Here is a 288,358-nt window from a genome sequence, read left to right as displayed (position 1 = left end):
TACCCTGGGCGGCACAGGTTTTAGGGGCGGCGGCATCCTCCCTCTCTTACCTGCCATCTCGGGAAGCAATCGCCAGACCCCATGCTCTACAATGTGGCTGTCGCAGGGTGGCAATCGGCAAAATTTCACCAGCACTCCCCCGCTCTTCAATGCAGCCACCACAGGCGGCAAAAGGGCTATCTATGCCACTGGTTGATTGAGTGATTTAGTCCGTCACCCTGGCATAGGATGGAGTGTCCGCCAAAAATAAATCAATCAAATGACAGACTAACACAGAGTTTGCCTTCTAAGAAAGCCCAGAAAGAACTGCCACAATGTCCATGTTGTTTTCCTGAATCCTCATGGGATTACAGAACTTGCTGAACGGCTTTATAGAGTACTGTGCCACAAGAGGCCTGGAGGTTAATACCTCCAAGACTAAGACCATAGCCCTACGCCCCCATAAATTGTTCAATAAGGGGTTTTACATTAGCAGAATGGCACTCCAGCAGGTAGGTCAATTTGATTAGATCGGGGTGGGGGTTGATAAATTAACCAATCAGAAAGCACAAATTTAAAAATCTGAGCTTTCATTGTCCCTTGGTGAATTATCAATAACTAAGCGAAATAAAGCCACCACACTGAAATGTGTGTCTCAGGTTTTAAAAATGTAAAGGGCTTAGGTCCATTCTGCTGCTTTGTAGGGCGCAGAAGTGTGGGGGATGGAGAATCTCAATGGGCTGGCCATTAAAGAAAATCATTTTATAAAATCTATGTTCTCTCTGCCAAGTAGTACACCTACTCTGCCATTGTTTTTTGATGCTGGCTTAAAACAGATAGGGGATTTAGCAAAGTTAAGACCATTGCTTTTCTGGGTGAGATGTTGCCCCTCACTAAAATTGTTTTTTTACAGGTCAGCTGGTTGGCATGGAAACTTGCACCACCATCCCAAGGTTTAATTACATTAAAAGCCAGCACATCACACAGGGCCTAGGTATGTATTGGTTTAAAACAGCAGAAATCAATTCTAACACCAAGTCTGTTGTTCAAATTAAATATTGGAATCATGTTGCCGAATCCTACCATTGTAGTGTGAAGCTAGGTGGCTTGACGAAAGGATTTAGTGTTTTCCAATGTGTGCCAGCAATAGAGCCATAATTGGATGCCTTCATCCCACCACTAGCTCACACTTTGGTGTTTAATTTCTGCTTCGGTACCTTGATGGTTAACGAATCCACCTCTAAATGGGCCTCAAATGGGTCCAACTCACAGAATCACTCATTCTACATTACAAGCATTGAGGATATTGAACATATACTATTCTTCTGCCCAAAATATGCTAAACCAAGGAAGTCTTGGATTAGGCCTCTATGTGTCACCCTGGGCATAAGACAATACAGTGAAGCCTACACGATCTTAAGATCTGACCTTAGACGAGGACATTGAACCTTGGATGTTACTTGATGGGCATTAGGCGAATTAGGAAACCATCAGGACTTCTGCTGTAACGAAATACCTTGCCACTAGTGTTTTGTGCATAGAGGGCAAACAGGATAGCATACCACATGACTGTTAGGTTGTACATTGTACACAGAGTAGGGACCAATGGTTTTGGATGTGTGCATATTTTAACCTGCGTCTGTTATGGCACGAGTTTCATTATAACATGTTTTATTTTCAAGATCTCTTCCGTTCAATATGCAAAAATCATATTTGACTATTGTTTCTGTGATAGCATCAATCAGACTTTCATTGATTTTATTTTGCACTGTTTTGAATGGACTGTTTTCCCTGCTGCTTTGCATATATTTCTGTACTGCACATATAAGTATATGTGTTGTCTTTTTAAAATTGAATGTTAGATATTTTTTAATCTGTGTTTTATGGGCTGGTCCAAAAATATTTTTATATGAACATGGTCAATGTCAGCAACCTCATCTCTTATAGGTTTTACATAGAACATCCACACACATTTAGTTATTTCTAGTGGTGTGACAGGGTAGGACTTGCAATGTTACTGGACACAGACTAATGGATATTTTAGTACATAAGATACATTCAAAAAGATGCATCTAAAAACTCCTACTTCTACAGCGTATTAATCAATGAGGTGTGCCTTGGAAACAAAGGAAATGACTCATTTCTGTAATGCAGAAATACATTAGACCGTACAGCTTATGAATGTTCGCTAAAAAGGACTCAAGCAAAGGACCTTGAAAGTTACAGATGAGTACATCCTGAGCATGGCTTCCTCACGAGAAACATGTATGTGGCTTAGGCTTCCATTTCACTGATTTTCTGAAATGGAAAAGCACACAGAGGCTTGCAAGTGGAACAGCTTGTTCACTTAGAATAAAAGTGCACATTTCTTTCTGCAACTATGAATAGATGTCAGTGCAAGCTGTCTGAGGCCTCGTCAGGCTAACTATCGCACTTCTGAATTAGGCATTATTTTCTAAGCAATAAAAATGCTCCTATAAACTAATTAGTGCACATTGTGCAGTATGCTTTACTGTAGATAGCACACCCACCTCTAAACAAAGTATAATTATTGAAATACAAATGATGTGAGGTATGGAATGACAGAATGTGCGAAGATTGAAATCGTATATTTTTCTTACATTTCATTTCTCATAATTTTATACTTTTTTTCAAGTTTGAAAAGGCTTTATTAAAGAAAGAAGTAATTAACTTGAAATGACAGAAATTGATAGGAACAGGTAAAAGCACCCCTGTATTACAGAGAGATAACCAAAAACTGGTGAAATATATTAACTAGCGAGAAAGTTTCCATGGTGTATAGATGGTGCTATTAGAAATTCCAGCACACAAGTTAGCATTTTTGGATGAGAAGGGAAAAAGAGGGCGAGAAAGGTGGGAGAAAGACAAAAGAAAAAAAGGAAGGAAGAGGGATCCTAATTAAGGCATATTAAAGTGAATATAAACAACAGATTCCTAATGCATAATGCAAAATATAGAAAGCAGCTTAATAATATCAATGAGTTATGGTGGTTCAAAAATAGCTATACCTAGAGAAGTAACAGATTGTCTAGCTAGGAAGGACTTAAACTGTGGCCTTAACAATTCCTGTTTAATCATCAGGTGTGTAGAAGTAGCATTAGCTCTATCAAGTCTATGATGGTGACATATCTTATTCCACAACCCGACAAAGGAGAGTTTGGTAATATCCTTCCAATCTGTAATGCAGTAGCAATAAGTAGGCCAACAAGTTTTCCAACCATGACATAGGTGTGCCCTATATGTGATGAACCTCCTAGAAAAGTACATATTTCAACAAACTGTGTTTTTATAGAACAAATGTCAGATATCTTGTCCCAAACTTGTAGCCAAAAAGCATGTTCATGTGGACTTTCAAAGAATATATGAATAATGCTACTATTCTTCTTATGACAAGAGCAACATTTATTATCAGTAGAGAGTTTGAACCTGTTTAGAGATGTAGGGGTTAAGAATAGTCTATTGTATAAAAAGAATACTTGCTTGTGTTGTAATAGCTGAACAGGGAGTAGAGCGAAATTGTACCAAATGTTGATCCATATTTAAAGGGAAAAAACTTGTTGGACATCCCTCTCCCAATGTAGTTCTACTATAGTCTTTCACATATTAGCGTGGAAATTGTCTAAGGTTTTATAAATGTAGGAGGCAATTACTTCAGAGAGGAAGTTAAAAACAGGAAATGTTGTTTGAGTGTCAGATTTTATGAGTGAGGGCAAAGAGGAAAGGTGTCAAATAATAGGCTTTAAGTTTTCATATTGGGTGGCATGATAAGGGAATTCCAAATTTGAGTTGCAGGTCTTGAAAGGGAAGAAGACCCCCCATTGGATAAAAGCTGAACTATGGTGGTAATCCCTTTTTGAATGTAGTTTTTCCAAATGAGAACAAAGGTATTTAAATAGATATGTTCATTATATCAAATAGAAGAAGACTGAAAATTAACTAAATTGGAGGAAGAGTGAGTAAGTATAGGTTTGACTAGCTTTAGTGTTAGTGATAAAAATAACTTAGGGGGTTGTGAAGTGTAAACCAAGTATTGAATGGAAAATGGTGTATACTTAGGGAGTGTTTCATTTGTTGTGAGATATTTTGATTCGGTTGTGATTCGTTTGAAAGGGAAACCCACATTTGTTTAAGTGTAAAAGCAGGATAGTATTTTTTAAAGGTTAGAAAATTAACCCCATTAGTATCTGTAGCTTGACTAATGATATATGTGCTTTCTGTTTATTCCTTTAAAACTGTGTCAGTAAAGTGCTGAGACGTTTGAAAAATGCCTGCAGGAGGATCACAGGGAGCAACGATAAATAAAAATTAACAATTTGTAAGTACATTGTTTTAATGGTAGCTAGCCCGCCACACCAGGATAAAACTAAAGAAGACCATCGTTCAGACAAAGTTGCTATTTAACTGCATCAAGGATAGCAGAAATAGTATCCTTAATGGAATTGGAATATAAAATACCTAATCATTTGCTATTTTCAGAATTCCATGTAAAACCTGAGTCTCTAAACAATTCTTGAAAACAATATTTTTTTAAAGGCATAACTTCCGCTTTGTCTATATTTAGTTTATATCCCAAAACTTCAGAACATTCATTTAGTAGATGAAAAAATTGAGTTTCAGTGATGGAATGGTTGTGGGTCTGATACAAAAATCCGAATGTCCTCAGCATATGCAGTGAGTTTAACTTTAGTATGTTTGTTTTTACACAAAATATAACAAAATCTTGGGATTTTGTTTACAAATAAGGATCTAGAGATGAAATAAGGAGAAGAGGGAATAGTGGGCATCCCTTTTGAGTACCCCTGTCCCTGCCTAATTGGAAATATTGAGATTGCTTACCATTTACAAAAACAGAAGTAGAGAGTGCGGAATATAATAAGTTAATATATTTAAGTATCTGAGGACTAAAACTATGCCGTCGTGATGCTCCACGCATGAAGTCCCAGTTAACAAGGTCAAATTCTTTCTCTGCATCAAATGGTATGTTAGCTAGAGGAGATGTAAACTTGGAGACAAGGATGATAATGTTGAGGAAAGTTCTAGAGTGTTCTGAAATATCGGCCCCTCAAAAACCTGATTACTATATATCAATGAGAGCTGGAATAACTTGGTTAAAATGTAAGGCCAAAACGTTGGTTTTTTATAATCAGTGTTTATTAAGGAGATAGGTCTATAATTCCCACACAGAAAGACAAACCTTTGTTCCTTTTGGTTATCAAAATTTGCATAGCCTCAAGAAAAGTGCCATGAGCCCTATTAAGGGAGATAACACATCGAATCAAAATCAATAGCTTTGGTATTAAAAAACTTGAAAAATGAGAATAAAACAAGACAAAAATCCCATCTGGACCAAGGGCTTTATCTTTTGGGAGCTGTGTAATCTCTTTCACAAGTTCCACCATACAGATCTCATCATCTAGGGAAGAGAGCTCAACTAGACCGTCTTTGTGTTTAGGAATAGATTCAAAGAAAGGATGCAGCACCTTCCCAGTGTAGGATGACTCTGGCATATATAATTGAGTATAATAATCTATGAAACATTCCAGAATATTCAAATCAGCACTTGGTCTCTTGCCATTTTCATCAGTAATAACATTTATCTTGGATTTTTGCATCCTGACTTTTACATAATAATTCAGTTACTTTCCAGCCTTATTATGATCACCATAATAGTTGGCATTTCTTTTTACTAAAGAACCACAAGCATTATCAAAAGATATTTTGTTCTACTGTAATCTGTCTTTAGTCAGTTGAGCTAGAGTACTTTCTTTGTTAGAGGAGTAATATTCATATTCAAGGGTTTTAATTTCCTTTAACCCCTTGGGCGCAGCCGCGATTCTGCGCCTGTGCGGCACTTCAAATGAGTGGGCGGGTTCATGATGGTCCCCAGCCGTCATCAGCACACGAGCACTGTGATGCATGACGGCCGGGGGCCGTCATCAGCATAGAAGGGGTTAATAGGTTAAAAGAGTCAACATGCAACTGGCCCGCCACCTGGAAGACAACAATATCTTGGACCCGTCCCAATCCGGGTTCAGACGAAACCACAGCACCGAGACAGCCCTCATCGCCGCCACAGACGACATCAGGCGCCAACTGGACAACGGCGAAACATCCACCTGGACCAGGCAGCCGCCTTCGACATGGTCTGCCATCGCACTCTAAAGACACGCCTCCTAGAAACTGGAATCCAAGAGAAGGCCCTTGACTGGACCACGTCCTTCCTCTCCGGCAGAACCCAGAGCATCCTCCTCCCGCCCTTCCGATCCGAAGCCACCGACATCATTTGCGGCGTACCCCAGGGCTCATCCCTCAGCCCGACACTGTTCAATGTCTACATGGCCACCCTCGCACAAGTGGCCCGCCAACACGACCTCAACATCATCTCCTACGCCGACGACACCCAGCTCATCCTCTCCCTCACCAAGGACCCGCAAAACGCCAAAACCAACCTCCACAAGGGAATGAAGGCCGTCGCCGACTGGATGAGGAACAGCCTTCTGAAGCTAAACTCGGACAAGACGGAGGTACTCATCCTCGGACCCACCGCCTCAGCCTGGGACGACTCCTGGTGGCTGACCACACTGGGAACAGCACCAACACGCACCGACCATGCACGCAACCTAGGATTCATCCTCGACTCCTCCCTGTCCATATCAAAACAGGTCAACGCCGTCTCCTCCTCCTGCTACAACGCCCTTCGCATGCTCCGCAGAATCTACAAGTGGATCACGACTGAAACAAGAAGAACGGTGACACAGGCCCACGTCAGCAGCAGACTGGACTACGGCACCGCACTCTACACAGGAATCCCAGCCAAACACTTGCGATGACTACAACACATCAAAAATGCCTCCGCCCGACTGATCGTCAACGTCCCCCACCGCAGCACACCACCCCCCACCTGAGAGCCCTACACTGGCTCCCCGTCAACAAGAGGATCACCTTTAAGCTCCTCACCCACACAGACAAAGCACTTCACAACACCGGACCAGCCTACCTGAACAGCAGACTCATCTTCTACAACCCCACCCGCCAGCTCTGCTCCGCCAGCCTTGCCCTTGCCGCTGTCCCCCGCAATCAACGAACAACCTCCGGCGGCAGATCCTTCTCCTACCTCGCCGCCAAGACCTGGAACACCTTCCCTACCCACCTACGGCAGACCCAAGACCTACTCTCCTTCAGAAGACTCCTCAAGACCTGGCTCTTCAAGCAGTAGCGGCACCCCCCTCCCCTCAGCGCCTTGAGACCCTCACGGGTAAGTAGCGCGCTTTACAAGTACTCTGATTGATTGATTAAATGCCTTCTATTTGTTAGAACACACTCTATCATAAAACCTCTAGCAGTCGCTTTGAAAGCAATCCAGATAAAATGCATCTGAGTTTCTATAGTGAGTTTACTTTAAAAAAAACTAATTCGAAAAAAGTTCAAATTATTCCACAATAATTTTTATCATGTAATAATGCATTATTAAACCTCCATTTCTTGGATTGTGGAGTTTCTGTTATTATATCTTGATAGACTATAACAGGGGATGATCCAAAATTAGGATAGAGCCAAGCATGTATCATACATGGAAACACGTTTTGAATTAAGAAAATGTAGTCAAGCCTAGATTTAGAATGGTGTGCAGGGGAGTAGAAATTACATTCTAAAACACCTGGATGAGAGGATGACCATGCATCACTAAACCCTCTTGATACAATAGTATTTGTAAAGGTATTTTGCATTTTGGAGGGGCTATATGTAGTCTGAGAACTTCTATCTATGAAAGGGTCCATTAACTCACTACATTCCCCCCAAAAACGAAGTTGTCTGATGGACAAAACAGGGAGTGGGTGGATAAACGTTTCCAAAATAGGAAGGAGGAGTGTGGCTCCCTGATTAGAGCGGCAGACCCTGATGCAGAGGTCTGGGCCGGGACCAGGGTTCAATTCCCGACGCGGCAGGGTCCTGAGCCCAAAAATGTCCACGGACTCGATAATTCTCGCTTCGGTGCCTATTCTAATCATGGGGTCCCACGCTGCAACTCTGGGCAATAGTTGCTTAATCTCCACTACGGGGGCCCACCCGCTGCGGGATGCCTGGCTTTCACCCTGGGGATACCCAGTAGGGGTTATCTCACAGGTAAAAACACAAGAACGGGTTCCCAAGGCAAGCGCCTTGATGCCTTCAGGTGATATGTGCGCTTTATAAGTCGCAATACATACAATAGTAGATCGACACGAGCAGGACCATAGACATTACAAATAGAGAGCTGGGTGTCATGTATCTTAAGATACATCTGCCTTTGCCATCTCTAACCTCCTTTTCGACTTGAAAATGTAAAATGCTTATGAATGAGAATTACAACTCCATTTTTGTTATTGGTAGCTGGAGAAAAAAACGTATCACCAACCCAGCTTCATTGCAGAGAACTGTTCCTTAAGGTGCATTTCTTGTAGTAGGGCAATCTGGCTCTTTAACTTTGATAGGTGAGTAAGAATTCTTTGTTTTTTAATGGGGAGCTGACGGACTGTAACACTGGAAGATATAACACACAAATGACTTGCAAATACGAATTTGGAAAGGTAACTATAAAAAATTTAGAGACATCTATGTTGACAATAAATATGAATTCCAAAGGAAAAGGAAAGGCATATACAAAAAAAACACCAGCATTACGGGCTGCATGATAAAAAATAAGTGGCATTAAGGAAAAAAAAAAAAGAAGAGAGGATAGAAAGTGGTGAAAGGCAAGTCTGAAGGAAAGGCCAAGGAGGTACAGAAGCTCCCTGATGTTATATGAGAGAGGATAGCAAAAAGCCAAGTGCCTTTAGCCATGGATGATAATAATAGCAAGGTGTAATACGTGTAGGAGAGGTGGGGCATAAATGCAGAGGCAAACCAAATGCAGACCTCCGGAAAACTGTAAGCATAAAAGAATACACAATGGAGGAAGAAAATCTAGTTAAGTAATGAATGAGAGGAAAGAAGAGGAAAAGCATGGACCATGGAGAAGGATATATGTTAGAGACTTGCCAACATAGATAGAACAATACTGTCGGGGATGAGGGAAAACCAAAACAAGGAGACACAAGAAGAAAGCACACTTCGATCCAAAAGACCTAGCTAAACTGTAGGCCTGTGAAGGAAAAAGAAAAATGAGTGACCAACTAACATTTTGTGTAACTTATTCTATATATATTTTATTTATTTATTTATTTTATGCGATTTTTAAAGCGCGCAAATACCCATAGGGGTGTCTCGGCGCTAATGTTGCTGAACTCACTCTTGAGATGTGGGTGAATTTAGGATGAAAACAACCAAGTTTTGAGATTCTTTCTAAAGTTTAGTAGCGTGGGAGCGGTTTTAATGTGAAATGGCAATGTGTTCCACAGTTTGGCAGTTCCTATGGTAAAACATCTGTCTCCCCAGTTAGTCCTTCTTGTCCGTGGAACCTTCAGCAAATGGGCTGAAGATGATCGTAAGGTCCTAGAATATTCCAGGGGACTGAGAGCTTTTTTTAAGAACTGTGGGCCAGGATTATTGATAGCTTTGTAGGCTATGCATAGGGCCTTAAATTTGATCCGACTCCGTATGGGGAGCCAATGCAGCTCTCTGATGTATGAGGAAGTGGGAGTAAATTTGGGGATGGCTCAAAGGATTCTGGCTGCAGCGTTTTGTACCGTCTGTAATTTATTGAGGACCTTTTCTTGAGCATTCAGAAAGAGGGCGTTACAATAGTCTGTTCTTGAAAACACCAAGGTGCTAATTAGGGTTTTGCCCGCAGACGGCGGTAAGTATGGAAGTAGTTTTTTGATCCTTTTTAGGATATAGAAGGAGGAAGATACCACAGCGTTGGCATGTTGGAAAAAAGTCATCTTGTTGTCAAAGATGACTCCCAGATTGCGTACCTTGACTACTGGTTGGGGGGGGGTCCCCCAACTGAGATGGCCACCACTGAGGGGACCAGACGGGCTGCAAGTTCCCGAATGTCATCACCTCCGTCTTATCGGAGTTTAGTTTGAGACAGTTTGATGACATCCAGGAACTTATTGCCTTCATTCCCTCTTGGAAGTTGGCTGCGACTGAAGTACTATCGTTGTGTACCGATAACACTAGTTGGGTGTCATCTGCATACATTGTAAGGGCAATTCCGTAAGATTTTATTACCCTCGCTAAGTCCGATACATAAATGTTAAAAAGCGTCGGACTCAGCGAGGAGCCCTGTGGTACTCTGCAAGGGAGAGAAAAGGTCTGGGAGGTGTAGTTACCCATCTTAACTGTCTGGGGACGGTTGGCCAGGAATGAGGCAAAGAGATCTTTGGCTTTGCCTCTTATTCCTAAAGCCGAGACACGGTCGATCAAAGTGACATGATCGACCGTGTCAAATGGAAGATAGAAGATAAAATGTAGGTTTTGCCAAGTTCCATCGCCTTTCCCTTGTCTGTTGTTTAACAGCTGACAGAACTTGTACTAGTTCAGAGAATAGTAGAAAATAGGTGCTGATTCCTCTTGATTTGGCAGAATGTGAAGACGTTGGATACGGAGAACCTATGCAATGAGCTCTTCCAATGTTAAGGGCAAAGGAATCTCTCTTATCGTCATTCTTGGGGATGTTGCTTTTCAGGAAAGATATGATGTCAGACCCCTCCAAGACCTGAGGAATACCATAAATTCTCAAACTGTTGCACCTTTTGCGGTGTTGTAAGTCTTCTGTCTATTTCTTTAGTAAGGTGACATCTTTGGACAAGGACGCTATTTTAGCCGTAACATCCTGAGCGTCGCTGACGAACTGCTCAACCTTTGTGAGCATGGAATCCAGAAAGATTCTCTGAAGAGCAGCATTTGTATCCACAGCAAATGGATTTTTTTTTTAGCTCATCAATAAAATATCTTCCAGTGTTAAGGAAAACAGTGATTTCGTAGGCAAAGTTGTGTCCTTTTTAGCTCGCTTGTTAACGTTGCCAGTAGGTTTCTTGCGAGAATTGATAAGTGGGTTAGGAGAAGCAAAAGCTCTTTAAAAAGAAGGAAGTTGGGCATCCACTATAGAAATAAATATTGATAAACAGTTTATGTATCGCCGCGATATTGAAGATTCCGGCTGTAGAAACGAAAAGGGGGATGTCTGTTGAAAAGGATGGAAGTTAAAAGTTGAATATAGTCATAAGAAAAAAAGTGTGGAACAGGATGACCAAGAGCAGCGCAATATTAGATATATATTGGTAGGAAAACTTGCTGATAGTTCAAGCCTTCTGAGTTAAAATAAGGGACAACCCTGCAAAGGCCTCGGATAGCAGCAAGAAAGAATGTCAAGTACTTCTAACCCTTAAAGAGGCAGAGAACCCTTATAACATGCAAATCCTCAAGTGTGTAGGAGGACGAAGCTGAGTGAGGCTCTCAGGGAGGCCAACATGTGCTGAAGAAAATGGCAGCTGCAGGACTTGAGGAGCAGTGAGCGACAGTCAGCAAACAGGTGTGGAAACCTCCAAAAAGTCTATAAACTCACCCCGCTGCTCTCCATTGCCCCTGACTGTTAAACACTGCTGCGGTGAAATGAGTCCACTCTTCCTCCACTAGAGGGCTACAAGGGATTCGGGAGGTTGCAGTTAGGCCATCAACTTGCGTCTCTCCCGCTCGCGCTCCCTCCTAATTTTATACTGAAAATGTATTTTTTCTACTTTAAAAGTTTTCTATCTATTGTTCCACCATCCAGAGATCATCAAATAGAGGATTTATTCATCATTGATGAGAAGGTGAGCTACTTCTCCGAAATATTTCTACCAACCAGAAAAGCTAAAATTTCCCTGAGTACCTTACTTCATTTCAATATCCTCACGTCTGCAAAACACACCCACAACACATACGGCCATATACCACTAGAGATTTAGATAAAATACATGGCTTTTAATATATTATATTTTATACACCATTGAAAAAGATACATCCACATAAAACGTCATGTATTAAAAACCATTAAAATTCCAAGGGGAAATTTAGTTTTTTTGGTAAAAACTAAAAGCTTCATCAAGAAATTGCAGAACGTTTAGAGGCCAAGCAGCCCTAAACCGACACATTTTAGGTGGCTGGAGCTTTCCACCAGGAGCAAACCACTAAACAATGTCCCTTGCACTACACCTCAACTTTTAACAAAGTGTGAAGAAGTACGTGTTTTAGGGGGTATCTGGAAGTACCCTGGAGATCTGAAGCGTAGCCGCATAAGAGCCGTTTTGCATGGGACTATCTATGTTAAAAGAGTACCTGAACAACAATGCCGCTCCAAAAGGTTTATTGGTCACAAACGCCCCCAGAATATTCCTTGATGATGCAGTATTTAGGAAAGAATGGGCGCAGATTGCGTGGCACTGCACCCGGGACTGGGGCATTTTAATAATAAAAACCGCGCTCCGATTGTCGGAAGCTCTCTTGTTAGAAATTCAGACAACTGAGAGCCATTTTAAGGCCACCCTTACAAGTTATAAAAAAAGACTAGAGGAGTTTAACAAAGAATAAAATTAATATAAAGAAAATCTAGCCCAGTCTAAATCACAAAAATTGCAGAAAGACCTGAAACGCTGGTCCTATACCCATGTCTATCCCTATGCCAGTCCCGACTATGTACCAACAACGGGACCCGACTATTATTCAGATACCTCAGCCGATTCCAATACTAGCAGTTCAAGTACTGACAGTACTGGTAGGAAAAACAGAGGGAGAGCACGAGGTAAAGGACGAGGACGACAACAACATCATTTTTTTCAAGGTTGGCAACCCCCCTATCACCAACAGGGGATGGTGCCATTCCATCAGAATGCCTTTCAGCCCCCATTTCTATCAATGATGGGATGAAACCCGCCTTTTGCTCCACACCCACAATACCATCATAACATGTACCCGTAGCCTTTTTTAGACAGAGGACGATGGGGAAGGGGAAGACAAAAGGGCACCACCCAGGTCCACTGGGAACAGACAGAGACAGTGGGGGACAACACTCGGAGCAAGACAGGGGAGCAGAGAGCGGGCCCAAGCAGTGTGAGACCTTAATAACTAACCTTTCCTCATACACATTGAGTGTGGCAGAGAAAAATGTGCTGGAAAAGGGCTTGGGTTTTATACCCACCCCTCGCCTGGATCGTTTTAAATTACAATGCGAATTGGGTGAATTCTTTCGAAAACTACGGCTAAAGAGCTTCTTTGAAAACAAAGAGAATGGTCAGTCTGATCAGAACCAGTGACACTGACTTCAGACTCAAATCCCATTTTGTGCCACCACCACATTCGATTCCTCACGAAATCCTGGCTTTTGAACAGGCTGTCTTTTATGAAGTGGAAGCCGGAGAATTCCAAGCCATCCAAACTCTGCAGCAGAACGCTCTAACAGTAATCAAAAGCGCTGACAAGGGGGGTGGAGTAGTTATCCAAGATAAGGTGGATTACGATAGAGAGGGCAAACGACTACTGAACAACACTGACAATTACATACCCCTGAGAAAAGATCCCTCTGCTGATCTGCGAGCAGAAATTTGTGAACTGGTATCAACAGCTGAGAGAGACGGTTTGATTACCAAACGAGAGGCGGATTTCCTAACGACATCAGAGGGGACAGTTCCGTATTTTTACACATTACCGAAAACGCATAAAAAATTTCTGCCACCCCCGGGACGACCTATCGTCTCGGGAATAGGCTCCTTGCTGGAACCTCTTTCAAAGTATTGTGACTTTTTCCTTAGACCTATAATACAATCAACCAACACTTATATTAAAGACACTAAGAGTCTTCTATCAATGCTGAGAACTATTAATATGCCAGAAGAACCCTGCTTTTTGGTAACTTTGGACATCGAAAGCCTCTACACCTGTATCCCTCAGGGTGAAACCATCAAGGTGTTGAGTGAGGCTTTGGAAGAGACCCCTTGGAATTATACGGCCACACATTCCTTTGTGGTGGATTGTGCCACATTGGCACTAAAAAGAAATTTCTTTGAGTATGAGGATAAGATCAACCTTCAGGCCACAGGCACATCGATGGGCAGCACTTTTGCCCCTTCGGTGGCAGGCCTGTATGTATTTAATTTTGAATGCAAATTCATACTGAGTCCGGATAATCCCTACGCAGCCAACATCATCTTATGGCAGCGCTATATAGATGATGTTCTAATGGTTTGGCAAGGGGAAGAGAATATTTTATTCTCTTTCTTTGAATGGATCAATATGTGTAACCCACATCTAAAGTTTACACATGACCATGCAGTGGATAGCATTACATTTCTGGATGTAACCATCAATAAATATGATGATCAGATACAGACAAAGACTTACTACAAACCAACCTCTAAGAATAATTTACTACATTTCTCAAGTTTTCATCCTCGTTCCCTGCAGGAAAATCTCCCCTATAGGCAGTATCTCCGGATATGAAGGAATTGCAGTGAATTGAGAGACTATAAAAAGTAAGCAGGTGATATGACAACAAAATTGGAACGGAGAGGCTACCCTAAGAAAATTCTAAAAAAGAGTCAGAAGAGAGCCTTAAATCAACATAGGGATGCGCTCCTCGAGAATTACCCCAGAGAAAGTACCACTGAGGTCCCTTTGACATGTGTTACTACCTATAACCCAGTGTCGAATGCAGTAAGCAAATGTTTCAATAAGCACTGGAAGATTCTGACCAGTAACAAATACAACTGGAAAAAAAACCTCTTCTCTTATAAAAGAGCGATGAGTCTAAAAGACTCTTTAGTCCACACACTTCCAAGAAATGCACTGAAGAAACAGGAGGCTACAGTTTTGAATGCTTGGGGCCTCCCTGCAATTACTGGCCACTTCCCGTGTGGGAATTGTAATATCTGCCATCTGACCACCCATACTAAAACACTGAACACGGAGTCTGGAAAACAGTGGGAGCAGCGCAGCCACACAAATTGTAACACGAGCAATGTTATTTATCTGATAACTTGCCCGTGGGGCCTACAGTATATAGGCATGACGACAAGGCGCGTAAAATTGAGGATATGTGAGCATCGAAGCAATATCCGGTGCCACAGAAGTACAACTAAACTCACTACTCACTATCTGGACAAAAGACATACACCAAACGACATGCAGTGGACTATAATAGAACATCTTGGTACCGGCACTGAAAACAGACTGTTCGAAAAAGAACAAAGATGGATTTATCGTTTGGCGACCCATCAGAAAGGCCTAAACGATGATATCCCCTGGGGAACAGTAATGAAACGTTGATTCCGGTAATGAGACTGGGGAACAGTTATGAGACGTTGATGCCAGAAGTGACAGAAAGAGGTGTCTTGCACAGCACTGAGGATATGTAACAGCAATGACATGCATACGGTCAAACATATCATATATGTTCAAGTTTCTTCCAATTTATTACATCAAGTCTTACATGCACTACCTGTTAGTAGACGGACACTGTAATACAAAGAGGGTAAAATAGGTGACACTGGGGACCTATAGGAAGTGCACCTACTGAGATTAAATCGACTTACTAGCTGATAGACATATACTTCTATTTAGAGGGATTGTCTGTTTGACATATTTAATAAAGCATCATGGTCGAGAAAAAAGAAAAAACGATGGGTTTTTCTGACAATAAGCAAATGGAGAACCCCGCGATAATCAAGGCCGACTCTCTTATAAAAACTGCGGCCCGATTGTTCAACCGGCTGGTTGTCTCAATATTAAGGATCGCTAGTTTGTTTTCTGTATTTCAGACACGGCGGGGACTCGAAACATTGCTTTTAAGTATTATTATCATACGTACCCTTTAAGTGTTTACAGAAAGATGCGACTGACATGACCCACGTGGCCAGAACTACCTACTTAATAGTTGCACGACCTGGCGTTTTTTTACCGTTCGAGCCATCGGCAGCGCTGCATTTAGGTAGTCTGTGGGGAGTCGTCTGCTAACAAGTAAGCTGGGTCAAAAACTACTTATGAGGGTTGCTATTCCTTCTTCTTTTACCTGAAATAAGATGCAACAAAAATGTCCCTATCTCGCTACATACAGATGGAGCACGGCGTGAAGGTTACCCTAGCCGCTTGAGCTCATGTAGCGCGAACATGCTTCTAAAACAGTGAGTGTTTTTAACTGGGCTATGATCTTCCATGTTTTTAATTAGTCGCTAAACTATGTTAACGACTTTTTTAAGGGGTGCGGGCATGAGCCCTTATCAGATCGAGGAAATAACGTACCAGGGGTAGATAAGGTTGTCTCCCTGGGACCTTTAAGTACGATATGAAAAAAGTACATAATTTCGCTTTCCTGGAAGTAGCGGGAAAGTTTTACCCGGCACCACTAGTCTAAATGGCTCAAGGGACATGAGTACATCATGAGGCTTAAAACAACTGCCATATTGCCGTACGGGAGCCTAATATGGTGAAGGGTAATATACATAGTATGACAATAAGGGTGACACACGTTGCATGATAATAGACTTGTATTTGATAATACCTGTTCATAACGATACATGTTTTCAGGTTGTTAAATGTTGGTACGCTGTATCATGTCTGTTTTTTCTTTTGTTTCCCCCTCTTTTTACAGGAAACGGGCCCCAGAGAAGTCTGGTGAGCCTCCAAGGGTAATATTCGTGAGTAAATTGTTAATTTTTCACATTAAGACCCTCACGGTAGGGTGCACCTTAGCGCGTGCGTACCACCGGAGGATCGCTTATAGGTCCTGACGAATGCAGAGCGAATATGCTAAAAAAAAGCAGAAACATGTTGACCAATCACATAAGAAGACACGGGTTTCAATTAATAGAACCCTGAGTAGTCCGCTTTTTTCACCGATTTTAACCCATTGCTGGTTGGCCTTTATTAAAATTTATACAGGTTACAACTACGCATTTTTTAATATCACACACAGTTTCGAATCACTTATTAGTTTTTTCACTGTTTGCACACAACACGAACCAGCTCCGCTGTAACCAGGCGTAGTAGCACGCTGGGGAGACATTTGGTCACCCCACGGGAACCCAATGATGAAGCATGGCACCAATTAGTGGTGAGTGAGGGTTCTTTTGAAAGAAAATGTTTTTTTCTTTTCACGTGGGTATGGTACGTTTTTTTGTTTTTTGCCCCATTTTTTATTTTTTATTATTATTTGTTGCCAGTAGGTACAGCCTGCCCTTGAGTTGAGTTGTGCAGACTGTCAAAATTTTTTTTTTTTTAATTATTAATCACATTAGCTGAGTCACTCTTTGGTTGTTTGAATTATTTGAAAATAGGGGTACAGGAGTGACTGTTATAACCCTGACTCTCTTGTTGTTTAGATTGTGTCTTTCAAGGCTAGCAGATGAGTTCACAAAGCCTAAGTTAGAGGATAGAACTATACAACAAGCTAGACTGCTCACCGGTATTACATAATTGACTCACTAGAGCTATGTAATATACAAGTTTGAGACCTGTAGTAGTTTAATATGAGACTTAAGAAGTAGTTCACCTCTAATTTATAATAACAGAATGCTAAGAGGAGCAATTGTCAATGCTTCTTTATCCTTCCAAAATCCAGAACTTTTCGATTCCCCCAAGGACAGATAACTTGCATTAAAAAATATTGTTTTACCGCCCCAAAAACGTGGCCATCCAACTCATTCTCTAATACTTTTTAAGAACATTTGCATTTCTTGCATGTGCCATATAAAACAATCCTAAAATGTATCATTAAGGTCCTATTTTAGATAAAGTATGATATATGCACATATGGTTACTAAATACAGGTAGAAGATTTATTTTTATAACCTGTTCCAGTTCATCTATCTGAAGCTGAAACTAGAATATCTATCACAATACATTATCACATGAACAAGAGTATTGTTAAAGATTTTTCTAAAGATAATTTTTAGGGATTTACTACAATAGATATCCCTAAGAACATAATTCATTTAGCGGACTATTTGATGTCAGAACTTTATGCATGACTATTATGACAAAACCTAGACACTGACACAACCTGAGGTTTAGGTATTTGAAAATTGTAGACCTCACCAAAATGGAGTAAATACTGCCATTTAAAAAAAACTATGAGGATTCACCCTTGTGGCAAAGGGAGTGTGGTCACATATGATTCATTCTGCAACCTTGCATCAGTATCAGGTCTCCTTTGTGGTCAACCAAGTCCAGAGGGGGCCCACTCCATATGCAGAGCACTTTCTCCACTGGTCGCACACACTTGGCTTTGCTGAAAATTAATTGAAAGACTCGGGCTGATCGTGCAAGCTCAAACAAAGAACAAAGAGAGTTCCCATGCTGGTAATATTGTCCTGGTGGTGAGATGAGATCTTCAGCTTTCCAGCTTCTCATCAAGAGACTCCCTATGGAATGGAGAGGATGTCTGGCCCCTGAAACCACGGCCAGCACTAGAGCATCGAGGGGGGAGCTGGGCCCCTCAGAGAGGTGCTAAAAGCACGTTATTTCTCACATTGTGCAGCGCCCAGGCCCATCTGCCCTTGTCAGAGCCCAGAGGCAGCTAGGCTACTCCTCGTGGCTCTTCCTGAAGGTACTTTTAGTTTTTGTGCTTGGGGGCCAGGAACCACACATTCTGATTCTATCATCACCCATGGAGTCACTAAGATACGTTTAATCTCTCACTTAAACAGTCAGTCACACACCCACTAAATGATCCATTCAGACACTCATACACCTACTCATTCTTCAATACACCTTTGAGTATCTATAATTAACATTCTTAAACTTTTAAAAATTGGGCAAAAGTAGAGTTATAGGTGCCCCTTCAGCCACTACTCCCCCTTTTAAAGGCACCTCTATCAGTAGGATGTTGGAACAGGCCATTGAGGATATTAGCACAGAAATTGCTTTAACAGAATGGAGACTTTCTCTAACTTTGGGGTCTGCCATAGCTGTCTCAGCAACCCCTCTGCCCTCTGGCTCTGTGGTATCCTCTTCAATCCACTCCCCCATTGTGGGTGCCATGCATATCACCGATTAAGCCATAATTGACATTGATAGCCCTCAGCTGGCAGTTAACATCAAGAGACCCAAGCGGAATGCTCACTATAAGCCAATAGAGGTAAACATGTCATTCTTGGCTCTAGGAGCAGCTTCATCCTCCTCCTGCATCTACTATATGGACAGAGATAGTTCCAGCATCAAGCTGTCCTAGGCCTGCGCAACTTCTGGAGGACTGTTTTATTTAATTTAATGTGCTTCTTCAGGCTGAAATCTCTCACCCTAAAATCAACCTGTGGATGGAGGTCAAAGTAACTCTATCAGCGCCACTGGTTCAGAGGCACCTCAGAGGATAGTATCGAACAAGAATTGCCTCAACCTTGATGCCCAGGACCCTGAATGTTTCTCTTAGGTCTTATTTGCTTCTTTCGAGCGATGCTGCAACCAACTTAAGAGGAACTAACCCCCCAGGCAATATCCACTTGGCTTGAAATGTGTTAAGCAGGCCTTCTCCCAGCTTTAGCTGAATTATTATTAATCTTCCTCCGGCTGCTTGCCCTTGCGTAGTGATTCTTTCTGGAGTATCCCCCCTCTGCACAAGGATCAAGGAGAGCTCACAAGTAACTTTATGACAAAGTTCTAGACTGGCTTGTCCAGCATAGGGGTTTTCCCCTCTCTTTTGACAATGATATTTTATAAACACACATGAATGGATGGATAGAACCTGGCCTGGTGGGCAGACAAGGAGACTATGTTATTATATATGTTAGATCTCTTTATTTGGAGCCCAGCCTGCTGTTTGGGAGCCTGAGCAAATCTGTTGACAGGAGTAATATAACTTTAAAAACCCAAGGGTCTTTTTTTAAACCTCACCCTTCCCTCTTTTTGGCCTACAAACGTCAGCCACCTAAGATTGATGTTTATGGCAATAACAGGCAAGTAAATGTGTCATCTGAGGCTTTTGTTTCTCAAGTGCTTGGTCCTGCTCACACTAGTCCTCCTCACGATGCGGATGTATTTAGCACACCTGTAGCTAGTCGTTGTGATGTTCATCTAATGTGGACTGACTTCCTGATGTCCTTTTAGCAGCCTACCCCACCAATAAGGTTGAGGGGAATGACACCTTGGGGAAAGGCTACACCCAGGAGGCAGAGTGCTTAAAAGCTCCGGCCTCTTAACGAGAGACTATGCCCCTACCGATTTTTCTGGGAGGAATGATGTCATGTATGAGGATCTTTGTTTAGAGACTCTCTGTCCTGTTCACCCTTTCTCCTTGCTGAGCAGGAATATTGCTGGCCTCAATGATAAGATAACTAATCAGGCTTCACTTGGTTGTATTGCTAAGTATGATTTTGTGGCATTGCAGCAACCTTGGGCTCCAACTCCTATTTCGGGTGCTGGTTTTTACCTGTTATTATTGCCCTGCAATTTCCTCCCCCTGTGGCAGTCCTAAGGGTGGTCTTTCTTTCTGGGTCCAGTTGAACCTCAGTGTGGAAGTTACAGTCTTGGATACTGGGAGTTCTGCCTTTCAAGCATTACTTGTTAAAGATACCCTGAGATCCTTTTAGTTTTATTGCAAAATTTCTATAATAATCATTTTCCAAATTATTGTGTTTATTTTACGCAGTTGTTTTTAACTCTCCCGAAGTCAGTTGGGGAGGGGGCATGCTACCAATCAGAGTTATTTTATTTTTATTTTTTTAGCACCACAATTCCTTTATTTTATTAGAGCCAAACATAATTATACTGAAGTTCCAAAGCAGTTCTTACTGCTCCAAAATTTGAGACACCAATCAGAAACAAAGGTTTACCCGGATCTGCACATGACACTGCAAAGGCCCAAGAGGCAGTTTTACAGCACAACTTTGATGATTTGATGGTATTCCAGTATTTAGGTGCAGGGGGCAGTAAAGGAGTCGAAAGGAGTTCCACAATCCAAACAAGTAACATTGCACTCTCCCTAGCCATCACTATTCTAGAGGTCTCTGAGGCCTGGGAAGGTTGAACAAATCCAACAATGCAAGGGCAGTCTTTAAGGTGGCACTGCATTTCAAGAAGCCCTGCAATCATAAAACATCTGGGAAAACGTTCTTTATTTTGGCTTGATGATAATATTTTTTTTTTAACTCTTTATTTTCCAGTTTTGCAATAAAAGCATGACAATAAAGATACAATGCAGTCGGATGTATCATAATTTCCGAAGGACAAATAAAACATCTCAAACCATACAGAAAATACAGAAAATGTTAACGAAGAATTATATGCCGTGACCAAGAGAAAAAATACACATCTGAAAATAATGACAGAAAATGCAATGCACATAGCATTTAAGCAAGTGTCCTATAAGCAGGTCACCAGGGCAGTGAAGAATTAGCCCACACCCTCTGGGGTAATACCAGCCTGTACCTGTGAATCATGCATCGCCTGACGCCTGGAGATGTAATCCCTGTATGGGCACCAAATATCAACAGGCCTGGATGAGCGGGGAAGCAGGGTACTAAATTCCTCGCAATTCACGTGGCAGAAAGCAAGGCTATTCAACCAAGCGCGCAACGTGGGGGCGCGTCTGCTGCCCCACAACAGCGCAATCTCTCGCTTGGCCAAGAGGAAACTTAGCGCAGCCAGCTTACGAACCTTCTTGGGGAAGTTTGCCACATATCCTAGAAGCGCGATCTCAGGGGTGGGTAGGAGTTGCATGGATAATATGTCCCCCAAAGTGGAATGGATGCTCAACCAATACTGGTGGATCTTAGGGCAGGTCCAGGTGAGGTGCGTAAAGTCCGCAAAGGGCACTAAACATTTCTGACAATGGTGGAGCCTGGAACTGTCAATCCTATGTGCGCGGGCAGGAGTGAAATACATCCAGCGAAGGAATTTAAAGTGGAGTAATTTATGTCGACTATTCAAGGAGATGTCTCTTGTGGCCCTACAGCAATGCTCCCACTGGTCGTCCAGGATCGGACCTCCCAAGTCCGCCTCTCAAGCGGCATCTTGGAGTCATCTAAGGGTGTAAGTGATCCACACATTCTGTAAAGCTTGGATAATAGATGTGCGCCGTCCTGGTTCTGAATTAATAGGGTGAGGGGAGGGGTTTCAACCGGGGCAACAGGAAAGGACACGAAACTGGCTCTCAGAGCCGAGCGTATCTGGGTCAGGATAAATGTGTCCATAAAAGAACGCTCACTGAAGCGAGCGTCTTCCGCCAGTGAAAAGGCATGTCCGTCATGGAACAAGTCCCCGAGTGTGTGTATATGAAATTTCTCCAATGTGCGCTTGACCCGAGTTTCCCCAGTGATCGGAAGTAGAGAGGAATTGGGCAGGGGCAAAGCAGGGGAATATAAGGAGTCAAGTCCCAAAAATCGGCGCAGTCTACACCAAGCCCAGCACGTGGTGGATACTGTCTGGACATCTCAGGGATCTCAAGGGAAACCAGAAGGGAGGAGTGTGAGAAGTTGTCGTGGAAGTACTAGATTGGCCTCCGGCTTCAAATACGGGATACGTGCGTCCGGGTGGAACCAGGCGTATGCGTAGCAACACTGCGCAACCAGATAATATAAATAAAAGTCTGGCACACCAAGCCCACCTCTGTCTGGTGGCAAAGTCAGTATCTTGCAACTGACCCGGGGCGTCTTGTCCCCCTAAACCAGGCGCAGCAGTATTGAGCGAAGCTGCGAAAAAAAAGTCTTGGTGAGGGAGATGGGAATATTGTTAAAATAATACAAAAAGCGGGGCAGTACTATCATCTTAATAATGGCAATTCGACCTGCCATGGACAAAGGCAGACAGAGCCACCTCGTAACCTGTGACGCCAACGACCCAATAGCGCTACCATAATTAAGGCGGAGGATTGAATTGGTGTCTAGATGAATGTGGACCCCCGAGATATTTGACTGAGTCATCACACCACTCAAATGGAAATTCACACTGCCAGGGTGTGGTGCCAGTGGTAAGGGGGAAAATAACGGACTTATGCCAATTAATGTGGAGGCCGGAGAACTCACCAAACCAAATGATTTCGTGAATTAATGGGGATAGATTGTCCTGGGGCATACGAACATACAACACCGTGTCGTCTGCGTACATTGATAACAACAGAGGGCCCATACGGAATTGCAGTCCGCGCTGCAAGTGGTTTTCCTGGAATTGCCTAGCTAAGGGATCCATGGCCAAAATGAAAAGAAGAGGGGATAAAGGACAGCCCTGCCGCGCGATAAAGGGAAGGGATCAGATAGCGTGCCGTTGAGGCGCAGTTGGGCCGTGGGTTTGGTGTATAATAAAGCAACTGTCGTGACAAAATCAAACTATCTATTGTATGGGAATTTTAATGCTAAATTAGTGGCCAATACTGAGAAATTAGGGAGCGAAGATCAAGCTGTTTATCATGAGCAGTCTGCTCTAGAGGGAAGGAGTTGCACTTACCCGTTGCTGTTCATGATCTGGTTGATACAGTTTGCATGTTCAATCGAGAAGGACCCATCTCTTGTCTCTTTTAAGGGGAGGATGGGCCTCTGTTATTGATTATATATTTGTAACAAGGGCCTTTCATTTGTGATTTTCACCGGGTTATATACATAGACGCCGATTCACCAAATTGCCAGGAGAAGCGGAAGGGACATCATGTGCCCTTTGTCTCGAATCTCATCACAGTAAGTGATGTCATATGACCTTTCTGGTCTCTTTATAGCCTCTGTTATCAGACTCCCTACTCCGTCCCACTCACTCAGCCTTCTCTCTTTCACCTGCCTCTGTCTCAATATCACCTCTCTACTTCTCCCTTATTTACACCACCTATCTGCTGTTGCTGTTTCTTTTTCACCTGTTTGTATCTCTCTGCTTTATCATCTATTTCACATTTTTCTTATTTATCATTTTAGATCCCCTCTTTCACCTCTCTACCTTCTTTATCACCTCTCACCTCGCCCCCTTCTCGGTCTCCCTTCTCTAGCTCTTTGAATTGTCTCTTTATGAACTGTCAGCTCTCTTATTCTTGGCTGTCTCTCTCAACCAACCATTTTCATAATTTCTTTCTAACCAGGTGTCATCTTCTCTACTGTCTCTTTATCAACTGTTGGTATGGTCTGTATCTTTCTCTCACCTCTATGGCCTGTCTCAATCTCTCTTACAGGTGTTTGTAGTAAACTACTTTTCTACTATTCCTCACTATACTGCTCTATTGGAATGTACCTTGACACCATAGAATGCCTGAGTGCCTCTTTGTGTCTAGACTGTCAGTTGGTCAACCCAGGCTGAGCAGCTAGGAGCTTGCTCCTGGTGGGGCTGTATTTGTACCTGTTATCTTCTCTTATTCACTTATCCAAGAACCCAGCTACAATAAAGGATTTCTCTACAAATACACATGGGCTGTGTATCTTCCTTTACTACAACTTGGCGACGATTTTGAAACTACGCGTGGAGTAAGGAGAAAGGACAACTAAAGATTCAAGGAATTAAAGGACAAGCAACTTAAGACATTAAGGACTTTTAAAATTTCAATTGAAACTAAAAGATAACGCCCCAGCTAGCCTCACCAGTGTCCTGTACCATCTGGACAACCTGCACCCTGGGCGTTTGCCTTCCATTACTGAGGAGTCTGTGGTCACCTGGAAGAAGTGAACAATCTCGCCAGCAACAAGCCTCTCATAGGTGCAACAGGTGTGTACACTGAGTGGTGTTCTCCTGCTTCTTTTAAGCCTCTATCTGCTTGGAAGTGTCGTGACCTGCCTGCATCCTCAGTAAATTGCTGCCTGGTATTGGAATGTCTTTCTGGCAGCGTATGGCAGTGTATTTCATCAGCGTCTTTATTAAGGTCTGATTGTCCACTTCAACAGCGGTGGTGTATTTTAGGGAAAAGAAGGACTTAGTGTTATTTTCCCTCACAACGAACACCTTTCATAGGTGTATTTGGTGTGGTGCAGAGTCGGTGACAGCGTTAAACAGACTTGAGGAAGCGTTGCAGTCTAGCAGGTTTCGTCTGCATCCTCAATAAACCACTCAATTACCTGAAGCTGCAGTTAGTTTCCTGTAGAGCCTTGCAGTGTACCTAGCGGCGGTTTCTTCAAGGACTGAATGTGTATTGTGGCGGCTTCATTGGCAGTGAGCAGAGATGTCCTGCTTTTCAGGCAAGCGACATCTACAGATGACACACTGAGCACTTTGTGGATGTGTTTTAGGGTTAGTGCTTTTACAGAGACGGTGACAGCACAAGACGGTTCGCGAGAACTTTCCTGGAGGAGCTAGCTGTCCGAGCGTTTGGTAGCAGGAAGAGCAGCGCCTTTGGGAGCACTAGGGCATATGTGCGGAGTCAGAGACTGCGTGCTTTTCGTGTGGTGAGCACATTTCGTTTTGCCGCTTTGGATTCCTAAAGTGGACCCCCCCACCACGGCAAACTGAAGCGCATTGTTTAAATTCAAAATCCTTTCACGCGCATCTCACCGTTCTCTTAGTGCCACGTGGAATTCTGCATGACGTCCTTCTTCTCTAGTTCTTCACAGCTGACCAGCGACACCTGTATGCAACAGCGTGCCATGAGCCACACGGCGCCACGTCAAGAAGCGTGCCGCCATTTTGAGCTTAATTAGAACCACAATTAAAAACAACAACAGAAAAAGAAATCAGCCGCCAGTAATTTCAGAAAAACAAACAAAACTACGAAAAAAGCTAATCTGGATGACTACCACACTGCTTCATGAGGGGTTGGCTGTCTAATGTCAGGAGACGTTTCCGCCAAGTCGCAGGTGAGAAATCCTGTTCTGCTCTGCTTGTCTCGTTTGTGTGTCATAAGTCACACCGTGATCTCCAGCGTCTCTCAGTGTTGCCTAGTTACCAGCGCCATAATCCACCGTGTGTCAGGCGGACCAGCGTGTGGCCGGAGAAGTACTTTTAGTACATCATCATGCATGATGTAAAGCGGCCATATTTTGTGTAGTCTCTTCCGCTTTATCGCCGAGTCATTAAAATAAACTGTCAAACAAGATGTCAGCACGGCAATGCCTGAGAGCCTGAAAGAAAGGGGTCTGCCTGTGCTGTAACTTACGGCCCGTTTCTAAACCTGTAGCCGTGAGGCAGATACGACTCCGATGTTAAGGTAAGCGAGTGTATGCATTAAAGGGACTCGTGCTTATCTCTGTGAGGATGCTGTCTGCGCATAGTAGAATTTTGAAGGGAGAGTAAACAAAGTCCATTCTGTCCAGTTTATGTTGCGCTGCGCTTATGGTTTTCCATCAAAGGAAAATAAGCTGTGAACATGGGAAATAAGCTGCAAGCTTACTGGCTCTTCAATTAATTAAATAGTTTTGTGAGAGAGGAATCACATTTGATTGGATGTGGGTTACACTTCACAAGCAAGTGTGCTTAAAGGCAGTGACAGTGTGAAATCTGAAACAAGTTTGGCATCTTTTGGAGTTTCATATAAGAATGGGTTTCCCATGCAGCCTCCACATGTTCTAAATGATTAAGAAGAGGGTACAGAGCGTGCAAAATCATCAGTGGATGCTTGTACTAGCCAGAGACATCTAACAAAGTGCATCCTGTCAGTTCCATGTTGCGGAGGAAGTAATGTCGCCAACTTTACTCGACATAAAAGTGTCAGGGGCGATAAGCGTACACTTTGTACCTAGTCTGCATCAAGCTTTAGAGACTGATTACATCTAGGCAATAAAATTCGACCAGGAAAGCTGCATCATAAACAGTGTTAGAGACTGGACGTCTCTGTATGCTTTAAAAGCAAGTCAATTCAACAAGAAATAAGAGACACTTAAAATCTCCTAAACATTAAAGACATAAAAGATGCTTCCTTAAAATTATAATATTGTAAAGTTCTGGAAACTAATAAATTCCTTTTGTTTACGCACCATCCACAAGCACAGTTAGACAACTCACAGTACTGGCAAAGAGGAGTATGACAGAGAGTCCAGAACCAAGACAGAGAGTCCAGAACTGAGAAAGTATAGAACAGTGGCAGGGAGTCTAGAGACCTTAAAACTGGAATAGAGAGTCCTGAACTGGGAGAGTGAGCTCAGAAGAGTCCAGAACCAGGACTGAGTGTCCAGGACTGAGAAAGTATAGAATTGTGGCAGAGAGTCTGGTGACTCCAAAACTTTGAAAAAAGTTCTTAACTGGGACAGTGAGCCCAGAAGCAGGTCAGGGAATGTAGGAGAGGATTGAGCGACAAAGCGATCGTGACAGAGAGGTTCCTAGTAGATTTAAGAAGAAGGTGACAGAGAGGTTCAAAGTAGAACCAGGACTAAAGTCCCAGAACCACGAGGGAAAATCGTGACAGAGGGGCTTCCAGAAGTACCGGGACTAAGGTCCCAGATTCACGACGGAGATTCGTGACAGAGCGGTTCTGAGAAGAACCAGGACTACGGTTTCAGAACCACAACCAAAAATAGTAAGGTCCCTGAACCTAGACAAAATTTTCAGTACCACAACGGAAAATCATGACCCGGAGGTTCTCAGAATCGGGACGAACGTTCCGCAACTACACCGGGTCTTATAGCCCACAATACTGAGACAGATAGTCCACATATTTGTGAAGAGAGGTTGTCAGAAGAGCCAGGACAAAAAGCCTCTCCTGCCAATCACGTTTATTTTGGTTCTATGTTGTGTGATCCTTGCTGACGTGAGTGTTCACCAGGATTTTTGCTACCTTAAACGCGTGGTGCCTACACTCAGGGATAACGATATGACACGAGCAAAGTCTTTACTAGATCAGCACCAGGAACACGATGACAGTTTCAGAGTTTCCTATGAGACTGGACTGGCCTTATCTGCTGCAAGTCGCAATGCTTTTGACAATGTTTGTAATGACTTGTCCATCCTAGTAGAGGTCAACCTTCCTGGAGTTATATGGTGCTACATAGAACGAGCAAATAACCAGTTTCTCACCAGTGACGACTTCGGGTGAGAGACCGCTCACCGGTGTTCAAGATCTTTCCCTTTGTTTGTTTATCTACAGTAATTACCCCTATGTGTACCCTTTTTATGGTACAGTTACTGCCTCAATCCAGTTTGTTCTTGCTTTTAGGGGAGGTTGCGTAGTTTTCCAGGGTGACAAACATTTACCCTGTAGTGTACTCTACTTTGGGGAGGTTGTATGAGTGATTAGCGCCTCAACTAGTTTCAAGGGTCAGTTCTCCTTGTGTACTCTTTATGGGGAGGTTGTGCGGGCGTGCATGCCTATGTACCCTTGTAGGTTTACTCCACTTAAAGGAGGTTGTGTTGTTTGTGGGTAGTCAGTGCCCCATATCAGTTCCCAGGGTGATATCCTGCTGTGTACCCTTCTAGGTTTACCCTACTTAGGGAACGGTGTGTTGTTGGTGGGTAGTTTATGCCCGTATCAGTTCCCAGGGTGACTCTTGTTACCTAGGGTGACTCATACCATCTGGTGTACCCTTTATGGGGAAGTTGTAAGGGCAGTTAATTCCCACCAGTGATTGCCAGGGTGACTACCCTGTGTACCCTTCTAGAGGTTGTGTTGTTTGTGGGTAGTCAATGCCCCATATCAGTTCCCAGTGTGAGTATCCTGCTGTGTAGCCTTCTAGGTTTACCCTACTTAGGGGAGGGTGTGTTGTTGGTGGGTAGTTTATGCCCGTATCAGTTCCCGTGTGACTCCTGTTATCTAGGGTGACTCATACCTTCTGGTGTACCCTTTTTGGGGAAGTTGTAAGGGCGGTTAAATCCCACCTTTGTTTGCCAGGGTGACTACTCTTTGTACCCTTCTAGATTTATCCTACTTAGGGGAGGGTGTGTTGTTTGTGGGTAGTTTATGCCTGTATCAGTTCTCAGGATGACTCCTGTTACCTAGGGTGACTCATACCCTCTGGTGTACCCTTTATGGGGAAGTTGTAAGGGCGGTTAATTCCTTCCTTTGTTTGCCAGGGTGACTACCCTGTGGTGTACCCGTCTACGGGGCGGTTCTGAGGGTGACCACCCTTGGTTCTTCCACCTAAGCCTTGTCTTGTTTTTCCCTAAGCGAGGGGGATGGGTCAGGTAGTAATGATATTTGCGATTTTAATGTTTACTATGATTATTGCATTTTTATTGCATTACTTTTCATGCCAGCGTTATTTCTCATATCTCATGTATTACACTGTTAGATATCTGCATCTCAATGCTTTACATTCATGCTAATGTTATTTTTGAGGTACCTTACTTTTCTTTCTCTTTATTCATGCTGTTGATCCCCAAGGAAGGAGGATGTGTAGTAAACTACTTCTCTACTATACCTCACTATACTGCTTTATTGGAATGTACCTTGACATCATAGAATGCCTGAGTGCCTCTTTGTGTCTAGAGTGTCAGTTGGTCAACCCAGGCTGAGCAGCTAGGAGCTTGCTCCTGGTGGGGCTGTATTTGTACCTCTTATCTTCTCTTATTCATTTATCCAAGAACCCAGCTACAATAAAGGATTTCTCTACAAATACACTTGGGCTGTGTATCTTCCTTTACTTCAGTGTTGATGTCTGCCGCTATCACATTGGTCTCCTCTTTGTCTCTCGGTTTGTCTCTTGCACATACAAATGCACACACCTGTCTTCATCTGTCACCGACCTGCCACTCTGAAGTGTCCTCCTTCTGTCTGCTTTCTCCTTTCCCCATCATCTTCCCCTATTCTCTCTCTCTATCACTCTCTTTTACTCTGTCCTTTCTTTCATCTTACTGCTATGCTGATTTTTCCTTTGCCCACACGTGCTCACAGACAGCCAAAGACATGGAGATGCCTTTTAACATGGGCCCTGTCCATTAGGAAAAATAAAAAAATTATATTGCACGATTGTTACTCTCCGCTGTGGGATTGCTTGATATGCCTGTTCCACACATGAATCCATATATTCTCATAAACAGTCTAAATAATTGCTGGCTTCTAAAACTGAACAAGGCTCACAAGACCCTCTTTTTGTTTCTGTCTGAAATCCCATGCCGGGGGTCACAAAGGCAGTGCCAGGGGTAGCAGGGGGCAAGTCAGGGGTCGCCAGGGCCCTAAATGACGTCCATGGTTATGTAAAGTAACTGAATGGGTGATCTGAATTTTTTTATTGTTGAAGGTTACTTCCTAATTCTTAAGGCTAAAACTCCAGCTGCATCTATAGCGATCACCCAAAACTCTGATGATGACCTTGGACTAGTTTGGCTATTAAAGGCACCTACGACGACTCTTGGTTTGCTTTTAAGAAATCATCAGGTGACTTTTCAGGGTTGCATAGCCGAGGAGAGTGGTAATGATTTGTTGGGCCGTTTTGAATATCTATGCCCAAGTATCAGGAGCCACTTGATGAAGTCATGTTGGTGTGTGCAATGGTGTCACTGCTGGTTTGACAGGCATTGCTCTGTGGCTAATCGCCGGTTGAGGAAGGTGCTATCTACCGCACCTAAAGATCCTCAGGAGATATGGGCAGCAAGGAAGCACTAAAAAAGCACCTTGAAAAACAGGAAGGAGTCTTTGCATTAAAAGGATTGATCAGTTGGAACCTGCAACCATGAGGAATAATGGCAGCGTTTTTTGGGGGATGTGATGCATAGGATCAGGCATAGGATGCGCTGTCAAATCTCTTTTTGACATGTAATTTGTCCGGGTCTGATTGGGTTACGCATTTGGGCACTATATATTTCATTGTAGAAGGCAAAAGTTTGAGGGCTCTTGTATGGGACAAGTTGAGAAATTCACCCTTTTTGTTTATCATATTACAGAAAGTAGAAGCTGCTATAAAGCAAAGTCCTGGTGGAAAAGCCCCAGGTCCGGATGGGGTACCCATGGACCTTATTAAATGTAATATTTGCCCCTTGCTTACTAACATTTTTAATAACTCTTTATATAATAAGATTCTGTGTACCTGAGCGGTGTCCATCATAGTTCCTATTTTTAAAAAAGGGGATCGGAATTTGCCTAAATGTTATCGTCCGATCTCTCTTCTAGATAGCACTGTCAAGATCAAGGTAGGGTGGTTTTTAACTGTGTAAGAACCTTAGTAAATCAGAATAATATTCTGTGCCCCTTCCAATATGGTTTACGTTCAGGGCTGGGCATGGTAGAACACTGTCTGAATTTGCACGCGATTGTTGCAAGTATACCATCATCAGGCACGCCCCCCTGTACCTGTACAGCATTTGAATTTGTCAACAGAACCATATTATGGCTGATGCTATTGGATTTGGGCTGTAGCCTGAATAATTTTCCCTACATGAGAATGTAACCGCCGAGGTGAGATTATATATTGAGGGTGAACTTTCAAACTCCCTACCACTGGCTAGAGGGGTTCACTTAGGATGCATTTTGGCTCCTCAGTTGTTTATTATTTATGTAAACAGTTTGAGTTCGCATTTGTCCAATGTACACATTGATGTCCTAAGAATAGCAAATCTGCTTATTCCTGCATTACTTTACATAGATGATGCGGATATTTTGGCCCCAATGCCTAGAGCTTCGCGTTTTCTGGTGGATGCATTTATGACCTTTATGATCAGCTTTGATCAAGTCACCCATTTTGGGAAGTCCCATATCATGGCGGTCCGGGCAAGAAAGGGGATTCCTCTTTGCAACTCAATAGTCAATCTCTGCCCAGCGGGTATAGTTTCTGCTACATAGATGATTTTGATTCGTCAGGATCCTGGAGCCACAGGTTACCTCTGCTTATTTGAAAGTAAGCAGGTCATTTGGGCCTCTTTTTAATCGTCTCCAAGCTGTAGGTAAGGGAACAATTGCACCGTATTTAAAAATATATAATGCTCAGTGTGTTTTTGTAACTTTGTACAATGCAGGGGTCTGGGGCTATTTTAATTCTAATTCCCTACAGCTAGAGGAGAATCGCATCTGTAGGAGACTCTTTTATCTTCCTCCTACTAGCTTTCATTGCATTATCCACTTTGAACAAAATGTATCATTTATTTCAGATAAAATTAGCTGGCGTCACCTTAACTCTGGGTCATTGTTTGGATGAATGATAAGGCTAGCCTATGCAGGTACATTATTTTAGACTGACTCAAATTAGATTGAGGCCGTTATATGCCCTAGTTGAGATATGTTTCTGAATCATTTTGTGACCTAGATTTGTCTGACTTGTTTTATGCACCAGGCACTTTGCTCAAGTCTGATAAGTTAATGGCTAAGTCTAGTTAACGAATTTTGCCATTTTAACAGGTTGTGTTTCGATTCTAAGTAAAGCTCTGTTAAGGAGTATATTATGCTTAGTATGCCTGAGATGCCAGCGATTTATCCAGATCATTTTTGTTTCGTTTCAGGGCTGGCACGATTTGGTGACTTCTTAGTTTTTCAGAAGGCTCTAACCATTCGGGAGTTTGTGTATCGGCCTGTGCTTGTGACGGATTGTCTGCTCAAACCTTGCTGCACTTTGTGTTTTTTTGTGAATTCTACAGATCTCTCTTGCTACTATATCTAAATCCAATTTGAAAGCATTTAGAAAGGCACTTAAGACCTGGCTGTATACTATTTACTCAGCCCCTACTATCAGGTAAATGTTTGAGCTGCCGCTGTTCTGTAGCAGACTTCTTTGATTATAGCGCCATGATGCCTATGGGTAATTGTTGCGCTTTATAAAATCCAAATCAATCAAAATCATCTCGAAATTCGAAAGTGCAGAGATGTGTTATTTTATCTTCAGCTTTTAATTCGTCTTGAGTTGGCTTGCAGACTTTGTTCTTTTCTTAAAGCGGCAGATTGTTTTTTTCTCTGTTCTGTTCTGTATGTGACACTACTGTGCTGCCTTGTATAGACTTTTTCAAAAACTCGAATAAAGATGAATTGACTCGACACTTCCAGAGGTGCTGGCATGAGGGATGGTTGATTTCACTGCAGCAGTGAGTTACTTTTCTTTGACTGAATCCTGGGGTGTCGGAGTGAAATAGCAATTCACATTGTTGCAAATATGCTCAGTTCAAAAAAGGACAGGGGCTGGGTGATGCATGACAATGGACGACCTGGGTGCCAGGAGGCAATTCAGCCTGGATTTGGGTAAGGCAAGGGGGGGGGGGGGCAGGAGGTGGGGGATGAATAGAAGCAGGGAGAAGGAGCTAGGCATTGTAAATAATGGAAGTAAGTCTCAAAAGAGCAGTACTTTTTCTGCTGTATTGGTGGCATGGCACTAGGTATCAGAGAAGGCAGGAGAGGGAGGAGCAATGTTTTAAACAAAGTGTAAATACAGGGTGGAGACTATTTAAATACCCCAAAAGAGACGAATGAGCAATTGGAACTACCCGCAGTAGTTTTACCCAGTGCAACAAGGGCGAGGGGCTCACAGGCTCAGTGTGGGAGAGAAGGCAGCAGAGAGGAGAGAATGAATCTGTGATATTATTTCAGTAAAGTAGTTCCAGGAGAAGGGAACAAGAGGACACAATATAGACGTGTCACATACTTTTATTTAATTGAAAGGTTGTCATTTACATTGTGAATAACCACAATGTATAATCTTTGACGTTGGTCATTCTTAAGTGTATTATGGCTCCCTGAATATAATCTGAAGTCAAACCTGGGACATTTTTTCAACATTCATTTTTGAATTTCGATAACTAACAATAGCTTACGAATATAGGACCGTATATTATAATTACATTTGTTAAGCCCTGTTGAGGCAAGTTTGGGAAAAACGATTTGGTTGCCTAAAATAATTACGTATTTTTCATTATGTAAACAGTGGGTTGTGTTGTTTGAATGTACCAAAAGACTAGTCAGACAACTTGATGCACAAACTTTTATGTTATGAGGGCGTGGCCAGGCTGCCGATCCAGATGGTCACGTAGTGCTGCAGCTCCGCCATCCGACACAACATCCTTGCCCCATCCGTGCAAAATATCGAGTCATCCAACCCATTGACGACGGATTTGGATGCTTGGCACAGACGGCCAGAGGCCCGTACAGTGTGGGCTCGTGCTGGAGGCAGGTGGGCACATGCTGGTGGTTCCGTGAAGACCTTGTGGAGGGGTGCTGCTTGGACGACTGAGGCGCGAAGATCATTAGCGGCCCAAAAAGGGGCTGCTGCATATTGCTGCTGACTCCTAGGCCCTAAGGTAAGCCAGCCCGCATAGATCCCGAGGTCCCGCGGCAAGAGAGGCCACAGGCGAGCTTGGGGGCCAGCCACCCAGCTGGTTGGGCCGGTTGAGTGCAGGCTGGGAGTCTGGAAAACTACGGACCTTATTGTTGTAACAAGGGACCTTTTGGATGGGAATTTTGGCCTGGGCCGTGCTGTGCATTAACAATCCCGGGCTAGAGCCGCGTTCTGACTCAAGCGGACACCTACCTGCGACTCCATTTGTTGTGCCACATCACCCATTCGTCCCGGGCGGCCTCGCCTGCTGATCCCTGTGATCCCCATATGACCTCTTCAGCTAAGTTGGGAGAGACTTGGGCCCTGTGACAAGCGGATTTGCTGGGGTATGGCCTACACGGCCTAAACGAGCTTCCCAGGCTGGTAGTGGGACCCGACCAGGCTCTGGTTTCGCCCCTCCTCACTGTACAGTGTTAAACCACCTAGGGCCGCCATTTAGGGCCGCCAGAGCTCAGACCAAGTCATGGTGTGGAAAGATCCTAAGCAAAGGGTACTGCAATTCACCAAGCTAAGTGGAGCACACGCGGAGCCTGGCACTGACATGGCAGAGGTGGGTGGTTGCCCGGCCCTACTGGCTCAGACGTCCTGATGCTGCAACTGCGGGCAGGGTTCAAGGCCTTGGATGGCCGCTTTGATTCCCTGGAGAAGCTTCTTGACACCATTTGGGCTAAATTAGATGTGCATGAACACCGTTTGGACATAGTGGAGGGCAGAGTGTCCGATCTGGAGGATGGAGCCGCGCAATCCGCCAAACGCCTGGACCGTGTGGAGAAAATATTGAAGAATGTTATCATGAAGGATGAAGATTTAGAGGCCAGAAGTAGGTGTAACAACTGGCACATTCTTAGGGTCCCAGAGTCCACAAATACTGGCCGCATTGCCTCCAAGACCGATTTTGGCCTGCCTGTTGAACTTCCGTCCCAGAGATACAACATTGTGGCTGACACAGGACTATGGCTCCTTGTCCTGGCAGGGATCCATGATTACGTTGTTCTCAGACTTCACCGCCATGGTTCAAGAGGCGAGGAGAAAATATACTGGTGTGAAGGCCATGCTCCAAAGTCTAGGCCTTAAGTACGGCATGATTTATCCAGCCAGTCTATGAGTAGCCTTTGCGGGGAGGTCTTGAATATTTGATGCCCCCTCAGAGTTCCAGGAGTTTTGCCGAAACTACAGAGGAACTAGTGGCACCCAAGGAAAAGACCCTCCTAGAGTCTTTCTCCCACATAGAGGATCGGTGGCCAGTGTGGAGCTATTCTTTTCGGAATGAACAGAACTGTTGTCTCCAGCACAACTTTTCAAATCCACTCTGAGGTTCAAATCTTGTTTTTGAAGGGCAAATGTATCGGTGTTTTAACCTCTTCAGTGCTACGCGAATTTCGCTGCAGTGCTGAAGGGTCATAAATCACATTGACTCATGACGGAAATGTTCCATCATCAGCACCGGAGCACCGACGCTGATGACGGAACCGTTCCGTCATGAGCATGGAAGGGGTTAACAAATTCTTTCAAAGTTGGGTAAGATGGCAACGGATTGCCTCACCCCAAGTGTGCATCACATTAGATTGGATATATTATCTAGAATGTATGATGTTCTCTCCAATTTCTTATCACATGTGGGGGTTTTCACGTTGCATTTTGCGCATTATGCAACAGTGTACCTCCCTGTGGTTGGGCGTGCAGGGATGGGTGAGGGGTGGAGAGAGAATTGTTTGTTTATATTGTATACCATTACTTCCTTTTTCTTCACTCATTGTAGCTGGCATAATGTTTTAAATGATGCACAAACAGTCTCATTACTAAGCCAGGGGAATGACTGCATGGGGTAAATTGTCCACCTTCTCAGACCTAACACTGATCACCTGGAACGTTAGGGGCTTAAATAATGCCAGAAAGGGGAAACAGGTGTTGAATAACTTACAGAGACACCAGGTAGATGTTGCGTTTCTTCAAGAAAAACATGTGCCAAAAACAACAGCGACTTCTTTTGCTACAGCATGAGGCCCCCACAGATATTATTCTAATTACAGTACGTATGCTAGAGGAACAACCATTCTCATACATGTTATCAACAATAGAGGGTTCTGGCCTATAATCAGTAAGGCTAGGCCAATCTACATGAGCGAGCAACAACACGCATGCCAGTACTGATACTTGATCAACAAATTACTTCATCAAATCCCACATGACACTCATTGTAACTGAGAAAACCAATTTTTTTATTCTTTGGTTTCTAAAGGATTTTGAAATATAATTACATGACATATATAACATATGATGTTTGTCACATAAATTTAGACAACACTGGACATAACAAAGACAACAAATTAATACAATATGTACTGTTAGACAATTAAGCTCAGGTTCCAAACTTTGCAAAACATAAAACATTTACAAAAAATGAAAAGGGAAAAAGAAAATGAACAGGGGTTGAAAGTTATATGCAATGGTTCTGTTTTTAGACAAGAAAACCCTGGTCTTGGCAGAGACCAAACAATGAGTTATTCAGGTAACCACGGCAATTTTATTGTGATATTTAAAAAAGAATGAATCACAAAGACACAAATGGGTTAGCCTGATAGTAAGATCATGTTCACTTTTTTGGTCGAAAATTGTAGTCAACGTGTTTCAAACCCCTGAAAATACTTTTTGTATATTGTTTTAAATGATGTACGAACAATCTCATTCCTAAACAAGGTGAATAACTGCATGGGGTAAATTGTCCAGCTTTTCAGACCTAACACTGATCACCTGGAATGTTACGGCTTAAATAATGCCAAAAAGGGGAAACAGGTTTTGAATTACCAGGTAGATGTCGTTTTTCTTCTAGAAACACACTTGCCAAAAACAACAGCGACTCATTTCACTACGGCATGGGGCCCCACAGATATTTTGCGAATTACAATACGTATGCTAGGCGAACAGCCATTCTCATACATAGGCGTTTGCCTTTTCAATTCTCCAGAGTTCGCTCCCACAGTGAGGGCCGGTACACAATGGTGGGGCATCTCCTGGACCTACGGATGGCGTTTGTATGTGTATATGCGCCTAACATAGATGACCCCTAATTCTTCTATGATCTGCATGCACAGATTCTTCAGTTAGATGCTGACTACGTCTGCATGGGTGGGGACTTTAAAATCCTGCTAAAACCTACACAAGATAGCACAGCAGACTTCCCTCACACAAAGCCTCACGCATGCCGCAATTTATTAGACCTGTGCGATACACTCGGACTTATGAATGTGTGGCGACACTGCCGACCCGTGGTCATTGCATATACCCACTACTCAGCACAGCACGATACTTGGACACGATTGGACTTCTGGCTTGTATCGCCCAACTTGGCTACTTGGTATAGAGCATCCCAACATTTGCCAGAACGCTCTCTGATCATTCCCCAGTTGTCTTAACACTTAGGGTCCCACGTCCAGAGGGAAGCAAGACGCAGTGTTAGTTTACCAGCTAGCCCATGCTTGATGAGGTCTTCTTTTCTGGGATACATGAAGCTATTTTTGAATATTTTGAACTAAATATGGGGTTGGTACAATCATGGGCTACGCTCTGGGAGGCATTTAAGGTGTATTTGCAGGGGGTCTGTATCTCCAATCATGCCGGGGTGTTGAGGGACTTGAGACGCACATTAGCAAGCATTGAGCAGCAGCTGGGCTTACTTGATATGGGGCAGATCGGACAACCCGTTCTGAACCCAGCATGGACGCCGGCTGGTTCTTTTAACGTATTTTAAAGAAGCTGCAGAATGTGAGGCACATTTTCGAAGCAAATATGCTATTGCACAATGATATTTTAGAGGGAGAGAGGCCTGGCCACACATTAGCACATCTCCTGAGGCCCCCCGTGGGATGGTTGTACATTGCCTGTCTCCGCTCATCACAGGGGCTGCCTTTGACTGGCACCCCTGACATACAAGACAAATTCTTAGTTATTATTCTAATCTGTACTTTACGCGGGTGACACATTGCGATGAAAACGGCACTGCACACCTAGCAGAAATTTCACAAGTATGGCTCGATAAAGTTATGCAGCAATTTTTAGCGGAGCCCTTCTCAACCGAGGAAATCATCAGCACCATTGATGCCGTGAACGGCTCGACCGCCCCAGGTCTTGACAGTTATACTGGAAATTTCTATTAAGGCCTACAAAGCACTGCTAGTTCCATACCTTCTTGAGGTTTACAATAAAACTCTCGAGTGGCAAGAACTCCCCCCCACGCTGCGGGAAGCTGTGATTATTTTGCTCCCGAAGCCCGGGTAAGAGCAGCTCCTTTGTGGGCCATATAGGCCACTGTCATTGTTAAATCTCGACTACAAGATTCTGGCAAAAATTATAGCACTGAGGCTGGCTCTGCTGTTGGATCGGATTATTTTGCCTGCTCAGTGGGGCTTCGTTCCACACAGAGCAACAGCCCTGAACCTCTGCACCCATTTTGCTGTTATTCATAGGATAGCCCCAGAAGTTCCGGCGGCGGCCATGCTACTCGACGTGGAAAAACCTTAGACTTCTTGGAGTGGCCTTTGTTCCTAGCAGCCATGCGGAAGACGTGTATGCCGAAGGGTTTCATTGACCTCACTACATTGCCCTATGCCTGAACCCCTCCTAGACACAGACTATATGGCACAATATCTTCCCAATTTAAACGTACTTGCGGCACCAGACAGGGCTGTCCTCTAGCACTGTTGCTTTTTATCATAGCGTTGGACCCCATGATCAGGCAGCTGCAAGAACGGCACTTACATAGGGGGCTTCAATTTAACACAGGCCCTCTACTGATCTCACTCTATGCTGATGACATCATATTGTATGTTCGCCACACTCAAGAGAATTTAGATCCACGCATTAGAGAGGTCATCCAATTTGGTGGATTCTCAGGGCTGGGCATAAACTGGGGAAAATCGGAAATCTTCCAATTGAAACCTTGCACTACTAGGTGGGGCTGCATAGTCCCCCTGACGTGGTGTGATGAATCCATTAGATATCTGGAAATACAAATCCATAAAGAGGTCGAGCAGATTGTCTTGCTGAACTATGGCCCAGCACTGCATGCGCTGGAGTGACAAGTTGAACGCTGGAGAAAACTTCCCCTCTCGCTGGCCGGTAGAGTAGCGATCATTAAAATGGTGCTGCCCCTCAAATTTTTATATTTGTTTCAGAATATCCCATTCCATTGATCGACAAATTCTTATGAACGCTTTGTTCTCACCTATTTGGCCAAGGTTAGCTAGGACACGTTGACCCTGCCATACGAAAGGGGAGGTCTTGGGGTTACAAAAAACAACAAGTGTGGAGGGTCAAGGGGAACATTTAATGACCTGTCTGCTCAATCCCCATACTCATAATACATAACACTCAAGAAGCAGACCAGGTCTAAGATGTGGTGTGTATCTGAACAGATGACCGTGAGATATATGGATGCAAGTCTAGGCAACCAAGTCACAGAGGTTTGTGTGAATCCCATCAGACCACCCCATTGGTGGTTTTTCATCATGTGGGGTTGGTAAATACTCAAAACCTCTCCTGACCAAGTAGTGCCAGGATAACATCACAACTCTATGTGTGTTGTTCCTCAACAGAAAACATGTGAATCAGGTACAGTGCTCAAAATAATCGTGAAAAATAGATAAAATTGACTACTAAGATTATGGAAGGATCTTACCAAAAGTAAATCTAAGTGTCAACATTTTTTTTAAAACACGCTCGGTAGTTAATCTTGGATACTACCTTGTGGCGCTAACATGGTGGTCGACATGTTTCAGCCGTCTGGGGAACTACCCCGGCTTTCTTCAGGACCTATTGTGTGAAAATGCTACTACCAAGAGGGGGTAATAGTAATGTGAGGAACAGAAAACAAATTTTTACTATACTTGGAAGACGTCACATATCTACCAGGAACATTGCGCTCCAACGTTCAATGATGGAAGAGAATCAAGACTTCTTCCTGTCAGGAGATAAAAGATAACACAGCCACGCAGGACTAAGTCACCTATATACATCCACATAAAAACACAGACTACGTCCAGAAGGAACACACAATGCGTGAACAATTTGCATTCCGCATTACTGAATAAAAAGCATAATAGCTTGATCACACAGAGGCATTTCCTCACGGTGATACTCACCCATCTTTGTGTGGGTGACGACCTCACCTCACCCGGCAACCGCTCGGGAGAATGAGGCCCCGCTCTACAGTGTAGAAAAAGGACACAGTAAGTGCATAACATCCTCTATGCCCAGACAAATTGCTCTACACATAACCCATCAAACGTGTGATGGAGGTACCAGTATCAGACCACACAATTATCTACACAAGGATGGAAATCTCTAAGTACATTAATGATCAGGATTTCAGTTTAAAATGCTCTTGATCTGAGATTTACAGTCTTAAAATCTAACGATGAAAAAACCTTGCTAAATTCGATCTGCCCACTTCACAAGAGACTCTATCAAAAGGACTCTCTACAGTTGTTCCTCGTTTATCGAGGCATGTGCACCAAAGTTTCAGGACAGTTTCTATCAATGGCAGACACACTGACAAGTTTGAACGGCAAGAGGATTCCGCTTCTTACCTCTCCGTCGGTGCCCCGCATTTTGGCCGAGCGGAAGTGGAGGTAGTAAGTATACCGCCCGCCCTCTCCTTATAAGAGAGCACTGATAGGTTAATTGGTCACCCGGGACCGCTATAGCGCTGAAGCTCCACATTAGCCGGTTTAAAATTGTATATACACGCGTCTATAGGGCATTTCCCAATGTGGTGAAATTTTCTGGCGAAGGATGTTAACATCAAGCGCCGAATTTAGAGTTTGATTTCTGAGTATTGACAATCGAAAACATGCGCACGCCTCCGTCGGAGAACGCTGTTCTCTTGCGCATGCGCATTGGCAATGGGATCGCGAAAAAATAAAAAAACACTAGGATTACTTGTAAATCCAATGGATTTAAATTTAGCGCTGTGTTGTAGGTAGTAGAAAACACGCGCTACTTAGGGGAGTAAAGCGGGACAGAGCAATCACACGCACATAAAATGAGCCAAGGTTCTCGTTTTTGATAATACTAAACGCTGATAATGCTTGCCCACATGATGAACCCTAACGTAGTCTGTGTTTTTATGTGGATGTATATAGGTGACTTAGTCCTGCGTGGCTGTGTTATCTTTTATCTCCTGACAGGAAGAAGTCTTGATTCTCTTCCATCATTGAACGTTGGAGCGCAATGTTCCTGGTAGATATGTGACGTCTTCCAAGTATAGTAAAAATGTGTTTTCTGTTCCTCACATTACTATTACCCCCTCTTGGTAGTAGCATTTTCACACAATAGGTCCTGAAGAAAGCCGGGGTAGTTCCCCAGACGGCTGAAACATGTCGACCACCATGTTAGCGCCACAAGGTAGTATCCAAGATTAACTACCGAGCGTGTTTTTTAAAAAATTTTGACACTTAGATTTACTTTTGGTAAGATCCTTCCATAATCTTAGTAGTCAATTTTATCTATTTTTCACGATTATTTTGAGCACTGTACCTGATTCACATGTTTTCTGTTGAGGAACAACACACATAGAGTTGTGATGTTATCCTGGCACTACTTGGTCAGGAGAGGTTTTGAGTATTTACCAACCCCACATGATGAAAAACCACCAATGGGGTGGTCTGATGGGATTCACACAAACCTCTGTGACTTGGTTGCCTAGACTTGCATCCATATATCTCACGGTCATCTGTTCAGATACACACCACATCTTAGACCTGGTCTGCTTCTTGAGTGTTATGTATTATGAGTATGGGGATTGAGCAGACAGGTCATTAAATGTTCCCCTTGACCCTCCACCCTTGTTGTTTTTTGTATTTAGAGCAGCTTCTTGCTGCGGGTCATTTTTTTATGTATACGCACTTTCGTATACATAGACAGCTCACCCAACTTAATTGTGATGGCATTATGTACAGACCTAGCTTTATATTTACTGTTATTGTATTTCATTGTTTTCTTTGTCTTTAAAATCAAAAGCTGACAACCACACTACACTATTGGCATGACTGACTTACAGCCATTGTCAATTACATGTATTGATTATAGATCGATAAGTCTAACCAAGACCAGTTCTACTCATTGTTTTAACATACAGTGTTTTGGTTTTTTCAGTCTCAAGCACTAGCTACGGATTTTATAATCATTTATTATCACTGGCAAGACACTTATGTCTTTCAATCGGTATTAGGGTTCATCACGTGGGCAAGCATTATCAGCGTTTAGTATTATCAAAAACGAGAACCTTGGCTCATTTTATGTGCGTGTGATTGCTCTGTCCCGCTTTACTCCCCTAAGTAGCGCGTGTTTTCTACTACCTACAACACAGCGCTAAATTTAAATCCATTGGATTTACAAGTAATCCTAGTGTTTATTTATTTTTTCGCGATCCCATTGCCAATGCGCATGCGCAAGAGAACAGCGTTCTCCGACGGAGGCGTGCACATGTTTTCGATTGTCAATACTCAGAAATCAAACTCTAAATTCGGCGCTTGATGTTAACATCCTTCGCCAGAAAATTTCACCACATTGGGAAATGCCCTATAGACGCGTGTATATACAATTTTAAACCGGCTAATGTGGAGCTTCAGCGCTATAGCGGTCCCGGGTGACCAATTAACCTATCAGTGCTCTCTTATAAGGAGAGGGCGGGCGGTATACTTACTACCTCCACTTCCGCTCGGCCAAAATGCGGGGCACCGACGGAGAGGTAAGAAGCGGAATCCTCTTGCCGTTCAAACTTGTCAGTGTGTCTGCCATTGATAGAAACTGTCCTGAAACTTTGGTGCACATGCCTCGATAAACGAGGAACAACTGTAGAGAGTCCTTTTGATAGAGTCTCTTGTGAAGTGGGCAGATCGAATTTAGCAAGGTTTTTTCATCGTTAGATTTTAAGACTGTAAATCTCAGATCAAGAGCATTTTAAACTGAAATTCTGATCATTAATGTACTTAGAGATTTCCATCCTTGTGTAGATAATTGTGTGGTCTGATACTGGTACCTCCATCACACGTTTGATGGGTTATGTGTAGAGCAATTTGGCTGGGCATAGAGGATGTTATGCACTTACTGTGTCCTTTTTCTACACTGTAGAGCGGGGCCTCATTCTCCCGAGCGGTTGCCGGGTGAGGTGAGGTCGTCACCCACACAAAGATGGGCGAGTATCACCGTGAGGAAATGCCTCTGTGTGATCAAGCTATTATGCTTTTTATTCAGTAATGCGGAATGCAAATTGTTCACGCATTGTGTGTCCCTTCTGGACGTAGTCTGTGTTTTTATGTGGATGTATATAGGTTACTTAGTCCTGCGTGGCTGTGTTATCTTTTATCTCCTGACAGGAAGAAGTCTTGATTCTCTTCCATCATTGAACGTTGGAGCGCAATGTTCCTGGTAGATATGTGACGTCTTCCAAGTATAGTAAAAATTTGTTTTCTGTTCCTCACATTACTATTACCCCCTCTTGGTAGTAGCATTTTCACACAATAGGTCCTGAAGAAAGCCGGGGTAGTTTCCCAGACGGCTGAAACATGTCGACCACCATGTTAGCGCCACAAGTTAGTATCCAAGATTAACTACCGAGCGTGTTTTTTAAAAAACTTTGACACTTAGATTTACTTTTGGTAGGATCCTTCCATAATCTTAGTAGTCAATTTTATCTATTTTTCACGATTATTTTGAGCACTGTACCTGATTCACATGTTTTCTGTTGAGGAACAACACACATAGAGTTGTGATGTTATCCTGGCACTACTTGGTCAGGAGAGGTTTTGAGTATTTACCAACCCCACATGATGAAAAACCACCAATGGGGTGGTCTGATGGGATTCACACAAACCTCTGTGACGTGGTTGCCTAGACTTACATCCATATATCTCACGGTCATCTGTTCAGATACACACCACATCTTAGACCTGGTCTGCTTCTTGAGTGTTATGTATTATGAGTATGGGGATTGAGCAGACAGGTCATTAAATGTTCCCCTTGACCCTCCACACTTGTTGTTTTTTGTATTTAGAGCAGCTTCTTGCTGCGGTCATTTTTTTATGTATACGCACTTTCGTATACATAGACAGCTCACCCAACTTAATTGTGATGGCATTATGTACAGACCTAGCTTTATATTTACTGTTATTGTATTTCATTGTTTTCTTTGTCTTTAAAATCAAAAGCTGACAACCACACTACACTATTGACATGACTGACTTACAGCCATTGTCAATTACATGTATTGATTATAGATCGATAAGTCTAACCAAGACCAGTTCTACTCATTGTTTTAACATACAGTGTTTTGTTTTTTTCAGTCTCAAGCACTAGCTACGGATTTTATAATCATTTATTATCACTGGCAAGACACTTATGTCTTTCAATCGGTATTAGGGTTCATCACGTGGGCAAGCATTATCAGCGTTTAGTATTATCAAAAACGAGAACCTTGGCTCATTTTATGTGCGTGTGATTGCTCTGTCCCGCTTTACTCCCCTAAGTAGCGCGTGTTTTCTACTACCTACAACACAGCGCTAAATTTAAATCCATTGGATTTACAAGTAATCCTAGTGTTTATTTATTTTTTCGCGATCCCATTGCCAATGCGCATGCGCAAGAGAACAGCGTTCTCCGACGGAGGCGTGCGCATGTTTTCGATTGTCAATACTCAGAAATCAAACTCTAAATTCGGCGCTTGATGTTAACATCCTTCGCCAGAAAATTTCACCACATTGGGAAATGCCCTATAGACGCGTGTATATACAATTTTAAACCGGCTAATGTGGAGCTTCAGCGCTATAGCGGTCCCGGGTGACCAATTAACCTATCAGTGCTCTCTTATAAGGAGAGGGCGGGCGGTATACTTACTACCTCCACTTCCGCTCGGCCAAAATGCGGGGCACCGACGGAGAGGTAAGAAGCGGAATCCTCTTGCCATTCAAACTTGTCAGTGTGTCTGCCATTGATAGAAACTGTGCTGAAACTTTGGTGCACATGCCTCGATAAACGAGGAACAACTGTAGAGAGTCCTTTTGATAGAGTCTCTTGTGAAGTGGGCAGATCGAATTTAGCAAGGTTTTTTCATCGTTAGATTTTAAGACTGTAAATCTCAGATCAAGAGCATTTTAAACTGAAATCCTGATCATTAATGTACTTAGAGATTTCCATCCTTGTGTAGATAATTGTGTGGTCTGATACTGGTACCTCCATCACACGTTTGATGGGTTATGTGTAGAGCAATTTGGCTGGGCATAGAGGATGTTATGCACTTACTGTGTCCTTTTTCTACACTGTAGAGCGGGGCCTCATTCTCCCGAGCGGTTGCCGGGTGAGGTGAGGTCGTCACCCACACAAAGATGGGTGAATATCACCGTGAGGAAATGCCTCTGTGTGATCAAGCTATTATGCTTTTTATTCAGTAATGCGGAATGCAAATTGTTCACGCATTGTGTGTTCCTTCTGGACGTAGTCTGTGTTTTTATGTGGATGTATATAGGTGACTTAGTCCTGCGTGGCTGTGTTATCTTTTATCTCCTGACAGGAAGAAGTCTTGATTCTCTTCCATCATTGAACGTTGGAGCGCAATGTTCCTGGTAGATATGTGACGTCTTCCAAGTATAGTAAAAATTTGTTTTCTGTTCCTCACATTACTATTACCCCCTCTTGGTAGTAGCATTTTCACACAATAGGTCCTGAAGAAAGCCGGGGTAGTTCCCCAGACGGCTGAAACATGTCGACCACCATGTTAGCGCCACAAGGTAGTATCCAAGATTAACTACCGAGCGTGTTTTTTAAAAAATTTTGACACTTAGATTTACTTTTGGTAAGATCCTTCCATAATCTTAGTAGTCAATTTTATCTATTTTTCACGATTATTTTGAGCACTGTACCTGATTCACATGTTTTCTGTTGAGGAACAACACACATAGAGTTGTGATGTTATCCTGGCACTACTTGGTCAGGAGAGGTTTTGAGTATTTACCAACCCCACATGATGAAAAACCACCAATGGGGTGGTCTGATGGGATTCACACAAACCTCTGTGACTTGGTTGCCTAGACTTGCATCCATATATCTCACGGTCATCTGTTCAGATACACACCACATCTTAGACCTGGTCTGCTTCTTGAGTGTTATGTATTATGAGTATGGGGATTGAGCAGACAGGTCATTAAATGTTCCCCTTGACCCTCCAAACTTGTTGTTTTTTGTATTTAGAGCAGCTTCTTGCTGCGGGTCATTTTTTTATGTATACGCACTTTCGTATACATAGACAGCTCACCCAACTTAATTGTGATGGCATTATGTACAGACCTAGCTTTATATTTACTGTTATTGTATTTCATTGTTTTCTTTGTCTTTAAAATCAAAAGCTGACGACCACACTACACTATTGACATGACTGACTTACAGCCATTGTCAATTACATGTATTGGTTATAGATCGATAAGTCTAACCAAGACCAGTTCTACTCATTGTTTTAACATACAATGAGGTACTGGGTTTTTAAGAACCGGTACAGAACCGGTAACCCAGCGGTGCCAGGGGATCAACACACCAGAGACCTCGGGTTCTCCTGAGTCAGACCCACAGAAACTTCAGAGTCTTCCAGGTGAAGTCAAAGATTAGTTTATTGGCTGCAACCAAGGTGACAGGGTCCTAGAAGTACAATACCAGTATATTCAGGAGACTGCACACTTTCACAAAGTCAGGCTTCTCTTCTTATACCTAATATTCAGCCTTGAGCAATACATTCCTTGGATTCGTGGTATTTCATTTATGGTTACTGTTTACAAAAGAAAAGCAGAGTCATGATGACATGTACATATTTCACGTCGTGCTGCTCATAACAAATCATCCGGCAAGGCTCAACATTTCATCAGATATCGCTGGACCCCTAATAAAAACGGTCACCTCCCCATCATAAAGCAAGTGAAGGAAGGAGTGGAGAAAGATGTGAGCGAGATATGGCAGGTGTGCGTGCTGAAATGGCTTTTATGGCTGGTTGGGCTTAGATGCTATCTTGCTCGGCCACTGGGAGGGAACTGACCTAACGAGCTCGGCCTGGGGCAATGGTTCTAACTTGTACTGGGGTCAGGAAGAAGTCGATTAAGGAGTATGTGTCCTTGTGGAATCAAATTCGACTGGATTAAGGCCTATGTAAAGGGCAACATGCAGCTAAGGGTTTAGAAATGACGATTTCGAGGTGAAATCGTCACTCGAATATGCCGAAAATACATGTACTTGATGTACTCGTCATTCTCGGTCTTTTGATACCAAATTCGTCCTATTTCGACGAAGTTTTTATTCTCGAGTCCAGAACTATAATATGAACCCAGATTTTTCAGAACCACAGACCCTCCTTTTGCCCTTACATAGGCAATTAATCTATCCTCATGTTAATCTGAGTCCAGATCTATATTCCTAAAGTCATTGAGATGTTGCTGCAACATCATTCTAGTGCTGAGTTCATGTCTTGACACAGGCTTCCTTACACATGATGTAGCACAGAGGCCACATATTGCAGGAGCACACTGTATACATAGACAGAACAGGAAAAGAATGGCTAAGACCATCCCAATGACCATCAGAATTTTCCATCCCCAGGCAGATATCAGTCCCCAGAACCATCCCATTAATGACCAATCTCCTTTATCCACATGAATAGATTCGGAAATCTTATGCAGTTTGGAGATGGCCCCGTACACTGTTGGAGCATTATCTGGAATAAAAATGCAACAACTGGACTGGATCAATTTGCATACCCCACCCCGGTCCGCAAGTATTACATCCAAAGCGACCCGGTTCTGAAGGGTCATCAGTCGATCCGACTGGAGCTCAGCAGTCAGGTTACTAAGGGCACCAGCAGTTTCAATCACGGTGGATTCAACTACCCTTGTCAATTGCCTTATGTTTCTGCTGTTAACCATGGCTCCCCAGAACGGCAGAATGTCATGCTTTGGGAATCCCCTACCCTGTCCCTTTAAGAAACCTGGTATGTAAGGAACCAGGAAACAGGGAACGACGCTTCACGTTCCTGCGTCAAGCTTCCCTTGTTTCCGGTTCCGTTCCTGTTTCCCTGAATTCGTTGTTCTTGGTTCTGTTTTGCTGTTGTCCGCTGTTCAGCGTGTAGAGTTCCCCTTCACCAACTATTAGTGGGCTCACATACGCTCTTGGTTATACAGCGCCTTTCTGCCTCTGGCGTACTCTGCTGTGTGCTCCGCCCGGCGGCCGGGCTTTGCTCCGCCATCCGGCCGGGCATTGCTCTGTGCGTACGTGCTCTTAGCTCTCCTCTCCCCTACTCCTGGTGCCTCGCCCGGCGGCCGGGCCTTGCTCCGCCATCCGGCCGGGCACCGCTCCGTTCTCTGCTTTGCGGAGAACGCGTTCACGGCTTCATTTTGTGAATTTCTGAGTATTGCGCTGACACTCAGTTCCACCCGGCGGCTGGGCTTAGCTCCGCCATCCGGTGGGACTAGTCTCCCTTTTGCATCCCAGTATTTCTTTTTACGCCTGACAGCCGGGTTTGTGCTCCGCTGTCCGGTGTGGTGTTTTCCCCATTTCTCCTTTTCATAGTTAGTCAGTTAGGTTTCTCCTTATTACTTTCCTGTCCCCGTTCTGTCCCCACTTTACCTGCAAGGTCCCTGTTTCCAGGAGCTTCCACCATCTTTTTCCATTATATACTGGAAACCCCGTCCTTTGTATTTCGTGGCACTCTTGCGTGGATCTGGGTGGGTGCCTCTATTCCTCACTACAGGGAATCACGGTAAGAGCGTTCATGCGCTACCAATCTTTTGCCTTATTATTGCTACATGTGAATAGACTGTATAGATTTTGTTTGGTTCTCATAGATGGTGATAATTCATAAAGACATCTGCAGAAGAATTGAATGGAAGGTTCTTTGTGTACCAGACGGTATTGAAGGGGTCTTCAAAGGCAGTTCCAAGATAGTCGAAGTAAGAGAGGGGTTGATTAGAGTGCTATCGAACATACAACATCTAGACTATAGTACTCCTTTCAATAACTGTGTCATCCTTATTATAGCTCCAGACGCTGTACCTTACTTCCACCTTCATCTGCTAAATCAGCGTCATATTAAGAACCTGGGGTACGTGATATGTTTATGTACATGTATAATCAATATCCCGTTTAATTGGAGTAGAGCTAGAGTGTTTTGTTTCCTCTTGTCATTTCAGCCTTCCTGTTTTCCTGTTACCTTCATTGAAGTACCCCATATTCACTACTGGAGAATTCCATCAGCCATCATTGTCTCCCCCCTTCTTTCCTTGTTTTGTTTCCCTGTTTTCCCCTGGCGTGTCTCTCGTACTCTAGTGCTTGATAGAGTCGGAAGACCGTAGGGGAAGGCTGTGGACTACTCTTCGGATTCCTGACGGTCCTGTGGAACCAGCCTGCAATCCTTACAGAACGTGAAGCCCAAGTGGTACGTTCTACCCGAGCGTCATGGATCTCGAAGCAGTGACCCTAGCAGACCTAGCTGGAATGTTGGGTAATCTACAAGTAGAAACGCAAACTCTAATGGCAAGGATGGACACCCTCCAGAGACAGCAGCCCTCGGGAGCCTCTGGAGGGGGTACATCAGTAGTACAAGTGACTACCCCCCCTGTCATTCCTCTGGCACCACCTGAGAGGTTTACAGGAGACGCAAAACGATGCGCTGCCTTCCTTAGCCAGTGTCAGTTACACTTTTCTTGCAAAGCAGCTTGTTTTCCCTCTGATCAGGCCAAGGTAGCCTTTGTGATTTCTTATCTTAGCGGGTCAGCTGCAGATTGGGCAATTCCATTAGTTGACAGGGATGATCCTTTGTTACACAGTTACCCGGCTTTTAGGCGAGAGTTCCGCAAATTATTCGACAGACACATGTACACACATTCTGCTGATACCGAGTTACTAGACCTTAAACAGGGTACTCAAGATTTGGTATCTTACATAACCAAATTTCGTAGCTTGGTGGTCGAATCTGAATGGCCTGAAGCAAAACAGAGTACCATGTTTTATAGGGGTTTGCGAGAGGAATTAAAGGACGCTCTCTCTCAGATAGTAGACCTTCCCACTTCCTGTCAAGCTTTGATAGATTTGGTGGTAAAGATTGATCATCGCTGCCAGGAAAGAAGAAAAGAGAGAGGGAAACATGAATACCGATACGCTAGCACTAAAGAGAAAAAAAGCACCCCTGAGAAGGCCGGAGAAGACTGCGAACCTATGCAGATAGGTGTAGTCAGAGGGCCTTTGACTGTAGATGAGAGACAGAGGAGAAGAGCTCTTAGACTATGTCTTTATTGCGGTAAAGCAGGACATTTTTTGCGGGAATGCCTGGTGAAACCCAAAGCCACACAATCCAAGGTACAGGGAAACTAGCGAGCCTGGGTTCTTGTGAGTCAAGGAACCCAGGTAGATCTGGTCTTACAGTCTCTTCTTCTGAGGTTAACACCACTCCCACGAACCATCTATATATTGCAGTACATATGACTCAGGGGGCGCTTGGTCTACATGTATTGGTAATGATAGATTCGGGGGCGTCTGGAAATTACATGGACCAAGATTGGGCAAAAGAAAATCTGGTAGCCTATACTACAAGAGAGACACCCAGTATAGTTACCACAATAGACGGTAGTTCGCTTATTTCCGGCCCCGTAACCCAATGTACCAGTCCTATTCGTATGACTATCGATCCCGATCATCAGGAAGAAGTGGTGTTCGATTTAATTTGTTCACCACAGTTCCCAGTATTACTAGGTATCCCATGGTTGAGAACCCAAAACCCTGTTATTAATTGGGAAACGTCTACAGTTGCTTTTCCTTCTGTCGTATCCTCACCCGTAGCAGGGGCAGTTGTAGAAGGATTAAGTACGGACCACGACAGTCATGAGCCTAGTACTCCCTTACCACTATGTTACCGAGATCTACAGGCAGTCTTTGATGCTAAGGAAGCTGAGGTTCTTCCCCCACACAGAGTCTACGACTGCCGTATAGATTTAGAGGCAGGAGCTAGGATTCCTTGCAGCAGAGTCTACGCCCTTACGGAAAAGGAGAATGTGTATCTACGGGAGTATCTGGATTCCATGCTCCAGAAAGGGTTCATTCGGCAATCGCGGTCCCCGGCCTCTTCTTCTTTATTCTTCATTCCGAAACGTGAAGGGGGTCTGCGATGCTGCATAGATTATCGGAAGTTGAATGATGTCACAATCAAGAACCGTTACCCCCTGCCTCTCATCGCCTCCCTCCTTGACAAGATACGCAATGCCCAATATTTCACCAAGTTAGATCTACGTGGAGCTTACCATCTTGTGCGTGTCAAGGAGGGTGACGAATGGAAAACAGCCTTTTGCACCAAGTATGGTCTTTATGAATATCTCGTGATGCCCTTTGGGCTATGCAACGCCCCTGCGGCGTTTCAATTTTTTATCAACGAGGTGTTGAAGGACATGCTTGAGATCTATGTAATTGCCTACATAGATGATTTGTTGATCTTTTCCTGTAACCTGACAGAACACATACAACATGTTCGCAATGTGTTGGAACGACTGTTTGACAACCGATTGTATTGCAAACTGGAAAAGTGTACCTTTCACACTAAAGAAGTACCCTTTTTGGGATATGTCGTATCCCCTAGAGGCCTTAGCATGGATATCTCCAAGGTAGAGGCTGTGTTGGCATGGCCAGCTCCTCGGTCAGTAAAGGAAATTCAAAGCTTTCTGGGCCTAGCGAACTGTTATCGACGGTTCATCCGTGACTTCTCCACCTTGATATCACCTGTCACTGCACTGTTGAGGAAGGGCGTTCCCTTTGTGTGGTCCGATGAAGCAGAACGTTCTTTTCGTCTGCTGAAGAAGGCGTTTACTAGCGCTCCTGTCTTGCGTTATCCAGACCCTGCATTGCCCTTTGTAGTGGAAGTGGATGCTTCTCAAGTGGCGGTGGGTGGTGTCCTGTCGCAAGCGGATGCGGTGACTGGCGAATGCCATCCGGTCGCTTTCTTCTCACATAAGTTCACCCCTGCTGAATACAATTATGCCATAGGAGATAAGGAACAGTTGGCCATTAAGAAAGCGTTTGAGGAGTGGAGACAGTATCTCTTGGGGGCTAGATATCCTGCTGTAGTATATACAGACCACAGAAACCTCCAGTACCTCAAATCTGCTAAAGCCCTATCCATGAGACAGTTACGCTGGTCCCAATACTTTAGTGAATTTGACTTCACCGTCCAATACAGACCTGGGAGAAAAAACGGCAAGGCAGATGCCCTGTCTCGGTTGGGTTTTGATATTCCTTCAGACCCCATAGAGCAAGTCAACATCATTCCCAGAGCTAACATCATAGGACTTGTACAAAACGAGGATATATTCCTATCACAGGTTCGAGCAAGTCAAGTAGCAGTAGACATGATGCAAGTGGTGGGAGCTCAGGAAATGTCGCTGCGAAAAGGACTGGTACGGGTACAAGGGGGAGTGGTGTTACCGTCGGGAGAGCTACAGGAACAGGTCCTGAAGTGGTATCATTCCCATCCAGTAGCAGGTCATCCCGGAATCAAGAGAACAATAGAAGTTGTGCGTGACCGTTTTTGGTGGCCTACAATGTTGAAAGACATCGAACAGTATGTGAAGACATGTTGTGTGTGTGCTCAGACTAAGGTGTCACGTCTCAATCCGGTGGGCCTTCTTATGCCCCTACCTTCACCTGCAGGCCCATGGCATACCGTGTCTCTTGATTTCATAGTAGAACTACCACTCACAAAACTGAAGAACAATACACTGTTAGTGGTAGTAGACTTGTTCACTAAGACGGCTCATTTTGTGCCCCTAAAGGGTTTGCCCACAGCAGTAGAGTTGGCATCCATATTCATGCAGCACATAGTCCGCTTACATGGTTTTCCCTCTGTCCTAGTGTCCGACAGAGGGGCACAATTTGTGTCACGATTCTGGAGAAGTCTATGTTCCCTTCTCCACATTGATGTCCGTTTGTCGTCCAGTCACCATCCGCAGTCAGACGGACAAACAGAGAGGGTTAACCAGTGTTTCGAGCAGTACATACGGAATCAGACGTTGCAAACCTTGGATGAATGGGATGAGTTGGTCTGGTTGGCTGAAATCTCTTACAACCAAAGCACACACTCCTCCACCAAATTCTCACCTTTCTTTTGTTCTTATGGTTATCACCCCAGGTTATTGCCCTCAGGTATCCCTACTGATTGTCCAACTCCGGCTGCCTCAGACAGGGTAGAACACCTACACGAAGTGCAGAAGAGAGCGTTAGAGAATTTGGAGATGGCAAAGGTGAGATACACAGAAGGGGCAAACCTACATAGGAGACTGGAACCTATTTATACGCCAGGAGATGAGGTCTGGCTCTCCACTAAACATCTCTCTTTGGGGGGTCCACGCAAGTTTAGCCCTAAATACATAGGCCCGTACAAGGTGGAGAAGGTGATCAATCCTGTAGCCATCAAGATCATCTTGCCTCCCTCCTTTAAGATCCATCCGGTCTTCCACGTGTCGCTACTCAAACCGGTTGAACCGGGGACTAGGGTTCCTGTACGACCTGCTCCTGTTATCCTGCATGATTCGGAGGAGTTTGAAGTTGGGGCCATCATAGATTCCCGGGTGGTTAGGAAAGCATTGCAATACCTGGTCCATTGGAAAGGGTATGGCATAGAGGAACGCACATGGGAACCTGCGGCCAATGTTCATGCCCCTCGATTATTGAGAGAGTTTCACCGGAGATACCCTGACAAGCCCAAACCGGGTGGGGAGCATTGTGGGGGGAGTGTACTGTCATGCTTTGGGAATCCCCTACGCTGTCCCTTTAAGAAACCTGGTATGTAAGGAACCAGGAAACAGGGAACGACGCTTCACGTTCCTGCGTCAAGCTTCCCTTGTTTCCGGTTCCGTTCCTGTTTCCCTGAATTCGTTGTTCTTGGTTCTGTTTTGCTGTTGTCCGCTGTTCAGCGTGTAGAGTTCCCCTTCACCAACTATTAGTGGGCTCACATACGCTCTTGGTTATACAGCGCCTTTCTGCCTCTGGCGTACTCTGCTGTGTGCTCCGCCCGGCGGCCGGGCTTTGCTCCGCCATCCGGCCGGGCATTGCTCTGTGCGTACGTGCTCTTAGCTCTCCTCTCCCCTACTCCTGGTGCCTCGCCCGGCGGCCGGGCCTTGCTCCGCCATCCGGCCGGGCACCGCTCCGTTCTCTGCTTTGCGGAGAACGCGTTCACGGCTTCATTTTGTGAATTTCTGAGTATTGCGCTGACACTCAGTTCCACCCGGCGGCTGGGCTTAGCTCCGCCATCCGGTGGGACTAGTCTCCCTTTTGCATCCCAGTATTTCTTTTTACGCCTGACAGCCGGGTTTGTGCTCCGCTGTCCGGTGTGGTGTTTTCCCCATTTCTCCTTTTCATAGTTAGTCAGTTAGGTTTCTCCTTATTACTTTCCTGTCCCCGTTCTGTCCCCACTTTACCTGCAAGGTCCCTGTTTCCAGGAGCTTCCACCATCTTTTTCCATTATATACTGGAAACCCCGTCCTTTGTATTTCGTGGCACTCTTGCGTGGATCTGGGTGGGTGCCTCTATTCCTCACTACAGGGAATCACGGTAAGAGCGTTCATGCGCTACCAATCTTTTGCCTTATTATTGCTACATGTGAATAGACTGTATAGATTTTGTTTGGTTCTCATAGATGGTGATAATTCATAAAGACATCTGCAGAAGAATTGAATGGAAGGTTCTTTGTGTACCAGACGGTATTGAAGGGGTCTTCAAAGGCAGTTCCAAGATAGTCGAAGTAAGAGAGGGGTTGATTAGAGTGCTATCGAACATACAACATCTAGACTATAGTACTCCTTTCAATAACTGTGTCATCCTTATTATAGCTCCAGACGCTGTACCTTACTTCCACCTTCATCTGCTAAATCAGCGTCATATTAAGAACCTGGGGTACGTGATATGTTTATGTACATGTATAATCAATATCCCGTTTAATTGGAGTAGAGCTAGAGTGTTTTGTTTCCTCTTGTCATTTCAGCCTTCCTGTTTTCCTGTTACCTTCATTGAAGTACCCCATATTCACTACTGGAGAATTCCATCAGCCATCATTGTCTCCCCCCTTCTTTCCTTGTTTTGTTTCCCTGTTTTCCCCTGGCGTGTCTCTCGTACTCTAGTGCTTGATAGAGTCGGAAGACCGTAGGGGAAGGCTGCGGACTACTCTTCGGATTCCTGACGCTCCTGTGGAACCAGCCTGCAATCCTTACACAGAACACCCATTGCAAAGTCACCAAATTCTTGACCCGCAGTGTCTTCTTTACTAAAAACACCTCGAACTACCCTTGTCCGATGGTAATCCGCCGCTGCTGTGTAGGTGGGAGGTAGCAGAAATGAAACAAAACATGAGCCCGAGAAGTCAGGGGGCAACCATGTATAGGCTCTATCATGGCAGATAAAATAAGTACCCTTTGCGGCTAAAAAGGCAGGGGAAGTCTGAGATCCAAAAACGTACGTTTCTGTACAGACACTCTTCCCTAGCTGAGCTCTGGGATTCCTACCAATACCTTGCAGACACAGGTGACCTTGATGGGGTACGATCCAGATAGGGGACGATCTCTTAGCTTGCTGCTTCTCACTTAATGTAGCGCCATATCCGGTCACATTCCAACCTACATATGCAAGTATCTCATCATCCGGGGTATCTTCGTAAGAAGTTACTTCCTTGATCATGTCAACTATACCCTTGACTAGGGCGCTAGTCTTGAGGTTGTCTTTTACCGAACGTAGGGGTTGGATTTCTCGTGCATATATGAACATTGTCCTATATGCCCATACTGACCCATTGCGACTAAATGGTAGGACCAAATAGGGGATACCTCTATCCGTGGTGTGGGGCATGAGGCCACACACCCAACAGTTGGTTGTGTTCATCACAAGTTGGTGTTGGTGTAATAGCTGAACGAAGGAGTTATCAATGAACTCTAATCTCCTACTTGATTCGTGGTCAGGCAAAGAGTGGAAAGAATGAGAGGAAACAGTAGGGGGAGGTATGGGCGATGCAGTAGGCGTGAATGTCACATGAAAAGAGAATAAAACATAGTTTATCAAAAACACCATTACGCTAAATAGCATAAAAATACACATTATTATAAAAATTTTCTTTCTCATTGTTTTCAAAAGTCTCTGCTTAAAGTTCATTTGTTTGGCAGTTCTCTCCACACCAGGAAACTCCATCCTCTCTAAGGTGCTGCCCGCGGCGGTAGGTTGTTTCTGCTAAAGGGCGCTTCCGTCAGTCTAGGGTGGCTCCCTTCGACCAACTGGAACCAGCAACCTATTGTTGTCAGCTGCACCCAAAAGTCTTTAATCAACCGCGACGCTAGCAGCGGAACCCGGATGGCGGTTCAAGAAAAACAAAAATAAGCAAGTTACCTAGATGGGAGAATCTGCACTTTCAAAATAGCATTTTGGAAGGAAAAACTTATTATTTTATTAGTCCACAGGTTTTTCTCTCGGATCAAAAAAATAAATCACTTTTACTTTAGTCTGTTTTTCTCGGTCGGAAATTATAGCGTCTTTTCCCGGGTGCTGTCTGGTCCGGAAAGAGTAGCTCAGGTTCCACAGAGTTCAATTGTTCTGATGGCGGCGTAGTTTCTTGAAAAATGTTCCCATTTTCACAATCACGTTTGGCGTCTTTTACGCGTTCATCAGTTGTGCGCTTTGAGTCAGTGCCTCCTGTCCGGACCCATTGGTCATGTGGCAGAGGGAAAGGTATTTTCTTACAATGGATCCCGTGGACCCAATTGGCCTTCCCCTCCACTCTAACGGTCGACCTTGTAGACAGGAGAACGAGGTGTGGTCCGGTCCATCTGGGCTGGTCGTTTCTTGTCCTCTGGAAATTCTTGACCAGTACCCAGGAGCCGGGGTCAATGGAGTGACCCGGTGTCTCGGAAACCGGAGGCAAGGTGTTGTGGACCTGTTGATATAAAACACGCAATTTAGCCGTCAATTCATACAGATAGTCGAGCAAAATGGGGTGTTGTAGCTCGCTAAACTTCGTGGGCCTAGGCACTCCCCATATGTTGGCTGGCCGACCAAAGATTATTTCATAGGGGCTGAGTTTCATTCGCGAATGCACAGTCGTTCTGGTGGATAGGAGTGCTAAGGGTAGAGCGTCAGGCCATTTAAGACCTGTGCTCGCTTGGATTTTGGCCAATTTAAGTTTAAGCGTGCCATTGTAACATTCCACTAATCCAGCTGATTGGGGGTGATTTGCAGCGTGGAACTTCTGACTAATACCTAGCCCTTCACACACTCGTTTCATCACACAACCCACAAATTCACTTCCGTTGTCCGACCAGACCATTCTAGGCATTCCGAATCTGGGGAAGAACTCTTTCACAAGGGCTTTCGCTGTGGACAAGGCGGTATTGTCCCTTAGGGGATAGGCTTCTACCCACCTTGAGAAGGCGCAAACAACCACGAGCACATATTTTAAGTTGTTGCACCTCTCCATGTGTATGAAATCTAGCTGCAAAACCTCGAACGGATACGTAGGAGGTGCAAAATGACCAGCTGGAGTTGGGGTCCCCCTACCAGGATTGTGCTTCAGACATACCATGCAATTCTTGACAACATTCTCTGCACACTTGGGAATCCCTGAATTCTTCCACACTGGGGCCAACAAGTCGCAAATCCCTTTTGCGCTGATATGGGCCATCCCATGAGCCATTGTAACCACTGCAGGCACATATGCATCAGGTAACAACCATCTTTGTTGCTCTGTCGATTCAATCCAACAACCATTTGCATCCATTCTCCCTGTACTTTCTCTCCACATGCTTAACTCTTTCTCCGTGGCCTCAGCTTGGATGGACTTCACACTTTCTATCGTGTCTTCACATATTCCAACATCATCAGTCCATCTTTCTGGGCTCGCAACATACATTCGGCTCATCATATTCTTTGCCGTTTCCTTAGCAGTTTCATCAGCAAATGCATTTCCACGACCAACATCATCAATCACTTTCTTGTGTGCACTACATTTCACGACCGCTACTTTCAGGGGCAACGTCAGTGATTCAAGAAGCTCATTCACCAACTGACCATGCTGAATCTTAGCTCCATGCGACGTCAGGAACCCACGTTCTCTCCACAGTCGTCCAAAACTGTGAGCCACCCCAAAAGCATACTGACTGTCGGTATAGACAGTCACTTTTATTCCTTTTGATAACACACACGCTCTCGTTAACGCCACGAGTTCGGCGGCTTGAGCTGAACCATGTGGTATTCGCGCAGTTTCAACGATTGTGTGCAAAGTTGTGACAGCATACGCTGTAGTCACGTTACCATTTGGGAGTTTAAAGCATGAACCATCCACCCATAATGTACCATCACATTCGGCGAGAGGAGTATCGAATAGATCAACTCTCCCTTTTGTCTCCTCCTCCGTTCTGAGGAAACAATCGTGCTGTTCTGAAGCATCCGATTCCTCAGCAATTGGTAACAAGGTGGCTATGTTCAGGGTACTGCATCTTTTGATGTGCACATGGCTTGCTAGTAGTGTCAATTCATAACTGGACAGTCGAGCACTAGTTAAGTGCTGTGTCTTGGTCCTATTTAACAATGTGTCTACTGCATGCGGGACCATCACGATTAGTGTATTATTCATTACTAGCCCTGCAGACTGTCGAATAGAAACAGCTGCTGCTGCTGTGGCCCTTAGACAACTTGGCAATGCTCGTGCTACCGGATCCAAAGTTGACGAAAAATAGGCGCATGGCCGCTGTCTATCTCCGTATAACTGAGTCAGCACGGACAATGCACAACCCCCCTTCTCGTGGACATACAATGTGAAAGGTTTACTGTAGTTGGGGTTACCTAACACAGGGGCTGAACATAATGCTGTGCGTAATTCGAGAAAACTTTTCTGACACTCATCAGACCAAGGAATGGGATTGGGTGTATTTGTACACGTTAGTGCCAATAAGGGTTTGGCTAATAACGAAAAATTTGGAATCCACTGTCTACAATACGATGTAATGCCCAAGAAAGCGCGTACTTCTCTCTGCGTTCTTGGCACATTTAATTTTGCTATTGCCTGAATTCTTTCTGGGGTCAGTTTCCTTCCCTCCTTCGATAAGAGATGACCTAAGTAGGTCACTTCTTGTCGGCAATATTGAAGCTTGGAAAGTGACACCTTGTGATGTAGATCACATAGATGACGCAGTAGTGCCAACGTGGCCATTTTACATATTTTCTCAGTATCCGCAGCTATGAGCAAATCGTCCACGTACTTTACGAGGGTGGAACCTTTGGGCAAAATCATTGCGTCGAGCTGACTTTTCAGAGCTTGACTGTATATTGAGGGGCTTTCACAGTAGCCTTGAGGAGCGCGTTTAAAGCGGAAACTGCGACCACCTAAACTAAAGGAAAAAATATCCCTGCTTTCCTCAGCAATCGGGATACTGAAGAAAGCATTCTTCAGGTCAATCACCGAAAACCAGGATGCAGAGGCTGGAATCATAGTCAATAATGTTGTAATGTCGGGGACAACTTGGAATTGTGGCACCACTATCTTATTTACTTCCCTAAGATCAATCACGAATCTATACACAGGTGGCTGAGAAGGGTCAGTTCGTTTCAAAACAGGCAGAACAGGACTATTGCAAACATTGCCTCGTGTTTCTTCGATTACGTCTTTTTCAATCAACTCGTGAACAATCGCTAGCAAAGCTTTTTCGCCCTCATTGGATATTCTGTATTGGGGAATTCGTGGCATTTTGACATTCGACTTCAATGTTACAACATATGGTGGAATTTCTAAAAGACCTACATCATTTGGACCAGTAGCCCAAAGAATATCCGGAAGGAGTGCCAATTCTGCTGGAAGCATATTTCTCGACAAATACATTGGAGAAACCACTTTCTTACCTAAAGTCAGTTGTACTCCTGAGGGAGAACAGTACAAAGTCGCATACAATCTTTTTAGCAAATCTAATCCTAGCAAATTTTCACCACAACCTGTTGTCAAAATAAGGGGTGCTTCGAATTCACAAGGACCAACAGAAAGAGATAAAGGGTCAGAAATCGGATTTCTAACCGGGGCGCCAGAAAAACCTACGGAAACGTTCATTTCGCCAGACAAAGGTGCGCCAGGGGGTTTGGAGTGCATAATAGAACTCTTTGTAGCACCAGTATCCAACAGAAAAGGTTCTGACACACCTGATGTAATCACCTCAACGTAAGGTCCACTCTGATCTACTGGAACTGAAACAACTCCCACTCCTTGTCTAAGGCTATCCTAGCAATCATTACTCTCCCACTGCTCATTTTCTGTGTAATACTCATCGACGTAGTATTGAGCTGTCCTGTCAGATACGTTATTTTGCTGGTCAAACCTGTTCATAGAGTTTTGTGGTGGAAGGGGACGTGCGTCCTGAGGGGTGTTTCCACGCCCTCTACCTCTAGGCGCTTGCTGACTACCACGACCTCTTACGCCAGAAAACTCGTTTGTACGTTGCGGCAGGGCAGGACAGTCATATTTGTAATGACCCTCTTGTTTGCAGTATAAACACTGGTTGGGACCTACGCGGTTTTGATTGTACTCGAATCTCTGCAAGTTTCTCTGAGGCTGCTGAAAAGTGTTCCGGTAGTTATTCTGACCATTGTTATTTTTATTACCACCACCACGTGGAGGATAGGCTTGCTGTAGCAAAACCTTAGTTTTCAGTTCTCTAGTTTTCTTCTCTACTTTATCTTTCTCATCCTTGTCTCTATTCTCGTAGTACTGTGCGGTAGCTAATATCTGGGCTGAAGATGAGACTGCCCAAGAACTTTCTGAATCTTTCAATTTTCTACACAAGTCTGGAAGTAGATTGTGCACAAATTTATCGACAAACAATCTCTGACCACCTTCTGTGGTCATGTCTTGACCGCTGTGGTCAATGAATGTTTCTTCAAATCTGGTGAAGAAATCTGACACAGTTTCTTCTTTCTTTTGCTTGCATGCAGATAACTTATCCCAATTTACGCGTATTGCAGGCATTATTGTTTTCATGTAATCTACTATTCTACCAGGTAGTTCCGCTATCAGAGGCTCAGGCTTGGCACCACCAACTTGTCGTGCGTCTGCAGTAGTAATATTAGCCCACGTGTCACCTAATTCTGATCATGATCTTCATGACGAATTTTTCCCCATAAAGGCTGTGGAACAACGTTCCCGAATAACATATCGATATCGGCCAAATTCATTATACATGATCCAGCAGTTTGCGACAATTCTTTATAGTACCCTGCAGGATTTTTACGCGGATCTGGTAGTGTTTGTTTGAGTGCTAAAACTTCAGCTCGCTTCCATGGAACATGTACCCATACTCGGTGAAAGTGGGGCAGGACAGGTGGGACAGCTGTCGCGTCACCCTCTCTCCATTGTGGGGGAACTTCTCTCATAGGGTATTGTCGTGCCTTTTTCCTACTAGATGCACTAGATTCCGATGGTGACCCAGAAGTACTTTCCTTACTTCGATATGATAATAGCATTTCAACTGCTCCTTCTACATCGGGACCTATAATCATACCCAGACTAAACTTAAACCTTATACGACGCATCTCTTGTGGGAGGCAATCCTGATCATTGTCCTCTAAATCTTCGCCAAGAAAGACACACATTTGTTCGAACACATATCTCTGTGTCGCTGTTTCCCATTGATGGAAAACTTCCATGACAGACTGTAAATCATATTTTGCAGTGTCCAAGACCCATTTCCGAGCTAAACTATTCAGGGAATCTCTCTCCTGATAATCGGGCAGTTGACTTCGCAACTGTCTTCTTCCTATGTTAGGGGTCGTAGCAGGCGACCCGAAAAGGGGTAAAAGAAGATTAGTAACAGTACTGGCCATTTTCTGCCGAAAGGAAGGTGAAACGGAAGAACAAACAGATGAAAGAACGGGGTGAGATAAAGCGGATGCAGAGATGGCAGAAGAGGTATGAGGAATAATAGATGTGGTACTAGGCAAAATCATAGAAGGGGCATTTGTAGAATGTACAGTAGGCAAAATCGTAGAAAACACAGGTGAAACAGAAGTGGTCGGTGGGCCTGGAGGAGGCTGCACCGAAGAAGTAGGAGCCAGCTGAAGAACAGCTGGTGGGTGCTGTGGAAAAGCCAGAGGCGCAGCTTGTGCAACTAAAGGTTGCGGGGGTGCTGTAGCATTCTGCGCATAGGGCGGTGGTGAAGTTAATAATTGCGACATTAATTGGTCTTTTTCACGCTCTTTTACTGTCCCTTGCTGAAGAGACGGCAAAACTGGATAGCATTTATCTATTGCCATTTTACGTTGCCTGCGCAATTGTTCATTTATCTGATCTTCCTCATTATCTTTAAACTGCACGGCAGCTTGCATTACTGAAAGTCCCTCTTCTCTCTTATTTTTCTTAGCTAATTTAATTTCTTTTTGTTTGGCTTCTTTGCGCCATATGCGGAAAGAGTCAAACATCGCCGGCCGGGCTTTCTTTTTGAAGAGTTTAACTTCAAGGTTGTCTAAAATTTCAGAATCAAAGCTACCATATTGGGGCCATTTTAAAACACCGTCTTTCCTAGTGTATTTAATCCATACCTCGTTGTAAACGATGGGGCCTACTCCATGTTTAACGTATAGCTCGTAAGTCGGAGTTCCAACTGGAGGAACCGGACATGAGTCCTCCAATCGGGAGTCCCTATTATTATTACCAAGACAAAACAAATTCCCGAGTCTAAGACTAGGCATCCTTTCTCTCTAGTCTAGTTCCAAAACTTCGAAGGAGTTATCGATTACGATATTGCTCGTGAAAACACGAATCCTTCGGTTATGGTGCTTGCAAGAACCAATAAAAACCTTTATGTATCTCTAAGATAACAAAAAGTAAGTCCAGCTAAGGACTAGGAGACGCTCCGCTTATACTTAACTGAAAAATATCGATGGCTTCACCAGAAGACTCGTCTCAGCGTTTCGCTCTACCGAAAATTTCAAGGGTCCAACATCAGGGCGATAGCCAGGGCAGCAGTCCTTGTAGCCGTCGAGAAGCGGGGAACCTCGCAGTAAAGACCTTCGGACCACGTCGACATGCAGGGGTCGATGAGGTGGTGGGCCCTCCTCCGGAATTTTCACACGAAGCTCCTCACGATCTTCAGGCTGATTGGTACCACTGGAATCGCCCCAACGCTGGGCGCCAAATGAGGTACTGGGTTTTTAAGAACCGGTACAGAACCGGTAACCCAGCGGTGCCAGGGGATCAACACACCAGAGACCTCGGGTTCTCCTGAGTCAGACCCACAGAAACTTCAGAGTCTTCCAGGTGAAGTCAAAGATTAGTTTATTGGCTGCAACCAAGGTGACAGGGTCCTAGAAGTACAATACCAGTATATTCAGGAGACTGCACACTTTCACAAAGTCAGGCTTCTCTTCTTATACCTAATATTCAGCCTTGAGCAATACATTCCTTGGATTCGTGGTATTTCATTTATGGTTACTGTTTACAAAAGAAAAGCAGAGTCATGATGACATGTACATATTTCACGTTGTGCTGCTCATAACAAATCATCCGGCAAGGCTCAACATTTCATCAGATATCGCTGGACCCCTAATAAAAACGGTCACCTCCCCATCATAAAGCAAGTGAAGGAAGGAGTGGAGAAAGATGTGAGCGAGATATGGCAGGTGTGCGTGCTGAAATGGCTTTTATGGCTGGTTGGGCTTAGATGCTATCTTGCTCGGCCACTGGGAGGGAACTGACCTAACGAGCTCGGCCTGGGGCAATGGTTCTAACTTGTACTGGGGTCAGGAAGAAGTCGATTAAGGAGTATGTGTCCTTGTGGAATCAAATTCGACTGGATTAAGGCCTATGTAAAGGGCAACATGCAGCTAAGGGTTTAGAAATGACGATTTCGAGGTGAAATCGTCACTCGAATATGCCGAAAATACATGTACTTGATGTACTCGTCATTCTCGGTCTTTTGATACCAAATTCGTCCTATTTCGACGAAGTTTTTATTCTCGAGTCCAGAACTATAATATGAACCCAGATTTTTCAGAACCACAACAGTGTTTTGGTTTTTTCAGTCTCAAGCACTAGCTACGGACTTTATAATCATTTATTATCACTGGCAAGACACTTATGTCTTTCAATCGGTATTAGGGTTCATCACGTGGGCAAGCATTATCAGCGTTTAGTATTATCAAAAACGAGAACCTTGGCTCATTTTATGTGCGTGTGATTGCTCTGTCCCGCTTTACTCCCCTAAGTAGCGCGTGTTTTCTACTACCTACAACACAGCGCTAAATTTAAATCCATTGGATTTACAAGTAATCCTAGTGTTTATTTATTTTTTCGCGATCCCATTGCCAATGCGCATGCGCAAGAGAACAGCGTTCTCCGACGGAGGCGTGCGCATGTTTTCGATTGTCAATACTCAGAAATCAAACTCTAAATTCGGCGCTTGATGTTAACATCCTTCGCCAGAAAATGTCACCACATTGGGAAATGCCCTATAGACGCGTGTATATACAATTTTAAACCGGCTAATGTGGAGCTTCAGCGCTATAGCGGTCCCGGGTGACCAATTAACCTATCAGTGCTCTCTTATAAGGAGAGGGCGGGCGGTATACTTACTACCTCCACTTCTGCTCGGCCAAAATGCGGGGCACCGACGGAGAGGTAAGAAGCGGAATCCTCTTGCCGTTCAAACTTGTCAGTGTGTCTGCCATTGATAGAAACTGTCCTGAAACTTTGGTGCACATGCCTCGATAAACGAGGAACAACTGTAGAGAGTCCTTTTGATAGAGTCTCTTGTGAAGTGGGCAGATCGAATTTAGCAAGGTTTTTTCATCGTTAGATTTTAAGACTGTAAATCTCAGATCAAGAGCATTTTAAACTGAAATCCTGATCATTAATGTACTTAGAGATTTCCATCCTTGTGTAGATAATTGTGTGGTCTGATACTGGTACCTCCATCACACATTTGATGGGTTATGTGTAGAGCAATTTGGCTGGGCATAGAGGATGTTATGCACTTACTGTGTCCTTTTTCTACACTGTAGAGCGGGGCCTCATTCTCCCGAGCGGTTGCCGGGTGAGGTGAGGTCGTCACCCACACAAAGATGGGTGAGTATCACCGTGAGGAAATGCCTCTGTGTGATCAAGCTATTATGCTTTTTATTCAGTAATGCGGAATGCAAATTGTTCACGCATTGTGTGTTCCTTCTGGACGTAGTCTGTGTTTTTATGTGGATGTATATAGGTGACTTAGTCCTGCGTGGCTGTGTTATCTTTTATCTCCTGACAGGAAGACGTCTTGATTCTCTTCCATCATTGAACGTTGGAGCGCAATGTTCCTGGTAGATATGTGACGTCTTCCAAGTATAGTAAAAATTTGTTTTCTGTTCCTCACATTACTATTACCCCCTCTTGGTAGTAGCATTTTCACACAATAGGTCCTGAAGAAAGCCGGGGTAGTTCCCCAGACGGCTGAAACATGTCGACCACCATGTTAGCGCCACAAGGTAGTATCCAAGATTAACTACCGAGCGTGTTTTTTAAAAAATTTTGACACTTAGATTTACTTTTGGTAAGATCCTTCCATAATCTTAGTAGTCAATTTTATCTATTTTTCACGATTATTTTGAGCACTGTACCTGATTCACATGTTTTCTGTTGAGGAACAACACACATAGAGTTGTGATGTTATCCTGGCACTACTTGGTCAGGAGAGGTTTTGAGTATTTACCAACCCCACATGATGAAAAACCACCAATGGGGTGGTCTGATGGGATTCACACAAACCTCTGTGACTTGGTTGCCTAGACTTGCATCCATATATCTCACGGTCATCTGTTCAGATACACACCACATCTTAGACCTGGTCTGCTTCTTGAGTGTTATGAGGTCTTGGGGTTCCCAATTTCCAGACATATTACTTAGTGGCGCAATGCAGTTTTGCACATTCCTGGTACCACCGGGATGCAGGAATACCTTATGTGAGAAGTTAGCCTGGCATATGATGTCCACTAGTTCTAGTGGGCACCTTGCACCAGTCTAATCAACCCTTATTGATGGTGGTTGTAAAGTCAACCTTATAGAAAGCTATCCTATGGGTAGCAATGGCGAGCAGTCTTCACGCTAAGATTTCAGAGAGCGAATTAAGCTACTTGTTTTACCAATTATAATCTCTTAAGTACCAAATGAAAGTACACCACACAAGGTATATATCAAATATATATGTATTTATTCTAAACACAACCCCTCTGGATTCTTTATGAGGCAGAGGTAAACCATATACTAAAATAGTGGTATAAGAACCACGTGAGAAATAGAAAGCAGACCTAGGGCCTGTGTAATCGCTGGGGCTACTCAGAACAGCCAAGGGTTAGGATGTAGGAGGCCCACGGGAGACGTGTGCAGTGTCTAAACACAGCCGCGGTTACCTTCGACTTTCTATGGGAAATGAACAAGTTACAAATTTACAATTTAAGGACACTTCTAGGATAACTAAGATGGAACCCTTTTAGACTTAGACACTTGGAGGGCCAATACCCTCGAGGCTACCAGAGTACTCGTGTTACCTACCCCATGGAAGCCGGGTGCATAGGTGTTTTTTGGTGTCGGGTTTCGTCATCGATTCCAATGGAGAGCTGCGAAAAAGTGCTGCAGGCGACCAGACGAAAAGTGTCGGGTGGATCAAAGGGTGGATCGAAGATCTGAAGAACCTGAAAGCAGAGGAGATAGAGTCTGGGCCACTAGCCAGTGACCAGGGCGGCGATAGAAAGAGGCCACCGGATGTCGGGTGATTTCCGGTGAAAAGGTGAAGTTTGTCTCTTCAGCCACGAGGACCGGGAGGCATTGATGACAACCAGGAGCTGGATTTGAGTTGTCCCACAAAAGAGTTAGTTGACTGTGGTGTCGGTATCCGGATTGGACCCAACAAGCCTTGGCAAACGTAACTCACGCAGGATGTCAAGATTGGCTTCTGTGCAGACCAGCAAGGTCTGTGGATTTTCTCCTTTGCAGGGAAGTTGGAACAATCCTGGAGCAACCAGGAAAGCAAGTTGAATTAAAGGATTGTCTTCTTGGAGGCTCACTAGCCAATGGAGTAGGAACAGCAAAGACGCATTGAGTGGAAATGCACAAAGCAAGCCCACGGGCCACTCGTGGAGTGTGGAGCTCTGAGCTTTGGTGCAAAAGGTGCTTGGGTCTGGGGCTTCAAGCACCCTCATGCACAACTTTGGGATACCTCGGAAAGTCGATGCAGGTAGCAAAATGCAGGATGTCCAGGAGTTCCGGTCCAACATTTCTCGTGTCCGCCACAGGTCTCAGCTTTGCTTTGATCGAAGTTCGGGGTCAGAGATATCGGGAAGTGTGTGTCCTGTGTCGCAGATTCTTCGGGATCCAGTGGGAGCCTCGAAAATGCAGATACTGTTGGTGCCTGTTTGAACAGGGTGGTCACTCCTTGACCACAAGGGAGATGTCTTCCGTCTTCCAGTCAAAATGGAATGCTGAAGGTCCAGGATATATGTTTCAGAGTTTTGTCCAGGGTAATCTAAAGTCCTAGGGACTGGGGTTCTATACTTATAGTAAGTTTAGGGGTTGGACTAACTCTAAGGTCCCTCCTATGGGTGGACCTGGGGTGGGGGTGGTTACACCCCTTCCCCTTTGTCCAGTTTCGCTCCAGAGCTGGGGCTGAGTGCCCCAGCAACCGGTTTGGACTGGGGAATGCATGGAGCACCTAGTGTGCCCCAGGCAGTGTCTGGAAAGCATTCACTGAATGCAGCCCTCCCTGCCCCAATACACAAAGAGCCTGTCTGGGGAGGTGCCAGCACCTCCCTGGGCAGGAAACCTATTGTCCAGGCCTCCCCTGCCGGAGTTTTGTCCCGCAGCAGGAGGGCAGACTCATGTCTGTGGCAGCAGCATCCATTTTGTGATGCTGAGGCTCTGTTTACCTTTAACCGGGTAAACCAGTAACTACATGTCTTCTCCCTCTAGAAGGGTGGAATGCTACCCCCAAAATGTTTGACACCTTACACGACACGTTTTGATAAAGCCAAACCAAAGTTAGCATTAACCGCAAGGATTTCAATGCACTTAGGAGTATATGGTATGGCTATATCATAGAACAGCTATAAGGAGATGGTTTCGAAAGCTGCAGAGGGGCTTGGCTCATGCTAGGGCACCCTCTCACATAAAACCAAGCACTCTACCTCCAGGATTGTCGAGGTCTGCCGTAGGAGTGGCTTATAGGTGTATTTGTGTCTATATAGGTATATAGGTATATGTATACTATATCTAAGTAAGGGGTGATTACACCAGGCTGTAAGAATAGACCTGTGGTGTCAGTTTGGAAGGCTAACCAGAGGTGGCACAATACATGCTGCAGCCCCTGGTAGGCCTAGGGTGCACCTATGCTGTCATTCCGGCTCCTTGAGAAGACGCCGCGGCGCGGTCCGCACCTTACCGGCCGATATCAGGAATACAGCCGACATTTGGCCGCCCCTGACTGCTTCCACCAGAACGGAGGACGCCGCTCCGCGGTTTAAGTACCCCGCCCTCTAACCAGGTCAGCGAGGGACATACTCCCACTCTGATGTTGACCGAACATTACAGAAAATCCACCCTAGCGGCCAGAGCTTTTCGCTTTTAAAACTAGGACTGGCTCCTACCCCTGCCCCCCCTTGTGAACTATTGCCAGAACTGAGGACGCTGCCGCGCCATCCGCGTTCAACTTCCCCTAACAAGGATTATCCCCGGGATATCCGTCTGTTGTCCGCCTGTATCTGTTTGCACAAAGAACGCCGCCCAGCGAAGTGTACATCCTCTGCTTCCAACCAGGAGTACACCTTGCAAGGAGGATGCTCCCCATACCTAGACTATGACCGCCCTGAAGTAGAATAAGACTCCCAAAATACGTCCTGTGCCTCTTCCAGTATTAAAGAGTGCACCCGTTTGTTGTCTTGCCCCCTCCCATGGCCCTCCTCGCCCTGATGAAGATGCAGCCCAAATAGGCAGAGCATCGAAACGCGCGTTGGCGTGACTTACTTGGATGGCACCATTGCAGCACCAGCTTTTTCACCTTATCCAGTGCATTTTGCCTCCATGTTATAGCTCCAGTCCCAGAGTACATTAAAATACCTTTCCCTGGACTGCTATGCGTCTACCCCATGGTCCCTGTATGAATGTGTCTATATTGTGATGTTTGAGGTTATGAATGTGAACAGATATTGTGATGTTTGAGGTTATGAATGTGAACATATGCTGTGGATGCCTGCGGGAGTGAGTGGAATACTAAGAAGTATTTGAGATGTATTAATCCTTATGACATTTTGTACAGTTAAAATATATTCTGAATTACCAATAAAATATATTTATTTTTCCTAGAGAATTGTATGGATCTATATTATTCTATGTTGTCTCTGATATGTAAACCTCGGTCACCATTTGTTCCAATATAAGGATCCCCTAGTGGGACCTTAAAATTGACCCTGGCAGGGTTTCTTCCTTTTCTATTTTGCTAGGGTGCACCTATGCCCTGGGTACCTAGGGTACACTATACAGGGGCTCACAAGGGTGACCCAGTAACCAATCTGGTATGTACCTAAAGTACATGGAGTCCATTTTATAGAAAAAGCAGATAGACTGGGGCCCTGAATAGCAGGGTCCCAGTCCAACTTAGTCAAAAACCAGCAAAACACCAGGCAAAAAGTGGGGGTAACCATATAGTCAGATATCCACCTTACTACACCTTACTCTAAAACTGAGGCTGACCTAGTGCTTCCTGCTCCACTTAGAATGATATTTCCGAGAGGATTTCTGAGGGACCCTCGTGACATCCAGACTGTGTCCACCACCAGCTGGGACTGAAGAAAAGCTGGTACAACTCACACTTATTACATACTCATTAGACACGATTGGGGATCTATTTCCGGCAGGACATGTATTTTCTAGATACGAGGAAGTGAGGTTTAGTGAGGCATCCTTAATGGACAATTTCATTTTCTGTAGGATCCGCAGTGTACTGAGAGAACGGATCACTGGGTTCCCATTGGAACCAGAGTCTTTTTTACCACTGACACTGCTGATCACAAACAAAGGGGGGGATCACCTAATCTCTAAACTATACAGAGTCTGTATCGCATTAATTCCCAGCAGAGACACCAAGATCTGAGAGACTTGGGAACGGGACCTGGGGCACCCTATAGAAGACATGCACTGGTCCTTTTTCTGTACCGAGACCAAAGAAGTTTCCTTGAACAGTAGACACAAACTGATTCACTTTAAATTCCTGTGGAGTGCATACATGTCCCCAGCGAAACTCAACTCTATAGATCTCTCGTGTCCACACGCATGCCCTAAGTTTGGCGCACAGCGGGCAGACTTCAGTCACATGACTTGAAATTGTGTGAAGTTAGGGGGATATTGGAGAGCTGTTTACACAATCCTTTTATGTATGACACACCTTGACATCAACCCTATGCCTGAGGTAGCTCTGCTCGGATATGGGTGCAACTTCCCCAAGCAATTGCACAGATTTGTTTTCATTTCTCTATTACTAGCCAAACGGGAGATAGCGCTGCACTGGGGCAACAAAATCACCCCTCCAACAAAAGCCTGGCTTGATAGCCTCATTTATTGCAACACAAATTGTGAGCTGTTTGCAACAACCTTACCATTGACATCAAGACCCAAGGACATCTGGAGCCCTCTGAAGAGCTACTTGCTAGAGGCTGAGTCAACCCCATCGTCACAGCTGCCTGCAGGTATAGTTCCCACCGAGGTGGGTTGACCCACAGTTTCACGCTATGTATTGATGTATGCCACATGTCAATTGAATGGGTATGGGGGCCTGCAAGAATGTGAGTGTTGCTGAGATCAAGGTGTTTCGTGCACATGTTGCCCATGGCAAACAGTATTTTGTACTTTTTACTCAGAGATGTTGTTTCTGTACTGCTACATTGGGAAGTTGCTACATATTGTTGTAAATTTAACATGAAAATGGTAAGTAAAGTAAAAAAAAAAAAACTTAAATGTTATGAAAAGATGGCATGCTGTAGCGAGTCTCATTGTCACAAGTGATTTTTAAGGCCAACCACCAATATCATAATTCAAACTGCGATATTGTGGTGTAACAACAAAGACACCTTTGGATGAAAGAAGATGGTAGGTTGGTACTTGAATCTGACTTGTGAGTACTGTTAGAAGATTATCGAATCTAGAGTCTTTTTAAAAGCAATGATGGGATCGCATTGAGAAAGACAAGGACCTCTGAGGTCTTAACATCTGTCTAAGGGCCAGATGTACGACCATTTTTTGCAGTAACAAATGCAAAATTGGCCCGTTTGCAACCGCAAAATACAGTGGTGGTATGTACAAATGTTATTTTGCGAGTCGGTGACTCGCAAAATAGGATTTGCAAGTCGCTATTAGGAAGGGGCATACCAAGGGCATTCCTTCCTAATGGCTAGTTCAAATGGTATGTATCATTGTTTTTCACCGCATTTGCGGTCGCAATACACTTGCAGTTTACCACCTACTTCAAGTAGGTGGTAAGCCACTCGCAAATGGGAAGGGGTCCCCTGGGACCCTTTCCCCTTTTGTGAATGTTTGTGAAAATATTTTTTAAGAGCAGCCAGTAGTCCCAGGGACCACTGCCTACTCTAAAAAAATGAAACAAACGTTTAATTCTTCTTTTTTAACCCCATCCATGCTGATGACGGCCCCCGGCCCTCATGCACCACAGTGGGCATGTCCTGATGACCGCTGGGGGCCATCATGAACCCACCTACTCAATAAAAGTGCCGCACAGGTGCAGGATCGCGACCGCGCCCAAGGTGTTAAATAGTTCCTGTTTTCCTTTAAGGAAAACAGGCTGCATAAAAATACTGCTTTATTTAAAAAGCAGTCACAGACATGGTCTGCTGAGCCCAGCAGCCCACCATCCCTGCGAGTGCTGGCCATTCCCTTTGGGTCGCAAATTGTGACCTGCCTCATTAATATTGATGAGGCAGGTCTTTTGTGACCCCATTAGAAATCGCAAATAGTGTCTGAGATACTGTTGTACATTCCATTTTGCGGGTCGCAAATTGAAGCAATTTGAGACTGGCAAAATGGAAGGGTCTTACATCTGGCCCTAACAGTGCTTTTCACTCTGCATCAAAATAACGTGCAATTTTTTATGGATGCTTAGGTCGTCACTACGCATTGCAGTATTTATCCTAAATGAAATTCCACTTTTCCAGGCTCAGAATTATCAGGTTTACAAACTGATGTCGGAGACACCACCTTTTCCTGTAACTTTGCAAGAGGAGGGGCTTTTTTCGCCATTAACCCCTTGGCTGCGGCGGTAATTCCGCCGCAGCGCTAGGGAGGAGGGGGGCCACGCGGCGCCACCATGCTCGTGACAGAACCACTCCGTCACGAGCCTCGGGTGCGCTGTGCTTGTGACAGAGTGGTTCCGTCACGACCCTGCCTGCTCAATGGAACGCTCAGCGCAGGCACGAAATCGCTGCCGCGCATGCGTGGTGGCTGGTCCGTGTCGGAACCACTCCGTCATTAGAACAGCCCGTCCGAGGCTGGTGACGGAGTGGTTCCGTCACCAGCACCCAACGGGTTAAAAAAGCAAAGCCCCTGTGTGAAACCTAGCGCTGTATGCCCTACCCTCCTGCCACCTTCAACCACATGACCTCCTGGTGACGCTATCTGTTTGCTCAGAGCAGGCAGAGAATGTTAGCGGCTATCCCTGGAATTGGGAAAAACTCCATTCCTCGGAAGAGGGAAAAAACCTTGTAATAATTTATTATTAGTCGAAATCTGAGATCCCTGCCGTCCGTTATTCCTGCACCAAATTCCTCCATACTTGTAATGAGGGTCACGAAGTAAGTTGGTAGGAAAAGTTAAGTCATAGCATAGGGCATACATTTGCAAAGCAATCATTTGCCTATAGGTATTTTTAAGCCACTCAACGCGTGATGCAATTGCAGTGTGCTACAGTATCGAAAAATTGGTTTATATGGTTGGGCAACCTGAATATCAAATTGTTAATTTGTATCGCTTTGTGTGATGCTCTTTACTATATATTTTTACATAGGTTAATTTTCTTTGAATCAAAAAAAGTTTTCCAACTGTTTTTCTTTTTCAGATGCTAAAGAAGTTTATCCTTTTGTATTCAACATGTAGAGAAATATATTTGAATGTCAGAACAACTCTCTGAGGAAATGCTGACATTCTGTGAGTTCCGTAGTTTAATTGTGTTTAGTAGCACTAAATCGTCAAAAAGAATTTATGATACAGTTCAATATTACACAAAAAAAATCAAAAACACAAAAGTAGATAAAAATAAAGTAGAAGTCATTATGATTTTTAGCGGACAGGAAATGTGATGTTCCTTCAAATCTGAGTCTCTGTTTGCTGGCCTCTTCTGACACTAGATGCCATTTTTTTTTTTTTTTTTTTTTTTGGGTAAAAACTTTTATTGAGCAATCAAATAAAGGTTACAAGGATGGGCCTACAACCACACGGGCTGGCCGCTAAAATCAAGGCACAATGTAAAGATCATACGATCACTCCCGTGGTCAGGCACAGATCAGATACCAAATGTTACTCGAAGTATAGAACAGGACACAACAATTTTCTGTTATATACATACAAAAAACAACAAACCACAAAAAGGCGAATGCATACTAATCAAAGTCAGCCCAGAAGGCGGAGGGGAAAGTCACTAATCAGGAAGACGGAATCACAATCGATAGGACTCGGCAAGGCGGGGGGGAGGGACAGCGGGGAGGAAAGGCAAATCATAAAACAGCATAAGAAATCTCGGGAACACCAGCCTAGGGAGACAGGGTGACATCGGGTGCGTCAACCAAGGGAGGAGTACAAATATTTCCACGATATTCGTTCCACTGACCCCAAATCTTCGTCCACGCCCTGGGTCTGCCCCTAGCTACATAGACGGTCTTCTCGCGGAACATGGACCAGTCCATGTTGTCCTCCCACACCGAGACGTCGGGAGGTCTAGATGCGCCCCAGAGTTGCGCAATGTCTAGCTTTGCAACCATGTATCCCAAGGTCGCCCATCTGGTCTGGGCCACAGAATAGTCGGTGGGTTCCCACACATTCAACAGGCATCGTCGGGCCTCAGGCCGTAAGGCAATCCCAGTCACAACTGTCATCACCGCAAGTACTTCAGTCCAGTAGGCCGCCACCCCCGGGCACTCCCAAATAATATGTAGAAACGTCGCACTCATTCCACATCCACGTTTGCATAGACCATCCGGGGAAAAACCCATCACAACCAGACGCGGACCAGTAACATACACCCGGTGGAGGATCTTAAGCTGAACCAAACGGAGACGGGCAGGGATGGCGACCTCTTTCGGAGAAGAGAGTGCCGATTGCCAATCTTCGTCATCTAAGTCCAGCCCGTCGCCGACCCAAACCTCCCTAAGTCGGACAAGTAAGTCAGTGCGATTATTGATCAGCTTCTTGTAAATCAGGGAGATAGTGCTATCGGGAAGGTGGCCATCCAGAATGCGATCCTCGAGGGGAGAGGACTCGGGGAGGGCCACATCAGGAGTCAAAACAGAGGCCAGGGCATGTCGGACCTGCAGATAACGAAAAAATTCCCTATCACTCAAGTCATATTCGGCCCGAAGGGCCTCAAAGGACTTCATTTTACCATTCACACAGACATCACCCACTCTACATATCCCAATCATATCCCAGTGGTCAAAGCCCTTAGTAGACCAGAGACATCCCAAACGCTCGGAAGCATAAAGCGGCGTCGCCAGTGTCAGACGATTCTCCCATCCCAGACTCACATTCGCGGCGCGCCACACACTGACTGCAATCTTGGACGGGCCCATAAGATGGCACCCAGCCGACCTGGAATAAAGCGCTCTATTAAAATCCCCTCCCGGCAGCCGGAGTCTGTCCATCTCAAAGGCCGAATCCCGACCCGGGGAATACATTGCATGGTTAATGGCCGACAGCTGGGTAGCCCAGTAATATCTCTTGATATCAGGGAGCGCCATGCCCCCGTCAAACCAAGGGATGGTAAGTTTCGCAAGGGCGATACGTGGACGCCCGTCCCAAATCAGCTGCCTTTGGAGACTCTCAATCTCTCGGAAATAGGTAGTGGGAACGTCATCATAGGAATTCTGAAGTGCGTACAGGAATCGTGGCAAAGACATCATTTTGAAAAGGGCAGCCCTGCCCAGAGGGGACAAGGGCGACTTACGCCAGCGAGCCACATCCAGTCGCAGTCTAAGAAGTGGGGGGAGGAGATTACGTTCAAACCGGAGTGAGGAGTCCAGCGTAATAAAGATCTTTGAAGCCAGACTGGTCAACCTGGATAGGGAATCTATCTGGCAACGGGGGCAGAACACCCGAAAGAACATACACACAGGACTTAGCCCAATTAATAACCAGACCAGAGTTAGCGCCAAACGAAGTAAGAACGTCAAATAGAACATTTAAAGATTTGCGCGGGGAAGTAAGGTAAAGAAGAATGTCATCCGCGTAAAGCGAGACGCGGTCCTCAAAATCTGGTGACCAACGGATCCCTTTGAGTGAAGGTTCCCATCGAAGCCACGCAGCTAGTGGCTCCAAAGCAAGAGCAAAAAGTAGCGGAGACAAGGGGCACCCCTGTCTGGTCCCCCTACCAAGGCAAAAGGGAACAGAAACTCGACCGTTGACCACAACCTGCGCCAGGGGTTCGGCGTATAATAACTTCACCCAACCAATAAATCCAGGGCCGAAACCAAATTTCTCAAGAGCTGCCCAGAGATAGGGCCACTCTATCGTATCAAAGGCCATCGAGGCATCAAGCAAAGCCAAAATGGCCGGCTCCGTCAGAAGCCCTGCCCTCGCAATGGCTCCATGGAGACGACGCAGATTAAGAGCCGTGTTACGATGCGGGATAAAACCGGACTGGTCCGGATGAATCAAACCGCTAATAACCGTCAGGAGGCGGGTAGCCAGGAGCTTAGCCAGAACCTTGGGCTCAACATTCAACAGGGAAATGGGCCTATAAGACGAACAAAGGTCCCGGGGTTTACCTTCCTTAGGAATAACAACGATCGTAGCCAGCCGCTGATCATATGGGAGAATACCCCGTTCCCGGGACTCCAAAAACATGGTACGAAGATAGGGCGCCACCCTATCAGGACGTAGCTTGTACAACTCAATTGGCAATCCATTCGGGCCCAAAGCCTTGCCCGAACGGAGTGAGCGAATGGCAGTCGCTATCTCGTCCGTGGAGAAAGGAGACTCCAAAGAGACTCTGTCTAAATCGGAGACACAGGGCAGAGCTATATCACGCAACAAGAGGCGAGAGTCATCCACATCCCGTTCAGACACAGGGGAATAAACCACACGAAAATAGTCTGCAAAACATTCCACTATTTCAACCGGGTCAGTCACTCTCACACCATTCAAAGTCTGAATCACCAGTACCCCACGATTCGCCCTCTCCTTCTTGTCCAACCACGCCAGCAATTTACCCGCTTTGTCCCCCACATCATACAAACGACCCTGTTGTTCCCGAAACATCATTTTAGCCGCATCCGTAACCAAAGACCTATAAGCAAATTGTTTCAGACCCAGGGCGTGAAGTTTATCAGGAGTAACAGTCAATTCCAAGTCAGCCTCTATCCCAACAATCTCCCTCTCGAGTTCCACCACCTCCCGATTCCTCGCCTTTTTGGATTCAGCAATAAGGGAAAGAGCCTGCCCGCGGATCACTGTCTTAAAGGCCTCCCATAGGGACACCGCAGAGGAGACGGACCCCTTGTTGTCTAGAAAATAATTGTCCAACGACTTAATCAAGAGACCACGGGTCTCGGGGGAGGTTAGATACCATGGATTGATAGGAGCCACCCGGCCCGCCGCCGCCACCCCCATCTCAAAACAAAGCCAAAGCGGAGAATGGTCAGAGATGCCCCGGGGGAGGTGTCTAATCTCCCGAACAGCCGACGACTGCGCCGCAGGCATCAGGAAATAATCCAGTCTAGACAGACTCCCATGGGCCCCGGAATGGAAAGTGTATTGAAGCTGAGTAGGGTGCATGAGTCTCCAACAATCCACCAACCCAAAAGTATCCAGAAACCCACCCAGCCATTGTTGGGCCGAAGGAGTGTCCCTAGGGGGGTGACGATCATGTAGACCGGAGAACACAGAGTTAAAGTCACCCGCCATGAAAAGAGTACTATCTGGGAGGCTCAACAACACTCGGCCCAAATCGAAAAAGGTAGAGGTCTGTAGACCGGGGGGCACATAAACGGCAAACAGGGAAAGGGTCCGACCCTCGTAGCGCCCCACGAGGACGGCGTAACGCCCCCGATCATCAAGGATCACATCATCAATCGCCAGGGGGAGGGAAGCCCGGACAAGGATGCCCACCCCCCTGGAACCCGTGGTAAACCCTGAATGTGCGACGAGGCGGTAGCCCCAACAGTTCATTGCACGACAAGTATTGCCCACTAGATGAGTCTCCTGCAGAAAGACAATATCAGGAGACAAACGTCGTAGACATTGCAACACCACACCCCGCTTTATACGATCCCCCAGACCATTGACATTCCACGAAATAAACCTCAACCCGCTACCCCCCATCCCACACAGTGATGCAGGACCCCTCCCCCAGTGAGCATGACATCGAAAATACCATTAGCAAAATAGAATCACCTTGAAAAAACAAAACACAAACATCAAACTTCCCATCAACCCACCCCCCAACGACCAAGAAAACACCCCCCACCCTGCACCCCTGCAAGAAGCTAAAAAGCCACCCCAACATGCAATGTGCCTGTCGCCCAGAAACCCCCATTCTACAAAAAGACCCCAGAGGAGGAAAGGCCCTGTCCCACCCGCCACCCCGAACAAAATAAAGAAAGAGGAGAACACACAGAAAATAGAGGCACTTAGGCATAGAATCACAGAAGAAGTGACGTGGCACGGTGACCGAGGCATAGACCACAAGTTCAGCTCTCTACACCACCCTCGGCACCACCCAGGTGTTCGGCGGGCTCAGTCCCAGGAGGTCGGTCCGGCAGAGAGTCCAGCCAGTCATTCACGGAATCAGGCCGATCAAAGAAAAAGGTCTGGTCATTGTATTCAACTCGCAGCCTGGTTGGAAAAAGCATAGCGTAGCGCAGTCCCAAGTCCCGGAGACGCTTCTTGACTTCACGGAAGCCCATACGCTGTTTCTGCACCAATTGAGAAAAGTCCGGGTAGAAGTTCACCGTGGCATTCTCAAAGGCCACCGGGCCCTTCACTCGCGATGCCTGCAGGATAGCGTCCCGGTCCCTATAATGAAAGAGTTTCGCAACAATAGGCCTCGGCGGGGCGCCAGGCTTGCCCTGGCCTCCCGGAACACGATGGGCACGTTCCACTGCGAAGAATTTACTCAACCCAGACGGAGAGAGGTAGTTCTGTATCAGGTCCTCGACCAGGAGATCAACAGAATGCGGGTCCGGATTTTCCGGAACGCCAACCACACGCACGTTACAACGACGTGCTCTGTTTTCAAAGTCCTCTAAGCGCCGGGTCATGAAATCGTTCACCCTTCGGAGGTTGCCAATCTCCGTCTGTATCTCCGAGACGTCGGCCGTAAGGCTGGATGACTTGAGATCCAATGACTTCACCTTCTCGTTGGTTTTAGATAGGTCGGCCCGAATCAAGTTCACGTCAATGGCCACGGTGTCGATTTTGTGGGCCAAAGCTTCATACTGTAGGCCTAATGTTTCCTTCATGCCAGAAATGGCGCCCATGATGTCCTGCAAGGAAGGCTCCGTCGACTCTTCCACAGTATGGCCAACTGCACTCGGGCCAAGCAAGGCGGCTCCAGGGGACCCCTTCGAATAGGTGTACCGGTCCATGACATTAGACTGGACCGGGCCCCCGCGAAGGGGCGTTTTGGTCTTCCGTGTCTCTCGGTCCCCTCTGCCCGCCATGTTGGAGACCGCGTCCCAGGGGACTCACTCGACCCGGTGAAAACGGCCACAGGAGAGCAGGGCGTTGCAGCCGAAAGGCACCGGCGAGGGTACCTCTAGGTGTGAGCCAGCCTGGAAGGACAATAAGCTAGCCAAAGGCACAACAGCAGTCTCGTGCCGCTGGACCCAGCAAGGGCCAGACTCCTTTGCCAGATGCACAGTCTGAGGCAGAATCGAAACCGAAACTTAAGAGGGGGACCCACCAGTCGAATCCCCCTGCCGTTGTTGTTCAACTCAGACACGGCCACTGTGCCTCACCCAGACCCGGGCGCACCTCCAGGGCGGACCCCGAAAGTTCGAGTCGTCGTATCTTCGGTGTCCCTGGTCCAAATCAAAATTCAAAAACCACAGGAAGATCAGCCCAGTGTCCTCTACACAAATCCTCGGGAAAAATCAGGATATGTTCAGGATATTATGCAGGGAGTGGCGGGGGTCCGGAGAGCGCTGTGCTCACGCGGCCATCACGGATGCCCGCCAAGCTCCTCCTCAGATGCCATTTTTTTGACTAGTAGAAATCAGTAAAACTGCATAGAGCCTGATTATAACTGGACCACAATAGTCGGTACACCTTATTTGCCTGCTAATCTTCAATTCAGTGAGGCATGAAAGAAGGTGCACAATTTGCAACATACTCGTACTTTGACACATTGGAATGGTGAATTGTGCAAATTGTGCCTGAGTTCCGCTGTTCCGGAAAGAGCAAACTCACATGTTCACAATTTGCTCCCCCAGTTTGCATCAGCTTTTAAATGACACAAATCAGTAAGGCAAACACATACAGAGTTTTACCCCAAACTTGTAATCAAATTCAAGTTGAAATGGGGGTTTGCCCCAAAACAGAATTTGTGGCCGTATTTGTTCCTGTTCAAAAGGGGCATGGCCAGTGCTCCTTTTGGAGAAGGATCAAACTGACTTGTTCAGGGTTTGTACCTGTCTGAAGTGGCACAGTGGGCAGGGAAATGATGGATGGGAAAGCAGCTCAGAGTTATTACCAGTGTCCGGGATTAATTAAGCATTCCATCCATCACATTTATGTATTCTCAGTATGACATCCAAAGTATGACCTAGGCAAAGACATAGGTTCTGAGTCGACTGTGCCCTTTGCCCTTGGACTCGAACTGCACCTCGCCGCTAAGGTCCCACAAGGTCAAAACACTCAGGAGTTGCTTTTGTTATTGTAAGGATGGTATGTGGTCTGGCAGTTTGGGCAAGAGTGTTCCTAGTTGAGCAGGACCAATATTGATTTGCAAACTGTTGGTCCCTCTCTGAGGTGGTGCAGTGGTCAAAAAATGATGGACTGTAATGAGGCTGAGGATAATTACCAGTGGTGGAGATTAATTCCAGCATTTCACTCATCACTTTCCTATTTACTGAAGGTGATACCTTAACTAAAACTAAGGGCCCACCTCTCGATACCTCCAATTCTGATTGTAGTAAATACACAGAATATTGAAGTGATCAAGCGGGGGGAAAAGGGTGTTGGGAAGGGAACAGCAGGGAGGGAGATCTGAAAAGGAAAAGTTAATGCTGCAAGTCTTTTCTATACTTTCGAAAACTCTGCAACAACTTTAATAACTAAAATTGCTTCTTAAAATTAAAAAGGCTTTTGACTTTAAATTAAGCCTAAACTCCAAAGTCATCAAATGTAACAATATCTTGAATTGTGCATTGAAAACACTAGCATCTCAGGGTTACCAAAGACTTAATGACTCTTTCCTTGTAAATAACCTCTTTACAGTGATAGCCACTAATGTCTCTTTGTCTTGTAAATATCTGCTTTACTTTGATAATCTCAAATGTCTCTTTACCTTATAAACATTCACTTTACATCAATAATCTTCAAACCCAAATACTGCACATGAATTGTATTTCTTTAAGCAAAATAACTCCTTTTGCTGTACTCTGCAAAATGAATTGCGCCAGTTACAAATAGCAACCAAAAACCATTCAAAGAAGAATTCTAGAAGATTGAGTCAAAACTCTCAGTGAATTATATCAAAGGAAACAAAGAATGTTTTAATTCACCCAAAGAAACATTCAAAAAGCACATTTGCAATGATTGCGCCAAATTTTAGCCTTTCAAATAACCCAAAATGGTCCTACCTGTAGAGTACGACCTACTCTACACAAAAGAAGGGCGTGGCTGCAGAAGACCCAAACCTCGGAGAAGTAGCTTACTGGCTCTAACAAGTTCTCCTCTGCAAACTTGCTTCAGGATTCACCTTCTCCAATTGACCTTCTGCTGGATGCCACTCGCTGACTGCAAAAAGAATCAAAAATGCTTCCCAAGCTCTGATTCCAACTCAGAGCATCAGGAGGAAGCTGCCACACCTTCAAAGTCCCAGGAATAGTGAGCAAAGGGGTTTGGGCGTGGTCGCGTACATGTACGTGACTACGCCCGGTGTTTTAAGCGACCGCATGCCATTTCTCATGCATCTCGCGGATGCGTTAAAGCAGCTTGCCAAATCCCACGCATCTCGCGTGAGGCTACCAAACCTCACGCATCTCGCGGACGCGTTCAGGGTGCCAAATCTAACGCATTAGGCGGACAAGGGGGGACAAACTCCATATAATGTGCACATTTCGATACAGAGAAAGTACATTTCACCACAGTACATCTTCTACATCATAAAGTTGCACAATTGAACCACCAACGCCCCCTAGAAGGAAAACAATGTACCTTTCCACACAGATGCTTATGACATGGTACATTACGTGGGGCGGGCCCTAGACCGCAGACCACCCTAGTCCTGACAGTACTCCCCCCTCCCGAGAGCGGTATAGGGCCCGGCTTTGTAGGATGGAGGAGGTGGAAGCTGTGTAACAAACGAGAGGCATGTATGTTCTCAGCTGGTTCCCAAGAATCATTCTCAGATCCATAACCTTTCCAGGATACCAGATACCACAACTTTGTACCCCTGCACTTAGAGTCTAGTATTTTCCGTACTTCATACTCCCAATTGCCATGAACTAAGATTGGTGCTGTTTTGGGTGTTATATTTTGTCTAGCTGGTTTCAGTAAAGATGTATGAAACACAGGATGAATTCGTAAGGTCTTGGGAAGTCGTAGTTTATATGTTACTGGATTGACCTGACGGATCACCGGATATGGACCAATGAACTTGGGGTGAAACATGTTTTTATGTTTGAAATGTAAGTTTTTTGTGGACAACCACACTTTTTATTTATTTATTTATTTATATTCTTGTAGAGCGCCAGAATAGACCCCCGAAGGGGTATCTCCGCGCTGTTGCTGCAAGGGAGTGTTCTATGATGGTATGTCCATAGGTGGGATGTAGACAAGAGAGGCATTAATTATTGGGATACAAGTATGTTTTTAACGTTTTCCGGAAAATCAGGTGACTGGTGAGTGACCTTAATTCTGGGGGCAGAGAGTTGCAGAGTACTGGTCCAGCATGGGCCAGCGCGCGGCCACCTTGTCTGGTCTTCTTTACTCTGGGTACCTGCAATAGTTGCTGATTACTGGAGCGCAGAGAACGCCCAGGGATGTAGGGCTGAAAGATTTCATTCAGATATTTAGGGCCTTCCCCCATCATACTCTTGTGGATGGTACATAGAGTTTTAAACTGGACTCGTTTCCTCACTGGAAGCCAGTGGAGTCTAATCAGTAGGGGACAGGAGGGAGTCCTTGGTGGAGCGTTCAGGACAATCCTTGCTGCTGTGTTTTGGATTACCTGCAGTTTGTTAAGTTGCTCCTCGTTAGCTCCTAGGAGCAAACCGTTGCAGTAATCCACCCTGCTGATGAACCCGAAGGATCTTGCTAAGTTGGCAAGGGGGGCCACATATACGTTGAAAAGTGTGGGGCTTAAACAAGAGCCTTGTGGCACTCCCTTGTTGAGTTCCCTATGAGTGGATTTATGGGAGCCCAGCCTAACTTCTTGGAATCGACCAGACAAAAAGCTCTCCATCCATGCCAGAGCCCCTCCCTCCACGCCTACCTCCCTTAGGCGGTTGAGAAGCACCGTGTGAGACACCGTATCAAAAGCGGCGGAGAGATCCAGCAGCACCAGAATCATAGAGCTGCCGTCATCCAGTGCCATTTTGATGTTATTGGTCACTGTTTGAAGGGCTGACTCTGTGCTGTGGTTTGGCCTGAACCCAGATTGTGAATAGTCCAGGCCTTCCGTCGCTTCAAGATGCTGAGAAAGATGGGTGTTCACGTGCCTCTCCGTAACCTTACCTAAGTAGGGTAGGAGAGAGATAGGTCGTAAGTTGGAGAGGTCTGTCCATGGGGATGATGCTTTTTTTCTTGTCGGGTTCACCACCGCCTTTTTCCAGTCTGCTGGGACCTGGCTTTTCATTAGGGAGATATTAATCACTTCCAATATGGGGGGTCCCAGGAGAGAAATCATAGGGCCAACCATTTTGGCAGGAATGAGGTCGTTGGGAGACCCTGATTTAATATGACTGCAGAGGGAAAGGAGCTCTGTGTTGTCAATCGGAGGGAAGGATATCAGAGGAGGTTTATTGTTTATTGCCGGGGTCTGAGGAGGGCATTTATTGGTCTTATTTGTAATATTATTGGCTGCTACTATTCTTTCGTAAATAGTGTTTATTTTATCCTCAAAGAATAGAGAGACTTCATCGCATAGATCTTGTGAGAAGTCGTCTGAGCTCTCACATGCAGTCGGTTTGATAAAATTTTGCAGAATATTAAAGAGCTCCTTAGAGCAGTTGCCTGCTTGTGCTATCTGTTGCGTTAAGTGTTGTTTCCTAGCTAACTTTATATTTTTGTAGTACTCTGATTGGGCATCTAGGAAAACTACTCTGCTATTCTCGGTTTTCCTTTTCCTCCATACCTTCTCAGCTCGTCTGCATTTTTGTTTTTCTGCTCTCAGTTCATAGGTATACCAACTTTCTTGTTTAGACACAGGATATTGCTTATGCCTTTTTGGAGGAGCTACGATATCAATGGCTTGCTTAATGGAGACATTGAGCTTAGCTAAGGCCATATCTGCTGTGTCTGTTGCTAGAATATCAGGACTTGTCCAGATTTTCTGGATTTTGTTGGCAGTGACTTTATGCCATTGTCGTCGCCAGATAGGGAGAAGAGGAGCACTTTTAACAGGTCTTGTTGGAGTTAGTAATAAAAATTCTAACATGGAGTGATCTGTCCATGATATTTCTTTTGCCGGGGAACAGATGACTTTGGCGCAGTTGCAAAAAAGTAGATCAAGCATATGTCCTCCTTTATGGGTGGGTTCATGGTTTTGTAGTTCTAGACCTAGGTTAAAAAGGTCTGTGATCAAAGCAGTGGATTCAGACAGTGTTGGCAGATCTACATGCGTGTTAAAATCACCCAAGAGAAGAAAATCTTCTTTGGATTTAAGATGGGGGGCTAGAATTTCCTGGAGGGTAAGCGCAAAATTCGGGTTTGGTCCCGGGGGCCGGTAGACCAAAGCACCTTTCCAGGTATTGTGGTTGGTTAAAATGATTTTAAAAATCATGATTTCTAGCTGTGAGTGTATATGTTGTTCTCTGATGGTAAGTTTTATGTAGTCCTTATGTATAATTGCCAGGCCACCTCCTGTTTTAATTTCTCTATCTAAATGTTTGATCTTGTATCCGGAAGGGATCCCCATTGCTATGGCTGTAACTGTATGGGGTTTTAACCATGTTTCAACGAGAAAACAAATGTCCGGCTGGGTGGTGTGAATTAAATTAATCTTTGTCTCCTGATTTATATATTGGTCCTGATCGATGATGTTTATCATATTGTCTCTTGTACTCTTCTTTGCTTTGCAATAATCTTTTGTGAATTTTCTGGTGAACAGTCTGCATCAGTTGTACTGTGTCTTGAACTGCTGGTGCATTACTCTCTTCTTCAGGCAGCGTTAAAGGGATGGTCTTTGGTACATATCCATAAAGAGCTTCAAAAGGAGATGACCCAGTGGATGAGTGAGGTGATGAATTACAAGCTATTTCTGCTATCCACAACAATTCTAACCAAGATTGTTTGGAATCTGTTACAAAGCATCTCAAATATTGTTTTAGTGATTGATTTAAACGCTCGGTTTGACCATCCGTTTGTGGATGATAACTGGTAGACATGTTTGAAGTGATCTGTAAACATTGACACCATTGCTGCCAAAATTTGGAGGAGAACTGTGAACCTCGATCTGATAACAACACTGACGGCAAACCATGTAATCGTATTACATTCTCCAGAAAAATCTGCGCTAATTGTCCTGCTGTAGGCAATCGTTTACAAGCAATGAAATGTGCATACTTAGTCAAACTGTCTACAACAACCAAAATAACTGAATGCTGATTGACTTGTGGGAGATTTGTAATAAAGTCTAAAGAAATATGTTCCCACGGTTTGGTTGGTGTAGGTAAAACTTGCAATAGTCCTTTCGGATTACTGTGATCCGTTTTAAACCTTGCACAAGTCTCACAATTCTGAGCCATTTGAGTTACATCCTTTTGAAGAGTTGGCCACCAGAATATTTTCTGTATCTTTTCTATAGTCTTTTTAGGACCAGGATGTCCTGCCATCGGATGGGAGTGTAACCAATTGAATACAGTTTTTTGTAGTTCTTTGGTAGGGAGATAAACTTGTTTTCCATGGAATGGTATTCCTTCTTTGATTGTTTGATTCTCCCCTTTCTTTTCCCATTTTTTCCATTGAGAAAGAGGAAAGTTTTCGTAGATATTTTCTAGGAATTGGTCAGCAGACAATAAACAAAGTACTTTATCTGGATCTATAATCGCCTGCGGAGCTCCTTCAAATCTTTGCAAAGAGGAGTCTTTTCTGGAAAGAGCATATGCTTTCTTATTATCTTGTCCTGGACGATAAGTTACAATAAAATCATATTCTGCAAAAAACATCATCCATCTTAACTGCCTTGGTGTTAACATTCTGGCTGAACTCATAAATTGCAGATTTCTGTGATCGGTATATACTGTTACTGTGAATTTTGCTCCCATTATATAGTGTCTCCATTCTTTGAATGCTTCTAAAATAGCAAGCAATTCTTTTTCTGCGATAACATAGTTTTGCTCTGCTGAGTTCAATTTCCGGGACATGTATGCAACTGGGTGCATTTGACCAGTTTTGGGATGTCTTTGAGAAAGAATGGCTGCTATAGCTACATCTGAGGCATCGGCTTCAATAATGAAAGGTTCATTTACATCTGGATGCATCAGAATTGGAGCTGCTGTAAATGCCTTCTTTAACTTCTGGAATGCATCATTAGCTTCTGGAGTCCATTCAAATTTCACCTTTTTTCTTAGTAATCGAGTGATAGGAGCTACCACTGCTGAAAAGTGATCAATAAAACGGCGATAGAAATTCGCAAATCCCAAAAAGCATTGTACATGTCGAACAGACTTTGGAATGGGCCATTCAGCTACTGCTTGAATCTTTCTATCAGTCATTTTCATGCCAGATGGTGTGAGGAGCACTCCCAAGAACTCTACTTCAAATACATGAAAGTCACATTTAGTTAATTTACAATACAGGTTATGTGCTTGCAGGGTTTTCAAAACTTTTTTAACATGACCTTCATGTTTTTCCACTGAATACGAATAGATCAAAATATCGTCTATATAAACGATTACAAACAAGTCCAAAAATTCTCTTAGCACATCATTGAGGAAAAACTGAAAAGCCGCTGGAGCGTTGCAAAGGCCAAATGGCATTACCAGATATTCAAATAAGCCATAACGAGTTTTAAAAGCGGTCTTCCACTCATCTCCTTGTCTTATTCGTACCAAATGATAGGCCCCTCTAAGATCAAGTTTAGTGTAAATCACTGCGGTCTTAACTTGATCTAAAAGGACCGGAATCAAAGGCAAGGGATATTTGTTCTTAATCGTTATCTTGTTCAACGCCCTATAGTCAATGCAAGTTCCTAATTCCCCATTGGCTTTTGGGATAAAAAACAAAGGGGAGGCGGCTGGAGATTTATAGGGGCGGATAAAACCATTTTCCAAATATTGATCTAAATATTCTCTCAGATGCTGATTTTCCTTTTCCGATAAAGCATAAATTCTACAATTTGGTACACTAGACCCTGGTATGAGATCAATCTGGCAGTCATAACTACGATGTGATGGGGGTTTTGCAGCCTTTTCTTCACTAAATACCTCTTGATATTCTTTGTAGACTTTGGGTAATATTGTCTCCTTTTCTTCCGCAGTTGCTATTTGACTCACAGTTGGTTCCAAAAATTTTAAACAAGATGACTGACAAAAATCAGAAAGAAATACAAGTTCTCTTTTTTGCCAATCGATCAACGGATTATGTAAACAAAGCCAGGGCATTCCTAAAATAAATCCATATTGGGGAGCTTGTATTACATCAAATTGTACTTCTTCTCTATGTCTTTGTTTCTTTGAATCTTCACAAACCATTATGACTCGGGAAGTTTGCATAGTGACTGGCCCTCCAGACAAAATTTTCCCATCCACTGCTTGCACTATTTCTGGGGTGTCTTTTTTTTCACAGATGATACTTAGTCGTTGAGCAGTTTCCAGAGCGACAAAATTTCCAGTGGCTCCAGAATCAATTAAAACTTCCATTTGCCAGATTTTTAAAGTTATTTGGATTTGAACTGCTAATCTAAAATGAGCTTTGTAGTTCGTTACACAAGAGTTTATGGAAGGGTAAGCGAAGGTACCCAAGAGATCCCCTTCTAAACATCTTGGGCAAGTTAGTTTTCCGACGTTTGATCAGTTCTTTCAATGACTGCTGCTTTAGTGCTATTGGGAGATTTATTCTTGGGTTTCATCATGCAATCTTTCACAAAATGTCCTTTTCGACCATAGTAAAGACACTGACCATTTTTTCGTCTGTTATCTTTTTCTTCCTTTGATAAGGGTTGCCGAAGGGTTCCAATTTCCATTGGTTCTGAACTTGATTCAGTATGGGCAAATGGGGTTTGAGATATTGATTCATTCTTCCAACTCGGTTTTTCACTTCTTTTTTTATCTGATCTTCTTTCAGAGAGTCGATGATCAAGACGCAGGGTTAGATTTATTAAATCTGAACAAACTGTTGGTTGTGGGTCAATTTGGGCCAGGACATCCTTTAACTCATCTTTCAGACCTTGGTAAAAGAGAGCAGCCCTTTTTTCTTCTGGCCAAGAGGTTTCGGCAACCAGTCTATTAAAATGAGACAAATATGTAATGAGGTCTCTGCTTCCTTGTCTTAACTGTAATAGTTCTCGATCAGCAGATAGAGTGACAGTTCGCCTATCAAACACCTTTTCAAATTCCTCAACAAAGCGCCTCCAATTATATAATAAAGCACTATCTTGCCTAACTAATGGAACCGCCCAATTAGCAGCATCTCCAGATAGATAGGAAATTAGAAACGCAATCCTAGATTGAGGGGTAGGAAAGGCGGCTGGTCTACATGAATAATGTAACTCAATTTGTGTTAGAAATGTTTGCACCTTCGAAGAATCCCCTGAGAACCGTTCAGGAGAAGCTAAAGGAATTTGCGGTGGAACAGTGACTGAAATGTTAGTAGCAGCTCTTGAACCAGTTTCCTGAACCTCATCAGGAAGTGGAGTACTCTGAAGTTGTATATTTTCCACCTTTTCGGCCAATAACGTGGTTGCATTCATGGTTTCATTTAAATCAGCCTGCATCTTTACAATAACTGCCATCAAATCATCGATGGTGGCCATTATGGCAACTCCAACAGATCGGGAGGAAAAGAATTCATGGGCTCACTATTCTGTCAGACGAGGTCTTCCTCAGGATCTGTCGAGTTGATATAAGGGCCCACCTCTCGATACCTCCAATTCTGATTGTAGTAAATACACAGAATATTGAAGTGATCAAGCGGGGGGAAAAGGGTGTTGGGAAGGGAACAGCAGGGAGGGAGATCTGAAAAGGAAAAGTTAATGCTGCAAGTCTTTTCTATACTTTCGAAAACTCTGCAACAACTTTAATAACTAAAATTGCTTCTTAAAATTAAAAAGGCTTTTGACTTTAAATTAAGCCTAAACTCCAAAGTCATCAAATGTAACAATATCTTGAATTGTGCATTGAAAACACACTAGCATCTCAGGGTTACCAAAGACTTAATGACTCTTTCCTTGTAAATAACCTCTTTACAGTGATAGCCACTAATGTCTCTTTGTCTTGTAAATATCTGCTTTACTTTGATAATCTCAAATGTCTCTTTACCTTATAAACATTCACTTTACATCAATAATCTTCAAACCCAAATACTGCACATGAATTGTATTTCTTTAAGCAAAATAAATCCTTTTGCTGTACTCTGCAAAATGAATTGCGCCAGTTACAAATAGCGACCAAAAACCATTCAAAGAAGAATTCTAGAAGATTGAGTCAAAACTCTCAGTGAATTATATCAAAAGAAACAAAGAATGTTTTAATTCACCCAAAGAAACATTCAAAAAGCACATTTGCAATGATCGCGCCAAATTTTAGCCTTTCAAATAACCCAAAATGGTCCTACCTGTAGAGTACGACCTACTCTACACAAAAGAAGGGCGTGGCTGCAGAAGACCCAAACCTCGGAGAAGTAGCTTACTGGCTCTAACAAGTTCTCCTCTGCAAACTTGCTTCAGGATTCACCTTCTCCAATTGACCTTCTGCTGGATGCCACTCGCTGACTGCAAAAAGAATCAAAAATGCTTCCCAGGCTCTGATTCCAACTCAGAGCATCAGGAGGAAGCTGCCACACCTTCAAAGTCCCAGGAATAGTGAGCAAAGGGGTTTGGGCGTGGTCGCGTACATGTACCTGACTACGCCCGGTGTTTTAAGCGACCGCATGCCATTTCTCATGCATCTCGCGGATGCGTTAAAGCCGCTTGCCAAATCCCACGCATCTTGCGTGAGGCTACCAAACCTCACGCATCTCGCGGACGCGTTCAGGGTGCCAAATCTAACGCATTTGGCGGACAAGGGGGGATAAACTCCATATAATGTGCACATTTCAATACAGAGAAAGTACATTTCACCACAGTACATCTTCTACATCATAAAGTTGCACAATTGAACCACCAACGCCCCCTAGAAGGAAAACAATGTACCTTTCCACACAGATGCTTATGACATGGTACATTACGTGGGGCGGGCCCTAGACCACAGACCACCCTAGTCCTGACAAAACAACTATGCTCACTGGTGGGTCTTGTGTTTGCTGTGTGGAAACCAATCTGGGTCTGGAATCCAAAATAATTATCAGTGGCTGGGGTTAGTTAAGCACTCAAACATTCACTTTCTTTTTTGTTTCTCTGTTGTATTCACGGTCATATATGTTTTAGTACCACCAGCCACTTGACTTTTTAATACCTATGTTGTTATTGCTCTGAGTATTGTTATGTCTTAATCATAGCAGTAAAATCTTTCTCCTTTTTTCCAAATATAAAATCCTCTTACTAATGCATTTATGAAATAGCCTTGTCCTTTGGCATTGCCTATTTTTCACAGAAAATATCAAAAACCTTTACAATCGCAGTACAGTTCTTTTGGCAATATGCCTAGGACTCCGGTACAAAAGAAAGAAATATAAGTGTAGCACTTGGAGGTCATTATCTTAATGCTGTAATCCTTTGTATGTTTTTTCAGCACATTAAAGTATAGAACTTGTCAGAGTAGTAGCTGTAGTTCATCGGCTTCACCAGTGTAAGTTGCTCCTCATGTTAGGATTGTTGCTGCCATTTTATTGCATGCTCAGAACAATATACTGGAGACAACATCATTTCGAGCTGTGCTGGTGCAGTGCACATCTGCACACATATTTTTGTTTTTTTAAATTTCAGGTGTAAAAAGTTCAAACATATAAGTTGTTAATGCGTAAACTTAAGGCAGCACACGTCGGAATCCCTGCTCACAGTTTCAACTTGTGCTGTCTCCATTTCATACATTAATTCGGAAAATTTTTGCATTATATGCGTCCAGATATATGACACAACAACTAACATGCACCTGTGGGAACAGGTGTGAAGACCAAGGCAAGAGAGGTGCAGAAAGAGGGAGGAGGGATCCAGAAAGAGGCAAGAGGGATGCAGAAATTTGCAAAAGAGGTGCAGAAAGAAGCAAGTGTAGTCCAGAAAAAACCAACAGAGGTGCAAAAAGAGGAAAGAGGGGTGCGGAAAAAAATAGGAGAGGTGCACAAAGAGGCAAGACAGGTGCAGAAAGAAGGAAGAGAAGTGCTGAAAGAAACAACAGAGGTGCTGAGAGAGACAGGAAGGGTGCATAATGAGCAAGAGAAGTATATAAAAAAGCAACAGAGGTACAGAAAGAGGCAAGAGAGGTGCAGAAACTGGTAGGAAAGGTGCAGAAAGAGGGAACAAGGGTGCAATAGGAGGCAGGAAAGGTGCAGAAAGGCAAGAGGGGTGCAGAAAGAAGCAAGAGAAGTGCAGAAAGATGCAAGAGAAGTGCGGAAACAAGCAAGAGAAATGCAGAAAGAGTCAAGGGAATTACTGAAAGAAGCAACAGAGGTGTAGAAAGAAGCAAGGGAAGTACAGAAAGAGGCAAGTGAGGTTCAGAAAGAAGCAAGTACAGTAAAACAACAGACATGGACAAAGAGGCAAGAGGGGTACAGAAAGAGGCAAGAGGGATGCAGAAATTTGCAAAAGAGTTACATAAAGAAGCAAATGTATTCCAGAAAGAACCAACAGAAGTGCAAAAAGAGGCAAGAGGGGTACAGAAAGAGGAGGTAGGAGAGGTGCACAAAGAGGCAAGAAAGGTACAGAAAGAGGCAGGAGGGGTACAGAAAGAAGGAAGGAAAGTGTAGAAAGAGGCACATAAGGTGTAGAAAGAAGCAAGAGCAGAACAAAACCAACAGAGGTGCAAAAAGAGGCAGGAGGCGTGCAGAAAAAAGCAGGAGAGGTGCACAAAGAGGCAAGACAAGTACAGAAAGGGGTAGGAGGGGTGCAGAAAGAAGGAAGAGAAGTGCAGAGAGAAGAAACAGAGGTGCAGAAAGAAACAACAGAGGTACAGAAAGAGGCAAGAAAGGTGCAGAAACAGGCAGGAAAGGTGCAGAAAGCGGGAACAGGGGAGCAGAAAGACGCAAGAGAGGTGCTGAAAGAGAAAAAAGGGTACAAAAAGAGGCAAGGGGGTGCAGAAAGAAGCAAGTGAGGTGTCGAAAGAGGCAACAGGTGCAGAAGGGGGTAAGAAAGGTGCATACATAAGCAAGAGAAGTACAGAAAGAGGCAAATGAATTGCTAAAAGAAGCAACAGAGGTATGGAAAGAAGCAAGGGAAGTGCAGAAAGAGGCAAGTGAGGTGCAGAAAGAGTCAAGAGAGGTGCAGAAAATGGCAAGAGAACAACAGAAAGAGGCAAGAGGGATGTAAAAAAGGGAAGAAGGGTGCTGAAAGAAGCAATAGTGGTGCAGAAAGAGGGAAGACGAGCGCAGAAAGAGACAACGGGATGCAGATAGAGACAAGAGGGGTGCAGAAAGAAGCAAGGGAGGTTAAGAAAGAGGCAATAGAACTGCAGGAAGAGGCAAATGAGGTGCAGAAAGAGGCAAGAGAACTACAGAAAGAGGCAAGATAGTGTAGAAACAGACAAAAGGGGTGCTGACAGAGGGGACAGGTAAGCAGACGGAGGCAAGAGAGGTACATAAAGAGGCAAGAGGGATGCAGAAATTTGCAAGAGAGTTGCAGAAAGAAGCAAGAGCAGTGCTCAAAGAGACAAGAAGGGTGCAGAAAGAGGGAAGAGAAGTACAGAAAGAGGCAAGACAGATGCAGAAAGAAGCAAGTGAGGTGCAGAAAGAGGCAAGAGAGGTACAGAAAGAAGAGAGTGAGGTTCAGATAGGCAAGAGAAGAGCAAAAAGTGGCAAGTGAGGTGCAGAAAGAGACAGGAGAGCTAGAGGAAGAGGCACGATAAGTGTAGAACGATAAGTGCATAAAGAGGCAAGAGAGGTACTGAAAGAGGCTCAAGAAGTGCACAGAGAGGCAAGAGAGATAAAGAAGGAAGAGAGAGAGCTGCATAAAGAGGCAAGTGAGGTGCAGAAAGAAGCAAGAGAGGTACAAGAGGCAAGGGAACTGCAGAAACAGGCAAGAGAAATGCACAAACAGGCAAGAGAGGAGCGGAAAGAGGCAAGAGATGTATAGAAAGAAGCAAGAGAAGTGCAGAAAGAGGCTAGTGAGGTGCAGAAAGAAGCAAGAGCAGTGCAGCCAGAACCAACAGAGGTGCAGAAAGAGGCAAGAGGGGTACAGAAAGAGGCAAGAGGGGTACAGAAAGAGGCAAGTAGTGTGCAGAAAGTAGTAGAGAATTACAGAAAGAAGCAACAAAGGTGCTCAAAGAGACAAGAGGGGTGCAGAAAGAGGGAAGAGAAGTACAGAAAGAGGCAAGACAGATGCAGAAAGAAGCAAGTGAGGTACAGAAAGAGGCAAGAGAGGTACAGAAAGAAGAGAGTGAGGTTCAGATAGGCAAGAGAAGAGCATACAGTGGCAAGTGAGGTGCAGAAAGAGACAGGAGAGGTAGAGGAAGAGGCACGATAAGTGTAGAAAGAGGCAGGAGAAGTGCAGAAAGAGGCAAGAGAGGTACAGAAAGAGGCTCAAGAAGTGCACAAGGAGGCAAGAGAGGTAAAGAAGGAAAAGAGAGAGGTGCATAAAGAGGCAAGTGAGGTGCAAAAAGAAGCAAGAGAGGTACAAGAGGCAAGGGAACTGCAGAAACAGGCAAGAGAAATGCACAAACAGGCAAGAGAGGAGCGGAAAGAGGCAAGAAAGGTATAAAAAGAAGCAAGAGAAGTGCAGAAAGAGGCCAGTGAGGTGCAGAAAGAAGCAAGAGCAGTGCAGCCAGAACCAACAGAGGTGCAGAAAGAGGCAAGAGGGGTACAGAAAGAGGCAAGAGGGGTACAGAAAGAGGCAAGTAATGTGCAGAAAGAAGTAGAGAAGTACAGAAAGAAGCAACAAAGGTGCTCAAAGAGACAAGAAGGGTGCATAAAGAGGGAAGAGAAGTACAGAAAGAGGCAAGACAGATGCAGAAAGAAGCAAGTGAGGTGCAGAAAGAGACAAGAGAGGTATAGAAAGAAGAGAGTGAGGTTCAGATAGGCAAGAGAAGAGCAGAAAGTGGCAAGTGAGGTACAGAAAGAGACAGGAGAGGTAGAGGAAGAGGCACGATAAGTGTAGAAAGAGGCAGAAGTGCAGAAAGAGGCAAGAGAGGTACTGAAAGAGGCTCAAGAAGTGCACAGAGAGGCAAGAGAGATAAAGAAGGAAGAGAGAGAGGTGCATAAAGAGGCAAGTGAGGTGCAGAAAGAAGCAAGAGAGGTACAAGAGGCAAGGGAACTGCAGAAACAGGCAAGAGAAATGCACAAACAGGCAAGAGAGGAGCGGAAAAAGGCAAGAAAGGTATAGAAAGAAGCAAGAGAAGTGCCGAAAGAGGCTAGTGAGGTGCAGAAAGATGCATGAGAGGTGCAGAAACAAGCAAGAGAAGTGCAGAAAGAAGCAAGTGAGGTGCAGAAAGAGGCAAGAGAGGTACAGAAAGAAGAGAGTGAGGTTCAGATAGGCAAGAGAAGGGCAGAAAGTGGCAAGTGAGGTACAGAAAGAGACAGGAGAGGTAGAGGAAGGGGCACGATAAGTGTAGAAAGAGGCAGAAGTGCAGAAAGAGGCAAGAGAGGTACTGAAAGAGGCTCAAGAAGTGCACAGAGCGGCAAGATAGATAAAGAAGGAAGAGAGAGCGGTGCATAAAGAGGCAAGTGAGGTGCAGAAAGAAGCAAGAGAGGTACAAGAGGCAAGGGAACTGCAGAAACAGGCAAGAGAAATGCACAATCAGGTAAGAGAGGAGCGGAAAGAGGCAAGAGAGGTATAGAAAGAAGCAAGAGAAGTGCAGAAAGAGGCTAGTGAGGTGCAGAAAGATGCAAGAGAAGTGCAGAAAGAGGTAAAAGAATTGCTGAAAGAAGCAACAGTTATGCTGAAAGAGGCAAGTGAGCTGCAGAAAGGGGCAGGAGAAGTGCAGAAAGAGACAAGTGAAGTACAGAAAGAAGACAGTGAGGTGCAGAAAGAGGAAGAAAGGTGCAGAAAGAAGCAAGAGAAATGCATAAAGAGGCAGAACGGCACAGAAAGAAGAGAGGTTTGTGGACCATTAGTACCAGTTTAACACCCACATTTTGCAATAAGTAACATGTGACCATTCCAGCTTTGCAAATGGCTTTCCACCATGCTGTAACACGTGACGCTGCATTTTTGGGAACATTTGAGCCATTTGAGCTAGAAACAAACCTTTTTTTTGTTCAAATCTGAAGATTAGGCAGCAGATGATTTAATATTTGGCAAACGCAGAAAATTTTCAATTAAGTGAAAATTGGTGCAGCCAAATAGTCAAATAATTCCAGTGGCCCTGCTCATACCTCCAACTAGGTCCAGAAGTGCTCCTCAGTGGTTCCTTCTTTTTTATGTCTCATTGAGTTTATAGTTTAGCTTCTATGGAAACGAGGAAGACTAAACCTTAGGTTACCACTTCACAATACAGAATACCATACCACATAATTACTCTCCATAACACATCATCCCACTCTACATAATTCCTATACACTAAATACCACATACTTTTTGTCCACATAATTTCACTGCACAACATACAACATAATTCTACTACACACAACCTACATCCACTCCACTCCAAGAAACATTAATAAAACACTATTAGATTTACAATGTTAATAGCTCTAACTCTTGCTAATGCAAGACCTATCACATTACAAATGCTTCTATAACTGGTAGTGGCAAGTGGTGGAGAAAGGGGGCTGGGTCTCCAGCCAGCGCCCAGGTATTCCGCTGCAAAGGACTTACAGGATGTACCAGGAGGGCTACTTGCCCGCCAAAGTCCCTCAGGAGTAAAGTGGACTAAATCCCCCAACCAGTTCTGTGCCAAGAGGCGCGTTTGCAGAGTGGTGGAGAAAGATGAGCGTGTCCTTCGAAGACCTCTTAGCTATCCCACAGTGTGGGATTTACTGAAGGTAACAAGAGGGGTAGTTAGCCCCTAAGGACATATTTGGTGGCCAATTACCCCTCCTATTACCTCCAGTAGTTCCCACACAGCAGGATTGCTAAGTTCTCATAGCAGGCCACGTCCCCTTTACCCACACCTCTGCAAACGCACTTCCTGGCATGCTCTTGGATGGGGATTAAAGTCCCCTTCATTGCTGCGGGTCCTTAAAGGTTAACGAGCCTACCTGATACCTCCAGTATGCCCCAGATAGTGGGATAGCTAACAGGTGGACACAGGCCATGCCCCCTTTCACCACCACTCTGCAAACGTGCCTCCTGGCGCATTCTGGGTTGGAGAATTAACTCCCCTTGAATCCTGAGGGTCACTGGGGCTAACTAGACCACCAGTTACTTCCAGTAAGCCCCACACAGCTGGATTACTGAGAGTGGTCTGAGGCCACCCCCCTTTTTACACCACTCTGCAAATGCGCCTCCTGGCGAACTGCTGCTTGGGATGAAGTTCACTTGTGTCCTGAGGTCCTCAGGACACAAGAGGACCTCATCATTCCACCAGCAGTGTGCCAGGGGGTGCATTTGCAGAGTGGTAGAGGGAGGGGTGGGGCCTCCGGTGAGATGCCGGCTTTTCCTTTTTAAAAAGGGGGGCTGTGTGGCCCCCTTCTTTTAGTATTTTTTGGGCCCTGGGGACCCCATCCCTCAGGGCCTAAGCATTATTTAAAAAAAAAATTAAAACAGGAATGGGGCTGCGTGGCCTCTCTTCCCTGGGCCACTATTGGCACCTGGCCAGCATTGTTTAATTTTTTTGGGAGGGGGGCCACATGGCCCTCCTTCTGATGCCATTTTTGGCCCCAGGGACCCCATCCCCCGGGGCATGGCCAATGTTTTTTGTTTCAGGGAGGGGAGCCGCGTGGCCCCCCTTCCCTGGGCCACTGCTGGCCCCAGAGACCCCCATCCCCCAGGTCCTGGCCTTAGTGCTGGGGACTGTGGGGGGAGCCACAATGCCCCCACGGTCCCTGCCAGCTCCCCGACTCCTGCGGGAGACAACATTGCTTTTGGGCAAGGGCAGCTACTAACATGCAGCTCCCCTTGCCCAAAATCAATTCTGCTTTGCTTCTTGGAAGCAAGAGCAGGTTTCCTGCTATTTCTTTCAAGAAGCAGAGTTTGCTATGGCAGGGTAGGAGCCATGCTCCCACCCTGCCATAGCAATTGGCAATTTCCCAGGGGTGGGCACCCCAAGACATTGCAGTAGCAGGCCCTGGGGGGCCCGGGGCAATTGAAGGCTCCAGGAGGGGGGCTGTGCAGCCCCATCCCTTTATCAAATTAGCCCCGGGCAGGTGGTGGTCCCCAGGGCCCAGGGGTCTGCAACGGACCCCCACCAGTATTTAAAGTTTGCCCCGGGAGGTGGTGGTGTGGGAAGGGGCAGGATCCCCCCCCCACTAATTTAAATTATTGAAGCCCTGGGGAGGTGGCGGTTCATGGGCTTGGGGGGCACGTGAGGCCCCGCCCTGAAATAAAATGTGTGCCCTGGGAGGCGGTGGTCCTCAGGGCAGTGTGGGGAGTGGCAGGAGCCTCCCCACACTGCTTTAATTTATTTGAAGCCCCGTGCTGCGGGGGGACACGTGCCCCCGCATATAATTATCTAAGTCCCTGTGAGGTGGCGGATCCTGGGGCTGCGGGGGCCCTCGCTAGTTAACTGGACATTGCCCCCGGGACTTGGCCCACCCAGGGGCTTATAGAAAACGAAACACTGGAGCCGCGCTTCATTTTTTTGTGTGTTTTTTCTGGCCTGATTCACGCACCCAGCCTGAATTCGGCCAAATATTTAAAAAAGAAACATTATTTGGGGGGTCCTTGTGGTCAGGGTGTTTCTACCCTGCCCCCTTTTCTTGTTTTTTTACTTTTTTTTAAACCTTTTTCTCAGTGACTCGATTCACAAGATGGCTGCCAACACGTCCTGGTTTGGAGTGTTGGCAGCCAATCAGAATGAAGCTTGTGATCGGGAGGGTTCGCGAATCCTCCTCGGTGCTCAAATATATAATTTTTTATTTTTTTAATTTCTCTGGAGCTACTGGACGTATTCACACTATTGAAAAAAAGGGTGCTTTCTGAACCAAGAGCAACCTTTTTTCCAAATGTGGTGTAATTCTGTTGAGCAGTTAAGGCTGTAGCCTGTTCCAAAGTTCCTATGGAAATTAACATGGAAAAACGTGTTTTGGGACCCCCCTTTTTTCTCAACCCCCGCTTGCCGAATCACCCCCGAACTTTCAAGACAGGAGCTGACCTGAGTGAACCAATAGTTTTGAAAATTCTGTGAAGATTCTTCAAATGGCGCCAAAGATGTTGGCAAAAAAATAAAAATGCTTTTTGAATAGAAATGAGGTCCTAACTACCCACTGGTGACCTCCAAAAAAAGAAAAAAAAAGAATACATATATATATTACCTACTGGCGATAGCCAGTAGGTATATATAGTTAGGATTGTTTTCCATAGGGAAATCGCAACATTCTATTGGGAATAACTTTGGCGCCGGTTGAGGAATCTTCCTGAAATTTTCCTTAACTTTGCCTCGCGGCGCTCCGGTCCTTCCCTGAAAGTTTGGGGGGATCCGTCAAGCGGGGGCCGAGATAAAAGGGGGGTCCCAAAACGTGTTTTCCCCATGGTAATTTCCATGGGGCGGTTGGACTCACTTTTAGCCCGAACGGCTGAATGGTTTTCCACCAAACTTGGCAAAATTGTAGGGACTGGTAGCCCGATGTGCCTTTGCTATGTCTCAAGATATATGCTCCAGTGGTTTTTACGAAAATTAACTTTGAAAAAATATATATTGGGCTACATTGGGCTATATATATGTTAGATCCCAAATGTAGCCCAATGTAGCCCAATGTAGCCCAAAGATGGCCACCAGAGACAAAAAAAACAAATATAGCCCAAATATCAGCCAGATGTAGCCCAACTATAGCCCAATGACAGAATGCCCCAGAGTGTTCTAAAGAACAACTAGAGCGCTAACAGTCTTACTTATGACAAATGTATGGCACACCTAAATTCACTGAAAAAAACATAGGTTTCAGGCCTTGCATAGTTAGGAATTAGGCACAAGAAAGCAGAAAAACAAACGTGTAGAACACAAAAAGGGGTCAGGGTAGAAACACCCTGACCCCTTAGGGCTGCTCAGGTGGTCCCACTAGGATATTAATATATTTAAACGTTATCCGCTAATAGAATTAGCATTTAAAAAACCTTTGAAATTCACTGAAAAAAACCATAGGTTTCAGGCCTTATATAGTTAGGAATTAGCATTTAAAAAACCTTTGCAATTCACTGAAAAAAAACCTAGGTTTCAGGCCTTATATAGTTAGGAATTAGCATTTAAAAAACCTTGCGAATTCACTGAAAAAAACCATAGGTTTCAGGCCTTATATAGTTAGGAATTAGCATTTAAAAACCTTTGAAATTCACTGAAAAAACCATAGGTGTCAGGCCTTATATAGTTAGGAATTATCATTTAAAAAAACCTTTGAAATTCACTAAAAAAACCATAGGTTTCAGGAGTTATATAGTTAGGAATTAGCTTTTAAAAAACCTTTGAAATTCACTCAAAAAACTATAAGTTTTAGTGGTGTTATAGTTAGCTGGACATTTTACTCATACAAAACCATTGAAATTGCTCCTATATAGTTAGTTGTACTAACTATATTTCGCGCACCCGCATTCCACTGCTGATGATGTCACATATTAGATCATTCATGACATGGTCAGTGACATCACTGATGACATCTCAAATGACATCACTGATGACATCATCCACGTGACAATCACATACACCTTTTCATACACTATTACAATTTTTCATCACTCTTTGTAAAATACAGAGTATCATATTTAAATCCATTGTCACAGCAATACAAGTATCTAAAAATCCACTCAGTGATTCATAGATGTATATACACATCTAATCACTTACCTATGGATTCACTCATACATGCTGTCAATGAACAATAGAACACTATCAAAAATACTTATACATCTATATCGACATTAAACAACAGCACGCATCCTATTCACATATGAAGTCATCCTACTCACTTATGCAAACAATGGATCATACTTACATATTTACTTAGCAAAACACTTATACAAACACCACTTCTTCTATTCATTTAGATAGTAAGTCATGCTTAGTGAATTATAAAATCATTATTACAAGTATACAGTTATCCATACAGTCACTCACACAATCATTGTGTTTTATGTATACTTATTTTTATACAACAAATGACACATACACTGCCTTTTATTTTTCTAGTTTGTTGGACATGTACCATTGAGAAATATATTTGCTCATCACCACACCCATAAAGAGATTCACTCACCCAAACAACTGTTAGAACATGTAGTTTTAACTTCATATATCTACTGAATCAACTATTCACACATCTTTGGACAGTCACACACCCCCCACCGAACCACACACACTTTCACACTCCCATACAAATACTCAGTTAACTAATCAATAACTAATATAGACTTTCACATAGCTAGTAACCAACTGTAGAATCAGTTTACACAACAACTGACAAAGTGATACAGATATTCACACAGTTTAGTCACTATCCACTATATTTAGTGAGACATTATAAATTGGTCAAGTAAACAGTCAATTACACTACTACTAAATCCTCCATCCAAATATTTATTTATATATATCCACTTATTCTTCAATGCAAATTGCTATATATATAATGCATATTTAAATAACTAAGCAAACCACGTTCACTTGATGATGTCATCAGTGATGTCATCAGTGATGTCATTTGAGAAGTCATCAGTGATGTCACTGACCATGTCATGAATGATCTAATATGTGACATCATCAGCAGTGGATTGCGGGTGCGCGAAATATAGTTAGTACAACTAGCTATATAGGAGCAATTTCAATGGTTTTGTATGAGTAAAATGTCCAGCTAACTATAACACCACTAAAACTTATAGTTTTTTGAGTGAATTTCAAAGGTTTTTTAAAAGCTAATTCCTAACTATATAACTCCTGAAACCTATGGTTTTTTCAGTGAATGTCAAAGTTTTTTTAAAATGCTAATTCCTAACTATATAAGGCCTGAAACCTATGGTTTTTTCAGTGAATATATATATATATATATATATATTCACTGAAAAAACTATAGGTTATAGACCATATATAGTTAGGAATTTGCATTTACAAAACCTTGAAAATTCACTGAAAAAACCATAGGTTAGAGACCATATATAGTTAGCTGGACAATTTATTGACATAAAACCAATGAAATTCCATATATAGTTAGTTGCACTAACTATATATCGCGCACCCGCAATCCACTGCTAATGATGTCACATATTACATCATTCATGACATGGTCAGTGACATCACTGATGACATCACTAATGACATCACTGATGACATCACTGATGACATCTCAAATGACATCACTGATGACATCATCTAGTGTCTGTGTGTTTTTGTAAAGTTTAAATATGTTTTACATATTGAAGAATGAGTGGATGTATGGAAGACTGAGTGTGTGTGTGGCTGGCTGGGAGGTGTGTGACTCTGTGCATATCAATGTGTACTTGTATCAGTGATTGTATAAGAGAGTAAGTATGTGTTAGTATATGTGTGAAAAGTATGGTGTTCTGTGTTTAACTGTATAGATGAGGAAATCGAAGTGTGATTGATTCTTCACAGGACTGACTAGGTGTATGAGTGCATATGATAGTGTTGTAATAATGAGTGACTGTATGTATGAGTGATTGTATGGGTGAATGAGTGAATGTGTGTGTAGACGTAGGAATCAGTGAGTGCGTATGTAGTAACTGGTATTGGTGTGTCATGATGTCATCAGTGATGTCATTTGAGATGTCATCAGTGATGTCATTTGAGATGTCATCAGTGATGTCATCAGTGATGTCACTGAAGTATGGTGTTCTGTGTTTAACTGTATAGATGAGGAAATGGAAGTGTGATTGATTCTTTACAGGACTGACTAGGTGTGTGAGTAACTCCATGGATGAGTGGCAGTGTGTGAGTGTCTGCATCGGTGTATGAGTGCATATGATAGTGTTGTAATAATGAGTGACTGTATGTATGAGTGATTGTATGGGTGAATGAGTGAATGTGTGTGTAGACGTAGGAATCAGTGAGTGCGTATGTAGTAACTGGTATTGGTGTGTCATGATGTCATCAGTGATGTCATTTGAGATGTCATCAGTGATGTCATCAGTGATGTCATTTGAGATGTCATCAGTGATGTCATCAGTGATGTCACTGACCATGTCATGAATGATGTAATATGTGACATCATCAGCAGTGGATTGCGGGTGCGCGATATATAGTTAGTGCAACTAACTATATATGGAATTTCATTGGTTTTATGTCAATAAAATGTCCAGCTAACTATATATGGTCTCTAACCTATGGTTTTTTCAGTGAATTTTCAAGGTTTTGTAAATGCAAATTCCTAACTATATATGGTCTATAACCTATGGTTTTTTCAGTGAATTTCATTGTTTTTTTAAAAGCTAATATCTATAGCTGTAAAATATATTCTTTATTACGTGACGTATCACGTAGCCACGTGAGACGCCTCATGACGCGTCGCATAACCGTGACGTATCGGCTCTACAGCGCAAACAAAACCCGTAACGTAAGCGTGCCGGAGCACGCTTACAGATATATATATTTTTTTTAACCTTAATTAGACAAAATCCACACGTGCACATATCTTGAGGCCTTGCAAAGGCACATCAAACAAACAGTCCCTACAATTTTGCCAAGTTTGCTGGAAATCTATTCCCTTAATTTTTTTTTTACTGTTTCTCTTGGTTTTCCCCTTGTTACGCTTACCGGGACGCTACCCGGTACGCGAACCGGACGCTCCAAAAACACAAGATGGCGGACTCCCATTACGCTGCCGGTTAGCTGCCCGGTTCGCGTACCGGGAAGCGCCTCTACCGTGAAAAATCGCGGGGGACTTTAATATTCCCCTCATCAATCCTAGGGGGTCAGGAGGGGTTTACCTTGCCCCCTTTCCTTCATTTCCCCCTTCTTTTTTCACCACATCTTGTCTCTCGAACCTACAGAGAGACAAGATGGCGGCCGCTCCGGACTGTTTACAATGTTGACAGCTACGCTGCCGTTTAGCTGCCCGGTTAGCTGCCCGGTGAGCTGCCCGGTGAGCTGCCCGGTTCGCGTACCGGGACGCGCCTCTACGGCACTTTAATATCCCCCTCATCAATCCTAGGGGGTCAGGAGTGGTCTACCTTGCCCCCTTTCCTTCATTTCCCCCTTCGTTTTTCACCACATCTTGTCTCTCGATCGTACCGAGAGACAAGATGGCGGCCGCTCCGGACTGTTTAGAATGTTGACAGACACCGGAGAGCCAATCAGCTTCGCTTCGCGAAGTTCCGTTACGCGTCAGGCATGCGAACCGGGGCGCTAACCGGAGCGCTGTCACAGATATATATATTTTTTTAAACGTTAATTTCTCAAAATCCACTGGAGCACATATATTGAGACATAGCAAAGGCACATCGGGCAAACCATATCTACAATTTTGCCAAGTTTCATGTAAATCTATTCAGCCGTTCGAGCTAAAAGTGAGTCCAACCGCCCTATGGAAAAATGAATGGGAAAAATGCGTTTTGGGACCCCCTTTTTTCTCGGCCCCCCCTTGACGAAACCCCCCCAAATTTTCAGGGGCTGCTCAGAAACAAAATGTGCCATTTTCCTGAAATTTTCAGCCAATTCCGTCCAAAAACGCCAAAGTTATTAGACATAGAATTTTCAGAAATCCCATAGAGAAAAAATCCTAACTATATATACCCACTGGCTATCGCCAGTAGGTAATATACATATATAAACATATATAATCTGCATATCTATATAAATATAAATGCATGCATACATATACATATATGCATACATATGCATGTTATTTACATGAAAGTTTTAAAAACACTAATAAAAGCAAAGCTAAAAAGCCACCTCATTACAAACAGAATGGCTTTAACTTAAACGAGGGCGAGATCTATTGCATTTTCAATGCTTGTTTACTTTGGTTCTATCAAGAAGGCATTCAGATGTGTCACACATTTGCCATAAATTCTGAATGTTAGCACTCTAGTTGCTCATTAGATCACTGTAGTAAAGCTAGTGCTCACCAGGGAAGTCTGCTGCTAATCATGGTTTGCAGCCATTTTCCCGCATTTTTTATCCCGCAGACTTTCAGTCCGCATACCATTATCCCGCAAGGTCATTGACCTCGCATACCGTTATCCCGCATTTTTTCAAAACGCATGTGCATTTATCGCGCATGCCTTTACAAAGAATTACGTTTTAAAGGCATGTATGGTAAATGCATTTGCGTTGTGAAAACCACGATGACGAGAGAGGTAAGTGGGTTTGTGTTAATTTTTTCGTGGGTTAGTGATTGTGTAGTGTAGTGTAGTGTTGTGTAGTGTAGTGTTGTGTTAGTGTAGTGTAGAGTTGTGGTGGTTGTTTAGTGTAGGGTCATGCTGGGGGTAGTGTTTTAGGGTTTAGGGTTGTGTTGTAGTGTTTGCGTAGTGTAGGGTCATGCTGGGGGTAGTGTTTTAGGGTTTAGGGTAGTGTTGTAGTGTTTGCGTAGTGTAGGGTCATGCTGGGGGTAGTGTTTTAGGGTTTTGGGTAGTGTTGTAGTGTTTGCGTAGTGTAGGGTCATGCTGGGGGTAGTGTTTTAGGGTTTAGGGTAGTGTTGTAGTGTTTGCGTAGTGTAGGGTCATGCTGGGGGTAGTGTTTTAGGGTTTAGGGTAGTGTTGTAGTGTTTGCGTAGTGTAGGGTCATGCTGGGGGTAGTGTTTTAGGGTTTAGGGTAGTGTTGTAGTGTTTGCGTAGTGTAGGGTCATGCTGGGGTGCAGTGTTTTAGGGTTTTGGGTAGTGTTGTAGTGTTTGCGTAGTGTAGGGTCATGCTGGGGGTAGTGTTTTAGGGTTTAGGGTAGTGTTGTAGTGTTTGCGTAGTGTAGGGTCATGCTGGGGTGTAGTGTTTTAGGGTTTTGGGTAGTGTTGTAGTGTCTGCGTAGTGTAGGGTCATGCTGGGGGTAGTGTTTTAGGGTTTAGGGTAGTGTTGTAGTGTTTGCGTAGTGTAGGGTCATGCTGGGGGTAGTGTTTTAGGGTTTAGGGTTGTGTTGTAGTGTTTGTGTAGTGTAGGGTCATGCTGGGGGTAGTGTTTTAGGGTTTAGGGTAGTGTTGTAGTGTTTGCGTAGTGTAGGGTCATGCTGGGGTGTAGGGTTTTGGGTAGTGTTGTAGTGTTTGCGTAGTGTAGGGTCATGCTGGGGGTAGTGTTTTAGGGTTTAGGGTAGTGTTGTAGTGTTTGTGTAGTGTAGGGTCATGCTGGGGGTAGTGTTTTAGGGTTTAGGGTAGTGTTGTACTGTTTGTGTAGTGTAGGGTCATGCTGGGGGTAGTGTTTTAGGGTTTAGGGTAGTTTAGTTGTTTAGTGTATGCTAAAGGCATATTCGTTCTAAAAGTTTTCGTTATTTTAATTTGCGGCCTAATAGTTATGTTATGTTATGTTATGTTATTTGGTATTTTTATAGCGCACAGCTGCCCCAGGAAAGGGGCGTCCTGGCGCTCTGACAGATGCTGTAACATAACACATAATAAAAGAAGAGGAATTAACTAGATGCCGGGAACAGGAAGGTTTTAATCGCCTGCCTGAAGGTGAGCAAATCTTCAAGGGCTCGAATGTGAACAGGGAGCGAATTCCATAAACTTGCCGCTAGCACCCTAAAGGATCGGCCACCCATTCTGCTCAGCTTGAAACGTGGACAGATGGCTAGATGAAGCCCCTCTGATCTCAAGGATCTAGAAGGCTTGTAGGGTATAAGAAGAGGAGCAAGTGCCGGCGGCGACGAAAATTTTAGAATTTTAAAGGCCAGACACAGCGCCTTGAATTTAATGCGCTGTCTGACCGGGAGCCAGTGCAAGGCCGTGATGGTACCAGACACTGAACAGTGTCTGGGAAGGCCCACAATGGCTCGTGCCGCGGCATTTTGTACTCTTTGGAGCCTAGAGGCCTCCGCTTGATTCACCCCTAACAGCAGTGAACTGCCGTAGTCCAGCCGAGAAAGTATTGAGGCTTGGACTACAAGCTGTCTGGTAGGGGGATCAAAGTACTTTAGGACCGGCCTAGTACCACGCAGAATTCCGTAGCACGTGGCAGCCACCTTCATGGTGTGATCTCTGAAGGTCAACGCAGAGTCTACCCATACTCCTAAATTTCTCACTCCAGCAGCTGGAATAGGAGTGACACCAAGCTCCGGAGGCCACCACTGATTTCCCCATTGCTCCGCGTGCTTCCCTAGAACCAATACCTCCGTTTTGGTGGCATTCAACTGGAGGCAGTTGGTGCGGAGCCAGCCGGCTACTGCCAAGAGACCCGCACGGAATCTGGGGGCCTCCACCTCAGGGTCTTCACTAAGTGTCACCGCTAGCTGTGTGTCGTCAGCGTATGAGGTCATCGTAAGACCCCACTGTTTGACGACACCAGCCAACGGTTTCACATAGAGGTTGAACATGCGGGATTTTTTTTGCGGACTGATGGTATGCGGGATTTCGTCATATATTCGCTAATCATACTTTCTATGGCAAAATGAACCCCCTCATTTTATTCCTTTTTAAAATAAATGTTTTAAGAGTTACCACTTTATTCCAATCAAGATGGCTTCAGGTGTGCCATACCTTTGTAATAAGTAGGACTGTTAGCACTCTAGTTGTTCTTTAGAACACTCTGGGACATTCTGTCATTGGGCTATAGTTGGGCTACATCTGGCTGATATTTGGGCTACATTTGTTTTTTTTTGTCTATGGTGGCCATCTTTGGGCTACATTGGGCTACATTGGGCTACATTGGGCTACATTTGGGCTCCAACATATATATAGCCCAATGTAGCCCAATATATATTTTTCAAAGTTAATTTTCGTAAAAACCACTGGAGCCTATATCTTGAGACATAGCAAAGGCACATCGGGCTACCAGTCCCTACAATTTTGCCAAGTTTGGTGTAAATCTATTCAGCCGTTCAGGCTAAAAGTGAGGCCAACCGCCCTATGGAAAATTGCATGGGAAAAACACGTTTTGGGACCCCCCTTTTTTCTCGGCCCCCCCTTGACGAAACCCCCCCAGATTTTCAAGGGCTGCTCAGAAACAAAATGTTCCATTTTCCTGAAAATTTCAGCCAATTCTGTCCTCAAACGCCAAAGTTATTCAACATAGAATTTTCAAAAATCCCATAAGAAAAAAATCCTAACTATATATACCTACTGGCTATCGCCAGTAGGTAATTGTTAGAACCGGGAGTCTCTGGTTGGCAAAGGTAAGTACCTTGGCCCAGGTAGGGACCCCTAGCTCCGGTCAGGGCAACGGTTTAACCCTCTGAGATAACCCCTGCTCACCCTCTAGGTAGCATGGCGCGAGCAGTCTAGGCTAAACTCGGAGACAATGTGGATAACATTTGCACTTAACACAACAATAATTCCCAATCCACCACAAACTGAGACCACACAGGTAAGTATCTATAAAATATAACTTTATCTAGTTTCAGCATGTAAATGAAGCAGTTGCATGATAATCACTTCAGTGGAGTCATGATGCACTTAATCTTAATTGGTCTTTCTTAATTTCAGGAAGTTCTCAAAACAAATGTCTCTAGTCTCTTCAAGTCAGCACAAAGATATGCCAACGATTTTGTGATCAAAAACGCTCTCAAAAATGATGAGCAAACAATGCCAGCGTAAAACAACTATCCCCCAAGGGTCCCCTGGCTTCAGGGACCACAAGCGCTTCTTGCGCGGCTCACCCGGTATCCTGGGCGAGGGGGGACTTCTTTCCCCGTGCTTGCGGTGACGCGGGTCCCCCAGGGGCACCTCGCGGGTGCAGGCTCAGTGTTGCTCCCGCCCGGCCGGTCTCAGGACGCTCTCCGCCCGCTCGGGATCCTTCAAAGAGCAGCGGGGAGCAGAGACGGCAGGCCAGGGGCTGGAGCACTTGCGGAGATCCCTCGGCGAGGTCAGGTCACTTCTTCCCGGGCCCGGCGGTGATCTCGCTGATTCCTCGGCTTCCTCGCGAAGGCAGCCAATCCCCTCGCGGCTCCTCAGGCGAGCCTCCACAGCACCCGGGAGTCAGCCAATGGCAGTGCGGCTCCCGGGACAGTAAACAATGACGCTCCGCGACTCCGGCCAATCACGGCCCACTACTGCTGATGACGCTGCGCCGCACGGGCCAATCCCGTCGCGGCGTTAGTGAGGGGGCTCGGCTCCCTCCACCAATGGGAGCGCGGCGGCTTCGTTCTTCGCCGCGGCAGCGCCTGGACCTCTAGGCAAGTTACGGGGGGGGGTTCCTGGCCCCGGGCCGCGGTGGTGATTTGGCGGCAAAGGGTTTTCAAGGGCGCTGGTCCCGATGAGACCCCCCTCTCGACCTCTCCACCACGTTGGAGCGGATTTCACGAGGGGAGGCGCCACAAGCCTCCAACCCTCATAGGAAATGTGCCGATGAGCACACCGATCCCTTCCTCACGCTCCGCAGTCGAGTACACCACGCCCCCGGTCCACAACAGCACGATCTTGCAGCTGTTTTCTGGCAAAGCTTTAGGAACCTTTAGCCCTGGGTTCCCAGCAGGAGGCCAGCTCTTCTCAGGCCCTTGGAGATTCAGTAAAGACACAGCACACAGCAAAGTCTTGGTAGGTTCAAGCAGGCAGGGTCACAGCACGCAGCAAAGTCCCTTTCCCCTCTTCAGCTTTCAGTGGCCACAGCAGAACAGGTCAGCCCTTAGAGCACACAGCAAGGCAATCTTCCTTTAGTTCTCTCGCCGTCTTCCTTCCAGCAGAGGGTCCGTCTTGGTTGTAGAATTTCAGAATCTAATCTTCTGTAGTAAGGGGTCCTTTCCTTATACCCCTGAACGCCTTTGAAGTCCTTGGTGCAAGGGGATCCTTGGCTCTGGAATGTTTCTGGTGTTCTTCTTCCTGACAGCTTCAGGGCCAGAGGTGACAGTGGGTCGGCAGGGGAGTTAGCCAGCGCGGTGGTCAGGCAGGCACAGCCCAGCACTATCAGGCTCTTCTCTCTCCCCTTCCCCGGGCAACAGATGTCGCCTTTCACCCCTGGGCTGACTCCAACCCCCTCCGGGGCCCTGCAGCTCCTATCACGCAGGCATTCCACACACAGGCCCAGGCACCCAGAAAGGTTTATACAAAAGAACAGCCACTTTCTAAAAATGCTATTCTCAACCCCAGGATCCAAAAACAACCTTCACAAAAAGATGTGTCATTTAATTCTGAGTTCAGGGATATCTCTCATGGATGTTCCATCTTGTTCCTATAGGGAGATAGGCTGGGATCCAATGGGACCAGCCTCCCCAGGCTACCCTAGGGAGCCCTACAGCCCTACAGCAGTGAGCACACAAAGTGGCTGCTGCTCTCTACCAGAGCATGTTACCTGCACTAGTACACGCTCTACCCTATCCATTCACTGCACCCTACCCAGGGGGGTACCTGGAGCCTTCCATAGGGGTGGCTGATGTGCACAGACAGGGGAGGGTTAAGCCCAGCCAGTGGGGACACTGGCCAGGCTGACATGGCAGTCACTGACTGCACACAGGCTCTGCGCTGGCAGGCCTGAGTCACCATTTTAAAGCTACTCATGTGGGTGGCGCAATCTGCGCTGCAGGCCCACTAGTAGCATTTGTCATCACCGGCCCGGGCACACACAGTGCACTTTACTAGGGACTTCGTGGTGCTACAAATATGCCAATCAGGGATATTCAATCAATATCACAATTTACAGAGGGAGCACTTACCCTCTGACACTGATCAGCAGTGGCAGAGGGTCCAAAGCATCTAAACCAGCAAAAACGAAATCCAGCACAGCATCAAAACACCTGAGTCAGAGGCAAAAAGATGGGGGAAGAACCACGCCAAAAGGTGTCAGGTCTAACACGTGTCCCCTCCAGCTGAAAGTGGGGAGAACTACCCAACCTCTTGGGAGTCCTCATCACTAAGGCGGAAGAATCTGGACAGACCGTCAGCGTTGGCGTGTTCTGTACCAGGGCGGTGCTCCACCGTAAAGTCCATCCCCTGTAGGGAAATGGACCACCTCAACAATTTTGGATTCTCACCCCTCATCTGCATTAACCATCTGAGGGGCCTGTGGTCGGTCTGAACACGGAAGTGAGTCCCAAACAGGTAGGGCCTCAGTTTCTTCAGAGCCCAGACCACAGCGAAAGCTTCTCTTTCAATGGCACTCCATTTCTGTTCCCTGGGGATTAGCCTCCGGCTAATGAAAGCCACAGGTTGGTCTCCTCCCTCATCATTGATCTGTGAGAGCACTGCTCCCACGCCTTGCTCTGAAGCGTCAGTTTGCACAATGAACTCACTTGAAAAGTCAGGTGCCTTAAGCACCGGTGCTGTGCACATGGCAGTTTTGAGGGTGTCAAAAGCAGTTTGACAGGCCTCAGTCCAATTCACTTTCCTGGGCTGATTCCTAGATGTCAGCTCTGTCAAAGGGGCCACAATGGTGCCATAGCCTTTGACAAACCGTCTGTAATACCCGGTGAGACCTAGAAAGGCTCTCACCTCAGTCTGGGTCTTGGGGGGTTCCCAAGCCAGAATGGTATCAATCTTCGCCTGTAGGGGCGCCACCTTGCCGCTCCCCACCTGGTGTCCCAAGTACACCACAGATCCCTGCCCTATCTGGCATTTACTGGCCTTGATAGTGAGGCCTGCCTTCTGCAGAGCCTTCAACACTTCAGTGAGGTGTTGCAGGTGTTCCTCCCAAGTGGAGCTGAACACCGCAATGTCATCCAGGTAGGCGGCGCTGAATTGCTCCAGCCCCGCCAGTACCTGGTTGACCAACCTCTGAAATGTGGCGGGGGCATTTTTCAACCCAAAGGGCATGACACGAAACTGGAAGTGTCCTTCTGGCGTTGAAAATGCTGACCTCTCCTTTGCCCCGTCAGTTAAGGCAATCTGCCAGTACCCTGAAGTCAAATCAAAAGTACTCAGGTACTGGGCAGCTCCCAACCGATCCACCAGCTCATCAGCTCTGGGGATGGGGTGCGCGTCAGTCTTCGTGACCGCATTGAGCCCACGGTAGTCCACGCAGAACCGAAGTTCTGGGGGGCCACCGGGGGTAGCAGCTTTCTTAGGCACTAAGACCACTGGGCTAGCCCAGGGGCTGCTGGAGGGCTCAATAACCCCAAGCGCCAACATCTTGGAAACTTCTTCCTTGATGCTAGCTCTGACCTTGTCAGCCACCCTGTAAAACTTCTGCTTCACAGGCATGCTGTCTCCAGTGTCCACGTCGTGGACGCACCATTTGGTGACACCTGGGGTCAGGGAGAACAGTGGGGCGAACTGACCCAACACTTGGCGACAGTCCTCCTGCTGTTCGGGGGTCAGGGTGGGGGAGAGGACCACACCATCCACTGACCCATCTTGCTCCTTGACTGCCAGGAGGTCAGGGAGAGGATCACTATCCTCCTCCCCTCCAACATCTGTAGCCATGAGCATAGTCACTTCAGTCCTCTCAAAGTGGGGTTTGAGGCGGTTCACATGTAGCACTCTCAGGGGCTGCCTGGGAGTCTTCAGGTTAACCAAATAGGTAACCTCGCTCTTGCGCTCCACCACCTCATATGGGCCAGACCACTTGTCACGGAGCGCACAAGGCTCCACTGGCGCCATCACCCACACCTTCTGTCCAGGTTGGAACTCAACCAGAGAAGTATTCTGGTCATACCACCTCTTCATTTCCTCCTGGCTAGCCTCCAGGTTCTCTTGAGCGAGCTTCCTGAAGCGCTTAGTCTGGTTGCGAATGGCCAGCACATAGCTGAACACATCCTGAGGGGTTTTCCCACGGGATTTCTCCCACCCCTCCTTCACCAGAGCCAGAGGTCCTCTGACAGGGTGGCCATACAGCAACTCAAAGGGACTGAACCCTAATGATTTCTGAGGCACCTCCCTGTAGGCAAACAACAGGCATGGCAACAAGACATCCCATTTCCGCCTCATGGGCTCCTCCAGGCCCATGATCATGCCCTTCAATGTGCGGTTGAATCTCTCAACCAAACCATTTCCTTGAGGGTGGTAAGGAGTGGTGAATTTGTAGGTCACCCCACACTCACTCCACAGGGACTTCATATACTTAGAAATGAAGTTTGTCCCGCGGTCCGAAACGACCTCCTTCGGAAATCCCACCCGGGAAAAGATCCCCATCAGGGCACGGCCCACCACTGGGGCGGTGACTGTCCTGAGCGGAAGGGCCTCCGGGTACCGAGTGGCATGGTCCACCAAGACCAGGATAAACCTGTTGCCTAGGGCTGTCTTGGGATCCAGGGGCCCCACGATGTCAATGCCCACCCGCTCAAAAGGGGTGCTCACCACGGGAAAGGGTTGGAGGGGTGCCACGCGCTTCCCTCCACTCTTGCCACTGGCCTGACAAGTCTGACAAGACTTACAAAAGGCAGAGACGTGCGTCTTCATCTGGGGCCAGTAGAAATGGGTGACAAGCCTGTGATAGGTCTTGTCTTGCCCCAGATGTCCTGCGAGAGGCACGTCATGAGCCAGACCCAGTAGGAAGTTCCTGAAGCGCTCCGGTACCACCAGCACACGGGCTGCGCCGGGCTCAGCGAACTTAGGCTCACTATAAAGTAAGTCATCCTCCCAATAGATCAAATGCTCCTTGGACCCCAGGCCTGCGGCCTGGTCGGCAGCCTGCTGCCGCACACCAATGAGAGAAGGGCACTCCTTCTGAGCCTGGCAGAATTCCTCCCTGGAGGGACCACCTTCCTGCTGCCACTGGGACAGCTCAGGCAATTCCCCCAGTTCGGCCACCTGCTCCCCCGTAGGTTCCAGGGCATCCCCCTCTGGGTCTGCCTCCTCCTGGACCGTGGGAACAGTGGGGGCCGGTTTCCCGCGCCCTCTACCCCTTCCTCTCTTGGCAGGTCCCTGGGCCATTTTTCCAGGCTCCAGCCCTGTTAGACCGCCCTCTCTTGCTGTCATTGCACGGGTGGACACACAGATCCACGCAGGCAAACCCAACATCTCCAAGTGAGTCCTGTGCTCCACCTCTTTCCAGGGGGAGCTCTCCAGGTCATTACCTAATAGACAATCTACAGGCAAGGCATCACTTACTACAATCTCCAAAATACCGGAGACTCCTCCCCATTCAAATGGAACTTTCGCCAGCCTGCAGTAGCGCACTGAACTGTCAGCTGCCACCACAGGCCGGAGTACCTGGGGAACAATTTGCTCTTCAGACACCCACTGACACCTAACAGATGTCACGCTGGCCCCTGTGTCTCTCAGAGCTTCCACCACCTGTCCATTGATGGTCACCTTCTGCCCGTATTTCTTAGTGTTTTGGGGCAGCAAGGTTTCCTGGGCCATCTCTCGGTCTCCTAAAGAGACAAGGGTCATCACTGCTAACCCTTCCTCCCCACCAGAAATCAAATCCCCTCCCAAAGCTACACTGGCCAAGGCCGGTGCTGGAGCACCAGAGGGTGCTGGAGGTTTCTTTGGACATTTGGGGGCAATGTGCCCCACCTGCCCACATGTAAAGCAGGTAGGCGGGGGCCTGTTGTCCTGCTTGCCCTTACGGGGCCAGGACTTCTTAGACTTGGGGGGTTGAGACACCTTCTCCTGGGAACCAGTTTGGGGCCCTTTAGAAGACTCCTTTTGATTACCCGTGTCCCCCCCACTCTTCTGCGGAGGACCCTGTCCACCCTTGGCTGGGGTACTTACCACCCCCTTGTGGACCCTGGTGCTAGTCCACCGGTCCGCCTCTTTAGCAAGCTCACTGGGATCAGTTAACTTACTATCCAAAAGATGCTGGCGCAGCTCTGGGACACACAAACTACTTAAGTGCTCCCTACTAATCAAGTGACACAACCCCACATAATCAGTAACTTTGCTGCCCTTCATCCAACCTTCCAGTGCACGCGTGTACATACTCACACACTCCACCCAAGTACTTGAATCAAGCTTCTTGAAGTTCCTAAACTTCTGGCGGTACTGTTCAGCAGTGAGCCCATACCTGAGGCACAAAGCCTCCTTCATGGCGGAGTAGGACAAAGCATCCTCTGCTTCTAAGGGTGCCAAAACATCCCTCCCAGAGGCCTCAAAATGCTTCCACAATCCTGCTCCCCAATTCTTCTCAGGCACTTCATTCATCCTTAGGGCTAGTTCATACGCTCTAAACCACGCATAAATATCATCACCCCTCTGATAATTCTGTACCAGATCCTTTGGTATGTATACCTTACCCGCCTGTACTGGTTGTGCGCTGCCACCATTAGAACTGGGCACCCTCTCTTTATATTTGATGGCCAATTCCTTCATGCCCCTCTCATGAGCCAAGTCGAGCTTCTTCTCCTCCAAAGCGAGAGCATCCCTTCTCTCCTGCGCCGCTCTCTCCTGCGCCTCTCTCTCAATTTCCAGGCGCAGTTTCTTCTCATCGGCGTCCGCTCTGAGTTTCAAAAGCTCAATCTCATGGGCCCTAGTTCTCTGATTCTCCTCCACTTCCTCTGGAGAAATATTCCTACTGGAGTGGGTGCTGCCGGCCCTAGACGCTGGCTTCGCCACTGGCAATTCACTGGGCCAAAACCCAATCTCCTGTGCGCCACCCTCTTCCATAGGAGCTTCTGGGACACCATGTTTGGCCTCCCACCAGGCCCTCAGAGCTGTCCTTAGCTCTTCCTTATTTGCGCCGCCCCTCACTGGGCATTCAAGCTGTTTGCAGACTTTTCTCAGTTGCTCCTTGTTATAGGTTAACAACTTCTGGATTTCAAATTCCACCTCCACGTCTCCATTCACGCTTGGCGCTTTCCGAGACATGATGCTTCCTACCCTTTTTCAACTAAAAAGGTTTCACCAAAAAGAAAAAGTCTTGCGCAACCTGTTCTGCTAAACTAGACTAGTGATGTACAAGAAATCACTGCCGGTCAAGTGCAATTATTAGTTCAAAATCCGCACCGCGAGCCACCAATGTTAGAACCGGGAGTCTCTGGTTGGCAAAGGTAAGTACCTTGGCCCAGGTAGGGACCCCTAGCTCCGGTCAGGGCAACGGTTTAACCCTCTGAGATAACCCCTGCTCACCCTCTAGGTAGCATGGCGCGAGCAGTCTAGGCTAAACTCGGAGACAATGTGGATAACATTTGCACTTAACACAACAATAATTCCCAATCCACCACAAACTGAGACCACACAGGTAAGTATCTATAAAATATAACTTTATCTAGTTTCAGCATGTAAATGAAGCAGTTGCATGATAATCACTTCAGTGGAGTCATGATGCACTTAATCTTAATTGGTCTTTCTTAATTTCAGGAAGTTCTCAAAACAAATGTCTCTAGTCTCTTCAAGTCAGCACAAAGATATGCCAACGATTTTGTGATCAAAAACGCTCTCAAAAATGATGAGCAAACAATGCCAGCGTAAAACAACTATCCCCCAAGGGTCCCCTGGCTTCAGGGACCACAAGCGCTTCTTGCGCGGCTCACCCGGTATCCTGGGCGAGGGGGGACTTCTTTCCCCGTGCTTGCGGTGACGCGGGTCCCCCAGGGGCACCTCGCGGGTGCAGGCTCAGTGTTGCTCCCGCCCGGCCGGTCTCAGGACGCTCTCCGCCCGCTCGGGATCCTTCAAAGAGCAGCGGGGAGCAGAGACGGCAGGCCAGGGGCTGGAGCACTTGCGGAGATCCCTCGGCGAGGTCAGGTCACTTCTTCCCGGGCCCGGCGGTGATCTCGCTGATTCCTCGGCTTCCTCGCGAAGGCAGCCAATCCCCTCGCGGCTCCTCAGGCGAGCCTCCACAGCACCCGGGAGTCAGCCAATGGCAGTGCGGCTCCCGGGACAGTAAACAATGACGCTCCGCGACTCCGGCCAATCACGGCCCACTACTGCTGATGACGCTGCGCCGCACGGGCCAATCCCGTCGCGGCGTTAGTGAGGGGGCTCGGCTCCCTCCACCAATGGGAGCGCGGCGGCTTCGTTCTTCGCCGCGGCAGCGCCTGGACCTCTAGGCAAGTTACGGGGGGGGGGGTTCCTGGCCCCGGGCCGCGGTGGTGATTTGGCGGCAAAGGGTTTTCAAGGGCGCTGGTCCCGATGAGACCCCCCTCTCGACCTCTCCACCACGTTGGAGCGGATTTCACGAGGGGAGGCGCCACAAGCCTCCAACCCTCATAGGAAATGTGCCGATGAGCACACCGATCCCTTCCTCACGCTCCGCAGTCGAGTACACCACGCCCCCGGTCCACAACAGCACGATCTTGCAGCTGTTTTCTGGCAAAGCTTTAGGAACCTTTAGCCCTGGGTTCCCAGCAGGAGGCCAGCTCTTCTCAGGCCCTTGGAGATTCAGTAAAGACACAGCACACAGCAAAGTCTTGGTAGGTTCAAGCAGGCAGGGTCACAGCACGCAGCAAAGTCCCTTTCCCCTCTTCAGCTTTCAGTGGCCACAGCAGAACAGGTCAGCCCTTAGAGCACACAGCAAGGCAATCTTCCTTTAGTTCTCTCGCCGTCTTCCTTCCAGCAGAGGGTCCGTCTTGGTTGTAGAATTTCAGAATCTAATCTTCTGTAGTAAGGGGTCCTTTCCTTATACCCCTGAACGCCTTTGAAGTCCTTGGTGCAAGGGGATCCTTGGCTCTGGAATGTTTCTGGTGTTCTTCTTCCTGACAGCTTCAGGGCCAGAGGTGACAGTGGGTCGGCAGGGGAGTTAGCCAGCGCGGTGGTCAGGCAGGCACAGCCCAGCACTATCAGGCTCTTCTCTCTCCCCTTCCCCGGGCAACAGATGTCGCCTTTCACCCCTGGGCTGACTCCAACCCCCTCCGGGGCCCTGCAGCTCCTATCACGCAGGCATTCCACACACAGGCCCAGGCACCCAGAAAGGTTTATACAAAAGAACAGCCACTTTCTAAAAATGCTATTCTCAACCCCAGGATCCAAAAACAACCTTCACAAAAAGATGTGTCATTTAATTCTGAGTTCAGGGATATCTCTCATGGATGTTCCATCTTGTTCCTATAGGGAGATAGGCTGGGATCCAATGGGACCAGCCTCCCCAGGCTACCCTAGGGAGCCCTACAGCCCTACAGCAGTGAGCACACAAAGTGGCTGCTGCTCTCTACCAGAGCATGTTACCTGCACTAGTACACGCTCTACCCTATCCATTCACTGCACCCTACCCAGGGGGGTACCTGGAGCCTTCCATAGGGGTGGCTGATGTGCACAGACAGGGGAGGGTTAAGCCCAGCCAGTGGGGACACTGGCCAGGCTGACATGGCAGTCACTGACTGCACACAGGCTCTGCGCTGGCAGGCCTGAGTCACCATTTTAAAGCTACTCATGTGGGTGGCGCAATCTGCGCTGCAGGCCCACTAGTAGCATTTGTCATCACCGGCCCGGGCACACACAGTGCACTTTACTAGGGACTTCGTGGTGCTACAAATATGCCAATCAGGGATATTCAATCAATATCACAATTTACAGAGGGAGCACTTACCCTCTGACACTGATCAGCAGTGGCAGAGGGTCCAAAGCATCTAAACCAGCAAAAACGAAATCCAGCACAGCATCAAAACACCTGAGTCAGAGGCAAAAAGATGGGGGAAGAACCACGCCAAAAGGTGTCAGGTCTAACAGTAATATATATATATATATATATATATATATATATATATATATATATATATATATATATATATTATTGTTACCTATAGCCAACAGCATAAGGAAATTCAGAAAATCTTTTCTCGCAATTGGAACCTGGTGACACTGGGATCCCGTCATCGGGGATACAGTGGGCAGAAAACCAGAATTTTCCTTTAGGAAATCTACTTCTATGGCAGACAAATTAGTGAAGAATTATTTAGAACAGCCAATTTCTGATACGTTCATGGCATTGAGGAAGGGGTTCAAAAAATGTTTGAGCTGTAAAGCATGCAAACAAGGCTGTAATAAGACCCATTATTCGATACCCTTCAAAGATGTTCCTGTACCTATATCAAAACAACTCACCTGCAAAACTGAATTTGCGGTTTATGTGTTGCAGTGTCCTTGTGAGCTCCGGTATGTGGGAAGTACTCGACTGCCGGCTCACAAGCGGATACTGCAACACATAGGAACTATTAACACCAAAGACCAGTCTTATCCGGTGGCACGCCACTTTGAAAGTGTACACAACAGTGATCCTAAATATTTACTGTATTATGTCATAGACTGTGTAATGCCATTAAAACGAGGGGGTGATAGAGATTTACGATTACGGTTGCTTGAGACCCGCTACATATTAGAATTAGATAGTCGTACCCCCAGGGGTCTCAATGCTAGTGAGGATCTTTACACATGTTTATGATTCATGTTAAAGGTATCATCGATATTAACAACATAGGATCAATTAGGCTAGAAAGATATTTGTTTACACTGATAGGCTGCCAACTGAGAAGTATTTTGCAATGTAAATCCAATTTTCTATTTGACTTTTTGCTTTTCTGTTATCTGTTCGGATATTGGTTTTTTGTGTAACTAATTAATAGAGGGAGGGGCTCCTCCTTTTTAGACTTGGAAATATAAAATTTGCACAAAGGAATAGAGGAAAGGAAATGAAAAAATTGTTTTTTTTAAATTATAATAAGCACTTTTTGCACTTGTTTCATAATTTTGCACTATGTTAAAATAGCTGCTCTTTGTCATAATCTGGGATACTCCTAGGGTAACTTTGAAAATTGGTACATGTACTCTTAATAGATCCCCACTTGGGGTATATTCTTACATAAGTTTTATATTGAAATGAAAGCAGTAGGTCTCTAATGAATTTGAAGTTTTATATCTCAGTTGGTATTTACACATTTATATATAATCTAGTAGATTTGAATGTAGGACCATTAGTGATGTTTCTTACATCTTTTTATCAAAATATATTGTATTACATGAATTATTCAATATATTGAGACTTAACTCACTATGAGTTTTATCTTTAGACTAAATATGGGGAAAAGGATGAAATTATTTCTTCAATCCGATGTTTTGTTCCCAGTCTTTCTTTCATTTCATTTCATTTGAAACTTGTGACGTGTACAGAGTATGCACCATTAGTCTGCCCTTTGTATTGACTATTTATATCTCACCTGTGACTTTGCAATCACATCATGTGATCAAGACTGTGGACACAGTCGAAACGCGTCATGGCGGCTTGTTAAGCTTTAAACTTGCACGAATAAAGAGACCTTGAATTTGGCACCAGACCTGGGCTCCACTCATCGTTATTCACCCGATTTCAACTTTAGATCGGTGACGCTGTCGGCGTCTGGCGAGGTTTTTTTCATATATATATATATATATATATATATATATATATATATGCTTACTTAGGCGGCAGGTACGCAGGCTCGCTGTGAGAACTGAGGTGGGTGTACGGTCAGTTTACCGAACCTCTAAAGCACCACAAGTACCACACACCCTTGGGAGCTGCAGGCACCGCCCACTTGGGTTAGGACTACCTATTGTGCCACTGCAGCAAATAAAGAACTCGAGCCAATGAGTTTAAAGATCGTCCCTTGATAATTGGGAGGAGTGTCTCCAGACTCTGGTGAGACGCGATGTGACTTGGGGTGAACAGTGATTTTAAAACGAGCAAAAGCATCTGACGAAGGCACTGAGTGCCGAAATGCATTATGCTGCTTTGTTTTTCTGGAAATAAAAGAGGCTCTGTCTACTCACCTGTGTGGGCTCTCGTCTTCCCTGTTGGAGGAGGTCGTTGGTGTTGATGTGTTGTGCGCAGCCACGCACACTAAGAGTCTCCACCCTGAAGTGTTCGGCGGATTGTGGCAAATCTGTGGAGTATCTCAAGGCGCTTGGGAACACACCGAATCACCGCAACTCACAGCGTTTCAGCCAGGCCAGCAATTGGGGGATGACTGGAGTCAGGATAGAGGAACCCTGACCCCATGGGACTAATAGAGGGGTCTCGGAGGGACCCCTGATGGGCACAAAATTGCCCCAAAAAGTTTTTTCAGCATGCCTGGATTGGCAGATCCACTGCAGCATTCAGTGAGACAGAAGTGTAAATTTATGCTGGATTCACAGATCCCGAAACAAATGTAAAAAAAATTCATCCACTCACAGACCCACACAAGTACTAACACACCCACTCACACACTCATAGAACCACTCACATACATATACAAGCACTCAGACACCAACACTAACACCCACACAGCTGCTCACACACCCATATAACCACTCACGCCCTTACAACCACTCATACTCCCACTCACACACCCATAGAACCACACGCACCCACTGACACACTCACACAGCTACTCACACACCCATTCAACTACTAACACACCCACTGACACACCCACACAACTATTCACACACCAACACAACCACTCACATACCCATTCATACCCATACACCCGCTGACACACCCACTCATACACCCATACAATACTCACACACTCATTGACACATCCAGTCACACACACCTATGCACACACCTATCCAATTTCGGATAGATCCACTTACACACCCAGACATCTACTCAAACACCCCCTCACACACCCCGTCACACACTGACACACCTACTCAGTGACCTATACCGCCACTAACACACCAAATTAGGGACCCATGCAACCTCTTACATACCCACTCACACATCGACAAATCTATTCACACATCCACTCAAAGACCCATTCAGCCACGCCCACAATCTTAGATACCTATGTAACCAGTTATGTCTACTGAATTCCACACAGCTACTCACACACCCATACAATCACTCACACACCACCCATACAACCACTCACACACCCATACAACCACTCACACATTCATTCATATACACATACAACCACTTACACACCCATTGACACACCCAGTCACACACACACCCTCACACATACATTGAGTCTCTGACACATTCATTCATACACCCAGGCAGCTACTAAAACACCCACTGATACACCCAGCTACAATCTGACACAAACACTTATCAACCCATAACACCACTTACACGCTCAATTAGAGGCCGATACAGCATCTTACATACCAACTCTCGCAACTATAAAACCACTGTCACACCTACTTACATACCTATTCAGCCATAACTACTCATGTACCCGTTCACACACCCACACAGATACTCATACACCTACTCACATACTTATGCAAACACTCACACAACCACCTGTACAACCACTTACACACCAACAAACATACAACCAATCATACACCCACTCAGGTACCCATTCAACTACTCACACACCCGTTGACTCACTCAGTCTCACACTCACACACCCACCAAGTCTCTGATAGATCCACTCACACATCCAGACAGCTACTCTAACACATTCTCACACACTGACAAACCCACTCAGCAAACTATACTGCCACACTCACACCCAGTCGGAGACTCATAAAGCCTCTCACACACACATTCACACAACCTCAAAACCACTCACTCGTCCACTTAAAGACCCATACAGCCACTCGCAAACTCTTGTAGATACCCATGTGTCCAGTTACTTTTGGTTAAGGAAAACCTGTTGTCACTTTGTGTTGAATGTGTGCGTTTGGTTTAGGATCTGCGGATCAGAGTTAGAAATTGAAAAAAGAGTTAAAAAAGATAATAAACTAGTGTTTGGGAATAGGTTTGACTCTGAAAAGAGCCTTTGTGTTTATGGTGTTTAGATGATAGCTTCATATTGTTGTAAATGAATGAATTAATGACGATTAGGTTAAACATTAGCAGAAGACATGCTTTGTTTTACCATTGTCGTATCAAATTTATCGACTCCATCTTGTATTTGTAACGGCCATTTTGTACGCCACATATTGCTATATGCTTGTCATGTGCGTTTGTCCTACCTCTTTATCAACTATGTCTAAAATCTGCCCGGCAACAGGCTATATTTAACCTTCCTCGCTTCTAACATGTCCAGACATGCGCAGTAGAGTCAATAGCCGTTACTAATTAGTTCCAGATAGGAATGTGTTTATAGGTCCCGAAGACTGTTAACTCCGCCCATTTATCGATTGTGCCTTCCAACATGTCCTTGTATGGTCATAAAACTGCTTTTGTATTTTGTACCGCCTTCTTCTGAGCCCCCTCATTGTGTATAAAAGAGGCCATGTGCTTCAGTTCATTGTACTACTCGATACAATGCTTAAGGGTGTTGTGTAGATTGTAGTACCACCTTTAAAGGTTTAATAAACTTTGCTTTTGTATTTTCCAGTGTCATTGCCAACTTCTTCCTAAGGTCTGAGGACTCCGTGCAGAGAAGGGCGAACCCCTTGCACTAAGTAGGCCTAGCTGAGGTTTGCTTACAACAAATTGGCGCCCGACTCGTGGGGCTCATCGGCGACTCGGATACCCGAAGGAGTGGTCGTGACGAAGGATTGGAATCTCGCTACGGAAGCGTACGCATGCCAGAGGAGACCCGAGTCTTGGCATCCAAGGCGTTTTTTCCTTTCTTTCCGATCTGACCATCCAGGTGGTGCCGGTCCTCGACTGAGATCTCTTCTGTTGGTCTGCCGTGCAGTAGCCGCTTGGTTGAATTTAGAACTTGGCAGTGGGAATCTGGACACCCTGTGATTGGTAAGAACCGTTGTACGGTACTTGCTGTGGGTTTTGGAAGCCTGGGATTGGCAAGGTAGTTTTAGGATACGCTTGCTGTGGCAATTTTGGAATGACTAGTCAATGTGTATGTGTATGTGTAGGTGTAATATATGTATTGCAATATACATAGGCAGGTGATGAGGAGATTTCTCTCTACGATGCGATGATTTGAACGGCACAACGTATTAGAGATACTTTAAGTGCTACTTTGATTATAATACTGCATATTTTGCACTATTTTTGGCATGCCTGCTCTTAGCGCACTTCGTTGGTTGTGCTGCTTTTGTGGAGATAACCGGTTAAGACTTGAGGAATCGCAGCCGGCTCCCCCAGAGGGGACGCCTCATAAAGAGATGTATTTGAAATATGGTCTTTCTTCCATAATGTACAGCACATTGTGGAGGAAATACACGCGAAAGGATCCTGAGTTATGTTGGCCAAAATATGGGTCGTTTGATATGCGAAAGATTGAGTATGTGGAACAGTGTATGTTTTAACGAAAATCTAGACAAGATATGTTTGAGAGTTTACAAATGTGGGTGAAAGAAGTACGTGAGCGCGAGAAACATGAGCAAGGGCTGATTGAAAAAGAACAACGAAAGAATGTGTATGAAAAAGCGCAAGAACTAAGGAAGAAAGAAGCTAAAAAATTGGAAGAGAGACAGGAGAAGGAGCGTAGACTAGAGATATCTGGCCAATATCCTGTTCTGCAACCTCTTTATCCTGTCCTTAATAACTCGCAAGATGATTTTTCTTTGTTAGATCGTCCGCCGCCTCTGTATGCCGTTCCGTCCGCTCCATCTGGCGGAGATAAGGATTCCGGTGCAGACGGGAAAGCGAAACCTGATACTCGCTCTATGCTGTCGCTCGACAGTCACTTCAGAGTTCTGTGACGGTTTCTGATGTTTTAGAGACTTTAAAGGGATGGCAGGATAGAGAGCAATTATATTTTACTGAGTCTTTTGTTGACGAAGTTGTTGAGATGTTTCAAAAGGTTTCTGACATTCTTGAACCTGATGATATAGCAACCGATTGTAAGCAATTGCGTAAAGGTCTTTTTACTCTCCCCAGGTGACTGATACGATCAGGCGGCTGTTTAAACTTCGAACTGAAGCGCTTCGTCTACGGGAGGAGAAACGAAAAGTTACAGCGGACGGACGGACGGGATCGGTCGACGGGAAACAATCATCCATTTTTTAAACAGATAAGACCGCGAGAGTGCATGCAAAACCTATGCGAGAGGCCGCGCCTTTATACTTTCCTCCTAAAGGAGCGGGTACAAGTGACGATAAATATTGTACAGATGCTAAAGGGTATTTTATTTATAATTGGGTGTATACTCCCTGGAATAGAGCAGATGTTATGGCACTCAAAACTGCATTGCCTGATCCGCGGAAAAATCCTGCCGCCTTCTATGAGGAAGTTGAGAGAGCCTTAAATTCTTGTACCATGACATTAGCTGATATTGATTTGTTTTTCGGGCTAATATTGCCGCCTGATATGTGGAGATCCGTGCGTAAAGTCGATGATCGCGCAGCGTATGGGGCGTTATGGAAAGACATAGAGAGGGTAGATGAGGACAGGGAGCCAGCGAAAAAACCATGCCAGTTAATTTTAGATCTCCCCGGTGCAATATTAGCTAAGCTAAAAACGATTATCCCCCCTAAAAAGATTGATTGGACTATTCTAGCATCCTGTAAACAAAAAACAGATGAATCAGTTTCAGATTTTTTTACGCTTTACGAGGAAGCTTTTCATGATTTTAGTGGTCAATCGCTAACGGACGATACGGGCCGACATTTGTTTGTAGATAAGTATGTTACGAATTTATTGCCAGGAGTGGCTAGCCGATTGAAAGCTAGCGAAAGCTCTCGGACTACCTCTTCTCCGGCAACCCTCCTGACGATTGCTCAATATTACGAGCGTCAGGAATTAGAAGCAAAGGGTAATGAGGATAAAAAGTCTAAAGAATTAAAAACAAAGGTTATGTTATCTCAGATTTATGGTCCTCCCCTTCGAGGTAACGATAGAGGCGGACGAGGATTTTCTAGTTCCTCTTATGCTCGTTCTTCTTTGGCTGTTGATCAATGTGCGTACTGTAGAAAATGTGGTCATTGGGCAGATGAGTGTCCATTGTTGCGCTCACAGCGCTATGTTCGTGGCCGACGATCCATGAGGAACCGCTCGGGGACCTCAGGACCCAGAGGTGCTATGAATGATCGTGCTAGGTTTGATTCTAATGTGCGGGTACAAAATGGGGTCAATACTTTTGATAGGCGTAACCAATACCAGATGTCTGATTATGTGCAGCCTGAGTTGCATGATTCTGCTTATGCATAGGATTGCGTAGGATGGGATAAGGAATCAGTTGAAGTTCCAGTAGATCAGAGGGGTCCTTATGTTACAGCACATGTTTTGGGTTCTACCGATCAGTTTCTGGTTGATACAGGAGCTACTCGTAGCGCTCTGTCTAAACAATTGGTTCCAAGGGCTCCCCTGTCTGGCTTAACGATTACATCGATAGGGTTCGATGGAACACCTTCCCTTAGCCCATTGTCACAACCGCTTGCATTTCATGTTGATAAGTTTGCTGCTCTGTGTCCGTTTTTACTTTCTCCAAACACACCAGACAATATTGTGGGCCTTGACATGCTCAAGTATTTCAGAGCTACAATAAGATGTTCCCCCGAAGGAATGCGTGTGATTTTGAATGATAATTACCCAGTAACAGATCGAGTTTGTATTGTTCAAGAGGATACTGCATTAGCCTCCCTAGCTACTTCAAATACAGATGTGGGTCAGATGGCTATTCCACCAGTGCACATTAGTGTAAAGGAGGGAGCTGTGTTGCCACGCTTGCCTCAATATTGAATTTCACAGGAGGGAGAAGAAGCACTCACACGGATTGTACAGGATCTCATTGAAGTTGGGGTTGTTGAGGAAGTGTCATTTAACATTTGTAACAGTCAGATTCTCCCTATTTTGAAGAAAGACACTGATACCAGGATATACCGATTTATTATTGATTTACGGGAGGTAAATAAGATAGTGGTACCGCAATATCCAGTGGTTTCTGATATCACGACACTTATTACTTTAGTTCCACCTACTGCAACTACGTTCTCTGTTATAGACTTGAAGAACGCTTTCTTTTCGATCCCTATTCATCCTGATAGCCGATATTTGTTCGGTTTCACTTTGAATAATCGATCGTATCGATTTTGTAGAGTTCCTCAAGGCTATACTGAGAGTCCTAGTATTTATAGCCAGGCTTTGAAAAGGCAACTTGATTCTTTTATTTTACCAGAAGGTGTGGCGCTCATACAGTATGTTGATGATATTTTGCTGGCAGCTGATACCCCTGATCAATGTGAAAAGTGTACTCTGTTTTTGCTTTCTTTTTTTGCCTCACATAACCATAAAGTATCGAGAAAGAAATTGCAATATTGTAGACCAAAGGTAACCTACTTAGGTCACTTTTTGTCTAAGGAGGAGCGTGCACTCACATCAGATCGCATTCAGGCAATTTTAGACACACCAGTACCTTCCACACAGAAAGAGGTTTGAGCATTTTTAGGTCTTAATTCTTTTTGTAGGCAATGGATATTAGGATTCTCATATATTGCTAAACCTTTGTTAGCACTTTTGACAAAAGATACTCCAACACCCCTTCCATGGACAGATGAATGTGAGAATGCTTTCCGGCAGTTACGACAAGCCCTTTGTTCAGAACCAGTGTTAGGTACTCCAGATTATACGAAGCTCTTTACATTGTATGTACACGAGAGGGATGGATGTGCATTGTCAGTTTTAGTACAGACACATGGTGATAAGCAACGCCCCTGTGCATATTTTTTAGCAGTACTTGATCCTGTTGCTCGAGCATTGCCTGGTTGTTTTCGCTCAGTTGCAGCAACAGCTGTGTTAATACGCCAGAGTGAAGGAGAGTCTTATCACATAAATTGTTGGTGTTGGTACCCCATGCTGTTGATGTCCTTTTGAATCAGACAAAGACGCAGCATTTAAATAGTGCTCATTTGACAGGATATGAGCTGACGCTGTTAGCTCCTCACATTACACTGAGGAGATGTGCAACACTAAATCCAGCCACGTTGTTGCCATTTCCGGCGACTCAGCCTGAGGCGCAAGAAACACATGATTGTATATTTTTGAATGAGGAACAGACAAAGGGTCGTATTGATTTGCAAGATACGCCCCTTCCAGATGTGGATGAAGAACTATGGTTGATGGGTCTTGTCTGAAGTTACCGTATGGTACAACTTCGGCTGCATATGCAATTACCACGCTTCGCACGATAGTGGAGACAGCTCGTATACCACAGAAATCAGCTCAAGCAGCAGAACTGATAGCTTTGACGCGAGCGTGTGAGCTTAGTACAGGTTTGTGTGTGAACATTTATACAGATAGCCGCTATGCTTTTAGAGTGGCGCATGATTTTGGCCTGCTCTGGAAGGAAAGAGGCTTTCTGACATCACATGGGATGCAAATAATGCACGGAGAATTAGTGCATAACCTTTTGACTGCATTAACATACCCAAAGAAGATAGCTATAGTGAAGTGTAGTGCGCACAAGAAAGTGATTGATAAGGTGGGATAAGGAAATGCTTTTGTAGATCAAGTGGCACGTGAAACTGAGATGCAGCCTGACACTACTTCTATGTATGTAGTGAAGTCACAAGCTGAGCGGTGGCACGATGCTAGGAAAGAAGTACTAGAGATACAGAGGACCGCTTCTGATAAAGAACGGGAGCAATGGTCCAAAGATGGAGAATTGGATGATGAAGGTTGTTGGTGAAACAAACAGAAGATGAATGGAAGTTGCCTATAGCTTTCGTGCAACCTATGGTTCAGATGGCACATGGGCTAGCACATGTTGGAGCTTCAGCAATAGTGAAATTGCTTACGCAAGTTTGGGAGCATCCAGAAATTGCTAGCACAGCTAGGAGAGTAGTACAGTCCTGTATGATTTGCTTACGATTTAATCCTGGAAAAGGGACACGAACTCCAGCAGGAGGGTTTGTTACACCAACTGCACCTTTTGAAGTTTTGCAGATGGATTATATTCAGCTTGAACGCTGTAATAATCTAAAGTATGTCTTGGTGGTGGTATGTGCCTTCAGTAAATGGATTGAGGCGTACGCCACAAAGGACAATACTGCAATTACTACAGCAAAGGTACTTTTGAAAGAATTTTTCCCTCGCTATGGAGTTTGTAGGTTTTTGTGGAGCGATAACGGACCTCATTTTGTAGGGGAAGTTATAAAGTATGTCCTGAAAGGATTAGGGATGAAACAGAAGTTTCATGCCGTGTTTCATTCACAGTCAGCAGGATTAGTGGAGAGGTACAACGCTACTTTGAAACTGAAATTAGCTAAGATACAGGCTTCTACTTCTCTGCATTGGCCAGATGCATTGCCACTGGCATTCCTGTCTATCAGATCAGTACCTCATTCTCGAACGGGTCTTACCCCATATGAGGTTCTATTTGGTAGACCAATGAATATTTGGGGAATTCCTAAATCGAATTCTGTTTATGATGTACCTTGTGTCTTAATGAATGACTATCTGGCACAATTAACTGATAACTTGGTTTCTATTCATCAACACGTTCGAGAAGCGCTCCCTGACAGATCCACCGGTGAGGGCCACAATCTCCGGCCTGGTTACTTTGTTCTCCTAAAGTCTTTTGAGAGATCGAGCAGTTTGGAACCGAGGTGGCGCGGGCCAGAGCAAGTGCTACTTGCCACGAGAACAGCAGTTTGAGTTACGAACAGGAGAAACTGGGTGCATGGCACCCATTGTCGACGAGTACTCCCGACCTTGGTGGAGCCTGCTGTACTGACCGACCATCGAGAGGTTCTGACTGTGGAGAAAGGCCGTTCTGTGATCCCTGACGGATCCGAGGAGTTCTTCTCGGACCAGACAGTCCCTGGAGCAGCGAGATATGATTTGAGACCGAGGGAGAAATCTTTAGCATTTGTGAAAGTTGTCTGAGCATTCCCTGGGTTTGTGAAACGGAGAGCCGATGTGGCAAGGGGGGGGATCAGCCCTGCATTAGAGTAGTGACACCCGTCTTGGCCTGTGGTGAAGAAATCAACGGCTACCCAGGGGTAAGAGCTCTGACAACTACTTTAGTTTCAGGAAAATTTGTTCTGTGTTGTGACTAAAATGGAGACGAAGAAGAAGATTTTTTGTGCTATAGGGTTTGTTGTTGCATTGATGATTGCGGCGACGATAACATGGTCTGTTGAAGAGACAACTCCTGCTCGAGAGTTGTTTATTGTTACCACACCTACACCAGAGGAGCACTATTTCTTTACGCTCCCATATCAAGAACTGAAACATCGACAATATTATCTCAATATTACTTTCATCCAAATGCTGCATCATACCCACATCGCTACGAACGCTACAAACTGTTGGATTTGTGGGATGATGCCGGCGCACCAAAAGAAAGGAGGTACACCGTTCATACCTCTTCCTTTTTCGCAAAATCGCTCTTGTCGAGCCTGGTATACTTTGCTCTTTGCAACTAGGAAGCCTACAGTGGGCAGACTGCTTTTCCGGTTAAATAAAGAGTGTCATCAAGACAAAGATGGGTATCGCCAAGCGAATGGAACTAAATGGGAGTGGGAGGAATATCGACCGGACAATATTTCGACGCCATATATCTTCACCAACACAAGAGACTTATCCGATGCTGAACATTTTGTTATTTCCGTTACTCAAACACAAGCAGAACTATGTGTGCAGATCATTGGACATATCCCTGTGGGTGTTAGTGATTGTATTACTGTGTTGAATATAGATGGCTTGAATAATAGCTCCTTCCTAGCTTCACATAACACCTACTTTGTATGCGGAAATCGTGGATATTATCGATTGCCAACTGGTTGGACCGGCATTTGTTATGTATCATTCTTACTGCCCCCTGTGTTTTTGGCACCTCCATTGTATCATCGAAATCTTAAGTTGTTCAATAATATTACTGTAAACAGATACAAGCGTACATTGACTACTGATAATGTTGATCAGACTGACACTAGCCTGCAACAATATATAGATTTTAATTTAGGATTGTTCTTTTTTGTGGGTGCTGCATTAAACAGTAGGAAAATACGACGATTAACTAGAGAAGTGGAAACTTACTGATCAAACAGCTGTAGCCTTAGGAAACATTACTGAAGAGTTACAAATTGCTACAATTGTAGCTTTGCAGAACAGAATGGTGTTAGATGTAATGTTAGCAGATAGAGGTGGTGCATGTCGTGTTATAGGTAGTAGCTGTTGCATGTTCATACCTGACCACACCCCATCAGTGTATAAAGCGATTAATAAACTTAATAAAATCGCTGCAGACCTTCATACAGAAAAAGGTACGTGAACCTTTGCAGGGTGGTTTTGGACTCTGATTTCTGCCTGGGGCTGGAAAGTATTAACAGCCCTATGTATAATAATTGTAATAATCTTCACTTTTTGTGTATGTATTCAATGTAGCCCGATGATATGTTCTAGGTGTATTACTGCTTGTATGCCTGCCAAAAGCAATGTTGCAGACATTAAAATGCAAACTGATTTGAAAAAAGAGATAGCTAGCATGATGGCCATTGACATAAGGGATGAATATTTAGCTTTTCCCAGGAAGTCGAATGTCTTCAGCTAATGCTGAAAGGGTCCTCTGTTGTAAATTAATGACGATTAGGTTAAGCATTAGCAGAAGACATGCTTTGTTTTACCATTGTCGTATCAAATGTATCGACTCCATATTGTATTTGTAACGGCCATTTTGTACGCCACATATTGCTATGTGCTTGTCATGTGCGTTTGTCCTACCTCTTTATCAACTATGTCTAAAGTCTGCCCGGCAACAGGCTATATTTAACCTTAATAATAATAATAATCCTCCTCATTTGTATAGCGCACAATCACCCGTTAGGGTCTCTAGGCGCTGGGGGCCGTCGGGAAGATTAAGCAAGCTATTGCTCAGAGTCGCATGGTGCTGGGCTATCCTGCCGCCGGAGCCGGGGATCGCACCGTGATCCCCAGATTCCAGCGTCAGTCGTTCCTCGCTTCTAACATGTCCAGACATGCGCAGTAGAGTCAATAGCCGTTACTAATTAGTTCCAGATAGGAATGTGTTTACTAGTTCCCGAAGACTGTTAACTCCGCCCATTTATCGATTGTGCCTTCCAATTTGTCCTTGTATGGTCATAAAACTGCTCTTGTATTTTGTACCGCCTTCTTCTGAGCCCCCTCATTGTGTATAAAAGGGGCCATGTGCTTCAGTTCATTGTACTACTTGATACAATGCTGAAGGGTGTTGTGTAGATTGTAGTACCACCTTTAAAGGTTTAATAAACTTTGCTTTTGTATTTTCCAGTGTCATTGCCAACTTCTTCCTAAGGTCTGAGGACTCCGTGCAGAGAAGGGCGAACCCCTTGCACTAAGTAGGCCTAGCTGAGGTTTGCTTACAACAATATAGTGCAGTATGCAGTCTTTCAAGTTCTTTAGGAACAGCCTGTTGCCTTCTTCTGTGAAATGAACTCTGTCTTTTCGATATATTCTATCCATATCAAAGCATAAGTTGTTGGGGTATATAGAGCCCATGTTGTGTTCTCAGAGAAATCCAGGAAACTTCAACAAAACTGTTTCTGCATTCCTCTATCTGTGAACAGAATTTTATTGACCACTACCACCTCTGTCTTTGGTAGATGTTGGAGAACACCAAGGCAATATGAGGGAAAAGTGTAATTAGTTTACCAAAGGTATCCTTCTTTAGGATTTCCAGTCCTACCTTCCTAATTGGGACTAGGCATTTGCCACCACAGTGCACAATTATAAGGTCTGGATGTTGACAATTCGTAATGCTTTCAACCAAAGGTAGCAATTAATGCCACTTTAACCATCTTTAGGCAACACAAGTAATGTCTACATTAGATAAACCCAAGTCCCTGTCAATGCCACTCTTTTTAGCAGTCTGCTTGCCCAAAACACAAAACTATGACCCGCAATTCACAGTCTGACCATTGTGGAGGAAAGGAGGAGTAGCACACAGGATAAGGATGCAGCTGAATGAGGCAGTTTGGAAGATGAAAGGCAGTTAAATTGGAGGCCAGCACCTAAAATATAAACTAACATATTTGATTGGATCTGGAGATGAAGGTAAGTAAAATGAGATAGTGACTTGGAGAAAAAAGTAACTACATCGGTGATTGGTTTTGAAAAAATAAATGTTGTTAGTGTATGCTTGAAATTGCAACCGGTCAGCCACACCTGCTATACAGTTTAATTTTTAGCTAGTATGCTGCTGCTTATAGGAAGTAATGTGAATTTTTGACCTAGTGGTAGCTAGAGAGTGCTGCAAACAAGGTCACCTTGGAAACAAACCTAAAAGGGCATGGAGGAAGGGAAGAAAAATGATTTTACTGTGAAATTGAAAAGCAGAGCGATGTGGAAACATTGCTCATTAGCGTGTGTTAGGCTTTTAATTGAGCAGTTTTTACAAAATAAAACATCAATTTTAAAAAACTGGCCATTTAGAAGTGGTATAAAAAAAAGATGATGAAAGGATATTGTGATTTGCTCAGTACAGTTTTGCCAGTGAAAGCACAGTAGGAAGGATAGCCATTATTGGTATTTTCTTTTGTACTGAGAGTGGAACTCCATTGACATATTACTGACTTTCGATTTTCACTGACGAGATTGTAAGTGATACTCAGATAAAAATTGGACAAAAGCAAAGAGATATAACAGGTATGCGAATTCAGGTGCACTTTTAAAAAGTTATATCTAAATAAAAAGTTATGGCTGTATATAAGCAGAAAAAAATGTGTAGGTTCTGTCCAACAGTAAAAAGGAAAATAAAAGGGTAAGTAGATGAGGATATTAAGTAAAGTAAAACCATAGTGAGCAACAAAGGAGGAAGAGAAATGGCTATAGAGAAAAAAATGTTATTTGTTCTAGGCTACTATGAATCAGTGATTTTGCAAGTATATAATTTAATAGTATGTAATTTCTGCAAACTAACTCAGTCAGGCAGGCACTCATACACCCAGTTACAGTCCCAGAAAATCACGTCTGCACCTTCCACTCACATAGACAGACAATAAATGACATACTGAGAAAGACACCATTCACATGCCCATCTGCTCACCTATTCACATACCCATGCAGGTAGTGTTAGATTTACTAAGACACCTAAACCGTCATTCATGTATCTAGCACTCAGTCAGTTACAGAACCATTTAGAGACCAATACGCCCAGTTGTACATTCAGTCATCCACCCATACATGTACTTGCATATCTAGTCACAAAACTATACAGCCACTAATATACCCGGTCAGAAAACAACAAAGGTACTTACACATCTACTCACTCAGCCATTCATCACTTATGTATCCGAGTGTCATTTGTACACATAGTTACATACCCATACACACCCTAACACAGCCAGTAATCAGTCGATACAGCAACTTACATACCCATTTAGATACCCAGACAATAATCACATTCTGAGAAAGACACCAATAAAACGATGTATTCACCTATACATCCAGTTATATAGTCATTCAAACAGGTGGTGTTATATCCACTCAGACGCCTATACAGCCATTTATGTATCTAGCACTCAGTTACAGAAAATACTTAGAGGGCCATACAAACAGCTGTACATCCAGTCACTCCTCCATACAGGAAGTGACATATCGATTTAGAAAACTATACAGCCACTAACATATCCAGTCAGACAATGACAGAGGCACTTACACATTTACTAATTCACCCACAGAGCACTTATGTATCCAGCACTAAGAGACCCACTTGTACACATAAGTCCATACCCAAAAACTCACCAACACCGCCAGTAACCAGTCGATACAGCCACTTACATACCCATTTAGACACGCATATATTTACTAAGACACAGTCACACACCTACATGGTTACATGCACATCCAGTCACACACCCAGAGAGCCACATATACACTTACTGATATACGTACTCAAGTACTGACTCACCTTCTCACCTATCTGTACAGTAACTCATACACACTGAGAAAACCACTCATGTAGCTACGTTGTTGATCATAGTATAAAGTGTAGTACTATGTAGTGTAAAGGTAAATGTATCATATTTTTACTTTTTAGAGACCTACTTGTGCTAAAGAAGAGGGTTTACAATGCTGGAAAAGTGACAAAGAAGAAAAAACAGAAGAAAGGGTACTATGTGCTTAAAATTCTGAGTAAAAAGGGACATGATATAGAGACATGATGGAAAAAATAGCTGCTCATAAGGGAACTAAGGAGTTATGTAAAATAGTATGTGGACAAATGCAAAATGTGGAAATAAAATTTCAAAAAAGGCAAGTTTGAAATCAACTGAGAAACAAGGAGTAGGTGATATTGAAAGTAAAAAATGTTAGAAGAAAACAGGTACTCTGACAAAGAGAAAGAAACAATTTAACGAAATATGAATGAGAATGTTTCAAAGTAGGGTAATAAGAATTTGGTATGGAAGATGAAAGAGTGTAAGAGAAGAAGAGCTGTATTGAAGCAAAAACATCTTGAGAGTGTAGTTGATAAAACGTTTGCCCTGAAGGAGAAACTATATATCTTAATACTGAGAAGACTGGATAAAACAGTCTTGTCTATGAAGAGCAAAAAAAAACATAAAAGGCTTATTAATAAAAGTAATTTTTGCACATTTTTCAAAGGAAAATGGAACCATATGTCAAGTACTGAGGCTTTCTTTAATGAAGAAAGCTACTTACAAGAGGAAATATCCGTGTAAGCAGTTTAAACAACTGGCCAATGCTATGAGGTAAAAGATGGTATTCTCATTGCAAAAGAGGAGATGGAGGAAGAGATAGCTGAAGGGGTACAAGGAAGCCATAGATATGCGCCTGTATATAAATGGGAATTGCAGTAGTGTATGTAGTGTTCGCCAGGAATCAATTGATATATTAAGACATTTTTTGCGTCAATTTCTGAAGAAAAGTGTGCAGCAAAAAACTGCAATTTTTTGCATCAATTTGTTTAAAAACTGCAATTTTGCAAGCATTAGACCATGCAAAGTGAGGAAATGCACTAATTTACAAGGACACTCGTTGGCATGTTGGTCCAGGAAAGTTTGCACAAGCATCTTTCATCATTTTCGAATTTTGGCTGTTCATCATTCAAAAATGCATACTTTAGTTAGAAGACTTTATGCTGCAAAAAGTTCTGCATTGTGTTTAGGATAAGTAAACAAAGCACTTTTGTGTGGTACAGTATCAGAGGCTGAAAATGTTTGTGAAGATATTCAGTAACATTTCTTTGGTCCTGAAGTGCAGTCTGGACAATGTGAGTAGCTGGTATGTTCAGGTGTAGAGGAACAGACCGCAGATATCAGTACTGAGTCTGTGTGAGAAGTAGCAAAGTTTAATGGACTTTCTACAGAGAAACAAAACTATTTTTGTATTTTTTGATGGCGCACTCACTACAAAGGCCTAATTCAAAATGTTGATATGTTGTTAAAAACTGAACATGTAAACAGAGAAAAGTGGCCATTATTTGCAGTGTACTTATTTGTGGAAGAACATTTTGATTTTTTTCAACACACCTGATCATCTGCAACTATTGCTTTGATAAATTAGAGGACAACAAAATTCCTGCCAGAGCAATATATACTAAGATAGCGTTGGTTCAAATTCCACAGGAACTTTGAAATCTAAATGTTTATGAAAAAATACTGATACAATTTATACACCCTTTTGGAGCAATAGTTCGAATGGAACTAAAGAGTGTGAAACTACCATCAACTGAGCTACACCAAGGCCTTAAAGGTAGAGTGATGTACTTACTTTTGAATTTTAAACACAATATTGAAATTGTGGGTGTAGAGAGATATTTGGAAGAATTTCTTGTGATTCTAGTAAATGGTGTGCCCACAAAAAAAAGAAAATCTGGCAGGGACGAGTAGATGTGAATAAGATGAAAAAAGCTACTTTTTACCTGAAAGAGAATAATGTGTACTATAAAGATGTAGCTGTTGTCACAAATGGAAGTTGTATTGAGGGAGAAATGTTGCCTTCAAGTGGACAGTTTGAAAAAGTAGATACAAGTGGATCTGAAGAAATATATGAGCACAACAGTATCCATCCACTCTATTCAAAAAGTTATATGTTATGTGCATTTATAAAGCGCATGGCTGCCCCAACATCGGGGCATCCCAGCGCTAGCGGACAGGCGAGAAGAGACCACCAAGAGCTAAATGGAGGAGAAAAGCCACGTTTTAGTTAATTTCCTGTAGACCCAATGATCTTGTGTGCTCTCACACAGCAAGAGGGGCGGCATTCCAGAAGGTGGGGGCCAGTGCCTTAAAGGAGCGTCCACCTGCTCTCTGTCTGCGGACTCTTGGAAGGCTAGCCAGATGCATATCGGCCGAGCGCAATGCCCGCCCTAGGACATATGGAGAACACAGCCCTTGCAGAATTTGAGAGGCTGTGCCATGCAGGATCTTTTGTGTAATTCAGAGAGTCTTGAACTGGACTCTCTGTTCAATCGGCAGGGCCCGCTACAGGTAAGTATACGCCAGAAATTTATTTGCAGGGAGTAGTTGTTGAAACCCACAGCAAAGTCCACAAAGTTTCTCTCACCCAGCCCAACGCATTTCATGTACGACACTTCCTCAGGGGCTCAGGGTCGACAGTCAATGCTTCGGCATTTTGAACAGCACGCCATGTGACGCGACCACAGGAGTGCCATTGCTGGCACCGGGGCTGATTTCACAGGCACAGGCAGGCCGTAACAAATCCAACAAGGTTGCCTGTTTTAAAGAAGGGCCCGCAACAGGTAAGTATACGCCAGAAATTTATTTGCAGGGAGCACCACACTCCACTTGGATTATAAATTGTGAAGAAAACAGTCTCAGCAACTGCAGCTCACTGGAGTAACATGACCGCACTACAATTACCAGAAGGCCATGGTTGGTCACGCCCCTGGAGGCGGGGTAATGCGAATATTAATGGATGCTGTTCAAAATGCCGAAGCATTGACTGTCGACCCTGAGCCCCCGAGGAAGTGTCGTACATGAAACGCGTTGGGCTGGGTGAGAGAAACTTTGTGGACTTTGCTGTGGGTTTCAACAACTGCTCCCTGCAAATAAATTTCTGGTGTATACTTACCTGTAGCGGGCCCTTCTTTAAAACAGGCAACCTTGTTGGATTTGTTACGGCCTGCCTGTGCCGGTGAAGTCAGCCCCGGTGCCAGCAATGGCACTCCTGTGGTCGCGTCACATGGCGTGATCTGCGATGGAAACAGGTGCCGTATTTGAAGGAACTATAAGCAGAGTGATGCCCGTAGACATCGTACCACACTCCACTTGGATTATAAATTGTGAAGAAAACAGTCTCAGCAACGGCAGCTCACTGGAGTAACATGACCGCACTACAATTACCAGAAGGCCATGGTTGGTCACGCCCCTGGAGGCGGGGTAATGCGAATATTAATGGATGCTGTTCAAAATGCCGAAGCATTGACTGTCGACCCTGAGCCCCTGAGGAAGTGTCGTACATGAAATTCGTTGGGCTGGGTGAGAGAAACTTTGTGGACTTTGCTGTGGGTTTCAACAACTGCTCCCTGCAAATAAATTTCTGGCGTATACTTACCTGTAGCGGGCCCTTCTTTAAAACAGGCAACCTTGTTGGATATATATATATATATATATATAGATATTGATATAGATATATAGATATAGATATATAGATATAGATATATATTTATATATATATTTACATTTCATAGTGCACAGGATCTTACAACCTAGACACCTGGAAAAAACTATTGAAAGCATAACACTCTGATGCAGTTTGCCTTACAAGCCAGAATCATACTTAGGGTCTCCTGATATCGGTGCATCTTCTCACTCCAGAGAGCATTGAAAACTGCTACTAAACAACATCATTGAATTTCAGGCTGAATGCTTGCAAATACTGCAATATCGAAAACACCAATATATTCAGACTTTGACGATTGTCAAAGCTATTACTAGGGGAGAAATCAATTACTCCAAATGATGTTTTTGCAATTGATTGCTGGAACTTTACACCCCTAAATTATTTTATAGCATAATGTCTCTCACCTGCAGGTTGCACACAGATATCGGCAGCAATTACATTAACAGACAGAACTTTCTTAATTGTTTTGAGAAAATGTGATTTGCAAGTTATGAACAGATGTGCAGAAACCACATTGACTTACGGAATCCTCATACTAGAATAGTATGACTCATAGATGCAAAGAGAAGGACTCCAATGTCAGAAATGTATTTTTTTACCATTTTTAACTCAAAACTCAACTGAAGAGGTAGCATAGAGTTTTCACACTTTACTGGGTGCACACCAATTAGTTGTATAGAGTACCTTGTTGATAATTGTATTTGGTCTCCACTTAACAGTTTACATTAATTTTTCCTTCCTTTTCCATTTCTAAAAACCATTAAATCGTTCTGTTGTCAGATGCTTTTGTTTAATCCATCTGATCTTAATTCTCTAAAATGTCTTCCTTCTTTTGATGGAAACGTTTTCCAAGCAAACTGTACTACTGTGTATCCTCTTATAATACCTCCTGGGGGATACATGACGAAGATCCATTTCCTATGTTCACCCTCTGTATGACTAGTTAGTTCCACTCTCTGCATCTTTAGTCCCTGAGGACGATGTAAGCAATCAGGAGCTTTTCAGTTTGCTGTGTCTTTATGTTCTTGTATACTATTAATGTATCATCCATTTTTACAAGGGTTTCTCATATTTTCTTCCATTTTGTGTGAACGTTTGCAGCATGTGCCCTTTCTGTGCAATGAGATGTTTCCAGGTCTTCCACATGTAATGCTTGACTTTCTGTAACAGTCCATCTAATTACTTCGCTATTCCATTAGGTAAGCCGGGGAGTTTGAGGACATTTTCTATCATTGATCTAGGAATATATAGTGCCTATTCTATCCCTTTTAGAGTGTGGAAAGAGGTCTTGTACACAGCAATCAGTTCTGCAATTATCCCTGTGTTTCTATAGGCACTTGAGTGAATTATTGATTTCTCAACAGTAGTCCACTATAACTGGGCATTTCCTCTTCACAAGCAGAAACCCAGCTTGAGAGACCGTACATCAGGGACATTCCAGGGATGCTGCAAGCTATATGCTCACAGTCTTTAGAAGGATCATATATGCCCTGAGTGGGATGTTAAATGATGTATATTTAAACTTGACATTTTGTGCCATTTTTGATAGGCCAATACTCTGTTCTGTTCCATTTTGTTCAGCCCCCTACCCAAATCAGATTCCCTACAATCAGATTCCATTTAGGCCAAAGAATGCCCTATAAATCCCAGTTATTAATTTTCTTCCTTTTCCCATAGTATGTAGTAGGTGAAGAAGCTTGTAGTTCTGTAGTTCTGTGTCTGTGATTTGCCCGAATTTTGCACACTGCTCTGATCAATGTTCTGTGTGTCAAGAATTGTCCCCTGGGGAGCCAAATATCCTCTACTAGTGTTACAGATGTGGCTAAGCCTGCTTCATTAAACAAGTCTCCTACTGCTAAAATCCACACTGCCTCTCTACTTGGAAGTTCTCTAGCCATGAAAAACCCTTAGAAAGAACTACGAGGGGATGCTCTGGGAAATATGGTGTGATATTCCAAGTCCTGTGCTGCCCACTCTGGTAACATCCAATAGGAACTTGCATAGTGAGGGTAGACTTTGCTGTGTTGGCTTTTAGGAAGGAGAACATTGTAAAGCTACCCCTTATCCAAATAGATTCCCAGCCGTTCATGTCACAGATGTATTAACCACTTTTCAGTGGGCCACCCACTGTAACTGAGCTGTCGGATAATATATTTCAAAATGGAGCACGCCTTCTTCCATAAGTGGTTTCATGTACGCTAGTGCCATCTTACTCCTTCCATCAAAAAATATGAAGTCATCCAGGGTCTTATCTAAGTCTTTAAGTTCAAATAATTGTATTGAAAAGAAAGCAAGGTGAACGTACAAGGTATACAATTTATATCGTACAACTTCACATTTCAATCTTGTTGTTTACAAAGCAAAGGAATTGGACAGATAATATAAAAGCGAGATATAATAGAAAACAATATACAATAAATGAGACAAATATGCACTACTGTAAGAAATAGCAAGAAGCTTATGGAACTACTAGGGAAGTCAAGGCAGCTTAGAAACCTCCTGTTGAGACTGAAGAACTATAATCTTCATTCTCAGGGGTCTCACTAATACAAAAGAACTTGGCACAGAAGCTGAAATATTAAAAGACATATTTATTAAACTTAATTAAGTGAGACTACGTCACACAGAAGCCTTTAGCAACTGAATGAGGCAGTCTAAAGAATACAGAACACAGAGGTCTTTTATATGCTTAGGATTACAAACTCAGCATAAAAGAAAGGGGCAGTCCTAGCTTCTGCAAGCATACAAAATACCTAATATGGACATACAAGATCTGCAAAATATTAGCCAATAGAAAAACATCATGTAACCAGAATGTCCCCCTTACGTCATATTTCTGCCCAACCCATAAGTCAATCAATTACAGCACTTATAGGTCAATCAGTAATGGCAGAACATGTCTGTATGCAGTTAGGCCAGCTGGTGTCTGAGATTGATTTCAAAGCAAAGACAGAGGGGTGTTTTCAACACGTTGCAGTCCAAAGGGCAGAAACACTTCATGAATAGAGCAGCCTGTGTAAAGGCAACGCAAATTGATGACAAATGTAAGATGGAGTCAAAATTAAAGAACCTCCTACCCTCCTTTTTTTTTTTTTTTTTTTTTTGGTAAGACTTTATTAGCATTTGTCAAACTTACAGTAATTGTACAACACATTGGAGGGAATGAGTTCTCGGTCAGCCAAGGTTGTACATTGTGACACAGCTATTTAGCCGACATCCTTCCGGTCCGGCAGCAAATGTTTGACAAAACACATAAGGCAATCATGATATATCAATAGTTGGTAAGACGTCCTACTGTTTTATGCTTTTTATAACAAACAATCCAAACTTTAGACTCATGCCAATAAGGACAGTTACGTCGAATCTTCCCATATATCCCAGTGTCACTTGATTAGGACCAGGTTCCTATGCTATCACCCCTCTCCTTCCCCACACCCGCTCAACTGTTATCCCTGGCACTCGACCCCTAACTCCGCCAGTCTATCCACCCACTCCCTTCAATCTAGTCCTCCAGGTCTTCACCCTCGTCTGAGCTATCGTCCTCATCCTCCGGAAGCGGCTCACAGAGGTCCCCCCTATACTTATTCCAAGCCACCCAGATTGCATTCCACTTGCGCGGGTTAGCCCTCATTTTGTAAACTGCACGTTCAACAATCATCAGTTTGTCCATCGTTCTACACCACAACGCCAGCGTAGGGATTTCCGCCACACCCCACCTCTGCGCAATGTCGCGCTTGGCCACCATAGTCCCAATGGTGACCCACTGCCGTCTCCGGTGCGGCAGGTCAACCCCCTCCCACACATTCAAGAGGCACAGACGTGGGTCTGGCGGTATGGAAGTGTCAAGGGTTTGGGAAATAGTGCGCATGATTTGCCGCCAGTAATTCGAGATAAGAGGACATTCCCAAAGTGTGTGTAGTAATGTTCCTTCCTCCCCACACTCTCTAAGACAATACGGGGTTTCTGCCCTATGCATTTTGTGTAGTGAGGACCTGGTGTAGTATACCCTGTGCAGTATTTTGAGCTGTATCAGCCTGAATCGGGTCGACACACCCGCCTCCCGTGGCGATGCCAGAGCGGCATTCCATTCTACCTCATCCATGGACCCTAACTCAGATTCCCACCGTTCCTTCAACTTCTGCAAGGGATCAGGTAAATTATTCAATAACTTACGGTATGTGAGTGAGGTGGCGCGTGTTTGCATGAATTCCGTGAGGAGACGGTCCTCCAGAGGTGAGGAATCCGGGATTTTAGCGCCCGGCTCAATGACCGCCATGAGTGCATGTCGTATCTGTATGTATCGGTAAGTTTCATTGGGACCTAATGCATATTGTTGCTGCAGGTGTGGAAAAGGGATCATTCCCGTAGAAGTCCATAGGTCTCCCACTGTCGATATGCCGATATTATCCCACTGAGTAAAACCTTTACTTGATCTAAGACAGCCCAATTGTGCAGTGTCCCACAGTGGAGTAAGTTTGGTTAAGACTCCCTTCCACTTAAGTCGTGTCAGTGCCCTGTGCCATATAGTGACCGTGTGTTTGGTTGGACCGAGCAGTGTCTTCGCAAGGGTAGGAGTATAAAGCGGGGCCAGCAAACTGTGTGTCCCCAATTGCGTCCTATCTGAGAAGTACGCCGGGTCATTCTGTGGAACGTGTAACCAGTGATTAATAACTTTGAGTTGCGATGCCCAGTAGTAGAGCTCAATATTAGGTAAGGCTATCCCTCCGTCGTACCATCCACGGTTAAGCTTCGTGTGCGCAATTCTGGGTGGACGTTCTCCCCAGAGCAACTCGGTAATCAGCGCCGTCACTTTACGGAAATAGGATGGTGGAACCAGGATCGGGGTGTTTTCTAGCACATACAGGAGGCGCGGTAAAGCCTTCATTTTGAATAGCGCCGCGCGTCCCAACAGCGTAAGGGGCAAGGTTTTCCAGTGTCGCACATCCGCCCGTAGACGGGTAAGAGGGGGCGCCAAGTTCAAATCATAGAACGTAGCCGTGTCACTAGTGACCCGGACGCCCAAGTATTGAAACGAGGTATCAGCTATAACCAGCGGGCAGTTATCGGGAAGGATTGGCACCGGACCTTTCAGTACGTAAACGACTGACTTCGTCCAGTTAATCATGTATCCGGAGTGTAAGCCATGCGCGTCGCAGATCGCCAGCAAATTCGGGATGCCCGTGTCCGGGTGGGACAGGTAAATTAGCATGTCGTCGGCATATAGGGATATCCTGTCCTCCCAGGCGTCTCCCCACGTGAGACCTTTTAGCAGGGGAGTGGCCCTAATGACAGTAGCCAGTGGTTCCAGCACGAGGGCGAACAGCAAGGGGGACAGTGGACATCCCTGACGCGTCCCTCTAGCCAAGGGAATCGCTCGAGAGATGTGGCCATTGGCCGTTACGTGTGCCACCGGATCCGTGTAGAGTAGTTTGATCCACGAAACGAATTTGGGACCAAAGCCCATATGAGCCAGGACCGCGAAGAGGTACTGCCATTCCACCATATCAAAAGCCATTCTGGCGTCTAGTGACAGAATGGCCGCCGGTTCCAGCAGTAAGTGGGCTCGCGCCACCACCCCATGCACGCGTCGGAGGTTAAGTGCCGTGCTTCTGTGTGGCATGAAGCCCGACTGATCCGGGTGGACCAGACATTGCAAGTGTGGGGTCAGCCTGTTCGCAATGAGTTTCGCCAGTATTTTAGCTTCAGCATTAAGCAGTGAAATCGGGCGATACGACGTACATTCCGCGGGTGGTTTACCAGGTTTTGGGACAGTCACTATGGTTGCTACCCGTTGATCCAGGGGCAGAACCCCCGTTTCCCTGCACTCCGCGAACATGGCCAGGAGTGGCGAGCTCAGGGTGTCAGAGACTGACTGGTACCACTCGACTGGAATCCCGTTAGGGCCGAGCGCCTTGCCCGTACGTAATGCACCAATGGCCGCCCGGAGTTCTTCCTCCGTCAGATCAGCCTCCAATTCAGCCATCGCTTCCGAAGACAAAGTTGCGACCGGTATGGTTTGCAGCGCTGCTGCCGCAGCTTCCGCAGTGACAACCTCCAGTGGGGTGTAGACCGTCTGGTAGTGGTCAGCCAGGATCTCGATAATTTCGGAGGGACGTGTATGGGGCGTACCCATCGGATCCATTAATTGTAAAATGTGCCTGCCGCCCTCGTTCTTCCTATCTAGCCAAGCCAGTAGTTTGTTGGCCTTGTCTCCCACATCATAGACTCTTTGCGCAGTCGTCTCAATGTTTTCCACCGTTCGCTTTCTGAGGAGATCGGTATGCAACTGTTGGCGGAGGTGGAGTGTGTGGCGTGTGTCTTCCGTCGGGAGCGCCATATGGGCCGCATTAGCTTGCTCCATTTGCAGCTCCAGAGCCAGCAGTTCAGCCTTCTGCTCACGTTTATGTCGCGTTATCGCTGCAATCGCCTGGCCCCTGAACACTGTTTTATATGCTTCCCACAAAGTCGTAGGGGAGGACACCGTGCCTAAGTTTTCCGCAAAGTATAGCTTGGTTGTTTTCTTCAACGCTTTACGGACTTGAGGTATTCTGAGATATCCTGGGTAAATGGGGTAAATTCTTTTACGAGCGATCGCTGCGCAGGACAGGGACATAGTCAAGGGGGAGTGATCTGAAATACCCCGAGGTCTAATACATACATCCTCCACCGTGAGTCGACCACCCCCCAGTGTGAGGAAGTAATCAATGCGAGATAGGCAGTCGTGTGTAGCAGAATAATAGGAGTACTGGAGATCCTCGGGGTGCAAGTGTCGCCATATGTCTACCAACCCTTGTGCCTCAACAAAGTCACTAAATCTGGACAGGCCAGGTGTTTGTGTCCGGGCCGGGAACCTATCTTTCGTAGCATGGGCCAACGCGTTAAAGTCTCCTCCCACCACTAGGTCTCCGTCCGGGAGTTCCAGAAGGAACTTCCCCAGGTCCGGAAGTGCAGCCGCATGCAATGCCGGGGGGATATATACAGACACCACATTAAAGGAGACTCCCTCCCACTGACCACAAGCTGCCGCAAAGCGCCCATAACTATCAATCTTGGTAGCCTGTAAGATAAATTTAGACGCTTTCTTCAGTAAGATGCCAGCCCCACGAGACCCCGTAGTGAAGTCCGAGTGTGCGATCATGTGGTATCCCCGCCTGTTCAGAGCCTTACTAGCTGCACCAACTAAGTGTGTCTCTTGAAGAAGGATCAGGTCGCAGTGGAACCGCCTAATACTTTGAAGAACCAACCCTCTCTTTACCTTATCCCCCAGGCCCCTCACATTCCAGGACATAATCTGTAACGGAGGCACAGGCCCCACTCCAGGAGCATCTATCACGTTACTCGGTTGGGACATTCCCGCCATTGTATATCTGTATGTAGAGACCCAGGACCTGTAAGGCTTGGCAGTGACATGCCTGATGAGTACCCAGTCCCAGGGCATTCCCCCCTCGCCAGCAGCGGCTGGCCCGGCGTCTTCGAGTCAACATCAGGCCATCCGGTGTGTGTAGTCCGGTCCAACGCGACAAATGTGGATACCAATGTGATTAGCAGAGTCGAACAATACAAACCATGGAACCGCAACAACCCTCCCCTCCCCAAAACTCCCCCCCTCCCTGCTTCCCTGCCACACGGACTCAGAACTGCCCGCCACCCCAACTCAGCAGAGTGCTTGAACCCACCCAAGTAAAAGTACAAAGTTACTTGCTCGTCGGGGGTGAGGAGTACTCCAATGTCAGAGACCCCTCATACCCTCTGCAGGGGCCCTCAGGCCAGTGCGCACGGCAGCACAGGCAGCAGCCATAGTGTCAAAAAATAGTCTCGTACCTGCCGGGTCACTAAACATCAACCTCCAGATCAGCATCAGCATTGTCCCTCAGCGGCGAAGTCCTTTCGGTTTCAAAGCCTTAACCTCGATTCTCGCCCTGGTCCACCAGAAGTCGGCCCCTTTGACTTCGCCCCTGACGGCGGGGTTGTGAGGCTGGCCGCCATCCGTCCAGCCAGTCCCGGGCAATCTCTGGATTGTCAAAGAACCAGGTTCGGTTTTCCGCTACCACCCGCAGTTTCGCCGGGAAGATCATGGAGTATTGGATCTCCCTCCTCCTAAGTTCCTTTTTGACGTCCAGGAAAGTTTTTCTTCTTCTGGCCACCTCCGCTGTATAGTCCGGGAAAAAAGCCACGGTGGAGTTCTGGACCTTTATAGGTGGGGACACTCGCGCAGCCTGTAGGATGGCATCCCTATCTCGGAAGTTAAATAGTCTCGCCAGGATTGGTCTAGGGGATGCTCCCGGCTTAGGCTGACCACCAGGTACTCTATGCGCCCTCTCGACCGAAAAGAACGATGACAATCCCTTCGGTTGGAGCTGCGATTTGATGAGGTCTTCCACAAAAAGGTCAGTCGCTCTAGTACCTTCCGACTCTGGAATTCCAAGAATACGGATGTTGTTCCGTCTGGAGCGTCCTTCTTGGTCGTCCAGCTTGTCCTTCAGTATTTTATTCTCAGCCACAACTGCCTCCATCGCCGTCTGGAGCTCCGAGACATCCTCCACCAGTGATTTCGTGACAACCTCCAGCGAGCCCACTTTTTCGGCCATTTTGTGGAGGTCTGCTCGGATGAGGGTGATTTCCGTCGAGATCGAACCCACCGTGGTCTGGACTTGCGTGAGAGCTCTCATTACGTCGTCCAGGGTTGCCTTCTTCGACCCCGCTGTGTCCGCCGGTCTCGTAGATGCATGCCGTCCTTCCGCCGGAGGGGAGGCCGTTTTATCACTGGTGTATCTCTCGATACGTGTCTGGGTCGTGCCGCCCTTGGCGCCCTTTCCTGCCATGATGTCCACTGTAGAGCGCAGCAGGTCAGTTGGTGGGACGGATCAAGAGAGATAAGGTCAGCCACAGGCCCGGCCCCACCTGCAGCACTGCCAGGGCAGACAGTCGGATGTAGAAGGGGATCACGCCCCCAACGATGGTGGAGAGTCAGCCACGGTACGTTGGCCCCGCCAGGCTTTCCGCCCCCTCTGGTAGCCTCACCCCAATTACGTTTGTAGGGTCACAGCTATGGAGCAGTGCGGGGTCCCACTATGGCTCCGGGGTGTCACTGGGAGCGCCTCGTGTCTAGTGTGTCCCTGGGCGTTACCACGGGCCCATGCTATGGAAGTTGGTAGGCAGTCACCGGTCCACCATCAGACCCTCCTTTTGCCATTACACAGGCAAATCCTAAAATTATTTTGCAAACATTATGTATTTCAGTAACTATTGACAATGCCAATAAAACAATAAGAATCAGTCTCCAAACACCCATTCTATACAATCTAATGGGAAATACCCAGAGTCCGTCGAAGCCTCTCTGGCAGACTTCTATTGTCCATCAAAATCTGTTTCTGTTGTTTTCTTCCGCATGGGCCTCTTCATTCAGGCCTTTCATGAAAATGATGTTTCTCAGTATCCGTTGGAGTGCCTTCCTGGCAAACACTCACAGCTCACTTGAAAGTCTCAATGTCTCAATGCAGTGCACCAATATTTCCTGTGCTGCAGGCACTACAGAGAGTGTGCTCTTCATTGATCATGATTCAAAAGGGGGTGGTGATGGACAGAGTATCTGAATTAAGCAGAACACTCCTACCCAGTCAAAAGATCAGGGCTTGATCCATCACCGTTTTTTAGCTCACTGCACCATCCCAGTTCAGAACCTGGCTACATGCAAATTAGTCTGACCCTGGCCCAGTGCATCATGGGAACAGGGCAGACCAAACTACCAAGCCAATTCTTTACTGGAAAGGAAACAAGCTTCCGGGGACCGGTTTCTGGCATTACAGCCGTCTTCGGCCCGGCTTGCTTGAATCCTGATGGTGCAGTGAGCAAGGGACTCACATCTGAGCATACCCTTCCACACTTGTGGTGGCCAAAACGATTCAAAAGGGGGTGGTGATGGACAGAGTATCTGAATTAAGCAGAACACTCCTACCCAGTCAAAAGATCAGGGCTTGATCCATCACCGTTTTTTAGCTCACTGCACCATCCCAGTTCAGAACCTGGCTATATTGATCATGGGCACAGATCATCTGATGCAGACCCAAGTACTATCAATCGGGAAAGAGCAACAGACTGTCACTCTCAGCAACACTTTCAGGCTCCAACACTCTCTATTCAGTGTCAGAGAATGCTCGGGCTGCTCTTCTATTTAATCATAGGTACCACAATGTAGTGCCTTTTGCCAATCCTAGATCCTCCGGTGCACTGCACTTCCGTTGGAGCAAAGAAAAGGGGGTGTGTGGCCAAAACTCAGGCCAAGGGGCTCAAGGGACTGCACACTGTCAGAGGTTACCAGCACATGACAGGTCGCTCTTTTGCACTGAAACTCTGGTTCTGTGGCAAAACAAGCTCCTCCTTCTTTTCTGATGTTCAACGCCTTCTGATGAAGCAAGTACAATACGTTGGAGATACCACTGATGACACGTTGGCGATCGCTGTCTGGGTGCTGGGACTTTTCATCTGTTAGCTGTCACTGATGGGATTGTGGGTGAGTTCCGCAGGTTATTATGACTTAATCCCGCAGAACCTAGTGACGTAGGAAATGTGACACAGTTTCCTTCAATTAAGTACAAAAACATGTTCAGTGTTTTAACAAGGGGATTGCAAGCAGGTGGCCTGCAATCTTCAAAGGAGTGGCCATACGCCATGGGACAATTCTGGTCTAGAACACACTGTCATTCTCAAAGGCAATACAAAGACAAAGGCAGTAGGAAAAACAGTGTCTCTAGCCTCTTCAATTGGGTTTCCGTGTGAGAGCATATCCTCTACCATCTAAGGGTAGATAGCGACATGGGAATTCTATCTGAATGGATGTCCTCACATATGGTGGCAGTGTCTAATGGGGCAAACACATTTTTTTCTCTCAATTATTACATATAGGTGTTCCCTAATTCCTTATCTACAACACCTCAAAAGAGAAATCGCATAATACATATTATCAAAGACATGTAGATACCTCCCTTTTAATAACTGTGCATCAGGTGCACTATACAATACAAAGGCTAATGATCAAATGTGGAAACAAAATACAAGAACTAGAGAGTCCTGGTATTTCCATTATTAAAACACATCTGGTCCATCAAAAATTAAAGCAGCAGAAAAAAGGAACTAAAAACCAAATTAGAATAGGCATTGAATTTTTCATATTTAAAAAAACGTAAGGTGTCTCCTATTGAGGTGGAAAACTTGTCTTACTATAGTATCAAGTCAGTTAACCAGTCCATCACTACCCTGACAGTCAGACTGGAAAACATCAAAGTAGGCCTAAGGAAAATTCATTAAAAAAAAGTCTGGTTATACAAAAGGGAATTATACATAATATGGGGGTCCATGGTACATTACTGCAATCTGGAAGTGTGAACCTGAATAACACACCAACAATAAAAAATGGGCTAACTGGTGAAAGGAATATGGAAAAGGGAAATGGAACTAGGACACAGCTAAAATCCCCAATAACTAGGCACAATGTGACATCAATCAGGGGAGAAATGGCAAAAGAAAAATCTATAGGAAGAACAAGAAATTACTCAGGTGATAGTCAAGTTTGTTACACAATACCAAGAGTATGGGTGATACACAAAAAGTCAAAATAGTACACAAATTTAAACTCTACCGCTGGCCGCTACACCATATACGGTAATCTCAGCTAATGTTCCAATTCCTTTTTCAGGGAAAAAAAATGAAAAGTTCAGGTCACCTTTAGCAAGAGCCACAACCCAAAACAGAATATTCAGGCCTGCTTAATTTGTCAGGCTTAAAATCCTCACCCTCCTTTTGACAGCAGATCATCAGTTAGTGGAGATTTGGCTGTCAAACACAACTAACTGTGTCGCTGCTGACACACAGGACCAGCAGGAACAATTCATAAAAGGATAAAATGCAAAACTAGGTAAAACACTGCACATACACATGCTAAACCACCCCAATTTCGACGTCCCAAAAACTCTTTCACAGACACTCTGCGTGTCCCGTGCGCCAACACCCTTTGAGGCCCTGCTTTTCCAAGCAATGATTTCTCCATCTGTTTACACTTACTCCTATCCTACCTCACTGACCTTAAGGTCAAAATCTGCCTTGCGGGCTCCTCAGCCCTCTATCTCTTCCTCACTCTTAAGGCTGAAAAAAGACAAAAAACCTTCCCAACTCTTTCTAACCTGCAATAACCAACCCTATTTAAAAACACATGATATATATATTACTCCTGTTAGGGGCTACAATTTATTTCTATACTTATATTATTAAAACAGTTACTGTGACTAATTCGCAAAACATAATAACACACATACCAGTGTTTAGAACAAATGCTTGTTTGCAGTGGTACTCATTTCATCAACCTTAAATGGATGAAGGTCTGAGTTAGGTCCAGCAAAAGTTAAAACCTTCCACCCTGATATTAAACTCAAACCTCTACACCAGGCACATTGGCTTACTGAGCCATTTAAAAGCAAACCCACATGGGAACAACTTGCAAATTTGTATAATACCTTAATGTATGCATTTACTGAAGCCTAAAGCACTTTAAAGCTATTGTAAATGGCAAAAAGGCCCAAATGTTACCCACATTCGACTTTGTAATTTGGGGCACTTAAAAATAAAGATCCTACAATTGCATTACTTATTAATCATCCTCAGAATGTTCTTTACAAATTGCAGAGATTGGACATTAGACATATCTCATGCAAATCCTGGGAAAAATGAGTTTTTCACGCCTGCGTCAAGTGAAATTCTATATGCTAATGTCCTCATTATGCAGTATAACATAACTTAAATTAAATTATAATGCTAGGAGGTCACAGTATAAGTATTAAGCTTCATGAATAGTAAAAAACGAATTTTGTAGCACTTATTTCTATAACCCAATCATTTTTGATAATTCCACATATTAAGGCTCTGTAATTCCTCGAATTTGACTTCATTTTCTTTTTTTTCTTTTTTTTTGCTCTGTGCCACGTAGGCCGACGAACAAAGTGGCATGGCCTCTCCAGGTCATGTACACATTAACCAGATTAAAATGTAAGAAACTAACCTCTTCACCCGAAACTGACCTCGCAAAACCAATTTCCCTGATTGATCTTTATCTGAGATTGCCAATCAATGTTCAAGACATCGTTAACTTTTTAGTTTCCTTGGACTTGCCTTATCTTGTTTCAGCATCTGTTACTGTTTCTTTCTTGTTAAATGTTTCTTCATTACATGGGTTAATTATTATTTAGCATCTGAGCCAAGAATATACTTACAGAAATGCTTAAAGAGAGGAAAACCATTAATTGAAATGTCTTCCTATAATACAAAATAATGAACCTTAGATTTGAAACCTTTTTAAAACAACATTCTGAAATGCAAAGTTTCACCCGTGCAACTGAGGGCAAAGTCCTGGCTAAATAAATATTCCTATTTATTTAGCTTGTCTCTAAGTGTTTGTAACATGAGCACGGTGGCTGTCTATTTAAAACTAAAACTAAGACATTTCAAGTTTCAAAATGCGTGTGCAATACAGCAAGGTCCAATGTATTCAGATAATGTGTTTGCCTGTTAATATCTAATACAATATATCTAAGGAAAATGCTGTAAGTTTATTTATTTTTTGCAAAACACCCAATTTCGTTTTTGGGCCCTTTTTTATTCCTAGTGAATGTGAATTTACATTTTAGTTTTTAAGCATTTAGACATTTTTGCTTAATAGACTGAAAACATCAAAAAGAAACACAAACACACATTTGAGCTCATTTCAGACATAAACAGAAAGGGGTCAAACACTCAGGACACACAATACAGCGCGCTTTAGCCATGCATTTCATAAATAGCGCCAACGCTATTCACTTACAGAAATTGCACTAATGGGAAAACCACATAAACATTTAAACACACATTTAACCCACAAACCAATACTCAGAACAGAATCAAAGGACAGGCCACAGACTGCACTTAAACCAAACCATTTGTAAATACTAGTTGTAAGTCATATTTACAAGAAACGCTTCTCAATTGTGTTCGAAAAGACTGCAAAAACAGCACAACAGACTGATGTATGTCCAAGAAGCGAAAATACACTCAATTCACTAGCTTTGACTAGCAGAACACCAAAAATCGCTCTACATATAAAAAAGCAATGCATAGAACAAAGGATCCTTGTTTGTATTTTGTCATATTTTAATTCCCTGGGGATACAGAATCACCAAGGAAGAAATATGTTTGTATACCTACCTATTTAGGTATTCCTTCTAGGAGAGCCGGCTAATTAATTTCACATCACAACATGGTACCTTTCAAATAAAGCAACACATTCTTCTTATGTGAGCTTTGAAATAGGCAAGCCAAAAATATTGCAAAATATACAATATTATAATCAAAGTAGTGCTTAATGTACTTTTCGTACGTGCACCGTTTAACTAAACCAAATAGAGAAAAATCTCCTCATTACCTGTTCTACAGAAATTGCAATTCGCATATACAAAGCTATACAAATCCAAAGTTGGCCAACACAAATTCCAAAGTTCTCAAGGCTACAGTAAGCGTTACTAAACTACCTTACTCTTACCAATCAAAAGGTTATCCAAATTCTAACTGTCAAGTTCTAAATGACCTAACGGTCTCTTTGTTTTTTTTTTAATACTCACGCCAAAAAGGTTCTCAGTCAGGAGTGACATCATGTGGAGGATCAAAATCAGGAAGAGCAGAAATATACTGGGCTGCAGAGACGAAGAATCTCCAGAATCCCTATGCACAGAGTACCTTCTTAGTAGAATCCTGTTCTGTCCTCCTCAGTAGATTTCAGTCTTCTGACAAGATCACTCCCACAGAAAGTCACTTCTTTGATGAAGCCCGCGTTGGCCGCGCCATCTGAAGAACTGTAATCTTCATTCTCAGAGGTCTCACTAATACAAAAGAACTTGGCACAGAAGCTGAAATATTAAAAGACATCTTTATTAAACTTAATTAAGTGAGACTACGTCACACAGAAGCCTTTAGCAACTGAATGAGGCAGTCTAAAGAATACAGAACACAGAGGTCTTTTATATGCTTAGGATTACAAACTCGTATCGTTATATAGATGAGAATTATTAATTATGGGAGTTCTCTGATGCATATGTATAAATGTTTCATCTGATCAATTTAGGTGTGATTGTATAAGGTTGCCACTATATATACGATGAAAATACGTCAAATCCATTGTAATGAACACAGATGATCTACAAAATAGGGATAATGATCAACTATAAATGATTTCCCTTGGAAAACTTTGTCTGTAAGGCACTAACACCGATCTTGTTACCAATCCAAAATGGCCGACACGTTTTCCCGAATGGTAAAGTTTTTTCTTTAAAAACATCCACGAACGTGCAGTTTCCTTAATGCTTTGACTCACATTAAAAGTATTTTACGATCGAACATAACTTTGCTATAAGTCCCCTTGCCTTTAATTTTTCGGCAAATTAGTCCCTCCCTTCCCGGCAAGTTTTGGATATAGTCCGTTTTCTATATTCACGGTGTTCTGAACTTAGCGTAAAGACACCTTTCTGAGCTGAACGCCAAACGCTTGGGAGAAATTATGGATTAACTTGGTGAGTGCGTGTTTGGCAGTAGAATTAACCCCCCCTTTTTTCGGTTTTTAAGTATGTCCCTTGTAGTGACCCAAACTCTGTTGCACTTTTAGGGAGTCGCTCCCCATTGGAATTGAAGGGCTGAATCAATCACACCCTATCGAACTACGGCACAGTCTTTCAGCTGGTCGACTTAAGGGCTGACTTGTCGTTATATAACGGGTAAGATCTAATTCAGAGATATCAATTTATATATTAAGTGCTAAGGACCCCCCTCTGTATTAAAACACTATTGGTTCTTTCTTTAAAAACAGGACCAATTGTAATCTTTATGGAAATCAAGAATGCAGAGATTTTAAGCCTGCTAGATCTGGATGACTAAATAAATCAGCTCCGCCTTATGAAAAAGGTAATGATACACACATACCAGGCTGGAGCAGTGACTGTGAATTATCACAGAATCGGTCTAATGACCATCTTGCTATGTTTTTAGGTATTAATTCCCTAATCCTTGGAACAAGAGTGAAGATATTGCCACCTTGTCCTCTACTACCCTTGGGTAAGCCAATTTCCTTACCATGGTGTACGGCGATACTTGAATGATCGAAAATTTAGTGCAACAGCTTGATATATATATTCACTTTGTTTCAGGGCTTGTGCTGCTCCTCTGGTTTCCCAAACTCGTAGTCCTGATGAAGACTCGCATGGCCACGGTCTAACTTACCTAAAGGCCCTAAGACGAGTCGAAACGCCGACGCTTTATAATTTTTGTCCTGGATGGTGTAACACATTTTTTAGTGCAAATATAAGTTTGGAAGCAATGTCTCCATTTAATGTAAATTGTGTTTAGAATCCATACTACACGCCAGGTCATTAAGAAATTGTCTATTGTGCGAATTTACTGCTTGTATATATAAAACTGTAAATATTATATTATGCTCTTTTTCTTCTTCTCTATTTCAATTTTCTGCACATTCTTCTTTGGGCAACAAAAAAGTTTTTATATTGAGATAGCTATGAATGCAATGAATTAAAATTGCGCCAGAATCCAAAATTATTGCTGTTGCTTTTTTGTATAACAAAAACATTGAATGGATTGGGCTGATCTATTGGACATGTCCCATAACTGAGAGAAAGTTTGAATAATTACTTGTTTTATCTGCTTTGAGCAAAAATAATAGTTTGAGACCATTGTTTTTGAATAGGATTACAAACTCAGCATAAAAGAAAGGGGCAGTCCTAGCTTCTGCAAGCATACAAAATACCTAATATGGACATACAAGATCTGCAAAATATTAGCCAATAGAAAAACATCATGTAACCAGAATGTCCCCCTTACGTTATATTTCTGCCCAACCCATAAGTCAATCAATTACAGCACTTATAGGTCAATCAGTAATGGCAGAACATGTCTGTATGCAGTTAGGCCAGCTGGTGTCTGAGATTGATTTCAAAGCAAAGACAGAGGGGGGTTTTCAACACGTTGCAGTCCAAAGGGCAGAAACACTTCATGAATAGAGCAGCCTGTGTAAAGGCAACGCAAATTGATGACAAATGTAAGATGGAGTCAAAATTAAAGAACCTCAAGACGGTGTTGGTACTGAATATCTCTTGGCATTATCATTAATAAATGTCGTAACAGGTGACGACAAATCAACACGCTTTGGAGCCAATTGAGATGGGTATATAAAGGCAGTGTCTAGTCTATGGTTAGGTGAGAGTTACCAGCATTCTGCAAAGTCCCTTTCCCAAGCCTCCTCAATTTTTGTTTTCTGTCTATCAATGTCACTACCTTGTAGATGCTTGTAAATGGATGAGGCTTTGGGTTTGGACATTAAGTGGGCATGTAGTCGTAAAGAGGGCTCTGAGTTATTGGAGGTAATAGGTATATCGGGAATATGAGAATATGCTTCCAATACAGCCTGTTTAAGTATATTGTATTTATGAATAAGGGAGGTCGGTTGGCTGAATTTCTGTTGGAGTGTAACAAAGGGCAAAAATTCTGAATTTGAGAGTAATTGATGAATCCATAACAAACCTTTATCTCTCCAAGTTCTCCAGTAGAAAGCTCTATTATGTATCAATAAGTATTTATTATGCCAAATTGAGGAGTTCAAAAAGGAATCCTTAGAAACAAGAAAAGAGTAAGAAGGTAAATCAAGCAATTTGGAAGTATACTTCAATATAGGAGTGGAAATGGACTGTGGCTTAACTGAAAAAGAAAGATATTCAGAAAATGAGTAAGAAGATATAAACAGTCGCTCAATTGAAGTCCAGAGGGGGCAGTCATCCGTCAAGTCAAACAACCACGAGGAGGCCTGACACAATAAAAAAGCTTTGTGATATGCCTGGAAATCTGGAAGGTTAACACCGCCCTCTGTTTTAGGATGGATTAGTTTTGATAGAGTCATTTGAGATTGCTTGTTATTCCACAAGAAAGAGGATAAAATTGAATTAACTTTTTAAAGTAATTTGCAAGTAATGGGGATTGGGATATTCGATATAGTGTATATAATACTATGGGCGATAACATCATCTTTATGGTGTCTAAGTGGCCCCACCAAGACAAATAAAGAGGATGCCATTTAGAAGGCAATTCTGTGATCTTTTGAAGGCATTTATTCATGCACAAAGTCACTGTTTCTGTAATTGAGGATGCAAAATGTAAACCTAGGTATTTAATATGATTTGGACTCCATTAAAAATGAGAGGTTTGAAATTGTGAGCTAAAAGTATGTTTTGTTAGAGGTAAGATTTCGCATTTGTCATTGTTTAATTTGTATCCAGAAATAAATTAATACAAATTCACTTCCGTTAAAAAAGCTGGAATTGATTCTTCTGGCTTGGACAGAAAGAGGAGAATATCGTCAGCATAGGCTGCAAGTTTGACGTGGACATTTTGTGTTTGAAATCCATGAATGTTTGGATTTTGGCGTAATTTGGATAAACATGGCTCTAGGGCCAAATTAAAAAGGAAAGTAGAGAGAGGACACCCCTGGCACACCCTCTACCTAAATAAAAAAATGAAGAAATTGAACCATTAGCACAGATTGCTGCCCGAGGGTTGGAGTATAGAAGGGATATTACATTTATGAAATTAGGGCCAAAGCCGAACCATTGAAGGGTAGAAAATAAATATGTCCCCACTCAAGTCTGTCAAAAGCCTTTTCAGCGTCCAATGCAATTGCTGCCAAAGGGTAATCAAGATGCGAAGATTTGGATAAAATATAAAAAGAAAGTTGTGTGTTGCCTGTAATACCTCGTCCCTTGACAAAACCAGATTGTTCCTTATCTAGTTACTTTGGGGAAGTGGGAGTCAAGACGTATAGCTAAGGCTTTGAAAAAGATTTTAGAGTCAATATTGACCAGCAAAATAGGTCTGTAGTTTTTCCAATATTTAGGGTCTCTGCCTTCTTTAGGGATAAGACAAATATGAGCTTCAGAAAATGATCCAGAAGAGTTCTTTGAGGTACAATAGAAATGTATAAGTGAATGTAATTTGGGTATTAAAAGCAAAGAAAAATGTGTATAAAATTCAACAGTGAAGCCGTCCCGACCAGGAGCTTTATCAAGATTCTGAAGGGCTTTTAAAAGTTCATATTGGGAAAGTTCCGAGTCTAAGGGGGAGAGATCTAAAGGGGTCTGTTGAGGCTTTTGGATGCTAGAGAAGAATTGCGACAATAAATGATCTGTAGGTTGGGTTTCAGATGAGTAAAGAGATTTGTAAAACAGAGAAAATTCATGCAGAATTTCAGCGTCTTTAAATTTTAAGACTGATTGTTCATCAAAGACAGAATCAATATTTAGTCTATTTTGGCGAGTTTTTAATTAATTGGCTAAAGTTTTCCCTGCTTTATTTATTCCTCCGTAAAATTTTGCGCTGGATTTTAGTAAATAAAGTGAAGCATCTTCAGTTGATTGTTTGTTGTTGTTGTTGAGTGTGAAGTGTAATATGAATGTTCTAAAGCCTTAATGTCTTGAAGAAGGTCTGCAGTAATTTTACGCGCAGCTTTTCGCTTCTTCGCCACACAATTTAAAATAAAATCTCTTGCTGATGCCTTAAAGGCATCCCCAATGATTGCGGGAGATAAGGAATCTGTGCTGTTTCTTTCAAAGTATTCTGTAGAGAATAAAACAAAAGCTGTCGTGAATCTGGGATCTAAAAGGAGTGGGTTATTAAAACGCCATCGTCTAGGAGCATTATTCCTGGGAAGTATATCAAAGCCAATGGAAACCGGTGCGTGATCTGATAATAGAATAGGGCCTATCTCTGCATGAGTAAGGGACTGAGAGATATTGTGAGATACAAAAACATAGTCAATTCTTGATTGGGTATGATGGGTCGAGGAGTAGAAGGAATACTCTCTAGTGGTTGGGTTACAAAGGCGCCAAGCGTCAAGCAACTTGTGTTGGTGAATGGTGTGGGTAAATGATTTATGTGATTTGTTTGGTACAAAGGGTACTTTTGAACATCTATCTAAAAATGGGTTGAACACCTGATTACAGTCTCCAGCCAAAATAAAATTATCTTCAATACTTTGAAAAATATGCTTTGCCAAGTCAGGCCAAAAGGAAGCATCTCCTTCTGTAGGTGCATAAACATTAAGAAGAGAAACCGGGATACCTTTAAGTGATAGTTTAACAATGAGCCATCTCCCTTTATCATCCGATTCTTGTGAGAGCAATGTAACTGATAAAGATTTACGGCATAATATCACCACACCATTTCATTTGCCATCGCCTGGAGAGAAATAAGCTTCACCCACCCAGCCCCTCTTTAATTTTAAAGATTCAATATCTGTAAGGTGAGTTTCCTGCAAGAAACCAATATCAGCATTTAATTTTGCCAAATGTGATAAAACTCTTTGTCTCTTAATGGGAGAGTTTAGACCCCTAATGTTCCATGAGACTAACTTAATGGACATGAGATATTAAAATAAAATGATAAAAAAGTGAAACATATTGAACCACTTCAATAAGATGAAAAAACACAACAAAATAATAATCCAGATTTGCAGTGCATAAGTCCAATACATAACAAAAGCATTGTATAGGATTAGGAGGTATATAAAAAGGAAAATAAATTGAAAGTGAAATAACTTTAGGGCAATGAGAAAAGTAAAGGGTAGTTGAGCTGATAGATGAAAAGGTTAAAGAATTAGAAATGGAGAGATCCAAACTTAAAATATCAAAGTCCAATTCGTTGTCAAAACATGGTTAGTATTATGAGAAATATGAGAAAGAAGAAAAAGAGAGATAAGTTAATGGTAATGGGAAGTAAAAGCATTAGATAAGCAAATGAAAAGATGTAGAAGGGAAACAGTCATGCGAATGTGAAACGAAAGAGACAATCCAGTACTGAGAAACGACACCTTGAGAAGAAAAGTAGAAGAGAGATATAACCAAACACAGAACATAAGACAATACAAATAACATACCTACAAAGATGGAACATGAAGTTGAGGGTGGGAGGAACCACATGGAGGAGACGAATCATCAAGGAAAGGCTAACCCGGACCGGGGAAACAGCACACCATTTCGTAACTTAACTGTAAGGGACGAAGAATAACACAATTACCATCATATTTTAGAACGAACATGAAATAAATGAGAAAAACATGAGAAAAACTAGCAATTAATTATGATAAACATCAATATCCTGGTAAACTGGTATTAAGACAAATGGCCAACAGTGCAAACTTAAGAATAACATCAGTAAACTATCAGTCACACGGAATGAAATTTGTCAAATAAGGATGTTGAGGAAGTCATTTAATGTGAGTAGAAGACCCTGAGGAGTCCATGTAAGTGATAGCATGGGAGTTAATGAAACTTTGCAAACGCACAGGATCTTCGTATGATGTAGTTTTATTATTGTAGGTGACTTTAAATAAACAAGAGTGGTACAATCCATATCTGGCCACTATGGAGTGGAGATCAGGTCTCATGTTGAGGAAAGCCTTACGTCTGGCTGCAGTAGCCCTGGAATAGTCCAGTGCGAAGAACAATATAGAGCCAGACCAAGTAACTCATTGAGCGGCCTTAGCAGCAGACAAAACCTTCAACATGTCAGTATATTCAAGAAAGTAAAGGATGATTCCTCTTGGATGTTGCGTGGATGAAGAATTTGAAGAGGCTCTGCCGAGTCTGTGAGCACATTGTATATTCAACATGGTATCTTCTGGTAGGCGGAGAACCTTAGGGAGGAACGATGTGAAGAAGCCAATAGGGTCAATACCTTCTGTTCCCTCTTTTAGTCCATAAATGCGCATGTTGTTCCTTCTATTACGGTTTTCAAGGTCCTCGACCTGCTTCTGGAGGTATGATACTTGAGATTGTAAGGATGTGACACTCTTGGTAGTTTCAGCTAGGGTGGAAACATTGTGTACCCCAGTTGTAAGCCTAGGGTCAAGTTGTGACCAATTGTCAGAAAGAATTTGGAGTTCGTTTCTTCAACAAAGCGTCTAAGTGCTCTTATCTCCTATAGTAAAAGTTCCATTGATACAGAGGAGGAGGGCTTGGTCGGTGACAGAGGGTCTTTTTTTCAAGTGTTTAACATTGGATTTCCCTGGCAATGTTGGTGCAGAATAAATTGTTGCATTGCTGCTTGTAGGTGGAAGCAGGCATGAGTCTTCTAGTCTTGATAATTCTGAGAAAATCTTTGAATTTTTGATAAAAGAACGTTTTGACTGAGAAGTTTCGCAAAAAACACCTTTCGTTCTACCTATTACATAACAAATGTGAAAGTGAGGAAGCCAAGTCACCAGACCAAAAGTCAAATAATAGTTAGAGGCATCCCTTGAAGAAATAAATAAGTAAATAAATAAATAAATGAAATAACCCTAAGGCAAAAATACACAGACTTCCGTATGCTCCAATATGTTCCTGTTCCTTGAATGCACAAAGTAGAATATTAAAAAAAGATATAGGATAAAGGTAGAATTACATTAATTTGAGGGCTAGACTTGTATTAGAGATGAATGAGCCATGAAGTGAGGAGCTGGACTTTTTTGCTTTGTAGATGCTGGAAGCACAAAATGGCGAGCGCACTGAGATCCCTTTAGAGTATGTAGCGCATAATAAAGACAAAGTGGTGCTGTACTGTAAATATGCCCGTTTATGACATATTTCAAGCAGATGAAGTATTGTGCTGGCGGAGGGCCGTAAACATGAAAATTATAACTGCCTCATGTTGCTAAAGAAAAATGCATGTGGTACGGTAGAAAATCCTTCAAATGGTGGCCGCGACTGAGCTTTCTTCATGTTAGGCGTTATCTTTCAGATGAAATGCCAGTAACACAGAGAGAAACTCAGCAGGCGGGAACACGTCAGGATGAGCAATAGTTCATGCTCTTTCTCCGCCAAACATAATTGCGCTGGATTGCTTTTGGGCGCAGTTCCCCTAGCCGGTCACGGGAGCCTCAGCAGGACGCCGCCATTCTCGCCTGGGCACCTAGCCACGCCCCCGTCTTATCTAAGTCTAAGACGTGGAAGGTTTTAAGGTTTTTTCCAATAATCAATTAGGAAGGTAGGAAAAATAATATAGGACGTGGGAGAATATTGCCATATTTGCTAATTTAATACGCCCTATCAATGTAAGTGGCAGCACTCAGTGCACCTCAGCCCCAACGTAAACACCCAACTGCTGGCCTTGCTAGGGAAAACAAGGGAGGCAGCAGAAACATTCTCCATCCCTCACTGTTGGCCTTGTATATAAAAGCAAGATCAATTTAATCATGTCCCCCTCCCCATTGTCTGATATGTTTGTTGAGCCCCTGCAATAGGCATTCCAATTCAGGATGTCATAGGTCTGCTCTAAGTCAAGGACCTTGAATGCAGAGCGAGCCACAGAGGGGCACCTAGTCCAGCACATCGAACTGTCTTTTGATATTTAAAGGGTACTTGGACCTGGAGTAAATCCATTTTAGGCTTCACGAACCAACTCCAGCAAACTTTATAAAAGTCCCCTAGCTAGAACCTTTCTTAGAATTTTATAGTCAGTGTTCAGTACGGAGAGAGGCCTATATGAGACTAGCCCACGGTGATCTCTCCCTGTTTAAGGCAGGGAGACCATTGAGGCTTCACTGGTCGTATGCAGTAGGTGCCTGCCTTCGAAGGCTACTTTGTAAAAGAGTTTCTACCATTGGGGCAAGTTGTTGTAAAAATGCACAATAAACTCCACTGGGAGCCTCTCCTAGATTCTTTGTTGTATCGGAGGTGGTACACTGATCCTTTCTCTATTACAGTTTCAAGTAGTAGTCAAAGAATAGCATGTCAGTGTCATCTTCAGAATGGAAAATGCTGTCATGGTCATCTAGGATAGCTTTCACAGGGCAGCACCTGTTTTCTAGGTAACCAGCCAGCTCAACATTTTGCTTGCACCGTCCCCATCAGAATGTGTCCTCATTACATAAGAGGTACAGTCTATACTGCTCAGCCTCCCCACCAAAATGGCATAATTTATTTTTCCCAGTTCTCTGCATATTTATATATTCAGTCAATAAGTTTTGCAATGCTGGAGATATTTCTCAAAAAGAGACATTACTCCTGCGTATGTGCTCCTCATCCCAGTTTATTTTTCTGTACTTTGTTATATATAACCCCTCCCTCCATGATGGCGTCCTGCATTTTACCAAGCTAAAACATATTGTTGGTGTCATTTGAGAAGGAGGGTGGAATGAGATTGGGACAAGGAGCACCTTAACACGGGGCAATAAAGTTTACCGGTAAGTAAAGAGATCATTACGCTCTCATAAGTGTTCCTCGTTCTTTCCTTACAGAATGAGGATATAACAAATAGTCAGCACCACACTATTCATATGGCAAAAAAATTATAGACTGTGAATGTGTGAGAAATACATTTAAGCATACCTTCCTGAAGGACGATGGTAGCTTTACATACACCTCATATGACCGTCACAAAGAAACCTCCACTCGCATTCTGTGACTTAAGCCTGTTGCCATGCTCATGCATGTGAGAGACCCAGGCACTGTTGCTATATTTTATCCACATTTTATCACCTTTCTATTCGTGTTTATTTAACAGAGTTTGGGGTTTCCAAACACACATTAAGTGATGGGAGGAATGCTTGCAAATAGTCTAAACCACTGGCAACCCATGCAGCCAATCTATTTTCACTCACTGTACCCAGGGGTGTAGCTTGAGGGGCGTGTTTGGGTACTAACCCCCCCCTCCTAATAAATTTATAATTAAAAAAAAAGTTGGGTACAGGAGCTTTCAGTTGGGTGTAATAAGGTGCCTGTCGGATTTCACCTGAGATTTTTAAATACTCACTCAGGCAAAAACACACACTCTCTGTTTTGGAGTTCTTAAAATGTAGTTAGAATTTACAAAATATTGTGTTTTAAGTACCCTCTCATGATCCAACGTCTTTTATCTTTCGACTGGCCCTTAAAAACCCCTCAAGCACTGCTTCTCATATAAAGCTTACCATTATATGCCAACGTGATTGTCGGAAAATCTTAAGGTCACGCCCGAGTCTTACTGACCAAGCTTCGCCCCTGACTGTACCACTCCGGACAGCGACTGCCTTATGCCAATCAGTACTGACCATGCTCCTTATGGTAATAGTCATTCCCAAACTACCAGGCAGGCGAGATTCTATCCAGAAGGGAAAGGCAAGCAACACCAAAAAGGTCTTGACCTACTTAGGTCTCATCACTGAGGTTTAGCTTGGATCATGTGGCACAGAACATAAGGGAACCACATTTAAGCTTTCCTATGGCCGCCACTTAGGGGGTTATACCAAACACCCAACAGGTGATGGGGGTGGTGCTTGTGTTGAGAGTTGTCATTGGCATCTGCTTTAATTGTCATAACAAGCCATTTAACCGAGTACAGTACAATTTGAGCTCGGACCAACTCTAAAGAGACTGTAAAAGGAACCAAGACCGACCCTGATTCCTCTCCTATCATCTCAATCTGTGCAGATAAAATAAAATGGGCATGTTTGATAGATTCCTGCAATCGATGCCTGAGGCTTGAGCCGGGCAGTCACTTTTTACTTCTCTCCTTCTCTAGAGCTGTTTTTAAAAATGTATTATTCTTGAGCGCACTACCCCCTGTGTCCTTTCCCCCCCTGCACAAAGCGCGCGGATTTATCGCGACGCTGCCGTCTTTGCCGACTTTGGGTTAAGACCTCATTTTAAAATTGCTAAAATTATTGCTGATTAATTTGTACTCACCACACCCAGTGCTTCCTTCCCCAGAGGGTCCGGCCGATTTTGGGGCTGTTCATCCTGGGGTTAGGGCAGAGCGAGTGTGGCAGCCATCTTGGGTAGGGTTCCTCCCTTGGGGCGAGAGTGAAAAGAGTATAAAAATAGTAAGAGGTCTCTAGGTGCGAGATTCCTGCAATCGATGCCTGAGGCTTGAGCCGGGCAGTCACTTTTTACTTCTCTCCTTCTCTAGAGCTGTTTTTAAAAATGTATTATTCTTGAGCGCACTACCCCCTGTGTCCTTTCCCCCCCTGCACTAAGCGCGCGGATTTATCGCGACGCTGCCGTCTTTTCCGACTTTGGGTTAAGACCTCATTTTAAAATTGCTAAAATTATTGCTGATTAATTTGTACTCACCACACCCAGCGCTTCCTTCCCCAGAGGGTCCGGACGATTTTGGGGCTGTTCATCCTGGGGTTAGGGCAGAGCGAGTGTGGCAGCCATCTTGGGTAGCGTTCCTCCCTTGGGGCGAGAGTGAAAAGAGTATAAAAATAGTAAGAGGACTCTAGGTGCGAGATTCCTGCAATCGATGCCTGAGGCTTGAGCCGGGCAGTCACTTTTTACTTCTCTCCTTCTCTAGAGCTGTTTTTAAAAATGTATTATTCTTGAGCGCACTACCCCCTGTGTCCTTTCCCCCCCTGCACCAAGCGCGCGGATTTATCGCGACGCTGCCGTCTTTTCCGACTTTGGGTTAAGACCTCATTTTAAAATTGCTAAAATTATTGCTGATTAATTTGTACTCACCACACCCAGCGCTTCCTTCCCCAGAGGGTCCGGCCGATTTTGGGGCTGTTCATCCTGGGGTTAGGGCAGAGCGAGTGTGGCAGCCATCTTGGGTAGGGTTCCTCCCTTGGGGCGAGAGTGAAAAGAGTATAAAAATAAACGGCTATGACTCCGCGCAGCGGTCGCGTTCAGCGGGCGCTCTGTCATCGCGCCGGAGTCAAGCCAGAGTCCAGCCCGTCTGCGGCTGGCAGGGGCTAGGGGCACTCCATCATACCTCTCAACTCACATACTCATCATCTCAGCTTTGCTCATACTGGAACGTCGGTGCCATCGGATCCTCTGTCACTGAGTATCTGATTCACCTTGGTTTATTTATTCTCCCCTCCAGTATACCACCCGTGGTTATATCACAGATGACCCCTTCGCCTGCTACCCCCCGCTCGTCCCCCCCTTCCCTTCACTCCCACACCCCGGTATTTAATACTGCGGCCACGCTTTTGAACACTAGGTCGGCGGTCAACCATCAGTACGAGTTATTTGATTACATCGACACACATGAACCGGATCTCCTGTTTTTAACGGAGACCTGGTTCAAGGCCGACTCCCTGCCCAATGTTTTAGCTGCATTGCCCCCCTCATATTCTGCTATTCGAGCGGATCGTCCGGAGGGCAGGAGGGGCGGATGAGTGGCCCTGATAGCTCGCACTGACCTCCACTTTCAGATTCTTCCCTTCCCCCCCATTCCAGAAATAGACTACCTGGTGACACGTTCTACCTCCTACCAGACACCCCTGACCTCTGTTCTTATTTACCAGCCCCCCCATTCCACCCCTTCCTTTATTTCCTGCTTCCAAGATCTCCTGGCTACACTGGCGGTAAACAACTCGCCAGTACTAGTCCTAGGGGATCTCAATTTCTGGCCAAATGATCCTGCTGAAAGCTCCCTTTCCAAGGAGTTCACTGACCTGATGATCAGCCTTAACTTTACGCCCCACATTCACAGTTCTACTCACATACAGGGTCACACGTTGGACCAGATCTGGACTCTGAACATCCCCACAACATCCCCTACCATTTCTCCTTGCCCTTGGTCAGACCACTCGCTCATTTCATTCTCCCTTGCCCTAGCCCCTGAGGCCAAACTCCCGCCCCCTAAAAACACCTGGATCAGGAAATGGGGCAAAGCCGATATGCCATCCCTTTGCTCGTCTTTGGCCAAAACCAGTCCCGACCTCTCAGGTCTTGCTGCCCCAGCTCAGCTGGCTACCATCAAGAACTGGCTGACCCATGCGGGTGACGAATTCGCTCCCCTGCGACGTATCACGGTCAAGCGGGCCCATGCAGCCAACCGATGGTTCACCTCAGATCTTAAGGTGAAGAAACTGGCTGCTCGAAGAGCCGAGCGAGCATGGAGAAGAGCGTACTGTCCTATGCTAAAAACCACCTATCTATCTGTTCTTCAGATTTACAAAAAAGGCATCCTTGACGCCAAAACAGAGTTTTATTCCAACAGGATACTGGCAGCGGAGTCCCAGTCCAAAGAAATCTTTGCAACAGTGCATGAACTGGCCTCATCCGACAGAGCTACGGCTGTGATCCCCCCCTCCCAATCTCTTTGCGACTCACTCAATGAATTTTTCGTTGAGAAGGTCGCAATGATTAAAACCAACATCCCTCTCCCATCATCTACATTCATCAATCCCTCTCCCCCTCCCACCGTCACCAAATTAACCAGTATTCCCCCCTTGACCAAGGACACACTCCCCCCACTGCTCCAACGGGTGAAATCGGGCTCCCCCTTGGACTTTGGCCCCGCTCACATCCTTAGAGAAATCTTTCTAGCTTGTCCCACCCCGCCCCTCACACTTCTTAATGATTCACTTAGTAATGGCGTTGTCCCTAGTCTCCATAAAACTGCGGTTATCATCCCAATTTAAAAAAAGGCTGGCGCCGATCCCTCACTCTCCTCTAACTACCGTCCCATTTCTCTTCTGCCTTACTTGGGAAAGGTTTTAGAAACTCATGTCACCAGAACCCTGAGCACTCACGTGGAGGCAAATCACTGCCTCTCCCCTTGTCAGGCGGGCTTTAGGCCCCTCCACTCTACGGAGAAGGTGGTGATCTCAGTGATGGATAGGCTACGTGAGGGCATCAACACTAACCTCTCGCAAGCCCTCATCCTCTTAGATCTGTCCGCCGCTTTTGACACGGTGAACCACTCCACCCTTCTCACCCGTGTCAGGGCGGCGGGCATAGAGGGCCTAGCCTTCTCATGGCTTGAGTCTTTCTTGAGCGAGAGGACTCAGGCGGTCCACCTTGCTGGCTTCGCCGCTGCCTCCCGTAAGGTGGAGTGTGGTGTTCCCCAGGGTTCTTCACTTTCCCCGCTCCTGTTTAATTTATACATCTACCCCCTCATTTTTATGTTGCAGCAGCTCGAGGTCACGGTGTTCAACTACGCCGACGACCTCCAGCTAATTTTTAACCTCTCCCATTCCCCTTCATCCGCCCAGAATGTTCAAACAGTTATGCTGTTCATTCAGGACTGGATGAACTGCAACCACCTCAAACTCAATCCGGACAAGACAGAGTTGGTCCTGACCGGAGGTGGTTGCAGTCCCTGGTCTCCCTCCTATTGGCCCCCTTCACTTGGTGTTTCCCCACTCCCTGTCCCCAAAGTTAAAACCCTTGGGATTTTTCTCAACTCACAACTTTCGGTTCACTCCCAAGTTAGTTCAGTTGTGTCCTCCTGTTTCTTCTCCCTCAGGACAATCAGGAAGATCTCCCGCTTCTTCTCCCTCCCGGCATTAAAAGTCATCGTGATGGCAATGGTGCTCTCGTGCCTTGATTATGGCAACATAATCTATAATGGCGCGCCGGCCTACGCCATCCACCGTCTGCAACTAGTGCAGAATCAGGCCGCTCCCCTGATCCATGGCCTGCCCAAATTCCACCGTGTTACTCCTTTGCTGCAGGCATTACACTGGCTACCTGTGAGAGAGCGAGCCTTATTCAAACTCGGCTGCCTCACCTTTCAGGCCAGGATGGGTACCGCTCCTGAGTTTATATGCTCAGCCATCAAACCCTACCTGCAGGCTAGAGAACTCCGCTCCACCCACTCGGCACTCCTGATCACTCCCCGTTTCAAAAAGAAGAAGGCGGGAGCAGCAAAATTTGCGGTTCTTGCCCCAACTTTCTGGAACTCTCTCCCCGTGCGACTCCGCACTTCACTCTCTTACATCGAGTTCCATAAGAACCTCAAAACCTTTCTTTTTTCCCGAGCTTTCGCTGCCTAGCCTCCTCTCGCTGCTATTGCTGGTTGTAATCTGAAAAGCGCCATGAAACCGCTTGGTAAAAGTGCGCTCAATAAATGTTTTTAAATTCAAATTTAAAATTGATGTCTCTGGTGCCCTGCTTGAAATGCCAGGAGTGGTATATCAGCTGCTGGAAAGGAAACACAGATAAATCATACATGAAAGGAAGGAGTACAGTACAGTACAGCCAGAGTATATCGGGAGAGAACCAAGGATGTAAAACAAATAGATAACTGCCTTGCATTAGCCCTTTGCATGGTACATCAACATCTTTGGGAGCAGAGATATGGAGGGGCGCGGTACAGGTTAGTGAGTCACAGGTACAAAGCATCAGAGTTACACAGCACCTGTTGGCACACATTTCCTTCAGAGTGACCCTTCAGTTTGTGACACGGCACTGAAAGACGAGGTATCTCAAAGCTGCAATCAGCAGACCCTGGACAGCTAGATATGTCCTTGTTTAAAGTTTGCTGCAGCAGCATAAAGATTAACATTTTCTGCATGGCAATAAAAGTCTCTATTAAATGGTTATAAATAACGCATTGGTGCTTAAAGTTAACTCCTAGAATAAATAGTTTTAATCAGTAACACAAAGCCTCAGCCTTCCACTTTTATCTCTTCCCTAGGATGCATTCCCAGATTTGAAAGATGCCGCTCTCAAAATCTTCAAAAATCATTACATTCCTTAAGGGCACATTCTAAATCTTAAAACCCACATTGGGATACTGAATAACCTCACCTCTTTCTCATAGACTGTTAGGACGTGAGTGTCCCCTGTGTGGTAAATGGGCATGTACCCTTGCCATGAGCTACCTGTCTGCAAGTGAATCTGGCATCCTTACAGTCTTTTATCCCAGCAGGCACGACATCCATCATGCTCCCTGTGGCACAGGCCCAAAATTGACACTGAGACCCATTGTCTGGCTTTGGGGTCAGATATACCTGCCAAAAGTGTGCTCTCTAGTTTATACAAAACTATCTTCTGTGTCACTGGGACATGCTTAGTGAGTGGTAGTAAAAGAATCCCCTTTTATGAATCCAGTGTTTGGACACACGTTCTTACCTCTTACAAGTAAGAGTGCAATGTCTTCAGGTCTACTCATGTAAAGTTCTATTGAATGTCACGACAAGACCTTGCAGTGACATACCCATGAGTATGTCAAGTGAGTGTGTGGCTCCCCTCCTCTTCACTCTCTACACCAATGGTCTGGAGGTTGCAATGAGTGGGGGAGCCCAAGACCTTCCGATGGTGAATGGTCGATCTATACCAGTGCTCCTTTACGCGGATGACGCTGTCATCTTAGCGCGAACCCCCCTGGAACTGCAAAAGAGTGTGGACAGATACTCGGCTTTTATGCTGGGCTCGATATGAAAATTAACACAAGTATAACTTTTGTCATGAGGGCAGGCACAGGACACAAACGAAAAATGAGGGACATTATACGGGCAAAAATTAGAGATCACCCAAAACTATTCCTATTTGGGCGTAGCGATAGACAATAGATTCGCTTGGAACACAGCCGTAGAAACTAGAAAATTACTTTTCCTAAGAACTACAGCAGCTCTAGCAAACTTTTCTAGAAAGCTAGGGAAAAGACCCCCTTGTGAACTTATAAAGATTTACCAAGCCAATGCCTATCAGTGGCTCTTTATGGTGCCGGCCTGTGGGGGTTTGTACCGATAGATGGGATTCAGAAAGTGGAAAACTCCTTCTTGAGATACCTTTTGGCGGTCCCGAGAAGCACGGGTACTATGGCATGCCACATAGAGTTGGGTCTGCCACATGTTACTGATTTAGCAAGAGCTGAACCAATATTATTATGGCATAGAATCTGGAGGAATGAGAAAGCAACTCTTACCCAGTCCATTTTAAAAGACTGCTTAGCACTGGACAAGGCTCACAACTCCAGGTGGCTGTGCTATATTAAAAAGTTTTTGCAAAATCTAGGGTGGGTAAGGTACTATTACGATCCCTCTTTAATGTCTGAAGTCTCAAGAAAAGAATTAAAAATGAAATGTTTAACCCATTTAGAGGAATTGAGACTAGGAACAGAGGCAATAAAACCTTCAGTAGTATGCTCACTACAAATACAAATGACCACCTCCATTCAACCATACCTCACATTAAACATTTCAGGTTACGAGAGGTATCTCCTTGTACGGTTTAGGTTGAACTTGTTCCACCGATTGGTCGCATTCCCTACAAGAAATAATTGGGCCAAAGACCTTCCGTTGTGTCCATGTGACGACATATCCCCTCAAACGACCATGCACACCATCCTCTTCTGCAAATTTTTCCACGATTTCAGGAAAATGTGGTTGATCCCACTACTAAAACAGACTGGTCTTAGACAATGCCCCGTAGCTTTTTTATTTCTCCAGCAGTTGGATGGTGAAAGGACTACCTATTTTGTCGTGAATTTTCTGAAATGCACGGTCAGACATAGAGCGTTTTTAAGTTAAACATTTGTTATTTACCTCTTATTTTTTAATGACGAGTCATTTATTGAACTTTTGGCAAACTTTTAAAAGTATCAAATAATTTTTAAAACTTAAAAGCGAGAATTCTCACGTTTAGTCTCGCTTTCTTAGCATGTTATAATTGTATTCTTTTTTAACCGAGTTCTGTACGTGGAAGACTTGTCATGATGATTTTTATTTGTACATACTGATTTTATTATGAAATGTATTGTTATATGATCGTTCGCTTTTTATGATTTATACTCTAAATCGAAATAAAGCTCAATTGACTGACTGACTGAGTGTGTGGTGCCTGGCAGCAGGAGTTAATGTTGTTTATGAGCATGTATATGCAGTAGCCATGTTGGACTGCCCCTGTTTTTTTGGCGTGGCACAAGATAGAGGTTGTGATACAGTCTCTCCGGGCAGTGGAAGTGTATTACCTCCATCCTTGAGCAGGAGGCGCAGCTTTAAACACTAAAATGTGGAGCAATGGAGACAGTGCTGAACTTAGACTTTCTATCTAACCTCCATAGTAGAGTATTGTTGAATAGTCTTTTCTAAAACTATTCAAGTCAAGTCAACAGTGGTTTCCTAAAAACCACTGTTTGGTTGATGGTGGAGAAATAGGGTGAGTGAGCAGATGCAGTTGTTAGAGGCAGACAAGTTTAAACACTGGCCTGTGATTTTTGTCTTCCCTTAAGTAGCTCATTCAGGAAGGCTGATAACAGCGAGGATCAGAGTGTCACATAAACTGTACTTGTGTTATGGGTACACCTGCTTGGTGCCAGCCTAATCACTGCCTGCTGTCAGAGCTAACACTTTACACAAAGAAGCTGTCTGCACTACAGCAAGAAGATAACGCTGTTTAAAAAACCCACTCCAAACCAGTTCTTCCAATGTAGACAATGGATGTACATTCCCATCCGGAAATCATATATAGATGTAGGGCCGTGGCAATCCTACTTTTTTTCAGTTGCAAGCTACTACCTTGACCAAGGTCGGGGCACTCCAAAGAGTACTCAAAGAGCTGCTGTGATCAAGGTCTGTGATCACCAATAGAAATTCAAGGTGTGAAGGGACATCACCCGAAGTCTGCACATCTTGTTGGAGAATCTGTGGGTATCCCTGAGACCTGTGAGCCTGCTTTTTTCTGAGAGGGAAAAAGGAAGAGTCTTGTCCTGCATGAGCTTTCAGACTGATGAGTTGAAGCCCAGCTGCAGAGTTTGGGGAGAAAAGTGGCATCGGACCCTGTTTAGGGGGCCACATTGTAGCATGGACTACTGCTTCTGCATCATGGTGTTTCAAATCATTTGCCTCTGGTGTACTGTGAGCACTGCAAACTTGGGCAAGTGCAACCCTTTCCAGGTTAGTAAAGATAAGCAAGTGCAGGATCCTAAGTACGGTTGTGTGGGGGGAGAGCAAGAGCTCAGAAATCACAATCAACAGACAATCAAGTATTGTACAGCTCTCTGTTAGTCTTGTAAGTAAAATGGAGTAGTTTAATCACACTATGTTGCATTATACAACACAGCTGTATTAGAGGAATGCAATACAGATTTTAAATCCTGCTTGCAATTCTAAGTGCTACTCTTCATTTCCCACTGCTAATGGAGTTCCCCATTGCCTGTCATCCTTGGCATCTAATAGGAAGACAGGATGGATAGGCTTAATTGTTGACACTAAATCACTCCAGGGCATATGTACACCCAACAGTTCAGTCTGCTTTTCCCCTTGTGCTATATTCGCATGGAAATTGTCTTAGTTTGTGCACCAGGCTTCAGTCTGCTTCTTAGTCTCTCATTCACACTTAGTTGTTTTGTCCCCAAGTCAACTGCTTTTGGCGGTTGCAATCCTGGTGGGTGTGGGATGGAGGCCTTCTGAAATCCTTCTACTGTGGTGGCTTGGAAGCTGCAGAGGCAACCTCGAAGGCCTCACTAGGAATGTGAAAATGTTGGAGGATCTCTGTGAAGTTACCTCATCAGACAGCTTTCCATATTCAGCAGTTGCAGTTTCCCCAGGCTGGGTGCACAAGGGGTGCCGACTCAGTAGGTGCTGCCTCTGGCCCAATCACAATTTAGCGGATAACTTCTGCAGTGTCAGCCTCCGAGCCAATCAGGATGCAGACCTTGGCATTGTGGATATTAGAGCCCATGTGCTCCAGCAACACCAGACTTTCAGCCAGAGTGGGCTAACAATCTCACTTGATGCTTTCTTTCAGTTGCAGACTTGATAGGGTTCATGATCAGAACTTTTTAGAGAGACTGGGGATCTCCTTCCACTAATGGAACACTCCTCTCTCGCTTCCTGACATATTTCCCTTCTCTTACCTGGCTATACCCACCCCAGGAACGCACTGAGCTACTACTTCTTGACTGTGTATTCTCGTACAGGGCCAGGTGTACTCCTCCTACTCTCTCTATTGGCAGGCAGGCCCTAGGCAAATATATCCTCTCCTCCTGCAAAAATACCAGACATCTGGTAATGTCACCTCGCCTTTTGCCCTGGTCCCACAGCCGTCCTCAAGTACTCTGTGGAGTACCTTCCTTCCTTGGAGCCTGGAATCAAGTGAGGTGCTTTGGATCCCACTTTTAAACATATCTTCCAGACAAGGAATGCTGGTATACTATGGTTTAAGAAACAGTATGCGTTGGTTTGCTTTCAAATAGCATTTTTCGGCTACTCTCCAAACACAGCTTTTGTGCAAAGGAATGGTTCCCACAGCAGGTAGCAATGGGGCTGGCTCCAAGCTGGAGTATCCACATCATAGGCACAATGAAATGTGTGATCTGCACCTACCTGTCAACACCTTCCTGAAGTAGTAATCAGAGATGAACTAAAGGGCAAGCTCTGTCTTGAATCTTCCTCACCTTTTAAAACTGAAATGCAATGCCTTACCTCTACCAGTGATCACATGGCAGTACTCAGGAAGAACTAATTGAGAGCGGAGTCTGGATCCAAACTTGGTGATCCCTAGGGTCTCTCAGGCTCTCTATGCAACCAAAGACAATGTAGATATGCTTGACAGCTAATCAGACAGCCCGCTCCAGTAACTGCCACAGAGGAAGATAGAGGACTAGTACTGACTTGCCTGCGCCACACCCATAGGCTCTTGCTCCAGCACCGTGGACCAGAGTAAGGATTCTCCCCCCCCACTGTGAGCGACTGTCTGAAGGACCATCACTGACCTTGTAGCCCAGTGCCCCTGCTTGCCCTGTATTCCTGAATGGTTCTGACATAGACCAACATGGATCACAAGAGCGGAGGGTGCAGGGCATTTACAAGGTATCATTCTTGAATAAACATTTTGTTTTTCTTGACATCTTAAATAAGCAGGTTCTCTAAAAACAAACTATTTTACATAGTCTCTCAAATATGCAGGTTTCATATTTAGCCTTTTTCTCCTTGTCTATCCCACCAGACCTTCAACATTTTCAGATGGCGGACCCCTTCCCTTTCCTGTTTCACTCCACTTAAAACACATCCCTTGCCACTCTAGTGCACTCAACCCTCTCTTTAAGTTTCATACCCTATAATCTTCAGTCCTTATAGCATTAATGCGAATATATGGAACATTTTGACTTCCCATTTTCACCCGCTAGACTCGTTATTCATAAAACATCTCCTGTGTTGCTATTTTTGGGGTTGTTTCTTCCATCAATCCAATCTTTCCTAGAACAAATTCTCATCTCTTCTCCTTTACCCCAATATTAACCATAGCTTCCCCTTCAATTAATGTGTTTTCATGCACCCATGTTGGACTTTCCACTGAATTAGGTTTTCTGCATCTTAATATTCAAATCAAAACTCTACCCATGGTAGAATGTAGTATTAGCATACACATCTCTACTTTGTTAATAAGATCTTCTATCCCCTCTTCCAGTTAGCTTTTACCTGCTATATCATGTCTTTAAGGGACCTATTGATGCTCCCCTGGGGTTCAATAAAACATATTTCTGTTTTTTTATCCCTCTCCAAAAACATCCTTCTCCCATTGGACTTCATCGTAATCCAAAATGGGTTTGAAAAAGAGCCTTTATTAAACACCTCATTATGACATTCCGTAACGTTCTCTGTTTCTATATGATTCACTATTGCCACTTCAAGCCAACTCAAGTACACTTCTATTAAAACTATGACACACAACGGACACTTGTAATCAGCTGTACTGGTTCCATGACGTATGCACCATCTTTTCATAACCATACTGATACGTTTTCTTCATCAAGGGTTATTTTCTGGTTTAAGTATCTCATCATTTACCATACAATCTTTACAATTTCTAACTATCTTGTAAGTCAAGGCCCAGCAACCAATATCAATTTATGAGTCTTTCTTTGTTCTTACAATAGACCACATGACCTTTGTTTGCTCTTTTGATAAACCTTTCACGTATGAGGGAAGATGAGCACTCCTTTCTCAGAAACTCCTGCAATGTTAAATATTTTCCTACGTCCTTGATCAGTTGTTCCTCATCCTTTGTTAAAACTTGAAACATCAAACACCATGACATTATTATAGTCCCCATCACCACCTATACCACTATCCTCCACAGCTTCTTCAGTTATCTCTTAATCAACCTATGACAATATGCAACCTTATTCTTTGCCCTGACATATTCTCAAATTCTTAGTCTCATTCTTGTAATGCTACCACCCATTTAAAGATTTGTGAACATCTCCTTCAACTTTTATGATCAGTCTTCCCTTTGAACCTGTTGCATCAAAGAAACATCTTCATCATTGTTTTTGCCACATAAATATGCTAGTGCCTCTTTCTCTATGACAGAGTGATTATTTCCTTACCCCTTCCAACACTTTTAATTAAAGGCTATAGTTCTTTTTTTTTGTTTCTTTCTCCCTGAAGCAAAGTGTCTTCTTTATGCTGGCATCTGATATGATATGGAATATTTCATTGGGTTCGAAACTCTTCAACCTCTGGGCACCTTTTTTACATTACTTTTTGTAAACTATTTTTCACTATTTGTTTTATATATACATATATATTCTTCATTTCAACATGGATCTACCAGCGGAAGGCTGGTAGATTAACATATACATTTAAATGCTGCTCGCTCACGAGATTAAAGGTTTTTAAAGATTTTATTAAATATAAATCCTTTATATGCTGCTATTTAACTATGTTCTTATAAACTGGAAATTGATTGCTATGATCATGAGCCATTTTACAACAGCATGACATTGTGAATTTATTTAACCATATTTATTTATTTACATATTTATGTATTTAAATATTTATGTGATTTATTTAATATTTATAATATTTATATTATTTATTATATATGCTGTTTGAACCTATGAGATATATTACCATAGGAGGTGAAATAGTTGTTCAGCATTATTGTATTTTACAGGTATCTGAACTACTCATGATTTGGACTGCTATTTTCAGCTGTATAGTATGTTTTCCATGTTTATTATCAGTTTGGAAGTACGTCACTCACTAGCACTTTAAATAATTTCCAACTTCCTCACTCATGTCCTGTGATCAAGGCCCCACGTGGGCTGAAACGCGTCATGGCGGTGGTGTCGGGCATTCAATAAAATACATGCACCATCCATTGGGTTTGCCTCGTCTACTTTACAGAGCGTGACTGCATCTGAAGGACGATTTCACTTCAAGTATCTTTTCGAGAGTGCTTCCTCGGAAATCGGTGAAACCGCTCCTCTGAATTGGGCCATGCGACAAGAAGCAGCGATTCTGTTCTCAGAATCCTTCACTCTCCGGGGCAGCGGAAGTGCTACAAACTGCAGGGGAGTGGCGTGGCGGAGTTGGGTCGGAGGTCGGCTGGCCGGAGGACCTGTGCTCTGCCCTAACTGCCTCTCTGTGGTAGGTGCCCCGCTGAGAGCCCCGTAGAGGTGTGTGCATGATTTGGGCCAAAATACTGATTTTCGGCTGAAATCGGAACTTTGCAGCATCAATAGCCCATTGAAAGACTCCATGTCCGCAGACATGTTGAGGAGTCGGGAGTAAAGGCAGCGACTGGTATGTTTACCGATTCCCCGGCCGGGGAAAGCGTACCGAGACGGACACCGAGCAGTCCACTGGGTCTCAGTCCAAACTGGAGGAACTTTTTAAAGCACTTGAAAAAGCCAGCAAATCAGAGCAGGCAAAGTGGTGGGAGCACCGCTCGCTAACAAGATATCTGGAAGTAGGGAGAATACCGCGGGGCTTACGCATAATGGTTGCACTGTCATACGAGGACCCGGACCCCCGCATGCTTTCAGAATGGGCAGAATGCAACCTGGAGTCCTCTCGGCGTCTAGTAGAAATTCTAGTAAAATACACCGAGAGTGACCGGGTTAAATTGCAGAGTTAAATAGAGGCACTAAATGAGGAAATTGACAAACTGCCAAGCAATCCTTTGATTATCAAATATCATGAGGAGATGATATTGCGACTACAGCGTGAGGAAGAAAAGAAAGACCTATAAATTTCAACGTGACCGGTTGGATTATGAGCATGGGCAAATTTTTACATTTGCTAAGAAATATGACAGTATTAAGGCAAAAACCAAAATGACACCGGAAATACCTACTACAGAACCACCGGGTCACGGAGACCCTCCGGAGGTTTCATCCCTATCAGACCTGAGCTCAAACGTGGACAGCGAGTCAGATAATGACCAGCAAATGACGCACCGCTTGGGGTTTCGGAAATTCACCCTGGCGCAAGAATTGGACTGCATGCGCCAGGATAGTAGGCAGACTCTTCGCTCTGGTGTCAGAAATGGCAACAGAAGCAAAGCGCTAACAGGAAACGCAGCGCCAGGCGGAGATGTCACAAACAACGACAACGCGAATACAAAGCCAACATACAGAAAGCCACACAAACAATGGAAGCGCAAGTAAGTGATAACACATTGTTAAATGACTCACAGACTGTTGTCAACATCACTAACTTAACACTTTCTTAAAAAGAAAACAGTATTTTGGCTTTAGGTCTCTCGTATAGCGCTAGGAGCAACTTTGACTATGCTGGAACCTGTGTTGATATTTATAAGTATGTCCGCAAACTCAGGCTTCGCAAAAATCACACACTGCACAGGTCTGAATCAAAGGAACCACGCATTCCACTGAGTTTAAGTTCCCAGCTTCTTACTGCTGGTGATGCGGAGTTTTTCAAAGATTTATTACAAATGCAGGTTGAGAATACGCAGGCACCGTCTAACCTGAACCAAGGAACTAGGATGGGGACAGCACCCACAACATTTAAACCCAAATCTATGTTCTGTCCTTTAATGTTGAAAGATATCATCAACATATTCATGAGAAGGTTGCTCAAGATCTTAGGCAGTTACACCTGAAGGGGGTCAAGGACCACAAAAGACGCCAATACCGAGATTTTGCATATCACCACTTGGTTAAAAAATTACGAAAGAACATCAATGTGGTCATCCGCCAATCTGACAAAGGCGGGATTGTTGTACTCTGGCCGAGAGAAATGTATATGGAGGAGGCCCTGGGTCAACTAAATGACAGGAACTGCTGTAAGAGATCTACAATGGCAGATGCTAAGGTGGCATGGAATTTACAGTATACCAACTTAATGGCATGGAGAAGTATGGTCCTTATCTCCTTGGATGAATACAAATTCTTGAAAAACGAACATCCTGTGATGCCCATCGTTTATTTCATCCCCAAAATTCATAAAGACACTATGAAGCCACCTGGACGGCCCATTATCTCGGCCTGTAATTCCATCATGGAGAACACCAGCAAATGTGTAGACTTTTTCCTCCAGGACCATGTCAAGAGACTCTCTTCTTTCATTTTGGAGATTGGTGATCTATTACAGAAACTGCAGGGAATACAATGGCAAACAGACTATCTTCTAATCTCGTCAGATTTATCCTCCCTATACACAAGTATCCATCATAGGGATGGACTGAGAGCAATTGAGTACTATCTCAATATGAGATTGATCAACTTTCATGAACACAACAAAATGTTATTGTCCATGATCTGAATGTGTCTAGAAAATAACTTTTTCTTATTTTCCAACCAGGTGTTCCAGCAGGTCAGGGGTGTGGCTATGGGAGCCTGTTTCTCCCCTAGTTACGCCTGTCTGCACATGGGATACTGGGAGGAACAGGTCCTCATACCTACATTCCCTGACATCATGTCCAACAATGTTGTGAAATGGTTCAGTTTTATAAATGACCTTCTGGTCATTTGGAAAGGAACCAAGAGTGATGCTTTGCAGTTCGTTGATAACTTGAACGATAATGATCTGAATTTGAGGTTTACAAGTGAGATCAGTAACAATGCGATATGTTTCCTTGATGTTGAGATTTTTATTCAGGATGATGGATTAAGAACCAAAATGTACCGTAAACCAACAGCTGGCAATGCCATAATGCATGCCTCCAGCCACCATCCCGCACCCTTGATCAGAAGCATCCCATATGGAGAGATGCTCCGCATTAGAAGGATCTGTAGCACTGATCAGAATTGTGCTGAAGCTCAGAATGAGTGTAGGGATAGATTGCTGAGAAGAGGCTATCTGCCTGAACTGGTGGACAAGGCAATAGGGAAAGCCAGTGAACCAGGTAGATCATTTTGCTCTGTTTCCTTCTTTTGCAATGTACTCACGTACATTGGAAAATAAAGAAACAGAGCAAAATGAAACCACACTAATCTTAATCTACACAAAAGTATTCGCAAAATTGTGAATAGTAATTGGGCCCTGATAGCCAGTAATCCTGTTTTGGGACAACAAATGCTCCATTCTTCTAGCATCACGTACAAGAAGGCTAAATCATTGAGCAACCATCTAGTTTGCAGCAGCCCAGAGGTTAGGATGAATAGTTCATGGCTCAACATCAGCAAGGGGTTCCTTAAATGCTCTGCTTGTAAAGCCTGCAGTTTTGGGATAAGCATGACGGAATACATGACTCCCCTGAGTAACAAACCCACTATCATACAAAGTAAGTTGACCTGCAAAACGGAGTATGCGGTATATGTGCTTGGGTGTCCTTGTGGCCTGTGCTATGTGGGCAGCACCAAGCTTCAGGTCCACAAGAGGATACTCCAGCACATACAAGCCATTACCAACGGCGATACAGCGTACCCAGTGGCAAGACATTTTGAGGAATTGCACAACAAGAATACAGCAGGTCTGAAATACTTTGTGATAGACACAGTCCCACCACAGAGAAGGGGTGGAAACCGGGAGTGTCATCTACGCAAACTAGAGAGCAGGCACATAATTCTCATGGACTGTAAGGCACCGAACAGATTGAATACAAGTGAAGATTTTTATACCTATCTTCATTAGGTCATTATGACTGAACAATAAATACTAGCTGCCTCATATCTCCCTGATACTGTTTTTAATCTTTGTTATGTAATGTCATTTTGAAATGCTATTTTTAACACATTGTTTGCACTTTATTAATAATTTTTTAACGTACTCCCATATGCGATTTGCACAAGGTCAGATGGATCAAAGTGATCAGATATCTATAGGCCCACTTGGGCGCAATTCTCCACTTCAACATGGATATACCAGCGGAAGGCTGGTAGATTAACATATACATTTAAAATGCTGCTCGCTCATGAGATAAAAGGTTTTTAAAGATTTTATTACATATAAATCCTTTATATGCTGCCTTTTAACTATGTTCTTATAAACTGGAATTTGATTGCTATTATCATGAGCCATTTTACAACAGCATGTCCTTGTGAATTTATTTAACCGTGTATATATATATATATATTCCATCTTCACAGGACTCCAATTCGACAAAGGCCACAGCAAGTTAAATTCAGCTCCGTCTTTATTTCTCTGCAACTTGCTGAATGATCCCCGGCACAGAAAAAACATCCATACTGGTAAAACGCCAGACGCGTTTCGGGAAAATGAAATCCCTTTCTCAATGGCGTGCAGTTCATGGAAATGAGTCCCAGCGCTCTATACTCTGCACTACTTATTGACCTTTACCTGCCACGTGGGCGCCGCCCACTCAATGGCCTTGTGGGAGGTGTAGTGCATACATAACACCCGAGTGGGTGCGCTGTCTCTCAGTCCTTATTAAAACATTGATGTTCCCAAGTGGGTTGATGTAGATTCAGGCGGGCATCAATTCGTGCTTTGTAGAAGCCGAGACAAGCTCATACTGAACGCCCCCTGCAAGACGCCAGCATTCTTGCTTCCTCAATTCAAGCACCAGCCTGGTGCTCATCTGGACCCGCTGCAGCAGTGAGCCTTCGTACGCGACCGGAGAGCCGCACATAATTCCATCTTCACAGGACTCCAATTCGACAAAGGCCACAGCAAGTTAAATTCAGCTCCGTCTTTATTTCTCTGCAACTTGCTGAATGATCCCCGGCACAGAAAAAACATCCATACTGGTAAAACGCCAGACGCGTTTCGGGAAAATGAAATCCCTTTCTCAATGGCGTGCAGTTCATGGAAATGAGTCCCAGCGCTCTATACTCTGCACTACTTATTGACCTTTACCTGCCACGTGGGCGCCGCCCACTCAATGGCCTTGTGGGAGGTGTAGTGCATACATAACACCCGAGTGGGTGCGCTGTCTCTCAGTCCTTATTAAAACATTGATGTTCCCAAGTGGGTTGATGTAGATTCAGGCGGGCATCAATTCGTGCTTTGTAGAAGCCGAGACGAGCTCATACTGAACGCCCCCTGCAAGACGCCAGCATTCTTGCTTCCTCAATTCAAGCACCAGCCTGGTGCTCATCTGGACCCGCTGCAGCAGTGAGCCTTCGTACGCGACCGGAGAGCCGCACATAATTCCATCTTCACAGGACTCCAATTCGACAAAGGCCACAGCAAGTTAAATTCAGCTCCGTCTTTATTTCTCTGCAACTTGCTGAATGATCCCCGGCACAGAAAAAACATCCATACTGGTAAAACGCCAGACGCGTTTCGGGAAAATGAAATCCCTTTCTCAATGGCGTGCAGTTCATGGAAATGAGTCCCAGCGCTCTATACTCTGCACTACTTATTGACCTTTACCTGCCACGTGGGCGCCGCCCACTCAATGGCCTTGTGGGAGGTGTAGTGCATACATAACACCCGAGTGGGTGCGCTGTCTCTCAGTCCTTATTAAAACATTGATGTTCCCAAGTGGGTTGATGTAGATTCAGGCGGGCATCAATTCGTGCTTTGTAGAAGCCGAGACGAGCTCATACTGAACGCCCCCTGCAAGACGCCAGCATTCTTGCTTCCTCAATTCAAGCACCAGCCTGGTGCTCATCTGGACCCGCTGCAGCAGTGAGCCTTCGTACGCGACCGGAGAGCCGCACATAATTCCATCTTCACAGGACTCCAATTCGACAAAGGCCACAGCAAGTTAAATTCAGCTCCGTCTTTATTTCTCTGCAACTTGCTGAATGATCCCCGGCACAGAAAAAACATCCATACTGGTAAAACGCCAGACGCGTTTCGGGAAAATGAAATCCCTTTCTCAATGGCGTGCAGTTCATGGAAATGAGTCCCAGCGCTCTATACTCTGCACTACTTATTGACCTTTACCTGCCACGTGGGCGCCGCCCACTCAATGGCCTTGTGGGAGGTGTAGTGCATACATAACACCCGAGTGGGTGCGCTGTCTCTCAGTCCTTATTAAAACATTGATGTTCCCAAGTGGGTTGATGTAGATTCAGGCGGGCATCAATTCGTGCTTTGTAGAAGCCGAGACGAGCTCATACTGAACGCCCCCTGCAAGACGCCAGCATTCTTGCTTCCTCAATTCAAGCACCAGCCTGGTGCTCATCTGGACCCGCTGCAGCAGTGAGCCTTCGTACGCGACCGGAGAGCCGCACATAATTCCATCTTCACAGGACTCCAATTCGACAAAGGCCACAGCAAGTTAAATTCAGCTCCGTCTTTATTTCTCTGCAACTTGCTGAATGATCCCCGGCACAGAAAAAACATCCATACTGGTAAAACGCCAGACGCGTTTCGGGAAAATGAAATCCCTTTCTCAATGGCGTGCAGTTCATGGAAATGAGTCCCAGCGCTCTATACTCTGCACTACTTATTGACCTTTACCTGCCACGTGGGCAGGTAAAGGTGAAACACGTCATGGGGGTGGTGTCGGGCATTCAGTAAAATATATGCACCATCCATTGGGTTCGCCTCGTCTACTTTACAGAGCGTGACTGCATCTGAAGGACGATTTCACTATATATATATATATATATATATATATATATATATATATATATATACATATACATATATATATATATATATATATGTATATGTATATATATATGTATATCACGGGAATCCTGTCGACTCAGCCACCGCGTAGTCAGTCACGCTATGCTGCCAACAAAACAGGACACGAACCCAGTCTTAGAGCCTCAATTATTTATTGCCCAAAAGGTCAGAGACGCGTTTCGCGGCTTTCGCCGCTTGTTCACTCGACAATTTGTTATGCAGTTGGGAAACATTTAAAGTGGCAGTGCATTTTCAGGTGTATCACGTGAGTAACATTTTCAATTGCAATGGCAAACATACTTTTGCGTGTCTTTCTTCACAATGCGGTGTGCAAAACTTAACATTATTTATGTGCAAAATTCGCAAAAAATAAATAAATAAGTATATATATAACAGTAAAATACATTATAACACATGACCCTGCAAAATATAAAATGCCTTTAGCTTAGGTACTGGTTCACTTTTCAAACAGCATCAATGTTTCACACAGTAAAATACTGATCCTAGGCTTCTCACACATTTGGAATATTGATAATCTATCAAACTGTGTTTATACTATAATAGTAAAGTGTGATAGGGGTCATACAGTGTTAAGTTAGGTCACACTTTTATTGCACATAATGGTGTTTTTGTAAAATACATCAACACATTTCTAATTGTGAAAGAAATCAGAACATTGTTTTTGAAAATAATTGTAGTGAGTGCTTAAAGTGCTATGTGAAAAATAAAATACATATTTTTGGTTGTGTTCAAAACTCGATGTTTTTGACTCTTAAGTTCTCACGGACCCATTGTGCATTTAAGTTTTTTTGCACCTTTCATATACTTTAATTAGTACAGTGTTTTCAAAATATTGTTGTGTATATCGCCTGACTCGTTGTGTAAACCCATATCATGGTTTACATCTCAGATTACTCTGTTAGTTTTCATTTGGCCACTCTGATCAGATTAGCACGGCAGAGGAATACATTTCCATGATAGTCTAATGTCCCAGCTTTTACAGGTTCCTGTTTAATACATATATTGATTCGACCATCTACACTGAATAATTTCTACAGTGTATTCATATGTCAAATAAATATCATATTTAAAATATAAATAAATATAAAAAAAATACAGCTGTTTCTTTAGACAAATGGTTCATATTGTCCTCATTTCATCACGTTTAGACATCCAAGTATAGTCTTATTTGTAAAGTTAACATGTAATTACTCTAAACACGTGTACATATCCTCCGTTATGTTCAAGCCTCGTGGCTGTTTTGAATCCAATAGTAAAATATATCTAGTCTCCAACTTTCGTAATTTACTTTCTCTGTTACCTCCGCGTCTGCTTGGGGAGATTGTATCAATTAAATAATATGACAACCCTTTGTTGTTTGATCCGTGGCAGTCCTTAAAATGTCTTGCCACCGGATAGGTGTTGTCCATATTGGTAATTGCGCGGAGGTGTTGGAGTATTCACACATTGGCTTGTAACTTTGTACTGCCCACATATATTATCCCACATGGGCACATTAGGATGTACACTGCGTATTCTGTTTTACATGTTAACATTTTCATTATTGTATAAGGTTTAATCCTGAAAGGGCTAGAATATGTCGTAGTGTTAGTTCCGTGGGTACGTGCCTTACAGGTTTTGCATTTTCTAAACCCTTTTAGATTCTGGTACCAGGCAGGATTGGATATAATTTCAGGGTCTGATACCACCAGACAATCTCTCATAGGGGGTAGTCCTGCTGTAAGTAATGGATGCCCTCTGCGGTAGCAGGGGTCCTAATACTGGGTCATTGAGGAGTATAGGCCAGCTCCCTTGGATGATTTTATGGAGTTATTTATGCTGTTTGCTGAAACCTATTATTAACCGGAAACTGTGATCCTCCCCTATTCTTGCTACCTCATTAGGATTCTTTACCTGATCCTTTCTGTTACTTTTGGCCAGTAAAGCATTTCTTGCAAACGTTTCTGTCTTAGCAATGGCTCTATTCACTATTTGGTGGGAATAGCCTCTGTCTAAAAATCTTTCTTTGCTTTTTTGTTGAGCAGTTACTAGTTCTTCTGGTGTACTGCAAACCCTTTTTATTCTAAGCATTTCGTCGTAAGGTATGCTATTCACCAGGTGTCGTGGGTGAGCGCTTGATGCATGTAGCACCGAATTTCCTGCCTTTTTTTACGATATAAAGTGGTTTCTAGTTTGTTGTTACATATGTACACTTTAGTATCAAGGAAATTCACACTTTGCTCACTTATTTCTGCAGTGAACTTTAAATTTAAATCGTTCTTGTTAATTTGTGCCACAAAAATTTCCGCTTCTTCCCTCGTTCCTTGCCATACTACAAAGAGATCGTCAATAAATCTAAGCCAAAGTTTGACTTTAGTTGACATTATTTCACCATGTTTCTCCATGAGGACTAGCTTCTCCCATTTGCCCATATGCAGGCAAGCATAACTTGGGGAGAAGCTAGCCCCCATGGCCACGCCTTGAATTTGACAATATAATAGATGATTAAACATGAAGATGTTGTTGTAAAGACAGAATTCTATCATGTTCACAAGCATTTCATTGTGTTGCTTGTAAATCATTTCTCTGGACATTAAAAAATGCTTCACTGCCTGAATACCATCTGTGTGAGATATACTTGTATACAAGGATGACACATCCAATGCTATCAATAGATACTCAGATTCCCATACAAAGTCTTTGATTTTTTTATAAAGTCAGTTGTATCCCTTACGTATGAGGGCAAAGATTTATGTATTCTTCTCCAAAATGCTGTTTCTGGCACTGATTATCGGACGCCCCGGAGGTGTTTTGATGTCCTAATGGATTTTAGGGATGAAATATATTGTGGGTACAACCGGATTGTCATTTTTCAAGTAGTTGTATTCATCCTCATTAATCAGTTTCATATTGCGCCAGCTTAATAGTTTTTTGTAGTATGTTATATACATTTCTTTCATTGTTTTCACATCCGTACGTTTGTAACATTGTCTGTCATTTAATAGGCTCATGGCCTCCTTCATATACTCTTCATGTGCCCACAGAACTATGGGCCTCATTAGGATGGCGGTGAATCCGCATCCTCCGGGCCGGCGGAAGCCACCGCCGGCCCGGAGGATGCGGATTCACCGCCGCAGCCACATCAAACACCCACCGCCAGATTAGGATGGCGGTGGGAATGTGGTGGGACCAGCGGCGGACGGCAGGTCCGTCCGCCGCTGATCCGCGGGTTTTGCCGGGCCATTTGGTGGAGGTGTCTGCAAGACACCGTCAGCCAAATTAGGAAGCATGAGTAAACATGCTTTTCCACGGCGGTTTTTCTGCCGTGGAAAAGCATGTGGACCTTTGCTTCTGGGGGGCCCTTGCGGGCCTCCAGGGTAAAGGGGGGGTGGGGGTGCACATGGAGGGTACCTATGGTACCCCCCTGCATTTGTATGCACAAAGCGGCAGGCACCACATAGAGCCTGCCGCTTTGTGCATGTAAATGTGAAACATGCTTTTTTAACCTTGCGGCGGGTGCTGCTTCAAGCAGCACCCGCCGTAAGGTTAAAGATCCAGGATGTGACCGCCAGGGTGGCGGTCACATCCTAATTTGCATGGAGGGACTGCCGCTGCCCATGCGGACGGTCCCTCTTCCACGGGGGTGGCGGACGGACGCAGGTCCGTCCGCCATCCTAATGAGGCCCCTATGTTTCCGCCCTTGTCACTGTTTCTTATTACAACATTTTTGTTAGTCTTTAATTTTTTCATTAATTGAAAATACTTGTGGTCCTGATTTCGGTTTTTTTGAGTGGTCATGCCAATTTTTTTGTTTAATTTTATGATTTTATTGGTGATTATTTTGTGGAAGGTATCGATGGAATCGTGCAATGTGATGGGACAAAATTTCGATTTCTGCTTGAACTTGGTTAATCCCGCACCTTTAGTTACTGTTCTTTCATTCAGCGGGATAGTGTTAACAAAAGAATCTTCCTCTTGATTCCATAAATCTTCAAGTTCTGCAAAAGTGTTTGATCCCGGGGGTGTGGATTTAATAGTGAGATTCATTTGCTCGCCTGTATCAACTTGTTTCTTTTTAATTGCATACAGTTTTTTTTTATTTCAGCTTTCTTATTCCCTTTTATACATCCATCCGGACGCTAGGATAGTCAAAGTTGTTGAGTGCACAGTACGATAAACCTAGGCTCAGTGTGGTAGTTTCATCTTTGGTTAGGTTTATTTTATATATATATAATTTTTTTATTATTTGCTGTTTTTTATTTAATTTTTAATTTTGATTATTATTTTTTACATTATTATCTTTTACTTTTTTTACATTCTTAACTTCCTCATTACATACATCATCCTAATTGAACATAACTCCTGTCCTTAACAGATCTCTCTCTGGTTCTACCCCCAAATTTTGGCATAGATGTACCATAACATTCAGCCATACCTAAATGCTTTATTAATTCTTCCCTATTCTCTGGTATGGGTATGGGGTACATACTAATACTCTCTCAGTTTCAATAACTTCACATGTCAGTCTGTGACCCAAATAATCTATTTCACTCAAGCAGCCAGATTTAAATGTACACTTTTACACTTTCAGGACCAGCCTTCTGTCATAAAGCCTATTTAATACCAGTCTTGCCTTCTCATCGCATTCCCTCGCAGTGCTTCCAGAAATAAACCCATCATTTTAGTAGATCCTCACTCCCCTCCTTCCCCTCAGTACAATCTTCATAGCCCTCTGGATAATCTATTTGGCTGAATACAATCCAAATAGCATCCTCAAGAATCTAAAGGTGCTGACGTTACAAATGCTGTAAATCTCTAGAATCTGTATGTAATCTCACCTGATGATACAACAATGCCAAGTCAAACATCTGTATCATCTCTAATATATTTAGTAGGGGATACGTATCCACTAGCACACAGTTATTTAATACAGGCAGATCAATGACTAACATTGAATTCTCATTGACCTTCCGTGCCATGACCACAGAGGCCACCCGCTCCATTTCTGCAAAATTCCATTATCCCCGCTTTCTTCAATCTTGCTAATTCTCTAATAATTGCTTTTCAACAGTAGTTGGTACATTGATAACTTTACTTATTTTTTAAAGTAACTCTTCTTTTAGCTTGATCAGATATACATACTTTTAAACGACCTAAGTGATCTCAATCTTAATAGAATTCATTTTCAAATTAGTTCTTCCCATTATTTCTGTTAGAAATCACTTTCACTTCCTTACCATCCCTTAATTTTATCAGAGGTATTGAGACTTAGCTGTTTCCAGAGGCATAATTCTTTATATTCTACACCACCTATGTAATATTCTGGGAGTTTTATCGGTTTCCACAACCCATGGGGGTTGTGTTCGGTTTAAGTAGTTTCCTTTTCCTTTTATTTATGTATCAAGTATATCAGCTTTGCACTCAACTCTTTACCATTTTCTTTCCTTTCACATTCCTACAATTTTTGGTGTAGAGCTCCTGGCATCCACACATTATGCATATGACTTTACATTCAAGACAATCCTTATTGTTGGCCATGTGACCTTATGTCCCACGCCAAAAACATTTTCCCCTACATTTTTGTATTACTGGTTAAGATGCTTTAGGGCTGCTTTAGATTTTGGTGGAAGGGCTACTCCTTCACAACAGTGATGAATACCCCGTCCGTTGGCATCTAAATGCTATTATGTTCTATGGGATTTAGATTTCAGTGGACACAATCTCAGTCCGTCACTGTTGCGATAGATGAACCTGTCCGCAGAAGTCTAAATCAGGCCCCTAGTCTTCATTTAGGGAACGTTCTCCAAAATGCCTATTGTATTTTTTAATCTACTCCACAAAGGCCCATTCAAGATTCTTTGCAATCAATAATATTTCACTAATCAGTGCATTGACCCTCTGCCATAACTCGTTTCTTGCCTCTTTCAGATTGCACCCCGCAATGAAATGATTCTTTCTTCTATGCTTTTTCCAAACTAACAACAAAAAGCAATTTCCTGTAGCATGTACCTCTCTGATTCCGTTGTCCTTTACCAATGCGATAGCAGAATGAGAACTTATTCAAAAGTCCTGTAAGTAACTCACATTCAGCTTCTGTAATTCAGAAGTTAAAAATGTACCAAAGACAATGAAGTTCACATCCTATTTTTCTGTTCTGCCTACATCTATGCTAGGAGAAAATGGATCAAACCAATTTGTCGTCTTTTGGGTTTTAGACGTTGCAGTGAGGCTGAAAGAATACTGCAAATGGATACTACCCAATCCATTGTCTGTAGCATAAGCAGATATATTTTTTGTGTAGATTTAATAAGAAGGAGAAGGGGTCTTAAATTGTAATTATTTTTGTGTTTAATCTTGTGCAAAGAGTAGAATGGCAACTCTTAAAAGGTATTGATATAGGTTTTTTGCATGTAATGCCGATAGTTTTTAATATATTTCTTAAAAGGAAATGACATCATGTAAAAACTGTGTTGAAATGAATTGGTAATCTGTAATTTTGTTAAATTAATTGTGATGGAGGTTCCATGTTTTTAGACTTTCAAATTGTATTTATTGTTTTAACTATCAGGAAAAACCCTTTTTCGGACTTCGATTAGTATCCAATAATTAAGTCGGAACTCATGGGTGCGACATTGAAATTTATTTTATGACTGTTTTATATTGTATGCAATCTTTTATGGATTTTTATAATCGAAATAAAGATTATTGATTGATATTGATTGATTGATAATTTATACTCAGCTGCAGCAATAGTTATTCCATCTATTTATTAGATGGCTTAAGTCATTGCAAAGCATCTAAAGTGACTCTAGTATTTGCGTATCTTGCTTTTTGTTTTTTAGGCTATTGTCAACTTTTGGTTGTAGAAGCTTGTAGTGTCCATCGCTGTTACTTAACACTAGTGTAAAACGGTTGTAAATTATCAATTCCAACAGGTAGATAATTCACAGATTATATAGATGTTAGCATTAGTACAATAACTCAGCCACTAGCTTCTGACTTTCTCTAATGATCACCCTAGCATTAGAAAGATGCCTCTCTAACATTCTACACACACCATTGCATTCCCTAAGTGGGCATTACAAATTTAAAATCAACGGGAGATACCACAGTTTCCATGCTTGAAGATCTTGTTGCTATAGGAAAGGATTGAGGGGGCATGAGCCAGAAAGATTGGCAGGAATTACAGCTAGAGTCTTTATAATCGCCACTCGAGCAGCTTTGCTCTGTGTCTTTGTCAGGGAAGGGAGTGGGGCATTATGGGATCTGTGTGGCACACTAATAACTGGCTGCATAGAGCCTTCACCCTGTCAGCTCACTGTGTGCTAAGGAATGACGGGCGCAGTGTGGGTGAGAGGAGGACTGGTCACCTGCTACCGACTGCCACCTTCACATGGAACGTGCTAAAACTGACTAGTGTGACGTAGAAATACCTGTTTTTGATTGTGATGCGTGGATTAAATACATAATTATATATTTACTAACTGATTTGACTCTTCAGACGTATAATAGTTCTGCATGCATTCTAACGGAAGAGAAGGGCACTAACACTACCAATAAATAAACACTCCTGTTGGATTACCCAAGATTTGATTGATAAAGTATCAAGCCAGTGGTTGTAGATTTTCGGGTAAATACAGTAATAGCTGATGGAGACTGACCCGAACTCTTCTACAATACAATATGTGTGCAGTAATGGCCAAAGCACTGTTACACAAAAAATACATTCTCAAACAAATTTGAAACCAAAGGTAAAGTAACATGAAGAAGAAAAACAAAGTGCATACAAAAAGCATTTGGATAATCCAAATATTTTGGCTGATAAAAGCAGCCTAAACCTTGGTCCAAAGTCTGGCCCAAAATGTGGAATTATCGTGGGCGTCAATTACCGATTCCCCCAATAATTCCTCATATATTTGTGGATCCACACTCTTAATCGGCTGAATTATACCCCCCCTGGACTTACCAGTACCCCCAGAATTGGCAACTTCGGTGGTGGGGAAACTCTGGCCCGTTTACAGGAGGGCACTCATAATGAGGGCCTGAACAGCACCCACTAACCTGGAAAAGGCTCGCGCATATTTGTGGGTACATTTCTGAGAGACTCGCAAAGCCATACTTGTGATTAACAAAATTACATTAACTATTTAAGCCCTCCCCTGAAAACATGGGAAATATGTAAACATTTTTATGATAAAACCAACCTTGTTTAGTACAAAAAATGCTGAAAAACAAGGGTATGTGACATTGTGCAACTAATGCTGTCACAACCAGTGTGCCTTTTAACGAATGAAGTGTAAAATGCAGCTCTCTTTCAGTTACAAACATGTATTACATTTTTAAGTTATTTTGCTCTGGAAAAATGCATGTTGTGAAGTTCAAGTGAGTAAAGTCTTTTATTTTATTATATGAGGCTCTGGAATCTACAGGGACTCTGATTTTGGCAGCATTATATGCTCCTTTTCAGAAGAAATGCAATTTAATTTGGTAGCTGAGAATAGGATTATGTCCCAGCTGTGAATTGTACAATAATTCTGTTTACAAGGCAACACTTACTGTAGGTCAAATAGAACATGATCATTTAAAAGTCTCCAGGGTTTAGGAACAAATATTATTAACACTGACGTTTTTTATTAGTTATTTCTTCCCCAAGCCTTCCCTGAGCAAAGGTGTGAAGCAATACAGAGGAATAGGCTGTTTGTCGCTCTGCTGGTACTGCTTTACAAGGGTCAATGGAAATACTCTCCCCAAATGAAATCAGCATTCATGAGATGCGCTTTTTTGTGTTCAAATGTTTTTATTGGTTGTTTTCCAAACAATTAGTATACAAAACAGACATAATATAAAGCACAATACTACAGAGTAAACTATACAAAGAAAACATTTAGACACAATAATCCAACCTAAACATGCTCTACTGACACTAGATCAAAAACTAGATGTTAGCATAAAATATTCAAACATGGAGTCATTGTGGGACAACAATAGGATCCGATACAGGGGAAGCTCTATTCACGACAGTACATGGATTGACAAAGGTATCTTTTTTCCTTGCCAATTAGCAGACAAGTCATCCCCCTTAACCTTCAACCTAAATCATAAACCTAAATAATCCAAACTAAAAAAGCAAAGTGACTTAATTATTGCAATGAGATAGTATATCCGGTTCCCTGTGGAAGGAAACAGTAGTAATAGGTGTTGTTGTATATATAGGCTCGGTTATGGGCCGCCCCTTATTCTTCCTAACACCAAGGACTTCAGCTCACGGCGGTTTGTGCGACTCAAAGTATGTATCCAGGCTGTCCCATAAGTGTCTGAGGGAGGGTTTCCATGGTGAATTTTGGAGGGCAATTGTGTCAGCTCCCCTGAGGTGGGAAACCCAGTTTAACCAGCATGTAAAAGTCGCTTTCTTTGTGTCTTTCCAGTTATTTAAGATGACTTTGACTGCTGCCATCAAAAGAAGTTCTAGAAGGGCCCTGTCGTTATCGAACAGGGATTGCACTTTAAGGAAGCCAAATACTAGCGTAGAGACTTCTTTTGTAAGGGAGCATGAGAATAGTTTAGAGGTAAAATCAAAGATGCTTTCCCAAAATGATGTTATGCATTTGCAATAAAACAGGTGTGCAAGGTCCCCTGTTTCCTCTCTACAATTCCAACAGCTGGAATCTTCCCTAATCTTGTGGAGGTGTAGGCGAGCTGGTGTCCAGTATGCCTTGTGTAAAAGTCAGAATTTTGTCTGCGATAGAGCTGGTGAGATATGGTTACTGGTGACTGAGTTCCACATTTTAGACCAGACCTCTATGGGGATCGGAGAGGAGGAGAGCGATTCCCAGTAGTCAGTGAGCTTTTTGTTAAGGACAGAGTATTGGGGGCAAAGAACCTTGTATATCTAGGTGACCTGGGGTCCCAGTTTATTTATTTTCATAATGATTTGTGGGAGAAATGGGGGAGTGGGATGTAGATTTTCTTTTGTGACTGCTGCCTTTATTTTTAAGAAGTTATAGAACTCCAGAGGGTCTAGGTTAAATTTAGACTGTAGGTCGTTGAAGGTTAAGGGGGATGACTTGTCTGCAAATTGGCAAGGAAAGAAGATACCTTTGTCAATCCTTGTACTGTAGTGAATAGAGCTTCCCCTGTATCGAATCATATTGTTGTCCCACAATGACTCCATGTTTGAATATTTTATGCTAACATCTAGTTTTTGATCTAGTGGCAGTAGAGCTTGTTTCGGGTTCTTGAATATAGATTTTGAGCATCGAAGGTTTGTGATCTTGGAGGTAAGTAATGTTGCTGGGGCCAGGTTACTGAGCATAGCCCTCTCAATTTCCAGCCAAACTGGAGTATATCCCACCGGAGGAGCGAACCAGTACAAGACTTGTTTAGCTAAGAACGCTGTTTGGTAGAGTTTAAAGTCTGCTAGATTTAGTCCTCCGAGGGATTTGTCCAGCATGAGTTTTTTCAGGCTAATTCTGGCCTTTTTGCCTTGCCATATGAACTTGGAAATGAGGATGACTAGTTTCCGATGGAACTCCTCTGTCAATGTGAGAGGGAACTTGGTTATTAGATAATTCACTATGGGAGTAACCATCATCTTGATGGTTTCGATTCTTCCCCACCAGGTTATGAATTTAGGGCACCACGCATCTAAAAGTTTTTTAATTTTCTCTAAAGTGATGGTTTTGTTCCTTTGTAAAGATTCTAGGGCATCGCTGCCAAATTTTATCCCTAGATGTTTAATAAAACCTGGTTGCCAGGTGAGGCCCGAGTCACCTCAGAGTCAGAGTCAGAGTCATAAAGCTTTATTCGGTTTCGGGAATCGAAGTCATAAAAGCACATATTAAGCACCTTATACATTATTGTTACAATTATGTACAATACACTGAAGATAAAAAGTATGAGCCAAATATGCACATTTTCCAGACATATATTACAGTAAGTGCAAAAGAGACGATCTGTTTTATCGAATAAGAATAAAATGTCCTCTAGCAGCAACATGTATTACGAAATTTGATTACTTTTTTTTTAAAACCTGTAACTGCTAAAATCACGTAATCATCTTCCAATTCTTGTAATTTTATAAAAGCCAATAGGCACGTTCAAATTCCCCAAGCTCTGAGTATGGGCAATAAAAAAGTTCTGCGTGGTATTTGATAAAATTTACAAAAAAGGACACAGTGTAAATTTGATTGGTGGGACATATTATCACAGGGACAAACAAGGTTTTCAGTCGACCAGATATTGCACAATGGAAACGTTACTAAACGGAAAACAAATCCCTAGTCTAAATCTCGTTAAAAGCATGCGGTCATAATGACTGGGAACAAGTCTTAAGTATTTCTGTAGACCCTCACAGCTGGTAATTTCCTGATATCTCAAGATGTTGTTATTATCCTTGTTGCACTTCCATCTTAAGCTGGCTAGATGATCTATGACCATCTTTTTCAGTGTTTTCCTTGGGATCGTCTCCAACATCGGGGGTCTATCAAAGAGGTCCAGATGCCCCATATCCTCAAACATAGATCTGACCCCGGACAGCCACTTGATCTTAGCTACCCCATCTAGGGCTAGGCAGTCCTGGATCAGATTCCTGTTGAGGGAGGTCTCGGGAGTGACCCAGATTTTGTGCCAAAGAAGCACGGGGGAAGCCCTGATAGTATCTGAAATATAGGTCAAGCCTGTTTCGATGTGTGCCATGTACGTCCAAGTAGTTTTGGGGACACCAAGAAGATAGCAAATAAACTGGTTTTCGCATATTTGGATTTTTTTCGCATTTTGGGTCCCCCACACACCTGCACCATATAGTGCCGTAGGAACACATTTCGCCTTATAGACATCTAATAATTCCTTGACAGGTTTCCCCCCTAATTTAGAGGAAAAGCTTCTTAAGGCTCCTATAGTGCGCGTGAAGGCTAATTGCCTAGCATCTAATGCGCTATGCCAAGTTCCCTGTCTATGAAAATTCAAACCTAGGTAGGGAAATGTGTCTATACATTCAAGGCGCTGCCCGTCTAGGTGGATAGTACATTTTTTCTTAGACCCCTTACCACATACCATAGTAAAAGTTTTAGAGGTATTAACTTTTAATCCCCTGACCATCATGAAATTTACAAATTTGTCCACTGTCCTTTATAAGCCTATCGGGGTACGGGACATAAGTGCCGCGTCATCAGCCTACAGTAAAAGTGGTACAGGTTTGCCGCCTATTGATGGATAATCGTGCTCAAGTTCACCAAGATACTCTCCAATAGAATTAATATATAGGGTGAATAGCAGGGGTGCCAATATGCATCCCTGCCTGACACCCATCTTTATGGTGAACTTGTCCGAGCATTCCCCCCTCCGTCCAAATCTCACCCTCGCGCCAGCATCTCTGTATAGTTCCCGTAAAAACGATAAGATTTGGTTGTCCACGCCAATCTCACTCAATGTGGCCCATAAAAACTCATGATCGACACAAGTAATATAAAAATAGCCAGTCTTAGCATGAGTATATTTGGAAGTTAAAAGTGCCAGATTCAGTCATTGTTCTACTGTCCCTTTCCTGGGCCTAAACCATACTGTAAGATTGAAAAAATATTTTTTTCTTCTCCCCAATTTTGCAGTCTGTCTAAAATAATACACAACCTTAAGTAAAGCATCCAACAAGGAAATGGGGCGGTAACAAGTTGGGTTGTTCCGGTTACCTTTTTTAAAGATTGGAACGACAATGGCGTCGGACCATGAATGTAAAAAACATACCCCATTTGCCTTATTTAATACATTTGTTAGTAAGGGTGTCCACAGATCTAATTTATTCTTATAAAAGTCAATGGGTACCCCAACTGGGCCAGGGGTCTTACCTGCTGGGCTGTCTATTATGGCCTTTTTTACTTCCTGAAGACTGAAAGTTATATTCAGTGGAAAAACACCTACTGATTCGCTGTCATAATAACTATGATCTGTACTCATCCTGTCGGTACGATTTGCCCTATCATAAAGTTGTTTGAAATGCGACACCCAAACGTCCCCCGTGATTGCACTATCTATTTTATCGGAATCATTGTTTTGTAAATAATGGGCGTTTATCACCTTCCAGAAGGCAATGTTATCTTTATTTTGGGAGGCTTCTAATAAGGCCTCCCAAGCCTCCTTCTTTAGTGAGGTTTTCCTGACTTTAATGGTTTGTTTGTACTCGAGCCTGGCTAACCGGACTTCTGCTGTGTTTCTCGGCACAAGTTTTAAAGCCTTCTTAAGTCTTGATAATGCCTTTGTACAATTACTATCAAACCACCTATGGAGTTTGGAAGCCGCGCCTCTATATTCCCTAGTTAGTAGCTTCTTAATTACTTCTTGTATTTTATTAAAGGATGCCAGTACTTTAGCAGGTGTTTCCTCCAAGTCAAGACAGATACTAATGTCATCTAATGTTGATGTGACAACACCCTTCAAGAAAGCTACAGGGTCCACATGATCCCATTTAATGGTATATCCATTGATGGCAGCTAATCTAATGTTTGGGGGGTACATTAATGGGTCCTTTTCCTTAATTGGATAGTCATTTCTCAGTAAGGTTAAGGAAAGATGGTAGTGATCACTAAGTGGGCACTGTCCAGTTTCCCACATTACTGTATGATCAGCATGAAGGGGAGACATTAATGTGTAATCAATAGTTGTATTACATCCCCTACCATTAAACGTTGGTTGAAAAGAAATTGGCGGGGTACACAGCTCATTCGCAAAGGACAAGTTAAAATAAAATATAGCGTTGTTGAGGGTGGTACCCAGTGGTGTATGGTTAAAGTGAGTTGGACAATCCTCACCATACTCCGCTAGACCACATAAACCCGACGAAAGGTGAGGACAAACACCACAGTTGAAGTCACCCACCCAAAACATTAATTTGTCCCCGGCTATCTGATCACACAAGATGTTAAGATGTAACAAAAGGCTATTTATAGTAGTCTCAATTAGGCTGGCTGGAATGTTATTATAAAAGTTAATCAGAATTATCTTCATTGAAGAGCCCCAAAGCAGTGACAATATCTGGAAATAAACAAAAGACTGGAATCTCTGCACCGTGATGCCACCTGATACGGCCACATATGTACACAAACCCCCTTTGCTACGACCCTGAGGGCTAGTTATCCCAGGTGTATGGAAAGTTTTGAAACCGGAGATGTGTCTTTCTTCTATGGTCCAAGTTTCCTGTAGACAGAATATGCTGTGGGCCCTCACAATGTCCAACCAAAAAACATCATCCATCTTGTTTGCCAATCCCGCTATATTCCATGAAAGTAATGCCTCGTGCAACTCGCACTGCTCTGTCTTTCATAGAGCTCGATTTTTCTATGGCTATATCCAATAAATAAATGTTCCCCTCGTCCTTAGTTCTCTCAGCCGTTAAAGGCATCTCCTTGGTATGATATTCAGAGTTAACCTCCAAAACAGGAAAATCGAGAGACTCAGTAGGAACACAGCTCGCCCCCAGTGTAACTTCTTTTGTTGATAAAGATACTAGCTTTAAGGCCCCTGTTACAGATTTACATGCCTTCTCTGCACTGGAGGACCGCGACAGTCAGTCCATGTCATCCAGACCAGAGAACACGTCGTACCGTTTTGCTAAAGGTATTTGGAATCTGGAACTGTTCTGGGAAAACGGGCAGTAGTTTAGTCTATTTCTATGAGGGAGACCGTATCTATCTAGGGGCATAGTCTGGGGATGAAAAGATCTGCGATAAGTAATGTTATTAAAGAGGGAGGTGTTACTTTGCTGGTTCGAGTTTTTCAAAATAGGCACTAGTTCCCCGGGTGCACAGCAGAGCCTCAGGGTAAAAATAACTTCGAGTTCATGTGGTAATACTGCTGTCACCGGGTTCCGAAAACCACTCTGAAATAAATTTAGCTGTCCTATGGTCTCTAAAATTTATTACGATTATATCACCCATGATGTCTTTGGGTCTTGTTCCCAGCCACCCCAACCTGCGAACATGAATAATGTCGCCGTCTAGGTGTGGCGAAATTGGCCTGTTTTGTGTAAGCCAAAAGATCACCTTGTTTTTCAGATCTATATAACTTTCCCTTTTACCTGGGTTGAGTTCCGGAACCCTGTTAATACTGTTACATATGGTGCCGCCTCAGTCGGCAGGTCGATGTGTTGCCCCGGGCCTTTGGTTACCTGGGCTAAATGAGTACTCTTACTCTGGCGCACCTCCCTACTAAGTGGTGATTTTTGTAGGGGGGTGCTTGAATCAGTAGTGGTCCTCTTGGGGGATAGCCCCGATGTTTTTAAGACTAATTCATTACCCCTGTTAATTGTACCCTTGTTTGTCTTAGGCGGTAAAGCACCACCCAAGTTAGTTGGACCTGTGGTGGGAAGGGTTGCCCCCCGCGGGACGCTTACATCTCTCGATGAAGAGGTCTGGTTAGGGGCTTTATTGGCTTTGTTATTTTGATAAGGTGTACTATTTGGCAGCATCCCAGTAGGTATAAGTTCTTTAATTATTTTACTATTTAAGGCAGTACCATCCACTAGAGCGTTGATCTGATCTCCCATCCTTTTGAGCCTTTCCAGAAGGGGAAGAAGCAGGGATCTAACTATATGTTCAACATCCATTATCAAGGTGTCATGCACATTTGTGTCCATGCTCTTACTGGTTGGCCCATTCAATTCCTTCCACTCTGTTGGTTTAATTGATAAACTGTCCCTGGAATGTTCAGGTGTAGACCGATGTTGTATGGGGGCTGTACTCGAACTACGGGTTTTTGACTTTCTTCCTTTTTTGGAAATGCCACCTCTCTTTCTTTTCCTCGGAGTGTGGTTCCCTATCTCACTTCAGTGTCAGTGTTAGGAGATTTTTGTGAGGAGGTCTTATCCTGTGATATTACTATAATGGTGTCTATATCCACCATTGTGTCCCCTGTACCTCCCTGTGTATTCTGAGATGTAAGGATGGACATATCTCTTAGTAGGAGGGGAATGCCGATATCTACAGTAGGGGTAGGAACAGAAGTCATCGTGGTACTCTGGGATCTTTCAACAGGTGGTGACGGTAGCAAAGCAATTTTGCCCATAGAGGAGCGCCTATGCTGTTGTAATAGTTCTACGGACAGCCGTCTCTCCACAGCTGAGATTTCATGTTCCAGGTGAGAGACCGCTTTGCTAAAATAGGCATCAAGTGTTCCCCTTCCCTTCCCTCCCTCTGTTACGGGGTTCTCGTTAGCCGTTTTAATCGGCATAATGAGAATTCTTAAGAATTTATACCAGGTGTTCCCAAAACAAACACCGTAAAAACTGCTTCAACAAAGAACCAATGTCACAATGTCAAGGGTGCACAGTCATTAATGGCAGTATTAGTCGTTCTATCCAGGTGCCTTAGCAAACGGGGATGTAGAAGAAATACCACGGGGGGTGGCCCCGCCCGGCCTTGACCGGGCGTAGACGGGCCCGCCCTTGGCGTAGGGATCACAATCCTTTTGTGCGCCTCCTGGCGCTCAGGTGGACGCGGTACACGCGCTTGTGGTTCTGGGCAATGTAGTCCCCCCAGCTCGGCGGCCGCAGGTGTTCCGGTGAGCGGCGGTGGGGAGGGGACAGGCCGAGCAGGCAAGGGAACGAAAAGCACCTCTATGTCCCAGCGTGATCCCGGGAAGCCCAACTGCAAGCTCCTACAGGTCAGCGTTCCTGTTATTAAGAAAGATCTCCTCGGTACTCCTCTAGAGCCGCTAAGGAGTAACTTACACTGCACACGGAAAACCGGCAATGATTGTAGAGCCGCCGAAGCCCAGCAACATGGGCTGCTCAGTACAACAGCCGAGTCGGGCAGCGGGAACCACTCCACGCTTTTCCACGCTTTCCGAGAGGAGAGCTCCTCCGGGAGCAGTCTTCCACTCTCAGGGGCAGCGTACGATGGAGATGCTGCAGGACACTACTTCAGTGAAAAAATAAGAAGCGTTTTACCAAGAATCGAGGAGTCGAGTCACCTAAAAGCTCACTAGTGCAGTAGAGATTGAGGGGCTTGACTTCAGACTTATCACGATTCAGCTTATAGCCGGAGTGGGACGAGTAGGGTTCTATGGTTTGCATCAAGGCAGTACAGAGGAGCTTGGATCCTCCGTGACAATCAGAATGTCATCCGCGTACGCGGCCAGTTTTACCTGGAGGTCTTTAAAGGTTACTCCTTTTATGTCCTGGTTTTGTTTAATGTGCTGGATAAGTGGTACAAGGGCCAAGAGAAAGAGGGAAGGGGATAGGGGGCAGCCTTGTCTAGTGCCCTGCTCAAGTGAAAAGGCATCCGACATGGTCCCATTCATTTCAATACGTGCGGTGGGATCTTAGTATAACGCCATGACCATATTAGTGAACGAGCTCCCTAGATTAAAGGACGTCATACAATGCCTTAAAAATGTCCATGAGACTCTGTTGAACTCTTTCTCAGCATCCAGGGTAATGGCAATCAACGGGACAGTTTTTGGCTTTGCCTGTTCTAGTATGTGGGTTAATAGGCATGTATTGTCTTTGGACATTTGGATTTTAAGAACGCCAACTTGGGAATTGCTAATGATTTTAGGGAGGACCGAATTCAACCGTGCTGCTAAAATGTTTGCGTAGAGCTTGCAATCCACATTGATTAGTGAAATTGGCCTGTAGTTTTTGGGTAAGAGTTGGTCTTTCCCCTCTTTTGGTATGACAATGATCGTGGCTTCTTTCATTGATTTGGGTGTGTATCCTTCCCTGGCTATAGAATTACAGACTTTCAGCAGAGTTGTTTTCAGAGAGTTGGAAAATGATTTGTAAAAGGCCGCCGAAAAGCCATCCGGACCCGGGGGCTTATTGCTTTTCAGGGATCTAATGGAATTGATTCATTCTGATTCTGAGAAGGGTTTGCCCAGAGCCTCACAATCCGCTTGTGATAGGCGCAGAAGATTTAGGGATTCAAGGTATCTAGCACACTCATCCGAGTTTACTACTTGTTTGTTTTTAAAAAGATCCTCATAAAAGGATTTGAATGCGCTCAAAATCTCTTTTTGTATAATGTGGGTAGTGTCGGAGGAGTCCTTTATCGAGGAGATGGTGAATTGTCTCTGCTTGTGCTTAAGATAAGAGGCTAGCAGTTTTTCTGCTCTATTTCCATCGCATCATTTTAGCGCCTTAAATTTGTTGATCCACACCCCAGCTCTTTTGCTTACGATTTTGTTATACAGATATTTTTTCTTTACGAGTTGATAAAATAAGTCTTTGTTGTCTGTCACATTGGCATGTGCTGACTCTAGGGTTTTGATCTCTTTTTCTAAGGTGTTTAGCTCCGAGTTTAATTTCTTATTAATTTTTGCCTTTATACCGATGAGTACACCCCTTATGGTTGCCTAAAGGGCGTCCCACAGTTTAAAGGGATTTGTATCTGGAAGATCATTGTGAATGATGTCATGGATCACAGACTCTATCTGTTTTCTATCGTTTGGATCAGAGAGTACTTCCTCATTAAAGCGCCAACGCTTGGGTGGAAGCGTGGGATGCGTACCAGCTAGTTTCATACTGATACAGGAATGGTCTGAGACTAGTATAGGAGCAATGTCTGTTTGGTCAATAAGGTAGGTAAAGGAGGTATTAAGATATAATCGATCCTGGTATCGGAATTGTGTGGGGCTGAGATGAAGGTATAATCGTGCGTGTCTGGGTGGTGGAGGCGCCAGGAATCCATGAAGTTGAATTTTGAACAGATTTTATGAAGGACATCGTGGAATCGTGTAATTTGGTACTTAAATCTTGATTGACTGTCAATTAGGGGATCTAGTGGTAGATTGAAATCTTCACCTACAATGATCAGATCGTCTTGGCGAAGGGTGTATATCACATCTAATACTTCCCCCCAGATGCTCTGATTGTCTGAGTTAGGGCCATAGATATTGATCACATGTATGTTGTCCTCCCCTTTTTTTAAGTGTGTGATTAGCAGTCTGCCTTCATCGTCATGTGTGTGTGAAATATTGGATATATTTGATTTTCTGGCTATAAGAGTGATGCCCACTTTCTTCTTGTAGTCAGCTGGTGAGCAGAGAATATGGGAGATTCAATTGTATTTAATAAAGCAAACATCCTCCCTTTAAAGTTTTGTGTCCTGAGAAGGATAATGTCACCTTTTGTTTTGGATGTGTAGTCGAAGATTTTCCTACGCTTGATAGGGTGATTGAGCACCTTTACATTTAGTGATACTATCTTGATGCCCTCGATTATATTTTTATTTTGAGACATCTTCTTGTTTATTGATGGCTGCTTGGATAGACATATGGATAGACATATCTGTGAGGCTAATGTACATCTCTCTTTGTATAACCCACATTACTGCACCAACCCTATTAGTAGTGTGGTGGGATACTTGTTGATGTTTACTTTTTTTGTGGGCCATATGAATCTTAACCTTGAATTTGTTTAGAAAATAGCATCTATTTGTCAAATACAAAAATTACATGGAAAACAACCACATTTACCCCCCTAGTCTAGTCCCCCCACCTCCACCTCGACCCTGCGCCCACCCCGTCCCCACCTCCACCTGCTTTTTAACTTAAGGTCATTTTGTTAAAGGCCAAAGGTAGTCATTCAACAATATGAATTCAACAATATGAATATTTTTTACAGATTAAAGTCTACAAGAGACATGATCATCCCATCGAAAATAGTGGCAATGGTCCTCATTACTCCTTGAGTCAAGCCCCTCTTCTCTATATCACACCTTGAGCTCATGTAATAGGAATTTGTCTCTTCATTATTGCACTTCAGGGGTCATATCATGATGCTGTTTCTGTGGCAGCACAGGAGGGGGTCTACGCAATTTTTATGTGTATTGTGTGCAAATTCTAACTTAAAAATATCCAAATGAACATATTTTGCTGATGTCAGAGTTCAGAAACGCATGGCAGTTTTTGCTGTTTGGCTCTTCCGAGATTTGCTGTCAGCAAAACATTAACTCGTAGACATTGCCACAGTCATTGGACTTTTTGATCATCCCTAATTTGTGTATCCTTCTTTAGGAGTGAGATACCTTGTGTAGAGCAGTGGTTCCTAATCTTTCGACTTCTGTGGACGCCCACTTAATCACTTCTGGAATTTGGAGATTCTGAACTAAGCAGTTTCTACAATTTGAACCAGGGTTGGATTGGTCTGTAGGGCAATCAGACATGTCCAATGTGCTGGTCTGACATATCAGTGTGTGGGCAGTTTTATTGAGCAGTTTTGGAGAGGTTTTATGTCTATGGTCATTTATATTTTAATGACCATGTGGGCTGTTTTTTGCTGTTTATAGCCCATATATTACCACTTTTTTTTTAACAATGTGCTTTGTTAATGTGAGCCACTTTTATTTTGGTGCCCAGTGTTAATTTTTTATCCAGTACCTACACTGTTTGAACCTGAAAGTAATACACAAATATACAGAAACAAGTATACACCAAACAAATAGAGATAAATCATGAAATTATATTTAATCATACACGAAAAAATATATAAAATGGGAATTTTTATTTTAATGGGACAATTTTAGCTTTTAAAAATGTGGTTTTATTTTTAAAAAAGATGACGTTATATTCTTGATGCTACCACTTTGCTTATGCTTTATTCACTTTATTTGTTTGTCTTTGTTGTTATTTTTACAAAAACTATAACTCACCACTCTACCTTTCACTGTGTTCTCAAAAATGATGGGAATTAAGATTACATAAGTGTTGTTATAAGTGTTATGATTACAGATGGTATAAGTGATGTAATATGAAAGGGTATAAGCAGTGCCATGGTAGATTGCAAAGTTATAGTTACTGTTATAAGCTTAGCAAGCTGAAAACAGTTTGTGTGGAGGAGCATTAGTTATAACGATTTCAAGGTGGTGCATAAATTATAAATTTAAGGTATAATTGTAACTCTTCAAAATTTAATATTTATGTACTTTAAGTTTGGTTTGTAAAGAAAGAAGAAATAAAGTTATAATAATATAAATGTGTTACGTACATTAGAAATTTACGGTATAACTAGCTTCAGAATCTCTAATGTTTGTGTCGTTTAAGTTTGGTTTGAATAGAAAGAATACGTTATGTTTTCCTAACTATATCTAAGCTTTAACCTTTGTTTTTTTCTTTGAATTTCAACGTTTTTGAAAATAATTGTGTTTCAAATCATAGAATCCAGTGTCATATTGTGGAGTGCTGTAAATGGAATGTTGTGCAGTCAAGTGGAGGAAAGTGTGTAGTATCCACGGTATACCTGTATTTGTCTAACCTATTATGTGGTTGTAACCATGGCACTGGAATGTAGTAAGGTCATATGGAATGTGGAACGGAAGGCTGTGAGACCGAGGCTAGGGAGCAGCTGATGAGGATTGATGGGACCTTCTATGGAGAATAAACCTAAACCTTAAAAGCTCCTGTGTCTGAATTCATTAAACTGTTCGCTTTTGACACTGGGGACAAGGATGGGATTAGGATATTCAGGGGAGACAAAGCCATAACCAGAAGGTCTCAACAACCACTGTGCCCAGGGATATCCTGTTGTGACAGAACACCTGTGCTGTGAGTGCTCTTGTCAACTGGAGGTATCCAAAAATCTTGTAGGCGGTTGGTGGAACTAGCCAGATTTTGCAGTTCATGAGGAGAAAACAATCTGGATGTATCAAGCCTGTGAGACCGCTGTCTGCTGAGTCTGAGTCATTTCTGAGGTTTACTCAGCTTCTTCGCGCTAAGCACTGAAGAAATATCAGCAAAAGAAAAAAATCTGAGCTGTGACTTTTATTTATGAACAAGTTATTGGGCCGCATTCAAGTCTTCTCCTCTCAATTCATCTTTCTAGTTGGTGCTAGTGTCCTCCATATCGCACAGCCGGTGCTCAAGCCCCTGGGTCAGGGGAGCCGCCAGTAAAATGGTAGAAATTACAAAAGGATGAGAGATATGCCAGGGTTTGTGGAGCTTCTTTAAGCTCAGAGAGAAAGATTGCTTTGCTATTAAACTATTTGGGCCCGGTAGGGCACGAAGCGTGTGATCACCTTCCCGATGTCATTGATGAAGACCTCAATGAATATAAAAACTGTATAGTGAAGTTGGACAGGCATTACCTACCAAAACTCAGGATCATTTTAGAACAATGTCATTTTGGGAGGAGGAGTCAGATCAAAGGGTAAACAGTAGAACATAATGTCACCGTTTAAGGAAGCTAACCTCATCCTGTAAGCTTGGGCCTTTGCTATATGAAAGGATAAGAGACCAATTTATATTAGGCTGCAACATCGAGAAGGTGAGGGAAGAACTGTGGCAAAAGGTTCTTGTAGAAAAGATATCCTTTACAATTCATAAACCCCAGAAATAACGATGAAGAAACAGGTACAATGTGGAGCTGTTTATTTCTTGCCTGCCACTCGTCCGGTACAAAGTAAGAATGTTTAACTGCCGCTTCCATCTTGCCTATATCTCCTGACCACCATTTAAACATCCACATACCACGCGGCAAACATGCACATCCCACGCAGCTCTCTTCAAGTCAAAACACCTCGTGAGTTAATTCTTGAAATCGACACGCGCGCAGTGCGCGCGTGTCCATTTCAAGTACTAACATACAACACACCTCCCCCCTTTATTTTTTTTTTTATTATGAAAGCACAAAATCCTTAAATCTGATAGGTAAATTGCGAACTCTTGAGCTTCTAATTGAACATGCAGGAGCAGAAATACATTGTTCACTAAAGGTTATTCCAGAATTTGAAGTACTTATATCCTTGCCATTAATGTCTAGGAATACATTTGTAGAATCATTATCACCAACATTCTTCCTGCCTTTTAAGATTGAAACCCTATTAAAGTTCCAAACACTCCCATATTCCACTCGAACTGCATTCTTGAACACTTCTACTACTTGCATGGGATCAGACCAATTTGATAATCCCTTACGTACAGAGCAGCCCTTCTTCAACCGTACCAAATAATCAACTTAAACAAAAACATTCCTCGCCGTCTTATTTCTTAATAAATCATACTTCATCTTTTCTTTGTAATTATCTACTTTACGACGAATTTCTTTGAAATCAATCTCAGCAAAATCTGCTTTAGTTTTACTCTTGTTTCTTAAGCACCATGGAACTAATTTTGTACCAGGTTTGTGACCTCTTAATAATTCAAAAGGGGTCAACGAGGTGACTGCATTTGGAGCTGTTCTGTAAGAAAGCAACATGGATTGTAAAGCTTTATTCCAACATAATCCACCTTTAACAGCCAATTGGATTGCTTCCTTAACAACCCTATTAAACCTCTCAATTTGGCCGTTTGCCTCGGGATGAAAAACTGCAATTTTTTGTGAGATATTTCACATCTCATTAGATAATCCTCCATTTGTTTGCTAATAAATTGTGGTCCATTATCTGTGACAATCTCTTGAGGAATGCCTTCTCTACAGAAGATTTCATCTGAAAATTGTATGATATTTTCTGAAGTAACTTCCCTGACCATTTTAATTTCTGGCTATTTAGAAAAATAATCCATCAGCACAATGCCAAATGAATATTGATGCAGTAAAATACTGAATGGTCCAATAATATCAATGCCAAGCTTACCCCAAGGTGCAACAGGTAGATCCATAGGTTGTGGTATAGGAGTTAAGGCTTTAGCTGACTTATCACTGTTATCACTTAATGTACAAAGTCTTACCTGATGTTCAACATATGAATCTATTCCTGGCCACCCATATTTGTCTTTTAAATGTCTCCTAGTTACTGAAATACCAAAATGCCCTTCATGAGCAAAGTCCACAAACATCTTCCTGAGACCAAAAGGCGGAATGAAATTATCCCCCCTTAAGACAAAACCATTCTCTATGGCAAACTCATCACAAATTTTATAATGACTAGCTGCACTCCCTATAAGTTCTTTCTCTTCTGGCCAACCCTTTAATATAAAATCCTTCACTTTTTTAAGTTCCTGATCCTTTCCCATCTCTTCATTTCACGGTTGCTCATGAACAACAGAATTCTCACCAAGCAATAAATTTACATCATATATTACATGCGCAACTTCACACTCATCAGCATTAACACTGTCCGAATCTTTACACGGAAGAGGTAACCTTGACATACAGTCAGCATGGACATTAGGGGCCCGATGTAGGTCGGTCGGTAATGGCCGAAAATTGGTATTTTCGGCCGTTACCGATCGGTAAATAGGTGATTGGCATGTAGGGGGCTTTATTTTACCGAATCGGTAAAATTACCGATTCGGTAATTTTACCGATTCAGTAAAATAAAAAATCGGTAAATTTACCGAATCTGAGCCACCCATATGTAGGTGGGACTCTTCAGAGTCCCAGGAGCATTACCAAATCGGTATTTTACCATCAAATAAATTTGATGGTAAAATACCGATTCCGGTGTGCATGCACATGTGTGCATGCACACCTATGCCATGTGACAGGCAGACCTGCCCTTAGGGCATGTATGCCTGCCACATGGCACCCGAGCCTGTTTTGGGGGTGCCAGAGGGTGTCAAAGTGACACCCCCTGCACCCTTGTGGAAATCGGTATTTACCGATTCGGTAAATACCGAATCGGTAATGCCCATTCATTCCTATGGGCTTCATAGCTCATAGGAATGAATGGGCATTACCGATTCGGTATTTACCGAATCGGTAAATACCGAAATCATCCGATTCGGTATTCCAGCACATCTGGAATACCTACATGTCGACCCCATAGATTTACCGATTTTTAATTACCGAATCGGTAAAATTCGGTAATTTAAAATCGGTAAATCTATTTCACCTACATCTGGCCCTAGATTTCCCCGAAACATACTCTAACGAATACTGGAAATTTTATAGTCTTGATGATAGTCTGGCCAGCCTTGATGACAGGGTACGCCCACCACCAAATGATAATATGTGAACTAAGGGCTTGTGGTCAGATTTGATGATGAATTTTGTACCCCATAAAAATGATCTAAAATGCTCGGCACCCCATACACATGCTAATAACTCTCTTTCAATCACAGAGTAATGACGCTCAGATTTCCTCAAGATTCTCAATGCATATGCCACCATCCATTCCTTACCCCACTCTTCCTGAATTAGTACAGAACGTAATCCACAATTGCTTGCATCTACCATTACAATACAGTGTTTGCCAATTACAAAAGGTTTAAGACACAGAGCTTTAGTAATCATCTCCTTAACAGTGGTAAATGTTGCAGTCATAGTATCAGTCCAAACATATTTTGCATTTTTCTTTAGTAGGTTCCTAAAGTTCAATTACAGTTGCATAATTCGGAATTAATTTAGCGTATAATTCAACTAAACCTAGAGAGGCAACTAATTGTTCCTTGTTCTCAGGAATAGGGGCTTTACTAATATTCTCCAAATGTGATGCTTTAGGTTTAATTCCATTTCCACTGATACAGTGTCCCAAGTATTCAACCTCTTTTTTCTTGAATTTGCACTTTTCTGCATGGAGTGTTAAACCTTTGTTTGATAAGGCATTAAGAACTTCCATTAGATTGTGATCATGTTCCTCGGCATTTTTTCCAAAAAACAAGATGTCATCCTGGAATGCTATAGCTCCAGTGAGACCATTTAATGTTTCTTTCATCAGCCTCTGAAATACAGCAGCGGCACCACCTAAGCTGAAAGGCATTCTGCAAAATCTATACAATCCTTCTGGTGTTATAAACGCAGTCAAATCTTTTGATTCCTCATGGAGAAGAACCTGGTGGTATGCACTAGCAAGATCCAAACATGAAAATACTTGTGCATTTGCCAATGTAGAAACCATCTCATGCAAATTGGGAAGAGGATGAGAGTCCACACAAATTGCATTGTTTAAACTGCGCGAGTCTATGCATAGACGTAGGTCCCCACCAGATTTAACTGAAATAACTACTGGTGAAACCCAAGGAGATGACTCTATAGGTTCAATTATTTTCTTGCTACACATATCATTAAGCATATCTGTTAGCTTGTTTCTGTAAGATGGAGGAACATTTATGACTCTATGACGTACAGGTATAGCATTGGCATGTTGTTTCATACGGTGTTGAAAACCTTTGTACTCACCCAGCTTATCACTGAATAATGTAGGGTACTCTTTTTTAATCCTAGAAACCATTGAAAACTCAACATCTTTATTCGAAGTTGGTGCAGTGGAAATCGTAGCAACAGAATATACCGGAGGGTCAGCATTTTGATCTAGTTTCATACCCAACTTCTCTTGATGTGGCCAACCTAACAATGATTCTCCCACCTTTGTAACATACATTTCCCCACATGTATTACGCCCATGAAAAGCCAAATCTGCTATAAAATACCCAATAAGTTCTAGTTTGTGACCTGTGTAACCACTTGGTGAAATGTCAGGTTTTATGAGTTCAATGTCAGGCCAATTTTTGAAAACTAAAGTATGAGGCACAATGGTATACCATTAGCAAGAGTCTACTAATACTTTCGTAGGAATTCCATTAATGGTAACATTACATGAAGGAAATTTCGTAATGCTGATCTTCTTGGTTACACAAGGTATAGTGTTAAAATCAAAGTCATAATCACATAGTTCTTCATCCTCTTGAATGACATTAACTCTCCTCTAAGCTGATCTACAAACTCTAGGAAATGTCCTTTTTTGTTACATCTGGCACACACTTTCTCTAATGCAGGACAAGCCTTCGAATTCCCTAAATGATAGCTACTACCACATCTAAAACAATAAATACTGTTCCACCATGGGTCAGGTTTTTGCCATCTATTTTTGTTTTCTGTTCTGTAATAATTTTCACTTCTTTGGTTTGGGAATTTCTTTTGTTTATCAAAATCTTTTTGCTTGTCATATTCCTTGTTAACAATATGCACGTCAGGTTTGTCACATGACCTGATTTCATTCACAAACTTTTCTGAGTGTTCAATGGATTTAGCTATTTTAATAGCTGCATTGAGAGACATATCTGAAGTAGTCCACAGTCTTTGTTGTATTTTCTTATTATTAGTACGCATAAGGATCTGATCTCTTAAAACTTGGTCATAGTTAATGTGCTCAAAGTCACAAGTGACTGCTAAGGCTCTTAGTGCAGATACATAGTTGTCAATAGATTCATCACTCTTTTGTTTCCTTGAATAAAATTTGAATGTTTCCATAACTATGTTTATTTTCTTTCCATAACGAATAGAAAGTTGTTTTGAAGCAATTTAGTACACGTTTAAATCATATGTATTGGTCAAAGAGGGTAGATGTTTATATTCTTTAAGAGCAATACCTCCTAGACAATGTTTGAGTAAGGCTAGTTTCCTGTCTGGTTCACACTCTTCCCCTTCAAGAACATCTACATACGCAAGGAACATTGCCTCCCATATCTCCCATTCAATTTGTGGCTCACCAGGTAGTGAGAGAAAAGATGGAGGAGGTTGAATTCCAGACATTTTTTTATTTATGTGTGCTTTTAAATCCTTGTAACTGACAAATTAATACAGATCAATAAATCAATAATATATGCTCTATTCTTTAAGCTTCTTGTAGAAGATTAAGTAAATGTAGATTGTTAAAGATGTGTGCTTGTCACAGATGATTTAAATATAGTAATATTGTTATGTAACACGCAAGGTTGTATTTGTGCATGTCACAGATGTATTACTCACGCTTATTCAAAGCTTGCCGTCTATCGCCGTGTGAATTCCTCAGCTGATCACACAATATGCAAGACTGGGCTTAACAACTTGCTTTTAATACACTCGATACGCAGCAAGTTAACCCAGTGTCGCTGTTGATTTCGTTCGTGTAAACAGGTCTTTCCGTTTATACAACCAATAGGAATGGAGAATACTTGAAAAATCACCAGCGCGTGGTCGCAAGCAGGCGTCTTGGCAGCCAATACGATCGCAGGATTCACTTGATGGGGGTTTGCCTAAACCTCCGTCAGCCAGTAATATCCTTGCGCACAGAAAGCACTTTCTGCCGAAACTCCATTAAATATCCGGTGGGTGGGAATCTGAAATGAGGATACGTTCCCGATCGACACCGTTGTAGAAAAGATATCCTTTACAATTCATAAACCCCAGAAATAACGATGAAGAAACAGGTACAATGTAGAGCCGTTTATTTCTTGTCTGCCACTCGTCCGGTACAAAGTAAGAATGTTTAACTGCCGCTTCCATTATACCTCGTGAGTTATTACTTGAAATCGGCATGCGCGCAGTGCGCTCGTGTCCATTTCAAGTACTAACATACAACTGTTCTAATAATTGCTTTAAAAAAATTTAACCTTCTATTAAATGTGTGGAGGTTATTAAAAAGGAAGAGGGCAAGAGAGACACTGTTAATGTATTTAAGAGTGGCTCGAAGAGGCAAGAAAAGAGAAAACTAAGTAAATTCAAGGTAGAAAAGAGGATTGCCTTCCAGGGAAAATGTTTTCTTTGTGGGAAACCTGGTAATATGGCCAATGACAAGGGGTGCCCTGCAAGCAAAGGAACATGCAGCAGCTGCAAGAAGAAAGGGCATTTTGCTAATGTGTTCAGAATAAAAGGTTTCAATGGAAAGGTATTTGAGGTTGAGGATGAATCTAATTATGAAAGTGATAGTGATACAGACTTTGAGTGTGGGCAAATTGTTTTGTAGGTGAATGCAATGAGAGTACGATGAGGTGATTGTGAAAGATGAAGGAACAAAGTATCTCTTGCATTATGGAGCCAAGATCACGATTGTATCCAAGGAGTTTTATCTAAAGAAACTCAAGGATAAAATTGAAGTGTTAAGCCAGACATCAAGCCATGTGCCTAAGGAGGAGAACACATTAAATTATTTAGATATTTTTGGGGTTTATCGAGTACAAACAAAGGTACATGAATGCGAAAATGTATGTGTCATAGTAAAGGTACAGCATTTTAAGCTGGTTCCATCAAAGGGACTTGGGTGTGATACTTGATCCCAACAGTTGTCCGCTCATTAGAATAAAAGGGGATTTAGATGTAAGGGGGTAGATATGCAGAGTACGCCTGGTGATGCATTTGTATTGGAGCAAGCTTTCCTTAGTTGTTCCAAGGAAAGCTTGGTTGTTTTTGTCACTATATACATCACATATGTTTGGTGGATGGAGCTAGTCCAATGAGAGGGAAGGATCAGAATGTACTGGTGGCTGTATGAAAGGAAATGAGGTTAGAACCAGAAAAATTGAAGAAGTGTCATTGAGGATGTGGAAGGTACAGAGTGGTTGGCTCCTGCAGACAGGAAGGCTATTGGAAGTTTGTGCTTATGCGTAAATTTAAGAGAATTGAATAATCATGTGATTGTGGACAGGTACCCATTGCCAGGAATCTCAGATATGTGGATGCTGTTGGAAGGAGCTAAGGTTTTCTATATCCATTGACCTTACATCGGCATATCATCAAATCATACCAGTCTTGCTGAAGCATCCAGAGACCTCACAGCATTCATCACAGCCTTTGGGATATTTTGATATGCCTTTTGGATTAATATCAGTAGCCTCTGTGTTCCAAATAGCCCTGGAGAGGGTGTTGAAGGGTATTTAAAGCATAACGGCCTATCAAGACGATGTACTGGTCTTTGGAATGGACAATTTTGAGCATGGTGAGAAAGTGAAACAGGTGTTGGGAAGGTTGGGTAAGTTTAACCTGACTATCATAATGAAGAAATGAAGGTTTCATAAGAAATCTATAGATTATTTTGGCCAAACCATGACAGGAGAATGTTTTATGCTCTGAGTATATTGTTGATCCTATATAGAAGCTTAAGGCCCCATCCAATAAAGAGGAGTTGATGAGATTTATTGGATTGGTGGAAATTTGCTTTAGCAAAAGAAATCTGCTTCGCAGAGGGGTTGAATTTTTGTGGAGCAATGCATGTGATGCCGAGTTTAGAGATACAACAAAAGTGAGGTAAAGCTCCTAAATTGAGAAATTTTTATCCCAGATGCAAGTCCCTGCTAACTACTGACACCAGTATGAAGGCCTTAGGGGCAGTCCTGCAGCAAGGTGGTTGGAATTCTGAAAAGGTTATTTTATTCCTTTCACGAGCCCTCAAAAGTGCTAAGCTGCGATGCTCTTTTATAGAAATGGAGGCCATGGCAGTACATTGGGCTGTAAAGAAATTAAAGAATCTCTTGTAGGGGAGTTGCTTTGAAATATGTATGGATCACAAACCACTGTGTTTTTTTTCAAAAAGAAAGGGATTGATGTGGTGTCCAGCAGGATTATAAAATGGGTGGTTGCTCTACAGGAGTTTAATTCTGAAGTAAAATACATACCAGGTGTGGAGAACAGAGTGGCAGACACCTTGCCTAGATTGGTGCATGTGTATGACAGTGATCAGTCTGAGATGAGTGATGATGACAATGAAATGGTGTGTGAGATCGTGGGCATCACCATCACGATGTGAACTGAGCTTAACTCTGACCAGGGCATGTTAGAAGATCTATATTTGATCAAGGAGGGATGGGGTGCCAGGATGAAATGGAGTAGTGAGAGAGCCAAGTCCAGGCATGTTAAGGATGAGTTGTCAGAGAAACATGGCCTGTGTTCAGGGGTACAAGGTTAGCTTCACCAGCTGTTTTAGGAGAAAACGTTACAGCTCTTGCACACTATGGTCATCAAGGGATGTTGAAAATGAAAGAAAAGCTTAGATTGACATACTGGTGGCCAGGTATGGACAGTAAACTGGAGAGGGTGATAGGAGAGTGAATGCAGTGTGCCACAAGTGAGAAAGCTGTCAAACCAAAGGTGCAACCAATGGTGATCAATTACCATCCCACACACCCTTGGGAAGAGGTTGACTTAGATATGTTAGGCCCCATACATGGTGAAGGTTCAGAATAGTATTTTATGGTCCTTATTGATATGTATTCCATGTGCCCAGATGTTCTCAACAGAAATTGAAACTAAGCATGTCATAGGGTTTCTCAAGGAACTGTTCGGTAGAAAAGGCATACCTAGTTTAATCCTCACTGACAATTGGTTGCAATTATTATCCAAAGAAATAGAAGTGTTTTTAAGTGATCATGTGATAAAACACAAAATGTATGCTCTGTGCTACCCTGAAACCAATGACATGGTGGTGAAGGAAGCCATGGCCAAGGATAATGGGTTGAATTGTAGGAAGGAAATGGCCAAGAAGATTGAGGCATACAGTGTGTCTCCCCACTCCATCAGCAGAAAAACCCCTGTTGAATTGTTCAAGTGCAGGCAACCCACATGGGTTAATGACATGGCATTGAGATCAGGGAAGATGAAGTTGAACAAAGATTGGGAACTGAGAGAGGGAAAGAAAATAAGGGCCCACAAGGAACACTTTGATGTAAGAAAGTCTGTTAAGAAGATGGAGGTCAAGGTGGGTAATGGTAAAAAAAATGCAGTTAAAACCAAAGACATCCACATTTGGGATCTGAGTAGTTGTAATCAGAAAAAATAGGTTTCGGTTTCGGTCCAGAAGGAGAGTTGTTCCTCCCACTTACTTGAAGAAATATGTTAAATATGCATTAGCAATCTGTATGTCCTTGTGTGTGTGTGTGTGTGTGTGTGTGTAGGTGTTTGTGTGTGTGTGTGTATATATATATATATATATATACTTTTTTTAATTGAAACAACCAAAGGTTACAGAGATGTTATAGTAAGGTTGACATTTCACTCGTACAAATCCAGAGAAATTCAGTCGTAATAGTTAGCTTAGTTAACTATAACTTGCACCCCCGCAAAGCACTGCTTATGGCCTCACATATTACATCACCCATGACATGGTCAGTGACATCACTAATGACTATACCGTCTCTGTAACCTTTGCTTTTTTCTGTGAATTTCTAAAGCTTTTTAAATGCTAATTCCAAACTATAACGTCCCTGAAACCTTTGTTTCTTTTAGTGTATTTCTAAGGTTTTTTAACTAGTAGTCATGTTTGCAGAGTGGTGGAGAAAGGGGGCTGGGCCTCTGACCAGCTCTCAGGAATTCCGCTATGCAGGGCTTTAAAGGATGTACCAGGAGGGCTTCTTGGTCCTCAAGGTCCCTCTGGAGCCATGGGGACTTTATCTCCCAACTAGTGGTGCGATGCACGGCACATTTGCAGAGTGGTGGAGAGAAGGGGCGTGGCCTCTCACAACTTCATAGCAATCTTGCTGTGTGTGACCTACTGGAGGTAAAAGGAGGGGTAGTTGTCCCCCAAGGATGTCGTAGGGTGCCAACTACCCCCTCCTGTTACTGCCAGTAAATCCCACACAGCAGGATTGCTGAGTTCTGATACCATGCCACTCCCCCTTCTTCCACTACACTGCAAAGACTCCTCCTGGCATGCTCTTGGTTGGGGGATGATGTCCCCTTTACTGCTTGGGTGCTTAGGGTCCAACTAGCCTACCTGTTAACTCCAGTAAGCCCCACAAAGTGGAATTGCTGAGAGGTGGTTTCAGGCCATGCCCCCTTCCTTCACCACTCTGCAAACGCGTCTCCTGGCGCGCTCATGGTTGGGGGATGAAGTTCCCTTCCCTCTCGAGGGTTCCTGCAGGCCAACTAGCCCTACTGTTACCTCCAGTAAGCCCAACACAGCTAGATTGCTGAAAGGTGGTCTGAGGCCATGCCCCCATTCTCCACCACTCTGTAAACACGCCACCTGCCACACTGCTGCTTGGGGGATGAAGTCCACTTTAGTCCTGAGGTCCTCAGGACACGAGGGGACCTCATTGCCCCACCAGCAGAGCGCCAAGCGGCAAGTTTGCAGAGTGGTGTAAAAAGGGGCATGGCCTCTGACCACCTCTCATCAATCCCACTGTATGGGGATTACTGGAGGTAACAGGTGGGCTAGTTGGCCCCTAAGAACCCTCAGCATTGAAGGGGACTTCTTCCCCCAACCAAGAGTGTGCCAGGAGGGGCCTCCCACGAGTTTCCAGCTTCCTCATTTTTTAAATTTTAGTAAGGCTGTTGTGTGGCCCCCCTTCCTCTGACCATTTTAGGCCTGGAGACCCCATCCCCTGGGGGCTGTCCCATTTTTTGTAAACAAAATAAAAAGGGAGGGGGCGCACGTCTTCCCCACCCGAGGTCGAATTCAGCCCCGGGGAAGAGGTGGTCCCCTGGGTTGTGTTGGTGGGGTTGAGCCCCACACACATTTGATGCATGTACATCCTGTTAAGAAATTAGATCATAATGTTATTCCCAAAATAATTTTGCTGCACTGAGTTTTTTGAAGATATTTTAGTATTTGTTTAGAATCTATTTGTTTTGTGGTTTTGCACATAGATTGGTGATTATGAAGAATGTTTCCAGTTGTTTTCTTTTTGTTACTTGCACATCATGAAGGAAGACACACAAAAAACAATAAGATGTAATTTTCTTTTTATAGTTCATCTGATAATATGACACAAACTGCTTTGCATCGATGCTAGACAAGTGAATTATGGTTTGTTCCGTAATCAGGCCAGTTAGCCACAACTTCATAGTAATGATGAAATACCAAAATGTCAAGTGTAAATTTATAATTGAATCACTAATGGAGGAAGCAGAATAGATTTCATCTATGTATATTCTCATAATATTGATTTGTGAATATATGAAGAATTTTCTTTCTCCCATAATGAATGTAAACTGGAGTCTGTATTCTAATTTCACTTAGGTGCAGTGTGCAAGCATATATATATGTATATATATTTTTTCCTCCGCAATCTCCGGTAACTGTGGTACGCTGTCTCGGGCGGGCGGTTTGAGCAGGAACACTGGAAGTCCCCAATACACACTCCGCAGTCGTTCAGATACAAATGACTGCTCGGACACCTTCCTTTGCAGATAGAAAAATAAATTTAATGGCAAAAACAACGCGTTTGAGCAATTAAGCCTTGATTACGGCTTAATTGCTGAGTGTATATATATATATATTGTATACGGATTTTTTTTCAAAGGTGATGGTGCAATTGATGAATTAATCCGTAATGAAGACTGCAAGGATGAAATCCTTTGCCATTGATTAAACTGCTTGAAACAGATCACAGAGTGTGAGCCATGTGTGTTTCTATTGACAAAAAGCATTTAACTTTTGGATATTTATACGGAACTTGCACCTGTTGCTCTGCACCGAACCTGGCCGGAAGCAGATTCTGCAAGATATATATATATCACCAAGTACGCTTACCACACCAGGGCAGGTGCCCATCATAAACGCTGTGGGAGAACCGCGGTTAAAATCCAGCTCCAAACTCCACATAAATTAAGAGACAGCACTCTCGAGTGAGGAAAAAAGCCTGTATTCACAGGTTTTCAAAAACAAATAAGGCGTTTCGGCAAGCGTCTTTGTCAACATTCAATGAATTGCATTTGCCGCATATTTAAAGTACATATCGTATGTCATTTCCTATTGCAACATAATCATAGAAAGATACATTTCCATCTCACATAGGACATTGCATAGATTTTGTCCGCCATCTTAAAATGTCTAAATCCTAATACTCGTCACGGTTTTACCCTTTCACGTACTTTCTCTATATGAGAGTATCCAAAATCCTCCTTAAAACCTTAGTTTCTTATTTCAACGTCTCATCATTTAATGTAATACATTTAACCTGGGTACTATTCATTCATTCATTCATTAGAAACGTTATTTGGTTATTATAAAGAAAAAATAACCATAAAAGTACAGTTAATAAAACACAATCACAAAACACAATAAAAACGAAATTTCAAAATATACATCAGATAAAAAATTCAATAAAAATTACGGATTGGATTTCATGTAACAATTGATTTCCGGGATTTAAAAACAGCTTTCAAAAAGGCGGAGAAAGAGGCAACGGTAAAAACATTATCCAACTTCTGGATAGCCAAAAATGCAGGGCGACATTGTCTTAATTCCAAGCCTTTTAACAATGGGACTATCCATCTTTTCCTAAGTATTGTTTTAAATGCACAAAAAAAAAATGTGAATAGATGACTGAGTTGACAGATCATCACATGGGCATTTAGAAAGTGATACTGTCCAGTCATTTACCTTCGGAAAGCTTAAAAGTCTGTGCAAAATATTTAATCTAAAACGGGTTAGTAGAAACCTTTCAAAGTCCATCATGGAGAGTGTAGCATAAGGCTCTATTTTGTCAGAAATCATTATAAGATGATGTGCCACCACAGTAATTTTTGTCATTTTCTTACTTATTCTAAGATATTTCGGGTGTGCTAGGCAACAGTTTTTAAGGGCCTTTCTAGGAACCTGACACATTAATGAAGGATCACTGAAGTAATCCTGGTGGCCTATTAATGTTAAAACATTTTTACATAGTGAAGCCATCTTATTTTACAGGTTAGTAGAAACCTTTCAAAGTCCATCATGGAGAGTGTAGCATAAGGCTGTATTTTGTCAGAAATCAATATATGATGTGCCACCACAGTAATTTTTGTCATTTTCTTACTTATTCTAAGATCATTCAGGTGTGCCAAGCAACAGTTTTTAAGGGCCTTTCTAGGAACCTGACACATTAATGAAGGATCAATGAAGTAATCCTGGTGGCCTATTAATGTTAAAACATTTTTACATAGTGAAGCCATCTTATTTTTTTAACCTTATCAGAGCACATTGCATCCTTTAAAACAGAGCGATTAAAAGCACACTCATCAGTTGTCCAAACCCTATGCCACAGAAGAACTGGTTGGATCTTAATTATATCTTCTATATACGGTAAGCCAAGTTCGGCCTGGCATATGAATGTGGAGGTAGTGGACGGAGCCGCTAAGAGGTATCTCAAAAAGGTATTTTCCACCAACTGTAATGTGGTGACATTGGAGTACCCCCAGATACCTGCACCATAAGCTGCAATGGATAAACAGGTTGCCCTGTATATACACAGCAACTCCCCAGGCGGCCTCCTGCCCATTTTCCTTCTAAAGTTTGTTAGAGCCATTAAGGACTTAGAGAACAGCTGCCTTCTAGTTTTTATAGCATTACACCATGAACCGGATTGAGCAAACAATATCCCTAAATAGGGAAATGTAGGAGTAGTGTCCAGGGCCTTTGAATTAATGTAAATTGATTTTTCATTTTGTTTTTCCCAGGACCACAGTTCATAGTGAAGGTTTTTGTGCAATTTATAGTCAGGTCCAGATTCGTCATAAAAAGTGAGACGGACGTTACTGCCTTTTGCATAACTATGGGGGTCCCGGCCATCAACACCGCGTCATCGGCGTATAGGAGTGCAGGGACAGATCTTGTAGCTACCAATGGCAAGTCCCTGCCCTCCCTTAGCAAAGTTCTTTCTAGGTCGTTGACGTAAAGGGTAAACAAGAAGGGGGCAAGGACAAAGCCTTGCCTTACCCCTCTTGCAATGGGAAACACCCTAGTGCAGTCTCCATTCTTACCAAATCTGACCTTAGCCCTAGCCCCTGAATAAAGTTGCCTAAGGAAAGAAACTATGTGATCATCCATCCAAGCCTGTCCATAATCATCCACAGCTTGGAGTGTGTAACACAATCGAACGCTGATGTCAAATCAATAAAAGTTAAAAACAGCATCCCTCCCTTGGCTTTAATATATTTGTCTAACATGATACGCAGATTAAGGCCCTGGTCTATAGTACCGAGGCCCTTCCGGAATCCATATTGAAGGTCACTAATTACAGATTGTTCATCAGTCCAATACTGTAATCTATCTAAAATCACACGCCCAATTATCTTGATTGTGGAATCTAATAATGATATTGGGCGATAGCATTTGGGACTTGCCCTATCTCCCTTTTTAAATATAGGGACGAGGATATAGGAGAGATAGAGGATGTTAACAATTCCCTCGAGCAACAAGCATTAAATAGTTGCGTGAGCAGTGGTCCCCATAATGCCATACCACATGTCCCCATAATGCCATACCACATGCGAGCCTGGTGCCTTTTCCCCCATGCTGACTTCATTTAGAGTAAAGCTCATATCCATTATTTTGGGGGGGAGGGTAAGGGTTTCTGTACTGGTACCTCCTCCTCTGATGCGTGGCCTGTTTGAGATGGAGCACTATACAATTGTACGAAATATATTACCCATTCGTCTTCCGAGATGGCAATCTCTATTCTTGCTTTGGTATTATCACAAAAAAAAGGGGCATTAACTGCCTTCCAAAAGGCGGCAGTATCTTGACTTCTGGAAGTCTCATGCAGAGAATTCCATGCTTCCTGTTTCATTTCATCCTTCCTTTTCTTAAGTGCCTTCTTATAATTCCTTCTCAAGTCCCTAATTAATTTCTGATCCTTATCTGTGGTATTTAGGGCGTACTTAAGGTTGGAGTAGGCCTTAGTACAGGCCGAATCAAACCAGCCCTCGGTTTTAGTACCCTGGCTTTTGGTTTCCACCCATAAGCTTTTTTTGATGTGCTCAATAATGGTTGTGAAATTTTCGATAATGGCAAGATCAGTGGAATGCTCATTTAAGCATGTACTAAAATTATTCTCACAGTTCTTCACCAAATTATGTAAAAAATCCTCCGGGATCACCTTCGTCCACTTCAAGGCATATCCCTTTTGTCTGTTTAAAGCAATACAGTGCGCAGCATGCCTAGTAGTGGATTTCCTATTGGAAACTTGGTTTGGTAGTAAAATGTCGATGCTTAAGGGGAAGTGATCACTTAGGGCAGTGTCAAGTGTGTTAAAATTCTTAACAGATGCAGAATATCCACAAGACAATAATATATAATCAATTGTAGAAAATACACCTCTACCATTGAAGGTAGGACAGAAAGGAACCTCCGGTTGACATAAATTATTGGCATACCCCATATCACATGAGAACATGATATCGTTCAATAGGTCCCCACACGAAGTATGTGCAAAATGCGGTCGATTAAAATCTTTGTCCATCCTTTACCCGCATGTCCCCATCTCCGCTCTATTACATAGAGAACAATTAAAATCCCCTCCCCAGATCATGAGAACGTCTTTGGTTGTCCCACTAATTTCACTATCACATTCTGGATGAGCTTACGGTTACAATGCATTTTATAGATACATTTTACATGATATCTTCCATATAACCAGCATATTGTGCCTTTTTATATCAAACATTTTGAAAATAAACGTGCCCAGGATAAATCAATGGAAAAAGGAGGAAAGCAAAATACAAAGGGTAAAATACAGTTTTTTTAGCATGGCCAGCATACTCTCCCCAATATTAGACAACATGATTCAAACTTTTTATGACGTAAGATTCGTAAAGTTCATAATCTCACTATGAATAACAATCATGCTCTAAATGCACAAACATAATTTTAACTCGCATGATTCCTGATAATAATCTTTTGACTCTATCCCCGCCTCTTTCATTAATAGGAATATGGTCAATGTAAAAGTAGCTCAGCAGGTTTCTATTGCTATTGTGGTGTGTGGCAAAGTGTCTGGTGACTGGATATGCTAGGTCCTTCTTATCAATTGCCCAAGCATGTTCCAGAATACGAACCTTAACTGGGTGGATCATACTGTCTATATAAAAAGTTGGAATGGGCATTTTAGGCAGTATACACAGAATGCTGTAATGCAAGACATAAACTTTGCTATCTTTTTCAATTTTTTTACACCCTGATACTTTATTGCAGAGCACCTTTGTACTATTTTTACATGTTTTGTTAGCACTGTAAGCATGGGAAAAATCCTGTGATGTCATTGATCCTGGGATTGGGCATTATTAAGATCATATCCTTAATCGAACGGCTCTTCCTATAGTTCACTTTAGGAGAGTCTTGAAGCATTCTACCAATCACAGTATCTGTTTTTAATATATTTCAGTGGTGCCTCAAGATTTTATTTCATGTCCCTGCGTCACTAGAAAATGTAGTGATGAATCTTAAATTCATTTGCTACGTCTGTCTTAGATATCTTATCTTTAAGTAAAGCATTACAAGACATTTTGGACACTCACCTGACTCTTCATTATATCCTCTTTTCCTGAATCTATTTAGAGCACCCTCAGCTTCCTTTTCATAGTCCTCAAACCTATTGCAGTTCCTTTTCAAACGCAGAAGTTCCCCATAAGGTATGCTGCGTTTAAGTGGACGGGGATGATTGCTGCTACTGGAGAATAGTGGCTTGTGTAGTTTTAGTGCTATGAGGTCACAGCCTGTGACAGAAAGCACTGTGAATATGTAAGTCTTTATTTTATACTTGCATTAGACACATTATAAGCTAGACAGCTACAAAATGCGTAAAATGTTTTATGAAAAAATGGTGCTTCCAAAATATAGGGGCTTATTTACAAGGGCCACTGGAATTATGTGATTGTGCGACTGCAGTGATTTTAGCATAATTATAGATTTGCCGCATTTGCCAGCAAATCCATCATCTGCCGCATAATCAGCTGATTTTAACAGAAAAAAACATTTTATTACTCAAAAGGTTTAAAAGTTACTGACAAGCAGTGACAGGTGTTGCCATTTAGTTGAAGGCCATTTGTAAAGCTGCATTGGTCACCTTTGTGTTGTTTATTAATATATTTGGGTCTTAAACTGGTACTAATGAGGTGCAACCACAGATTGGCCGTTTCTCTGGAGAACATTTATGGTTGTCAATAATAAAGAGTACCAAGTTCAAGAAATGTTTTTCAGGAGGGGGTTCTTACAACAAAACATTTTGGAAGGGGGGTGGTCTCAGCATCAAAAATTTAGAAGACCACTGATCTATGGTGTCCTCTTCTCCTCCTTCCTGAGGCCCTAATTGGTCTTTGTGTGTCGGGCCCCGCCCACCTGTCCAAAGATACAGGGATCCTTCATTAGTTTCATGGATGTAGGCTTTCTGCCCAGCATAACCAGTGATTCTTTTTTTTCCCCACAGGTGTTCCAGTGAGCGCAGCAGCGGCCAGCATGTACGTGGGGAATCCCTTCAGGTAAGCTTGGAAGTTCTGATGTTTCCTCCTCATACTGGTAAACCTGTAACATATCTGATTGGATTGTGCTGCAATTTAATTGATGGGATTTTATTCAACTGAAAATGAATCACTACTGCTTCTCCTCGAGTCAGCTGAAAGGTATTGTCTAAGGGGGTTCAAATATCTCTTGAGCTTGAGGTAATTGATAAGGTTTTAGCATATGTTTCAGTAGCATTATTACAGAAAATAATATCTTTCACCCAATCTGATATTGTAGCAGAGGGGCCTTTATTCTTTGCAATTGCCACTCTTCGCTTGGCAAGCACAGAGATCAAGTCAAGACATTTCACTTGGCTGGGTATCCCATTAACTTAACATATGAATGCTATCAGTGAAAAACCTTGATTTGGGATCCTCTCATCCTAATGAGTGTCCCAAACACGTGTCCAGAATAAGGTACTTGTGGGCAAGTGCACTCTACTTGTACGAAGTCTGTACTGGAATATTTACATCTGGGGCATTCTGGTTGCACATAGTGTAAACCGGCTGGGAAGTAATATACTCTATGTAAGAATTTGTGATGGTATAATCCATGGCTACTATTGAGTGTGGCCCCATTGTTTGGGTACAATAATAGTACAATACAGAGTCACTAACATCCCTGCCAGTTCCTTTTCCCATCTAATTTGCTCTTGTTTCAGGAGGTGTCGTATGTCAGACATAAGGCTGTATATTTTGGTGAAAAGACCTTGTGAGGTCTCAGTGGTGATAATGTGGCCTAAATGACGGAATCTCATTTGGAAAATCTAGATAGAAGGTCTAGACTGCAAATCTTAGTCTCAAGTATAGAAATATATCCAGAGGTGAAGTCATCCCCAGCCTTTGAATTGTTCCAATGTAATAAATATTCATTACACATTTAGATCTCCCATTCTTGTCAACCCTAACTGCTGCAATTTCTGCTTAGCTTTTGGTTCTTGAGTGGCCATAGGTATTGAGTTGTTCAGCAATGGGATGTGGGGTGAGTGCAGTTTGCCCAGACCCTCATTTGTGCTAATTTATGTTAAGCATAACATGTGTATGCAATTGCACCACCATTTGCAATAGGTTGTGTAGAATAACAATGTACTGGAGTCCGAGTTTTTTCAGATCATTACTCCTGAGTACTATACTGGGGCTTTAGACCATATAAAAGGGTTAAGGAGTGAGACTTGTTAATGGGAGTACTATTGATTTTGTCCAGTGTACCTATAGTCTCAAGATTCACCCAAAACAAAGGTATTCTCTAAGGAAAGCAGAAATGTTTTGATTGGGATGTTTAGCGTATAACACAATATCATCTGCGTATAGAGAGAGGTGGTGTCGCTTTTCATGGAGATTAATATCACGCTGTTAGCATACTTCTTTTTAATAATGCTGATCAGTGGCTCTGTGGCGATTGCTAAAAGAAGAGGGGATAGAGGTAGAGGACCTCCCTGACTAGTACCCCTGCATGTCTTTATTAGAGCTATCATTTGTCCTTTTATTTCAATTTGTGCCAGTAGGTTGGTGTATAATAATGCAATCAGAAAGATTATGTCCCTCTTGCTCCTTTCTTTTTAATACTGCAAAAAGGTAGGACCAATTAAAGGACTACATGTTATCAGAGGTCAAAAATTAAGGGTTGAATTTATATTGTTCTGGAGACACCAGCCCTCTCATGGGGATATTCAGTTGGTTGACTATTATTTTTGGTCGAATTTTAGACCAGATTTACTAGCATTTCACGCAGCACAACACAGCAAGGAAACTTGCTGCGCTTTGTTGCTTAAAAGAGAGATCAAATATGCACCATATTGGCAAAGATGTGACGTACTTCTGCTGCGTGCTTGTGCACTGTGTACTGCCCAACACCAATGCAAGCACCCTTGCACCATGGTGCAAAGGTGCCTGCATAGCAAACAGGATTATTTTTTGTGCAGCAAGGTTCCCCTTCCTGCATAAAAACAATCCTTAAAGGCATTTTCTTTTTACTATGTGTGATACAAATACATGACACATAGGAAAAGAAAATAACAAGAGAAATACAAATATTTCTTTTGATATGCCTGGTTCTGGGCAGTGTACCATTTTAAGGCATTCCCAGGTTTACAAATCTTTGTGAATCTGGGAATGTGGCAAAATCCATACACAAATGCATTTGGAACTATTGACTGGAACATCGCATTTAAGAATACATTTTTTAGGTATATTTTTAACTTTGTTAAATTATATATATCAGTTAAATACCTTTTTTAATCTCGCTTTTATTTAGATTTTGGTTATTTTATCATGTTTTATGTGTTTTTATATTGGAATGTTAAATAATGTAATTTAAATGTATTATTTTAAATGTCTTTTTTTAATATTTCATTTCTTTATGTAAAAATATTTTATTTGATGTTTATTTGTAATATTTTTATTTTTAGTATCCAGTTGTTGGGTTTATACAGGATGCTATAGACTGGAGTGCGAATAATAACTCTGACTCCTTTAGTGTCCAACACCGTTTCCTAGCTGGTTGAGATTCAAGTGTGAATAGTAAGTCAGATACTTTTAGTGTCAAGCATCATCACCTAGACGGTTTAGATTGAAGTGAGAATAGTAAATCTTAAACCTTTTGCGCGCAATACCGTCCCCAAAGTTCTTCAAATTGGATTAGGAATCGTAAATCTGACCCTTATATTGCCTAACACCTTCCTAAAAGGGTTTACATTGGAGATGGAATAGTAAATCTGACCCCTTTAGTGCCCCACAACTATCCCAAGATGAATTAGATTGGATTGGAAATAGTAAATCAGACTCCCTTAGTGTCCAACACTTTCCCAAAGGAGGCTTAGATTGAGATGGAAATAGTATATTATATTGTTTTGCGTGTTTTCTTGACAGTTACGTTATATTGTAGTGTTTAAGTGAATCTTGTAATGAGTGTAATGTGATATTAGAGTTTTAATAGATTTTATTAATACATTTTTATATTCATTGTGTATACTTTTTCATACTTCATTTTTTGAAATATTTATTTCTTGCACCACAAAAAATTGATGCAAAGTTATAACATTTTTTTACTTTGATATTCATATAGATCTTTTATTTAAACAATTACAAAGATTTTGTAGTGCACTTTATCATATAAATATTAGTTTTTTTGTTTCACACATGTTACATATTTGTTTCTTCACATATGCATTTTTCACAAGTATGTTTACAAAAATGTTTATAACTGTATGTAAATATATGTGAATTAGTACCACTGTTTTATATATTTTTATAGCAATTTTTTGTTTTAGTTTAACATTTGCATTTATTTTCTTAGGAAAATAATATTTTTATTAGTATCTGATTTGCAGTGTTTTTACTGCTATCTGTATTTTTTATACTATTTATACCATTGTTCGGACGTTTTGGTTTTCTGCATGTCACGGTTCCTTGCTGCTGCCCAACTAATAAACTAGGACTAATATGATGCCATTTTTTAAGGTTTGTGGGGTAGGAAGGGCGTGGATATGTGTACTTATTGAAGAGGAGTGTGTTCGATTGTAGTGTTTGTGTTGTCTAGAGTTAGTTAAAAAAGATAACACACCCTTGAGGAGCTCAGATGAACTAACTAACAACTATCACACAAGAATACATGGACCATATCCTTCTTTAGATACAGATTGAAATGGGCTCCCTAAATACCGAATTTAAATCCTTTCTTTTTTTTTTTTAGAATTGTTTTTTATGGACAGCACGAAAATGGGGAAAAAAATGGAACAAATTAGACAAAAAGCCTCAGAAAGGATACAATTTAACAGTGACAGTGAAGCAGAATGAATAAATTAGAAAAAAAGCATACAGAGTTAACATTTTACATTTTACATTTCAGATAAATTTGAAATAACTTTTAAATAAACTTGCCCCAGATTTTTTCAAGTTTGTGTAGAGACCGGACGCATTTGAGCCTAGCCAAGGCCGCCTCCATACCGTAAATTTCATTAACTAAAGACCACCCTTCCATAATATGTGGCGGCTGTGGAGAAATCCAGGCACGAGGAATGATTAATTTAGCACAAGATAATAAAATAGTGGTTAAGGCCCGTTGAGGAAGGGTAGCATCATGTATATCTAAGAGTACAGTTAAAGCTGAAAGAAAAGGAGGCCTTGCCAATTTCATTTTCATAACCTTATCCAAGGCAGACCAAAACTCCTTTTGCATCGGGCAAGAAAATAACATATGTTCTAGATTAGCACTTACAAGATCACATTTAGGGCATTTGGTACGGTCACTGAATGAAGCATTTGCAGACCACTTAAGAATCCCTTCAGGAGTGTAGTATAAATTGTTGCAGTCTTAAGCTCGATGATTGCACCAGATTATTGAGATTCGAAAGAGAATGGGCAATCTGGTTCGAATTTATGGTCAGTCTCAGCTTTGAGCTCCATTTCTCTGCTAATTTAGAACAATCGCTTGTCTTATAAGAGATAAGACATCTGTACCCTTACTGATTAAAGATTTCGTCTTAGATGAATAAAAACAATTCCAAATGTCGGAATCTGAGATTTCAGAAACTTTCATCTTACGAATCAAAAAATCGTGGATTTGAATGTACTTAAACCTCATTTCCTCAGTCAAAATATTTAAATTTTTGAGTGCAGTAAAGTCTAGAAAGCCATTAGAACCATAAAGGTCCCCCAATGTAACAATTCCATGGGCAGACCACATATTTGCCCGTCCGTCGTTGAAAATCTCGGGAAGACCCGGATTTCCCCAGAGCCGTAATTTAGAATGAAAAAAGACGTTTTACAAAAAGGCAAAATATTGAACCAAATCTTGGCTGTATCTCTGGCGGTCTTGAATTTAATCCTTTTGTAATAATTTGGGTCATTCAATCTTAACAAAAACATTCTAGAGTCTGATTTTAACATAATGGAATGAAAAAAAATTGCGTATCTGAATTAAGCAAGGAACGGAGACGACCAATAAAAGTAGCCCAGAAGTATAGTTTAAAATCTGGGAAATTAAGTCCCCCCCCTATCTAAGGAGCCCTTAAGTAATGACAAGGATCTGCGCACCTTTCTGTATCCCCAAAGGAAACTACTGAAGATTCCATCAAGTTTTTTGAAAAAATAATTATTGAGAGCCAGTGGTATAGAACGAAATAGATAGAGGAATTTCGGAAGAATTTTCATTTTAATCAGATTGATTCTGCTAATAATGTTTAAAGGAAGTTTATGCCATTTTTTCAATAACAAGACTGTTGATTTTAATAGCGCATCATAATTCATTATAGTTATATCACTGATTTTAGACGAGATTTTAACCCCTAAGTAATTGGCGACCCTGCAGATTCCAGAAACAATAGCCGATGGTTTGTAATTAACCACTATTTGTGTTTTATTTATATTTAGCTTGTAACCTGAGACGGCTCCGAATCTATTAGCCTCAGCCATTATACCCTCTAACGCCTCTACAATATTGGTAGAATATATCGCAATATCATCCGCATATGCGGTAATTTTCAGACAATGCGAACCAGATCGAAATGGAGCTATTCGGGACTGCAACTGAAGAGCAGAAAGAAATGGTTCCATTGACAGGGCAAACAGCAGGGGTGACAACGGGCACCCCTACCGAGTGCCCCGAGAGATAATAAAGGTGGATGACGACAAACCAGCATAACTGATACTAGCTGTGGGCCTATCATATAAGGTCCGTATCCACGTGACAATTTGGCCCCTGAATCCTATAAAGGACATCACAGACCAGAGATATTCCCACCCCACTCGGTCAAAGGCTTTCTCAGCATCTAATAAGATCATACCGAGTGGGGTGGACTCTATCTCAGCCATGTCAAAGGCAGTGATAGCAGTGTTAATGTGGATCGTTGTGTCCCTACCCAATACAAACCATGTTGTTGCGAATTTACGATCTTAGGGATAAACAGAGCCAATCGGCTTGCTAAAATTTTAGCAAAAACCTTAGCGTCGGTGTTGATCAGTGAGATGGGTCTGTAGGACCCACATTCGTCTGCCGGTTTGCCTTTTTTTAAAAAAAGAAGAAAACATTTTTGGTATGTTACAAGAGTTTGGGGCCTTCCCAGTTTCCCCTATAGACTGGATTACCAAGGAAAAGAGCGGAATTAATTCCTCAATACAAATTTTGTAAAGTTCAATGGGCATAGTAACTTCCCCCGCTGCTTTTCCCGCTGGTAACGATAAAATCGATTGTCTGATCTCTAACAAAGTGATCTCCTCCGATAATTGCTCTAACCCAGTTGTGTTGTATTTTTCCTTAATGTTATTATCCAAATAATCTAAAATATCCGATGCACAAGATTGATTCTCAGGGGATATAAAATGTTATAAAACTCGACAAATTGAGCCAATATCTGTGCTGGTTGATTAAATGTAAAATTATTAGGCCTCTAATACTTTTTATAAGAGTCTGTGCTCTGTCGTCCGCCACTTTTTAGGCCAATATTTTACCAATTTTATCTCCCCCTTCATAGTGAGAGATTTTTGATTTGTGTAGCTTGGCACTGCTCTTTTCAATAAAGATTGTCTTTAAATTGGACTGAAGAGATCCAAGTATTAATCCCAATTCTACCACGTTGGGGGAGCCAGTTCGTAAAGCATCGGCCAAAAGTACTTCTTGAGCCAAAATGCTAGATATGAGCTTTGTATTAATATTCCGGCGCTCTGAGTTCTGCTTAAAAACATATTGTTGCGTAAACCCCCTGATACTGGCCTTGCAAGTATCCCAGACGGTTATGTGTGATGCGGAATGAAGATTCATTTTGATAAATTCACAAAGGTGTAATTTAAGCTGAGAGATATAGCCTGCAGCAGAGAGTAAATAGCGAGGATAGAAGAACATTCTTGGGGCCGCATGAGCTTGTGAATTATTAAATACCAGTAAAATTGGATTATGGTCCAAAGAGACCCGTGGACAAATCTCCATGGAACTGGTTTCTATTATCTTATCAGTTGCCCAGGCCATATCGATGCGGGAGCATAATTTATGGGGCGCCGAATAGAACGTGTAGCCAGGTATATTAGGGTGGAGGGAGTGCCATATATCTTTAACATTATGTATCCGACTGATGTCTAAGATTGCAGCACAGACTTTACGCATGCGCTGAAAGGCGCCCTGTCTAGTGGTATCCTGCTGGTAGTCCATGATACAATTAAAGTCCCCCATAATAATAAGTTCCCCTTCCCACCCCAAAAGCTCCATATTCAGTTGGTCAAAAACAAAATCATCATCAGTATTTGATCCATAAATCACACAAAGTACATATTTACAGTTACCTATGGATAGTTGCGCTATGACCCACCGACCGTTTTTATCTGACGCAGTTTTGATCGTTTCTATTCTAAATCGTTTATGTTTAAGGATAGCAACTCCTCTGAGTGATACCTGTTGTGAAGAGCAGATTATAACATCATAGCCCAAATGACTAAATAGCTTCCTATCTTTATAAGCAATATGCGTCTCGGATAGAAAAACTAACTGTGGGTCATAAAGTCTAAGTTCTTCAGAGACTAGTCGTCTTTTATTCCTGCTATTAAGACCTGAAACATTCCATGCTAAACATTTTAATTTGTACATTTCAAAACATAGATTACACCAATTCTGCCACTCTGCTCACTGAAAAACCAGAAAGAGTCCTTCCCATCATATTGAAAAATGTTCCACATCGTGCTGTTATTTTTAACATTTTTACCCCACCACACCAACCCACCCTCGGAAAACCTGGGCCCACCCCCCACCCCCCTCTCCCTCACCCCAGGACAAGAGGGATGCCCCTCTGTGACCGCTGCCACTGGAGAGGCAGCTCAAAGAGAAGCAACCCAAGGACTGCCAAACCACCCCACGTCTTTTCTTAAAAAAACAGAAAAGAGAAAGAGGGAAGAACAAGAGAAAGGAGAAAAAAATGGAAAGAGAAAGACCCCAAAAACAAACAAAACTAGTTGACGAAAAATTCCTGACCGAGATCCCCCAAGATTGATACCTGACCCTTAGCCGAACTTAGGGAGCACACTCTCAGCTTCCTTCTCATCAGTAAAGTAATAAGTATGACCCCCCTTGATAACTTTAAGGCGGGCAGGTTCCTGCAAGAACACTTGCCCTCCAATAGATTTAAAAGGATCAATGAGTTTCCTTAACTTCCATCTCCTATCCATAGTTGCTTTACTCAAATCGTATCGTACAAATAAAGACATATTCTCGATTGTAATAGGAGAGTTGGAACGTGCTTTCATAGACACTGCCTGCCTTAAAAGAAAATTACCAAAGTAAATAAGGAAGGGCCTAGGAAATTTGCTCTCCTTATTCCTCTGAAATAGAGGGAGACGATGAGCTCTTTGAACCTGAGAGTCCGAGTCCCAGTCAGCTAGATCTGGGAAAGCCTTATGTAGTAGCTTTATCAGATAAGCCCTTGCGTCTGAACCCTCGGGGATGCCGAAAAGTCTGAGATTCAGTCGCCGTTGGCGATTCTCTAAGTCCTCCACCTTCAGCTGTAGGACTGTAATCTGGTCATCATGTTGATTCAAAGAGGATTGCGTGCGGACAGACCCCTCTTCTATATTAACCACTCTTTGTTGGAGCTCCTCAATTTCCTGAGAGATCCCCCCCAAGATAGAAGTCATCTCAGATAATGAATTCTGTCATTTGGAATTATCTTCTCGTAATTGCAAAAAGTGCTCCTGTGCTTCCGCACGATAGTTAATTAGAGTTTGCAAAATGATGTCAAAGGGAGATAGCGTAGGTTCCTGTTCTCCGGAAGTGCCTGGCCGAGAGGTATATGTTGATATTGTTGTATCAAAAGTCACAGATATTAGTGATCCAGATAAATGACCGGATGAGTCCGGAGGAGTACAAGAAACTGGACACTGTTAGAATAGATTCTACAAGTGCAACTGGGGACCTAAGGGAGCCAGATTAAGACCAGTAGATGGATGCACAGATTCTGTCCCCAGGACTGATGGAGGCAAGTGAGATACAGGGCAGCCATTCAAAGACTCAGTAACTGGTGGGCTTGTACCTGACAGTCGTAGAGTCATATTCTTAACAAGCCCTTTAGCCTGAATCCATTTCCTAAGGGGGCTTTTATCCGTGAGGTGGGTTTTTTTAGGAGCAGGAGCAATAATAATCGCTGGTAAGCCCTCCGTTGAAGCTGTTCTCCCTTTCTTGGTCTTTCATTGTTTTTGATTTAGCTTTACCCCTTCGGCCTGCCAGAAACTTAGCGGTATCTGAGGGAGTACCGATCGCAGGGTTAACAGATTCTCTTTCCTTTACTTCCTCTACCTCCTCGTATTCTTCGTTGGAGCAATCCCCATCCCCATCTAATTCCTCGACCCCCACACCGGGGGGGAGGGAGGCAGTCAAGTCATCACCCACCAGAATATTCTCCGAACATGTAAGCTCTGGAGCCAATGCCTCTTCTGGTGTTGGTCCATTGTCGACCATGTTAGCACTCCCCTCATTCGGGAGCTCTACCAGCAGACCTGCACCCAAACCAGAGAAAGCGGGATCACAATTACTGTCATTCTCAATTGTTTCAATTGTAGTAGCAACATTATCTCTAGTTTCAATAAGGATTACGTTGTTTCCATCGTGAACTGCGCCCGGCAGTTTCATTCTGTTTCCAGTGTTTCCCGAGCCGCTTAAGTGAGGCCCTTTTTTGTCGGCACTGTTGGAGACGTTTGAAAGAGCAGTCATAGTTGCATCTGATATAATAAGTACGGGAGGGCGCAGTACCTGTTTGCTGGAGTCAGGAGCCCCCACAGGTGATTTCGCTGGGACCATAGTAGAGACATTAGAAGGAGCCCCTCCGACAGGAAAAAACTGTGGTGCCGTCGTGAGTGGCGCTGCGGGCACAACAGAAGAAGGGGAAGCCGCTGTTAATTCCGCAGCCGCTGCCTTGTTGGCGCATGTTGATCTAGGTACGTTTTTCAGAGCCATTACCTCCCGCGATCTCGGCTCAGACCTCCTGTTACCTGGAGCCGGAGTCAGAGTTGGCTATCCACCCCCTGAAGCCCAAACCAGCCACTCCAAACAGCCCGGTAAGTACTTTCAAATGGCTAATTATTTTTTCCGTTTTCACACTTCAGACACATGGTCAGGGGAGTCCCATGGTCATTTCTCAGTCATTTCTCAGTGTTCTCCCCCCAGAAAATTGCCAAGTGGGGTGGGTCGGCAGGAACCTTAGTGGGCTGCTACTCTACGGCGTCCTCACTCCGCCATCTTGGACGCCGACCTTCGGCAAATTTAAATCCTTTCAGCATGAAATAAATAAAGTTGCCATGCAGCTGTGCAGTAGCGTGAATTACCTGGAACGCTAGGCAGACATGTGGTCTAAAGTACAGGAAATGCTGTGGCACAGAATCCAATCTCTAGAAGACCAACAAATTGATTTAAAAGTGAATGAGGAGGATCTTGAATATAGGAGCAGGCTAAAAAATATCAATATTAAAGTCATCCATTGAGGTGCGAAGGGTGACAAATTCATGCATGAATTGCTGAAAACCATGAAACATGCTCTAAAAACCCTCCTCTTAGACTTAATCATACAGACATAACTAAGACCAACCTGAGACACACTGAGGGTGCTCCAAACATCTTTACCTGAGTCCATTTCTACGAGGATAAAGAAGCTATCATGTGTACTGCCAGAGCGAAGGCTGTCTTTATCTTTAGAAGCTCTACTATATAACTTTTCAAAAACTTCTCATTCACTATCCTAAATAAAATGGAGACTTCCAACCCATTCTTGACTATCACAGAGAACACAAATTGAAATATCAATGAGGTCAGCCTTTTAGCTTACATTTCTCTTCGAAGGAAAAAATACACCTAGTATGCTCCCTCAGGTCAAGGGGTTGCCTCAAGAGACGGTCCCTAATGATAGCACACAAGACACATGTCCAGAGGTCCCCAAAATGCCCCCAGAATGCTTTACAGTATATAGACATTCTAGACTACACAGGGCTTTGCCCAGATCCTCTGATGAGACCACTTGCAGAACGTTGAAATGGAATCTTTTCAGCAATCTTAGCATCTTCAGACAAATGTAAGGTCAAAAAGGCTCTTAGATAAACTTCAATAGGTGCGAGGCAGTGCCTCCGAATGAGTTTTCATATTAGGCTGTGATGTTGCTTGTGGAACAGGATACTACATTGTGTGGCTAATATTGCGTACTAGTCCTTCTTACCCACTTGACTCTAAATGTTTTCCTTCTGCCCCCACCTACTGGTATCCTCACTTTGGAGGGTCAAACTTCCAGCTGGGAAGGATGTGATCAGTCCACACATGTCAGTTGGGGATATCAGGTTTGGTAAGTTGCATAAAGTTCACTGTCCAAAGTTTGTTCTATTTAGTTTCTTCCCCATGGGATTTTTTTAGTGCGGGTGCGGAAGGGTAGTGGGGGCTTGGTTGACTAGCCCACTTCACAGCACTTGAGTCTCACCGTGCCTAGTCCCCACTGGCATAATGCTGAGTAACATACACCCCTTTAATCTTCTTTGGTTAAGGGTTCAGGGTGCAATTCTTTCAATAAACACAGACAGGTGTGGAGATACCTCGTATGTCACACCAAAATCAATGTTATCTTCTTATAGGAAACCCACTCACAGAAAACACGAGTGACTAGAGGGTTATTAGAGTAAGCTAAAAATTCAGAGTGCTGGAACAGCGTTAATCTTAATAAAGCTTTACTTCCCAAAACCGCTCATGGTTCTTTTCTGCATACCCTCTTAAAGGAACAACTGAAAAGACACTTAGGGAGACATTATAGTGGGAGGGGACTTTAATCTGGTATGGGGCACTGTGAGTGAGGGAAAGCAGAACACATTCCAGGGGATAGGGTAATGTCAGCCATCCATAAAAAGGAGGTAGCTGGGTTGGGATGGTTGACTCAAGGTGCCATATGCATCCACCTATCTTATTCCAGAATTGGCTATTGTTTTATAACACATGCACTTCTCAGATCTTTGAGGTCATCCACAATTTCAGAAATCTTTGTTTCCTATTATGCTCACGTTAAACAAGGAACCCCAACCAACCCTCAGGGTTTCAAACAGGTGGCTGAAATCACATATTTCAAGGAATCCAGTGAATAGGGCTTTGATAGCGACTACCATCAAGAAATACTTCCGACATAACTCACAACCAGTCATTGCTCCACTCGCACTCTGGGGTGCATTCCAAGGCATGATCAGGGGCTCCCTTATCACCTTAGAAATCGATTAGGCCAGAGAAGCACACATCATTAAGCACACTCTCTCAACTGAAATAAAGGCACTGGAACACATAGAAAAACATTCAGCCTCTAAGCAAAACAAAAGGAGTGTAGCCTTTCTGATGGGACAACTCAAATCCCACAGAATGTACCTCGCGGAAAGATTGCGGCTTAATTTAAAGTAGCGCTTCTATGATAAAGTTGACAAACTAGGTACAATATTGGCACATAAAATATGGCTCCACTGCACGAAACGTACATTGCTCAGAGCCAAACCCAAGATAACACCTGGGCAATAAAGGAAGTGGAAAAACAACAGGCATTTCAAACTCTCTACAAACAAGGTGACATACACATGACTGATATCCAGGTGTACCGTCAAACATGTGACTGGCACCCATCTCCTCAATGCAAAGAGAACATTTGGAGGCCCGACGGAGCCAGATGAAATCCTGACAGCCCTTAAAGCAATGCCAGTGGGGAAGACTCTGGGGCCCGACGACCTCATTCTATTTAGGGAACAGCCTACCACAGTGTTTAAGTCCTTCACCCATACCCTTAGCCTAACCGCCAACTAGGAGTGATTCCAAAATTATTCTAATTTCTGAAGAAGCTAAAGATCTATGTAATTGTGTATCTTACCACCCTATTGCCTTGTTGATCACTGATGCAAAGGTGTTTACTAAAATCTCAGTACAAAAGATGGATCCCATCATCCCTGGTCTGATAGACTCTGATCAGGTTGTATTTATTCATAATCGCCATGGGGCAGCAACTTTAGATGCCTGTCCTAAGTGGTCGAAAAGGACCATAAAGACTAATAATTTCTTCTCTTTTCCTCTCATTGGATGCAGAGAAGGCATTTGATAGAGTCAGCTGGTGTTTCTTTAAGATGGTCTTAAGCAAGACAGCCCTAGGGCCTAGGATGATTGGCAAATTCATGATGGCTTACTCTTCTCCAACTGCCATCATTAAAGTTAAAGGACAAGCACAGCCCCTATCAAAATTCAAAGTTACACAAGACAGGGATAACCAATATTCCCTTTTTTACCCTGGCGGTAGTACCTCTTACCATATAGATTAGGAATTCACTTAGGATATCCAGGATCCCATTTGGGGTTCACACCCTTATGGTGAACATAGGCATGGACAACCTTCTACTGCACATGCATCTACTGAATCCCTGCCAGAAGTGATTAAACTCTTGGACGCTTTTTAACTAGCATTGGGCTTCAAAGTTAACAATGATAAATCATAGACCCTCAATCTTCCTCTCCTAGCCCACTCCAATCCACATCTCCTGTCCTTTGTCTCCTTCTGCTGGGCAAGATGGCTGGTTACGTTGAGGCTAAGCTACTTGGCCTAATACATAACCAGCCACCTTGACGGACAACCAGGGCTACTTGGCTAGTTTATCGTCAAAACATCCTAGAAGATCTCAGGAGGTGGCAGCCTCTTTACATCTCCTGGCTGAGGTGTGTTAATGTCACTTAAAATGAAGGTGCTCCCCACGATGCGTCATTTAGTGCAATCTCGCTCTACCCCTATATCTACGGCGGACATGAAAAACCTTCAAAACAAATTGGGTGCACTTATATGGGGAAGGGTAAAACCCTGCATCTCCAATAAACTCCATATGCTACCAAGGGAACAAGGTGCTATAGCCTGTCTCAACTTGGAAGAGCATTACTGGGTGGCACATCTAAGCTATGTCTCCGAGTGGGTGGATCGGGATGGTGGAAAGTTCTGCCTACACATGGACTGTGCTGGGACTTGCAGGTTGCTGTGGGTCCTAGTTTGGCTCCCACAGCACGATCATCCGAAGTGTGCATACTTAGCTAACCATATAAATACTGTGTTAGATATATGCAGCCAATTTGCCATGGAGAAATGTTTTACCAAATACCCCTCTCTTAACACCATCTGGTGAGTAATCCGGTCTTCACTCCAGCTTCTGATCCCAATACATCAACAAAGTGGATACAGGGTGATATCAGGACCCTGATGGAATAACACTTAAATCATTTGAAGGAAGTAAACAAGAATATTAAGTTCCTGAAACTTCTCGCCTTCAAGATTGCCAGGTTCTCCATTGGGCACTGCACCATCAAACACACTTGCAGCAACGTGGCCCCTTGCCCTGTTTTAAAAATTGGTCCAATCTTTTAAGGGCACAAAAGGGAAAGCATCTACAGCACAATACAAGAAGACAATCTAAGCTTCTCTCTAAATACCTGTTTCAATCTCATTGGGAAAGTGACATGGGGCAGACTATCCCTGATAAACAATGGAAGCCCCTATGAAGGAATACCCCCCAAGCACATGGAGCATCCTACTTAGAGAATCCGCCAATAGGATGACCCTTATATGGTATCTAACACTGGTTAGCTTGCCCCGCATGTATTTACCAACACAGGTGACTTGCTGCCACTGTAAGCAGGCAACTGGCACTTTCATTCACATTTGCTGCTCCTGTATGGTGATTAAAATATTTTGGGAAGAAAGCTTGGGTCACATCAAAGTTACATTGGGCTACCCTATCCCAGCAGACCTTGATACTGGGGATAAAACAAATTGACACAGAAAGTATGACACCCACACTGGTAACTGGTTCCCCGCATGACCAGTGCTGCCAAACAACTTATTGCACTCTTTTGGAAATAGATCTCCATGCTCCCCGCGCATCATGGTTTAACAAACGTTGGCTAATACACCCGATGGAACAACTCACCCACAAACTTTCTTACTTTGAAAGAAATGTATTTTACAGCAGCAATACTAATGAACTATTTATCCAACTTAGAATTTAACTGCATTACTACCAGCCTGAGAGAGCTACACCTATTTCATTGAAGAAGACTAAAGTCACATGAACCCATGGGACTGGAGACCAAAGATAAATCCAGGTTGTATTCCCCCATGAATTTCTCACTTCAGGGCACTGCACCCATCAGGATTTGCGGGTCCTCTTTTTTTCCTCCACAACATCGAATCCTTGGCTTGACCTCCCCGTCATTAGGGTATATTCTCCTCCAGGGTTTTGGGAGGATGGTGGGAAGACTTTCCCTATTTTGGTTATGTTATTCATTGGTCTATAGCAGTGCTTAATTTGAGGCATTTCCTGTGCTCAGCACCTCACTTAATCATCAACACCAGTGCTTTTTATAACCACCATTTAAGGACACAGTAATTTATGGAAGGCACATGGAGATTACGTGATTTGTTGAGCCAACACAGAGAATCGAACCTGGCTCGGAAGTCTGCACCTCTGTCCATTATGCCACATCCTCTTCCCACTTTCATGGTTCTGTTTAGGCAGCTTTGCAAGCTGCCTCCTGACGAGAGCCCTGGACTTAATTCTTATACATAATAACCACTGGACTGCAGACTGTAAGAAGACTATTCAAAAGTGGAGCAGTGCACTACCAAAATGCTTTTTCAACAAGCAGAATAGACCAGTTCCTTTATGTAAGGCAATCCTTTATTGTAAACATCCTCAGACACTCAAGCTCCGGCCAACGCATTTCATTCAATAAGAATTGAACTTCATCAGGGCATATTATAGCTGAGTAATAGTGGAGATCCAAAATCTTAAAATACACAAGCAAATTGTGAAGACAGAGCGTGTTTTGTGTTGGTGATCAGTGGTGACCTCGACAAAGAAACGGGTCAATAAAAATTACAGGGAACCATCCAGACGTGGAAAACGAATGAATGAATGAATGAATGAATGAATGAATGAATGAATGAATGAAAGACATTTCTAGAGCTCATGGTTACCCTGGGGCATACCAGCGCTAAGAGCGGGGCGACTTCAGGTACTAGTGAGGTTAGGGAAACAGAAAGGTCTTTAACTGCTTGCGAAAGGTCAAATGGTTCGGGTTCAGGCGGACCAAGAGGGGTTAGTGATTACATAATTTAGCAGCATTATACGCGAAGCGGCGCCCTCCGCTTCATGTTTTCCTTATTTTTGGTACTGCTACTAGCTGCTTGTTCTCTGACCTTAGAGACCTGAGGGAGTGATCGGGCTGAATGATAGACCTAATGATCGGTTGACCTTTGCCGGAGAATGCTTTGTGTATAATACACATATCCTTAAATTGGATTCCTTCCTGAATCGGAAGCCAATGGAGAAATGTAAGTGCAGGTTTAGCTGAAATGCGTTTGGAAGTATTTGTGAGCAAATTTGCTTTGCAGTTTTGCACCATCTGCAATTTTTTGATGGTGGTAAGTGGTGCTCCCAGGTATAGAGCATTAGCATATGCCAGGCACGATAAAATCAGTGCCTGGACCAGCACTTTTCTGGCCGAGAAAGGAAGCAAGGGGAGGATCTTTCTTAGAACATACTATAACAGCAATCTGCCACCTTGTGTGCTTGCTCCTTTAAATCAAGATTGTGATCCAACCAAACACCAAGACTCTTTATTTGGTCTTTTGGGGAAGGTGGTGGACCCAAACAGCTAAGCCAGAAAGAGTCTATTTTCAATGTTGTGTGATTACCCAGGAACATCAGTTCTGTCTTAGATCCATTAACTTTCAAACACAAGCTATCCATTCAGCTAGAAACCTTTACCATGCATGAGGCCAAACCTGAGCCTGAGTTGTCCAGTTGATTGAGCGACACCACCAACTGAGTATCATCAGCGTAGGTGATAATCTGGATACCAAAAGGTGTTACTATTTCCGCCAAGGGGCTCAAGCAAACAATGAAAAGAGTGGGGCTCAGGGACGAGCCCTAAGGGAACCCCACATCTAAGAGGCATTGGCTTTGAGGTAAATTCCTCATCGAAGACTACAAAAGATCTGTCCTCTAAAAAGGACTTTAGCCACTTTAATGCTGAACCGACAACTCCTACATTCCTGAGTCTTTGAATTAACAGATGGTGGTTCACTGTGCTGCGCTGAGAGCAAGTAAATAAGGGCAGCACAGCCACCTCCAGCCAGAATTGTTCTTAGTTCTTCCACCACTGTCATGAGTGCAGTTAATGTGCCTCACTGTGGCCTGAATCCCGTCTGTGTAGGGTGAAGACAGTTATTTTTTCCAGAATGGTTCAGAGCGTAAAATGTACGTGTTTTTCAGCCATTTTTTCTATTCCTGGTAACAGGGGAATTGGGCGATAATTTTCTAACACCTTCGGGTCAAGGTTATGGTTTTTTAAAAAGGGCTCTGACCATAGCCTGTTTCCGGGGGGGGGGGAGGCACTAATCCCTTTTCTAAAGAGATGTTAATCACTTCTAAAATCACAGGTGATACTGTCTCAGAGACTAAATTTAAAATACTAGGGGGGACAGCATCCGTAGGTGCTCCCGATTTCAATTGACTCAAAATCCCTTGAAGTGAGATCAGATTCAGACAAGGGATTACCTCCAGCAAATAGTCACCACAGTAGGTAGTTGTGTCAAATGGAAGTGAGGTTTGAGGACCTGTTGTGAGCGGAAAGGACTTATAAATAGTTTGTATTTTATCATTAAAAAATTCAGCAATTAGGTTGCAGCGTAAAGGAATATCATTGGAGACAATAGGGGGCGGAGAAGGAGTTAAAAGTGATTTAGCGATCCTAAAAATTTCACAAGGGCAATTAGCTGCCGAAGTGATTCTCTTTTCATAGTAAAGGGATTTGCCCGCTTTTATTTCAAGTTTATAGATCCTTATCCCTTCAATGTATTTAATTTTTTTAGAAGCTATGGGGCCTTTTCTCCACATTCTTTCCAGCCTCTTACTGGACTGCCTAAGCTCCCGAAGTTTGGGTGTATACCAGGGATTGTGATTAGCTCCTACTTTATTATGAGTGCGTTTCTTTGGGAGAGTAGTGTCGAGTGATGACTCTAGCCATCTATTACGTTTATCGCTAGCAGTTACGGGATTAGTGTCAGGGGTGGGGATAGTATCTTCCAAAATAGTCACCCACGATATAGTAGACAATTTCGCCCAAGCGGGTAAATGTCTAATGCTTCTCTCAGCTGGACTAGAGGCATCCTGCGCTGTCAATACAAAAGGAATTAGAGAATGGTCGGACCAAGGTATTGGAATGGGGTGCTTAACCAATAGTCTTGGGATATTTGAGAAAATGGGGTCAAGTAGATGTAATTTACAATGGGTGGGCCTGCTAACTAATTGCGTGAGTTGGAACGTCTTCAGCCCCTCTAATAGTTCCAATGTGGGTGAAAGTGGAGCATCATCAAAATGTAGATTGAAGCCCCCGAGAAGGGAAAAATTGGGGAGAGAGCTAGCCAAGCCAGCTACAATATCGGGCAGCTCCTTACAAAAGTTGCCCAGAAGGCCTTGGGGACGGTACAACAAGATCTCTGAAAGGGTACTAACATGGGATATACCAATAGTAAAATAAAGGCTTTTACAGTCTGGTAGAGGGTTCAAGGTGGTGCGGCAACTAAATTTGTTCTTATAAATAATTGCTATTCCACCTGCTCTCCCTGTCTCCCAGTCATGCCTCTGTATTGCATAGCCCGGAGGGAGGGCTTGCACTATGGCAGGGCTAGCTTCTTCATTTAACCATGTCTGTGTTAAACATAATACATCAGGGCTTTCTTCTTCAAATAACAGATTTCCACTGCGTGTTTAGGCATTGAGCGACAATTCAGTAAAAATAATTTTAAAACTTCATTAGTAACCAGGTATATGGGGGTTTCCAACACTGTCTCCCGGTCATGCCTCTGTATTGCATAGCCCGGAGGGAGGGCTTGCACTATGGCAGGGCTAGCGTCTTCATTTAACCATGTCTGTGTTAAACATAATACATCAGGGCTTTCTTCTTCAAATAACAGATTTCCACTGCGTGTTTAGGCATTGAGCGACAATTCAGTAAAAATAATTTAAAAACTTCATTAGTAACCAGGTATATGGGGGTTTCCAACACGGGCGAAGTTTAAAACAACAAAATTGGCAGTGTTTGATAAAGCCATACGGTAGCATAGAATGTAGACACTTACTGGTTGAAGTTCCTCTATAACATTTCAGTTTCTCTGTGGTATATGAATATTTTTCCCTGGTCGAACCGGTAGGGGTCCTGGTCCGATGAGTCGCAGACGTGCTTGCTTTAGGCGGCGGCACGTCCGCTGCACGGTCGCGCCATCGGCTCCTTATGATGCCGAATGAGCATGGCCAGGCAAGCGAGGCAGCGTCAATAAAATAGAGCGCTGCCCTACTAACTGATAGTCATCCTGGAATATCAGCGCTGGTTCCTCCTGTGCAAAACCCATCAGGGTTGTGACACTTAAATATGTCCGCCGCTTTTGACACGGTCAGCCACAAAATCTTACTTAGGCGGCTAGCGGAACTTGGGCTGGAAGACCTTGACTTCAAATGGCTCAAGTCCTATTTGGAGAATAGGCAACAGGCGGTACGACTCCCCCTTCTCATCCAAATTTAGAACAATTGAGCACGGTGTCCCTCAAGGTTCCTCCATTAGTCCGATCCTTTTCAATATTTATTTAAGACCTCTGATCCCCATCAATAAATCCTATAACATCAATTTGGTGAACTATGCTGACGACACGCAGCTCGTCCTGTCTCTGGAAGGCAGGGAGTCTGTGTCACTCAGTGATTTTCACGAGTGTATGCAGAAGGTGGCGAGTTGGCTTATGGGCAATTCCCTGCAATTTAATGGTGGCAAAACAGAAATTTTGCACTGTACATTGAAAAAAATCCCACACCCACTTCCAGATGAATTTTGGCCTATCCAGACAAGCACACCTCCCATTCTAACGGCTGAAGTGAGGAATCTGGGGGTAGTTTTTGATAACAAGCTGAGCATGGAGAAACATGTAAATAAAACAGTTGGTACTTGTTTCTCCCTCATCAAGGCCTTGTGGAAGATCCTCCCCATGCTGCCTCTGTCCGCCAGGGCCCCAGTAGTCAGAAGTGTCATCTTGAGTCGGCTAGACTACTGTAATGCCCAGCTTCTTGGTGCACCTAGTTTTCTCATCAAGAGACTACAAAGAATTCAAACAATAGCCACCAAGTTAGCCTTAAAAAGTAGATGGGATGACTCTTCATCGGCAGCTCTTATCGATCTCCACTGGCTTCCTCTGGCCCAGAGAATCCAGTTCAAAGCTGCATGCATTGTGTTCAAAGTCCTTCATGGACTCGGACCCCAGCCTCTGCAGAAAAAATGTGTCTGGTACTCTCCTTCAAGAATGCTTCGCTCTTCCACTGCATATCTGGCCTGTACCACCAGAGTACGAACTTCTAGATTTGGTGGCAGAGCTTTTAGCTGTACAGCGGTACAGTTGTGAAATAACCTCCCATTTAATATCAGAGAAGCAGAGGAGTTTGTACAGTTTAGAACACAAATGAAAACCCATCTTTTTCCCAGGGTGTAGTGTTCATCACTAGTGGTGGGCTAACTCTGCGTGTGTATTGGAACTTCTGTCTTCAGCGCCAGGATACCCGTGGGGTGATAGAGCGCTTTATAAATATTGGATACATCGAACACAGCTCCTTTCGTGCAAGTGTAAATCCTGTGACAGCTAGACACCTAAATTCCCCGTAACATCAATATCGTGGTCAAAGGGCACCGCTGTGCGGTCGCGTCATCGGCTCCTTATGATGCCGAATGAGCATGGCCGGGCAAGCGAGGCAGCGTCAATAAACTAGTGTGCTGACCAACTAACTGATAGTCCCCCCGGAATATCAGCACTGGTTCCTCCTGTGCAAATCCCGTCAGAGTTGTGACACTTAAAGTAAACAAAATATTAAGAACAGTTAAAAGCCCCCCCGGAGCATTGAACACAGCTCCTTTAGTGCAAGGGCAAATCCTTTGGCAGCTAGAAACCTAGATTCCCGGTAACATCAATATCGTGGTCAAAGGGCTGAGAAACACGAATCCTCCTTCCCGGTTGGACAATTAGAACAGACTCCCTGTTCTAGGATTCGTGTTAGACTGTGCTTAAGGTATATAAACCAGGCTCTTATCAAGGAGGCCAGAACAGGATACAATATATGGTACTTTTATTGATCCGTTTCTTTGTTGAGGTCACCAATGATCACCAACACAGAGCATGCTCTGTCTTCACAATTTGCTTGTGGATTTCAAGATTTTGGATCACCACTATTACTCAGCTATAATATGCCCTGATGAAGTTCAATTCTTACTGAACGAAACACGTTGGCTGGAGCTTGATTGTCTGAGGACGGTTACATTAAAGGATTGCCTTACATAAAGGAACTGGTCCATTCTGCTTATTGAAAAAACATTTTGGTTGTGCACCGCTCCACTTTTGTACGGTTTAGAATCTGCTCAGCAGTTTGTACCTAACAATGGTAGGTGCAGGAGTTGCATGCACACCATCGCCCTTTACTTTTTTCACAATCACAAGAGGAACACAGCAGTGAGGTGCGGCTATTGGGGTCCACCCTTGGTCGTTGTGCATAGACTGTAAGAAGACTGTTCAGAAAAATCCCAACTCTATCTCATAATGGCATGTACTATTCTGCTTTAAGTGTTGCCGTTTTCGGACAAGTCTGCCTTCTTGATTGCTGCCGCGGCAATCCATAAATGGTATTACTCTCTTAAAAAGCATAATAAAGATATTTGAAATAAAAAAAAAATCTAATTGTATGACGCATGAAATAGAAGACGTCCTTTGTACACACACTAAAACGTGTTTGTTGCTAGCACATAAGCCCACGAGCATGCTATGGAATCTTATTAATTCTGAAACGAGAGATGCTTTCATTTTGAAGATGGAATGCCATCTGTTTAGCTTTAAACTGCTGTTCTCCGTGTTTCTCGTTCGTTTTCCACGTCTTGATGGTGCCCTGTAATTTCAAGGACAGGATGAAAACATGAGACTTTACTGTACATGGTAATGCATCACTTGAAGTAGAGACCGTGAAACATACATCTACCGGAAGCGCCAGTCAGCCTGGACCTCTTACAACCAGCGCTGTAGAGCTCAGAAGTGAACTAAGATTGACCCGCACTGTATTTTCCTGAAGGAGCAACATTCATCATATATATTGCAGAAGCTTTGCTTTTCAGCCATGCTTTTACCGAGATGGTAAATCGTGCACTTATATGGGCCCATAGTATATTTTCTCCTCTCGTGCTCCATCTCACATATAATCTCACATTATTTTCCACTTCCTGCAGTGCTGAGATCGGAAGCTAGAAAACTTTGATCTCTTAGAAGTTAAAGTTTTCTGAAAGCTCAATGGGATGCTAGGCCATACTGCTTTGCCCGCCACCGAGTCTTGGCATAACAAGTTATCGTTGGGACCTGTCCCTGGTTGTGTGAGTCAGACCGCCGAGGACAAATTATAAACCACATATTTTATAATATTCCATAGCTCTGGCACCCAAGAAGCCCGCCCCTCACCACATAAAGAAGGAGGTAAGTCCTGTACACCTCGCTCTGAGAGTAATTAGCAAAGACAGTGTGCCATGAAGTCATCAAAGGAAGTGATGTCACAACCCTAGTGAATTCATCACTGTAATAGGAATGGGTCAGAGTCAAAATCAAATAAAACTTTTTTCGGCCAGAGTCCATAAAAGCACAGATCAGAGATAAAAACATACAATTCATTAAAAAAGATCCAGCAGCATGCAGGTGACGATTTATGCCAAAGACATGCATTTGTAGCACTTTAAAAAGTTTCCTCCGGGCACGAGAGCAGTTAGGTGGCGCCCTTCGAAAACATGTGACGTTGTTGGCGCCGTCTCCGTCACCGTGATGTCCACATCGTCAAAATAGGCACCACCTCGGCGCGCTGACATCAGTTCTTTTCATGCCAGCCAGTGAAGCTCCATCGAAGAGACCAACCCCCTGTCATTTTTTGACAGATTTTTTTTGACTTTTTGTTGATATTTTTTCATTGGTGTGTAGTTTTCCCTCATGTCCAAAAAACCCTCAGAATTCAAGTCGTGTGACGCCTGTCACCGCGCCATGTTGGTCACGGATCCCCATCTTATGTGTATTTGATGCCTAGAGCGTGAGCGTGACCACGACCCGAAGTTGTGCTCCAGCTGCGTGGGCCATGGTGCCTCAAGGCTTGAGGGAGTGATCCCTAAAGCTGCTTGCGGCCTGGCGTCAGGCACATCAAGGTCTCGTTTCCAGTCTCGGTTGAGAGGAAGGTCCGAGCACCTCTCGGGCTCCAAGTCTTCATCCTCCCATTCAAAGTCCTCAAAGGTGTCAGGTAAGAAGCACCACATGAAGCACAAGACATCGAACACAACGGAGGAGTCTCGACATGTGAACCCTCGTTCTGCGGATCGTGTGCGGGATCAGTTCTGCATTGCCCTCCCTTTCTGGGACCAGGAGCGACCCCGCCCAATTGCAAAAACTATATGACGCCAAGTGCGCTATTTTTTTGTGTCCTGACCCTGCCGGTGTTCTTTTGGTCCTGTGGGTTCAGCAGAAGGAGTTGAGTTGGGTTACGCGCCAGTGATTTCGGCACTCATGGCTTCTCATGGATCTGCTCCTGGATCCACACATGTCCAGGTTGCACCTCCTCGACCTTCCCCCGATGCTATGTCCGTCTCCAAAACTCTTGACATCATTGGCGCGTGCTGGCCATGTTAGCCCCACTCTTATCCCCGACGACACGGAGCCGGCCAGGCGTCCACCGACGCCAGCGCCAACAGAGCCCTCGGACTCTATGTCACACCCTCAGCCTTATTTAGAGGGGCTAGGATTGGAGGAAGATTGGGAGGGGATGCAGGCCCCCTTAGAAGTCCCACCATACACTGAAGAAATGGACTGGTATGAGGAACGAGGTGATGCCAGTGGCTTGAATGCCTGTCCAGAGCCTGGCATGCTCTCCCCTCCTAACCTGGCTCCGGAGGAGGACCCCTCTTTTGCCATGGTGGTACGTAGTGCTGGGGAGGCCTTTGGCCTGCAGCTTCCTACTGTGGTGGTCAAGACCAGTGTCTTGATGGAGGTTCTGCAGCCTAGCGTCTCCACTTCGAAACCCTTGCTTCCATTTAATGAGGCCTAAACTGATGTTTTTCTGGGCACTTAATCCACATCCAGCACAGTGGTCCCTGTAAATAAAATGATCGGCCGATGCAACCACCCTGCACTGGATGACCCAGCTTTCCTCAAATCCCACCCAAACCATGGGAGGTTGGGGGTCAAATCCTCTACCTCTTGTGGCACGTTTCCTTTCACAGCCCTTCGGATGGGGATCCAAAAGGCTGGATAGCTTCAGAAAAAAAATATTATCTTCCACCAGCCTAACATTCTGGTCGGTAAACACTGCATGCCTCTTGGGCTGTTGCTCCCATTTGTTGTTGGAGAGTGTTCCCAACGTGCTGCCACAAGTCCCAGATGAGGCCCAGGCTGTCCTCTCCCAAACAGTTGCAGATGGGATTGACGCAGCAAGATTTACCATCCGCTGTGGCCTTGACACAACAGACTCGCTGGGCAGAGCGATTTCCTCAACATTGACTGTTAGCCACCACTCCTGGCTGAAAACTTCTGGCTTCTCTGGGGATGTCCAAGCTTACCTTATGAACATGCCCTTTGATGGCTCCTGTCTCTTTGGAGATAGGGTGGATGCGGCACTTGAGCACTTAAAGGAGTCGCGGGTTATGGCCAATTCCTTGAGCCTTTCTGTATCATCCCATCCTGCTTCCACCTTTCGTTCCTTTTGTGGCTACAGAATGGGATTCCAGCTGCACAAGCTCTATCCTGGCCAGAGGACTGCGCAAGTTCAACAACCTCTCTGCAGCTGTGGGTGCGGCTCACACCGACCCTGTGGGTCTGGCGGCCAGAGGTCAGTTCAGGCCAAAAATCCCCCTCTCTCCACCGCCTCCAAACCCTCCTATTCCGACCTTCTCAGAACATGAGCGTGCAGTTTGTTGCAGGATACGCCATCACCACTGGCTATGCGTCACATAGGACAGGTTGGTTCTACAGTCACAACTCTCTTGGCCAAGGGAGTCATAGAGAGGGTTCTGTGCCAGAAGTTCTGTGGTTGCTTTTCCCGCTACTTTCTGGTTCCCAAAAAAGGACAGAGCCCTTCGTCCTATCCTAGACCTTAGAGCCCTCAACTACTTACTCAAAAAAGAGAAGTTCAAGAGGCTCACTCTTGCCCAGGTTCTGTCTGCCCTGGACCCAGGAGACTGGTTGGTAGCGCTGGACTTGCAGAACGCTTGCTTCCATATTCCAGTCCTGCCTGCCCATCGTCGCAACTGCAGTTTGCAGTGGGCCACAAGCATTTTCAGTTAGCTGTGCACCCCTTCGGCCTCACAAGTGCCCCTAGGGTGTTCACCTAGGTGATGGTGGTGGTCGCAGCTCATCTGCGGAGATCAGGGGTACCAGTCTTACCCTATCTCGACGACTGGCTGTTGAAGGCAGTCGTCTACCACCTCCAGGCTAAGACAAACCTCCTGTATTCACTGGGGTTCACTATCACTGTGTTGAAATCACACCGACTCCTTCCCAGATGCTCCCTTTCATCGGAGCTGTTCTGGACACAGTGCAGTTTCTGGCCTATCCTCCTAAACTGCGAGTCAAGGATATTCAGGCTATGATATCAATGTTTCAGTCTCTATCCTGGATTTCGGTGAGACTGACTCTAAGGCTGCTGGGCCTCATGGCCTCCCGCATCCTGCTAGTGAATAATGCCAGATGGCACATGTGAGCTCTGCAGTGGGACATGAAGTTCCAATGGGAGCAGCATTGGGAAATCTCATGACCAAGTCCAGATCTCAGAGGAAACTGCGCAAGATCTGCAATGGTGGCTGACAAACCGCAAAATTGTCACGGACATACCCCTCTCTCTTCTCCACCCAGATCCCACAGTGGTGACAGATGCATCACTCCTGGGATAGGGTGGCCATCTGCGGGAGGTGGAGATCAGAGGATTCTGGTCTCCACCGGAAGCCGGGCTAAACATCAACCTGTTGGAGCGTTGTGCGATCCGATTGGCACTGAAAGCCTTCTTACCATCACTCAAGGGAAGTCTGGTTCGGGTGTTCATGGACAACACCACCACCATGTGATACTGCAACAAACAAGGCGGGTGGGGTCGTGGACCCTCTGTCAGGAGGCCCTGCATCTCTGGACTTAGCTGGAGCAACAAAGCATGTTCTGGGTGGTTCAATACCTGGCTTGTCCACTGAATGTCAGGACAGACAAACTCAGCCATCGGTGCCTAGCCTTGCTTAGATCTATTCGCCTCCGTCGAATGTCAGCTGTTTTACGCGTTAAGAGTTTCCAAGGCGGCTCTCGCTCAGTGACGCTTTTCATCTTGAGTGGAGCTCAGGTCTCCTTTCTGCCCATACCACTTCTGTCCAGGGTGCTCAAGAGGATCAGGAACGACCGGGCACAAGTCATTCTTGTGACTCTGGACTGGGCATAGAGAGTTTGGTATCCATAGCTACTGCAAATGAGCATCGATCCTCTGATCAGGCTGCCCTTTCGGGTAGATCTTCTGTCGCAGCAGCAGGAGAGGATCCTCCACCTGTATAAGGGACAGCAGTACAAAAATAGAAATTTTCCAGCTCAAAGGTAGCATCTAGTCTATTATATTGCAGGGCAAATTATTTAAATAATATACAAAGGTGGCATTTAGTCTGCAGTGTCTGACCTTGAGACATGGGGCATAGGTATCAATTGGGCAGTGGCTGCTGGGATATTACTCATTACTTCTGGACAAACTCCAGTTTAGAGATCTATCATGGTTGGTTGTCCATGGTTTGGTTGTCCACAATGCATATTTTGAGGGTCGTTCACCTGTTGCTGTCACTCTTGGGTTTATCTGATAGAGCACCTCAAGCAGGCACAACAGTAAATTTAGTAACAGTACATTGGTTCCATCTGCCACTCAAATGTCCCACCTTTACATGCTGGGACGCAGCGACCTAAGTCAACATAAGAGCAACCATCTAGTAAATTACATGATACCAAATGAGTTACCGCATAGGCCAAAATGATATTCAAGTCTCTTGCATTCAAGCACTCCATCCGTGGTGTAGTATGCTGCCTGTCCGTTGATACACTTCACCAACTTGTCTGGGGTATGAAACACTTTATAAATACAATTACAATACAATATTTTAATGGTCTTCAGAGGCAGATTTGGACCCTCAAATAAGGGCTAAAAAATAAAAGAAATATTCTTAGGTGCATTAAAAGTTGTGTATCAGGATAGGTGAGCCATCCAACTGGAGAGAAGTTTTATGCTAGCTGTCATTCAGTTACAACAGCTCATCAGGTATTCCGTGCCACTGAAAGTTGCACACTTTAATACTAGCTGCAAATTAGCCAGAGTCCTTAGCAGCTGAGTGCCTTCAGATGCCTGCTTGAGAGACAAGGTCTGACTGGCCTATAGGGCAATGAGGCAGCACCCGAAGGGCTAGTCTTACAGGTCAGACTGACTTATAGGGCAATCAGGCAATACCAAGAAGTCTGGTCTTACAGGTCAGACTGGCCTAATAGGACAATGGGGCAGTACCTGAAGGGCTGGTCAGACTGGCCCAAAGGCCAATTAAGCACTGCCCGAAGTGCTGGTTGTACAGGTCAGACTTGTCTATAGAGCAATCAGGCAGTACCTGAAGGGCTGATCTTACAGTTGAAACTGGCCTATAAGGCAGTGAGGCAGTACCCTAAGGGCTGGTCTTACAGGTCAGACTGACCTATAGTGCAATGAGGCAGTACCCTAGGGGTTGGTTTTACAGGTCAGACTGGCCTATAGGGCAATGAGGCAGTACCCTAAGAGCTGGTCTTACATGTCGGACTGGACTATAGGGCAATGAGGCACTGCCCAAAGGGCTGGTCGTACAGGTCAGACTGGCCTATAGGGCAATGAGGCATTGCCCGAAGGGCTGGTCGTACAGGTCAGACTGGCCTATAGGGAAATGAGGCACTGCCCGAAGGGCTGGTCGTACAGGCCAGATTGGCCTACAGGGCTGTCAGCCAGTACCTGAATGGTTGATCCCACAGGCCAATATGTGGGCCTGTTTTTTGACAGTTTATGGGCCTGTTTTAAAGGCTGCTGGGTCGGTTCTTTCAGTTGATTTCCCTGATATTTCCTTGATGTTAACACAACAAACATTGCCTGGGGCAAGCCTAAATCAAAGCAGCCTTCCATACCTTATAAAACACTTATACAGCGTGCCTTTACTATTCACAACTGTCCCAATTTGCAAACACGTGCCAGTTTGTTAGCTCTGTATTCACGAAGGGGGGCAGTTTTATTTTGGTGTCCGAGCCTATTTTCTGTCCTAGACCGGCACTGCTGAGAGGCTGCAAGAATATATCTCTCTGTTGCAGGGAAACTCTTTTTCTTCCCCATTTGATTTTTAAAGAAATCAGGCTAGCCTGACATTTCAAATGCTCGCACACTGTCACATATAAGAAATTGAAAAGTCACACATAAACATACTGAAAACCTGAAGTTTCAGGAATCAGCAAACTGAAAACATGACAGCCATAGAGTGCTGCGTGAGCATATTAAACACGCGCATGGCATCAATGGAGAAAGTAAAATGAAGGCACTTAATAACAACCTTCAATTTTGGCACTGGTGGCATGTTGCAAAAATACTGCACTGTGGTTCTTTTGAAAGCACAGCTCATAGCCCACCAGTGAAGCTAGGATCCCACAGCACTGGAAAGCAAGGATAGCTTATTTTTCCAGTTCATACCCGTTCCCAATAATACAATCCAAAGCATGTGGACCAAGCACGTGCTTGTTGAGCCTAGAGACTGCGAGGCCTTAAAGTGAGTGTTGCTAAGGGACACCTTAGTTGATCAAACAGTTGAAACAGATAGGGCAGCTTGGATGGATGGCCTGATTTATATTTCTTAGGGAAAGGAGAAAGAAATTATGTAAATGTGTTTTTTTATTCTATTTCTGCCACGAAAATTAAGTCGTTTCTCCTTCCGCCTGTGCAACTGAGAGTTCAGGGCTCACAAGGGGCAAGCCAAGGTCAGAGTATGATTCCTGGTGCATTCAGTTCTGTCCATGACTTCTGCTGGGCAGAGACATGTTGAGGCATCGGCAAAGTGGACAGCTGCTGAGGGTCACACACTCACCACCTTCCAACGGCCCCCGAGAAACTGAATTTCCTCCCTGTCTCACTTCTATTTATCCACTTCGACATTTAATATATATTTTATTGTTTGGTATCATAGAACTTGAATTAGCAGAAAATGGGTAATAAAATACACAGCGGTTTCAGACTGGGGCCTCTAGGGCCGGACTGAGAACCAAAACCGGCCCTGGCAAAGTGCTTGGTGATGTAAAAGCTGTCATGTCTACAGTATTTGGGTACATTACAAAGCGGTATAACGGCAATATATGTAACCTGCAGAATAAAGGGAGCTCAACACTGCACGGTCTGAAATATGACCCAGGGTACCCTGAAGACGTCAGTGGCTTCGGTACCTTGAGCTATTCCTCAACAGTAAGCAGACCCAGCATCAATTCCAAACAGAATTACTGGCACAATAACTTGCCTGGTCTATTTGACAAACCAGCCTCCCAAGTGGCAGGACGATAGACACACTAAGCATCATGTTATTTATCAGGACCCTGGATTTTTAGCGTGATGCTAGTACAGAACTGACTGGACATATGTCCGAATAATCTGGGCTGCCCCGTGGCAAATGTGTTATTTTTGCTCTAGATAAAAAAATGCTTCTGGAAACTATATGAAGATCTTGAAGTAGATCTTGAAGTATTTTCATGCTTCATGGGATTCCCATGTGTATTAGAATTGTGGATTTTAGCAAGGATAGCTGGAAATGTTTTTTTTTTAAAGTACACTGCAACCATATTTGTCAAAATATCCTGGAGGGAATCAGCCTTTTATCCTCATCCACCTGGAAAGAGTCAAGAACACTCTGCTGTAATTGAAATTAATATGATAGTTGCAACTGGGGCAGGCTACAAATAGAATAACCTAAAAGGGAGTTTAGGTACATGAGATATGTTGACTTACATGGGATTACACAGTTCGAGAAAGGGGTATCGGGGATTTGAACCCAGTTCTCCCAGTTTGAAATATGAGGTTTGAGCCTATGGGCATGTACAGTCAAACTAGAATTTCCCTTTTTGAAAATCAATAACATTTCAATATGCCTTTTGTAAATCACTGCAAAGTACATTGCTTTTTACCTTTCTCTTTGAAGTTAACTATATCACTGGAACTCCAGCTGAAATCATGGATGTGCTTGGCAAAGATGTGCTACTTCTACATGGTGGATAGTGAAGCCGTGGGTATACCTGTGCCCATTATGGTTTCGGTATGCTTCAGCCATTGGGTTTCATGTGTTTTTCATGGTTTTCCATTGCTTGTATTTGCAGTACTTCCAGACCAAAGCGTAACTTCGCTAATGCAATCTGTTTAGCAGAAGTGCCTTGCTCCCAAGTCAAAATGGAGTTGCGCAAGATGTTGCTTCATTATGGAATTTTCTGTCATGTCTAGCTAGGGATAGCACACACAAAGTGACCCCACTATCGTATAACATCCCTTAACATAAAGCTAGGTCTACTGACTTTGCCAACGCTTTTTATAGGGTGTTCTCCAGTGACCTCCTGACATAGTGTGTTCTATACAAAAAAAACAAAAAACGTGATAGTATCGCAGATAGAAAAGTGTAAAGAACTTTCAAAAGTAACTTCCTTTTTCTAACCCACATTTTGTATGGATGTCAAATTTCCCTCTGCACTGGTGAATAATTCATCTTCAACACAGGATATAATTGAATAGTATAACCAGTTTCTGTTTCTTGAACAATTAATTGACCAGCATATTTTCTCCTGACCCCGTATGACCATTGGTACAATAGATAAACTGGATGACCTAAGGCGAGAGGCTTCTATTGCAGTGCATAGATGGCGTAGAGTTCAGGCTTTGCAATGGAAGGTGCTTTTATGTCCCTTATGGACTTTTACTTGCCTGGTCTCCACAGTAGTGTCCTTGAATCCTTCAGAAACGGACTTTATGTTGACCTATCAGCGCTGGAGCATTGCCTCCAAGGTGGTGCAGTAGCATAGTGACAGGCACTAAGCGAGTATATGCAGTCTTGTCTTAGCCAGTGATGCAAATCATTTCTTAATGTAAACCGTTCTAGAAAAATTGCTGAGCATGCCATGCGTTGGTGGATAACCAGTCAGGGAAAAATGTTCTCCATATCTATATTTCGAAATAGGGCATGTTTTTTACTTAAAACACATGATTTAAATGTGTCCTATGCTGGAAGGTCATTGTTGCTTTTATTCGTTTCATCTACCCACCCCGTTTTTTTCTGACTTTGAAAAGCAGTCTCCAGAGGTTTTCAGTCGTGTTTCTGTGCCCTTTCTCCGGTTCCCTTCTTTTCTAAGATATTGCTCGGTGGGATTCCTGCAGTGTGTTCTTGAAGTTGTTGCTGTGTCACTTCCAGTCTGAAGCCTCACATCATGCTTCCAGACCCTGTTATTTTGCCGGTGTTGTCAATGTTGCTAGAGGCTGTTCCAAAGCAACGTTGACACCCTAGATGTGCAGATTGGTCAGGGTAAGTCCTGGAGTTTCCCTCCCAATTTTCCTCCGTCCCCATGGCAACAATTGTCTCTCCATCTCTAAATCTAGAAATATAAATAGCACCCCCTCAGAGCCATGCCAAGGCCATCCCAGCACCCACTTCAGAACCATCTTCAAGCACGATTTCCACTGCTAATCCCAGACTCACACTCACAGAAGGAACCCCATGTACTAGCAGATCGAACATCTTCCCTAATCAAACCATCCCAGCAACTCTTTCACACGGGCACCACTGATGCTGAGTTTGTGGGGGGTATTTATTGTCCAGTCATACTGAATGAGTTGCGCATCTTAGTTTTACAGACGCTTTATCACAATAATATTTGAGATCAGTAACAATACTTATGACAGCATAGTCTCTCTCACTAAGAAGAGCGTGCACCAAAAAGCAGGAAACAGATCTACAATCGTGCCAAGCTTCGCAAACAGGAAATTATATGTACATGGTAAATAAGGTGGAAATCTGTGCTCAGTAAATTGACAAGATTGTGCATTTTTTCCTGGCCTGCCACATACGGCACAATAATAAAGATAATTCTCTATAATCAGGCATACCACTTTTTGCACAAACAGCAACCCTCGCCTTAAAAGGTCATTTGGTCATTGACATTGTAGGTCACAGGTTTTGAGAAACGCCGAGCCTCAAGAAAATATTCTAGATAACATTTTGCTCATATTTCATTCTTGCATCCCTTTTTTAAGGGCACAAGCATCGGAGGTAGTTGACCTCATCTAGACTCACTTTTTACATTCAATCGAAATTAGCGAAGGCACATATTCTGTTCGTTTCTTTACCCTGGCCTAAAATGCTGGTGTTTTTGAGGTTGGATGAAGAGGATCGCAGATAGGGTCTCAATAAAAATGCACATTGTTATAATTTTTTTTTCTAGTTTATTATGTTATGAGAAACATTGACATCATTATATAGCTTGGACAGCTTGAAAAAACTTTGTATTGTATTTAATTGGACTCAACCCTGTCTATTTAACATTCAGACCTGGGCGATGTCTTTATATTAGACTTGCTAATGAAGATTAAATTCAGTGCATTTCAGGTTAAAGTATTTCGAATCCGGTTGAAGTGAAAACATTTTGCATTTCAAAATGTTCTCATTTGCATCCATTAGTTTCCTTGTTTACATCACCGCTTTGGTAGCTTTTAAAATTATTTTTGTATTCAATTTTACAGGCACTAGAACAAGCATACAGTACAGCCAGAGAGCAACTTTATGATTACATACAATAGAGTCTGTGTCCTTCCCATGGCCAGCACCCCCGGTGTCTGGGCTGTATATCCACCTTGCCTCCCTCGAGTCCCTTCCCTCATGTCCCTTCTCCGAAATCAGAGTTCCGGCTACAGTCTGATCGAAAGGCACGGTTCGTATCTCTTCACAGCACATCGAGTCCTTGGTAGGTTTGCCATGCTCCCCATACTTTATCACACTTCTTTGGGCAACCCCTGCTTTCAAACACCACCCTTTCTGCCTCCATACACATGTTCATTCCCTCCCTCCACTTTACTATCTTTGGAACTTGTATCAGCCCCTCCCCACAGCCTGGTCAAGCCTCTCTTGGTCACCATGAACCCCAAAATCCAGAATCCCAGAGGCCTACGTGGAATTCCTACATCATTTAGGACCCCCAAATGTATCTGCTGTGGCATTCTCGGAACTTCAAGTTTCATAATGGCCTCCAGTTCCTGTATCACCTCCCTCCAAAACCCTCGCTATCTTGGAGCACCCCCATATAGTATGTAGGGAATGTACCCTCTCCACTGACGCATCTCAAATAATTGACGCTCGGCTCTGTAAATGGTTCTATTTTTTTATCGCCACCCCCCTTATTGCTCCAAATGCTGATGGTTGTTACTCTGATAGTGCATTGGAGTTTGTTGCCCAGACCTCAGTGCCTGTGCTCTCACACAAAGCTGTTATTTTCGACTTGGTAATCCCAAATTGGTAAAGACATTACCCCCTTATAAGTCCCTAGTATATGGTATCAACTGTACCCAGGGTGTAGGTGGGAAATTGGCCCCCGGGATGCAGCACGGTCTTGTACCACCCTGGTTGACCCAATAAAACTATTGACAGCAGGCCTGCTATAGCAGACTGCAGGAGCAGTGCAAACTGCTCAAACTCAACTGTACATCTCACCATGTGCGGTACAGTCAAGTACACTATCTTTAATATAGGCCAGGGACCCCCAAGGGAGGCCTTTTCAGCCAGGTAGACAGGGTGCAGTATATTAAAGGTGAGAACATATAAGTGCAAGCCTTTATGTCCTGATAGTGGCATTCCCCAGTGTAAACTACTATAAGTGTGAGACCGTCCATAAGTTAACATGGGCTATACATCGAGCATTTTCAAGGTTGGCAGCTCCATTATGGTACAGCTGAAATATGCAATGTTTGGTATCAAGCAGTGTGCTTTCACACCCCTGTCATAAATCTTGTGCCCTGGGTGACGTGGCATGCATCCAGGTGGCTATCATAGAGGCTGCCCACCTGGTTGCCCCAGCTTCTCTGTTCTCTGGCTGGAAATTCCATGCTTTCCCGTGCCTGCTGCCACCAAGACAGGATTCTGACCTCCTGCCAGACAACATGGTCAGTCCCAGGAGTCAGGAACAAAGGCTTGGGCAGGAAGGAGGACACACCTCCCTCCTAAGAAGGCTAGTGAAGTGGCACATCAAGTTAGTGAGCTTCAAATGCTGCAACGCTTCTGATATGCACCAGGGCTCACTCCCAGAGGAGGAAATAGCCATCCCCCTGCTCCAGACAAAATTGCATCTGGACAGGTGGGAAATTAGCTGTGCGGGGAGGTGTACACCCTCAGAAGACCAGCCACACCTTGAGGGTGAGAAGCCTGATCTGTACACTTTAATTTAATTTCTGCCATCTCTTGGAATGGCAGAATAGACTGTATTGGGTAGAAAAGATGACCTACAGCCCCGAATGAGGTCACCTCAGGGGCAGACTAGCTGCATTGACCGGCTGCCCATTGGCTACTAGCTTCCACACCCCTAAATCCCCTAAATACTGGATTTAAGCAGCCCCCCTTACAACAGAACCTCAGATCTGAATAACTTGCATCAATGAAGGACCAAGAGAAGACCTTTGTTGCCGACACAGGACTTTGCACACCACTCCAAAGTAAAAGAGGGATACTTTAAGCCTGTCGCAACTGACTTGAAACTGAGTGATCAAACCCCGTCCTTGCTGAAACTCGGCACTCCCTGAGAGAGAGAGACCCCTGTGGAAGCCAGTAGCACCCTCAGACTCCCCTGGACTAGTGCCACTAGCCCCCTGCAAACTGCAGGTAAAAACACTCACAGGATCCAAAGAATTGCTGGCCAGTGAGCATCCATAGGATAGCCCAAATCCAAGTGGCCCAGTGCATTGCGGGAGTTGTAGTCTTGTCTGCCCCATGTTAAATTCACTATCTCACTCGTCGGGTCCCAGTGAAGTTCAGTACCTTTTCGTTGGGCTTACTGCTGCCAATCCATCAATTAACCCCTACACTCAATGCTGCATCTACAGTGAACACCGTGCAAACTTTATCTGATGTCAGCAGCTGTGTATCTGTTGTGTTTTGCATTCTGTTTCTTGCAGCACTGTGTAAGCAGTAAAACCACCATTCCTGCGGCTTCCATTCAGCAACTCGGACAGTCAAGACAACGCTGCACCTGGCATCCACAAGCTAGGTAAAATTGATCTGACTGTCACGGCTTGGTCCAGGGGGCCTGCATCACCTTAACCCTGTGAGGGTTCCTCGAACTCGACCTGCAACTGACCAATTGTTCTAGTGGTCTTTCCCATTGACCGCAATGCTATATTTTCTATGTATTATTTTGTTGTGATTTCATATTGCTTCAAAAATCTATAACTCCGGTTATATGTATGCTAATCTGTTCATTTTGGTGTCTAAATTAAGATACAAACACATTCAATGGCAGCTGGCATGACTTGCGGGAGTTGTGCCTGGGGCAGGCGCTAATGGGCGATGGGGGCATGACATTGCACAATCCAAAAAATAAACATACACTTACCTTGTCACCGGGTCCCGCGTCTCTGCTCCTGCTCTCCTCATGGGACAGGAAGAACAGCCAGGCTCCCCTGACCAATCCCAATGCTGCAATGCATTGTTGTGATTGGTTTTGAGGATCCTGGTTCGACGCTCAACCAGGGAATGGGGGCCTGGGCATGTTCTCCATGCAGGCTGTGATGCAGCCTGCATGGAGAACAGGGAAAGTGTGCATGACTGGTTTGGGCATCCCGAGAGGGCCAACCAAACAGTCATTGCGCACTTAGGAGTGGGCAAACCACTCCTCCCCTGCCATGCTCGTCGACTACTGATAGAAGGTAGTCCAAGAAAGACTGGAACATACCCTAATATCTATGAATTACTCTGAAACCCTTATGGACATCCTTTCTACCCCAATAACCAACCCCCCTTTTTAAAAAATAGCCACTGTAATTATATTCACTGTTTTGGTTGGGGTCACATAAGTCACAAAATTCAATTTTGTGTGTGTGAATAGTGTTTATACACAGTATTAATTTACATTACAGCCTTCAGGCTAAGACTTGGAGACGAGTTAAGCAAGTTGTTTTACCATTTATAATCTCTTGAGTACCAAATGTAAGCACACCACACAAGGTATATATCAAATATATAAGTATTTATTCTAAACACAACCCCTCTGGACTCTTTATGAGGTCAGAGGTAAAAGTACAATACAAGGAACTTAATTAGCATTGAGGTTCTTTAATTTTGACTCCATCTTACATTTGTCATCAATTTGTGTTGCCTTTACACAGACTGCTCTATTCATGAAGTGTTTCTGCCCTTTGGACTGCAACGTGTAGAAAACCCCCCTCTGTCCTTGCTTTGAAAGCAATCTCAGACACTAGCTGGCCTAACTGCATACAGACATGTTCTGCCATTACTGATTGACCTATAAGTGCTGTAATTGATTGACTTATGGGTTGGGCAGAAACACGACGTAAGGGGGACATTCTGGTTACATGATGTTTTACTATTGGCTAATATTTTGCAGATCTTGTATGTCCATATTAGGTATTTTGTATGCTTGCAGAAGCTAGGACTGCCCCTTTCTTTTATGCTGAGTTTGTAAATCCTAAGCATATAAAAGACCTCTGTGTGCTGTATTCTTTAGACTACCTCATTCAATTGCTACGGCTTCTGTGTGACGTGGCTTTACTTATTAAGTTTAATAAAGATGTCTTTTAATATTTCAGATTCTGTGCCAAGTTCTTTTGTATTAGTGAGACCCCTGAGAATGAAGATTTCAGTTCTTCAGATGGCGCCCCACGTGGGGCTTCATCAGAGAAGTGACTTTCTGTGGGAGTGATCTTGTCAGGAGACAGAAAGCTACTGAGGAGGACAAAAAAGGATTCTACTAAGAAGGTACTCTGTGCACAGGGATTCTGGGGATTCTTCGTCTCTGCAGCCCAGTGTATTTCTGATCTTCCTGATTTTGATCCTCCACATGATGTCACTCCTGACTGAGAACCTTTTTTTGGCGTGAGTATTCTTAAAAAGACCGTTAGGTCATGTAGAACTTGACAGTTAGAATTTGGATAACCTTTTGATTAGTAAAAGTAAGAGTTAAGTATAAGTGGGCCGCTCCCAATCCTTTGTTCTTTGGTTCTTTGGTTTTGATTGGTTCTTAGTTTGTTTTGTCCTTAGTTCTTATTTGGACATTGCAATTTTCAAAAACCGAGGGTCTTGTATATTTACGAGTGTATCGATAGAGATAGCCCCTTGAAGTTTGAAGCTAGATTAGTGAGCTATAAGATGCCTGATCTTAGCAAATTTGGAGCTTTGTGTTGGCCAACTTTGTATTCATTTAGATTAGCTCGTTTCCCCTAAAGGGAATATTTAAATAGGTTTAGATTTAAAAACATATTTCTTCCTTGGTGATTTTGTATCCCCAGGGAATTAAAATATGGACATAATGCATACAAGGATCCTTTGTTCTGTGCAATTTTATGAGTGAAGATACGCAGAGCGATTTTTGGTGTTCTTCTAGTCAAAGCTAGTGAATTAAGTGTATATTCGCTTCTTGGACATACATCAGTCTGTTGGGCTGTTTTTGCAGTCTTTTGGAACACAATTGAGAAGCGTTTCTTTGTAAATATGACTTACAACTAGTATTTACAAATGGTTTGGTTTAAGTACAGTCTGTGGGCTGTCCTTTATTTCTGTCCTGAGTATTGATATGTGGGTTAAATGTGTGTTTAAATGTCTATGTGGTTTTCCCATTAGTGCAATTTCTGAAAGTGAATGGCGTTGGCGCTATTCACGAAATGCATGGCTAAAAGTGCGCCGTATTGTGTGTCCTGAGTGTTTGACCCCTTTCTGTTTGTCTGAAATGAGCTCAATGTGTGTTTGTGGTTTTTTCTTGATGTTTTCAGTCTGGTATGCAAAATGTTAGTTAATTAATATTAATTAGAAATGAAATAAAAATCCAGAAATGAACCATGTGATATTCTAAAATAGCTATATGTTGCTATTTAATTTATAGAGTAAGCAATTATGCACATGTACAATGCTTTAAAGATAAAATTAAAATTCACATTCACTAGGAATAAAAAAAGCCCTCAAAAACGAAATTGTGTGTTTTGCAAAAAATAAACTTACAGCATTTTCCTTAGATACATTGTATTAGATATTAACAGGCAAACACATCATCTGAATACATTGGATTTTGCTGTATTGCACACGCATTTTGAAACTTGAAATGTCTTAGTTTTAGTTTTAAATAGACAGCCGCCGTGCCCACGTTTTCAACACTAGGAAACAGCTGTTGCTGCCGCTAAGCAAGCAACACGAAGCAATCACGAATAGACAGGAATGTTTCCTCAGTCAGGACTTTCCCAGTTAAACACAGGTGAACCTTTGCATTTCAGAATAGTGTTTTAAAAAGGTGCAAAAATAAGGTTCATTATTTTGTATTATAGGAAGACATTTCAATTAAGGGTTTTCCTTTCTTTAAGCATTTCTCTAAGCAAATTCTTGGCTCAGTTGCTAAGTAATAATTAACCCATGTAGTGAAGAAACATTTAAAAAGAAAGAAACCGTAACAGATGCTGAAACAAGATAAGGCAAGTCCAAGGAAACTAAAAAGTTAACGATGTCTTGAACATTGATTGGCAATCTCAGATAAAGATCAATCAGGGAAGTTGGCTTTGCAGGTCAGTTTCGGGTGACGAAAGTTGTTCTTTGCAGGCCTATGTGGCACAGAGAAAATAAAAAAAAAAAGAAAATGAAGTCAGATTCAAGGAATTACAGAGCCTTAATATGTGGAATCATCAAAACTGATTGGGTTATATAACCAAGTGCTACAAAATTCGTTTTTTACTATTCATGAAACTTAATACTTATACTGTGACCTCCTAGCATTATAATTTAATTTAAGGTATGGTATGCTGCATAATAAGGACATTAGCATATAGATTTTCACTTGACCAGGCGTAAAAAACTCATTTTTCTCAGGATTTGCAGAAGATATGTCCAATGTCCAATCTCTGCAATTTGTAAAGAACATTCTGAGGATGATTAATATGTAACATTATTATAGGATATTTATTGTTAAGTGCCCCAAATATCAAAGTCGAATTTGGGTAAAATGTGGGCATTTTTGCCATTTACAATAGTTTTAAAAGTGCTTTAGGCTTCAGTAAATGCATACATTTAGGTATAATACAAATTTGCAGATTATTCCCATTTGGGTTTCCTTTTAAATAGGTCAGTGAGTCAATGTGCCTGGTGCAGAGGTTTGAGTTTAATATCAGGGTGGAAGGTTTTAACTTTTGCTGGACCTAACTGAGCCTTCATCCATTTAAGGTAGATGAAATGAGTACCATTGCAAACAAGCATTTGTTCTAAAAACTGGTATGTGTGTTATTATGTTCTGCGAATTATTCACAGTAACTGTTTTAATAATCTAAGTATAGAAATAAATTGTAGCCCCTAACAGGAGTCATATATATATCATGTGTTTTTAAATAGGGTTGGTTATTGCAGGTTAGAAAGAGTTGGGAAGTTTTTTTTTTGGCTTTTTCAGCCTTAGAGTGAGGTGGGAGTTAGGAGTAAGTGTAAACAGATGGAGAAATGATTGCTTGGAAAAGCAGGGCCTCAAAGGGTGTTGGCGCAAGGGACACGCAGAGTGTCTGTGAAAAGGTTTTTGGAAAGTTAAAAAGGTTTAGCATGTTTTCAAAAGATGGTTGTTACAGTTGATATTTTGTGTGTTATGTGCAGAAATGTTCGTGCGTTTTACATATTTTTGTATTTTATCCTTTTATGAATTGTTCCTGCTGGTTCCGTGTGTCAGAAGCGACACAGTTAATTGTGTTTTGACAGCCAAATGTCCACTAACTGGTGATCTACTGTCAAAAGGAGGGTGTGGATTTTAAGCCTGACAAATTAAGGAGGCCTGAATATTCTGTTTTGAGCTGCAGGTTCACAGTGCATAAAAGTGCATGCAATAGTGTTGTGTGTTACCGCTTATTTACATATGCTATTGTTTTGTCTATGCTTTTCGTGCTTGCTATACAGCGCGTATATCTGATGGCTTGGCATATGTGTGTTTTTTGTTGGTTTTTTTGTACTGATACTAAATTTCACATATATGGTTTTTCATGCTGTGAACAAAACAAGACAACACTTCACCAGTGTATGTCAAATTTGGCTTTAATGGTATTTGAAGGAAAATAAAAAAGAGATATACAGAATTAAAGTGTGTCATCTGCAATTAGTCACGATACTGTCCTCTTCCTTTAAGGAACAGGCAGCCCTAAAATTATGTATCCTTGATTGGACGTAAGGATAAATTATAGATTTGTGACTCTTGTACATGGTGACCTAATTTCTATATTACCTTAGTCAGTTTTGTTCTGCTTCCTAAGTAGTGTATGGCTTTGTACCATAAAGGAAACAAGGCTTCATTTTTTTACCTAGTCCCATTTCCTTTTTCCAAATCCCTTTCACCAGTTAGTGTATTGCTCAGGTTCACACTTCCAGACTGCAGTAATGTACCAGAGACCCCATATTATGTATAATTCCCTTTTGTATGACCAGTCTGGTTTTCAAAAATGTTCTTTAGGCCTACTCTGATTTTTTTTTAGTCTGACTGTTAGGGTAGTGATGGACTGGTTAACTGACTCAATACTATAGTAAAACAAGTTTTCCACCTCAATACCTTACGTTTTTTTGAATATGACAAATTCAATGCCTATTCTAATTTGGTTTTTAGTTCCTTTTTTCTGCTGCTTCAATTTTTGATGGACCAGATGTATTTTAAATAATGGAAATACCAGGACTCTCTAGTTCTTGTCTTTTGTTTCCACATTTTGATCATTAGCTTTTGAATTGTATAGTCCACCTGATGCACAATTATTAAAGGGAGGTATCTACATGTCCCTGATAATATGTATGATGTGATCTCTCTTTTGAGGTGCTCTAGATAAGGAATTTAGGAACACCTATATGTAATCATTGAGGAAAAAATGTGTTTGCCCCATTAGACAATGCCACTATTGTGTGAGGACATCCATTCAGATAGAATTCCCATGTCACTATCTACCCTTAGATGGTAGAGGATATGCTCTCATATGGAAACCCAATTGAAGAAATCAGAGGCACTGTTTTGCTTATTGCCTTTGTTTTTGTATTCTTTCAGAATAACAGTGTGTTCTAGACCAGAAATGTCCCATGACGTATGGCCACTCCTTTAAAGATTGCAGGCCACTTGCTTTCAGTCCCTTGTTATACAATGAACTGTTTTTGTACTTAATTGAAGGAAACAACTGTGTCACATTTCCTACTTCACTAGGTTCTGCGGGATTAAATCATGATAACCTGCGGAACTCACCCACAATCCCATCAGTGACAGTTAACAGATGAAAAGTCCCAGCACCCAGAAAAGTAGCAAGATTGGACAGCGATCGCCAGCGTGCCATCAGTGATATCTCCAACTATTGTGCTTGCTTCATCAGAAGGCGTTGAACATCAGAAAAGAAGGAGGATCTGGTTTTGCCACAGAACCAGAACTTCAGTGCAAAAGAGCGAAAGAGAAGGATTCTTGCTGTTTGAGGCTTCAGTTTTCCACCCACCTGTCATGTGCTGGTTAACCTCTGACAGTGTACAGTCCCTTGAGCCCCTTGGCCTGAGTTTTGGCCACACTCCCCTTTTTACTTTGCTCCAACGGAAGTGCAGTGCACCTGAGGATTTGAGATTGGCAAAAGGCACTACATTATGGTGCCCATGAAAGAGCAGCCCGAGCATCCTCTGACACTGAATAGAGTGTGTTGGAGCCTGAAAGTGTTGCTGAGAGTGACAGTCTATTGCTCTTCCCCGATTAATAGTACTTGGGTCTGCATGAGATGATCCGTGCCCTTGATCAATGAAGAGCACACTATCTGTAGTGCCTGCAGCACAGGAAATATTGGTGCACTGCATTGAGACATTGAGACTTTGAAGTGAGCTGTGAGTGTTTGCCAGGAAGGCACTCCAACGGATACTGAGTAACATCATTTTCATGAAAGGCTTGAATGAAGAGGCCCATGCGAAAGAAAACAACAGAAACAGGATTTGATGGACAATAGAAGCCTGCCAGAAGAGGCTTTGATGGACTCTGGGTATTTCCCGTGCGATCGCATAGAATTGGAGTTTGGAGACTGATTCTTATTGTTTTATTAGCATTGTCAATAGTCACTGAAATACATAATGTTTGCAAAATAATTTTAGGATTTGCCTGTGTAATGGCAAAAGGGAAGGTCTGAGGTTCTTTAATTTTGACTCCATCTTACATTTGTCATCAATTTGTGATGCCTTTACACAAACTGCTCTATTCATGAAGTGTTTCTGCCCTTTGGACTGCAATGTGTAGAAAACCCCCCTCTGTCCTTGCTTTGACAGCAATCTCAGACACTAGCTGGCCTAACTGCATACAGACATGTTCTGCCATTACTGATTGACCTATAAGTGCTGTAATTGATTGACTTATGGGTTGGGCAGAAACACGACGTAAGGGGGACATTCTGGTTACATGATGTTTTACTATTGGCTAATATTTTGCAGATCCTGTATGTCCATATTAGGTATTTTGTATGCTTGCAGAAGCTAGGACTGCCCCTTTCTTTTATGCTGAGTTTGTAAATCCTAAGCATATAAAAGACCTCAGTGCTCTGTATTCTTTAGACTACCTCATTCAATTGCTACGGCTTCTGTGTGACGTGGCCTCACTTATTAAGTTTTATAAAGATGTCTTTTAATATTTCAGCTTCTGTGCCAAGTTCTTTTGTATTAGTGAGACCCCTGAGAATGAAGATTTCAGTTCTTCAGCATACGATAAGTTGCACAGTATACGTTTTGCCCTAGGGGCTTTACAAACCATATACTAAAATAGTGGTATAAGAACCACGTGAGGAATAGAAAGCAGGCCCAGGACCTGGGGAATCGCTGGGGCTTCTAGGAACAACCAAGGGTTAGGATGTAGGAGGCCCACGGTAGACGCGTGCAGTGACTAAACACAGCTGCGGGATACCATTGACTTTCTATGGAGAACGAACAAGGTATAAGTTTAAAGAAAAAGGGTACAAGGAGGTGAACTGCGATGGAACCCTTTTAGACTAGGACACTTGTAGAGTCAGTACCCATGGGAGCCCCAAAGTACTTGTGTTACCTCACCCAGGGAAGCCGGGTGCATTGGTTTCTTTTCATGTGGGTTTCATCGTCGATTCCAATGGAGAGCTGCGAAGAAGTGCTGTAGGCGACCAGAGGAAAATTGTCCAGGTAGATCCAAGAGTGGATCAGAGATGTGAAGAACCTGAAAGCAGAGGAGACAGAGTCTGGGTCACTAGCTAGTGACCAGGGCGGTGATAGGAAGATGCCATCAGATGTCGGGTGATTTCAGGTGAAAAGGAGACGTTTGTCTCTTCAGCCACGAGGTCCAGGAGGCGTTGATGACAACCAGGAGCTGGATTGGAGCTATCCCACAAAGGATCTAGTTGACTGCGGTATCGGTATCCAGATTGGACCCAACACGCCTTGGCAACCGCAACCCACGCAAGATGTTGAGATTGGCTTTGGTGCAAACCAGCACGGTCTGGAGCACTTCTCCTTCACAGGGAAGCTGGAGCAAGCCTGGAGCAACCAGGAAAGCAAAGTAGTTTCAAGATTGGTCTTCCTGGGGGCTCACTAGCCAACGAACTTGGAACCACAAAGACGCATCAAGCTGAAATGCACAAAGCAGGCCCACGGGACACTTGTGGAGTGTGGGCCTCTGAGCTTCGGTGCAAAAGGTGCTCGGGCTGGGGCTTTAAGCACCCCAATGCAAAACTTCGAGATATCTCGAGAAGTAGGTACAGCGTGCAAAATGCAGGATGTCCAGGAGTTCCGGTCCCACGTCTCTCGTATCCGCCACAGGTCTCAGCTTTGCTGAGATTGCAGGTCAGCGTCAGAGATGTCTGGAAATCTATGTCCTGAGTCGCAGATTCTTTGGGATCCAGCGGAAGCCTCGAAAATGCAGACTGGCAAAGTTGCTGTTGGTGCCTGTTTGAACAGGGTGGCCACTCCTTGACCACAAGGGAGATTTCTTCCATCTTCCAGTCGATATGGAATGTCGAAGGTCCAAGATATATGTTGCAGAGTTTCATCCAGGGTAATCTAAAGTCCTAGGAACTGGGGTTCTATACTTATAGTAAGTTTAGGGGTTGGACTAACTCTAAGGTCCCTCCTATGGCTGGACCTGGGGAGGGAGTGGTTATATCCCTTCCCCTTTGTCCAGTTTTGTGCCAGAGCTGGGGCTGAGCGCCCCAGCAACCGGTTTGAACTGGGAAATGCATGGAGCACCTTGTGTGCCCCAGGCAGTGTCTGAAAAGCATTCACTGAATGCAACCCACCCTGCCCCAATACAATAAAGCCTGTCTGGGGAGGTGCTAGCACCTACCTGGGCAGGAAACCTATTGTCCAGGCCTCCCCTGCCGGAGTTTCGTCCAGCAGCAGGAGGGCAGACTCGTGTCTGTGGCAGCAGCATCCATTTTGTGATGCTGGGGCTCTGTTTAACTTTAACCAGGTAAACCAGTAACTGCATGTCTTCTCCCTCTAGAAGGGTGGAATGCTACCCCCGCCGCCAAAACTGGCGGGGGTGTAGTATTCCAAAGTGTTTGACACCTTACACTACATATTTTGATAAAGCCAAACCAAAGTTAGCATTAACCGCGAGAGTTATAATGCACTTAAGAGTATATGGTATGGCTATATCATAGAACAGCTATATGGAGATGGTTCCAAAAGCTGCAGAGGGGCTCAGCGCATGCTAGGGCAGCCTCTCACACAAAACCAAGCACTCTGCCTCCAGGATTATCAAGGCCTGCCATAGGAGTGACTTATAGGTTACTATGTGTCTATATATTAGATAGATGTAGATATACTATATCTAAGTAAGGGGCAATTACACCAGCTTATCCAGGCTGTAAGAACAGACCTGTGGTGTCAGTTTGGAAGGATAACCAGGGGTGGCACAATACATGCTGCAGTCCCTGGTAGGCCTAGGGTGCACCTATGCCCTTTGTACCTAGGGCACACTATACAGGGGCTCACAAGGGTGACCCAGTAACCAATCTGGTATGTACCTAAAGTACATTGTATCAATTTAGAGAGAGAACAGCTAGGCTGTGTGCCTGATTAGCAGGGCCACAGCCATACTAAAGTCAAAACCCAGAGAATCATAGTAAAAAGTGAGGGTAACCATAGGAAGAAGACCCTACTCTCTTCTACAACGACTATACAAATTCCGCCCACCCTTAGTCTATATCTCCCATGTCCCCACTATTTGTTTCCCACCTCGCCCTAAGGCCGTCCAGGGCATGGTTGATCAAGGTACATTAGAGTTGTGAGACCGCCTTCTGGGCGACTGCTTCCTGTAACACCCTCCCCTGTTGACATCCCCCCATTTCCGAAGTGTGTGCAATAGCTTAAAATATTTATACCTCTTGCCGGGGGCTAATTGATAGTAGTTTTGCAGTCGTTCAAAGGATTTCACCTCTCCCTGATGGAGGATGTCATCCAGGGACTCAAAGCACACCAATTCCAAGCTTTTAAGACCTATGAGCTTATGTATTTTGTTTTAAAGCTGTACCCTTCCACAATGGAGTGGCCATCACTAACTTCTCCTGCCATCCAGTTGCCTTCTGGCATATTTCCACACCTTAAGGTCTCTTCTGTCATGTGGGCAAACACTTCCTTCCCTTTTTGCTGTATATGTAGTAAACATCTCTGGCTCCTTCGGTGCCCTCTCGACACGTGGCACTGGTGCACTATGAGGGGTGAAGCCCTAATCATTAATGACCTGTAACTACTTCTCCCTCTAATAGGACCTAATGTCTGGCAAGACTGTTCCCCGTTGTACCAGGACCTATATAAAGTATGTAGGACTATCCTTGGGGTGTCTTCACTCCATAGGAGCCCTCTCAATATATTGCCAAGTTTGAGGAAGTAAGCCTCTGGCATCTCAAAGGGAATGGTCTGCAATGAATACAGCAGTTCTGGAAAAGTTATCCTGTTATGTAGTGAGGCTCTTCCCGGAATCATTAATGGCAACGTGCTCCACCTCTTTGTGTTCGCACTAAATATGTCCAGAACTCTCCCTAGGACCGCTGTTCTTGTCATTGCCGGTTCCATAAGATAAAGTAATATATCATCTTTGTCCAGCAAGATTTGTATCAGGCTCTCCCATCAACTCCAGAAATCCTGTTACATTTGTTCAATATAGTACTAAGCTCACCAGTGGCTCCAGGCACAGAGGGAACAGGAGCGGGGAGAGCAGACACCCCTGCGTTGTTCCCCAATCCAGCTTAAATGGCTCAGACAACACCCCCTCCCTCTCACTGACACTGTAGGGGCTCAATAGAGCGTGATGACCCATTCACAGAACTTAGAACCAAACAAAAAGCACTGCAATGTCGCGTGGAGATAGGACCAGTCCAGAGAACCAAAGCCTTTTCTGCATCTAAAGAAAGTATTGCAATGTGGTCTGCTCCCCCTTCATTATATCCACCCACGCCTGAAGCTGTCTGAGATTGAGGCGGGTAGCTGGGGGCAGCATGAAGCCTGACTGATCCTCAAGTACCAAGTTGGTGCTAACTCTAGCTCGTCTGTTAGCCAACATCTTAGCCAACACCTTAATCTCTGTATTCAAGAGAGAGATACGCCTATACAAGGCGCATTGATCTTTGGGTTTATATGGTTTGGGGATCACCACTATGATAGCATGATTCAAGTCTGGTGGAAACTGGTCTTGTCTCCTGGTTGCCCGATATATATTCAGTAGGTGTGGATTAACAAGTGGGACAAGGTGTTTACACAGTTCCACCGGGATGTCATAGGCCCCCGAAACCTTCCCCGAAGTCATTGCCCCAATGCCTCTCCTATTTCCTCAACGACTTCCAGGGCATCTCAGTCGTTTGCATCCAATGCCTGTAGTGGGGCTTCCCCTAAGAATGCCTCGATGTCTGGATACGATCTGTCACGCTTAGCTGTGTATAGCTGTTTGCGGTTACGAGGAAATGTCTCTGCTATACCCTTATCAGTGTGACCCATCTCACCTGCCTCGCTGCGAACCTCCACAACCCATCACAACCCCTCCTTTCTTCTACCCAACCATGCCAAAATGTAGCCTGCCTTATCTCCCTTGTCATATAGTTTCTGCTTCGTAGCGAGGTATTGAGTATGAGCTACATTGTGAGTAATATTACAGTACGGTTTCCTGAGGTATATCTGGGGTGTCCTACATGTATCCACTCCATCTCAAATTCAGGGAGCCATCACTCCATCTCTTCAACCTCCCATTCCCTCTATCTCTTCCAGTGGACCACTTTGTTCTGCTCTTTATCACAGAGCATGGTTTTGAATGTCTTCCAAAATTTGACTGGGGAGGTCACTGTTCCCACGCTTTCCTCAAAGTATGGACTCACAACTCAGGACTCCAGTCACTCCCTATCCTGTAGAGCTCACACATTCAGGTTCCATATCCTGGGCCCCCTTTGGTTCCGGGTACCCATGGTGACCTGCAGTGGCAAACAAATGGATATATTCTGAGCCAAGTACACCACCTCTTATACTCATAGAATTTGCATTGCTGGGAGAAACAGGCAGTCAACCATAGAGAGCATCCCGTGTGCACCTGAAAGGAATGATTACTGATGGTCTGAGGGTTGCTAAGCCCTCCACATGTAAATCTGGCCAAAAACCCTTGCAAATAATTCCAGGTCTGTGGGTCCTCTCTGTGGTAAGTCCTGCCCTATTGATCTATCCAGTGTCCTACACATCACATTGTTGAAATCCCCACTATTATATGTAGTTCGGCACTCAGGTTTAATATTAGGGGCCCCACCCCGTTGAGGACCCCTCGTTGTAGCCTTGGCTATGCATAGATATTGACCAGCAAAAGTGTCTTCCTATTCCATGAACCCTGCACCGTTACATAGCGGCCCTCTGGAACTAACCATTTAGTTGTCACCTGGAAAGGAGTTTGTTTTTTAACTAGAATCACCCCCTCAACCCCCTGTGTAGCCCAAATGCACCAGTAAGATACATCTACCCCTTTGGGGGCATTTGAAGTTATTGCTCATGAGATGGTTTTTTTGCAGCAATACTACATCCCGGGAATGGTGACCAAGATACTTTGCCTCTATGCCCCTTTTAATCTTACATCCCAACCCATTCACATTCCACAACAGAATTCTTAATTGATCTGTCATATAGGAACTATAAGGGATAAGGTGGGATCCCCAAGTTCTCCAGAGTTCCCCGGCCTCTCACACTCACCCTATGATGTCTGTATGAGGTACCTAAACAGCCCATGTACCTCGTCTCCCCATATCCCTCCTCCCACCCAACTTACTCTGTGCATGAGCTCAGAATTACCCACGTCCACAGCTGCGAAAACATCTGTCATGCCTATCCCCCTTCATCCATATGTACTTCTCCCACTCTACGTGGGAACCCACAGATTACTCTTTGAGCTGCCCTGTAACTAAATACTCCTATTTAAAAACCCATCATACCATTGTTATTGTAAGGCTGGTCAATTCAGAGGCCCCATGTTGGGTCCACGGCTACATTGGAGTCATCCTCCATGCTGTCGATATCTGAAGCGTGGTCTTCACTGGAAATGTTCTGCGATGACTGGGCAGACAATTCTCCTTTCCATCGTGATATGGCTTAGGTAGGCCTTCCTCAATTTGTCCCATGTCCCCAGTGGAGGGGATCCCTTCCTTGCTGTCTTCTGTTTTGTCCCCTGGGGTTGTTTCCTGACCCGCTCCAATGCTCTAGCTGGATGATCCATGTAGAGGGATTTACCCTGAAAAATTACTCTGAGTTTGGCTGGATAAATCAAGATAAACTCACCCATTTTCCTGCAAATTCTGTTTCACATGTTCCAATGACTGCCATTGTTTTTTACAAGTCTGGTATAGTCCAAAAAGATTAAAATCCTCTGGTAGTCCGACGTAAGACTCCCCAGCTTCTGGGCCACCCACAACACCAGGTCTCTGTTACTGTAATTCAATAGGCGGGCTATAAGTGCTTGGGGTGCTGCTCTCGGGGGCAGGGTTCCTCATTGATGCCTGATGCACCCTCTTAATGAGAAAAAAATGCAAAATCTGTTCCTTCTGGTTGTAAGGTGCAGAGCCAGTCCTCCAGGAATGTCTAAGGCTGATTCCCTTCCACACATTCAGTGAACTCTACAAAGTGCATGTAATTCATCTTCACGTCCTCCGCTAGGTTCATCAACTCAGAGACCTTTCCTCTCAGCTGTTGTAGCTTTTGGCAGAGATCTTTGACTGTAGTCAAAGCACCCCAATGCGAGTCTTAGACTTTGTGACTCACCCAGTAGTTTTACCCAGATCCGCTCAGAGCACGGTCATATCTGTGCCTATCTCCCCTATTTTGGATTCCAGGGCCTATCAGGATGTCTCTATAGCCTACATAGTCAGTTTCCTTTTTCTGCAGGGACGTGGCTTGCCCAGCCTCTGCAGTCTCATGGTTTGGCATCGGTTTCACAAATTTATCTAGTTTCCCCTGCTTAGGGGGTAGTTAGTCCTTCACTATCTCCCTATCTCGGGATCAGCCAAGTTCCTAAAGTTCCTAAAGTCCAGCAGACCTCCATCAGCAGCCTGAAGAGAGCCACACAAGTAACCCAAGGGTGAAGTGGGGAGGAGGGGCCTAAGCCCCATAGCCTTCCAGGCCCCATCACCCCACACCTCTCAGCCTCTCCAGATCAAAAGCACTGGGGGGAAGTGTAGGCACTGGTAAATATGTCTGGTCATCTGATCTTGGGCTATCTCCTTTTCCTTCTCCCTGCCACCTCAGATCACCCCACACATCGCACCTACGGGCCCACAGCATGCCGCCTACCCCCGGGTCCAAATAGCACCTCAGAGGCCCAATGGGTTTGCCACTGCGCCATGGCCTCTGTTACTGTGCAATTCAGCCCTCATGCTTATTCTGTCTGGACCAGTTCGCTGGGACATTCATTTGGGGCGTCCCAAACTCTTTGAAAGCCCATAAGGTTCAAAGTTTCACAGTACCTCTATAAAGAACGTAGAACGGCAATGAGGTGTATTTGGTTAGATCCAGTTGTTTGTGTTCCTATAATAAACACCCAGTTGTAACACTTCTGGCAATGGTGGTGTAGAATAACCTGCCCCCTGCACAAGTTACACATGTTGCGAGCCACCTCCCTGATGAAGCACACTCTCAAATTAGCAGACGGTGGAACAGTGCAAAGCATCATTGAAAGATAGAACACCAAGTGCTTCAAAGTAAACATTCCAAAGAGTAAGCAGGAACTGATGAGTATGATTACAAGAAACATCACCATAACACAGAAAATGACATCACTGGATTTCCCATCATCCATCTGCACAGGAAGTGACATCAGTGGTTTTCCATCCCCATCACAATGTACTTTTCTTCCCTTCGGGGAGCTGCTTAATGGTAGCCACAGAGAGAATGCACAGTGGTTGCACCGCTGACATGCTAAATGTAAGTGTCCTGGACTGCACCCAGAGCCAGGAATCTTGGTTCTTCCCCTACCCACAGCAATACTGCCTCTCTCCTCCATGCTCTCAACGTCAGCCACTGCTCGCCACACTGCTGCCACATTGCTCCACAAACACGTAAAGAGTGTTCATATGTGCATCTTGTTCTTCTGCACTCTCCCATACCCTACACCCACCACTCCTGCACCAACAGCTTCCCGCTCCCTCACACAAACCACCCATCTGCTCACGCAGACCAAATCCACCCACACAAAATGACACACTCACATGCATGCGCCTCAACACCAGCTTGCTCACCAAACACACCATGGAGATATGGAACTTGCAGCACAGCAATGCTCCAGGCCTGCTCTTCCTTGCAGGCGCATGACTAAACCTAGCCTCTACACCAGACATCACTACAGCCATCCCTACTGGCTACACCTGGCAGGAACATCAGTGCAGGACCAGAGGTGGAGTCGCCATCATATTCAAAGATACAATCAGCTTCACCACCCACATTGAACACCTCATGTTCAAGATACACATCACAGCCAACTTCTCACTGGGTGTAACTCTCAAAAACAGACCACCGGGACCTCACACAAATTTCTCCAGCAACATCATGGACTTCATCGCACACCTCAGCCTCAACGCTAGCAATCTCCTCCTCCTCAGAGACATTCACTTTCATTTAGAAATCAGGAGCGTCTGGAACTATACAGACCTTTTTGAAAACCTCAGAAACCTTCGCCTCACCCAGCACATTGCTGGATTGCTATTGGGTTAATTTTTCTCCTCAATTAGCAGCATTGCAACCATGACCTGGGCACACCACACCCTCATCAGTTTCAGGATACACATCCCTCACCACCACAAACCTACTACCACTGGTACCGCCTGCAGCTGCTGGAAAAGCATCACAGAAGAGGGGTGGAATTCTGCCCTCTCCACATACTGAACCGAGCTCACCTCCAGCTTGCCAAAAACCATCAAGACCCTCATCTGCTTGATCACTGAATACATTGACACCGTGGCTCCCCTCAATCGCAACCCAATGGAAAGAGCCTGGGCATAAAACTGTTGATACACTGAGGAACTCAGGCTGATGAAACGCCACTGCAAGCAAATGGAGCACAAATGGATAAGAAGTCAAGACACCACAGATAAATTAATCTTCAAGGTAGCGCTAAGGCGCTACAACTGGCAGATACGGAACACAAACCACACAGCTCTTGCAGATCGCATCAAAACCAGCACAAACAGCAGCTATGAAATATTAACCATCATTAAATATTTCACCACACCTCCTGCTGCCTCCAGCAAAATAACCTCCTCACAACACCTTTGCAACAAGCTCTGTAATATGTAACAAAATTGGCTTCTTATACAGGACACTCAGCCAGACCCCGTCAACTCAACTTTCCATCATGGCTTAAGATCGAACACTGACCTTGTGGACTACCATCACCACTGTCGAAATTGCTGCTAACATGAAGACCATTCTCTCTGGCCCCATCCAACCCTTGCCCCCTCCACGCCTTAACCAACGACTCCTTCCGATCAGTTAAGCACTAACCCCCATCCTCTATACCTCCATTGACCCCGTCAAATACCCAAACATGTGGAAACATGGAACTGACATGACCCTTCGCAAGTAAAAAATGCTGATCCAGACACACTTTCCAACTACCATACCTGTCTATGATCTTAGAGAAACTAATCAACCAATGCCTCACCGACCAACTCAGCAACTACCAACTCCTGGACACCACACAGTCCGGATTCAGGCCCAACCACAGTACAGAAACAACACTAATCTCTGCCACAGACGAAATGTGCGTTATCCTTGACAGAGGAGACACTGCAGCCCTCATTTTCCTGGGCCTCTCTGCAGCATTTGACATGGTCTCTCACACAATCCTAATCAGGCACCTATATGAGATTGGCATCCAAGTACCACTGGATCTGCTCCTTTTTAACAGATAGAGCACAAGCTGTTAGTTTGGCACCTTACTCACCGGCAGCCGCAAACTCGTCTGTGGAGTGCCTCAAGGTTTATCGCTCAGAACCACCATCTTCAATGCATACATGATCCCTCTGGTCAACGTCATCCGCGCACACAACATCAACATCCTCTCCTTTGGTGATGACATGCAACTCATACTCTCCCTCTTGGACAACCCCTCGCAAAGGAAGCAAGTTCACGTGGACAGCTCCCCCCTCGCAAAGGAAGCAAGTTCACGGCCTGCATGCCCTAAGTCGCTGTCCGCCTGCCTTTTTCACCTACCCCGGTCTTCCTGGGCTTCATTTTTTTGCCACATCACATTTCACATTGTATGGTCCTGAAGAACGCCTCATTATTGTTGACGAAGCTGAAACTTATCGACCAGTATTTAGGGGAAAATGAGGACTAATTTTTCATCTTCACTATATCCCCACTCTCTTTTTAACTGTGTCCTAGGACACCAGGAATAGAACACTATCAGTGGGGGATCCCAGAGATATTTTTAACATCAACACTTTGAGCACATAACGCACCAAAAAACCAAACCACTCCGCTGTAATTCAGGCGTCGAAGCACAGCTGGGTTGCATTTGGCAGGCCAGCTGGGAACCCAATGACGAAGCATGCCACCAACTAGGTTGGTGGGTGAGGGTTCTTCTTATAAGCCTATTTGGTTTCTTGCATTCCAGTGTATGGTACTGAGTCATCCTGGTATGAGGATTCATCAGCAGGGTCCATCCACGTTGTTCTTGATTTTCATTTAACTAACCCACCATAGGCAAAGCTAGGTGCACACCCACTTGCTCAGTGCCAGGATACTCTCACTGGTAATAGTGCACATTACAAATCACATAAGATAACATAGCAAACATATTTATTGTGTTATGTTTGCAGGTAATTGTGAAGTGCACTGATACATAATCAATCAACTCAGATTCGTAGAGTGTGGCTAATTGCCCAGGAGGGTATCCAGGTGCTATGTTCGTGCTGGGATTAGTTGAAAAGGCAGGTCTTGAGTCTCTTTCTGAATTCTAGGAGAGAGGATGCCATTCAGAGGTACAGGGCAAGGTCATTCTAGGACTTGGCAGTTAATGAGGGTCTGTTTGGGGAGGCAGAGGATGAGTCTGGCAGCTGAGTTCTGAATCGTCTGGAGTCTCTTCAGGAGTTGGGTGGTGGTTACTGCATAGAGTGCTTTGCCATAGTCCAGCTAGCTGGGGACTAGAGCTTCAGTGACTATTTTCCTGGTGCTGACGGGGAGCCCTCTGAAGATCCTTTGTTGCATGCAGAGGCTATAGAAGCAGGCAGAGGAGACTGCATTGATCTGGCATTTCATGGTGAGTTTGCTGTCCGAGATGATGCCAAGGTTGCAGGAGTGGTCTGTCGGTGTGAGAGTGGGTCCGAGTTCTGAGGTTCCGTGAATTCTGAACCTGGGCCATAAAGGTCGTGGTTCTGTTACGATTTTGGTAACAGCGAACTGTAAACAGTGAGCTCAGCAAGTATAAGTGTTTTTGTCATGTTACACTGATGGATTCACTGTGTATTTGAAGATTTCATTCTGAACCCTTGGGTTCCATTTTGTGCATGGCAGCCATTTTGTGGTTGCCCTCACATAGGTCAATGACTTTAGCTGACTTTTAGATGACCTGAGTGAACTGACCCTGTTGCCTGAAGCTGACCTTGTTAGGCCAGTTCCTTGCCCCGTAGCTGATCAAGATTAAGGATCAGAGCACAGGAGATTGTAAAGTTTGGTATGCACATACACACCCCTTATCCTACTTCTCATCTGTTTCTGTTCCTTCTTTTATGACCTGTTTACAATATGGGTTGTGGTCTTTTATCATGGGTTTGGCCGGCTTGTGTAAGAAGGAATGTTAGGCATTTTGCATGCTTGCAAAAGCTAGGACTGCCCCTTACTTGTATGCTGAAGTTTGTAACCCTGAGAGCATATAAAAGGCCTCTGTTCTCTGTATTCCTCAGACTACCTCATTCAGTTGCTACGGCTTCTGTGTGACGTGGCCTCACTTATTAAATTTAATAAAGATGTCTTTTCATATTTTCAGCTTCTGTGCCAAGTTCTCTTTTTATTAGTAAGTATTCCCTGAGAATGAAGATTACAGTTCTTCAGTTCAGAGGGCCACCTGGTCTCGTTCCACGGTGAGATGTTGTTGCCAAAAATCAGCACTTCTGTCTTGCCCATATTGAGCTTTGCGCAGTTGGTCTTTATCTATTCTGTGACACTCATCATGGAGTTGTGGAAATTTGTGCCGGTGGTAGGTGTCTTCTGAGAGCGAGAGAATGAGCTGGGTATCATCTGCATAGGAAATGATGTTGATGCCATAGGATCTGACTATGTTAACACAGCAAATACAAGGAGATGATGGACGGAGTGCTGAAACTTTTCAGACACTCACCCCAGTCACAGATCTGGGTTGAATCCATCATCATTCTTTAACTCACTTCTCCACCTCAGTTCAGTCCCAGCTATATGCAAATTAGTCTCGACCCTGTGCCTCATGGGTACAGTCCAGCCCGAACTGCCATGCCAGGTCTTCCCTGAACCGGAAGCAAGCATCCTGGGACCGGTTGCTGGGTAACACCCTTCATCAGCCAGGCTGGCTTGAATCCAGTGGCAAAGTGAGCAAGGGACCCACGTCCGGGCATACCCTGCCAACTTAGGGCGAACAAAGCAAACACAAGGAGATGATGGATGGAGTGCTGAAACTTTTCAGACACTCACCCTCAGTCACGGATCTGGGGTGAATCCATCATCATTCTTTAGCTCACTTCGCCACCTCAGTTCAGTCCCAGCTATATGCAAATTAGTCTCGACCCTGTGCCTCATGGGTACAGTCCAGCCCGAACTGCCATGCCAGGTCTTCCCTGAACCGTAAGCAAGAATCCTTGGACTAGTTTCTAGGTGACACCCTTCATCAGCCAGGCTAGCTTGTATCCAGTGGCAAAGTGAGCAAGGGACCCACGTCTAGGCATACCCTGCCATTTTAGGGGGAACAAAGCACACATGGCCAGGGGCATCATGTAAGTTTTGAACAGGGTAGGTCTGAGGGATGAACCATGAAGTACCCCACAGATGATGCTCTTGTGTTCTGAAGTGAAGGAATGTAGGTGGTTTCACTGGGACCGTCCTGTGAGGAAGGAGGTGATCAATTTGATGGCATCTCCATGGATTCTGATGTGGTGGAATCTTTTAATGAGTGTGTGGTGGGATATGGTGTTGAATAATGCTGAGAGGTTAAGGAGGATCAGGGCAACTGGCCCCTCCCCCCCATTCAAGGAGTGTTTTGATGTTGTCAGTGCAAACCATCAAGGCGGTCTCAATGCTGTGGTTGGCGCGGAAACTGGATTGGGAGGTGTCCAGCAGGTCTTTTCTCTCCTGGTGTTTGGCGAGTTGGTGGTTGATGGGCTTCTCGAGGACTTTGGCAGGAAGGGAGAGAAGAGAGATGGGACAGTAGATCTTGAGTTTGTTAGGGTAAGCAGAGGGTTTCTTGAGGGAGGGGGGCTGACCTCTGCATGCTTCTATTTATTTATTTATTTATTTATTTATTAGTTTTCTAAAGCGCGACAGCTACCCAAAAAGGGTTTCCCGACGCTGAGAGACACTAAATTACAGAGCAGGATGTATAACTCTGGGGTGGAGGCTGGAGCAATTTACTGATTAAAAAGCCACGTTTTGGTTGCTCTGCGAAAGTGGTCGTAGCGAGTTTCCAGACGTAAGTTCAATGGGAGAGTGTTCCATAGTTTGGGACCCAGCAGTGAGAAAGACCTTCCTCCGATCATAGCTCTGCGAACTTTCGGAACGCAAAAGAGGCCTTGAGATGCTGACCTAAGACAGCGAGCCGGCACATAAGCCTGCACAAGGGATTGTAGATATCTGGGGGCATTCCCCCATTTGATTCTGTGCATAAGGCTCAGAGTTTTGAATTTCACGCGGATTTCAATTTTTAACCAGTGGAGCGCCTTGATGTGTCCAGATATTCTTTCTCTCCTGGGACACTTGCAAAGTAATCTAGCCGCTGCATTTTGGACGAGTTGGAGGCGTCTCTTGACTGTTTGTGTAGATCCCAGGTACAGGACGTTCCCGTAATCTAGTCGGGAGGTGATCAGAGCATTGACCACTGACTTCTGCGTGTCTTCTGGCAACATCCAGATGATTTTTCTGAGCCATCTCAGAATGGTGAAGCAGATGGTAGTGACATTGTTGACTTGTGGCTCCATGGTTAATTTACTGTCAATGATGATACCCAAATTTCGTACTTGGTTTGACGGGGTAGGTAAAAGGCCCATTTCCGAGGGCCAATGTCTGGGGTTCCATGAGTAGTGATCTGGACCGACGACTAGAACCTCCGTCTTGTTGCCATTCAACTTGAGTAGGTTGTTGCTCATCCAAGTTGCAATCTTTCTGAGGCCAATTTGAAGGCCAGAGGGGGCATCTTGTTCACCTTTCGAAAGTGAGAAAATAATCTGAGAGTCGTCTGCGTATGTATACATATTTAGACCTGATTCCTCCGCAATCTGGGCAAGAGGGATTACATACAGATTAAAAAGCAGGGGGCTCACAACAGATCCCTGAGGGACCCCATAGGGAGAATGATGGGTTTTTGTTGTCGAGGTATTGGAAGCAATCTGAAAAGTCCTGTGAGTAAGAAAAGATGCAATCCAATCCAATGCAGTTCCCCTAATGCCCATGGTCGAGAGAGAGGTTAGCAAAATAGGGTGGGAGATGGTGTCAAATGCTGCGCTGAGATCCAAAAGGATCAGTGCAGCAGACTCCCCTCAGTCGACCAAAAGGCGAAGATTTTCCGTCACCCCAAGTAATGTAGTCTCGGTCGAGAAGCCGGGGCGGAAACCTGATTAGGAAGGATGTAGTAGGTTGTTTTTCTCCGAGTATTTGGCAAGGTGACCGTGGACATGTGTCTCCAGAATTTTAGAGAAGGCAGGTAGCAGTGATATAGGGCGGAAGTTTGCCAAGATGTTGGGGTCTGCTGATGTTTTTTTTAGCAGCGGCGAGACCATTGCGTGTTTCCACAAAGATGGAACCCTCGCTGAGGATAGGGATAAGTTTAAGGTCTGACATATCACAGAAAGTTGTGAAGTGTCAAGAAGTTTTAATACTGAGATAGGGAGAGGGTCAGTCGGGGAGCCCGACTTCAATTTACCTAAAGTGGCTTGAAGGTCCTGAATTTTTAATTCCGGCCAGAACGACAAGGGATCGTAAGGCAGGTCTGTCAAATGGGAGGTGTTCACCTCACTAGAATCAGGATCAGGGTGTGTCTTTACCTGAGTCTGTTGTTGCGTGACTATATCGTGGTAGATGGTCTCTATTTTGTTTGTAAAGAACAGTGCTAGCTCTTCACATTGTACTTCACTCAGCGAAGGAGGTTTGGCTGTGGAATTAGCACCATCCAAATCCTTTACTAAGTTGAACAATGTTTTGGACTTGTCTGTAGCTTCTGCAATTGTCTTTGCCACATAAGTTGCTCTAGCCATGGTACAAGCTTTATGGTAAAGTTTGAGCTCGATTCTGTAGGTGGTTCCAGCTCTACTGGAGTATTCTTTCCTCCATAAGCGTTCCAAACGCTTGCATTTGGATTTTAAGATCTTCAATGCTTCATTGTACCATGGTGCTGGAGAGTTGCGGACTTTACGTTTTTTGTGGGCTTGGGGCAGACATGTGTCTAGGGCTCCTAACAGCCAATCATTAGTCTTTTTGGCTACTATCTCAATATCTTCAGAGTCAAATATCTCGCCAATAGGGGCGGAGTCTAAGATGGAAATAAGGTAGTTCAAATTCAAATTCAAAAACTTTATTCGATCATTTGTTGACAATAATCATAAAAGTACATATAAACATGATACAATAAAATACATTTTAAAATGCGATTGATTTATGAATACTCATGTGACAAAGGACATATTTTTCCTCAAGTGTACCGACTTTAAAATATATACAGCGGTGAAGAAACAAATATCCTGTGAATCAAGCGCAAATAAAAGCCTCATGGCAGATTTGATAGTGGATACGTTATATCTTTTAAAAAGTGGTTTCAGATAGGTTTTACGTAGATGAAGATAAAACAGGCATATCAATAAAAAATGCTCCGGGCTTTGCTTTGAAGTCCCATCGCATGGGCAAGGGGCAATAGCGTGAGTCTTAATGAGCGGACATGCTACAAGCGTATGAACGGTCCCCATCCGCAGTCTTGTCAGTACATATTGGTGAGAGCGAATGGTAACCGTTTTAAGGTATCCTGCAAAACCCGGTTCCAACATGTTATACTTGTCGTAAAAAACATGTGTAGAGTACTGAGAAATGGCAACATTATGCTTTAGGATCCTGGCCCTCATAAAGACTTGTTTGAGTTCTTTCTTAGGGATGTCTATAACTCTAGAGGGATTATCATAAACATGCAGCTTGAAGACATCCTTAAATACACGAATAATATAATTAAGCCAGGGGATACGGGAACACTTGTCCATGTGGAGACAGTCTAAAATAATCTTTCTTGTGAACCCTGTCTGCTCCTTGAACCAAATGGATCTCCACACCAGAAGTGGTTTTAGACTTATTAGATCGGAAAGATATTCCAGACCAACCTCCTGGTGGATCAGGTTGGTTGAAGCGGAGGGTGGTAAGCAAAGAAGCTTTTTCACAAATTTATTTTCCTCCACCTGAAGCATATTGTGGTTACAGTGGCCCCATACCCCTGAACCATAGAGGGCCAAGGCAACACATTTATGCCGATATAAATACAACATGTCGGATATACGCCTGGATCCTAACCTGGAAGCAAACTTAAAAATGCCAAAAGCACACTTGCCCATTTTAGCTCTTACATTGGTCACTTCAGACGCCCATATGCCCCTACTATTAAAAGTAATACCTAGATAGCAAAATGTATCCACCACTTGTATTATTTGATCCATAACTGTAAAGGGTCTTACATTTTTGACTTTCTTGCCACAGGTCATAATAAAAGTTTTTGAATTGTTGATCTTTAATTTCCTCCCATTAATAAAATCTACAAATTTATCCATGAGTTTCTGCAGCCCGACAGGGGTTCTGGATAGTAAAACCGTGTCGTCAGCATAAAGCAAAACTGGGATAGGTATGCCGTCAACAGTCGGTGCATCAGCACTAATATCACGTAATTCGGACTCAATGGAATTGATAAAAAGGGAGAAAAGAAGAGGGGCAAGGACACATCCCTGCCTAATACCAGAGCCTACAGAGATATTAGGAGAACACTCACCCAGTTGCCCATAACGTATCTTTGCTGATAGCTTCCTATACAATTGTGCCAGGAAATAAATGATTTCCCGTGGGGCGCCCATATCCAGCAGAGTTGACCACAGAAGACCATGGTCAACCAGATCAAAGGCGCTGGAGAGGTCCGCGAAACAAAGAAACAGTGAGCCTTGCTTAGCGTGTGTATATTTGCCAATAATGAGGTCCAGGTTTATGCGCTGTTCTATTGTGCCTAGCCCCTTGCGGAATCCAAACTGGGAGTCCGCAAGGATACCCTTTTCTTCGACCCAGTCCTCCAAACGGCTCAATAACACCCTGCTCATGATTTTGAGGGAGGCAGTAAGGAGTGAGATAGGGCGATAGTTTTTTGCCTCACCTCTCTCTCCTTTTTTATAGATAGGGATGATGATGGACTCCCCCCAGACCTGTGGGGCCGAGGTCGTTGCTATTGCATTAAACACCTTGGTCAGTAATGGACTCCAAAGGGATACCTCGGCTTTCTACAGGTCCACGGGTACCCCGTCGGGGCCCGGTGCCTTCCCCCCCTTACTACACCGAATGGCCATGTCCACCTCGGTATCTGTAATATTAAGTGGTAAGGGGGTGTCAGCCACAACGTCCCTATCGCTCCTAGCAACTAATCCATCTGGGTTAAAAATGCTAGAAAAATGGGCCACCCACTGTTCCTCGCTCACCTGGGCAGACAGTACCGGGGATTCATCCTTCTGGAGGAATGGACTATTGACCGTGGCCCAGAATAACTTGGTATCCCTAAGATCCACGGCCTTAGTCAGGTTGTCCCAGGATTCTTCCCTTAGTTCCTGTTTCCTGGCCTTCAGGTGAAATGTATAGTCCCTCCTTAGGGCCCTAACTGCTCCCCTATCCCTAGGTTTACAATTGAGAGCAGCTTTTAATTTTTGTAGGGATTTAGTACATTCCCTATTGAACCACCCGCAGGTTGTCCCAGTACCTTTTGGCTTTGTACCAGTTAGAATTTTAGCAATATTTTTATTGATGGTATCAAAGCTAACTAATATACCGGCACTATCTATATCAGACTCAAGACAATACTCTACCTCATCTAGACAAGCTGACACTATGGTACTCAATAGACGTTCCTCATTGTGCCTACCCCATTTGATTCTAGGGCCATTGGGTCTGTGTGGAATACCGTCTGACACTATACCATGCGACGCCTTTATCTTGTCCCCCCACAGGGATAGATACATTGTTAAGCAATTGTGGTCGCTAAGGGCTAAGTCTACTATTTGGGGGGTGGTACACAAAGCGATAATACTGGTGGAAACAATGAGGTAATCAATAACCGTCGCACAGTTCCTACCTATAAAGGTTGGTACTGGATTTCCCTCTTTGTCTTCCCCCGGTAACATAATACGTAAGTCCAATTTAAGCATGAGGGTATTGAGGGAATCGCCATAGGCCGAGTGTAGAAAATGGGCCTGATCTTCCCCGTCCTCCCCACCATAACCACATACCCTCCTGCCAACAAATGGACACATATGAATGTTGAAATCACCTCCCCACAGAATTTCAAACGGTACCCTAATTCGACCACACAACTTTTCAACCTCCATATCAAGTTCATCAACTATAACAATATTTGAATGATTAAAGACGTTGTTGTAATGATTAATTACTAGAACATTTCGCCCATCCCTATGTTGTAACCATAACAGCTGCGAATGCAAGCCAACAGTAAGGTGAGTTTTCACTCGCACCGGCAGCCCCACAGACAGCAGTATCACCAAACCTCCACTAGCTCTACCCCTATTAGAGGGCTGGGCTGGGCAGTTATAGGCAACATAGCCATCAAGGTGGACATCTTCAGTTGCCCAGGTCTCCTGGAGACATAAGATATCAAATTGAGTTACAAATTCTAGCCACCCTAAACGTTCCGCCTTGTTATTCCACCCAGCAATATTCCAGCTCCCCAACTTAATCCCTCCCACTAGAGATCTTGTGGCCTCAATGGACGGAGGGCCCGTGTAGGGGGGGGTACGTCCCTAATCAGGGGGTCATCCGGTAGCCGGGGGGTAATACCACTCACCGGCGAGACCATAGGGGTTGTGATGACATCTTCCGAAGTAAGGGGGTCCAGGTTGCGTTGAGGCTGCCCAAAACTCCCTTTGTTGCAGCTGATGGTACAAGCAGCATTAGACCCAGTAGACAGATTATCCTTGATAAACCCTCTCTCCACCATACCTCTATCCACATCCCCCCCACCATCTCCACATGTTCCCCCACCCACCTCCCCAGTGTCCTGCTGGCTTCAATCACACTCCTCCAGGCCGCTAGACAGGTCAAATCTATTGGTGGTCTCCAAGGGCGTAAACGGTTTAAGATTGTCCATTCTCCTATAAGAGGAGGAATTACGCCTTGGGGCCACAGTGTTCCACCCATATGGGTCTGCTGCCGATGTAGGATAGTGACCTATTAATGGATCCACATTGTTATACACGGGTGGACAGTATGGATTAGAGTACATTTGCCTGGGTAAAGGTGGTGGGGGGGCTGGCGGAAATGGGTAATGGGGGGGAACACCACTGTACGTGGATAGAAGTATGTGAGTGGGCGAGGGGTGATATGGTGACTATCTTGATCAGGGAACCAGTTAAGTATAAAGTGGACAGCATTCTGGTCTCTGAAATTTATGACCACCACGTCGCCCTCTACATCCTTGGGTCTTCCTCCCAGCCAGGGGAGGCGACGAACATGGACAATATCACCATTGTTGTTATTTGGGATGGGTCTATACATGCTCAACCAATGCGTTATTTTATTCTTTAGTTGTGCAAAACCCTCGCGTCTGTTCACCTCTAGCTCTGGCACCCCGGTAAGGACTACCACGAAAGGCACTGCTTCCGGTGGAAGTTCTGGAAGGGGGGCCTTACTATGGTTCCCCCATATAGGCCTCCCAACCCCCTATCCCTCTTCTGATCCCCAGGGGCTTGTCCTATGCTCCTCGTCAGCCCACTAGCAGGTACAGCAGGGGGCAGTGTAGGTTTACTTTTTGGCAATACAGAGGTAGCTTTAGGTATAATTTCTCTAGGGGTATGTGATATGACCATAGTCTGGGCAGGGGCAGGTGTAGGGATTACAACAGGGGTACTTGAAGGGGTTGGTAAGAGGGTAGTTTGTAGAACAGGGTTAGAAAGAACCTTAGTGGTAGCTGACTTGTTACCCATATCCCGTTCTATCTTCCCTAGCCTATCATCCATTTTATTAAGTCTTTCTACGATAGCAAGAGTGTATGTCCTTATTATACACTCTATACTATCCAGTAAGGCATGGCTTGGGGATTCCTGTGGTACCACACCCGCAGATGAAGTATCAGGGCTGGCCTCCACTACTTTGGGCGTGGGGCTTATATGTATAGGTGATATTGCCATAGTTCCCTGTGCCGGTGCTGGTGCCTGCTCTCCCCCTATTTTAATATTAGCTTTAATCCCAAAATCAGCATGATTTAGTTTGCGCGTTGGTAAAACGGCCTTTTTCCGCCTTTTTTTATTTGGTGGGGGGGCCATAAGTTTTAGTAGGCATAACTTTTTTGGCCCTACTCCTAGCGAGTTTACTTTGCCTCTGGATAGGGGTTATCAGTGCCTCAGTTACAATTGTGGCCTTAGTTACGCTGGGATTAATAAGATCAGTAGGGGCATTCATAGTATCCTGGGACCCAGTAACGTTTATGGGCGATCGCTCTCTAAATATTAATGGAACATTATCCTGAGAAAAAGTACAATCATTCTCTGTTAAAGTCCCCTCCGAAGTAGAGATGATCAATAAGGGTGAGTCTGGTAGTGTCCTATTTTTCATGCTTTCCACCGAGCGTCGGCGCTCAGCCCGTCGTTCCGCTAGAGTAGAAATACTGGGGGTGTCAATAACAGTTTTCTTAAAATAGTTGTCTAGTGACCCATTTATCAAGCTCACTGGCTTATCTTGAGCGACAAGTTCCGGAGTTAGGGCTTCAATAGACATTTTAACCAGCGAAATAGTACCCCAGTGGGCTTGCTCTGATAATCCTTCCCCGGTCAATGTTCGGCCAGAGGTTCTGGCCCAGCCCAGCCTATTCCGGCCTCAGAGGGCCCGCTCTTTGCCCGGTCTTCGTCCGCGTGCGCGTCACGCGTTCACGTCAGGGGGCTGGGCTAAATAGGAGGAGGGGGGCGGGAAGAGGCACCAGGTGCGCGTGATGTTGTTGCGCAAGCACCTCTGGTCCTCGCAGTCCCGCTCCCGGTAGGACTCCTCTCAGCAGAACAATGACCGAGCACACGGGCTCCCAGGTCAGAGGGCAAGTAACAAAAGGTGTGGGTTCTCCAGGGCAGGAAAGTAATCAGTCACCACCCGACTACGAGCGGCTCCCGCGGAGCGGGGGCCGCGAGTCGTTTTGAAGGTCCCAGGGAGGAGGGGGCGGGAAGAGGCACCAGGTGCGCGTGATGTTGTTGCGCAAGCACCTCTGGTCCTCGCAGTCCCGCTCCCGGTAGGACTCCTCTCAGCAGAGCAACGACCGAGCACACGGGCTCCCAGGTCAGAGGGCAAGTAACAAAAGGTGTGGGTTCTCCAGGGCAGGAAAGTAATCAGTCACCACCCGACTACGAGCGGCTCCCGCGGAGCGGGGGCCGCGAGTCGTTTTGAAGGTCCCAGGGAGGAGGGGGCGGGAAGAGGCACCAGGTGCGCGTGATGTTGTTGCGCAAGCACCTCTGGTCCTCGCAGTCCCGCTCCCGGTAGGACTCCTCTCAGCAGAGCAACGACCGAGCACACGGGCTCCAAGGTCAGAGGGCAAGTAACAAAAGGTGTGGGTTCTCCAGGGCAGGAAAGTAATCAGTCACCACCCGACTACGAGCGGCACCCCCTCGTAAGGTAGTTAATATCCAGCTTCTTCCAATTTCTATTCCAAAGAAGTGGCTGCCGGCTGGGTAGTCTGTTGACCGTAGGATTAGGTATGCTGAAATTAACTAAGAAATGGTCCGTCCAGTGCAAGGGTAGAGCAGGAGAGCAGTGCGACAAAGGGATACTGGAAAAGATGGGATCCAAGAGATGGCCACCTTTGTGAGTAGCTCCTGAGTTCCACAGCACAATGTTCATGGCCGCAAGATCTTGGATTAAATTACAGCCTAGTTTAGTAGATGGGTCATCCAGATGTATATTAAGGTCACCTAGGATAGACAGGCTATCATAGTTGCTTCTAACAGAGGCGATCCAGTCAACAAATTGGGTGGCCCAGGCTTGGGCGGGACCAGGTGGTCTATAGATCAATAGACCAGTAAAGGTACATTTAGGTTGCAATTGTAATTTAAAAAGGGCCGTCTCAGAAGCAGTTAGTGAAATTGGTTCCAAGGTGCAGTGAAATGATCTTTTGAATATGATAGCTATGCCTCCCCCAATTCCTATGCCTTGATCTTTTCTAATAATGGCATAGTTAGGTGGCAAAGCTTCTGCAACGTCAGGGCCCGCACTATCGTGGAGCCAAGTTTCAGTGAGAAACAGGGCATCGAGGGTGTCTTCCAACAGAAGGTCATGGATGTCTTTTTTATGTTTGCAAAGAGATCGACAATTAAGACTGCCAATAGACCACTTTTGTGTGGGCTGGTATCTGATAGTAAATCTTTGGCAGCGCTGAGGGGCCTCAAGGCGAAAGTTACAGGATGGACATGGGATGGAAGTCTGACGGTCGTTTGGTATGATTTTGCAATTGTGTTTCACCGGACATCTCAAAGAGTGAAGCATGTCTGATGTAAAGGTCCGTAGTAGTGGGCCTTTTTCGTCAGGGGTTTGGGGCCCTGGGCCCGGCCTGGCGCGGACGGGCGCAGACGGGCTTGCCTTAGGCGCGCCCGCTGCGCTCGTCCGCTGCGCTTCCAGGGAATGCACATTTTTGTAGATGGGTGGGGGCGTGGCCTCAAGCAGTGGGCGTGGCCAGGGTGTTTGGCGCGCGATGGCGGCGCTCTATATGTCTACCTGTAAGCGCTAAAATCCGCTATACAGTGAGGTCTCCAACAACAATTCACACAAGAAAGTGCTCAGGGGTGAGTGGCAAATGATTAAAAACAATTTACAGAACGAGGTGTTGCAATTTAAAATACGAGCAAAAGCTCCCGGCTTCCGCCTCAGGAGCTAGGGTGTCAGAAGCGCGACTCGTAGTTCAGTGCGCTTTTAAAGCCTGTCAAGAAATGGGCGTGGCCTCAAGCAGTGGGCGTGGCCAGGGTGTTTGGCGCGCGATGGCGGCGCTCTATATGTCTACCTGTAAGCGCTAAAATCCGCTATACAGTGAGGTCTCCAACAACAATTCACACAAGAAAGTGCTCAGGGGTGAGTGGCAAATGATTAAAAACAATTTACAGAACGAGGTGTTGCAATTTAAAATACGAGCAAAAGCTCCCGGCTTCCGCCTCAGGAGCTAGGGTGCTATTCATCGGGAAGGTGGCCATGGTGATGTATGCTTTGAAAATGGAGGTGAGTTTGTAGCTGATTTCCTTGCTCCCAGGGTTGTAGACGTTGTGGGGCAGCAGTCCGTGGGTGCTCCAGAGTAGATGGAGTTAATGGTGGCTGTGGTTCTTTGAGTGGTGAGGTGTTCTTATGTGGTCTGTGGGATCTCTGCTGGTGCACCATCTACTTTCTAGCTGTTTGCAGTTGCATTTCATTGTCCTGAATTCTGGTATATAACAAACGGACTTGTTTTGTGGATCTGCTGGTTTTGCGCTGGCTTGATGGGGGTGACT

This window comes from Lissotriton helveticus, chromosome 12, assembly GCF_964261635.1.
Source record: "Lissotriton helveticus chromosome 12, aLisHel1.1, whole genome shotgun sequence".
Lineage (NCBI taxonomy): Eukaryota > Metazoa > Chordata > Amphibia > Caudata > Salamandridae > Lissotriton > Lissotriton helveticus.
This window is presented reverse-complemented; position numbering follows the sequence as displayed.